The sequence below is a fragment of the Pogoniulus pusillus genome, chromosome Z (assembly GCF_015220805.1).
Source record: "Pogoniulus pusillus isolate bPogPus1 chromosome Z, bPogPus1.pri, whole genome shotgun sequence".
Classification (NCBI taxonomy): Eukaryota; Metazoa; Chordata; class Aves; order Piciformes; family Lybiidae; genus Pogoniulus; species Pogoniulus pusillus.
Genome location: NC_087309.1, coordinates 8,106,050 through 8,394,407, shown reverse-complemented (window position 1 = coordinate 8,394,407; position 288,358 = coordinate 8,106,050). Strand labels below are relative to the sequence as shown.

General features: G+C 45.8%; 2 protein-coding genes across 2 annotated transcripts; one reads left to right on the top strand and one right to left on the bottom strand.

The window, feature by feature from the left end:
- Positions 1 to 64,282: 64,282 nt before the first annotated feature.
- On the top strand, positions 64,283 to 193,047 carry EGFLAM (EGF like, fibronectin type III and laminin G domains). Its single transcript, XM_064176431.1, has 23 exons — positions 64,283 to 64,438; positions 96,898 to 97,010; positions 99,653 to 99,736; positions 101,360 to 101,386; positions 108,231 to 108,348; positions 108,610 to 108,745; positions 118,897 to 119,063; positions 133,901 to 134,016; positions 134,245 to 134,581; positions 138,592 to 138,692; positions 141,112 to 141,212; positions 147,066 to 147,210; positions 151,042 to 151,231; positions 154,593 to 154,718; positions 156,482 to 156,725; positions 164,461 to 164,572; positions 168,384 to 168,500; positions 174,509 to 174,689; positions 179,650 to 179,728; positions 180,551 to 180,694; positions 188,370 to 188,453; positions 191,256 to 191,359; positions 191,896 to 193,047. Exons 1-23 carry the CDS (start codon positions 64,342 to 64,344, stop codon positions 192,048 to 192,050), a joined length of 3,078 nt encoding a protein of 1,025 aa, XP_064032501.1. The 5' UTR covers positions 64,283 to 64,341; the 3' UTR covers positions 192,051 to 193,047.
- A 16,839-nt stretch (positions 193,048 to 209,886) lies between these two features.
- On the bottom strand, positions 209,887 to 277,404 carry LIFR (LIF receptor subunit alpha). Its single transcript, XM_064176625.1, has 21 exons — positions 277,113 to 277,404; positions 266,212 to 266,304; positions 247,681 to 247,832; positions 246,839 to 246,968; positions 243,467 to 243,618; positions 241,624 to 241,787; positions 238,995 to 239,169; positions 238,440 to 238,709; positions 233,502 to 233,631; positions 230,957 to 231,120; positions 229,410 to 229,555; positions 224,648 to 224,813; positions 224,367 to 224,437; positions 222,992 to 223,205; positions 219,923 to 220,102; positions 217,967 to 218,068; positions 215,861 to 216,028; positions 214,487 to 214,648; positions 213,348 to 213,441; positions 212,723 to 212,801; positions 209,887 to 212,062 (listed from the first exon to the last, which is right to left on the bottom strand). Exons 3-21 carry the CDS (start codon positions 247,760 to 247,762, stop codon positions 211,424 to 211,426), a joined length of 3,288 nt encoding a protein of 1,095 aa, XP_064032695.1. The 5' UTR covers positions 247,763 to 247,832; positions 266,212 to 266,304; positions 277,113 to 277,404; the 3' UTR covers positions 209,887 to 211,423.
- Between the last annotated feature and the right edge of the window lie 10,954 nt (positions 277,405 to 288,358).

Sequence of the window (288,358 nt, the reverse complement as noted above, 5' to 3'; positions counted from 1 at the left end):
GATATGATTCACACTTCAGACTCTGTCTCACCTGCTGCATGTGGGAATTGGAGAGTCTACTGTATAAAACAAAGGGCAATAGGAAAAGAAGTTACGATCGATGGCGTAAGAAAGATGAGATTTTTATGGCATGAATACCTCAGAGTAAAAAGGAGAAGAGTTTGTTTCTAGGGAGAGAGAGGTAAAACAAAGAAACAAAGAACAATAATATAAATGATCTGATAAAATACAGAAATAATTTTACTAGGCTCACTCTTCTGATTAATTCCTACAGTGCACAAGTTTTTCTACTGATTAATATCCAGCAACATAATTTGCTGTTTACTGATGAATTCACACCTTGATGCCCTGAATTTCAGTGAATGGTGGAATCATATAATCAACTAGATTGGAAAAAACCTCCAAGGTGATCTAGTCCAACCTATCACCCAGCCCTACCAAATCAACCAGACCATAGCACTAAGTGCCTCTGTTGGTTTGGGTGTTACCCTCACCCCATCCACCCCCACACTTAAAATCCCCCAGATTAGACTCAGTGGCTGGAAATTAAAGAATGAAGCTTTATATTTATAGCCTAGCACAATATACAAGCAGGTATTTACAGTAAATACAGCTATAGACAGAAATATACAAGTTAAAGGTAATACAGAAACACAACAGCCCTCCCAGAAACCTGAGTCCCCAGGAGGGGCTCCCAACCACCCTTCCACCCCCTTTCCACCCCTCTACCTTATCCCAGACTTTGCCTTACCTTCAAGGTGAGTCTGGAGAATCAGACAGGGAGGTTAGGAAACAGATGGATTAGTTACACAGATAGCAGGTTAGAGGCAGGCAAAGCCAAAGAGTAACTGTTATCTATATTTATGTTCTTGTTAGTATACATCTCAGCAAGCCTATGAGTGCAGCAGACATCACCACTGTTTCCTTTTCACAGCCTATAATCTAATTCCTCTCACTAAAATATCTCAGCTAGGCTCAAACTAGCACAGTGCCTCATCCAGGCTTCTCTTGAACACCTCCAATGGACAGTGACTCCACCACCTCCCTGGGCAGCCCATTCCAATGCCAATTTCTTTCTCTGCCAATGACTTCCTCCTAACATCCAGCCTAGACTTTCCCTGGCACAACTTGAGACTGTGTCCCCTTGTTCTGTTGCTGGTTGTCTGGCAGAAGAGACCAACACCACCTGGCTACAACCTCCCTTCAGGTAGTTGTAGACAGCAATGAGGATTGCCCTGAGCCTCCTCTTCTCCAGGCTAAACAACCCCAGCTCCCTCAGCCTCTCCTCACAGGGCTGTGCTCCAGGCCCCTCATCAGCTTCATTGCCCTTCTCTGGACATGTTCCAGTATCTCAGTATCTCTCTTGAATTGAGAAGCTCAGACCTGTACATCATCAGCTTGTGAAACACTCAGCTAAGACACATGGATAACATAAAATTATAAAGGCAATGAACCTTGTCCTTATATCAATGCCAATAGCAAACTTCCCACTGGCTTTAATCTAAGTCTGTATTTGTCTGTTAGGTTGGAGAAATTACTATTGACTTAATATTGTGTAATATAAGTCTTAGAAGGGGAAAAAAAAGAAAGAGCAAGGACATAAGTGTTGTTGTGAAATCCAATCACATATTGCAGATGTCCTGGAGTCCTGTACCCCTAAATTCCTCTCCTGCCCAGACTTCGGGGGGAAAGGGGAAAAGCTGCCTGGTTTTCCCCCCCTCTCGCCTGCCCTGCAGCTGTGAAGGAGGGAGCGACTGCCCCGTGAGTTCCCGCGCTGGAGCCAGGCTGGGATTGGCCGTGCGCTGTCGCGCCTAAGGTGTGGTAACTCTGCCCTTTGTCTAGCGAAGGTTACAAATATTGGGGGTCTTCCTGCCTTTGGGGTTCCCGCTTTGGAGTTTGCCTGTGCCTGGACGTATGTGTCTGCCTGAGCTCACACACTCCCCTGTGCCTGGACTGCAGAGAGACCTTCAGGAATTTGCTTTCCTATTGACACCTTTGTGTGCCTAACGACCCTTAACGACCCTTAACGACTCCTGTAGCCGCTGAAAGGAAGAGGAACACAGACCGCACGAGCCAGCCTGAGTGAGTTATTTGGCTTAGCTTAATTTAGTAAGAAACTGCTATTAATTAATAGCTGAGGCCTTTTCCAACTTCTGATTTATAATATAGTCAGATTATTGATGGTATCCTTGTAGATTAAATTCTCATGTAACTGAACCTGTTTATTAAACTAAATTAATCTTTGTATATATAGTTGTGGGGGTGGGTTTTTGGAAAAATAAAAAAATATCTATTTTTGATAAATTCCGACTCGGCCACGTATCAATTCTGCCCTCCGCAACAGCAGAACAATGATTAAGAATTCTGTAATGGTAAGATATCCTTACAGTTCACACTTCAGCAGATTTCCATATAGATAAAGAAGATAAAGGTTTACGTTTTTTTTCTGGCAATTTCCTCATTGCATTATCTAAAACAAAGACAAATGAGTAACATTATTTTTGGGTCTGTTGAGCAGGGGAAATTAATTGATGGGAGATGATGCTTTTCAAAATCAATATTGTTCATTGATTTTGCTATTCATAGCTCTCTGCCACCCTCAAACACTGATTTTAATAATATTTTGGTTCTTACACGGTCATGGAAACATTCTATGGATAATATCTACATTTAGTAATAACCAGCAAAATATAGATAAACATCAGTTGAACTGGAAGAGAATATTCCTGCGGTCAATGCCACTTGTGGTCAATATGCTGTTTGCCCAGTAGCTGGGCTCAAGCTCTTTCTGCTCTATGGTAGAAGGCAGTACAGAATTACACAGAGGCATTAAAGCATGTACTCACAGATTATTATTATTATTATTATTATTATTATTATTATTATTATTACCCTCACAGGGGCTAGCCACAGTCCAGACAATGCCCAAATGCTTTCAGGGGACTCTGTCTTGTTGGATGTTGAGGCCTGAATCTTCCTGGCTTCTGGGGACAGGATGCAGACAATATCTGACCTTGTCTCCTGGCGTCTTCTGGACCATCTGTGTATATGTCCAGGAATTCTAGGCAGGACCTTCAGGTGCAGAGGCAGATGTGGTACAGTCTCAGCACGATGTCATGCTGGCCACACAGGCTGATCGCGTGCAGACATCCAGGGTCTGCTCCTGGTAACTCACAGCAGTGGAGTTCAGCAGGCAGCAATAAGGCAGTGTGCAAGAGCAGCAGGGCTGGGCACAGCAGAGAGAGGAGGCACAGAGCAGGGAAGCAAAGCAGGGAAGCTAAAGCAGGTTGTTCACTTGAGTATCTCCTTTTATCAGTGTGGGCTGAGATTAATTACCCTTTGGACACAGAACAGCCACTCAGGATGGCAGTTAGCCAAACCTTACCGTATTAGGCAAAGCCATAGGCTCACTTTTCCATAATTTGGGAAAAGCACAGGCCTTGCACTAGGCAGGTACAAGCTAAGTGTGTATCTTATGCCAGAGGACCCTGGGCAGGCCAGACTCAGCAGCTCCAGGCACTTTGTGTCTGTTTCCTGCGCTTGCCTCTCTGGTGGAGCAGAAAAACATGCTTAGGCAAGGCAGGACATGTGTAAACCTATTTTGGGCTTATGAGGCTTGCCACAACAGGGTCTTGAAGTTTTTCCAAGGTTTTCAACAATGCAATCAAACTTTAGACTGTTGCTGATCAACCTGTCATTTGACAAAGTGTGTGTTTCCCTCTAGTTGATATTAACCTTCCTCCAGAACTGCTGCTTTGGATCGATACATTTTACCTCAAGCTGGTATTTCCTTGCATGGTGATATTTAAATGACGGTCCAAATTTAAGCAGCAACTTGGAGCTGACATTTTGAAATGAAGCACATTGGCTGGCTTCAAAATGTTGCTTTGGTGTTGCGGAGAGCAGGAATTAATATGTGGCCGAGTCGGGAATTTATCAAAAATAGTTATTTTTTATTTTCCCAAAAACCTGCCCCCACATCTATATATACAAAGATTAATTTAGTTTAATAAGCAGATTCAGTTGCATGAGAATTAACCTACAAGGATACCATCAATAATCTGACTATATTATAAATCAGAAGTTGGAAAAGGCTTTAGCTATTAATTAATAGCGGTTTCTTACTAAATTAAGCTAAGCCAAATAACTCACTCAGGCTGACTCATGCGGTCTGTCTTCCTCTTCTTTTCCAGCGGCTGCAGGGGAATCGTTAAGAGGTCGTTAAGGGTTGTTAAGGGTCGTTAGGCACACAAAGGTGTCAATAGGAAAGCGAATTCCTGAAGGTCTCTCTGCAGTCCAGGCACAGGGGAGTGTGTGAGCTCAGGCAGACACATACGTCCAGGCACAGGCAAACTCCAAAGCGGGAACCCCAAAGGCAGGAAGACCCCCAATAGTTATAACCTTCGCTAGACAAAGGGCAGAGTTACCACACCTTAGGCGCGAAAGCGCACGGCCAATCCCAGCCTGGCTCCAGCGCGGGAACTCACGGGGCAGTCCTCCCCCCCTTCACGGCTGCAGGGCAGGTGAGGGGGGAGGGAAACCAGGCAGCTTTTCCCCTTTCCCCCTGAAGTCCGGGCAGGAGAGGAATTTAGGGGTACAGGAATCCAGGACATTTGGAAAATGAAAAAACCCAAAAACTTCTAAAAAAAATCCATATTTTTCCAGCGGTGGACTGGAAATTGCAGGAAACTTTCATCCTATGCTAATTCATCTATTAGACTTTGGAATTTGAGAGTGAAGCTGAGCCAGATCTTTCAGAGAAAACCAAGTAGGTAGAATGAAGAATAAATTTTTTTTTCTTCTCCTGTTTCTGCCCGTCAGTATCTCTGTGCACTATGCCTGTCACTCGTGCTACAAAGGGCAGGAGAAGCGTGTGCACACAGACTGACGTGACCTGGGAGAGCACAGGAGTCCAGGCTACTGGATGCAGGGAGTGCTACAGCCTCTCACTTGCTGCAGAACGGGAAGGGGAGAACAATTGCACCAGGTGTGAGCAAGTGAACTTCCTTCTCACCTTGGTGGCAGAATTGAAAGATGAAGTAGCCGAGCTGAAGGACGAAGTGTCCAGGCTCAGGTCAACAAGGAAGAATGAAAGGGAGCTGGATCTGTGGGTGCAGGCTCTGCAGATCCCCCCTGCTAAGGAATCTGCCCCTGGAAACAGTGAGGGATGGGTACAGATCCCTGTCAGGGGTAGTAAGGGAAATCCACCCCGACCCTCTCCTCCTCTTCCTCTGCCCTTGCACAACAAGTATGAGGCCCTGCATGCAGAGGGTACAGAGGGTGAGAGCAATGAGGAGCATCCAACTGTGACATTGCCTAGGGTGGAGCAGTCGCCACCAACTGTGGTAATTAGCTCCACAAAAAACAAGAAAAAGAGAAGGGTTGTAGTTGTCGGGGACTCCATCTTGAGGGAGACAGAGGGACCCATCTGTCGTCCCGACCCATCTCACAGGGAGGTCTGCTCCCTTTCTGGTGCCCGGGTTAGGGACATCACCAGGAGAATCCCTAACCTAATCCAGTCCTCTGATTATTACCCCTTGCTGGTAATACAGGCTGGCAGGGATGAAATTGAAAAGAGGGGGACCAGGGCAATTAAAAAGGAATTTAAGGCCCTGGGGAAATTGATAGATGGGGCAGGAGCACAGGTGGTGTTCTGCTCAGTTCCCTCTGTGCAAGGGAGTTCACAGAGAGGAATAGCAGAACCTACGATATCAATAAATAGCTCAAGGGATGGTGCCAGCAGCGGCGTTTTGGGTTCTTTGACTACAGGGGAATTTTTACTGCGCTGGACCTACTTGATTGTGATGGGGTGCAGTTGTCTGGGAGGGGCAGGAGAGTCCTGGCACTGGAGTTGGCAGGGCTCATTAGGTGGGCTTTAAACTAGGTCTGAAGGGGTGGATGAGGCAATTACTCTCTCTGAGAAGGAGAGAGTGGGAAGGAAACCAGGGACAATTGGGGAATCGAGAGCCCAGCTGAAGTGTATCTACACCAATGCACGCAGCTTGGGTAACAAGCAGGAGGAACTGCAAGTCCTGGTCCACCAGGGTGACTATGATATAGTTGCCATTTCAGAAACTTGGTGGGATGACAGGCATGACTGGGCTGCTATACTGGGGGGATACAGCCTCTTCAGGAGAGATAGGCAAGGGAGAAGAGGAGGAGGAGTGGCTCTGTATATTAGGGAGTCACTCCATGCTACTGAGCTTGAGGTGAGGGACGAAGGGGTTGAGAGCTTGTGGGTTAAAATCAGAGGGAGGACTAATAAATCTGACATCCTGGTTGGAGTCTGTTATAGACCACCCAACCAGGATAAAGAAACAGATATTTTACAAACAGCTGGAGGCTGTCTCAAGATCATCAGATCTTGTCCTTGTGGGTGACTTTAACCTGCCAGATATCTGCTGGGAACTTAATTCAGCAGAGAGGAGGCAGTCCAGGAGATTTCTCGAGTGCATGGAGGACAGCTTCATGACCCAGCTGTTAAGTGAGCCTACTAGGGGTCAAGCTCTGCAACAGAGAAGGGCTGGTAGGAGATGTGGCAGTGGGAGGCTGCCTGGGGTGTAGTGATCATGAGTTAGTGGAGTTTTCAATATGCAGGGAGGTAGGGAGGCACTACAACAAAACCTACACCTTGGACTTTAGGAGGGCAAACTTCAATTTGCTTAAGAAACTTATTTGCAAAGTCCCCTGGGCAGCAGTCCTTGAGAACAAAGGGGTCCAGGATGGTTGGACCTACTTTAAACAGGAGCTCTTGAAGGCACAGGAGCTGGCAGTTCCCATGTGCCGAAAGATGAGCCGGCGGGGAAGGCGACCAGCCTGGATGAGCAAAGAGCTCCTGAAGGAATTGGGGGAAAAAAAGAGGGTGTATCACCTCTGGAAGGAGGGGAAGGCTTCTCCTGACGTGTTTAAGGAGGTAGCCAGATTATGTAGGAGAAAAATTAGAGAGACTAAGGCCCAGCTAGAACTTAGGCTGCCACTTCCGTGAAAGATAATAAAAAGCACTTTTATAAATTTATCAATGCTAAAAGGAATGGCAAGAAGACCCTCCACTGCTTACTGTGCCAGCAGGGGAACACTATAACTGATGATGTAGAAAAGGCTGAGGTCCTGAATGCCTTCTTCGCCTCAGTTTTCAACAGTAAGGAGGGAGGAGTTCAGGGCAAGTGGCCTCTTAAACTGGGGGATGGGGTCGGGGAGCAGTGTGTTCCCCTGGAAATTCATGAGGAATTAGTTCAGGACCTGCTGAGCCACCTGGACACCCACAAGTCCATGGGACCAGATGGGATCCATCCCAGGGTGCTGAGAGAGCTGGCAGCTGAGCTGGCCAAGCCACTCTCCATCATTTTCCAGCAGTCCTGGCTCACCGGAGAGGTCCCAGGAGACTGGAAAATGGCCAACGTGGTCCCCATCCACAAGAAGGGTCGAATGGAGGAACCTGGGAACTACAGACCTGTCAGCCTGACCTCAGTGCCAGGGAAACTGATGGAGCAGGTTATCTTGGGGGTGATAAGAGCGCACCTGAGGGATGGCAAAGAGCTCAGGTCCAGCCAGCATGGGTTTAGGAAGAGCAGATCCTGCCTTTCTAACCTGATCTCCTTCTATGATCAGGTGACCCGCTTGGTGGATGTGGGGAGGCCTGTGGATGTAGTCTATCTGGACTTCAGCAAGGCCTTTGACACTGTCCCCCACAGCAAACTGCTGGCTAAGCTGTCAGCCCATGGCTTGGATGGCAACATTCTGTGCTGTGTTAGGAACTGGCTGGAGGGCTGGACCCAGAGAGTGGTGGTGAATGGTGCCACATCCAGCTGGCAGCTGGCACTAGTGGTGTGCCTCAGGGATCAGTGCTGGGCCCCATCCTCTTTAACATCTTCATAGATGATCTGGATGAGGGCATGGAGTCAGTCATCAGTAAGTTTGCAGATGACACCAAGCTGGGGGCAGATGTGACTGAGTTGGAAGGCAGAAGGGCTCTGCAGCGGGACCTTGACCACCTGGACAGATGGGCAGAGTCCAATGGGATGGGGTTCAATAGCTCCAAGTGCGGGGTGCTGCACTTTGGCCACAACAACCCCATGCAGAGATACAGGCTGGGGTGGGAGTGGCTGGAGAGCAGCCAGACAGAGAGGGATCTGGGGGTACTAATTGATACCCACCTGGACATGAGCCAGCAGTGTGCCCATGTGGCCAAGAGAGCCAGTGGCATCCTGGCCTGCATCAGGAATGGTGTGGCCAGCAGGAGCAGGGAGGTCATTCTGCCCCTGTACTCTGCACTGGTTAGACCACACCTTGAGTCCTGTGTTCAGTTCTGGGCCCCCCAGTTTAGAAGGGACATTGAGATGCTCCACACTGGACTGCCCAAGGGCAGACTTCAGCCTATTTAAGGAACTAATTCAGAAAGTTCCTTGGGAAATAGCCCTTAGAAACAAAGGGGTCCAGGAAGTTTGGACCTGCTTCAAGAAAGAACTCCTGCAGGCACAGGAGCAGGCAGTGCCACTGAGCCGGAAGATGAGCCGACGAGGGAGGCAGCCAGGCTGGATGGGCAGGGAGCTGCTGAAGGAATTAAAGATTAAAAAGAGAGTGTATCACCTTTGGAAAAGAGGGGAGGTGTCCCAGGAGAAGTTCAAGGAAGTTGCTAGGTCTTGTAGAGGAAAAATTAGAGAGGCAAAAGCCCACTTGGAGCTCAGGCTGGCCACGGCTGCCAAGGAAAATAAAAAATGTTTCTTTAAATATATGAATGGCAAGAGAAGGGCCAAGGACAACCTCCAGTCCTTGTTAGATAGAGAGGGGAACATAGTGACAAAGGATGAGGAAAAGGCAGAGGTGCTTAACACCTTCTTTGCCTCAATCTTCACTAGTGGGACAGGTTGTCTCCAGGACAGCTGGACTCCTGAAGTGACAGATGGAGTTAGGGACCAGTACAGTCCCCCTCTAATCCATGAGGAAGCAGTAAGGGATCTGCTGCGACATTTGGATCCTCACAAGTCCATGGGACCGGATGGGATCCACCCTAGGGTGCTGAGAGAGCTGGCAGCTGAGCTGGCTAAGCCACTCTCCATCATTTATCAGCAGTCCTGGCTCACTGGAGAGGTCCCTGAAGACTGGAAGCTGCCAATGTGATTCCCATACACAAGAAGGGTCGTAAGGAGGAGCCAGAAAAGTACAGAGCTGTGAGCCTGACCTCAGTGCCAGGCAAGGTCATGGAACAGGTCATCTTGGGTGCCATCACAAAGCACCTACAGGATAGCCAAGGGATCAGGCCCAGCCAGCATGGGTTTAGGAAGGGCAGGTCCTGCCTCACCAACCTGATCTCCTTTTATGATCAGGTTCCCTCCCTGGTGAATGTGGGGCAGGCTGTGGATGTAGTCTACTTGGACTTCAGCAAAGCCTTTGACACTGTCTGCCACAAGAAGCTCCTAGCCAAGCTGGCAGCTCATGGTTTGGACAGATTCACTCTGTGCTGGATCAGGAACTGGCTGGATGGCAGAGCTCAGAGAGTGGTGGTGAATGGTGCCACATCCAGTTGGCAGCCAGTCACAAGTGGTGTTCCCCAAGGATCAGTGCTGGGCCCAGTCCTGTTCAATATCTTTATTGATGATCTGGACGAGGGCATTGAGTCCAGCATCAGTAAGTTTGCAGATGACACCAAGCTAGGAGCAGGTGTTGATCTGTTGGAAGGTAGGAGAGCCCTGCAGAGGGACCTGGCCAGGCTGGATGGGTGGGCAGAGGCCAATGGGATGAGATTTAACAAGGCCAAGTGCAGGGTTCTGCACTTCGGCCACAATAACCCCAAGCAGCACTATAGGCTGGGGACTGAGTGGCTGGAGAGCAGCCAGGAGGAAAGGGACCTGGGGGTACTGATAGATAGTAAGCTGAAGATGAGGCAGCAGTGTGCCCAGGTGGCCAAGAGAGCCAATGGTATCCTGGTCTGGATCAGGAACAGTGTGGCCAGTAGGACAAGGGAGGTTATTCTTCCCCTGTACTCAGCACTGGTCAGGCCACACCTTGAGTACTGTGTCCAGTTCTGGGCCCCTCAATTCAAGAAAGATGTTGAGGTGCTGGAACATGTCCAGAGAAGGGCAACAAAGCTGGTGAGGGGCCTAGGTCACAAATCGTATGAGGAGAGGTTGAGGGAGCTGGGCCTGTTTAGCCTGGAGAAGAGGAGGCTCAGGGGTGATCTTATTACTGTCTACAACTACCTGAAGGGGCATTGTAGCCAGGTGGGGGTTGGCCTCTTCTCCCAGGTAACCAGCAATAGAACAAGGGGACACAGTCTCAAGTTGTGCCAGGGTAGGTATAGGCTGGATGTTAGGAAGAAGTTCTTCCCAGAGAGAGTGATTGGCATTGGAATGGGCTGCCCAGGGAGGTGGTGGAGGCACCGTCCCTGGGGGTCTTCAGGAAAAGCCTGGATGAGGCACTCAGTGCCATGGTCTAGTTGTCTGGCTAGGGCTGGGTGATAGGTTGGACTCGATGATCTTGGAGGTCTCTTCCAACCTGGTTGATTCTATGATTCTATGATTCTATGCTTGAGCGTGTCCAGAGAAGGGCGACGAGGGTGGAGAGAGGCCTTGAGCACAGCCCTATGAGGCGAGGCTGAGGGAGCTGGGATTGTTTAGCCTGGAGAAGAGGAGGCTCAGGGGTGACCTTATTGCTGTCTACAACTACCTGAGGGGTGGTTGTGTCCAGGAGGAGGTTGCTCTCTTCTCTCAGGTGGCCTGAGAGGATAGATAATGGACACCTCATTAATGAGAAAAACAAGGCGTGGTTTATGCTGATAGAGTGGGTTGTCCTTGACTAATTATGCTAATGTGTAGGCATGTGTCTTGTGCCCCTGAATGATATATTGAGAGCCAAAATGATCAATAAAAGGTCTCTGGCATAATTCACATTGAGTCTACAACTACTTGAGGGGTGGTTGTGGCCAGGGGGAGGTTGCTCTCTTCTCTCAGGTGGCCAGCACCAGAACGAGAGGACACAGCCTCAGGCTGTGCCAGGCGAGATTTAGGCTGGAGGTGAGGAGAAAGTTCTTCACTGAGAGAGTCATTGGACACTGGAATGGGCTGCCTGGGGAGGTGGTGGAGTCGCCGTCCCTGGAGCTGTTCAAGGCAGGATTGGACGTGGCACTTGGTGCCATGGTCTAGCCTTGAGCTCTGTGGTAAAGGGTTGGACTTGATGATCTGTGAGGTCTTTTCCAACCTTGTTGATACTGTGATACTGAATCGTCTGGAATCTGTGTGGCCTTGCTTTTGATTGGTCTGTGGGGCCTTTACCACATTTCCTGTGGCAAGCTAATCAGGGTTCTGCAACACCTGAGCTAAAACAAGTGTTTTGCAACAGAATATGCATCTATGTGGAATTAAGTATACAGATATCCACAGTGCAAACAAAAATCAAACTGGTTTTGTCCAGTTCACTGTAACATTTAACACTCATGTCCAGGGTGAGTTGTATAAAGCAGTCACTCTGCCCTGTAATTTTTCCTAAATACTAGGAACTTCTGCTGATCTACAGCATGTTCCAGGCTGCTGTGGTTGTAGCTACATCACTCATTTGTTTTGTGGTGGATGAGGCACTTAGTGCCGTGGTCTAGTTGATTGGGCAGGGCTGCGTGATAGGTTGGACTGGATGATCTTGGAGGTCTCTTCCAACTTGGTTGATTCTATTCTATTCTATTCTATTCTATTCTAATCTATTCTATTCACCTTCCCTCCCTACTATTTGAAAATTCCCAGATTATCTCAGACAGCTTGTAAGTAAGCTGAAGTATATTTACAGCATGGCAAAATTTACAAGCACATATTTGCCATTGGAATGGGCTGCCCAGGGAGGTGGTGGAGTCACCATCCCTGGAGGTGTTCAAGAACAGACTGGATGAGGCACTTAGTGCCATGGTCTAGTTGACTGGCTAGGGCTGAGTGCTAGGTTGGACTGGATGATCTTGGAGGTCTCTTCCAACCTGGTTGACTCTAAGATTCTGTGATTCTATGATTCTATGATATATACAATATATACAAATATTTACAATCATATACAAGTTAGAGATAATATAGAAATCCAAACTCCCTCCCAGGTAGAGAACACTGCCCAGAAGGGCTCAAAGTTACCCCCCTCTCTGTTTCCCCCTCTATCTCAAACACAAACAAAGCAGAAGCCAAGAGCAGTCAGCAATACCTTACCTGTTATCTGCCAAGATTATAGGTGAGATATCAAAGCAGATCAGGGCTAAATAGAAAGCAGTTAGGTCTAATGACACAGACCAGACAGAGGAATGAACAGGGCAATGTCCCAGGACAAAATGAGAGGCCATTGTTTATCTTTTGACTTTTTACCTCTCTCAGCAAACCAGTGAACGATACTATGTCCTAGATACCCTAAATTCCTCTTACTCCGTGGTTTGAATGGGAAAGGAAAGTGTCAAGGAGGGGTTTGAATCTAGGTTAGGAATGAACTGTAATGAGGCTGATATAAAAACATTAAATAGTTTATTTATTATACAAAGAAAACTTCCCCAAACTTATTTACAATTAACACAGACAGATTCTGTGATGAGGTTGGTAAAACTGTTCTGCAGCATGTGTATCTATACAGTCAAATCCAACGATTTAGGAAAAGTCTTTAGGAACGTTTGTAACTGGAGAGCCTTGCAGCACAGCCTGCCTCTGAAAGGTTAGGCACAAACCTTTACAAAGTTGAGTAAAGAGAGCTCGGGTACTCACCGGTCAGAAGTCTCGGTATTTGGGCTGCAAAAGCATAAAGATGGGTGCGATGGGGTGTGGTGGAGGGTTGCACAGGCCTCAAATGTATATGTTTATGAACCTATTCATGCCCAGACATGTTGTACCCCTGAAGGGTGTTGCCCTGACTATACTTGGGATAAACAAGTTAAGGGGGACAATGGGACACAATGGCCTTGGTGCCTTCCAGTCTGGGTTGCCTCCTCGAAGGTCGAAGTAAACACGTTACATAAGCTCACACATCTAGGGTGGAGAACCCACCTGAGGCCTCTCCATATTTGGGGGTCCCTGACCCTCAGACTTCACCTTTTTTGGTATGTTTTGGCCTGTTGCCAAGCCCTCATTGGACAGAAGAGTGGCCTAAGGACCACCAATCATGGGGTCAAAACTCATAAAAGGGGCCAATACAGCGCCCCTACCTACCTACCTACCTGCCTACCTCGCATCTTGCCTCTCGCTCCTTGCCACTCACTCATCTGCCGCTTCTAGCTGCTTTTGGGGACCACTGCCGCTGCATGACTACAGCCCATGGCACCAGCCCAGGGAACTGACTAAGGTGCTCCCGGCCAGCTGCCGTTCCCAGCCACTCTTCCCAGCGTGACCGTACCCGTGGAAGCTTGTTGCGGAGAGCAGGATTTGATACGTGGCTGAGTCGAGAATTTATCAAAAATAGTTATTTTTTATTTTTCCAAAAACCTGCCCCCACAACTATATATACAAAGATTAATTTAGTTTAATAAACAGGTTCAGTTACATGAGAATTAATCTACAAGGATACCATCAATAATCTGACTATATTAGAATAAAGTCAGAAGTTGGAAAAGGACTCAGCTATTAATTAATAGTGGTTTCTTACTAAATTAAGCTAAGCCAAATAACTCGCTCAGGCTGACTCGTGCGGTCTATGTTCCTCTTCCTTTCCAGCGGCTGCAGGAGTCGTTAAGGGTCGTTAAGGGTCGTTAGGCACACAAAGGTGTCGGCAGGAAAGTGAATTCCTGAAGGTCTCTGCAGTCCAGCCGAGGGGAGTGTGTGAGCTCAGGCAGACACATACGTCCAGGCACAGGCAAACTCCAAAGCAGGAACCCCAAAGACGGGAGGACCCCCAATATTTATAACCTTTGCTAGACAAAGGGCAGAGTTACCACACCTTAGGCGCGAAAGCGCACAGCCAATCCCAGCCTGGCTCCAGCGTGGGAACTCACAGGGCAGTCCCCCCTTCACGGGGCAGTCCTCCCCCCCTTCACGGCTGCAGGGCAGGCGGAGGGGGGGGGGGGGAACCAGGCGGCTTTTCCCCTTTCCCCCCGAAGTCTGGGCAGGAGAGGAATTTAGGGGTACAGGACTCCAGGACAAAGCTCCCCAATAACCCCTGAATTGTCCAAACCCACGACATTTGGGACCATCAAAACTGACTCTGGCCAGTGAGTAACTGAGCAAACTCGATCTGAGCCAGAATAACTCTCAATAGCTTACCAGTGGCACTTTCACGCCACAGACTCTCTTCCTAAATCCTTTCAAAACTTTGCTAAATTTCCAATTTGTTGTACATAGACATTCTGTAATATAATCTCAGAACCGCATACAAAGAACTTTGTGGGGTAGCTGTAAATAAGTTTGGGGAGGGGGATTCCTTGTGTGTATATTATTAAATTATTTAAACCCTTTTAAAATTCGGCCTCATATTTCATTCCCCCAAAACCCAAACGAACCCCCCACGACATAGGGCTGTGCTGCGCGTTCAGTGCAAATCGAGCACGTCATCTGAGAAGGCCCACGGACACGAGAGAGGTCTTCCATGGCTCTCAGGAAGTCATCAGGTGGTCAGCAGCCATGTGGGCAAAGCAGGGTCCAGGTTTGCAGGCTGGAGCAGTCCAACTGAGTGCTGTGTATAGCAAGGAGGTGGCCCTCGGGCTGGTGCAGAGGCTGGAGGTTGAAATTCGTTGCTAGGTCATTGCTAGGTCATTACCTATACTTGGGCTTCATCAAGCAGGGTCAGGCTACCAGTCATAGGCCAAGTCCCCACTTATGCTCGATGCAAAGTGTGGTGGCACACAGTGGCAATTAAGACAAATGGGTGATGAACAAAACAAAAGCAGCAGCAGCAAACCAGCAGTTTGCAGGGTTTGAAGCATTTTGGCGAGCTTCTTTGATGAATAGCAATAGGTAAAACCACCCCTAGAACTAGTCCTGAATTACCTCTCCAAAAAAGGCAGACTCACAGGCCTAGGATTGTGTTTTTCACAAACAAAGCAAGCTGAAAACGAGGCCAAATATGAAGTCTGTGATAGACTGAGAGACGCCAAAGCTTTTGTCTGCTTTCCTGCTTCTTCCACATGGGAAGAAGAAGCAGGAAGGGGGAAGGGGGGGCAAGGTGGGTATTTGGGCAGGTGTTTAGGACATGTGATGGGTATGTGTTCTAGGCATAATTTGGACTTTCCACCACAGAAAGGCATGAAAACCTGTTTCCCCCCACACCTTGCAGGCTTGAAGCGGGGAGAAAAGAGTCCTTCTGGCACGTGGGGTGACCCATGCAGATGCCTGTGCTGAAATTTGTCTGGTGATTGGCTGTGTTTTCACACCTAGTAATGGTAAATGGACACTTTGTATAAAGAAAGGGATAAATAGGGGGTTCTTCCTGCCTTGGGGTGCTTACCACGTTGATAGTTCCTGTCTGGAGAGTCCCCTGCCACTGCAAGGGATAGGCTTCTGCTGTGACTGGACTGTCCTCACTTTGGATGGCTCCTACTTCCCCAACTCTTTTGCACCCTTTGTGCAAACTGGCAGACTTTGCCAGCCTTGGGTCCTTTTGAAAGGGAGAGTTGGCAGCACCTGGACCTCCCTCTCTCAGACCCTATCAAGTAGCTAATTCCTGTCTGTCTCCCAGACAGGGAGGATCCTAGCTATTTTGTCTCTCCCCTGCCGCTGTAAGGGCAGCATCGTTCCTCAGGAAGGAGTGCTTGAGACATTTCTGAGTTTGGCGGCTCTGTGACTCATCTTGGACTTCTGTGGCCCAGATCTCTATTATTGGACATCACTGGTAACATCACAGGCTGCTCTCGAAGAAAGAATCCAGCAGAGATCTTTGCCAAGTGCTCAGCTCACATCTGTGAGCAAGCTTTTCCCTTGATCATCTGCTCAGCCTGATTGATAGTGGGGTACAGCTGTGTTCATAGCTTAGCCTTTTCCATTTCCTGACTTCCTAAATATCCTCTGTAAGATATTCTCTATCAAACTGAGTCTGCTAAAAACTGAACTAATTTTTGAATATAGTTTTGGGGGTGGGGTTACAAGAAAACAAAATTATTCTGTTTTTATATATCTCCTGACTCAGCCACGATAATTCCCTACCGCCACAACATACTGACATCACCATTATTTTCACAACCAATGATCTAATTTCTCTCATTAAAATATTCACAGGATCACAGGCTCACAGCATGTTAGGAGTTGGAAGGGACCCAAGGAGATCATCGAGTTCACCTCTCTCTGCCAGAGCAGGACAATACTATAACACAGATCACAGAGGAACACATCCAGACAGGCCTTGAAAATCTCCATAGACGGAGACCCCACAACTACTCAGGGGAGCCTATTCCTGTGCTCTGTGACCCTTACAGTAAAGAAGTTCCCCCTTGTGTTGAGGTGGAACCTCTTTTGCTGCAATTTACACCCATTGCACCTTGTTCTACCACAGGGAGCAAGTGAAAAAAGACAATGCCCTACTCCTGGCCAGCCTGCAGATACTTTTAAACATTTACTAAATCTCCTCTCAGTCTTCTCTTCTCCAGACTAAAAAGCGCCAAGTCCCTCAGCCTCTCCTCATAAGCTATGCCCTCCAGCCCCCTAATCATCCTTGTAGAGCTCTGCTGGACCCTCTCCAGCAGGCCCCTGTTCCTCTTAAACCAGGGAGCCCAAAAACTGAATGCAGCATTCAAGATCGAGGTCTCACCAGGACAGAGTAGAGGAGGAGTAGAACCTCCCTTGATCTGCTGGACACACTCTTCCTAATACACCCCAGGATACCTTTGGCCTCCTTGTTATCCACCAGGACCCCCAGGTCCCTCTCCATAGGGCTGCTTTCCAGCAGATCACCTCCCAGCCTGTACTGGTGGAGTTTACTATTCCAATTAGCCTCAAACCAGCACAAGTCTCAGTGCAGTGATGTCCAATGAATTTCAGACCTTTCTTTGAGGTCATAACTTCCCTGCACTGACTCTGATTTTCTGCAGGGTTTTTTGAGATTAAAACAAACTCGTTCTCCACACAAGCTCAGCCCTCTTTATTCAGGATCCTAATCTTGATAAACTTAGAAGCTCAGTTCTAGTATCTCATATGTTAAGTGAATCTCATTCTACTCCAGATTCATAGATAAAGATTTGGAATTCAACTCTCTGCAGAGAAGAACCTGGCGGGCCTGGTGGACAGTGACTTAACAAATGAACAACCTTCTTTTGTGACCAAGAAGAACAATGGTATTCTGGGATGCATTCAAAAGAAGAACATTGGTATTCTGGGATGCATTCAGAAGAGTGTGGCCAGCAGGTTGAGAGAGGTTTTCATCCTCCTCTGGAGAGGCCAAGATCTGTAGTACTTTGTCAAGTTCTGAGCTCCCCAGTTCAAGAGAGGAACTACTGAAGAGAGTCCTACAGAGAACAACAAAGATGACAAGGGGACTGGAGAAGACTGAGAGCACGTCTCATCAGTGCTTATAATTATCTAAAAGGTAGTTGTCAAGAGGATAGGACCAGAGTCTTTTCTGTGGTGTATAGCAATAGGAGAAGAGGCAACTGACACAAAGTAGAACACAGGAGAGTTTCATGGAAGCAAAAGAAAAAACTTTTTTTTTTTTTTTTTTTTTTTTTTTTTTTTTTTTTGAGGGTGCTGGAGAACTTAAATAGGCTCCCCAGAGAGTCTTCAGTAGTGGAGTTTCCTTCTCTGGAGACTTTCAGAACCTGTCTGGATGCTTTCCCGTGCAACTTGATCTAGATGAACCTGTGTCAGCAGGGCAGTTGAACTAGATGACCTGTAGGTTCCTTCCATTCTGTGATGCTGTGATTTGATTTTTGGGGCTTTCCTGTAGTGAACTGAAAAGATCAATTTGTATCTTCCTTCTAAGTGGACTGCTTGACATGCAAACTGTGGTGTGTGTGTACAATACAGGCAGGGAATTTGAATGCTTATAATATGGCGAAGTGCTTAAACAGAAGTAGAGTCCCTGAGCTGAATCTCCTAGTATATGGTTGCATTTCTGAGTCTTATTTTTGGTTTGAAATGCTTGTTGTTAGTCAGAAGACAACCAGACAGCTATTTCACTCCCTAAAATTCTTTTGTTTCTGCTTTTTCTGAAGTTTGTGAGCAATGGGTTTGTAAACAGCAGGAGAAGTGGTTACAGCATGTGGTTATAACCAGCAGCTGAGCACTTCTGGAAGAATTGTTATAGGCATAAATGACATGAGACTTCTTCATCTGAAGGTGACAGATCTACCAGTGGGGCTCAGTTGTCCATGCTGTCAGAATTGCTTCAAGATGAGAGGCTTGATTGTAGTATGATTTGCTCTTGAGTGGATGCATTTGTGTTCTTCACAGAGAGAGTGATTTGCCATAGGAATGAGCTGCCCAGGGAGGTAGTGAAGTTGCTGTCCCTGGAGATGTCCAAGAAAAGCCTGGATGAGGCACTTAGTGACATAGTCCAGTTGATTGGCTAGGGCTGGTGGATAGGTTGGACTGGATGATCTTGGAGGACTCTTTCAACCTGGTTGGTTGAAGGGTGACAAAGCTGGTGAAAGGCCTGGAACACAAACCCTATGAGGAGAGGCTGAGGGAGCTGGGGGCATGCAGCCTGGAGAAGAGGAGGCTCAGGGTTGACCTCATTGCTGTCTACAACTACCTGAAGGGAGGCTGTAGCCAGGTGGGGGTTGGTCTCTTCTGCAAGGCAACCAGCAAGAGAACAAGGGGACACAGTCTCAAGTTGTGCCAGGGGAGGTCTAGGCTGGATGTTAGAAGGAAGTTCTTCCCAGAGAGAGTGATTGGCATTGGAATGGGCTTCCTAGAGAGGTGGTGGAATCGCTGTCCCTGGAGGTGCTGAAGCAAAGCCTGGATGAGACATTTAGTGCCATGGTCTATGTGACTGGATAGGGCTGGGTGCTAGGTTGGACTGGATGATCTTGGATGTCTCTTCCAGCCTGGTTGATTCTATGATTCTGTAATATTTCCTAGAGTTTTCAGGTGTGGGTTGTGGGCTCTGGCAGTGAGTGGTGCTCCAGTGCTGCTGTGAGTCACAGCCTGAAAATCAGAGCTTCCTGTGATCAGAAGAGCCAGGGCACTGCATACACCCTTTTCCTGCTGTGGCTCTTCGACTGTGCTGGACAGAGACAGTAATAGTCAATTTAAAACTTTAAGGCTGCATCAAGTCATGGACAATTTAATAGTGGAAGGAGAGTTTACAGTATTTGTTTTAGCAGTAAATATCAATGTGATACCTCTGAAGAGAAGAATGAAAACATTTTAGGCTCTTAATTATATGCCACATGGTCATCATGTAATAGGTTTGGTTAATCAAGTTCTTGATGAAAGCTATCAAAGAGGTAAACAAACAGGTTATTAGGCAGGGAAGTTAAAAGGCTGAGCCTGGAATAAGCCAAATTTTGTTCCATGTAGAGCAGACAGCACTAGACAGATCCAAATAGCTCTTATCAGAAAGTAGCATGGCTTACTGTTGACATTGGTACCAGAATAGAAATAAATCAAAGAAAAATTATCCCCAGAAAGCTTTCTTGAGGAAAGACATGGGCAAACCAGAGTTCAATACATTTTAAATTGCCTTAATCCAAGGAGCAGCATGATGTCTCACAGATATGATACAATCGGTGCAAGCTTCTGTGATTTCTCTTAACAAAGTGTATCTGAAAGCCTCTAAAGATCTGACAAGTTTCTGTGAGCTTAAGTTTGTTCTGTACTTCTTTCTTTTAGAAATAGTTGGGGATTTTCTTTTATTATTTTTTTCCCTGAAGATAGCCAAAGGGCATATTCTCTGTCTAAAATAAAAACTCAAAATAATCTTAAGTACCATGCTTAGAATGGTTTTAATTCTGTACTTAACACTGGTCAGGCCACACCTTGAGTCCTGTGTCCAGTTCTGGGCTCCTTAATTCAAGAGAGATGTTGAGGTGCTGGAATGTGTCCAGAGAAGGGTGACAAAGCTGGTGAGGGGCCTGGAGCACAGGCCTGTGAGGAGAGGCTGAGGGAGCTGGGGGTGTGCAGCCTGCAGAAGAGGAGGCTCAGAGCAGACCTCATTGCTGTCTACAACTACTTGAAGGGAGGCTGTAGCCAGGTGGGGGTTGGTCTCTTCTCCCAGGCAATGAGGGACAGAACAAGGGGACACAGTCTCAAGTTGTGCCATGGAAGGTCTAGGCTGGATGTTTGGGGGAAGTTGTTGGCAGAGAGAGTGATTGGCATTGGAATGGGCTGCCCAGGGAGGTGGTGGAGTCACCGTCCATTGGAGGTCTTCAAGAACAGACTGGATGAGGCACTTAGTGCCATGGTCTGGTTGACTGGCTAGGGCTGGGTGATAGGTTGGATTGGATGATCTTGGAGGTCTCTTCCAACCTGGTTGATTCTAGGATTCTATGATTCTAATGAATAGGAAGAGTCAGTCATGGTTGTCTTTCACCTGGATGAGGTAAGAAAAGCACCTTGAAGATTATGAGAAAGGATTTGAAAAACAGATGCAGCATTAATACTGGAGTCTCACCTCCTGAGTAGGTTGTTTGTGTCTACTTCCCATGCTGCTCTGGGTAATCTGCTGGGAATAGACTCTTCTGCTTGATCACTGCAGAAGACTGTGTTTTCTTGAAGTTCATGCAGTCTCCAGGGAGCTGTCCTGAGTTAAATCTACAGAGGATATGACCAAATATAATACAACAGATAATATGGTTGATGCAAAGGGGTCATACATTTATATCCTTATTAACCATCTGTTCAGCAGCAGGGCTGGCTGTGGCTGCAGAACAAAGACATGGGTGGCATTTATTGCTGTGGTGGGTGGGTCCAGATGAAGCCACAAATTTAAGAGTTACATACAAAAAAACCTGACTCAGACTCTCCCCTTAATAATATCCTTGAACTTCCTGCAACCAGTGGCTATGAGATTTAACTCTTTTATGTGGAGGGCCCTTTTGTGATAAAATAATACTTTAAAAAATAGATATGTTTTTTTTATTTGTTTATATATATATATATATATATATATATATATGTATATTTAATTATATATATGTATGTATCAGAAATGCTGTCACTTAGTAACTAGAACACTGAAAAATAGCTCACTTCATACCAATTAATCTATAGGCATTTATTTGCCCTCCATCACTGTCATAAGCCTGATTCTGAACTGAAACAATGGTAGTATAAATCCAGAACAGCTCCACTGCTACGGGTAGAGAAGGATAGATTACTCTGAGTGTAAGCTATTGTAGCTCCATTTTTCAGGCTGTATAAAAGTTGGTATTTACTTCCTTCCCCAAGGAGGTAATTTGTCTAATTTTTAATAGAACTCATCACTTACTAGAACATAAACGTGAAGTAGGCTGCTATTTGATATAGTTAAGGCAACTATTTGTCTGGGCTTTCTTGTTTTGTCTGCAAATTTTGTCTGGGCAGAGTTTAGCACATTTTGAAGGGTTTCTGGGTATATCAGCCCTAATGCAGCAGCAGATCTGATGATGATTAACTTTCCACATCCTGTCTAGTACACACACTTGTTATGCAGGCAGAGCAGGCACTGCACAATGTGCACACAAATATGTTTCTGACATAAAAACGTAGATAAAACCTCAGCAGTACCAACGAAACAATAATACTGCAGACTATTGTAATCCAGAACAATTTTTAAAAGAGGGGACATATTGGTAAGGAAATCCTTCAAAAAATGTGAAGTTCTCAATTATGAAAAGAATCATAGAATCATAGAATCAGTCAGGATTGGAAGGGACCACAAGGATCATCCAGTTCCAATCCCCCTGCTGTGGGCAAGGACACCCTACCCTAGATCAGGCTGGACAGAGCTTCATCTAGCCTGGCCTTAAACACCTCCAGGCATGGGGCCTCAACCACCTCCCTGGGCAACCCATTTCAGCCTCTCACCACTCTCATGCTGAACAACTTCTTCCTCACATCCAGCCTGAACCTACCCATCTCCAGCTTTGCTCCATTCCCCCTAGTCCTGTCACTACCTGATAGCCTAAAAAGTCTCTCCCCAGCTTTTTTGTAGGCTCCCATATATATATATATAGTATCTTTATTATTTTCTCTTTATTGTTTTGTATTACAGTTGATATAATTTAGCCTTAAATTTACTATGCTTGTTGCATCCTATCTGATGCAGATATTAAGACTATGTAAGAAATCCTAATACTTTCAGAATGTGCACTTAAAGAACTGAAAGGAGCTCTCTCCAAGGGGCTTGGTCAATAGCTTCCGCTTTCTTGTCTTAATAAACCAAAGCATACTTTATTGCTTGGGTTTTTATTAGAAAGTACACTTGATAAGTACTTCCAGTGTCCACATGAGATTTTTGACTCATGGAGTTTTCCTAGTTGCTGTGTTGACCAGCATGGATTTAGGAGGGGCAGGTCCTTCTTGACCAGCCTGATGTCTTTTTATGACCGAGGGGCCTGCCTGGTGTACGTGATGCAGCCTATGGATGTAGGTGGATGTAGTCTACCTGGACTTCAGCAGAGCCTTTGACACCACCTGCTACAACATGCTCCTGGCCAAGCTGGCAGCCCTTGGCTGGGACAGGGGCACTCTGCGCTGGGTTAAGATCTGGCTGGAGGACCAGGCCCAGAGAGTGGTGGTGAAGGGAGCCACATCCAGTTGGCAGCTGGCACGAGTGGTGTCCCCCAGGGATTCATGATGGGCACAGTCTTGTTTAATATCTTCATTGATGATCTTGATGAAGGGATTGAGTCCTCCATCAGTAACTCTGCAGATGACACCGAGTTGGGAGCAAATGTGGATCTGTTAGAGGGCAGGAGGGCTCTGCAGAGGGACCTGGACAGGTTGGACAGATGGGCACAGTCCAATGCCATGAGTTTTAACAAAGCCAAGTGCAGGGTTCTGCACTTTGGCCACAGCAACCCCATGCAACACTACAGGCTGGGGTCGGAGTGGCTGGAGAGCAGCCAGGAAGAAAGGGACCTGGGGGTATTGTTTGGCAGCTGAACATGAGCCAGCAGAGTCAGTGGCATCCCGGTCTGGATCAGGAACAGTGTGGCCAGCAGGACCAGGGAAGTCCTTCTGCCCCTGTACTCAGCACTGGTTAGGCCATACCTTAAATATTGCATCCAGTTCTGGGCCCCTCCGTTTCAGAAAGGTGTTGAGGTGCTTGAAGTTGTCCAGAGAAGGACACCAAGGCTGGTGAGGGGTTTGGAACACAGCCCTGTGAGGAGAGGCTGAGGGAGCTGGGGTGTTCAGCCTGGAGAAGAGAAGGCTCAGGGCAGAACTTATTGCTGTCTACGACTACCTGAAGGGAGGCTGAAGCCAGGTGAGGTTGATCTTTTCTCCCAGGTAGAACAAGATGACACAGCCTCAAGCTGCACCAGGGCAGGTTTAGGCTAGATGTTAGGAAGAAGTTATTCACAGAAAGAGTGATTTGCATTGGAATGGACTGCCCAGGGAGGTGGTGGAGTCACTGTGGTGTTTAAAAGGAGACTGGATGAGGCACTTAGTGTCATGGTTTAGTTAATTAGAAGGGTTAGGTGATAGGTTGGACTCAATGATCCTAGAGGTCTTTTCCAACCTGGTTGATTCTGTGATTCTGTGATAGCTCAGAGTCCTTCATGCTACTGTTCAACAACTGAACCCAAACCCAAATCATCTGAATACAACTTGAACCTTAATCATAGAATGTTTTGGGTTTCAGGACACCTCTTACAGTTCAGCTAATTCCAACCCCATTATCACATTGTTCAGATCTCCATCCAATCTGGCCCTGAAAACTTTCAAGGAGAGGGTACCCATGACTTCTCTTGGCAAATTGTTCCAGTGTGTCACAGCTCTCACAGGAAATAATCTCTTCCTAGTATCTGATCTAATTCTACCTACTTTCAGACTAAAACATTTGCCCCTCATCCTATCACTGTGCTCTTTGATAAACTGTCACAGACTCAAAGAACATTAGGGGTTGGAATGGACCTGGAAAGATTATCCGATCCAACTCCCCTGCCAGGTCAGGATTACCTAGAGCAGGTCACACAGGAATCCATCCCAGTGAGTTTTGAATGTCTCCAGAGAAGGCAACCCCACAACCTTTCTGGGTAGCCAATTCCAGTGTTTTGTCACCCTCACAGTGAAAGAATTTTTCCTTATGTTCACATGGAACTTTCTGTGCTCCACCTTGCACCCACTGTCCCTTGTTCTACCATTGGCTATCTCTGAGAAGAGCCTGGCTCTGTGTCACGGATGGGGTATTCTGCGACCTACGCTGATTAGGCGAAGGGGAGAAATTAATTAATGTGAGAGGATATTTATAAAAATAGATATATTTATTAACTTCCAATATTTCAACGCTCACCACCCCCAACCACTGAACTTTAATATTAAATTGTTTTTTTACACGATTATGAAGACACTATGGGAATATATATCTACAGAAACTTATTAATAACTAGCGAACATTCAAACTATTAACACAGAGAGAGTTTTCCCCATGGCTTAATGCCGCTTAGGGTCTTATACTGTAATCTGCTTTCTGCTTTCTGGCAGAGGTAATAGAAATTACAGAGGCATTTCAAGTATTTACTCACAATTTGGATTAATAAGAAATCACCCTCCAAGCTACGTCACAGCCTATTGCAAGTGTCCAATTCTTCAGGGTCTCTGCCTGTGGACTTTGAGGCTGAAATCGTTCAGTTTCTCTGACCTTGCTGCTGGCTCCTGCTGGCTGCTCTCTCCAGGGGTATGCAGGCAGGATCTCCAGGTGCAGAGGCGGGATTCCATGCAGTCTGAGCACGGGTCTAATGCTGGCTAAAGGCAGGCATAAAGCTGCAAGGAAGTATGCAGACAGGCATGTGATGGAGCTGCAAGTAATGTGGGGAAGGGCTGCACCCCTATTTATTAAATGTGGGCCGAGAGTTAATGGTCTCATTGGCCACTTGAATGACCAATCAGGTTGGCAGTCAGCCAAACCTTACCTTACTAGGTAAAACCCACAGGCCTGGACTCCAAATATGGGGATCATGTGGGCCCAGCACCAGGCAGGCACGAGCTGGGCATGTGCGGACTTACACAATCAGGTGTCCTGGGCAACTGACTTTATGGCCCTGGTCTGTTGTGCTCCTTTGTGCTTGTTTAACCCTGATGTAGGCAGAGAGACATGTCCAGGCAGAGCAGGCATAAATAAGGCCCTCCACAACAGTCTGTCCTCCTGACACTCGCCCTTTGCATTATTTATAAACATGGATGAGGTCACCCCTCAGTCTCCTCCAAGCTAAAGTGACCTAGCTGCGTCAGCCTTTCCTCCTAAGGCAGATATTCCACTCCCTTGATCATCTTTGTGGCTCGGTGCTGGACTCTTTCAAGCAGTTCTCTGCACTTTGTGAACCAAAGGGCCTGGAATTGGACACAATATTCCAGACGTGGCCTCACCAGGGCAGAGTAGAGGGGGAGGAGAACCTCTCTTGACCTACTAACCAGTCCCTTTCTAATATGCTCCAGGATACCACTGGTCTTGTTGGCCATTAGGGCACATTGATGGCACACGGTCAGACTTCTATTCACCAGCACTCCCAGGTCCCTCTGTGCTGCTCTCTGACAGCAACCAATATACGGTTGTCCTCCTTCTTTCCTATAGGCCCTCTTTAGTACTGAAGGCCACTTTCTGGAGCCTTTCTTCTCCAGACTGAAGTTCTCCAACTCTCTCAGTCTGCCCTCATAGTAGAGATGCTTCAGCCTCCGGTCATCTTCACAGCCCTCTTCTGGACCCACTCATGACAGGTCCAAGTGTTTGTTATAGTGGAGGCCCTAAAGCTGGACTCAGTACTCAATACTCCAGATGGAGTCTCACATGAGGAGAGCAGAGGAGAAGAATCACTTCCCTCCACATGCTGGCCATGCTTCTTTTGATGCAGCCTGAGATACAGTTGTTTCCCTGGTCATAAGTGCACACTTTTGGCTCATGGCAAGCTTTTCATCCCTCAGTATTGCCAAGCCCTCCTTTGCAGGGCTTCTCTCAGTCCACTCATTGTCCAGCCTGCATTTGTGCTTCAGATTGCCTGGGTCTTGCACTTGGCTTTGCTCTTCATGAGGTTCACAAAGGTTCACTTCTTGAGCCTGTTAAGGTCCTTATGGGTGGTATCCTTTTCTTTCAGCACTCCTTCCTGCACCACTCAGCTTGGTGGTGTCAGAAGTCTTCCTTAGGGTGCACTCAATTCCACTGTTCTATTCATGTTGCTGACAAAAATATTAAACAGCACCAATACCAGGATCAGTCCCTTAGGAGTACCTCTTGTCATTGGTCTCCACTTGGACAGCAAGTCATTGAATGCAGCCCTTCAAGTGTGACTGTGCTAGTTTGAAGCTAGCTAGAATGTTTTGGTGAGAAGAACTAGATCACAGGCTGTGAAAAGAAACAATGGTGATGTCTTCTTCACTCATAGGCTTGCTGAGATGTAAAAGAACAAGAACACAAACATAGATAACAGAATTACTGTCCCTCTGGGCCTTGGGTTGAACTTCTCTAACCTAACCTGACATCTGTGTGACTAATCCACCTGCTTCCTAACCTCCAAACTACCTTTTGCCATTAATTTTTAAACAAAAAAGGGGAACTGTGGGAATGCAATGTGAAAAGAATAATAACAAGAGAATGCTGACCTTGGTTCTCACAGCTGGCTACCTTATCTGAGGAGAAGGATAGATAAGTGGACATCTCATTAATGAGAAAAACAAGGTGTGGTGTCTGTAAAAAACTGGGTTGTTCTTGCCTGATTATGCTAATGTGTAGGTGTGTGCTCTAGGCTCAAACCTATACAGTGAGAGCCAGAACAATTAATAAAGGTCTCTGATATAATTCACATTGAATTGTCTGGAGCCCATGTGGCATCGGGCATCACTCTGATCACATTGATAGGGAGGCTGTAGACAGGTGGGGGGTGGCCTCTTCTCCCAGGCAACCAGCAATAGAACAAGGGGGGACAGTCTCAAGTTGTGCTGGGGAAAGTATAGGCTGGATGTTAGGAGGAAGTTCTTCACAGAGAGTGTGATTGGCATTGGAATGGGCTGCCCAGGGAAGTGGTGGAGGCACCGTCCCTGGAGGTGTTCAAGAAAAGACTGGATGAGGCACTTAGTGTCATGGTCTAGTTGACTGGCTAGGGCTAGGGGATAGGTTGGACTGGATGATTTTGGAGGTCTCTTCCAACCTGGTTGATTCTATGATTCTTTGATTCTATGATCGTGTTCTCCTGCAGCAGCAAACAGGTAGCTGCTACAGTGAGTGATGGTCAAAGTACAAGTATGGTGAAGCCTGGCAGATTGACTACATCACTTTACCTCAATCTCATTCTGGCAAGCAGTATGTGCTAACAATGGTAGAGGCCAGCACCGGATGGCTGGAAACCTATCCAGTTCCACATGCTACTGCACGCAACACCATTCTTGTCTTGGAGAGACAGATCATGTGGAGACATGGAACTCCAGAGAGAATCGAGTCAGACAATGGCACTCATTTCAAGAAGAGTTGTGTGAAAGACTGGGCCAAAGAGCACGGTATTGAGTGGATCTATCACATACCCTACTATGCACCAGCTTCAGGGAAGATTGAGCGCTACAACAGTTTGCTGAAAACCACCCTAAAAGCCATGGGGGGGTGGAACCCTCTAAAACTGGGACAAGCATTTAGCACAAGCAACCTGGTTGGTAAATAGTAGAGTTTCAGTAAACAGAGCAGGAGCTGCACAATCAGACTTGGTCCAAACAGTAGACAGTGATAAAGTTCCTGTTGTACGTGAAAAGAATCTGTTAGGGAAAACTGTTTGGGTATTTTCTCCTTCAGGTGAAGGGAAACCCATCTGAGGGGTGGTGTCTGCTGAAGGTCCTGGTCACACCTATTGGGTAATGCAGGAGAATGGTGAAATCCAGTGTATTCCTGTCATGGAGGGTAGCAAAGCCCCTTCTAGCAGGCCTTTGCTGTGCATATTGCAGTGTCTCACATTGCAAGGCCAAAGCATCGCAAACCCCCAAACAGCCTTCAGTACCCATGAGAAATTTTCTCCCTAGTGAAGATAAAAGGTAAACATTGGCCAATGTTTTCCTTTTACCAGCCTTGGTTCTCATGTACACTGACCACCTGTCGGTGGGCCGAACTCGGGGTGGTCTTATAGGTTGTTTTTGGTAAGAATTGTCCAATTGTGCAGGTTGATGATAACTTTGTACCAATCTGTAAAAGTAACGTAAAAATCACCTGAACTGGTGAGCACACCTCTTGAGAACATTATAAAATGGTGTGTCTGCCTTGATCGGGAACTCCACTCGCTAGCCTGTTCTGCTCCAGCTTGCTCCAGCCTCCCTGCCAGCTCCTGCTCCAGCTCTAGCTCTTTCATTCCTCGACATGAAATCAGCAACGCCTGAGCCTCAAAGGCCAGAGGCCCACTTGGGCCCGATCCTGACAAAAGACGGGACAATGCCCAAGCTTCAAACCCTGCTGAACCGAACTGCTCAACAGTGAGTAAACCAAAGGACTCTTTTACCTAAAGACTGGATAGCTTCTGAAGACTCAAAGAACTCTTAAAACCACAGACTCTCTTTATTTGCCATTTTCTGAAATGTTACTCTGCAACCTCATAAAGAATCTACGTGGGTAATCTAGTTTTGGGAGGGGGATCTCCGTATTGGAGCAATAAATCACTTGATTTTTACAAGTCAGCCTCGCGTGTTTTCTCCACAATTCTCCCGCAAACTACCTTCCACGACAATTCCACAGAGAAATCGAACCTTAGCTGAGAGAGTTTAAATTCAGAGTGTGTAATACAAGCTGTTAGGAGTTTTTCTGTTCTAGTACTATTGGCATCCAATAAGACACAGTCTACGAGACAATCTACAGTACATGAGCACGAACCCAATGTCATCTGGGAGTCCCTGTTCTCATCTCATCTGTTAGGAGACAAACTGCTTGCTGTTTTCTGAGCTTTTGAATCACCTACATCCCAGGTAGCTGGAATGAAGTGTGAACTGAACTTGTAATATTCATTAGTGTAAATATTTTTTTAGGTTAGACAGATAGTTCTCAGCAATACTCTGAGTGAAACCTGGTTGACTCTATGATTCTATGGATTTTACTGAATACATGCACACACAGAGAAGAACACCCCAAAACCAATCAGCATGAATCATAGATCATAGAATCAACCAGGTTGGAAGAGACCTCCAAGATCAGCCAGTCCAACCTAGCACCAAGCCCTGGCCAATCAACTAGACCATGGCACTAAGTGCCTCATCCAGCCTTTTCTGGAACACCTCCAGGGACGGTGCCTCCACCACCTCCCTGGACAGCCCATTCCAATCCAAATCACTCTCTCTGGCAACAACTTCTTCCTAACATCCAGCCTAGACCTTCCCTGCCACAACTTGAGACTGTGTCCCCTTGTTCTGTTGCTGATTGCCTGGGAGAACAGATCAACCTCCACCTAGTTACAGCCTCCCTTCAGGTAGTTGTAGACAGCAATGTGGTCCTCCCTGAGCCTCCTCTTCTCCAGATTGCTATTGTGGAGGGCCTGTAGGCCCGAAAAGAGACTTGTTTATGCTTTGCTCTGCCTGGACATGTTTTTCTGCCAGGACCCCTGGTTGTAAACAGGTTGTGTAAGCCCCACACACACACAGTTCATATCTCCCTGGTGTAAGCCCATGTGATCCCCGTATTTGGGTAAGTCCAGGCACTGTAGCATTTGCCTATTATAGTATCTCGGCCCATATTCAATAAATAGGGGTGCACAGGTAAACAAAGTGCTCAGACCCCTGCATGGCTCAGACCCCCAGGCTCAGATGCCATTGCTCACACTTGGAGCCTCACTCGTAGCTCAGATGCTCAGGCCCCCACGCTCAGACTCCATTGCATAGCTCTGATGTTCAGAGGCTCAGACCCTCGTGCTCTGACCCACTTGCAGCTTCCTGCCTGCGTACCTTAGTTGCAGAGCTCATTTAAGCCTGCCTATATATATATGTATGTGCAGCCCATAGTCTTCAGCCAGCTGTGCACACTTGCATGCCACTGTGTTATCAGGACCAGATCCTGCATTGCCTGCCTTTACCTACGGAGCGCAGACTCCCAGCAGCCACGCACATCCTGCATGCCTGCTGCCTATCATCGCCTGGTAAGTGCCACTGGTCACTGAGTTACCAGTAAGCAGATTCTGGATTGTCTGCATGCTATTGGCCTGTCTGGCCAGCGTGAGAATCATGCTGAGACTGCATGATATCCAACTCCTGCACCTGAGATCCTGCCTACGTATCCCTGGACAAAGCATCCAGAAGAAGCCAGCAGCACAATGGCAGAGAATGCAACTGTCACCAGGAGAACCACCATGATTTCCCCAGAAGCTGGAAAGATTCATCCTTTCCCCTCAAGCCAGGAGGATTCCAGCCTCAAAGTCCACGGGCAGAGATCCCCTGAAGTTTGGACACTAGGCAGAGGCTGTGACATAGCCCCAGAGGGTGATTATTGATTAATAAGAATTGTGAGTAATTGTTTTGATGCCTCTGTAAATATCTGTTGCCTCTGTCATAGAGCAGAATCAGTTTCCAGCCCTCTCTGCTGGATGAATAGCATATAGACCCCAAATGGTATTTGCTGGGGGGAAAACTCCTCTCTCTGTTTATAGTTTGAATGTTTGCTGGTTAATTAATAAGTCACTGTACATATTTTATCCTACAATGTCTTCATAACCGTGTAAGAATCCTTTTAATATTAATATACAGTGGTTGGGGGTGGTGAGAGTTCAGAATATCGAGTTTAATAAATATACATATTTTATATAACATTATCTCACCCCAACTAATTTCTCCCCTCTGCCAAAATTGGCATAGGCAGCAGATACCCCTCCACGACAGCTTGTCCTGGAGTCCTGTATACCCCTAAATTCCTCTCTCTCAGTGGCTCGAATGGGAGGGGGAAAGCCACCCGGTTCCCCCCCCGCCCCCCAAGCCTGCCCTGCAGGTGTGAACGGGGGTGAGCAAAGGGGTCCTGCCGCACGAAGAGTGCCCTGTGCAGTGCCTGCGCTGGAATCGGGCTGGGATTGGCTGTGCCTTTCGTGCCTAAGGAAGTGGTAACTCTGCCCTTTGTCTAGAGAGGGTATAAATATTGGGGGCTTCCTGCCTTTGGGGGTTCCCACCTTGGAGTTTGTCCCCACTTGGAGTTCCTTACTGCCTGAACCTTGTGCTTGCCTGAGAGTTCCCCCACCACTCTCGCCTGGCCTGGATGCAGAGAGATCTTCAAAGACTACTTCACCTATTGACACCCTTTGTAAGCCTTACGACCCTTAATGGTCCACCTGCAGCTGCTGAAAGGGAACGAGAGAGAGAGAGAGAGAGAGAGAGAGAGAGACAGACCACACGAGGAAGTCAGCCTGGTCGTGAGTTATTTTGGCTCAACTTTATTAGTAAGAAAAATGCTATTAATTAATAGCTAAAGCCTTTTCCAACTTCTGACTTCCAAAATAGTTTATCAATGGCATTCCTGTAGATATTCTCAAGCAACTGAATCTGCTAATTAAACTAAATCAATCTTTGTATATATAGTTTTGGGGGCGGGTTTGGGGAAAATAAAATAACTCTATTTTTGTATAAAGTTCCCGACTCGGCCACACATTAATTCCTTCCTCCACAACACAGCTGCACACCCCCAGCTCCCTCAGCCTCTCCTCATAGGGTTTGTGTTCCAGGCCTCTCACCAGAGATGCACTGAGAGATGCGCCTTTTTGTTTATATTTCTTGGTTTTATGTCCCTCAGCAGAGGCAATGGGTAATACAGTCATCACTATTATTTTCTTTTCACAGCCAATGATCTAATTTCTCACATTAAAATATTGCAATCAGCCACAAACTGACACATACCCTATGCAAGTGAAGCAAAAGGAAATTGCTAAATTGTGTAGACCATCTTTCCACCCAAATAAAAAGAATCATGGGTTTATGATAAAATGAGTACCACCATAACCCACTGGTTTCATAGAATCATAGAAGGTCAGGGGCTGGAAAGGATCTTGAAGGATCATCTGTTCTAGCTTCCCTGCCAGAGCAGGATCACCTAGAGCAGATCACACTGAACACTTCCAGATAGCTCTTGAATATTTCCAGAGGAGGGAGACTCCACTATCTCCCTGGGCAGCCTGTTCCAGTGCTCTGTCACCCTCACAGGGAAAAAAATTCCTCCTCAGGTTCACCTGGAACTTCCGATGCCTTCCACCCATTGCCCCTTTACTGTCACTGGGCATCACTGAGAAGAGGCTGGCTGCATCCTCCTGGCACTTACCCCTTACATATTTATAAACATGAATCAGATCACCCCTTAGTCATCTCCCCTCCGAGCTAAAATGCCCCAACTCTCTCAGCTCACCTCAAAAGGAAGATGTTCAGCTTCCTTAATCATTTTGTATATGTGCAAGCAGCAGACTTTGCCTATGGCAATAAAAAGGTAAGATTATTTCAGGGTAGGCTTATGAAATAAATACCACAACTCTCTTGATTTGCTTTTTTGGGGAAGATTTGGCTGGGTTTTGGGTTTTTTTGGGTTTGGTATTTTTTGTTTTTTTGGGGTCCAAAAATGAAAAAGGTTTCACAGATCCTTTTCTGTTTAAACTTATCTTGATGCTGTCAGTATCTTAATGGTCTATTGATTGGATCTTGCTAGGTGTGATTTTTAAAGAATTATTATTACTTGGTTAGGGCAAACATGAAAAACTGCCTCTAAAGATCTTCAACAAGTTTTATGATTTCCCAAAAGCTTCCTAGCCATGTATCAAGCATACAAGGTAGCTGGGATTAACTCTGTAGCATTCTGTCTTTTTTTTTTTTTTGAGAGTGAGCTAATCATTGTTAAGTGGAAATTCCCAGTGATTCTTCAGAAAGAGGCCACATAGAATCATAGAATCCACCAGGTTGGAAGAGACCTCTGACAACATCCAGTCCAACCTAGCACCCAGCCCTAGCCAGTCAACTAGACCATGGCACTAAATGCCTCAGCCAGGCTTTTTTTGAACACCTCCAGGGACAGCAACTCCACCACCTCCCTGGGCAGCCCATTCCAATGCCAATCACTCTCTCTGGCAACAACTTCCTCCTAACATCCAGCCTAGACCTCCCACGGCACAACTTGAGACTGTGTCCCCTTGTTCTATTGCTGGTTGCATGGCAGAAGAGAGCAACCCCCACCTGGCTACAGCCTCCCTTCAGGTAGTCGTAGACAGCAATAAGGTCACCTCTGAGCCTCCTCTTCTCCTGGCTGCACACCCCCAGCTCCCTCAGCCTCCCTTCACAGGGTTTGTGTTCCAGACCCTTCACCAGCTTTGTCGCCCTTCTCTGGACACATTCCAGCACCTCAACATCTCTCTTGAATTAAGGAGCCCAGAACTGGACACAGTACACAAGATGTGGCCTGAGCAGTGCTGAGTACAGGATCCTCTTGAGTACAGCAGGAGCATCTTAAATCACTGCACAAAATTTGTGGGAGACCTCTTATCTTCTATTTTCATACAAACTAGGAGACCATACTGTGACGGTTTGGGTGTTCCCTGCCCTCCCCCCCTGCTTTAGAAATCCCCCAGACTAGACTCAGTCAGCTCTGGGAATATGAATGAGGCTTATATTTACAGCTAGCACAATTGTGCTAGTTTAAAGTAAGCTGGAATGTTTTGGTAACAGAACTAGATAACAGGCAGTGAAATGAAAAACAATTGTGTCTACTTCTCTCACAGTCACGCTGAGAACTCTGGGAAGAAGAAAGACTTTTTCTCCATTTTGTTTCTCACTCTTGCTTTTGCCTTAGACCTGGTCACATCTCATTAACCCTGCTCCTACTAACCTTGCTCCCTAACCTCTTGGCTGCACCTCTTTTCTTCCTGAGAACTGGGGTAAGGTTGAGAGGGCCGGGGGGAGGTGTTGGGGTGGTTTGAGAGCCCCTCCTGGGGACTCAGGTTTCTGGGAGGGGAGTTGTGCTTTTGTATTGTTTACCCTTTGTATATTTCTGTATATAATTGTATATAACTGTATATATTGTAAATAGCTGCTTGTAAATTCTGCTAGCTGTAAATAAATTGCTTCATCTATATTCCCAGAGGCCGTCTGAGTTAGCTGGGGCAAATTCAAAAGTGTGGGAGGGGCGGGGTAACCCCCAAACCATCACATTTTTTTAATTGGCTTTCCCAACGTGGGGCTAGATATTTTTGAGTGTCGGAAATTAGCTCTGGGAATTAAGATGAAGCTAATCAAGCAGCTATTGTATTTGGTTGGTGCATTGCTCTGGTCTGGTTTTGTTTTCTTGACATTTAATTGGATAAAAGGTCAAATTGTTGCTTATTTCATTGATCTGGCTTATAATAAGGCTAAAGCTAAGGTTTCAGATATGTTCTGGAGCTGGGGTGATTTTATTCTTGGTTATGCTGGTTTTAATATCTCTGAGAATATTACCAAGGACATTACAGGAGCTCTGGTCAATAATGTGACAATCAATGGAAATTCTGCTTTAAATATGGCTCTAATGAGAGTTATTCAGCCTAAGACAGGAATTCCAACTGTTTGCATAGGTACATGCTCGTGTAAAACTGTTTTTCTTCTCACAATTTTTAATATTTGCCTCATGATTTTAATATTCATATTAATTTTGGCATTATTGGTGAAAAATTCAAAACCAGCTTCTGTAAAAGCTAGGAAAAATTCTGTGTCTCAGAAGCAGTCTCTTTCACAGCAAAACAAGGGAACACAGTTATTGGCTTCCCCCTTGCCAGCCTCTCCACCCTCCTCTGTAGGTTCTGGGAACACAGCCAGCGTTCCCGCCACTAACGTAAACAATGATAAGGATAACCAAAACAAGGCACAGAGTTTAGCAGGAGCCTCAGGAGCACAGGCAGGTACCCAAAATCAGAATGTTCCCAGCAAAAATGATAACACCTCAGGGTTGGCAGGCATCCCAGGAGGAGAGGCAAATAATCCCACTAATGTTAATAATACTGCTAGTGCTAGTAACGCTAGCCCAGTCAGTCCAAATCCTAATGACACCAGCTCAGCCAATCCGAACCCCCAGCCAGCAGACCAGAACCAAAATCCTCCTGTTAAAAGCAAGGCAGATCTGAACTCACAACCTCCAAGTCAGACCCCTAAGGATACAAATGCTCCAAGTCAGACCTCCAATAATTCAAATGCTCCAGGTCAGACCCCTAAGGATTCAAATCCTCCAGCAGACACATCCAAGTCTGTTGCTGCTCAGGCCCTTCTGGCACCTGCTAAGGCAAAAGCTAAGACAAAGAGTGGTTCGCAGGAGGATGTAAGAGATGGAACCTCTGGTGATCAGCAGCAAGAAGAGGAGGAGGATGAGATAGTTAGTCTGCGAGACCTTGTAGATGTGCTGAGACAACAATACTCAAGTGAGAGGAGTGCTGTGAGGTTAGCTGCCAGGAGAGAGGATGGTTCCCATGAGTTTAGGAATGCTATGAGGAAGGTTCTGTTAGGCCCAGTACCACCAGATCAACAACAGGAGGAAGAGGAGGAAGATGACATCCAAGGCTCCAAGGATCCACTCAGAGAGGTCAGGGAAGTTAGGAAGGAATACACAAGGGAATCAGGTGAGCCAATCCTAAGCTGGCTAGTGAGATGCCGTGGCATTGGTGCTAATGCCCTGCAGGCAGGAGACAAGTCTGCCAAGCAGCTGGGACCACTCACTAAGGAGAGTGGAGTAGACAAACACCTAGCAAGTCCTCTTGGTAGGGTTAGCTTGTGGACACGCCTCCTGTTGGCTGTGGCTATGAGATATCCTTCCCGAGATGATTTGCCATGGGCTGCCAAGAAGTGGAACACCGTTGAGCAAGGAATTAAGCTTCTGAAGGAGTTTGCTGTGAAGGAAGTGCTTTATGGAGATCATGGCACTCATGAGCCTGACGATATTCCTTTGGGAACAGGTCTCATGAAGAAGCTGATTAAGCTTGCTCCTTCATCCTATGCTAACATCTTGGCCAGTAAATTTCTGTCAAGGAGTGATAATGGAAGATCTTTCACTGTTGGTGAATTCACTGACCAGCTCAGGCAGATAGAGGACAGCTTGTCACATTCTGGTATAATCTCTGCCATACAAACTATGACCACAGAGATGAAAAATACTATGAAAGAACTGAAGGAGGACCTTACAACCTCAATTTCCAATCTGGTAAAGGATACCATTCCTGCATCATCTGAATGGGTGCATGTTTCTGCAGTCAGGAACAGACGCCCACCTCCTGCAAGGCAATTCCAGCCCAGGAGGAGACAAATTCCACCCAGACAGCAGCAATCACGTGCGTCACTGTGGATACTTCTGCGTGACACATACGGTGAGAACATGAACAAATGGGATGGTAAACCTACTTCAGCTCTTTCAAAGAGGGTCAGGGATCTGCAGAGTGGCAGAAACAGAGGCAATAATGCCAGGAAAGTAGCTGTCACTTCTTCAGCTCCTGAGGGCAACTGCAATTGTTCCAACAGTTGCAGTTCCTCTCACAACAACACCAATCATTGTGTACACCCTACATGCCATGTTCAGCATTAGGGGTGCCCTGCCTCCAGCCAGGAGGAGGAAAGGGATAGTGGAGAGAACCGAATCTATTGGAATGTATTCATTAGGTGGCCTGGCAGTTCAAGAGTTCGGAAATACAGGGCTTTAGTTGACACAGGTGCTCAGTGTACTTTATTGCCATCAAATTGCAAAGGGACAGAGTCCATTTCTATCTTTGGAATCACTGGTGGATCTCAAGAGTTAACTAAGATACAGGCTGAGATCAGTTTAACTGGTAAAGAGTGGAAGACACATACTATTGTAACTGGTCCTGATGCGCCTTGCATTCTGGGAATTGACTTTTTGAGACAAGGTTGTTTCAAAGATCCTAAGGGTCATAAATGGGCTTTTGGAATAGCATCTGTAGAGATTGAGGATGATAAATTGAAATTGTCCATTAGACCTGAACTTTCTGATGAATCTGCAGTTGTGGGACATCATGACATAGAGGACCTGGAAGTGCCAATTGCAACTCAAACTGTTCATCATAGGCAGTACAGAACTAACCGTGACTCTTTGTTGCCCATTCATCAGCTGATTCGTCAACTGGAGAGTCAGGCTGTCATCGAGAAAGCTCATTCACCTTTCAACAGTCCCATCTGGCCTGTGCGTAAACCTACGGGCGACTGGAGACTGACAGTTGACTTTCGTGCCCTCAACGAGGTGACGCCACCCATGAGTGCAGCTGTGCCGGACATGCTGGAACTCCAGTACGAGCTGGAATCAAAGGAGGCTAAGTGGTATGCAACCATAGACATTGCTAATGCTTTCTTCTCTATTCCCATAGCAAAGGAGTGCAGGCCTCAGTTTGCATTCACCTGGAGAGGAATCCAGTACCAGTTCAATCGTTTGCCTCAGGGGTGGAAACACAGCTCAACCATCTGTCACTCAGTCATCCACAATGCACTGGAGAAAGGTAAAGCTCCAGAGCACATCCAGTACATCGACGACATCATTGTGTGGGGCCAAACTGCTGAGGAAGTCTTCGAGAAAGGTAACAAAATCATTGACATTCTGTTGCAAGCAGGTTTTGCCATTAAGAGAGACAAGGTCAAAGGACCTGCCAAAGAAATTCAGTTTCTGGGAGTGCGGTGGCAGGATGGTCGCCGTTACATTCCTCAGGATGTGATCAACAAAGTCTCTACCATGGCAGTTCCCACCAGTAAGAAGGACACACTTTCTTTTCTTGGTGTGGTGGGATTTTGGAGACTACACATTCCTGGTTTCAGTCAGATTGTCAAACCTCTGCATGATGTGACTCGTAAGAGAAACAATTTCGAGTGGGGACCTGAACAACAAGCAGCCTTTGATCAGATCAAACGAGAAGTAGTCCATGCAGTGGGCTTAGGACCTGTGAGATCTGGTCCAGACATTAAGAACATTCTGTACACGGCTGCCAGTGACAATGGTCCAACTTGGAGTCTTTGGCAGAGAGCTCCAAATGAGACACGTGGTCGTCCACTTGGTTTCTGGGGACGTTGTTACAGAGGTTCAGAAACAAATTACACTGCAACTGAGAAAGAGATTCTAGCAGCCTATGAGGGAGTGAAAGCAGCTTCTGAAGTGATTGGAACTGAGTCACAATTGCTTTTAGCTCCTAGACTGCCAGTTCTTAACTGGATGTTCAAAGGCAAAGGTTCATCACCACATCATGCCACAGATGCAACCTGGTCTAAATGGATGGCTTTGATAACCCAACGAGCACGAATGGGTAATCTTGACCGACCTGGTCTGGTGGAGGTGATCACCAACTGGCCGGAAGGCACAGACTGTTCCAAACCACCAGAGGAGAAAATAACTCGTGCTGAGGAAGCTCCTCCCTATGGTGATCTCTCTGATCAGGAAAAGAACTATGCTTTGTTCACAGACGGTTCCTGTCGTCTTGTTGGGAACAAGCGAAGATGGAAGTCAGCAGTTTGGAGTCCAACCAGGAGAGTTACCGAAACGAAAGATGGAGAAGGAGAATCCAGTCAGTTTGCTGAGGTCAAAGCTGTTCAACTTGCTCTTGATGTGGCTGAACGTGAGAATTGGCCTATCCTTTACCTCTACACCGACTCGTGGATGGTAGCCAATGCTCTATGGGGTTGGCTGAAGGACTGGAAGAAGAATGGTTGGCAGAGGAAAGGAAAGCCTATTTGGTGTGCTGATCTATGGCAGGACATTGATGCACGGCTGGAGAAAACTCCAGTGAAGGTGCGGCACGTAGATGCACACATGCCTAAGAGCAGAGCCACTGAGGAACATCAACATAACCAGAAGGCAGACCAAGCTGCTAAGATTGCTCAAGTTGATACCAACTCTGCACTTGACATTGACCTTGATTGGAAACACCGAGGTGAACTGTTCTTAGCTCGGTGGGCCCATGATTCATCTGGACATCAAGGCAGAGATGGAACATACCGATGGGCTCGTGATAGGTCAATTGACTTGTCCATGGACGCTATCACCCAAGTCATCTATGACTGTGACATTTGTGCTGCTATTAAGCAGGCTAAGCGAATTAAGCCCTTATGGTATGGTGAGAGATGGTCAAAGTACAAGTATGGAGAAGCCTGGCAGATTGACTACATCACTTTACCTCGATCTCGTTCTGGTAAGCAGTATGTGTTGACGATGGTAGAAGCCAGCACTGGATGGCTGGAAACCTATCCAGTTCCACATGCTACTGCACGTAACACCATTGTTGGTTTGGAGAGACAGATCTTGTGGAGACATGGAACTCCAGAGAGAATCGAGTCAGACAATGGTACTCATTTCAAGAACAATCTAGTAAAAAACTGGGCCAAAGAGCATGGTATTGAATGGATTTATCACATACCCTACTATGCACCAGCTTCAGGGAAGATTGAACGCTACAATGGTTTGCTGAAAACCACCCTAAAAGCCATGGGGGGTGGAACTCTAAAAAACTGGGACAAGCATTTAGCAGAAGCTACCTGGTTGGTAAATAGTAGAGGTTCAGTAAACAGAGCAGGACCTGCACAATCAGATTTGGTCCAAACAGTAGACGGTGATAAAGTTCCTGTTGTACGTGAGAAGAATCTGTTAGGGAAAACTGTTTGGGTATTTTCTCCTTCGGGTGAAGGGAAACCTGTCCGAGGGATGGTTTCTGCTGAAGGTCCTGGTCATACATACTGGGTAATGCAGGAGAATGGTGAAATCCAGTGTATTCCACAGAGAAATTTAACCTTAGCTGAGAGAGTTTAAATTCAAGCTGTTAGGAGTTTTTTCTGTTCTAGGTAACATCGGCGCCCAATACTGAGAGAATCTACGATAGAATCTACAGTACGTGAGCACGAACCCAACATCACCTGGGAGTCCCTGTTCTGAGCTTTTGAATCACCTACATCTGATTGAAGTGTGAACTGAACTTGTATATATTGTCTTAGTGTAAATATTGGTTTAGATTAGATTGGATAATTCTCAGCGATACTCTGAGCGAAGTAGACAAGGGGTGGATTGTGCTAGTTTAAAGTAAGCTGGAATGTTTTGGTAACAGAACTAGATAACAGGCAGTGAAATGAAAAACAATTGTGTCTACTTCTCTCACAGTCACGCTGAGAACTCTGGGAAGAAGAAAGACTTTTTCTCCATTTTGTTTCTCACTCTTGCTTTTGCCTTAGACCTGGTCACATCTCATTAACCCTGCTCCTACTAACCTTGCTCCCTAACCTCTTGGCTGCACCTCTTTTCTTCCTGAGAACTGGGGTAAGGTTGAGAGGGCCGGGGGGAGGTGTTGGGGTGGTTTGAGAGCCCCTCCTGGGGACTCAGGTTTCTGGGAGGGGAGTTGTGCTTTTGTATTGTTTACCCTTTGTATATTTCTGTATATAATTGTATATATTGTAAATAGCTGCTTGTAAATTCTGCTAGCTGTAAATAAATTGCTTCATCTATATTCCCAGAGGCCGTCTGAGTTAGCTGGGGCAAATTCAAAAGTGTGGGAGGGGCGGGGTAACCCCCAAACCATCACAACAATATACAAGCAGATATTTACAGTAGATACAGTTATAGACAGAAATAGACAAGGTAAAAGGTAATATAGAAACACAACTCCCCTCCCAGAAACCTGAGTCCCCAGGAGGGGTTCCCAACCACCCCTGCACCTTCCCCCTGCCCCTCTCTACCTTACCCCAGTCCCAAGGAAGAATAGAGGTTCATCCATAAGTTAAGAAGCAAAGGTGGGTTAGGCCAAATGGAAGGTGAGGTTAGAGAGTGGATTTTTTTTACAGTGTTAAAAGTCTCAGATGTGCACTGGTATCTGATCGAGTGTGTGGCATCCAGTTAGAGTTGTTCAAACACTCAGATTTAAAGAACACATCTGGGCTTCTACAAGGTAGATTGTGCTTTTCTGCAGTTTTCTCCCTGACTCGGAATGAAAAATTAAGCTTCTTAAAACTTTTGCTATTTCCCTTAGTGTTTACATTTTCCTATGAAAGGAGCAGAAGAGTCTGAGTGAGTGAAGTAGCAGATCTTGTGCTCTTCCCTTCTCAAGTGGCTTTTCCAGAGATGTCAAACCTTCTGGAAATCCATCCTTTACCTCTCTTTCCTGCTAGTAAGGCAGGATTCCTGGAGAATCAAGTAATTCACCGAGGCATAATGAGCAGGTATTTGTAAGTAAAGGAAATGAAGCTGCCTATGCTTCTCCTTCCTGTCACTTGCTTTACAGGAACGTCATCAACATAAGTGGGAAGTGATAACATCTGAGCAGCATTCTCCCCTTCAGACATCACTTTTCCCTAGCAAAAAAATAATGTGAATCATATTCCTTCCAAAGGACAGAATCACAGAAGCATTCCAGTTGGAAAAGACCCCCAGGATCATCAAGTCCAAATGTTATCCCTACTCTGCAAAGTTCACCCTTAAACCATGTCCTCCAGCACCACATCCAAACGACTTCTAAACACATCCAGGGTTGGTGACTCAACCACCTCCCTGAGCAGCCCATTCCAGTGCCTGACCACCTCTTGCTGGGGAAAAATATTTCATAACGTCCAATCTCAGTCTACCCAGTGGCAGCATGAGGCCATTCCCTCTTGTTCTATCCCTATTTACGTGTGAGAAGAGACCAGCAGCAGCCTCTCCACAATGTCCCTTCAGGAAGTTGTAGGCAGCAATAAGATCCCCCCCTCAGCCTCCTCTTTTTCAAACTAATCACCCCTATCTCCCTCAGTCACTCCTCATAAGATTTATTCCCCAGGCCCTTCCCCAGCTTTGTTGGCTGCCTCTGGACCCACTCCAGCACCTCTACATCCTTCTTATATTGCAGTGCCCAAAACTGAACACAATACTCAAGGTATGGCCTCATCAGAGGACTCTGTACAAGGGGACAGTCACTTCCCTGCTCCTGCTGGGCACAGCACTTCTAATCCAAGCCAGGATGCCATTGGCTTTCTTTGCACACAGAGTAGAAGCAGATGATAGTGCACTTGCCTCTAGTGTATGAGTGCTTCTTCCAACAGAATGGGAGTTCATAGCAAATACCACCACACTTCTCGTGTTATTTCTGCAGAATTCAGCCCCTCTCCCCTTTATTAAATAGGAAACAAACTTTGTGAGTCCAAACATGCATGGAGTTCGCTGTAAAACCAGGATGATTCTTTGTGATCCGTCTCTTTCCTCGTTCTGAAATCTCAATCAGGAAAGTGGAAGAAATTCCTCAGGAGATTGTACTAGGCAGGAGCTATGAGCCAGTCAATGAGCGTAGGAGGATGGAAAGGACATATCATAGAGTGATAGAATCATAGAATCAAGCAGGTGTGGTGGAGGGCCACATAGGCCCAAACTGCCTTGTTTACAAGCCTATACTTGCCTGGACATGTTTTCCCTTCGAAAGGTGTTTTTCTGTCTAAACCAGGGGAAAACAAATCAAGTGGACAAAGGGGCACAACAAGCCTGGCACCTTAGTGTCTGGCCTGCCCTGCTTGTAACGTTGATGTAAACAGGTTGCATTAGCTCATGCGCTTAGTGTGTGGGCCCACCTGAGCCCCCTCCATATTTGAGGGTACCAGACCTGTGGACTCTACCTTATTTGGCATGTTTTGGCCTGCTGCCAGATGCTTATTGGACAGTACCGTGGCCAAAGGACCATCAATCTCAGCCCACATCTCATAAATAGGGCAATTCAGTGCTCCTGACACCCTCCTCCACCCACCGCTCCTAGCCGCTTTGTCGCCTGGGGCCACTACCGCTGTATGGTTTCCAGCCCACAGTACTTCTCACCGGCCCAGGGGAACGATCGACCAAGGCGCTCCCGGCCAGCCGCTGCTCCCAGCCAGCCGCCACTCCAGCTCACCATTCCCAGCCTGATCATGCCCATGGAGCCTTCTCAGACAGCGCACCCCAATATCCGAACTGAACTTTCTAGATCCATGAGGATCAACAACGTGGCTTTCGCTACACATATTTGGGACAACAGAGCTGTGACTCCAACTAGTGAGTAACTGAACAATCTCAATTTGAGCAGCTAAGAATTTCAGTGACTTTACCAGTGGCACTTTATGCCACAAGACTCTATCCGAACCTTTCCAAACCTCTGACAAGTTCCTTGATCCTACTATAAATAGGCATTCTGTAAAATAATTTCACCAACCGCCTACAAAGAACTTGTGTGGGTTAATTGTATATAAGTTCGGGGCAGGGTGTGTGTGTGTGGAAATTCTCTTTGTATATATCATTAAATTATTTTAAAACCTTTCAAAATTCGGCCTCTTATCTTACCCCGAACACAGAAAAAACCCCTTCACAACATCAGGTTGGAAGAAACCTCCATGATCATCCAGTCCAACTTACCACCAAGCCCTATCCAAACAACTAAACCATGGCACTAATTAAATAAAAAAAAAACAATGAAAGTTAATCTTGAAGTTTTTTTTTTTTTTTTGAGAGCAGCAGAAAGACTGAAATGGGAAGACAATTCTGAAAGTGGTGTCCTGAACTCCTCAAAATCCTATGGATCATTAGTTTTTCTGAAAATTAAAAAGCAAAATAAGCCTACATTGGGCAGTACATAATTTCCTCAACCCCTCCCACACATGCAAATACTGACTGTAATATTTAGTGCAAGAAAGTTTTATGAGTGTCTAAAGCAACCCTTAAGTTTTCAAAAGAGCTCAGTTCTTCCTTCTGCTGCTCTTTATTACACTTGCCATAGGTCTGAAGCCTGTTGAGAATTGACTGGCTAACAAGAAGAGATGTGCTCCATTAATTCTCCAGGAATAAACTGGAAAATATTGACTTAATTCGAGGTGAAATGGTGACAGGTGAGAGAAATGCATTAACAATATACTCAGATTCTTAGATAAGAAGGGTGACGAGGCTGGTGAGAGACCTCGAGCACAAGCCCTACGAGGAGAGGCTGAGGGAGCTGGGATTGTTTAGCCTGGAGAAGAGGAGGCTCAGGGGTGACCTTATTGCTGTCTACAACTACCTGAAGGGTGGCTGTGGCCAGGAGGAGGTTGTTCTCTTCTCTCAGGTGGCCAGCACCAGAACGAGAGGGGACAGCCTCAGGCTGTGCCAGGGGAAATTTAGGCTCAAGGTGAGGAGAAAGTTCTTCACTGAGAGAGTCATTGGACACTGGAATGGGCTGCCCGGGGAGGTGGTGGAGTCGCCATCCCTGGAGCTGTTCAAGGCAGGATTGGACGTGGCACTTGGTGCCATGGTCTAGCCTTGAGCTCTGTGGTAAAGGGTTGGACTTGATGATCTATGAGGTCTCTTCCAACCTTGGTGATACTGTGATACTGTGATACTGTGAAGATCTCCCTCTTTTTTTTTTAATTAATTTTTTGTGCTTCTGTTATTTTTTTGAAAGCTGAATAAAGGACAACATGAAGAAATTTCATAGGATGTTAGGGGTTGGAAGGCACCCAAAGAGATCATTGCATCCAATCCCCCTGCAGGAGCAGGACCTTACAATCTATCACAGATCACAGAGGAACACATCCAGACAGGCCTTGAAAGTCTCCAGGGAAGGAGACCCCACAACCTCTCTGGACAGCCTGTTGCAGTGCTCTGTGACCCTTAAAAAAGTTCCCCCTTGTGTTGAGGTGGAACATCCTGTGCTGCAGCTCACATCCATTGCTTCTTGTCCTATCACAAGGAGCAAGTGGGCAGAGCCTGTCTGTCTCGCCCCTCAGATATTTATAAGCATTTATTAATTCCCTCTCAGTCTTCTCTTCTCCACACTAAAAAGCCCCAGGTCCTTCAGCCCCTCCTCATCAGGCAGTGCTCCAGTCTCCTAATGACTCTTGTAGCACTTGCTTGTACTTTTGCCCTTGGAATGGGCTGACCGGGGAGGTGGTGGAGGCACCGTCCCTTGAGGTCTTCAAGAAAAGCCTGGATGAGGCACTTAGTGCCATGGTCTGGTTGACTGGCTGGGGCTGGGTGCTAGGTTGGACTGGATGATCTTGGAGGTCTCTTCCAACCTGGTTGATTCTATGATTCTATGATTCTAAGCACTGGAGAGCCCAAAACTGAACACAGCGTTCAAGATGGGGTCTCACCAGGCCAGAGTAGACCTCAGAAGAAAACTTTCTGTGCCTTACCAAAACCTAAACAAAGAAAGTGAAAATGAAACTTGACAGAAGGAATAACTCATCAACTGTCTTGTAAACCATGAGTATAAGTTCTGACTTTACAAGCTACCTTGTGCTTATGAATCTGCTCATCATAAAAGTTAATTTTACTCCAATTTAGTGATTTTTGGAGCTTACCTTGGGCATTTGTAGCTTACTTGCATGTTAATCCATGACCAAAGTGCTGCAAAATTCCTATGCAAGTAAGAAAGAGTAATGTTAAAACAGAATCTTGCAACATGAAGCTTTAGGATATGAACAGAAATCAAAGATGATCAAGTTGAGTCATTATGGGTGAGACTTAAGGCGAAGGCCAACAAGGCTGATATCCTGATTGGAGTCTGTTACAGACCACCCAACCAGGAAGAAGAGGTTGATTTATTACTCTTTAAGCAACTGGAGGCTGCCTCAAGATCACCTGCCCTTGTTCTGGTGGGCGACTTTAACCTACCAGACATCTGCTGGGACTTAAACACTGCAGAGAAGAAGCAGTCTAGAAGGTTTCTGCAATGTGTGGAAGACAACTTCCTATCCCAGCTGTTACGTGAGCCTACCAGGGGGGCAGCCCTGCTTGACCTGCTGCTCACAAATAGAGAGGGGCTGGTAGGGGATGTGGTGGTTGGAGGCTGCCTGGGGTCCAGTGACCATGAAATTATAGAGTTTTCAATACATGGAGAAACCAGGAGGGGCATCAACAGAACCTCCACACTGGACTGCCCAAGGGCAGACTTCAGCCTATTTAAGGACCTAATTCAGAAAGTTCCTTGGGAAATAGCCCTTAGAAACAAAGGGGTCCAGGAAGGTTGGACCTACTTCAAGAAAGAACTCCTGAAGGCACAGAAGCAGCAGTGCCATTGAGCTGGAAGATGAGCCAATGAGGGAAGCAGCCAGGCTGGATGGGCAGGGAGCTGCTGAAGGAATTAAAGATTAAAAAGAGAGTGTATCACCTTTGGAAAAGAGGGGAGGTGTCCCAGGAGAAGTTCAAGGAAGTTGCTAGGTCTTGTAGAGGAAAAATTAGAGAGGCAAAAGCCCACTTGGAGCTCAGGCTGGCCACGGCTGCCAAGGAAAATAAAAAGTGTTTCTTTAAATATATGAATGGCAAGAGAAGGGCCAAGGACAACCTCCAGTCCTTACTAGATAGAGAGGGGAACATAGTGACAAAGGATGAGGAAAAGGCAGAGGTGCTTAACACCTTCTTTGCCTCAATCTTCGCTAGTGGGACAGGTTGTCTCCAGCACAGCTGGACTCCTGAAGTGACAGATGGAGTCAGGGACCAGTACAGTCCCCCTCTAATCCATGAGAAAGCACTAAGGGACTTGCTGCGTCATTTGGATCCTCACAAGTCCATGGGACCGGATGGGATCCACCCTAGGGTGCTGAGAGAGCTGGCAGCTGAGCTGGCCAAGCCACTCTCCATCATTTATCAGCAGTCCTGGCTCACTGGAGAGGTCCCTGAAGACTGGAAGCTGCCAATGTGATTCCCATACACAAGAAGGGTCGTAAGGAGGAGCCAGAAAACTACAGACCTGTGAGCCTGACCTCAGTGCCAGGCAAGGTCATGGAACAAGTCATCTTGGGTGCCATCACAAAGCACCTACAGGATAGCCAAGGGATCAGGCCCAGCCAGCATGGGTTTAGGAAGGGCAGGTCCTGCCTCACCAACCTGATCTCCTTTTATGATCAGGTTCCCTGCCTGGTGAATGTGGGGCAGGCTGTGGATGTAGTCTACTTGGACTTCAGCAAAGCCTTTGACACTATCTGCCACAAGAAGCTCCTGGCCAAGCTGGCAGCTCATGGTTTGGACAGATTCACTCTGTGCTGGATCAAGAACTGGCTGGATGGCAGAGCCCAGAGAGTGGTGGTGAATGGTGCCACATCCAGTTGGCAGCTGTCACTAGTGGTGTTCCCCAAGGATCAGTGCTGGGCCCAGTCCTGTTCAATATCTTTATTGATGATCTGGACGAGGGCTTTGAGTCCAGCATCAGTAAGTTTGCAGATGACACCAAGCTAGGAGCAGGTGTTGATCTGTTGGAAGGTAGGAGAGCCCTGCAGAGGGACCTGGACAGGCTGGATGGGTGGGCAGAGGCCAATGGGATGAGATTGAACAAGGCCAAGTGCAGGGTTCTGCACTTTGGCCACAGCAACCCCAAGCAGCACTATAGGCTGGGGACTGAGTGGCTGGAGAGCAGTCAGGAAGAAAGTGACCTGGGGGTACAGATAGATAGTAAGCTGAAGATGAGCCAGCAGTGTGCCCAGGTGGCCAAGAGAGCCAATGGCATCCTGGCCTGCATCAGGAACAGTGTGGCCAGTAGGACAAGGGAGGTTATTCTTCCCCTGTACTCAGCACTGGTCAGGCCACACCTCGATTATTGTGTCCAGTTCTGGGCCCCTCAATTCAAGAAAGATGTTGAGGTGCTGGAACATGTCCAGAGAAGGGCAACAAAGCTGGTGAGGGGCCTGGAGCACAAATCTTATGAGGAGAGGTTGAGGGAGCTGGGCCTGTTTAGCCTGGAGAAGAGGAGGCTCAGGGGTGATCTTATTACTGTCTACAACTACTTGAAGGGACATTGTAGCCAGGTGGGGGTTGGTCTCTTCTGCCAGGCAACCAGCAATAGAACAAGGGGACACAGTCTCAAGTTGTGCCAGGGTAGGTATAGGCTGGATGTTAGGAAGAAGTTCTTCACAGAGAGAGTGATTTCCCATTGGAATGGGCTGCCCAGGGAGGTGGTGGAGGCACCGTCCCTGGGGGTCTTCAAGAAAAGCCTGGATGAGGCACTTAGTGCCATGGTCTAGTTGATTGGTTAGGGCTGGGTGATAGGTTAGACTGGATGATCTTGGAGGTCTCTTCCAACCTGGTTGATTCTATGATTCTATGAACACACAGACTACAACACATGTGTTGGAGTTCTAGCATGAATGAATGACTGTGCTCACTGATTATCACATTTATTTTACATTTTAAACAACGTATTAAGGTTGGTCCACTACCAGAAAAAAAAAAACCAAGGAACATTAAATGTTGATTCATGATAATCCTACGGTTTCACCAGTGTAATGCACATTAAGTCTTAATTATACTGCTGATGCTTGGTGAAGTATTTTCCTGTGAGTGAATTAGTTGGGGCAATTAATGAGGCAGGAATAATAAAATATGCAGTTATTTTTATTTCTGAAAAGCCCCACCCACAAAATATATACAAACCAGTTAAATCATAGAATCATAGAATCAACCAGGTTGGAAGCAACCTCCAACCTAGCACCCAGCCCTATCCAGTCAACTAGACCATGGCACTAAGTGCCTCATCCAGGCTTTGCTTAAACACCTCCAGGGACAGTGACTCCACCACCTCCCTGGGCAGCCCATTCCAATGCCAATCACTCTCTCTGCCAACAACTTCCTCCTAACATCCAGCCTACACCTCCCCCAGCACAATGTGTGACTGTGTTCCCTTGTTCTGTTGGTGGTTTCAAGGGAGAAGAGACCAACCCCCACCTGGCTACAACCTCCTTTCAGGGAGTTGTAGACAGCAATGAGATCAGGCCTGAGCCTCCTCTTCTCCAGGCTAAATTACCTCAGCTCCCTCAGCCTCTCCTCATAGGCTTTATGTTCCAGGCCCCTCACCAGCTTCATCACCCTTCTCTGGACATGTTTCAGCACCTCAACATCTCTCGTGAATTGTGTGGCCCAGAACTGGACACAGCACTCAAGGTGTGACCTGACCAGTGCTGAGTACAGGGGCAGAGTAACCTCCCTTGTCCTACTGGCCACACTGTTCCTGATACAGGCCAGGATGGCATTGGCTCTCCTGCCCACCTGGGCACACTGCTGGCTCATCTTCAGCCTACTATCCACCAGTACCCCTGTGAGAGTCTAAATCCCCTCTCTCATTCATCAACAAAGATAAAGATTGCATCGTCTCTCCTTAATCAACAAAGATAAAGAAGATTGCATCATCTCTCCTTAATCTTGTTACTTCTGGGACTCAGACTCGGTGCTTGGCCCAAAGCTCAGGGATGCAAATCAACAGACAACACCTTTGAAACTCCTGGACCTCACCCTAGCTGGAATGTCCAGGAGGCCTACATCTTATCTCAGCTGCCCCCAAGGGGAAAGGTTTATGTGCATTCAGGGTGTGGACAGGTGCAGCCCGGGAGGGGGTGGAGGCCCTCTCCTCGTTGGCGCCAGACCCCTGTGAATGCATGAGAATGCCCTGGGCAGCTGCAGCTGGACACTGAGCAGAAAACTGTATAAAAAGGCAGGAGAAATGCCTGCCAAAGAGTGGCATTCCCAGCGGACCACCAGTGCACTTCCACCGGACCACCAGTGGCACCTCTCACCGGACCACCGAGGGCGGACCACCACCAGACCACCAGAGCTGCACACCACCCAAAGAACCTCTGACAAACTCCACAGAAGATCATCCCTGGGCCGCGCACCCGTCTCTCTCTCTCCCCTCCATCTGCGACTGAGGGTAATATGATCACAGCTTTTTCCCTTCCCTGCTCCTTCTTCTCTTCTCCATGGATCTCTTTATCTTTCTCTCTCCCCCTTCTCCCCTCTCTCCCTCTGTTCCGATCTCTCTCTCTCTCTCACCCCATTCTCCCCTCTCTCCCTCTGTTTTGCCCAACCTTATCCTTTAATAAATACTTTCATGGTGATATATGGTCTTGTTTGCACCTTAATTTCACAACACGGAATCCATAAGAACTGGTCTTGCTCCTCTGGACCGTGACATCCCCCAGGTCCCTTTCCTCCTGGCTGCTCTCCAGACACTCTGGCCCCAGCCTGTAGCGCTGCTTGGGGTTGTTGTGGCCAAAGCACAGAACCCCACACTTGGCCTTGTTAAATCTCATCCCATTGGCCTCTGCCCACCCATCCAGCCTGGCCAGGTCCCTCCGCAGGGCTCTCCTACCTTCCAACAGATCAACACCTGCTCCTAGCTTGGTGTCATCTGCAAACTTACTGCTGCTGGACTCAATCCCCTCGTCCAGATCATCAATAAAGATATTGAACAGAACTGGGCCCAGCACTGACCCTTGGGGAACACCACTAGTGACAGCTGCCAACTGGATGTGGCACCACCATTCACCACCACTCTCTGGGCCCAGCCTTCCAGCCAGTTCTTGACCCTGATCAGAGTGGATCTGTCCAAGCCATGAGCTGCCAGATTGGCACTAAATGCCTCATCCAGGCTTTTTTTGAACACTTCCAGGGATGGCAACTCCACCAACTGCCTGGGCAGCCCATTCCAATGGCAGGTCACTCTCTTTGTGAAGAACTTCCTCCTAACATCCAGCCTAGACCTCCCCAATGAGGAATGTAATGATTTATACTACTCAGGACAGCAGGGCTATGACTATTGTTCATCTGAATCATAGAGTCATAGAACTGTCGAGATTGGAAGAGATCTTTGAGATCATAAAGTCCAAATGCTCACCTAGAGCTCACAGTCCCACAACTACTGCTAAACCACTACCACTAAACCATATCTGTAGATACCACACATCTGTTAAACATCTTCAGGAATGGTGACTCTACCACCACTCTGGGCAGCCTGTTCCAATGCCTGATAACCCTTTTGAGGAAGTAATATCTCCTAATATCCAACCTGAACCTCCTCTGGCACAAATTGAGGCCATTTCCTCTCACCCTGCAACTTGCAGTACACAAGAAGAGACTGATTCCCACTTCTCTCCAACCTCCTTTGAGGTAGTTGTAGGAAGTGACAACATCTCCCCTCAGCCTCCTGTTCTGAAGACTAAATAACCCCAGCTGCCTCATAAGACTTGCATTCATAGACCTTCACCAGCTTAGCTGCTCTTCTCTGGACATGCTCCAGCACCTCAATGTCCCTGTAGTGAGTGGTCTAAAACTGAACAGAGTAGTTGACCTGCCTCACCAGTGCCAAGCAAAGGGGAACAATTACATAGAATTATAGAATAGTTTAGGTTTGAAGTGACCTCAAAGATCATCTAATTCCAATCCCTAGACCTGCTGACCAAACAATTCCTGATTCCAGCTAGTATGCCATTGGCCTTCTTGGCCACCTAGGCACACATCTGGCTCATACTCAGTGATCAATCAACACTCCCAAGTCCTTCTCCACTGAGCAGCTTTTCAACCACTCTTCCCCAAGCTTGTAACATTGCATGGGGTTGTTGTCTACAAACTGAGGATGCACTTTATCTCCTCACCCAGATAGCTGATGAAGGTGTTAAACAGAAGTGGCCACAGTACTGCACCCTGGGAACACCACTTGTGACTGGCCCTTAATGGGATTTAACTCCATCCAATTGCTCATCATCCTTCCATTCCTCCCTTTTGCTCTTAGCATTTACTTGTTGAATGATTAGAAGTTTTGGGCATAGCAAGGATTTTAATATGTGTTTGTCCCTGTATGTGAAGCTACCACTCATGACTGGGGTTTTTAAGCCTTGATACAGTAAAATAATCAATAAATTGTAATAAATACAAATAGCCTGAAATGCAGTAGGAAGCTGAAAAATCAAGGGACAGGTCTGACAGCAGAAAGGAAGAACCTCTGATACTGCATTCAGTTCTGGGATCCCCATCATAAAAAGTAACCAGAGCTGTTGAAGTGAGTCCAGAGGAGGGCTGCAAAGATGATCCAAGGGCCAGAACACCTCTGATGCGTTGAAAGGGTGAGGGAGCTGGGGTCATTCAGCCTAAAGAAGAGAAGACTCAGGAGAGACCTTATAGCTGCCTTCCAATACCTAAAGAGATTCTACTGGAAGTCTGGAGTGGAACTTTTCATAAGGGTGTCTAGTGATAGGACAAGAGTGAATGGTTTTAAGCTGAGTTATAGTAGGTTTAGATTGGATCTTACAAGGAAGTTCTTCAGTAGGGGTTTGGTGCAGCTCTGGAATTGTCTGCTCAGGGAAGCTGTGGGTGCCTTTCTCCTGGGGATGTTCAAGGCTAGGCTGGATGAGACCTGGAGCAAACAAGTCTAGTCGACAGGTTGGCACTGATCTCTGAGGTCCCTTCCAACCTAAGTCATTCTATGACTCTATGATCTGATGCAGATGTGGCCAGTATAAGTCTTTCTTTGTAGCACAGTTATCATTTACAGGTGTATGAGCTGATCATCTGTATTGACTTTATGGCTAGGCCACAGCCAATCCATGTGAGAGACAATGGAGGTGAAAAAGATTGAGTTCTTGGAAATGTAATGGGCTTAAACTGTCAGTTTGATGAATAAATGTATGCTGAATGTTTATTGATGGGACAAGACTGAACACCAATGCTGCTCTGGTTTTACAGTATCACACAGTATGACCAAGGTTGGAAGAGACCTCACAGATCATCAAGTCCAACCCTTTACCACAGTGCCCAAGGCTAGACCATGGCACCAAGTGCCACATCCAACCTTGCCTTGAACTGCCCCAGGGACGACGACTCCACCACCTCCCCAGGCAGCCCATTCCAGTGCCCAATGACTCTCTCAGTGAAGAACTTTCTCCTCACCTCGAGCCGAAATTTCCCCTGGTGCAGCCTGAGGCTGTGTCCTCTCGTTCTGGAGCTGGCCACCTGAGAGAAGAGAGCAACCTCCTCCTGGCCACAACCACCCTTCAGGTAGTTGTAGACAGCAATAAGGTCACCCCTGAGCCTCCTCTTCTCCAGGCTAAACAACCCCAGCTCCCTCAGCCTCTCCTCGTAGGGCTTGTGCTCGAGGCCTCTCCCCAGCCTCGTCGCCCTTCTCTGGACACGCTCAAGCATCTCAGTGTCCTTCCTAAACTGGGGGGCCCAGAACTGAACGCAGTACTCGAGGTGTGGTCTGACCAGTGCAGAGTACAGGGGCAGAAAGACCTCCCTGCTCCTGCTGACCACACCAGTCCTGATGCAGGCCAGGATGCCACTGGCTCTCTTGGCCACCTGGGCACACTGCTGGCTCATGTTCAGGCGGGTATCAATCAGCACCCCCAGATCCCTCTCTGTCTGGCTGCTCTCCAGCCACTCCGACCCCAGCCTGTATCTCTGCATGGGGTTGTTGTGGCCAAAGTGCAGCACCCTGCACTTGGAGCTATTGAACCCCATCCCATTGGCCTCTGCCCATCTGTCCAGGCGGTCAAGGTCCCGCTGCAGAGCCCTTCTGCCTTCCAACTCAGTCACATCTGCCCCCAGCTTAGTGTCATCTGCAAACTTGCTGATGACTGACTCGATGCCCTCATCCAGATCATCTATGAAGATGTTAAAGAGGATGGGGCCCAGCACTGATCCCTGAGGCACACCACTAGTGACTGGCCGCCAGCTGGATGTGGCACCATTCACCACCACTCTCTGGGTCCGGCCCTCCAGCCAGTTCCTAACCCAGCACAGAGTGTTACCATCCAAGCCGCGGGCTGACAGCTTAGCCAGCAGTTTGCTGTGGGGGACAGTGTCAAAGGCCTTGCTGAAGTCCAGATAGAGCACATCCACAGGCCTCCCCACATCCACCAAGCGGCTCACCTGATCATAGAAGGAGATCAGGTTGGAAAGGCAGGATCTGCCCTTCCTAAATCCATGCTGGCTGGACCTGAGATCTTTGCCATCCCTCAGGTGCGCAGTTATTGGCCCCAAGATAACCTGCTCCATCAGTTTCCCTGGCACTGAGGTCAGGCTGACAGGTCTGTAGTTCCCAGGTTCCTCCATCCGACCCTTCTTGTGGATGGGGACCACGTTGGCCATTTTCCAGTCTCCTGGGACCTCTCCGGTGAGCCAGGACTGCTGGAAAATGATGGAGAGTGGCTTGGCCAGCTCAGCTGCCAGCTCTCTCAGCACCCTGGGATGGATCCCATCTGGTCCCATGGACTTGTGGGTGTCCAGATGGCTCAGCAGGTCCTGAACTAATTCCTCATGAATTTCCAGGGGAACACACTGCTCCCCGACCCCATCCCCCAGTTTAAGAGGCCATTTGCCTCCTCCTCCTCTCTCCTTACTGTTGAAAACTGAGGCGAAGAAGGCATTCAGGACCTCAGCCTTTTCTTCATCATCAGTTATAGTGTTCCCCTCCTGGTCCAGTAAGGAGTGGAGGGTCTTCTTGCCCTTCCTTTTAGCATTGATAAATTTATAAAAGTGTTTTTTGTTAACTTTCACGGAAGTGGCAGCCTAAGTTCTAGCTGAGCCTTAGCCTCTCTAATTTTTCTCCTACATAGTCTGGCTACCTCCTTAAACACATCAGGAGAAGCCTTCCCCTCCTTCCAGAGGCGATACACCCTCTTTTTCTCCCCCACTTCCTTCAGGAGCTCTTTGCTCATCCAGGCTGGTCGCCTCCCCCTGCGGCTCATCTTTCGGCACATGGGAACTGCCAGCTCCTGTGCCTTCAAGAGCTCCTGTTTAAAGTAAGTCCAACCATCCTGGACCCCTTTGTTCTCAAGAACTGCTGCCCAGGGGACATTGGAAATAAGTTCCTTGAGCAAATTGAAGTTTGCCCTCCTAAAGTCCAAGGTGCAGGTTTTGTTGAAGTGCCTCCCTACCTCCCTGTATATTGAAAACTCCACTAACTCGTGATCGCTGCACCCCAGGCAGCCTCACACTATCACATGTTTTGTATTTCCAGCATTTAATGTGTGTAAATGTAGTATGTCTCTGAGGCACGATTGTTTCTATGCTAAAATATGAATAAATGGCAGTGTTGTGGAGGCAGGGAATTAATGTGGCCGAGTCAGGTATTTTTATACAAAAATAGAGTTATTTTATTTTCCCAAAATCCACCCCCAAAACTATATATACAAAGATTGATTTAGTTTAATTAACAGATTCAGTTGCTTGAGAATATCTACAGGATGCCATCGATAATCTGACTATTTTGGAAGTCAGAAGTTGGAAAAGGCTTTAGCTATTAAATGAATAGTGTTTCCCACTTAATAATAAAGTTGAGCCAAAATAACTCACGATCAGGCTGACTTCGTCATGTGGTCTGTCCCTCTCGTTCCCTTTCAGCAGCTGCAGGTGGGTTGTTAAGGTTCATTAGGCTTTACAAAGGGTGTCAATGGGTGAAACAGTTCTTTAAAGCTCTTTCTGTATACAGGCCAGGTGAGGGGGGGGGGGGGGGAAGTCTCAGGCAAGCACGAACGTCCAGGCAGGAACGAACTCCAAGGCAGGAACCCCAAAGGCGGGAAGCCCCAATATTTATACTCTCTCTAGACAAAGAGCAAAGTTACCACTTCCTTAGGTGCGAAGGGGCACAGCCAATCCCAGCCTGATTCCAGCGCAGGCACTGCACAGGGCACTCCTCATGCAGGAAGGAAAAGCCTTTGCTTACCCCCTTCATGCCTGCAGGGCAAGCGGGGGCGGGGGGGGGGGGAGCTTGGGGAGGGTGAACTGGGCGGCTTTTTCCTCTCCCATTCAAGCCACAGAGGGAGCGGAATTTAGGGGTACACAGGACTCCAGGACAGGCAGTCAGAGTTTGTTTGGAGTTTTTGCCCCAAATGATTTAAACCAGACTCCACAGACTGGTTTGATGGAAAAGAGGGAGAGGACAAGACCCTTGCAGGCTCGTTTCAAGCCCAGATCTAAAATTAGTATCACAGTATCACAGTATTACCAAGGTTGGAAGAGACCTCGTAGATGGGATCTGAAGTTAAGACCTAATAGAATAATGTCATTACAGCATAATTTCAAGGGATTTTAAATTTACATTAACCTTTGTATGCTTACTAATAATATCCTACAGAAGAAACCTTACCAGCTCTGCAGAGAAGCTACTTTCCGTGACCCTTGCTTTGTGTTTGTTGGGTGGCCTGAACATCCTTCCTAACCTATTCAGATGTATGCTGGCTGTAGGGCCAAATTTTGGTGTGGATAAAGCTGCTCTAAGTATATCTTGTAGACTTCTCTGGTGCTTCTCTAGGTGCTAAAATGCTCTTAAGTACTCTCGACTAATGTTGAGGAAGGCCAAAAATAAGTCTAAAATGTGTCCTTTTGCTGGAGTGGAGAGCAAAGTGGGACAGAAGTCAAAAGACCTGGAGACATTGAGTCTGCTGCTGTTTGCATCTCATGGTAAACAAGGTACATACACTTGACTGATGCATAGGCTCACGTTTTCCCAAATGTGGTTAAAGCAAGCACCTGGCTGCACATAATATGGTTAGTTTGGCAAAGTGCCATTCTCATTGGTGAATCTCTGTGGACAAGTGGACCCATCAGACTCAGGCAACTGATAAATGAGCAAAGTTGTAAACGACTTTGCCATACCTTCTTTTGCCTTGCTTTTGCCATGCTTTGCCTTGCTTTGCTAAGGGGACCAGTAAGCCTTGTTGCTTCAAATCAGCTTTGCTGTGTAACAAGCTTTGATGCTTCAAGCTTGTCTACCTAGAAAGTTTGCCATGCCTCAGTTTACCAGGGAGAGGCACTAAATGACTTCACACTGTAGCCTACAGTCATTGATGAAAGCTGCCCAAAACCTGTGGCCAGCCTCAGTGTGAATTGAAAGCATAAGCTGCTCCTAACTGGAAAATTCACTTAGAGAGAAATCTCACCACCACAGTTTGCATGGTGAAAGAGAGCGGGTTACTGCCACCAGCAAGACACTGTGCTTGCCAGCACACCTGAGAACCTCCGTGCAAAGTCCAGAGCCCTGGAAAGGACATCATCCACCCGAGAGGGGATCGAGATCAGGTCAGAGACCATACAAGCCCCAGCACCCTGCCAGAGTCCTGGGGAAGCTCTAAAAGCCTCCAATGGTTACCATACCACCACAGCAACCCTCCCAAGTATTTTAGGTACTGGCTGGAACTATAATGCAGCCCCGGGCATCTGGAGATGTTATTTTGTGAATAAATAGTCTAGAGAAGCCTCTTTGTAATTAAAACTCTTTGCTTTGGTTCTGTTTGCTCTGTTACTGCTTTAGCAGAAAGGAGCCTCTCGAGTCCTCCTAGAGGGCAGGTGGCACACTGCATGGAAAGATTCTCTCCAAAAGCTTGGTTTCTATTTGTTGGTTTTGCTAAATTGTTTAAAGTAGTTTGATACTGCCTTACACACTGTAGGTATTCTGTAATCTATTCACAAAACCGAGCATAAAGACTCTGTAAATAAGAAAATTTTTTTATTAATTAAAAAAAAAAGTAGCATTATTAATATTTCATAATGAGTAACATGTTCATGACACAGGTCTGTCTAAGACATTCTGCCTAGTGGAGCTTGAGATATTGGAATGTGTCCAGAGAAGGGGAACAAAGCTGGTGAAAGGCCTGGAACACAGCCCTGCGAGGAGAGGCTGAGAGAGCTGGGGGTGTGCAGCCTGGAGAAGAGGAGGCTCAGGGCTGACCTCACTGCTGTCTACAATTACCTGAAGGGAGGCTGAAGCCAGGTGGGGGTTGGTCTCTTCTGCCATGCAACCAGCAACAGAACAAGGGGACACAGTCTCAAGTTGTGCTGGGGAAGGTCTAGGCTGGATGTTAGGAGGAAATTGTTGGCAGAGAGAGTGATTGGCATTGGAATGGGCTGCCCAGGGAGGCGGTGGAGTCACTGTCCCTGGAGGTGCTTAAGCAAAGCCTGGATGAGGCACTCAGTGCCATGGTGTAGTTGACTGGATAGGGCTGGGTGCTAGGTTGGACTGAATCATTTTGGGAGTCTCTTCCAACCTGGTTGATTCTATGATGCTAAGCCAGAGAGAAGAAGCATATGCAGAAAAGTTAACTTTAGATGGCATATTGTAATATGCACCCCACGCACATCTGTGACAATCTGTAAATGATAAATGAAATTATAAATGTAAACAGCCACTATATTGCAAGGTAATTAATTATTTGGTTTGCAACCTGTTAGACAATTATTTATTGTAATGATTAATAGAAGCAACAAACATGTACATTCATTAAACATTACTGAGTTTTAATTAAATTATAATAAGATACAAATTGTTGTCATTTGTTTGCTATTGCAATAAAACTAAATGTGATATGCCAAAATAAAGCTTGCTAGTTGTAAGTGGCATTTAGATTTATGGGGTTTGAAAACTGGTAAGTAATGATTCTTGTATTTTTCATAGATTTATGAATGTTACCAAAACAGAGAACAGCAACATTTTTGAGGCTTCAGTTAAAGCAAATCTATTCTTTGTAATGTTGTGGAGGCAGGAATTAATCTGTGGCCGAGTCAGGAAATTTTATACAAAAATAGAGTTGTTTTATTTTCCCAAAACCCGCCCCCAAAACTATATATATAAAGATTAATTTAGTTTAATTAACAGATTCAGTTGCTTGAGAATTATCTATAGGGATGCCATCGATAATCTGACTATTTGGAAGTTAGAAGTTGGAAAAGGCTTTAGCTATTAATTAATAGCGTTTTCTTACTAATAAAGTTGAGCCAAAATAACTCAGAATTGGGCTGACTTCCTCGTACGGTCTGCCTCTCCCTAGTTCCCTTTCAGCAGCTGCAGGTGGACCATTAAGAGTTGTTAGGCTTACAAACGGTGTCAATGGCTATAGCAGTTCTTTGAAGCTTTCTGTATGCAGCTTAGGCGAGCGAGGCGGGGAGAACTCTCAGGTAAGCACGGAGGTTCAGGCAGTAACAAACTCCAAGAAGGGAGGAACTCCAAGGCAGGAACCCCGAAAGGTGGGAAGGCCCCAATATTTATACCCTTGCTAGACAAAGGGCAGAGTTACCACTTCCTTAGGCGGGAAAGGCACAGCCAATCCCAGCCCGATTCCAGCACGGGCATTCCTCGTGTGGGCAGGACCCCTTTGCTCACCCCCTTCACGCCCGCAGGGCAGGCGAGGCAGGGGGGAACCAGGTGGCTTTCCTCTTCCCATTCGAGCCACTGAGAGAGAGGAATTTAGGGGTATACAGGACTCCAGGACATGTAACTATGAAATTGGACAAATTCCTGATTTCCTAAACTGAGCCCTAGACTGTCATCTAAAATGTCCTAGTTTGAGCGTAGCTGGTATATTTTAGTGAGAGGAACGAGATTATAGGCTGTGAAAAGGAAACAATGGTGATGTCTAGTGCACTCATAGGCTTGCTGAGATGTGTAAGAACAAGAACACAAACACAGATAAGGGAATTGCTCTCTGGCCTTTGGGCTGCATGCGCTTCTCTAACCTGCCTGACTAATCCTTCTGCTTTCTAACCCCCCTGGCGGACTCTCCAAACTCACCTTGAATGTAAGGCAAAGTCTGGGGTAAGGTAGAGGGGTGGGAAGAAGATGGAAGGGTGGCTGAGAGCCACTCCTAGGGGCTCTGTTTGCTGGGAGGGCTGTTGTGTTTCTGTATTACTTTTTAACTTGTATATTTCTGTCTATAACTTTATATACTATAAATATCTGCTTGTATATTGTGCTAAGCTGTAAATATAAAGCTTCATTCTTCAATTTCCAGCAGCTGAGACTAGTCTGGGTGATTTTCTTAAGTGTATAGGGGGAGGGGGGTGGGTAACAACCAAATCATCACATATATATATATATATATATATATATATATATATATATATAGTGTGTGTGTGTATAAAGGTGAAAAATATCCTGTTCCATCATAGATGCCTCCATTTTTATAGTTCTACCTCAAAGGACTTCTTCACTGTTTGGTGGTTTTTTTTTAATCTTATTCTGAAATAAATGTGTCCACATATGGAGGTACTCTGGAAAATGCTATCAATTTACACTCTTCTTTTATCTCAAGTATCTTTCAAGTGAATACAAGCCCCAAGGCAAAGATGTAGCTTTCTCCCCAATGAATCACAATAGAAAAGCCTGTTAACCCCACTGTCCAAACTACTAGGCTCTCCATCCTGTCTGTTCACTGAACTGCCCATAGAGAAAAGCTTCTTCTCTTTTGCCAAGCCATTTCAGGCTAAAAATCCTGCTTTAGCTCCTTCAACAGCAAACTGCTTCCTGATTGTCAAATCAGGTATTGAAACTAATTGTAGGAATCTCAATACATTTTTTTTTGCTATGAGTGAATAATGGTATCTAGATAGCTGCTAAAAACTCTTTATTTCATCATGAAAGCTGAAATTTTCCAAAACACACTGGACCTCAGAAGCCTGAAAGGGAGGCTATAGCCATGCTTGAGCATTTGGTGCCTCTGTTTATGTATTTTTTTCTATTAAAACAAAAGAGCACATACGATACAGCAGTGTAATGCATTTGCAAGCTGATCAAGTCAGTTGTTCTGGATGCAGGGCTTTTAGAGTGGTCTGGGTATACAGAAGTATGACAGAGTGTTTCTTTTGCCTGTCTGAGAGTGGCTGACATGCTGGAGGGAGGGGATGCCATCCAGAGGGACCTGGACAGGCTGGAGAGGTGGGCCCATGTCAACCTCATGAGGTTCAACAAGACTAAGTGGAGGGTCCTGCATCTGGGTTGGGCCAATCCCAGGCACTGATATACGCTAGGCAGTGACTGGCTTGAGAGCAGCCCTGAAGAAAAGGATTTGGGGGTGCTGCTGGATGAGAAGCTCAGCATGAGCCAGCAGTGTGCACTTGCAGTCCAGAGAGCAAACGAGACCCTAGGCTGTGTCAAAAGAAGTGTGGTCAGCAGGTAGAGGCAGATGATTCTCTCCCTCTATACTGCTCTTGTGAGACCCCATGTGCGGTCCAGTTCTGGAGCCCCCATTATAGGAAAGACATGGACATGGTGGAATGTGTACAGAGAAGGCACATGAGGATGACCAGAGGGCTGGAGCAGCTCTCCTGTAAGGACAGGCTTAAAGAGTTGGGGCTGTTCAGTCTGGAGAAGAAGAGGCTCAGAGCAGACATTGTTGGGGCCTCCCAGTATCTGAAAGGTCCTACAAAAAAGCTGGGGAGGGAATTTTTGGGATGCCAGATAGTGACAGGACTAAAGGGAATGGATCCAAACCAGAGGAGGATAGATTTAGATGAAATATTATGAAGAAGTTCTTCACCATGAGGGTGGTGAGACACTGGAACAAAATGAGCAGGGGGGTGGTGGAAGCCCCATTCCTTGACATTTTAAAGGCCAGGCTGGATGGGGCTCTGAGTAACCTGATCTAGTGGAAGGTGACCCTGCCCATGGCATGGGGGTTGAAGCTAGATGATCGTTGAGGTCCCTTCCAGCCCTGACAATTCTGTAATTCCTGCTCGTGTGCACATGTGTTGCTGCTTAGAGAAGAGACACAAGGGGAAAACTCTGTGCTCCGTGTTGTGTCCCTTTGCTTTCCAGAGAAAGAAACTGTGTACAGCATGGGAGAAAGGATGACCCAAAGGAACTGAGTATGCTAGTATACCTAAAGTCATATGCTGTCTTAGTTATCACCTTCCCTGGCAGAGTATATTCAGCAAATGATGCTGGAAAACTGCCTCCACTCCCTTCTAGGTGGTGCCTCCGCCACCTAGACTTCTAGGCTTACAGACTTCTGAGAGGTTTTGTCTCAGTCCTTATCAACGACTTTATGCAAACACTGGTGAAACAGGCACATCATAGAGAGTTTACAGATCTGTGTACTCTCAAAGGCAAAAATGCTATCACTGGCATAGCAATTGTTCTGAGGCTGGACCCAGTCACAGACCACTGATTAAAGCTGAACTCGTGCAGAACAGGTTTCAGGTGAGAACAAGGGAAATTGAATATGCAGCCACGGCATGTCATTAGTAACAGCTGTGCTCCTCTGGAGTAACTGAGTCCTCCACAATGAATGTAATTTATTTGTAAGAGGACAGCATATCTCAGAAGCTGGTCTGAGACTGGCAAATCACAGAATTAAAATCACAGAACGCTAAGGGCTAGAAGGGATCTTGAAAGATCATCCAATCCAACCCCCCTGCCAGAGCAGGATCACCAGATCACACAGGAATGTGTCCAGGTGAGTTTTGAATATCTCCAGAGAGGGAGACTCCACAACCTCCCAGGGCAGCCTGTTCCAGTGTTCTGGCACCCTCACAGGGAAAAAAAAAATTCCTCATGTTTGCATGAAACTTCCTATGCCTCAACTTCCACCCATTGCCCTGTGTCAGGGCACCACCAAGCTGAGCCTGGCTCCATCCTTCTGGCACTCACCTTTCACATAAACATTCATGGGGTCACCTCTCAGTTTCCTCCAAGCTAAAAGGCCCCAGCTCCCACAGGCTCTCCTAAGAGAGATGTTCCACTCCCTTAATCAATTTTGTGGCTCTGCGCTGGACTCTCTCAAGCAGTTCTATGTCCTTTTTGAACTGGGTGCCCCTAAACTGGACACAGCACTCCAGATATGGCCTCACCAGTGCAGAGTAGGAGGGAGGAGAACCTCTCTTGACCTAAATGAATCCCTCCCAAAACACGAGACTATTGGAAATATGTGGTACACATCACTTGTCTTGCCATCAGTTAACAACAAGGAGTATACTGCAGTGTCCAGTACAAATGGTGCCAGAAAATAAAGTCAGAGGAAAGAAGATGTAGAGATAAGGGAGTGAAAGAAGGAAAATGCTTGGTAACAATTGGCTGGACCATAAATAAATGCCAGACTTAGTTTTTCTCCACCCACGGCTGTGATCTTTTACCCGAGAGTGAGCAGCCCCCTGTGACTCGTGGGCAAATATGGAGCCCAGGGTTTATTCTCTGCCTTGTGAACTGTTGTTTCATAATGTACTGCAGTTGCTGACACCACTGGGAACTCCTGCCATGGGCCCTGCATTTCTCCCACGGACACTGCAATTCCTCTGGCTCGGCAAAGGCAGCCTGATGAAGGTGTAAGAGGGACACCACTGACCTCTCAAATGCACTAAGTGAACTCCTCTCCAATTGCTGCATCCTCAAGCATGCTCCCACAGCAGCGTTCGCTCTGAAACTCACATGCTGCCCTTTGTAAGGGGACCAGGTTTCTGCCTCCTTGCTCAGGAACACAAGGACTGTCCTCTCCCTTGTGTCCTATGAGGACGTTAATCTCTTGCTTGCAGTGCTTTTACAGCATATGGACTCCAACTCCCTTCCTCTGATCTTCTGTCCAAACCGACTTCATCACCATTTCCTCGACCCCTCTTGTACCCCAAAACTGTTTAGCATTACTCATTTTTCTCTCTCAGCATTGTTTCTGCAGCCAGATACCTTTTCTTCTGATCTCCTGGCTTCTTGCTCATGTGCCATAAAATCACAGACTGGAATTTATCGAACAAAGTATCAGTGTTACAAATTTAAAGGGAGCAGCAAAACAAACATATTAAGCTAACTTCCAAAACAAAACCCACAAAAGAAGCCCTCTAGACATAGCAATTCTTCCCCTTCCCCCCCCCCCCCCCCCCAGCCCCCCTCTCCCCCCCCCCGCCCTCGGATTTAAACTGATCTCTAACTAACCGAGATTAGGATGAAATTTAAAGCAGAGGGCAGATAATCTTGTGTCTGCCCAGTACGAAGTTTCTTGCACCTTTCTCTGTCTGCTAAACGTCAAAGCTGGGATGCTAGCTGAAATGGATTTGGACTTTCGTCCTGCCAATGCTATATTACTCTGAAAAAAAAAAAAAAAAATTAACTCCTTCTTGCTCGCTCTCTCTCTCTCTCTCTCTCTTTTTTTTTTTTTTTTCTTTTAAATTGGTGTGTGGTATCTTCAAGATGGGATGCTTCCCCTCGATTTCCTCCCCCAGCCCTCCTCATCCTTCCTATAATCTCCACAGGGTTTTCTATATTAGTCTGAGTGGCTGGATAGGACTCAGCCTCCATCTGGAGGGATTAAACTTAATTTATCCTCTTAAATCAGCAACAACTTCCTCACCGAATCCTCTCCCTAGCTTCACCTTCGTCCCAGCACTTGGCTGCCACTTGAGCCCAGTCCCTGCCAGGGAATCCAGGGTAAAAATACAAGAACCAGTGAACATGAAGTGCCAATGCCGATGACCCCTGGGGACAGGAAGAGCCTTGCTTAGAGAAGGGTAGGGTGTCCCCACTGAGGAAGGGGTGACACAGCTCCCCGCGGCACCAGAGCCGCTCCTCAGCGCCCACACTGCGGGCAGGTCTGCCCTGCCGAGGGAGCACCCTTGGCTCCGAGGGTCACCGGCAGGGTACGTCACGACCCCTCCGACAAGGCCGGGAGCAGCGGCGCCCCACAGGGGAGGTGCTGAGCCGTGCCCAGCTCCGCCGCGGCCGCCCCACGGGCGGCGGTAATCCCATCAAAGGGCCGGACCCAGCCTCCTCCGCTTCTCTTCCTTCCCTCCTCGTCGCTGCTCGACGCGGGTACAAGCTTCATCGCTCTGCTCTGCGCCTACTCCAGCCCCTCTCCCCGCCCGGCTGCTGCCCAGAGGGGACGCGCGGCGGCGGCGCCTCTCGCCCGCGGCCACTGGCCTCCACCGGCCCATCCTGGGCGGCGGCGGGGGAACGCAGCGCACATGGAGGTGCCGGGCCGCTGCATCGCCTTGCTGCTGCTCCTGGCTTCGTGCACTGGGTGCACGGCCGCCCCGCGGAGGAGCATCCCTCGCCGTCAAGGTAGGGCAGGCAGCTGTGCCGGGATGGGGAGACGCCGTTTCAGCGCCGCGCTTGCACCCTGAAAAGTTTCGTGTCTCTTTAAAACTGGCTTTTGCCGCAGGGAATGGGGAGACCGGCGGGCCCGGGCTGGAGCTCCGCCGACCGGGCGGCTGTGCCGGGGCATTGCTAGCCGCCGACCACTCCCAGGCGGGTGCTGGCGCTCGGGGCCAGGTCGCGGCGGTGCCAGGTCGCGGCGGTGCCGTGCGGAGGGAACTCGCCCAGCAGCTTCGGGCAGACTGAGCCCGCCGCGGGGTGGCTCGGGCGCCGGCGGCGCGGGCCCTGCTCCCCGCCCGTCCCTGTCATAGAATCAGTCAGGTTGGAAGGGACCACAAGGGTCATCTAGTTCCAAACCCCCTGCCATGGGCAGGGACACCCTACTCTAGATCAGGATCTAGGATCCCTGCTACCCAGGATCCCTACTAGCCTCTGCTTTGTCCTCCTACCCGTGAGGATGCCCAGGCAATGGGCAGCGAAGTTGGAAACCGGTGTGTGATCCATTTTCTGGCGTTTTATGCCGCACGCCGGGACTCAACTGCTGCTACTCCAAAGGGAACTGGCGAACGTTTTGTTCGTCTTCCACTGGAGCTCGTAACCTGTGGTGCTGCATGAGCAGAGTGAAGAGCTGCGTGAACATCTGTGTCAGTCACAAGTTCCCTGTCAGCAAGGCTGTGACATTTATGTGTGTGGTAGTGAGTAACTTAAGACATATGGTAGTAACTGTGGAAGAGAAATGTCCAGGGAAGAAACAATTTTGCAAAACTCCATAATTACTCTGTGCCAAGCATGATCCGTGGGATGTTTCAAGGTCCTGTTTCTGTCTCAATGTTAACTGCGACCTGCAAGAGAGTTCCCATGATTGTTGCAGGCTTTTGCACATCGATCAGGGTGGTGATACGTAGTCCTCAGTGGCTGACAGTTAAAAACCTGAACTCTGAGCAGCTTTTATAGCCCCTGCGGTCTGCGGTGTGTGAAACAGTAATATGTTGAAGTAAAAATGTTAAATGTTAAAGACATACAGTAAAATGTTAAAGCTTTACCACAGCGTATGGTAACGTTTGACATTTTGTGTACTTAAAACGTTTTGGTGCTAAAAGGAGGCTAAAATGCTCTCAAGTGCTTGGACTTTCCTGGAGTCGTTAAGGTTCAACACTGATTTTTATCACCAAATTCACCGGGATTGCATCAATGGAAAATAGAACAAGTTCAGTAAATTCTGCCTCATCTCACAAAGTGTGTTCAGCTTTGGATCCTTTTTGTGCATGCTTCATAGACAAGATTTTTGCTGCTGTTTCTTAGAATTGCCATTTTGCTTTTGTGACATATAGCCAAATACCTGTGCAGTTGGAAACTTAATACTTAAATACAGCCTGAGCTTAAAGCCTTTACTGGACAGATGGCTAGTTTTACTGGTTTGACCTTGTCTCTTAGGGTTCTAGTCCCATGATCCTTGGTTATCATAATAGCTTCCATTAAGTACTTGAGGAAATTAGGTAGACGCTAGTTGTGAACAAGATTATTGGTGGTTTGCATTAAAATAGTAGGCATGTGTAGCTGGGCATGGAAATGTGCAAATGTTTGTGAAGATTTCTCTGGCATACTTGTTTTCCTTCAGTCACAGCAGCGTGACAGGCCTAGTGGAAGTCTATTCCAATGCAGTGATTTAAAACAGTTTTAAAACTTGGATACAAATTATTTATAGTACCGTGGAGGAGATGAATTAATTTCATAGCATTGCATGTATGTTACTTTTGTTAGCTAGGTGATTTTTTTTTTTTTTTAATATAACTTAATATTATTTCAGGTAGACTGATTGAGTCATTCTTTCCACCCCCCCACCCCCCCACCCCCGTTTTCTGCCATAAGAGTAGCCAGTTTTATATGGGGACAAGAACATTTGAAAATCCACTTGTAGCAAGATTTGAAGAGGGAATTCTCTCAGATGGTTTGTGTGCAGTGGCATATACAATTTTAATCCCACCTGTGTTCTGCCAAGAAGTGTTGGAATTGTGGGCCTCTGAGAATCAAGTGGCTGGGTCCCTACTGTGAAATGTTGCTGTTAAAACACTGAGGTATAGTTCCAAGCAGATCACTTGCTGTGTAGTTAAGAGTGAGAAGGAACTGTCATTTACTTGCACACCCCAAAAGTAGTGGGTGAAGAAGAGATAAGATAGTACAAAGTGCTTTTAAGATTTATTTTTTTCCCTCCCTTTCATTTTGTCCTTTTAATAGCAATAGAAGTGAGACTTGTACAGGAATTGTGACTGAAGTGAAAGCAAGAGGTTTTATTGAGAGAGAAGTGGCAAAGCCATCTCATCTTTGGTAATGGAAGCTGGCTGGGAAGTCCTGTAGCTCAAAAGGAAAAAAAAGAGTAAAATGCATGTCTATTTTTCCAAGTGTTTTGTTCAGGGCTCACTTTACAAAGATCAATTTTGTAATCCCAGGAAAGCAGAAGAGTGAGAAATCTGTCTGTGAAGTTAAAAAAAAAAAAAGAAGTTTATATAAAAAAAAGGCAACTTCTTAAAATCAAACTTCCAACTTCTTAAACTTCAGGGGGAAAAAAGCTGTTGCACTCAAATTCCAAGCATCCTGATGACTGCTAAACTCATTTGAGTATTTATTTACAGTTACATGATATATTTGCTGGACACAAGGAAACAGGATGACAGACACTTTGGGAAAGGCTTAAAACAAATCCTTAGACACCATGTGGTGAACAGTGTGGTTGGGAACAGATTAGGCTAGGATTCTCTAAATCATGTCCTTCCAGAAGTTGGCACCCATGCTGCTGCTTTCACATTGTTTCCTTGCTTTTGCCTGCTACAAAGATGAAGATTTTTACTACCTCTGTTTCAAGTTTCAGTCAACTGTCTGAAAGCTGGAAAGCCTAGATGTGGCCCCTGATGTATAAGACTGCTAAAGTAAATGTAGCCCCCAATGTGTGAGACTGCTCATGTAAATGCAATAATATTGGGTTTTAGTGGTTCTATAATTTAGGGGGTTATAGGAGAAGGAGCTGACTGCTTATCTGATTTACCATGGATGTTCATAGCACAAATTTGTTGCACTATATTGCATTGTCACTTTTTTAGCATCAGAATGTAAAGTTCCTATGCCCTGCAAAATGATGAGGCTGTGGCCAGCCTGATCTAGGGTAGGGTGTCCCTGCCCATGGCAGCAGGGCTGGAAGTAGATGATCCTTGTGGTCCCTTCCAACCCTGACTGATTCTGTGATTCTAAAATATTAAAACTGTTGAGTTGATCTGCACAGAGAAAAATAAAATATTAATATCTGATACATAGAATGTTTTTATTTTAAGTTATTTTATTTGTGTTTATTTAATATGCTTGCCAACTAATAAAAAAAAAGAGAGATGTTGAGGTGCTGGAAGGTGTCCAGAGAAGGGCAACGAAGCTGGTGAAAGGGCTGGAACACAAACCCTATGAGGAGAGGCTGAGGGAGCTGGGAGTGTTTAGCCTGGAGAAGAGGAGGCTCAGGGGTGACCTCATTGCTGTCTACAGCTACCTAAAGGAAGGTTATAGCCAGGTGGGGGTTGGTCTCTTCTGCCAGGCAAGCAGCAACAGAAGAAGGGGACACAGTGTGAAGTTGTGGCAGGGGAGGTCTAGGCTGGATGTTAGGAGGAAGTTGTTGCTAGAGAGTGATTGTCATTGGAATGGGCTGCCCAGGGAGGTGGTGGAGTCACAGTGCCTGGAGGTGTTCAAGCAAAGCCTGGATGAGGCACTTAGTGCCATGGTCTGGTTGACTGGCTAGGGCTGGGTGCTAGGTTGGCCTGGATGATCTTGGAGGTCTCTTCCAACCTGGTTGATTCTATGATTCAAAAATAAAATAATTGGGCTTTTGTTTAGTCTTATTTCCCAGATATCTGTAACAATAGACATTACTGGCCTTGTGTGTAATTGCTGGAGGCATCAGAGTTTAGCACTCAGTATCAGGGCCAGATTTTCAAAAGCACCCAGCTCCCTGATCAGCAGCACAGTCAATGGCTTTTTCCCCTCCCCCCTCACGCAAATAATTTGGCACTGTGATAGTTGAATTCTTTAGAAAATCTGGCCATAATAAGAGCTACTAGATACGGAATACTTTTGAAAGTCTAGTCCTGCTTAGATGTCAAAATAGGGCACACTGCCTTGAATATCAGGTCTAGAGATAGGGAAACTGTAGCACTCTTACGGAGGAAGGTGTGTGTTTGAGTTTTTAAAATATGGCAGGTTTTTTTTGAACAACAGTAGACCAAGCTGTACTTCATTGACATAATTTATGTACAGAGTGCGCAAGGGTGAGGTTGATCTGCTGCTGAATGTGAAGTGTCTGAGGAAGGGAATGAGACTGAAGCTAAACGATTCCTAACATGAGGACTGCAGAGATAGCATATACAGTATGTATCTGTGAGCTAAAACTAATAAAGAATAGCATGAATAATTTATACTGGGGAAGATTTAATATCACTCTTTTTTTGTTTCAGACATAGGCCAAAGATGGACTGCGAGACTGCACTGTTCAGTGTTTTGAATGCCGGTAGAAACAACCAGGCGCCAAATATCTATGCGCTTGTAGTTTATCACATTTGGCTGTAAGTTGTGTCACAATGTTGTTGAGACTTTTTCATTTTGATTGGATTTGCTCAACACATCTCTTGGGCTCACACTCTGGCAAATCCTGCCAGCAGTGTTCAGTCTCATCACTACCTCACCCAGATGCAAGCATTCTCCTAATGCTCTCTAGAGAAGCAATGGGAATACACTGATTTATTTCACTCGAGCATTTTACTTAGTATGTCATTGTTAATCACTCATTTTGAAGTTTTTTTTTTTTTTCTGATTTTAGTTCATCTTAGTCATAGCAAAATGTGGTTTTGTCCTTTCTGTACAGAGGTTGACATCTTACTCTATAAAAGGAAACCTTTGGTGTTTTTCTTGGAGCGAGATTTTGCCAATGACGCCTCTAAAACTAATGTATGAACTTCCACCAATGTTTAAAAAGGTCAAAATAGTGAAGGAAATTTTTTTAAATTGGTGGAATTATACTGGGTATTGAGATTCTCATTGATGCTTTGGAGAAGAGGTCTTGTTTTGGAGTTGAGGTGCTAGAGTAGGTGTTGGAAAACCCTTCTGTGCTGAGGCTGTTGCAAGTTTCCTTCAAGGGCACACCAATCCTTTTCAGACCAGATTTTCAGGTTTAAAAATGGGGTTAGATTGTTTTTTTGTCTTTTTCACTTTTCCGATCATGCCTCATTGGAGAAAGTCACAACAACCCCAATCAATGCTACAGGCTTGGTGTGGTTTGGCTGGCGAGCTGCCTGGCAGAAAGAGATGTGGAGTTTGTAATAGACAGGAGCTGAGTATGCGCCAGCAGTGTGCCCAGGTGGCCAAGAAAGCCAAGGGCATCCTGGCTTGGATTAAAAGTGCTGTGGCCAGCAGGAGCAGGGAGGTGATTGTCCTCTTGGACTCAGCTTTGGTGAGGCCAGACTTTGAGTATTATGTTCATTTTTGGGCACTGAAATACAAGAGAGATGTGGAGATGCTGGAGTGGGTCCAAAGGAGTGCACTGAAGCTGGGGAAGGGCCTAGATAATAACTCCTGTGAGGAGTGACTGAGGGAGCTGGGATGGTTAGTTTGGAGAAGAGCAGGCTGAGGGGAGAGCTCATTGCTGTCTACAGCTATCTGAAGGGACATTGTGGAGAGGCTGCTGCTGGTCTCTTCTCACAGGTGATTTGAGACAGAACAAGGGGGAATGGCCTCAAGTTGAGACTGGGTAGGTTTAGATTGGACATTAGGATAAAAGGTTTTCACAGAGAGAGTGATCAGGGACTGGAATGAGCTGCCCAGGGAGGTGGTGGAGTCACCCACCCTGGATGGGTTTAAAGGTCATTTGGATGTGCTGTTTAAGGATATGGTTTAAGGTGAATCTTGCAGAGTAGGGTTGTAGGTTGGACTTGGTGATCATGATGGGCTTTTCCAACCTGGATGTTTCTGTGATTCTGAGAGAGTGAAAGGAGTTCTGTAGGGTGCACAGAACAGCTGTACCTCAGTTTAGTTAAGGCTGCTAGGCATTACCTTAGTAATAATACACAGGTGAATGCCTCTGGATTTTCCAGTGTGCCTTGAAGGGAAAAAAAACCACTTTTTTCTCTGACAGATGTGCAATGATGATGGACACAGAGTGTAGCAATGTGTTCTGCCTGACAAACTTGGTGGCCTTCTATGAACAGGTCACAATATTAATAGATGAGCGACGAGCAACTGATCTCATTTATCTGGACCTGAGCAAGGCTTTGACACTGTCCTGCACCACATCCTGGTCTCCAAGCTGGTGACACATGGGGTTGATGGGTGGACCACGAGGTAGATAAAGAACTGGTTTGATGGCCACACCTAAAGAGTGGCTGTCAATGGGTACATGTCCAAGTGGAGACCAGTGACAAGTGGAGGTCCTCAGGGATCAATCCTGGAACCAGTCTTGTTCAACATCTTTGTCAGTGATATGGACAGTGGCATTGAGTGCAGCCTTAGCAAGTTTGCTGATGACACAAAGCTGTGTGGTGTGGCAGACACACTGGAGGGCAGGGATGCCATCCAGAGGGAGCTGGACACGCTGGAGAGGTGGGCACAAGCCAATCCCATCAGGTTCAACAAGACCAAATGCAGTGCCCTGCATCTGGGTTGGGGCAATCCCAAGCACAAATCCGGGCTAGGCAGTGAGTGGCTGGAGAGCAGCCCTGAGGAGAGGGACTTGGAGGTGCTAGTGGACAAGAAGATCAACATGAGCCAGCAGTGTGCACTTGCATCCCAGAGGGTCAACCAGATCTTGGGCTGCATCAGAAGTGTGGCCAGCAGGTCGAGATTCTCCCCCTCTACTCTGCTCTGGTTAGACTCCACCTGGAGTACTGCATCCAAGAAGGATGCGGGCGTGCTGGAGTGTGTCCAGAGAAGGGCCACTGGGATGCTCAGAGGTCTGGAGCAGCTCTGCTGTGAGGACAGACTGAAAGAGTTGGGGCTGTTCAGTCTGGAGAAGAGCAGGTTCTCAGGTGACCTTCTTGTGGCCTTTCAGTATCTGAAGGGAGCCTACAAAAAAGTTGGGGAGGGACTTTTTAGGCTATCAGGGAGTGAGAGGACTAAGGGGAATGGAGCAAAGCTGGAGGTGGGTAGGTTCAGGCTGGATGTGAGGAGGAAGTTGTTCAGCATGAGAGTGGTGATAGCATGGAATGGGTTGCCCAGGGAGGCTGTTCTGACCCCGTCCCTGGAGGTGTTTAAGGCCAGGCTGGATGGGGCTCTGTCCAGCCTGATCTAGGATAGGGTGTCCCTGCCCATGGCAGGGGGGTTGGAACTGGATGATCCTTGTGATCCCTTCTGATCCCTTCCCTAACTGATTCTATGATTCTACTTGTATACAGCTCACTTGCAGTGAGCATAACTGATGATCAGATTCACCTTTTTAAACTTAATGTCAAGGATTCTGGGTGTCAGTTACCCAAAAGACATCCTGTGGTGCAGGAGAAGACCTTGTTGTCTTTAAACAGACAATTTCAGTAAATGATTTCTCTCAGGTGCCCCACAAACTTGTCAATTAGCTGAGAGTGTACTTGGCAGTGTCCTGTTCCTTGGACCATGCTTGTGCTGGCACTCAGCCTCATGCCTGATTCTGCTTATGTCCCTTTGATGTGGTCTTACTGAAAATAATAGAATAGAATCATAGAATCAGCCAAGTTGGAAGAGAGCTCCAAGAGCATCCAGTCCAACCTAGCACCCAGCCCTAGCCAGTCAACTAGACCACGGCACTAAGTGCCTCATCCAGGCTTTTCTTAAGCACCTCTAGTGATGGCAACTCCACCACCTCCCTGGGCAGCCCATTCCAATGCCAATCACTCTCTCTAGCAACAACTTCCTCCTAACATCCAGCCTAGACCTCCCCCAGCACAACTTGAGACTGTGTCCCCTTCTTCTGTTGCTGGTTGCCTGGCAGAAGAGACCAACCCCATCTCACTAAACAGGACAGACACTGATTAGTTCTAGTCCAATGAAATGAAAATTAAAATAAAAAATAGGTGACTAACTTTTTTTTTTTGCTTCATGATGGCGACTTAGGACAGGAGTAATAGGATCTTTTCATGGGTTTTCTGCCACAATGAAGTGAAACACTAAAATAAATGGCTATAGGAAGTTTTTCTCATATCAAAAAGGTACTAGACTATATCAATGACAAGCAAGTAAATTGCAAAGAAGAGGTCTATGCAAAATTTATTACTTCCTATATTAAGGAGTGTACAATTTGGTGCTTATTTATTAGTGAAGATGCAACAGTGGTCTGTGATCATGTCATAGATGACATTCCAAACCACAGGCACAAAGGGCACTGTGCCAGCTATGTGTCCTTGAATAAAATTTCCTAATTGCTTTCTGTGCAAAAAAATAATATATGTAAAAAAAAAAAAACAAAATTCGAAACCAAAAAACCCACTAGCCAAACAAGACTCAAAATCTGTTCTTCATAATTAATTCCAACTGAAAGGAAATAGTTTTGGGTAAGCGTGGACAAAATTTGATTTAGAATCATAGAATCAGTCAGGGTTGGAAGGGATCACAAGGATCATCCAGTTCCAACCCCCCTGCCATAGGCAGGGACACCCTTCCCTAGATCAGGCTGGCCAGAGCCCCATCCAGCCTGGCCTTAAACACCTCCAGGGATGGGGCCTCAACCACCTCCCTGGGCAACCCATTCCACGCTCTCAGCACTCTCATGCTGAACAACTTCCTCCTTGCATCCAGTCTGAATCTCCCTACCTCCAGCTTTGCTCCATTCCCCCCAGTCCTGTCACTCCCTGATAATCCTGAAAAGTCCCTGCCCAGCTTTTTTGTAGGCCCCCTTCAGATACTGAAAGGCCACCAGAAGGTCACCTGAGAGCCTCCTCTTCCTCAGATTGAAAAGCCCTAACTTTCAGTGTCTCCTTATAGCAGAGATGCATTCTTGTGGCCCTTCTCTGGACTGTGTCCAGAGATGACAGCGACATCATCATCATCATCATCATCATCATCATCATCATCATCATCATCATCATCATTATTCATTGTTTTATATATTACATATTATATTTATCATATATAACAATACCTTTTATAATATATAATAGTGATACCTTATCATATATACCTAAGATAAATACCCATCCCTTGAGTCCTGTGTCCAGTTCTGGGCTCCTCAGTTCAAGAGAGATGTTGAGATGCTAGGACCTGTCCAGAGAAAGGTGACAGAGCTGGTGAGGGGCCTGGAACACAAATCCTATGAGGAGAGGCTGAGGGAGCTGGGGGTGTTTAGCCTGGAGAGGAAGAGGCTTAGGCGTGGCCTCATTGCTGTCTACAACTACCTGAAGGGACATTGTAGCCAGGAAACCAGCAACAAAACAAGGGGATACAGTCTCAAGTGGTGTTGGGGGAGGTCTAGGCTGGATGTTAGGAGGAAGTTGTTGGCAGAGAGAGTGATTGGCATTGGAATGGGCTGCCCAGGGAGGTGGTGGAGTCCCCATCTCTGGACATGCTTTAGAAAAGCCTGGATGAGGCACTTAGTGCCATGGTCTAGTTGACTGGCTGGGCCTGGGTGCTAAGTTGGCCTAGATGATCTTGGAGGTCTCTTCCAACCTGATTGATTCTATGATTCTATGATATTTTATTATTGTTAGTATTATTAAAACATTTATTTATATTTATCTTATTTTTTAATTTATTTTATTATTATTACTATAGTTTGCTTATTACTATTATTTATTATTCCAATTATTTTTTAGTAAAGATGCCTACATGTTGGTTATTTCATACAACATGAGCATCAAAAGCCTCAGCAAAAGCAGAGCATTATTTTTTCAGACCTCTCAGAGTCACTGAGCTGAGAGCAAGCACAGCCAAACTCATCTTCGAAAATAACTGCTTCTGGAGGGCACAAGCCACTGAAAATTGGAGGCTTAGGGGAAAGCTTCATCACAATGAAGTAACTAACTCAAACTTAGATAATGATATGGTGTGTGATGATCCATAAAACTCTCCAGGTGAGCGCTGTGCAGTGTGAAATACACCAAATACACACCAGTGTGACTAGAGAAGTTTCTCTACGTCCTCATAAAATAAGCAGATTGATGTAACTCATGTGGAAAGACCTTTGAGACTGGAAGAATCCCAAGCCAGATTATTCCTTACACCTTTTTTGATTTTTTCAATAACTGAAAGTTGCTGGAACCTGCCAAAATGGTGGTGCAGTCAAATATGTGTAAATTTGGAAGTTGCAGTTTTGAATTGTCCTTCTAAAATGAGGAGGATGGAGCACTGTGAATATGGGGGAGGCTGTGGACGTAGTCTACCTGGACCTCAGCAAGGCCTTTGAGGAGACGCTGAGGGAGCTGGGGGTGTGCAGCCTGCAGAAGAGGAGGCTTAGGGGTGACCTCATTGCTGTCTACAACTACCTGAAGGGAGGCTGCAGCCATGTGGGGGTTGGTCTCTTCTCCCAGGCAAGCAGCAACAGAAGAAGGGGACACAGTGTGAAGTTGTGGCAGGGGAGATCTAGGCTGGATGTTAGGAGGAAGTTGTTGGCAGAGAGAGTGATTGTCATTGGAATGGGCTGCCCAGGGAGGTGGTGGAGGCACCATCCCTGGAGGTGTTCAAGCAAAGCCTGGATGAGGCACTTAGTGCCATGGTCTAGTTGACTGGCTAGGGCTGGGTGCTAGGTTGGACTGGATACTCTTGGAGGTCTCTTCCAACCCGATTGATTCTATGATTCTGTGGTTCTGTGATTCTATGATTGTCAAGAAGGATGCTTTAAAATACAAAAATAATTCTGTTTCTCCTGATGTGTCAAAGGCATTATTGTGCATACAAAGTTTTAAACCACGGCTGGATTTGTGTTGCTGAGCTCAAACATCTTCTAAAAAATATAATCCTAAGAGCAAAAATTATGGAGAATTTCACTGAAGTTAAATTTGTTCATGTGTGAGAATTTTCAGCTGGAAGATCATTTTAATTAAAAATGATGAACAAAACCCGTGAATCTGCAAAAGGTGGAAAATAACTGTCCAGGACCGAAACTTCTGCTGTTTAATTTGAGATAGGAGAAGCCAGAAGTTGCTAATTGGAACAGAAATGCGAGCTCTGAGTCATATTTACCTTTCTAGACAATCACAGGAGAAGACAAAAAATGTTTCTAAAAATAAGCAACCTTTTTATGAAGATGACTTTTTGCAGAGGTGGTGGCATTGCAGCTGATACTCCATCCATGTACAGAAACCAACATCCTCATGGCATTTTTAGTTCCAGTTCCCATTTCATGGTGTTCCTGTTGCTACATGAATCTATTGCATGCAGATTGCTTCTCTTCTGGTCTTTATTGAACAGCTGTAATGTGTAGTCTAGATAAGAGAAGGCTGAGAGGAGATCTGATCAATGTGTACAAATATCTGAGTGATGGGTGTCAAGTGGCTGGGGCCAATCTCTTTTCAGTGGTCAGCAGCAATAAGCCAAGGAGCAACAGCTACAAACTGGAAGAGAGAGAAGATTTCAGCTCAATATGAAGAGAAACTTCTTTGCAGTGAGGGTGGCAGAGCCCTGGAACAGGCTGCCCAGAGAGGTTGTGTAGTCTCCTTCTCTGGAGACTTCAAAACTCACCTGGATGTGTTGCTGTGGGAACTGCCCCAGGGGATTGGGGATCCTGCCTTAGCAGGGAGGTTGGCCTCAATGATCTCTGGAGATCACAGTATCACAGTATCACCCTCTAAGTTTCTGTGATTCTGTGAGTGGCAGTGCTATGGTCTGGTGAGCAATGTAGTCAAAGGCTGCAACTGCTAGAGGATTTAGTGAGATGAGTTGAGAGTGTTCAAGCTGTTTACCTTTGTGGAGTTGTAAAACAAAGCAGTTCTTGAGAGGATGGAACAAAAAACTTCAGAAAGTAAGGGGTTCTTCCAGTCTCTTCTGGACAAAGGACTAGACAGCACTTAGTAGGGGCAGAAAGGGGAAAAGAATAAGCCATTTAATCCAGATGATGCCAAGAAAAGGGCATGACTTGCATGTTGAGGTAGCCCTGGTAATGGTTGGGGCCAAGGAGTTGGACTGTAGGATGCAGAAGCCAGCATGCTGATCGATCAGGGAACACTTTCAGAGGATTAGGGAGTGTTAGATACTAGCTTTGTGGATATCATAAATATGCTGTTTGTTCTCTGATATACTTGGTCTTTACACTGAGACACGTTTCCATGCCTCACTGTCTCTTGTATCAAAGAAGGTTTCATCTCTCCCAGACATTTTCCCAGCTTTCACATCCCCCTGCTTGTTAATGGCTTGTTGGATACACAGCTAATTCAGTATCCCACATTAAATTAGAGCAGAGATGCAGGTTTGGAAAACCATCTGTTTCAGTCACTTAGTGGAGACAAAGGATTTCCTCTGTGTTTTTGCTGGTACTGCTGGTGACTAGCTGTCTTGCTGACTTGCTGACTACAGAAGTTAGTGGATTTACCCTATTTCTTATCAAAGAGAAGAACTTCCTGCCCTTGAGAAGATGCCAGATTTCCTTCCTGGCCTATCCTTCAGTAGGTTTTAATAAAGTAACAGTTGCAACTGAGCTGGTTTCTTCAGTCCTGTTAGGACCACTGTGCAGTGGCAGCCCTTGTGGATGTGCTCTTGGCTGCAAAAAGGCAAGGGAAGTCCTGGGCTGCATCAAGAGTGTTACCAGCAGGTTTAGGGAGGTGTTCTTTCCTCTCCAATGAGCACTGGTAAGACATGTCTGCAGTTCTAATCTGCCCAGTACAGGAGGAGATGTGGACATACTGGACTCACCAGCAAAGTGCCATAAAGATGATTAAAGGACTGGAACATATCTGGTATGGAAAAATGCTGAGAGGAACAGTTTGGCCTGTAGAGTTCAAGGCTGAATGGGATCATATCAATATATATAAATATCTGATGAAGGTGTATTGAAAACGGAACCAGGCTCTTCCCAGTGGTGTCAGAACTGGAGGCAATGGGCACAAACACATGTCACTTAAATGTAAGGAAAACCTTATTTTGTTTTGAGGTTGACTAAGCACTTGCCCAGAGAGGTGGTGAAGTTTCCATCCTTGGGGATGTTGAAAACACATTTGGCAAAGTCTTGAGCAGCCTGCTGCAGTTGAGCCTGCTCTGAGCAGGGGTTTGCACTAGGTGGTCCCCAGAGATGCCTTCCAACATCACCATCAGAAGTTCACAAGTGTCTCTTGAAAATGTCTATTTCAGTTGTTGTGTTTAGCTGCCTTTGAACAGTTCTCCATCCTATCTCCACTGATTCTCACCTCGACTGAAAACACCAACTGGACCAACTGCTCTGCTTTCTACAGAGAAGTGAGTGCTTGCTTTGGTTATGATCAATACCTTTGTACAGATCCCACCTTTGCCTGGTGGGAGGTCACTACCGTTTGAGGTGGTGTAGCTATAGGAGACCTGTGCCAAAACCTCAGAGATACCCAACCCACGTGTCTGTTTTTGTGGTGCTCTCTGGTGCATGACCAGATTTTGTATGTCCACAAATAATGAGCTTCAAAACAATTACCTGGGACTTGTGGGGACTGTGGGAATCTCAGATTCTCTGTCCTGTCCTCACCTTGTGCATTCGTTGCTAGCCACATGGTCATCCTTGTCCTCTTTATGCTTAGATCTTCCTGTGTGTATCCAGAAAACATTGTCAAGTTTTTCCATCTGACCACTTTCCCAGAAGCTCCCCTTGAATTTTGTTCTTCATACCAAGTAAAGTGCTTCTTCAAGAGCTCAGTTTCTTACTGTGCATCAATGAGAGAGAAATTTGTAGTAGATAAAGCAAAGAGATTAAGAGACATCAAGGACATCACTTTTCCAAGAGCATGACAATTTTTTGGTTCCTATTGAAGATAATAAGCTTTGGTTAGCAAATACCTGAAAAATATACCCTAAAGTAATATTGCTTGATGGAAAAAGATGTTTACAAGTTACTTATCTGATGTTTTTACAGTTTAACTTATGTATTTATATTTACATTTATATCTATATTTCTGTTTACATTTATATATCTACATTTCTGGTTATATATTTACATATTTGTTAATGTCTATATTTAAGCAAGCTTTTAATAATTTAATCTATTTATATGTGTATTTAATGAAGCTGATAAATACAAGCTCTTTTATGAAGTGTGATTTTTCTTATGTACTTTACACACATTATAAATGTCCAGAAAATGTATTAGATTGGCCTTTGTCCTTATCATAGGATAACAGGATATTAGGGGTTGGAAGGGACCCAAGGAGATCATTGGGTCTAACCCCTCTGCCAGAGCAGGACCACACAATCTATCTCAGGTCACAGAGGAACGCATCCAGATAAGCCTTCAAAGTCTCCACAGAAGGAGACTTCTCAACCTCTCTGGGCATCCTGTTCCAGGGTTCTGTGACCCTTACAGTAAAGAAGTTCTCTCTTGTGTTGAGGTGAAACCTCTTCTGCTGCAATTGTTATTTTTATTGCTATCATTTTCATTTCAGAAGAGTAATAGCCTGCTTAATTGAGTTTATTTTCACCAGCAGTGGCTAGGACTTAATTATGAGATTGGCTGTTTGTTAATAATGTTTTCATGTTTCTGCTTCCCATATTGTTTGGGATGACAGTGTTCTCTGGAGCTTCTCCAGTGTTCACTTCCTAGTACTCAAGGAGAAAAAAACCCTTTTATTTTTCTGGTGGAAATGGGTTGAATTCTCTTAGATGACACTCAAAACAGGGCAGAAGGGGAGGGAGAAGCCTTAGAGTGGGAAGATGAAGAGAAATGCCTGGAGGTAGAGGGATGGATCAGTGCAGAGGTGGCAGGTGGACAAAGGTGTGAAGTGCCCTTGCCACTGTCAGTGAGCTGCAGCTTTTGCTCAGTGGTAGGATAAAACTGCACTTCTGGGTGACACAGTTTTCCTTGGATACAGAACTTCTCTTGTGAGCCACTAAGTTGGTCTCATCTGAGCAGCATGTGCAGATCTTCTGAGGACCATGGCTGGAAAGCCACTGGAGTTTGCTGTTACTGCCCTTCAGCTGAGTGACTTTTTATTTGATTGCTATTCCCAGTGTAATCTAGGTATGGGAAACCAGGGAGATGTGTTTGGAGTGGATGCTAGGAAATGCTATTGGCATGCTGGTTCTTATTCAGCCCAACCTATTAAAGTCTGTCATGTAGATGTGCTATCATGTTGCTTACTGAGTTCAACTATCTAACTCTTCAGTTAAACCTTTGGGAAATTGTTGTAAAAAGTCAGTTGACAATTGGTGAAGCAACTGATGAGAAAGCAGGAAGTGGCAGGACCAGCAGGGCTCCAGCAGCAGGCAGGGCCAGCTGCACACCAGCTCCTGCTGCCCCCTGGGCATATCCACAGGGACAAAGCAGGGCTAAGCCCAGCCAGGAAATGCCAAGGAAAAAAAAACCGCTGTGCACTGCATTCAAGCGGTCTGTAAACTGGAGCAGAAAGAGGTTATCATAGAACATAGAATCACAGAATGGTTTAGGTTGGAAGGGACCTGCAACCTCCTACCATAGGCAGGGACACCTCCCACTAGAACAGGTCACTCAAGGCTTCATCCATCCTGGCCTTGAACACCTCCAGGGAGGGGGCTTCCACAGCCTTCATGTGCAACCTGTGCCAGTGTCTCACCACCCTCACTGCAAAGAACCTTTTCCTAACGTCTAGTTTGAATCTCCCCTCTGCCAGTTTAAACCCATTTCCCCTTGTCCTGTCATTGCAAGACCTTGTCAATAGTCCCTCCCATGCCTTCCTGTAGCCCCCTTCAGATACTGGAAGGTCACTCCAAGCCCTCCTCAAAGTCTTCTCTTCAGGCTGAAGAGCCCCAACTCTTGTAGCGCATCCTCATAGCAGAGCTGCTGCAGTCCTCTGATCATCCTTGTGACCCTCCTCTGGACTTGCTCCAACAGTTCCATGCCTCTCTTGTGTTGGGGGCTCCAGAACTGCACACAGTACTCCAGGTGGGGTCTGACAAGAGCAGAGTAAAGGGTCAGAATCCCCTCCCTTGCCCTGCTGGCCACACTTCTCTTGCTGCAGCCCAGCACACAGTTGCTGTCTGGGCTGCATGTACACACTGTTGGCTTATGTTGAGCTTTTCATCACCCCAGACCCCCAGGCCCTTTTCCTCATGGCTACTCTCAGCCATTCCCCACCCAGCCTGTATATATACTTTTGTTGTGGAATGTGGACCTGGCTGCCATTTTCCTTTGCCAGGCCAAGGTGCTGTGGAGACATCAGGAACTAGTTCGGCCATGCCCCAGCACTGGGTCTTCAACAGCTGAAGTGCAAGTCTGGTTTTAGAGACATGAGCACCAGATCTTGACTCAGGCTTCCAGGAATGTGCCAGTGGTTATGCAACTGGAATGTCTTGCTGGAGCTTTGTACAAGCATCTATACTGCAGTTGTACTGGAAGTGGTAAGTGCTTCCATTAGGAAAAAATAGTTCACCAAGTTTTCTCAGATGCAAGTACAATGCATGCAAATATGCATTTGTGTTAGGCTGGCTTCTGATCAGTAATTATTATAACTACCAAACCTTTAGGAGTTGTCCAGATTGTTCCTCTTGACATCAGCAGCACAAGTGCAAGCTAGAACTTTGCTCAGAGATAATGGTCTCCCTTGCATTTAATAACCTTCAGCACCAGAAGTTCACTGGAAGCAGTTCCATTATGTAGTCATCCACAGCTAGAAGATTCTTCTGTTTCTATCTCCTTTTAAAAAAAAAAAGTTTTAAAAAATCAGCTTCTGTTTTTTTCTTTCTCATTGCACACTGTGCAGTGTTCCACTCCTCTCACTTTCCCTTCTCTGCAGAGTTGGAGCCTATCCACCAGTAGAGCCTTGAAACAAGAAGGTGTGCAGGGAGGCAAATGAGGCTTCCCAGCTCTGTCCTTCTCATCTGTGAGCTGCAGGGCAGAGGCAGAGCAGGAAAAGCTGTGACAAAGTCTCCACTGGCTCTGTGCCTGTTTGTTTTTAATGAGATTCACTGTGTTGTATGTAGCTTAAGTTCTGATCTTTGCCTCCTTCCTTGGTCTATAAATACCCCAATGGCTGTGACCTCAGATGTACGTGGGGCAAATAACAGATGCTGCAGCAGAAAAACATCACGTGGTCCAAGCCTGCTGGTATTGTAATGTTGAGGGTATTTTGTTTGTTTGTTTGTTTGGGGTTTTTTTTGCTTCATTTTGTTTTGTCTCTGTGTCAATGTTCACAGTGGCAGCATGCAGGTGATCAAGTGGATTTCCTCTTGTTAGGATCTGGTCCACAAGCAGTGGTAGGTAACTGATTATCAAGATTTTCCATTTTCTGTCTCAAGTTGTGCTGGGGTAGGTCTAGGCTGGATGTTAGGAGGAAGTTGTTGCCAGAGAAAGTGATTGGCATTGGAATGGGCTGCCCAGGGAGGTGGTGGAGGCACCGTCCCTTGAGGTCGTCAAGAAAAGACTGGATGAGGCAATTGGTGCCATGGTCTAGTTGACTGGCTAGGGCTGGGTGATAGGTTGGACTGGATGATCTTGGAGGTCTCTTCCAACCTGGTTGATTCTATGATTCTATGATTCTGATGTTTTCCATGTTGGTGCTGCTACTCAGGCTGCAGGACCAGGACAGACCATGTGAGATTTTCCAGTTTCAAGAATCAGAGCATCATGGAATTAGTCATGGTTGGAAGGGACCACAAGATTCATCTAGTTCCAACCCCCCTGCCATGGGCAGGGACACCCTATCCTAGATGAGCCTGGACAAAGCCCCATCCAGCCTGGCCTTAAACACCTCCAGGAACAGGGCCTCAAGCACCTCCCTGGGCAACCCATTCCATGCTATCACCACTCTCAAGCTCAACAACTTCTTCCTCATGTCCAGCGTGAACCTACCCACCTCCAGCTTTGCTCCATTCCCCCTAGTTCTGTCACTCCCTGATATCCTGAAAAGTCTTTCCCCAGCTTTTTTGTAGGCCCCCTTCAGATTCTGGAAGGCCACAAGAAGGTCACCTGGGAGCCTCCTCTTCTCCACACCGAACAGCCTCAGTCTGTCCGCATAGGAGAGCTGCTCCAGCTCTCTGATCATCCCAGTGGCCCTTCTCTGGACACGCTCCAGCATCTCCTCATCCTTCTTGTAATGGGGGCTCCAGAGCTGCATGCACTATTCCAGATGAGGTCTCAGCAGAGTGTAGAGGGGGAGAATCACCTCCCTCCACCTGCTGGCCACACTTCTGCTGATGCAGGATCAAACCATCATCATCTGTAGTTGTTACAGCTCTGAGATTCCTCCTCTCTTACATACCACTGCTGGGCAATAGGAGCTGGAAAATGCTTCAAGGAGCTGAAAACTTGACACATTTTTTTAATTTTGTCTTTCCTGACCTTTTTTTCCAATTTTTTTTTTTTCTGTATCCTGCTGCCTTTGTTCCTCTGTGATGTTTGCATAACCTTGTTCAGTCTGTAAAAAGAAACAAGGAAAACAAAACAAAACAAAACCCTGGTGCTGTTTATTGTTTTACAAATGAGAGTCTCACCAATATTTTGGAGACTAAATGAGCTGCAATAAAGTTTGTGTCACTTCTAGAAGTGGACAGACTGTTTTCTTAAAAACAGATGTTTTAATGATAAAATGCTATTTCAATAGAACTCTTTTTTTTTTTTTCCTGATGAATTACTCAACTGGATTAAGTAATGATTGAAACAAAAGAAATCTGAAGGATTTTCTCTTTCTGGAAAGTGCTTTGTTCTGAAAACTTAAGCTTGAATTGTCTTTGATGAGGTTTTTCAAATTCCTTTTATTTTTTTTCTTCTATTTTGACATGTCAGTAGTGATGGCTGACATTCCATCTGCAAGTTTCTCTTCTTTCTCTAGACATAAATAGGAGACACAATAACTACTGTCCTACTGTCACAGGATCAACAGAATGCAAGGGATTAAAAGAGACCTCCATAGGTCATCAGGTTCAACCCCTCAGCCAGAGCAGGACCGTAGTATTTAGCTCAAGTTGCACAAGAATTCATCCAGACAGCTCTTGAGACTCTCCAGAGAAGGAGAGACACAACCTCTCTGAGCAGCCTGTTTCAGTGCTCTGTGACTCTTACAGGAAAGAAGTTCTTCCTCATGTTGAGGTGGAACCTCCTGTGGTATTTTTTATAGCCATTACACCTTGCTCTATCACAGGGCACAACTCAGAAGAGTTTGTCCCCTCCCTCTTGACCCCCAGCCTTCAGATACTTCACAGAATCATAGAATCTATAGGTTGGAAGAGAATCATAGGTTGGAGGAGAAGAAGAGAATCATAGGTCAGAAGAGACTTCCAAGATCATCCAGTCCAACCTAGCACCCAGCCCTATCCAGTCAACCAGACCATGGCACTAAGTGCCTCATCCAGGCTTTGCTTGAACACCTCCAGGGACGGTGCCTCCACCACCTCCCTGGGCAGCCCATTTCAATGCCAATCACTCTCTCTGTGAAGAACTTCCTCCTAACATCCAGCCTATACCTCCCCCAGCACAACTTGAGACTGTGCCCCCTTGTTCTATTGCTGCTTGCCTTGGGAGAAGAGACTAATCCCACCTGGCTACAACCTTCTTTCAGGTAGTTGTAGACAGCAATGAGGTCACCCCTGAGCCTCCTCTTCTCCAGGCTAAACACCTCCAGCTCCCTCAGCTTCTTATTACAGGGTTTGTGTTCCAGGCCTCTCACCAGCTTTGTAATTTATAAACATTGATTAGATCCCCTCTCAGTCTTGTCTTCAACAGACCAAAAAACCCCAGGTCCCTCAGCCTCTCCTCCCAGGGCAGTGCTTCAGGTCCTTCACTATCTTTGTAGCCCTCCATTGGCCTCTTTTAAGTAGATTCCCATCCCTCCTGAACTGGGGAGCCCAAAACTGAACACAGTATTCCAAGTGAGGTCTCACCAGGGCAGAGTAGAAGGGGAGGAGAACCTCCCTCCATCTCCTGGCACCCCAGGATGCCATTTGCCACAAGGGCACACTGCTGCCCCAGTGTGCTGGCACGTTGCTGTCAGTACCTTTTAGCTGTTACCCAGAATGGCTTAAAGGTAAAACAATGAAACGGTCATCTCATTTCACTGGCCTGTTCCTCTAACTCTGTATCCCCAATTGCAGTACAGAATATATAGTCTGGAGATTTTAATTTACCAGACCACAAACTAGTAGAGAGGAAATAAGCCATTTATTTTCCCTTAAATGGATTGCCATATTATTGCATATGGATTATATCAGTGACTTGTTTGCATATTATTTTCTAATACTTTTATTGCACGCCTTGAAACAGTGTAAAGAGAGGATTGAGTGCAAAATGTAATTGAAGTGGTAGAGGAAAATTTTCCATCTTCATCTTTGCAGATATTCCATTCACAAACATATGAAAAAAATACTGGTTTGGTTAGTATTATTTAACTCTAATTTAGAATTTAAATCAGTTTTGAAATTTCCCTGAGCTAAGTCTTCTTAAAGTCACAAATAGAATCAACAGAAGCAGGGCTGACCCAGGTTTTTGTTTTCCTCTTTGCTCTCAGTTTAACCAGGAGGCAGCATGGTCCAGGGCAGGGTGAGCACCATGTGCCTACAGCGGTTTTGTTACAGGGAGAGTAGGATGCAGTGGTGTGGTGAGTGGATCTTGCACACTACCCAAAGCATTGTTTGATGGCTCAGCATCACCTAATGCTGCTTGCAAAGACAATGCTAGGTGCCACTGCTGCTTACACTGGTTCCCAAGAACACCTTCTGCCATAGAATCATAGAATCCTAGAATCAACCAGGTTGGAAGAGACCTCCAAGATCATCCAGTCCAACCTAGCACCCAGCCCTAGCCAGTCAACTAGACCATGGCACTAAGTGCCTCATCCAGTCTTTTCTTGAAGACCCCCAGGGACGGTGCCTCCACCACCTCCCTGGGCAGCCCATTCCAATGCCAATCACTCTCTCTGTGAAGAACTTCCTCCTAACATCCAGCCTATACCTCCCCCAGCACAACTTGAGACTGTGTCCCCTTGTTCTATTGCTGGTTGCCTGGGAGAAGAGGCCACCCCCACCTGGCTACAATGCCCCTTCAGGTAGTTGTAGACAGTAATAAGATCACCCCTGAGCCTCCTCTTCTCCAGGCTAAACAACCCCAGCTCCCTCAGCCTCTCCTCATAGGATTTGTGCTCCAGTCCCCTCACCAGCTTTGTTGCCCTTCTCTGGACACGTTCCAGCACCTCAACATCTCTCTTGAATTGAGGGGCCCAGAACTGGACACAGCACTCAAGGAGTGGCCTGACCAGTGCTGAGTACAGAGGAAGAATAACCTCCCTTGTCCTGCTGGCTACACTGTTCCTGATGCAGGCCAGGATGCTATTGGCTCTCTTGGCCACCTGGGCCATCATCTTTGTTGTCTTAGAGGAATTCATAGAATCATAGGAACCACAAGGATCATCTGATTCCAACCCCCCTGCCATGGGCAGGGACACCTCACACTAGATCAGGCTGTCCAGAGCCTCATCCAGCCTGGCCTTAAACACCTCCAGGGACAGGGCTTCCACCATCTCACTTGGCAACCCATTCCCGGCTCTCAGCACCCTCATGGTGAAGATCTTCTTCTAACATACAGTCTGAATGTACCCATTTCTAGCTTCTACAAAAGTAGACAGACATGGAAGTGACACCTCTGCTGGTGGATTCAGTGATTTCAGTGACGGCAGAGAGCGTCTCAGTGCTCTGATACATCACTGACTGGCCCAGGCTAGGGACTGCTCCCAGGAGGCACTTTGCCTCTGACTGGTCTGATGGTAGACTGTGGCTGTTTTATTTATGGGCAGAGGTTATTGTCTGTGGCAATGGGAGCTGCAATGGAAGTGACAATTGTTATTCGTGAAATAAACATTTTTTTCCACTTTTAATCTGAGTTGCTTTCATGAAACAAACATTAAATAATGGTAAAGTTAATTCCATCTTAGGGAGAGGGCTTATGTGTTCATCTGCTTACTGGGACATCTTTTTCGGGGTTGAATTCACAGGATCACAGAATTAACCAGGTTGGAAAAGACCCTTGAGATCATCAAGTCCAACCTAACACCCTCTAATTAATGAAACCATGGCACTAAGTGCCACATCCAGCCTCTTCTTGAACACCTCCAGAGATGGTGACTCCACCACCTCCCTGCACAACCCATTCCAATGCCAATCACTCTTTTTGTGAAGAACTTCCTCCTAGCATCCAGCTTAAACCTTCCCTGCTACAGCTTGAGACTCTGTCCTCATGTCCTGTCCATGGGTGCCTGGGTGAAGAGGCCAAACTACCTGGCTACAACCTCCCTTCAGGTAGTTTTAGACAGCAGTAAGGTCTGTCCTGAGCCTCCTTCACTGTACTAGAAATTCTGGCATATTTTAAGAAAGAGATGTATAAACAAAGAACAGAATAACTGTGATCAGAAAAGTAAGTACAAGCCTGACATTGTGTATCTGCAGTCAAATCCTTATTAGCTTCATGTGTTTGATGTAATTGTATAATGTACAGCCACATGTGTAAGAGTGGGCTCCCTTCACTAATGGCTTCTTTGTGTGGGATCAGTCAGTGCTTCCATTACCAGTTTCATAGAATCATAAAGTCATAGAATCAACCAAGTTGGAAGAGACCTCCAAGATCATCCAGTCCAACCTAGCACCCAGCCCTAGCCAGTCAACTAGACCATGGCACTAAGTGCCTCATCCAGGCTTTTCTTGAACACCTCCAAGGATGGCGACTCCACCACCTCCCTGGGCAGCCCATTCCAATGCCAATCACTCTCTCTGCCAACAACTTCCTCCTAACATCCAGCCTAGACCACCCCCAGCACAACTTGAGACTGTGTCCCCTTGTTCTATTGCTGGTTGCCTGGGAGAAGAGGCCAACCCCCACCTAGTTACAGCCTCCCTTCAGGTAGTTGTAGACAGCAATGAGGTCACCTCTGAGCCTCCTCCAGGCTAAACACCCCCAGCTCCCTCAGTCTCTCCTCATAGGGTTTGTGTTCCAGGCCCCTCACCAGCTTCGTTGCCCTTCTCTGGACACCTTCTAACACCTCAACATCTCTCTTGAATTGAGGGGCCCAGAACTGGACACAGCACTCAAGGTGTGGCCTGACCAGTGTTGAGTACAGGGTAAGAATAACCTCCCTTGTCCTACTGGCCTCCAGGCCAGGATGCCATTGGCTCTCTTGGCCACCTGGGCACACTGCTGGCTCATCTTCAGCTACTGTCTACCAGTACCCCCAGGTCCTTTTCTTCCTGGCTGCTCTCCAGCCACTCAGTCCCCAGCCTGTAGTGCTGCTTGGGGTTGTTGTGGCCAAAGTGCAGAACCCTGCACTTGGCCTTGTTCAGTCTCATCCCATTGGCCTCTGCCCACACATCCTGTCAGGTTCCGTCTGCAGGGCTCTTCTACCCTCCAAGAGATCCACACCTGCTCCTAGCTTGGTGTCATCTGCAAACTTACTGATGCTGGACTCAATCTCCTCATCCAGATCATCAGTAAAGATATTGAACAAGACTGGGCCCAGCACTAGTGACTGGCTGCCAACTGGATGTGGCACCACCATTCACCACCACTCTCTGGGCCCAGCCTTCCAGCCAGTTCTTGACCCATATCAGAGTGAATCTGTCCAAGTCACGAGCTGCCATCTTGGCCAGGAGCTTCTTGTGGCAGATAGTGTCAAAGGCTTTGCTGCAGTCCAGGTAGACTACATCCACAGCCTTCCCCACATTCACCAGGTGGGTAACCTGATCATAAAAGGAGATCAGGTTGGTGAGGCAGGACCTGCCCTTCCTAAACCCATGCTATCTGGGCCTGATGCCTTGGCCATCCTGTAGGTGCTTTGCAGTGGCACTCAAGATGACCTGTTCCATGACCTTGCCTGACACTGAGGTCAGGCTCACAGCTCTGTAGTTTTCTGGCTCCTCCTTACGACCCTTCTTGTGAATGGGTATCACATTGGCAACTTCCAGTCTTTGGGAACCTCTCCAATGAGCCAGGACTGTTCATAAATGATGGAGAGTGGCTTGGCCAGCTCAGCTGCCAGCTCTCTCAGCACCCTATTGTTGACAAAGATAATAAACAAAACTGGGCCCAGTCCTAATTGCTGGCGAACACCACTGAAAACAGACCTTTAACCTGACTCTGTGCCACTGATGGTACATAGATATGATATGCCGGTATGTAGATATATAGCGCCTCCCCCAACTGCAAGCTTCTATCCAGCAGGCTGCAGAGGGGAGTAGTCTGTGTTGTGGTTTTGCACTGTGCATGATTCTACCATGATTAACAAACAAAAACATGCTGAATTTTGACAGAAGAGGTATTTCTCACCTGAATTGTAGGTAGAACAAACACACAGAGTTTTACTCTTGAAAACTATGTGTTAACAGTCAAAAACATGACCTTTGGTGTAAAGACATAAATGTTTAGACCAGCTTAAATTCTCATTTTTGGGGTGCCTAATAAATGATGTTCTGTAAGGTGTTGGAAAATACCTCAAACACACATTTACCTGGAAGTAACCTGCTAGTAAACCAGAGATAGGTATTGCAGTGGTTCTGATCAGCTGGCAGACTGCTTTGTGACTGTTTCAAAACCATGACGTCTCCTGCATCTCAGTGGCACAGATATAGCTTCTATCGGGTCACCCAGCCACTTTGTCATGCTTGTGAAGGGGAAATTCAGTTCAAAAAATGGGCATTTTTCACTTTCTGCAGTGTTGTATAGAACTCAGACTCTGATAACCAGAAGTGACTGTGAGTCCTCTGATACGTGTCAGTAAGCTACAGGGTCAGGAGTAATCACAGCCGAGCACTGTGAGGATTCCCACCCTGCAACAGATGCTCACAGAATCACAGAATTAAATGGGTTGGAAAAGACCTTTGAGATCATTGAGTCCAACCCATCACCTAACACCTTCTAATTAACTAAGCCATGGCACAAAGTGCCTCGTGAAGTCTCCTTTTAAACACCTTCAGTAATGAGGATTCCACCACCTCCCTGGGCAGCCCATTCCAATGCCAATCACTCTTTCTGTGAAGAACTTCCTCCTAATATCCAGCCTAAACCTGACCTGGTGCAGTGTGAGTCTGTGTCCCCTTGTTCATAGAATCATAGAATCAACCAGGTTGGAAGAGACTTCCAAGATCATGCAGTCCAACCTAGCACCCAGCCCTAGCCAGTCAACTAGACCATGGCAATAGGTGCCTCATCCAGCCTTTTCTTGAACACCTCCAGGGATGGTGACTCCACCACCTCCCTGGGCAGCCCATTCCAATGGCAGTTATTCTAGCAATGTTCTGTCAGTAGCTCCTCTTTGCCTTGCCTACTTTGCTGATCAAGAATAATTCTGTGGGTGGAAGAAGCCTGCTTCTTTGTTTTTGTTTTCCACTTTGCTCTCAGTTTAACCAGAAGGCAGCATGGTTCAGGGCAGGGTGTAGAGGAAAAATTAGAGAGGCAAAAGCCCACTTGGAGCTCAGGCTGGCCACGGCTGCCAAGGAAAATAAAAAGGGTTTCTTTAAATATATGAATGGCAAGAGAAGGGCCAAGGACAACCTCCAGTCCTTGTTAGATAGAGAGGGGAATAGAGTGACAAAGGATGAGGAAAAGGCAGAGGTGCTTAACACCTTCTTTGCCTCAATCTTCACTAGTGGGACAGGTTGTCTCCAGGACAGCTGGACTCCTGAAGTGGTGGATGGAGTCAGGGACCGGTACAGTCCCCCTCTAATCCATGAGGAAGCAGTAAGGGATCTGCTAAGTCACTTGGATCCTCACAAGTCCATGGGACCGGATGGGATCCACCCTAGGGTGCTGAGAGAGCTGGCAGCTGAGCTGGCCAAGCCACTCTCCATTATTTATCAGCAGTCCTGGCTCACTGGAGAGGTCCCTGAAGACTGGAAGCTGGCCAATGTGATTCCCATACACAAGAAGGGTCGTAAGGAGGAGCCAGAAAACTACAGACCTGTGAGCCTGACCTCAGTGCCAGGCAAGGTCATGGAACAGGTCATCTTGGGTGCCATCACAAAGCACCTACAGGATAGCCAAGGGATCAGGCCCAGCCAGCATGAGTTTAGGAAGGGCAGGTCCTGCCTCACCAACCTGATCTCCTTTTATGATCAGGTTACCTGCCTGGTGAATGTGGGGAAGGCTGTGGATGTAGTCTACTTGGACTTCAGCAAAGCCTTTGACACTGTCTGCCGCAAGAAGCTCCTAGCCAAGCTGGCAGCTCATGGTTTGGACAGATTCACTCTGTGCTGGATCAAGAACTGGCTGGATGGCAGAGCTCAGAGAGTGGTGGTGAATGGTGCCACGTCCAGTTGGCAGCCAGTCACAAGTGGTGTTCCCCAAGGATCAGTGCTGGGCCCAGTCCTGTTCAATATCTTTATTGATGATCTGGACGAGGGCATTGAGTCCAGCATCAGTAAGTTTGCAGATGACACTAAGCTAGGAGCAGGTGTTGATGTGTTGGAAGGTAGGAGAGCCCTGCAGAGGGACCTGGACAGGCTGGATGGGTGGGCAGAGGCCAATGGGATGAGATTTAACAAGGCCAAGTGCAGGGTGCTGCACTTCGGCCACAATAACCCCAAGCAGCGCTATAGGCTGGGGACTGAGTGGCTGGAGAGCAGCCAGGAGGAAAGGGACCTGGGGGTACTGATAGACAGTAAGCTGAAGATGAGCCAGCAGTGTGCCCAGGTGGCCAAGAGAGCCAATGGCATCCTGGCCTGCGTCAGGAACAGTGTGGCCAGTAGGACAAGGGAGGTTATTCTTGCCCTGTACTTAGCACTGGTCAGGCCACACCTTGAGTGCTGTGTCCAGTTCTGGGCCCCTCAATTCAAGAAAGATGTTGAGGTACTGGAACATGTCCAGAGAAGGGCAACGAAGCTGGTGAGGGGCCTGGAACACAAATCCTATGAGGAGAGGTTGAGGGAACTGGGCCTGTTTAGCCTGGAGAAGAGGAGGCTCAGGGGTGATCTTATTACTGTCTACAACTACCTGAAGGGACATTGTAGCCAGGTGGAGGTTGGTCTCTTCTGCCAGGCAACCAGCAATAGAACAAGGGGACACAGTCTCAAGTTGTGCCAGGGTAGGTATAGGCTGGATGTTAGGAAGAAGTTTTTCACAGAGAGAGTGATTTCCCATTGGAATGGGCTGCCCAGGGAGGTGGTGGAGGCACCGTCCCTGGGGGTCTTCAAGAAAAGACTGGATGAGGCACTCGGTGACATGGTCTAGTTGACTGGCTAGGGCTGGGTGGTGGGTTGGACTGGCTGATCTTGGAGGTCTCTTCCAACCTGGTTGATTCTATGATTCTATGATTCTAGGGTGAGCACCATGTGCCTACTCTGTAGCAGTTTTGTTACAGGGAGAGTAGGATGCAGTGGTGTGGTGAGTGGATCTTGCACGCTACCCAAAGCATTGTTTGATGGCTGAGCATCACCTAATGCTGCTTGCAAAGGCAATGCTAGGTGCCACTATGCTGTTCCCAAGAGCACCTTCTGCCACAATCTTTGTTTTAGGGGAAATCATAGAATCATAGAATCAGTCGGGGTTGGAGGGGACCACAAGGATCATCTGGTTCCAACCCCCAGTATCATGGGCAGGGACACCTCACACTAGATCAGGCTGTCCAGAGCATCATCCAGCCTGGCCTTAAACACCTCCAAGGACAGGGCTTCCACCATCTCCCTTGGCAACCCATTCCAGGCTCTCACCACCCTCGTGCTGAAGAACTTCTTTCTAACATCCAGTCTGAATTTCCCCACCTCCAGCTTTGCTCCACTCCCCCTACTCCTATCACTACCTGACATCCTTAAAAGTCCCTCCCCAGCTTTCTTGTAGGCCCCCTTAAGATACTGAAAGGCCACAATAAGATCACTTTGCAGCCGTCACCTCTCCATCCTGAAGAGACCAAATTCCCTCGATCTCTCCTCATCAGATAGGTACTCCAGCCATCTGAGCATCCTCATGACCCTTCTCTGTACACCTTCCAGCATGTTCATATCCCACTTGTAAAAGGGGCTCCAGAACTGGATGGAATACTCCAGATGGGGTCTCACCAGTGCAGAGTAGAGAGGGAGGATCACTTCCTTCAACCTGCTTGCCGCACTCCTCTTGATGCAGCCTAGGATCTGATTTGCTTTCTGGGCTCAATTCTCCTTAACTTCTAAGGAGAGCTTAACAAGGAGTATGGAAATGTAGACCTCCTGGATCCTTACTCTCATTTTCTCTAGCTTTAGTTTGTGTTTATTCCTCTAGTGACAATTTATAGGCTAGTGTAACTGAAGTGATTATTTGGCTGTCTATGTCCTTTGATCATCTGCAGACTGGAGATATCAATGTTTAGTGGGGCTGTGGCTCCTAATTTAGTAGATACTGCCTCTCTGTTTGCAGATAGTCTGGAAATAGATTGCATTTGTTTTTTTTTTTTTTTTTTTTTTCAGATTTATTTGTTCTTCCAAATTATTCACCAAATGCTTCCTGTAAATAATTTTATTATCCTGTGGTGCATTCAGAATATGAATTTGAGGCCTGCCTTAGATGATTTTGTCATTGCTGGTTAAAATTTGTTACAGCAACTGTCTTCTAAATGAATCCTCCCCACAAAATAATAGAAAGCTGTCATAAATATGTTAAGGATGAGTGTTTTGGGAGTATTCTTTTTCCTGTATGCCTGATGCAATTCTAATATAAAGGGTGTTGGAAATATGTTTTCTGAAAGTGAAATGCTGCTGAAGTAGACAGCAGTATCCCAGCCCTGGCTGCTCCTCCGCACCTCTCCTTTCAGTAGGAGTTGGTATGTGGTGGTGTATGGTCCAGGTACTGCCTAGTGCAGGGCAGAAGGTCAGCACAGGTGGTGGAACTCTTCTGTGTTCAGAGCCCCTGAGCCAAGCAGAGATCATAGAATCATAGAATCATAGAATCATAGAATGGTCTGGGTTGGAAGGAACCTCCAAAGGTCATCTAATCCCACCCCCTCTGCAGTCAGTAGCAGCATCCTTAGCTAGTTCAGGTTGCCCAGAGCTCTGTCAAACCACATTTTGAATATCTCCAGGGCTAGGACTCCAACCATCTCCCTGGTCAACACGTTTCAGTGTTCCACTACACTCATGGCGAAGAACCAGTTCCTAACATCCAATCTAAATCTATTCCGCAGTCGGGAATCTTGATGGTGGCTTGTGTTTGTGGAGTAGGACCATGTTAGGGCAGATTGTAATTGTTGTCCATGCTTCCATTAATTAAGGTTAGATCACTGCAAGCAGTCAGGACGATTGATGGAGGTAGAACCCAAAGCCCAAAGTCTGTTTTCTCTGCTTGCCATGGAAGTACAGCCATGTCCTCTTATATCTACATGAACTTCTTGGGGATGTTGCAATAGTGCAGGAGTGTTCAGAATTTCTTTCGACTTCAACTGGTAGGAAAGGTCCTTGAGAGGTATAGAAAATGCAAAATTAGTTTGTTTTTTTTTTAATGAAAATATATTGAACTTTTTATACTCTGCTGTGTTGTTTTAACAATAAAAGGAAACAAGAAGTTCTTGACAGAGAAAGTGATTCCCCATTGGAAAGGGCTGCCCAGGGAGGTGGTGGAGGCACCATCCTTGGAGGTGTTCAAGAAAAGCCTGGATGAGGCACTTGGTGCCATGGTCTAGTTGACTGTCTAGGGCTGTGTGCCAGGTTGGACTGGATGATCTTGGAGGTCTCTTCCAACCTGGTTGATTCTATGATTCTGTGACAGAAAAAAAAAAAAAAAAAAGTTGTTGAAAGGGGAAGAAAAGGTAAAAGTTGTTGTTGAGAAGCCCAGTGCATAGAGTTCTTGTGCAGCCTTGCCCAGGAAACAGTCTGCTGGGAATGTTTTCAAGTGCCTGCTTCATGATATGGACTAAAATTAGGGTCTTTAAAACCTCATTTATGTCTTTATCCTTTCATGATTGCACCCAGCACTGTCTAGGATTTCTTTTAGTATTGAAGAGAACTAGATAGATAAAAGAGCCAGGAAAACAATCAGTCATTGCTGTTAACCAGGAGCTGTGGACCCCGACTGGATACACTTTTGTGCTCCAATTAAACATAAAGCAAAATGTTTTCCTGGGAATCATACAGTCAGTCAGGGTTGGAAGGGACCACAAGAATCATCTAGTTCCAACCCCCCTGCCATGCCCAGGGACACCCTACCCTGGATCAGGCTGCCCACAGCCTCATCCAGCCAACCCATTCCAGGCTCTCACCACTCTCATGGTGAAGAACTTCCTCCTCACATCCAGCCTGAACCTACCCATCTCCAGCTTTGCTCCATTCCCCCTAGTCCTGTCACTCCCTGACAGCCTAAAAAGTCCCTCTCCAGCCTTTTTTTGTAGGCCTCCTTCAGATACTGAAAGGCCACAATAAGATCATAGAATCATATGATCACCTTGGAGCCTCCTCTTCTCCAGACTGAGCAGCCCCAACCTCCTCAGTCTCTCCTCACAGCAGAGGTGCTCCAGCCCTCTGATTGTCCTCGTGGCCCTTTCCTGGACACACTCCAGCATGTCCACATCCTTCTTATAATGGGGGTCTCCAGAACTGGATGTAGTTCTGGAAAATGACCCTGGGAAATACAATGTCAGACTGAAAAGGACCACAATATCAGTTCTGTCCATGTTTTAGTGCCTTGAGTTCTGATGCTGATGGATACTGTGCATTTTGTTAGCTGTTTTATATTTAGCTTCAAATGAAAACATGCTGGTGGAAAAGACAGGTGTAAATCTGAATTAGGCTTGCCTCACATCTGAAAATGACTCTTAGAGTGGTTGATATTTACTTAGTATTTTGTTAGAGCTAGTGAAAAAATGAATGGGAAAAAAAAGCATTTCTTTGTCCTTTAGTTACAACTTTCTTAGGTAAGAGCATGCAAAAAAATATAGTAAAGCTGTCACCTTGGAAAAAAACAAAGTTGTGATTAAAACATCTGAAACAGTTTTCTATTACAGTTTTTTGTTAGGAAGGTTTGGTTTCAAGAGCACAGATGATGAGAAGCTGTGTGAAAAATCTTGCTTGGGTTCTGTAGCAGACAGACACCTCCACCAGTCCTTTCTTAGGCAGCATATAGAGTTGCTAACCTGTTACTAGACATGAAGCTCAGAGTTTTCCTCCAGCCTTATTTTTTTTTTGCAGTAGTTGAATTTGGCTTTGTAGTGACAAACCAAATTGTACAATGGGAAGAGGAGATGGAGAGGTACTGTATATAAAAATGCCTTTCTCCCACTACAGCTGCTGAGAGACAAGGCTGATTGTGGCAGCAGTGGAACCGGGATGGCAAGAGGTCCCATTGCTGTAACCTACTTCTGGAGAGGGGCAGGCAGGAACTGATACTCTGCTCATCAGTTTAGAATTCCTTCTCACTTCAGTCACTGACCTCCCCATCCATAGTTGTGAAGGAATTCGCCAATCAGGATCAGGAGACCTGTTGATGGTCCTTGAAGGGGAGGCATATTTTGACTTTGGTTTGATTTTACTCACACTATGGTGTTGCTGTTGGATGGGAAGCCTGGGATGGGGGGCGTGACGGGGGGCAGGATAGCATTCTGGCCTGGATCAGGAACAGTGTGGCCAGTAGGACAAAGAAGGTTACTCTGCCCCTGTACTAAGCACTGGTCAGGCCACACCTTGAGTCCTGTGTCCAGTTCTGGGCTCCTTAATTCTAGAGAGATGTTGAGGTGCTGGAAGGTGTCCAGAGAAGAGCGACAAAGCTGATGAGAGGCCTGGACCACAGCCCTGTGAGGAGAGGCTGGGGGAGCTGGGGTTATTTAGCCTGGAGAAGAGGAGGCTCAGGGGTGACCTCTGTGCTGTCTACAACTACCTGAAGGGAGGCTGTAGCCAGGTGGGGGTGGCCTCTTCTGCCATGCAACAGCAACAGAAGAAGGGGACACAGTGTGAAGTTGTAGCCGGGGAGGTCTAGGCTTGATGTTAGGAGGAAGTTGTTGTCAGAGAGAGTGATTGGCATTGGAATGGGCTGCCCAGGGAGATGGTGGAGTCGTTATCCCTGGAGGTGTTGAAGCCAAGCCTGGATGAAGCACTTAGTGCCATGGTCTGGTTGATTGGCCAAGGCTGGGTGTCAGGTTGACTGGCTGATCTTGGAGGTCTCTTCCAACCTGATTGATTCCGTGATTCTATGATTCTATGATCAGCTTGCCACTGAGAAAGGGATGATGACTTCTCTTTCTTTTCTCCACCACGGCCTTGGAAGGCAGAGGTAGAGAGGAAAAAAGTGCACCTAAGTAAAATCTGAGTAGGCAGCTATGTTTGACAATTTGGAACAGGGACAGTACAGGTCTGTTCTTCAAAACCATACCTACCAGGTGGCTAAAGGAGAAGGTTTACGTCTTGTGGCTTCTTACATGTCACTTTGTTTTTAGCAGATAGGCTGGGGCCTCCTCTTGACATTCTGCTGGACTCAGTGAACTGCACAGCGTTCAGTGTGCAATGGAGGATGCCGAAGCAGCACGCCAGCACCATCACAGGATACACGGTGAGTGATCCTCTGTGCTGATAGAGTGGCCTCACTCTGCTTGTGCAGCACAGTGCAGCCTGCAGGAGGGATCTCTCTCCTAACAAGTAGTACTATTGGACCTAGAGGGGTCTGAACAGATTGAGCTCTAAGCAACAAGCAAGTCATGTTCTGGGAGCAAGCCATGTGGGATGGATGCAAAGGGCATATGGTGGATGTTGATAGCTTTTGTAGTGGTTTTCATGCAAGCGTCTTGGTGACTCGGTACTGGATAGCAAAGCAGAGCAAAGCACTTCAACATTGTACTGTAGAAGTGAAAGAAGATGCCTGGGGAGTTCAGGGCCATTCTGATCCTTTGAACTGTACTTCCAGCCTGGGTGTCCAGCCATGGTCTTAAATATCAAAAGGAACTTTGTTTTACTCCCCACTACCTCGGTGGTGAATTCCCGTTAAAGAAGATGAGTGACTTTCCTGTTGTACCCAGCAATATTACAGAACAGGCTCTGATGCACTACAAGCCTCCACCATATTTCTGCCTATTGGACAGAACAGGATGACTGTGCTTCCCTGCAGTAGGTTGTCTTTGAAATGGCACTAATGCAGCCCAGCTGCAGAGTTAGTTTTTTGTTGTTAGGAAAGTGCCTGTAGCCTGTAACGCTCTGGCCAAAATCTGCCTCAGACAGGCTCTGTGTGTAGCTCTGTCCATTCTTCCATATTAAAAAAGAGCCACACTGAGTAAGTGGCTTTTCTGCAAGCCATGCTATTTTTCAAATAGATGGGACACCTTCTAGTAAAAATTCATAAATAATTTTCACTCTCTATACAGTAGAGCATGTATCTAAGCCTCAGTTTGTTTTTGAACCTTGAGCTCATGTGTGGCATGATAATAGAAACAATGACAAACAGTGTGATGGTTTGGGTGTTACCCACCCCCCACACTTAAGAAAATCACCCAGACTAGACTCAGCTGCTGCAAATTGAAGAATGAAGCTTACATTTACAGCTTAGCACAATAAACAAGCAGATATTTACAGTATATACAGTTACATACAGAAATATACAAGTTAAAGAGTAATACAGAAACACAACAGCCCTCCCAGAAACCGGAGTCCCCAGGAGGGGTTCCCATGCACCCTTCCACCTTCTTCCCACACCTCTACCTTACTCCAGACTTTGCTTTACATTCAAGGTGAGTTTGGAGTATCGGCCAGGAGGGTTAGGAAGGAGATGGATTAGCTAGGCAGCAAGTTAGGGAGAGAAATGCGTGCAGCCCAAAGGCCAGAGAGCAACCTCTGTTATCTATGTTTGTGTTCTTGTTTCAGCAAGCCTATGAGTGAAGCAGACATCACCACCATTTCCTTTTCACAGCCTATAGTCTAATTCTTCTCACCAAAAGATCCCAGCTAGGCTCAAACTAGCACAAACAGCATTGATGTTACTGTAAGCAAACCACCTTATTTTCTTGTGAAGTTTTCCACCCGTGTGTGTCTCAGGGGTTATGTCTTAGGAAAGTAAATTCACCCTGACTCATTAGTCTCTTGTACACAGCAACAGACAGGGAGACACATCTATGGTACAGCAATCTTTATTATAACATCATAATTTAATGCCACTATCTTTTCTTACAGGAACTGAAGCTGGGGATAGAGTGGCTGCAGAGCAGCCAGGAAGAAAGGGAGTTGGGGGTACTGGTAGATAGTAGCTGAAGATGAGGCAGCAGTGTGCCCAGGTGGCCAAGAGAGCCAATGGCATCCTGGCCTGCATCAGGAACAGTGTGGCCAGTAGGACAAGGGAGGTTATTCTTCCCCTGTATTGGTCAGGCCACATCTTGATTACTGTGTCCAGTTCTGGGCCCCTCAATTCAAAAGAGGTGTTGAGATTTTTGAACATGTCCAGAGAATGTCAATGAAGCTGGTGAGGGGCCTGGAGCACAGCCCTGTGAGGAGAGGCTGAGGGAGCTGGGGTTGTTTAGCCTGGAGAAGAGGAGGCTCAGGGGTGACCTCATTGCTGTCTACAACTACCTGAAGGGAGGCTGCAGCCATGTGGAGGTTGGTCTCTTCTCCCAGGCAAGCAGCAACAGAAGAAGGGGACACAGTGTGAAGTTGTGGCAGGGGAGGTCTAGGCTGGATGTTAGGAGGAAGTTGTTGCCAGAGAGAGTGATTGACATTGGAATGGGCTGCCCAGGGAGGTGGTGGAGTCATTATCCCTGGAGTTGTTGAAGCCAAGCCTGTATGAGGCACTTAGTGCCATGGTCTAGTTGACTAGACCATACACAGGGCTGGGTGCTAGGTTGGAGTGGATGATTCTATGATTCCATGAAACGTCTGACTTGTGCAGAGCAGGCCTGCAAATCTTTAGCTATCCAGGCTGACTGTGGCCAAATGATACACAATTAAATTTGTCATTTTAAGTCTGCTCTAAAAGCTAGGCTGTGTTTCATGTCAGTTCAGCATATACAATGTAAAATGGTGCTCTCTGGTCATACTGACAACTTCTACTGAGTAGGAAAGGAATATTAAAAGGTATTGGCTCCTCATGCATTTGAAACACTGTCATCATTGGCTCAAATGCTGCCCACAGTTTGATAGCAATGCACTTTTAAAAAGACATTCTGTAGCATTAAGTTATTGCTTTAACTGACTTGGCTCTATCTTCTTCCTAAGGTATTTTACTCAGAAGTTGAAGATGATAAGGCAGTTAAACAACTCTCACATGATGTTCCCTTGAGTTTGGATATGCTTAGCATGGTGAGTGTTTCTTCTGCCAGCAGTCAGAGCACTGGAATGGAGTTTTCAAGTGGAAAACTGAAGGTGTCTACTTGTTTCTGGTTTGTGAATTATGCTGAGGATTCAAGGTCCAGATGTATCAGGCAAAAAGAAATCATGCTGATTTCTGTAATCCAGACAGTGTAAGACGCTTTTGCTCCTCATTCTCTGCCTAATTTATCACACTACTGGGACATGCCTGTGTCCTATTGTTGATGACTTTTACTGAAGTAGAATTTTGAATTTTGAATATGCATTTTTTCTATGCCCTTCCACACATAGAAGGGGAAATGCATGACACACTGTTAGAGCTGCGATATCAGTAAGTACTACAGTGTCTAAACCAGGTGAGTGTGTGAGTTAAAGGAGATGGACTTCTCAGTGTATTTTTGTTTCTGTGTTAGAATTTATCCTCCTGAAACACGGAATTTAAACTTGAATCGTGCTGCGTTAGTTGCAGCTGTGTGTGTCCATCTCCTGGAAGATACCCTTAGTTTCTTTTTTTTCCTGTGCTGTTCTTGAAAGCACTACTTTTCTCCTTGCCTTTCAGTTCTGTTTTTTCAGTTTACTTCTCTTATTTCACTCTTTACTTTTTCCTTCTCCCCCTTTTCAGTCCAATTTCTCCTTCCTTTTTCATTTGTGAATGAATGTTGCCCTTCCTCTGTGGCTGTGGAGCTGAGCAATTAGTGCAAAGGTGAAAGCACCTCCTATGTACTTCAGGATGGTTTTAATACTATCTGTTTAAAGGGTATTCTCAAAACCTGCCAGTGCTTCCTCAGTGCAGAGAAGCCGCTGTTTTGAGTTCATCAAGGCAGGAGCCTTGGGCAGAGAATGAAGGAGTGTTGCAGGTTGGGTGCTGCGAGGGAGCATTTCAATAGCGCACTCTGCAAAGGGCAGTCTCTTCATGAGATAGCAACACTGCCAGCACAGAAATCAAAGGCATACCTGTGCACACAGAGCTGCACTGCAGGCTTTCCAATATTTATTTGGTGTTCCTTCTTCCCACTGAATTTACCCTCTTTACACTTCTGCACATCTACATTCTCCTTTACTCCCTCACCCCTCTTGCTTCATCCAACTCACCTAATGTTCAGTGAGATGTATTCACTGATGTTTCTTGATCCCTGCTGAGCACTGCTCAGAAGCCTTCCTTGTGAGAAGCGTGAGTGAGGGTGATCCTCAGATTTCCTGCCGTTTTCCCTCACTCTGGTTGTCAGTTCTGTCTCCTGGGATCACAGCAAATGAAAGAATAACGTTGCCATGATATGTTGTTTCTTTATTTATGCATTGTTTTCTCCCCTCTGATCTTTATCCCTGTATTCCTCACTTGCTTGTTTTTCCCTCAGAATGCATTCTTGCTAGGAGTGCCAGCAAAGATCAAACAGCAGATTGTTTTTTATCTTAATCCTGACAGCAGTAATTCTTACTCAGCTGGAGAATGGAGTCTGTATCCCATGCAGATAAATAACAGCCACATAGACTGCTACACGCTGCAGCATTGTCCTTGTTGTTTCCCTGACCCATTATTTATGTGGTTTTGACATAAAATTTCAGTATGTTACTTCATTAAGAGGGTCTATCTTTTTTTTCTTTCTTTTGCCCCAGGGTCAACTTGAAGGACAAGCAATTTTTGTAAGTATTATAACACATGAAAGTTGGTCACAGCTGTGATGTAAGATGAAAAGGAACGCTCTGGTCTCTCCGCAAATTCACACAAGAAAGTTGATCTCAGATGTTGATTCTATGCAGCACTTTTACAGGATGTTTTGTAGTTGAAATGTGACAAGTAGTAGCTAAAGCTGGAGAAAGTGGACACCTGTAGGTACAGCAGCTGTCTTTTTAGCAGTAACTAAATTTTTCCCTCAGTCATCAAAAGTATTGATGGAGGTTCTTGTTTTGCTGGAGTAAATTCGTGTAAGAAATGGGCTATATTTAGGTAGTGAAGACTAACAGGGGGCGTGGGCAGTCAGCTAGTCAGACACACAGTGACAGGGAAAAACACAGTCTGGCAGTGGAAGAGGAGACAGAGAGGGAAAAACTCATTGAGAGTCCAGCGAGAGTTGAGGAGGAGGAGTACGGAAAGCAGCCAGCCATGCAGTGCCTAGAAGGAAGGAGTGGGAGAAGAACAACTAGTATAAAACAAGTTTGAAAGAAATGCCAGCACTCTTAGTGGCTTTGCAGCTGCTGAGTTATTCAGATTAATTATTTCCAGTCCTGCACTTAGTCCAGTCTGCTTCCTATGAGCAGCGAATGGATTTGGTTTGTTGTGAGTGGGGAAGGAAGCATGAGGTGCTCGTGTTTAGGAAGTATAGAGGCTGTTATTTCAGTGTTTAAATGAAATCCCTAACATCAGCCACACTGTTTGTTTGGCTTTTCTCACCTCTGAGAAATATAGATTATTTTTTTTTTTCTAAGGATGGAGAAACCCCACAAAATTGGTGGATCTTACACAATTGTCATGGTCTGGATTAAGAGAAGTTTGACTCTGTAGGAGGCTGATGTCCAGATGAGACCTCAGGATGTGCTTGAACCAGGACTGACTGGTTCAGTCCCAGCTGAGCTGAGTCTGGATTTCAGAGATGAAGATTTCACAGTTGAGGTTCCATACTGGGACTTTTTTTTTCCCCCTGCTTGATAAAAATAAAACTTCTGAGAGGTGCTTGGAGAGAAATATGGCTGACTGGGATTAATCAGCTCTCAGTTGCCATTAATCCCCAGGAAGTGGTGTTCTCACTGAGATGCTTTCTGTTATATTCATACCAAACTGAACAAAAATCTGCAACAGTTTTGTGGTTAAGTCTGCATAGTTTGTGTTTCTGTCACTGAGTTTCCTCTCTTAATGCCTGTCTATGACACTGTGGCTTTCTAGAGACTTCTCTGCACCATGCAGCATTGTCATAGCACAACTTGAGCTGTGCGCAACGTGCATCTGTGCCTTAGCAAAGTGGATAACGTGTTATAGCTGTGTTAGGTCATCTTATGATAGAGCACACATAAGTGAGAGCATCCAGGAGAACTGAAGATGCAGCACTACTTAAGACTGTTGTTCTACTGCTGAATTGAAGTACTAAAAAAAGAAAGAAAAAATTTAAAAGCCAGAAAAATCAGAAGGCTTTAAAGATGGAGGGTTTAGGTCAGTCACAGAGCCATGGAGAGCTGTAAGTGGTCTCTATCAAATCACCAAACACACCACTGCAAAATGTGGAGAGACCAGCTGAGACCAGTAATGCAAGGAAGGAGTTGTCAGGGGATTATAGAATCAACTAGGTTGGAAGACACAGTATCACAGTATCACAGTATCACAGAATCATAGAATCAACCAGGTTGGAAGAGACCTCCAAGATCATCCAGGCCAACCTAGGACCCAGCCCTATCCAATCAACTAGACCATGGCACTAAGTGCCTCATCCAGGCTTTGCTTGAACACCTCCAAAGACAGTGCCTCCACCACCTCCCTGGGCAGCCCATTCCAATGCCAATCACTCTCTCTGTCAACAACTTTCTCCTAACATCCAGCCTAGACCTCCCCCTGGCATCACTTGAGACTGTGTCCCCTTGTTCTGTTGCTCAGATGTTGTTAATCCCAGTTAAATTTCTGCAGATGGGCTGTAATCCAGGTCTGATTATTTTGGGGGTGATCAAAACAAAACAGGAAACAAGTTTTCTTTGGAAAATAATGTGCAATCCTGGTTTCTGTGGGGTACCTTACTGTGCAGACTCAGAGTTTTCAATACATGTGGAGGGAAGGTAAGCTGCATAGCTAGGCAGGGAAAAATCCATGGTTCAGCCCATTCAAGAATGTGAGATTGCAATGAATGTAACAATTGTTATTTCACAGAGTTGTAGTAAGAGCTTTGAAGTGTGGCCAGCAGGTCAAGGAAGGTGATTCTCCCCCTCTAATCTGCTCTGCTGAGGGCCCACCTGGAGTACTGCATCCAGTCTGGAGCCCCTATTACAAGAATGATGTGGAGATGCTGGAGCCTGTCCAGAAAAGGGCCACGAGGATGATCAGAGGACTGGAGCAGCTCTGCTATGAGGACAGACTGAAAGAGTTGGGGCTGTTCAGTGTGGAGAAGAGAAGGCTCCCAGGTGACCTTCTTGTGGCCTTCCAGTATCATAGAATCACAGAATCAACCAGGTTGGAAGAGACCTCCAAGATCATCCAGTCCAACCTAGCACCCAGCCCTATCCAGTCAACTAGACCATGGCACTAAGTGCCTCATCCAGGCTTTTCTTGAACACCTCCAGGGATGGTGCCTCCACCACCTCCCTGGGCAGCCCATTCCAGTGGTGGGGAAGTGATGGAGTCTCTGTCCCTAGAGGTGTTCAAGAAGAGACTGAGTCACTTAGTGCCATGGTCTAGTATCTGAAAGGGGCCTACAAAAAAGCTGGGGAGGGACGTTTTAGGCTATCAGGGAGTGACAGGACTAGGGGGAGTGGAGCAAAGCTAGAGATGGGGAGATTCAGACTGGGTGTGAGGAGGAAGTTGTTCAGCATGGGAGTAGTGAGAGCCTGGAATGGGTTGCCCAGGGAGGTGGTTGAGGCCCCATCCCTGGAGGTGTTTAAGGCCAGGCTGGATGAGGCTGTGGGCAGCCTGATCTAAGGTAGGGTGTCCGTGGGCATGTCAAGGGGCTTGGAACTAGTTCATCCTTGTAGTCCCTTTCAACCCTGACTGATTCTGTGATTCGGTAAGACAAGAAAGTCAGATCGATGCCTAGTAAAGCTTCGTTGGCAATGGAATGTCCAGTTTAATGTATCATGCATCAAAATATACAGGCACTTTTAAATGGAAAGGAAATGGGATACCCAACCTGAAAGATTCCCACCTGGAGAGGACATTCTCTAGCAAGCCTGGGTTTATCCTCTTCCCCCTGCGAGCCTAGTTTGAAACCCATTCAGTGAGCCCTGCTAGCCCCTGTGCAATATTCCCTGCCCTGGCAAGGCTGCATCAGGAGTACTATGTCCAGTTCTGTGTTCCCCAGTTCAAGAGGGACATAGAACTGCTTTAGAGTCCAGCACAGAGCCACAAAGATGATTAAAGGAATGGAACATCTCTCTTAGGAGAGCCTGAGGGTGCTGTGGCTGTGCTGCTTGGAGAAGAGGAGACTGAGAGGTGACGTCCTTTTGTGTTTAGAAATATGTGAAGGGTGAGAGCCAGGACGATGGATCCAGGCTCAGCTGGTTGATGCCCATGAGAGGGCAAGGGGCAGTGGGTGGAAGCTGAGGCATAGGAAGTTTCATGTAAACACTAGGAGGAATTTTTTTCAGTCTGAGGGTGACAGAACACTGGAACAGGCTGTCCAGGGGGATTGTGAAGTCTCCTCTGGAGACATTCAATACCTGCTTGGATGCAGTGTTGTGTGATCTGATACAGGTGATCCTGCTCTGACAGGGAGGTTGGACTGGATCAGCTTTCAAGGTCCCTTCCAGCCCCTGACATTCTGTGGTTCTGTGGTTCTTTTCCCCCATTGAGAAAGGTGTACTCTACATCCCACTCTCTAGAGGCCAAGTTCATGAACAGCACGAAAACAGTAAGGCTTTTTTCCCTCGTAAGAATGAATGTAATAAAGAGTAATACTGGCAGAAACAAATACATGCATTTAAATACAGACGGATAGTATGTATGGCTTGAAGGATGGAGCAGCAGGAGGAAGGCCATTAGTGTTGAGGTTGGGAGGAGGTACTGGGTTTTCAGTGTCTCACTTTTCACAGAATTGCAGAATTAACCAAGTTGGAAAAGACCTTTGAGACCATCGAGTCCAACCTGTCACCAAACCCTTCCATTAACTAAACCATGGCACTGAGTGCCTCATCCACTCTCCTTTTTAACATTTCCAAGGACAGTGACTCCACCAGCTCCCCAGGCAGCCCATTCCAATGCAAATCACTCTTTCTGTGAAGAACTTCTTCCTAACATCCAGCCTAAACCTGCCCTGGTGCAGCTTGAGGCTGTGTCCCCTTGTTCTGTTGCTGGTTGTATGGCAGAAGAGACCAACCCCACCTGGCTACAGCCTCCCTTCAGGTAGTTGTAGAGAGCAATGAGCTCTGCCCTGAGCCTCCTCTGCTGCAGGCTGCACACCCCCAGCTCCCTCAGCCTCTCCTCATAGAGCTGTACTCCAGTCCCCTCACCAGTCTTGGTGCCCTTCTCTGGACACATTCAAATAACTTAACATCTTTCTTAAACTGAGAGACCCAGAACTGGACATAGCACTCAAGGTGTACTCAGTTCACATTTTGAAGGATCTCAAGTCAGTTTGGCTACAAGACTGAAAGTGTGAGCATTCCTGCTGCCTCATTCTGGTGGTTATTTTTCCAGCACTGTTACCATCTCTTTTAGACAAATCCAAATCACACAAGCAAATCAGGAGTGAATGATGGAAAAACAGGATAATGTTCAGGTGGCCATGTTATAGGAAATCAGTGATGGAGCTCCAAAACCACAGCTAGAGAAATGACAGATGGCAGGGTGTTGTTGAACAGTGTTGTAGTAATAACATAAATTCCCCAAAGAATAGAGAGGGAATCTTTGCCCAAAAGACTGTCATAACAAAATTTGGCAGTTAATAAAATCTTGGGATTGTTTCCTACTTGCAACTGGAAATGTAGATTTAAGGTCTATTTCAGCTTGAAGAGAAAGGATATCTCTACATTTTCTCATGCACTGTGAATGATATTTTTGATATCAGAGAATGAAAAACAGAAGATAAATCACTGCAAATCATTTTTTCATGAGTACTCTTTTTTTTTCCCACACCAAAACAATCTGTGGTGTAAAACCTGCTTACTTATAACTGCAGTCACAATTCTTAAATCTAGGATTTACATCTCTCTACACAGAGACTCCAGATAAAGAATGCTGAATTTTTATACAGATGTACACATAGAATCATAATATTATTAAGGTTGGAAAAGACTTTTAAGATCATTGAGTCCTACTGTAACCCAGCGACCACAGCCATTAAACTATATCTTGAAGTGCCACATCTACACATACAGGCTGGGGACAGAGTGGCTGGAGAGCAGCCAGGAAGAAAGGGACCTGGGGGTATTGGTAGATAGTAGGTGAAGATGAGCCAGCAGTGTGCCCAGGTGGCCAAGAGAGCCAATGGCATCCTAGTCTGTATCAGGAACATTGTGGCCAGTAGGATAAGGGAGGTTATTCTTCCCCTGTACTCAACACTGGTCAGGCCACACCTTGAGTCTCGTGTCCAGTTCTGGGCTCCTCAATTCAAGAGAGATGTTGAGGTGCTGGAAGGTGTCCAGAGAAGGGCAACAAAGCTGATGAGAGGCCTGGAACACAAACCCTATGAGGAGAGGCTGAAGGAGCTGGAGTTCTTTAGCCTGGAGAAGAAGAGGCTCAGGGATGAACTCATTCCCTGTCTGTAGCCAGGTGGGGTTGATCTCTTCTACCAAACACGCAGCAACAGAAGAAGGGGACACAGTCTCAAGTTGTGCCAGGGGAGGTCTAGGCTGGATGTTAGGAGGAAGTTGTTGCCAGAGAGAGTGATTGGCATTGAAATGGGCTGCCCAGGGAGGTGGTGAAGTCACCATCCCTGTAGGTGTTCAGGCAAAGCCTGGATGAGGCACTTAGTGCTGTGGTCTAGATGACTGGATAGGGCTGGGTGATAGGCTGAAGTGGATGATCTTGGAGGTCTCTTCCAACCTGGTTGATTCTATGATTTCTTGAACACCTCCACTCCAGGGTGTTCCACTGAAGAACAGATCTAAGTATCTGAAGCTGGTCCATGCTATATGCACTAAAAAGTGGGGAAAAAAAATGGTGACACTTTCTAGATTATGGGAGATTCGTGCAGGCTTCTCTGAACAGTATTCAGCAGTGCAAGCCCTTCATGTAGATGTCAGCAGGGTCTCCTTTACGGTAGTTGTCTGTTTCTGGACAAATAAGGGAAATGCTTGCAAGTAAGGTCAAGGCTGATAGCTGGGCTCCAAAAATTGCAAGATTTGGTAGAACTAGCCTCTGCTTCATGAGAAATTAAAGATCATAAGTTCACATTGCAGCAACTTGCTTTGTTCTCAGGGACTTCTGTGATCTCTGGGTTGAAAAGAAGAACAAAACGAAAGCAAATAAAATAAAACGATAAAAAAGAAAACAAAAGAAAGTACCACCTTGATCCTTAATGTCAGCAACTGGTTCAAGGGAGGGAATAATGTGTGTCTTTGACTTCACCAGCAAAAGAGCCAGGCAGAGAATGAAAACAATCTGCAGCCTTGTGAGTTATGCTGAGAAATGGGTCCAGGTCATCCCTGCGAATTCCCCTGGGGTGAAGCTGCAGCTTGAGAGGAAACACGTGGTGCTATTTGTGTTTGTTGTTCTGAGCTGGACTGGCAAGAATCCTCCTAGGAGGCTGCATAGAAAATGCCATGTAAGATCCCAGGATCAGCTCACAGCACTGTTCCCAGTTACAAGGAAAAGCTCTCACGATATTCTCATCTTGTCTTCTCCCAACTCTGGTAGGAAGTTGTTATCAGTGACCTAAAGCCAGGCACTCCGCATCGCGTTAGCGTTGGAGCATATGGCTGGGCAGGGAAAGGACGACCCAGCATGCCCAGAGATGTGACAACTTTGTCCCAAGGTAACACTGCATACCTGTCTTTCTGTTGCAAAATTGACAGGGCATGTGTCAGTTTGTATACACAGCAGCTCACTGACACCCAAGTCTCTCTCATGTGCAGTATCACGATACTGTGCTGTAATTTTTGCACAAGGGTGGGGTTTTAGAGGGGCAGCAGTGAGGCGAGAAGCCTATGAACTTTATTACGAAGTCTGTGGGTGTTGCTGTTTATTAGCCTGTCCACCTCTCTAATGCCACTCCTTTGCATTTCTTCTGGCTTAGATAAGTGCATGCCCCCTGCACCACCGTATCAGCCACAGATCATGGTAGTTTCTGATTCAGAGGTTGCGTTATCCTGGAAGCCTGGAGAGAGTGAAGGAAGTTCTCCCATCCAATACTACATGGTGGAGTTTATCAGGCAAGTTTGGAGTCTGAATTTCAGTGTTTGTGCTCCACAGGGTTACTTTATCTAAACTACACTATTAAACTGCGTAGAGGTTCTTCTCATGATTTATTTTCTAGTACACTTACTATTCTTCTTGATGTGTGTCGAATCACCACGAGAATTTAAAGACTAAGCCAGAAATAGCTGTATTAGTTCCAAAATCACCAAAAATAGCTGTATTAGTTCTAAAATCACCAATGAGTTGATTAAATTTGGTATCCTTTTGATTAAAGAACATAAGATCTAAGCTGATCTGCTCTCTTCTCTAATAAAAGGCCTGGGTAAATGAAGTCTAAAGTTATCTCCTGTCATCAAATGCTGCTGGACCACACTGAGAAAAGAGCATGTGGCAAAGTAGCTCCCCTGAGCAGGAATACCCTGGGCTGCCATAGGAAATAATCCAAGGAGTGTGATCTCTGTGTGTTGAGTATTTTTGCCTCCTGAAATTCTTCTGGGTCTTGAGCTTGCAAGGCTCAGACTGGTTTTATTATCCCATTGCTATTCAAGTTTATGTGAAATGTTGGGCACTTTTCAGGGTGGGGAGGAGGTAGGGCTTTTTTTTTTTTAATTTAAATTTTTTCTTTGGTCTTCTTTTATGTTGAACTCTGTAGTATTTGCACTGGTAGAACTGAACTGTGAAAAGCTGCCAGACAGGTTGCTTTTGTAAGATGCATATGAAGAGTCAAGAGGAGGTGGCTGTATCTGCACACACACACAGTTATTCATACCTGACTGTTCATATGTTTGTGTAAGCTTATACCTGTGCACAAAACTATCCATTTTCATTTGCTGGCCTCTGTGTTTACCCTTACAGTGAAAGCAAAATTCAGCCTTTGGAAGTTTAATCTTTCAGGTGAACCATTTTTGTTGAGGTTCATAGATATGAGGGAATTTCTTCTTTAACTCCTCTGAAGTGCAAAGGTCAAAAAAATCAGGAAAAAGTACAACACATTCACTTTTTGGAAAAGAATTGTTGTTGTTAGACATAAAGGACTGTTGGTTTTCAGTGCTCAAAGGATGGTTACAATCTCAAAGTTACAAGTAGAAAGGCTGGATGCGTTCCTGAGCAAACTACCCAAAGTGATCCTACCTTGGCAGGGAGGTTGTACTCGATGATCTGTGGAGGTCCCTTCCGACCTCTGAAGTTCAGTGATTCTGTGAAAAGAATTCTCAGAGCAAAGCCTATTTTTGAGCTTACATTGCACTTTGTGTTTGAAACAAAATTCTCCATAGTTTTAGTGGGAAGCCATCCAACACATTCACTGCACTGCACTGGGAGGCAGGACATGAGAAGTTAAAATACATTATGACCATCATGTAATCTCTGTTGTAGCATAATGTGGGTTAGGAATTTCACACACACAGAGCCTATTTGAAATCTACCAGACTAGCTCAGATGGCTTGGAAGTAGTATGAAACTATATTTACAGCACAGCAAAATTTACAAGCATATATACACAATATATTTACAGGTATTTACAGTTAAATACAATTGAGAAATAATACATAATTCCAAATTCCCTCATGGACAAAGAAACTGCCCAGAAGGGCTTTAAACTATCTGCTCTTTTTCCCTCTCTGTTTCAGACAGGCAGACAAAATCAAAAGCCAGCAAATCTTACATGTTAGTTGGTAGCTGAGATTGGAGGTGAGATATTAGAGCAGATCAAAGGAGAAACAAATAGGGCAACAGCCCAGGACAAATGAAGGAGAAATGGTTTATATTTTGGCTTTTTGTTCCCTCTCAGCAAACCAATGAATGATATAGATCTCATAGAATCAGCCAGGTTGGAAGAGGCCTCCAAGATCATCCAGTCCAACAATTGTTTTCATCAAAGCTTTCTTTTCATTGCTATTTTCTTTTCACAACCAGTTCACCAAAACCAATTTAATTTCTCTCATTAAAATGTTCCAATTAGCCTCATGGAATCACAGAAACATCCAGATTGGAAAAGCCTCTCAGGATCACCAAGTCCAACCTATAACCCTACTCTACAAGGTTCACCTTAAACCATATCCTTAAGCACCACATGCAAATGAGCCTTCAACACGTCCAGGGTGCACAAACCATCAGATAGCATTACAGTGAAATTTCTTCAATATCTGTTTTTGAAAACAATTATTCTTTGAACTTTCCTCTCTTTTCTCCATCTTCCACCTCATTTGCTTGGTGAAAGGGGAAGGAATTTTGTTGGGTTCTGATTGACTGCACTTCTATTGCCTCTGTGTTTTCACGAGAAAGCGAAGCCTGTGTATTTATGTACACCTCTTTGGAGCACCAGTGGCCTGCTAATGGGAGCAGTGGGCACCATTATATCCTTCTGATGCACTAAAAGTGCATGTCTTAATGTTTGTGTTCAGCCAGGAAGTGGAAAGTTGCTGTCACTGCTTAAGTCAAAAGATGCAAGTAACTGAAATGTCAGTGTTTGGTTGGGAAAGGCTTTGGGAAAGAATTTGTTAACAGCATAGTGTTTTGATTAGACTGTTTAGTTTGGGGCTTAAAGCTAAGCTGAAAGTGTATTTGATAATTTAGGGATTATGTTTTCTTAGACATGGAAGTCTGATAACATGTTTGGAGGAAGTTTAATGAGCCATAAGCAATAGTGACTGTTGGAGGTGAAGGTTTTGCTTTAAGCTTCATAGTCTCTTACTGCATATAATTTTAATTACTGTAAAATATATTTTGGGATGAGATTTAACAAGGCCAAGTGCAGGCTTCTGCACTTTGGCCACAACAACTCTTAGCAGCACTACAGGCTGGGGACTGAGTGGCTGGAGAGCAGCCAGGAAGAAAGGGACCTAGGGGTACTGATAGATAGTAGCTGAAGATGAGGCAGCAGTGTGCCCAGGTGGGCAGGAGAGCCAATGGCATCCTGGCCTGGATCAGGAGCAATGTGGCCAGTAGGACAAGGGAGGTTATTCTTCCCCTGTACTCAGCACTGGTCAGGCCACGCCTTGAGTGCTGTGTCCAGTTCTGGGCTCCTCAATTCAAGAGAGATGTTGAAGTGCTGGAAGGTGTCCAGAGAAGGGCAACAAAGCTGGTGAGAGGCCTGGAACACAAACCCTATGAGGAGAGACTGAGGAAGCTGGGGTTGTTTAGCCTAGAGAAGAAGAGGCTCAGGAGTGACCTCGTTGGCGTCTACAACTACCTGAAGGGAGGTTGTAACCAGGTGGGGATTGGTCTCTTCTCCCAGGCAACCATCAACAGAAGACAGGGACACAGTCTCAAGCTGTGGCAGAGGAGGTCTAGGCTGGATGTTAGGAGGAAGTTGTTGCCAGAGAGAGTGATTGGCATTGAATGGGCTGCCCAGGGAGTTGATGGAGTTGCTCTCCCTGGAGGTGTTGAAGCAAAGCCTGGATGAGGCACTTAGTGCCATGGTCTGGTTGATTGGCTAGGGCTGTGTGCTAGGTTGGACTGGATGATCTTGGAGATCTCTTCCAACCTGGTTCATTCTATGATTCTAATGTGAGTTACATCTGTTAAATGAAACCTTCATGAAGTCAAATCACAGCACTGCACCTAAATTTATACATAAGTCCTCTTATTTCAGTGAGATACAATATTAACCCATACTTTTGGGAAATTAATTACTTTGCTGTGCAAATATGTGATTCTGCTTGGATGCAGCACCCACATCTAAAAACGATGACATTGTTTATTTCCACTCCCTTGGAACTAATTTCAGGACTTTAACCCTGGAAGAAACATCCTATGAGATGGAGAGGAGGTAAAAACAGTCTTTTAGACTGTTAACTATGATAATTGGGATTGAAACCTCATGGAAATTCAGCATGTTAATTGTTCAGATTAGATTCTGCTGTGTGGAAACTGGATCTAACCTCCAGACTGTTCCCACTGCAGGTCTAAATTTGGGGCTTCAATTAGGCATATGCATGGATTTCCCTTGGGAACTTCAGGCTCACTGTAGGCTGTGGAAGGTTGCAGTCAGTTTCAGCTGTTGAATGAACTGGGCTAACTCTGTCTCTGCTCTGTTGTTGACTATAAGAGTGTGCTAAAGAGACTATAAATCCAGTTTGCCTGAATGCTAAAGATGAGGAGGATAAATGTGGGCGTCACTGCACAGTTCATAAGGAATGTGTAAATCACAGAATCACAGACTGAACCAGGTTGGAAACGGCCTTTGAAATCATCAAGTCAAATCAATCACCTAACACCTTCTAATTAACTAAACCATGGCACTGAGTGCCTCATCCAGCCAGCCTTTAAACTCCTCCAAGCATGGTGACTCCACCACCTCCCTGGGCAGCCCATTCCAATGCTAATCACTCTCTCTGGCAAGAACTTCTTCCTAACATCCAGCTTATATCTCCCCTGGCACAACTTGAGGCTGTGTCCTCTCTTTGTCCCTGGTTGTCTGGGAGAAGAGACCAACCCCACCTGGCTACAGCCTCCCTTCAAGTAATTGTAGAGATCAATGAGGTCCCCCATAAGCCTTCTATTTTCCAGGCTGAACACTCCCAGCTCCCTCAGCCTCTCCTCGCAGGGCTGTGTTCCAGCCCCCTTACCAGCCTTGGTGCCCTTCTCTGGATACTTTCAAGCACCTCAGCATTTTTGAAAGGAATGGCTAATAGTGTCTGTGGAAGACTGCAGACTCATGATAAATAGTCTGTTGATTTATGCCATTTATTACAAATGGCATTCTTGTGAAAGTGTCTAAAGTGAAACCTTGGACTTAAACATATTAGTTTGGATGGGTTTTTTCCTAAAGATACTATTAAAAAAGATAATCCTCAAAAATCACTTTTGAAGGCCAATGGGATTCTGGGGTGTATTAGGAAGAGTGTGTCCAGCAGGTCAAGGGGGGTTCTCCTCCCCCTCCACTCTGCCTTGGTGAGACCTCATCTTGAATACTGTGTTCAGTTGTGGGCTCCCCAGTTTAAGAGGAACAGGGATCTGCTGGAGAGGGCCCAGCGGAGGGCTACAAGGATGATGAGGGGACTGGAGGGCACTGTTGGATGAGGAGAGGCTGAGGGACCTGAGGCTGCTTAGTCTGGAGAAAAGAAGACTTAGAGGGGATTTGATAAATGTTTATAAGTATGTAAAGGCTGGCCAGGAGGGAGGGGACAGGCTCTGCTCACTGCTCCCCGTGATAGGACAAAGAGCAATGGGTGTAAGTTGCAGCAAAAGAGGTTCTACCTCAACATAGGGGGGAACTACTTTACTGTAAGGGTCACAGCACTGGAATAGGCTTCCCAGGGAGGTCGTGGAGTCTCCTTCTCTGGAGCCTTTCAAGGCCTGTCTGGATGTGTTCCTCTGTGATCTGTGTTATAGTATTGTCCTGCTCTGGCAGAGGGGTTGGACTTGATGATCTCTTTGGGTCTCTTCTAACCCCTAACATCTTATTCTCAGCCCAACCCTTCAGATACTTAAAATAGTCTATGGAATGCTTACCTAATCCTCTAAACTTGGATACTAATGTCCCAGACTTTTATAGTCAGTAAGCACCTGCAGAGACATAAGAGTTTCAGCAGTGTATCCACAAGAAGGATCAGGTCACTTTTTGTCATCTTGGTACACAGATGGAGTCAACAGCTTTTGGTATTACCCTTAACACACAAGAGAAATGTTTCATTATCTCAGTAGTGACATGAAACTTCTACTTCAATGAACTAGACAGGTTCTGATAATAAAACTCAAGAGATTTATCATTATGCACGTTAGGGCTTCATATTCTGCGTAGAGTTGTATGCGTATTTCTTGATTACTTTGAAGCCTTCTACAAAACAACAACAAAAAATATGTATGCAGGAATCTATTCCACATTGAACTCTCTGTCCCAGGCACTGCAATGATATGGGCAGTTACATTTGCTTTTGTTTGCAAAGAACTCAAAAACATGTGTCTGACAAGGGAGATGCCTCCTAGTGCCTAGAAAAAATACCTTTAGTACTGTTTACCTAATTGATTAATCATAGAATCATAGAATCAACCAGGTTGGAAGAGACCTTCAAGATCATCCAGGCCAATCTATCACCCAGTCCTGTCCAATCAACTAGACCATGGCACTAAGTGCCTCATCCAGGCTTTTCTTCAACACCTCCAGGGTCAGCAACTCCACCACCTCCCTGGACAGTGTTCAGTACAGGGGCAGAATAACCTCCCATGTCCTACTGGCCACACTGTTCCTGATACAGGCCAAGATGCCATTGGCTCTCCTGGCCACCTGGGCACACTGCTGGCGCATCTTCAGCTACTATCTACCAGTACCTCCAGGTCCCTGGCTGCTCTCCAGCCGCTCTGTCCCCAGCCTGTAGTGCTGCTAAGGGTTGTGACCCAAGTGCAGATTCCTGCACTTGGCCTTGTTAAATCTCATCCCATTGGCCTCTATCTACCCATCCAGCCTGTCAAGATCCCTCTCAGGGCTCTCCTACCCTCCAACAGATCAACACCTGCTTCTAGCTTGGTGTCATCTGCAAACTTACTGATGATGGACTCAATCTCCTCATCCAGATCATCAATAAAAATATGAAGTGGATACATCTACCTCAACATTTACTTCACTGTTAGAGGGTTAAATTCTTGAAAAAGTAATGAAATAAAAAGGAATGGGAGATATAGGAATTAGGTAGGAAGTGCTTAAAACTGTTAGACATCAGAGGAATATTTAACAAAAGAATGAGGTTAGAAAATTTTTCACATCTCCCTCCCTCAAAGCTGACCTGGCATATTGGCCAGTAGGTTGAGGAAAGTGATTCTCTCCCTCTGCTCTGCACTGGTGAGACCCCACCTGGAGTACTGTGTCCAGTTCTGGAACCCCTATTACAAGAGGCATATGGATGTACTGGAAGCTGTCCAAAGAAGGGCCACGAGGATGATCAGAGGGCTGTACAACCTCTCCTGTGAGGAGAGATTGAGGGAGTTGGCTCTTTTCAATATGGAGAGGAGAAGACTCCAAGCAGACTGTATTGTGGCCTTTCGGTATCTTAAGGGTTCCCACAGGAAAGCTAAGGAGGGATTGTTTAGGACGTCAGGTAGTGATAGGACTAGGGGGAATGGAACAAAGCTAGAAATGGGTAGATTCAGACTGGATGCTAGGAAGAAGTTCTTCCGCATGAGGGTGGTGAGAGCCTGGAATGTATTGTGTAGGAAGATGGTGGAAGCCTCATCCCCGGAGGTGTTTAAAGCCAGGCTGGATGAGGCGCTAGACAGCCTGATCTAGTGTGAGGTGTCTATGCCCATAGTAGGGGGTTTGGAACTCGATGATCCTTGTGGTCCTTTCCAACCCTGACTATGATTCTGTGCTTCTATGATTCTATATTGATTGATACATTTTGTAGAAGGTGCCACAAAATGGGTAGTGACTGGATGAGGCACTTAGTGTCATGGTCTAGTTGAGTGGACAGGACTGGGTGATAGGTTGGACTGGATGATCTTGCAGGTCTTTTCCAACCTGATTGATTCTTTGATTCTGTGATTTTCCACAATTAGTATTTTCCATAACAAGATAGTGCTAGACTTGTTACCATGAATATGTATATATAGATATATGTATATAAAATCTATAAAGACTAATTTGCAACTTGAGTACACACAGGGCACAAAAGAACAATCAAAAATGTTATAAAAGTCAGATAGCTGTCAGAAGCTTCTCTCAGTAAAATCACTTCCAGGAAATTGTCAGAGGAGCTTCAAATAAGTGTAAATTACTGCTGTCTGCATCAGTAAGACTTGCTTTCTTAAGACAAATCAGTCCCATTATTATAATGCAATGTAATAATCCAAATGTTTTGGGTATGTTTGGGACAGAATCCTGGTCTTGGCTTATATCCATGTAGTCCCATTGGGTTTAACCCATGTGTTTGTTATCTTAAAAATGCTGACTTTGTCACTGCCCAGATTCTTTCTTCATGGCATTTCTGGGTTGAAGATGCACAGCTGTAGCTTCAAGAGCAGAAAATACCCAGGGAAGTTGCCCAGTTTCCCTATGCACAGGATCTGCATCTGAAGCAGCCCTGTTAGGTCTCATCTGGAGAGAACTATGCTGGTCTGTGAAATATAATGCTGCAGAAAGGTGGGAAAAGTGACATCAAAACAAGCCTTTCCTCTGTAAAAGTTGATGCAAAATGAAGTTTGATGGAAAAAAAAAAAAAAGGATTATGGAAATGGTTACAGAATATTTCCAGCTTAGAAAGCATAGGAGCTGGCTGGCCCTGGGTGCAGTCACCAGATGAGTTTGCTGTGATCCTCCCACCATCTGTTTGCCATTTTTTCATCCTGTGCTGAATTGTTCATACAGGGAATGTCTGGGAGAAGTAGCAAAGATCAAGTGATAAATCTCTCTTGTTCAGCTTCAGATGCTTATACTTTTGCAGGCATTTGCTTTATTATTCACTTCTGTAGAAGGAAGTCTTGCTGGAGACAGCCAGCAAAGTTGAAGGCTACACTGCATTTTGTGTTCTCTCCTATACTTTCATAGGGTGGAATACCCCACTGAGTCCCTTCATCAGAGGCATGTTTCCATTTGGCCATAGAGACTGGCAGGGTCTGTTGCAAAGAGACAGCCCTCAAGCTCACAGGAATTCCTTGGACTGGAATTGGAGCCAAAAAAAGTTGTGTACAGGAAAACTGAAAACACTACTAAGGGAGCATGTGGAAGGAAGCGCTGTCAACAGCTTTCATTTGGAAAACACTATACATTTTCATTTTGGCCCAGGCATCAAAAGCTCACAGAAGTGAAACAATGAAAGAGTAGCCAAAATAAATGCCCTTCTGTCTATCAGGAAATAGTGGTGGAGGGTGACTTAAGAGGTTCTGTTTAGCTGTCATTACCTCTTGTGCATTTGTCTGACTTTATTTTTAGCGAGACAGTGAAGCATTTGCATCCTGTGTGCCATTGTGCACGGGGCTAAGCAGCTGGGATCTGCTGCTGTGTCCCTGCGTTTGCCCTGCTGGCACAAAGCGTTCGAACCTCAATGATCGATAAATCTCGTGTTGACTGGTGAAAGGAAACATACATTAGCTATGGTATTTCCTTCTAGCTGCAAATAAACAAATGCAAAATGCCTGCCTTGTGGTATAATTTTCACTGAAATACCACTGGAGATATTTGCAGCCAGTCCTGTCTAAACATTGGTAGATTCAGGGAGCAGTTGAAAGTTATTGGCTGTAATAAATATCTCAAGGACATCTTAGAAAAGGGCATTAGAATAATTTTTTGTGAAAGTGATTTCTGTGCCTATTTTGCTTTCATAAGCTCCAGTCTGAATATTTTGGGTAGCCTAGACTAAATGTTTACATTTTTATTTTGTTTGTGTATTTTCTCATTCCATTCTCTGCTTGATAAGAGACTACTTTTAGAGAGAAAGCATAAGAACACCCTTTCATAGTCTCTAAAGTAGCCCCGTCTTTTCTGATCTCCCTCTGCATATGAATTTCAACATTTGAGAGCAAACTGACATGTGAATAGTTGTACTGATTTCAGATGGATTATGGTGGCACTAAGAGCAAGCATTTATTGACAACTGGCATTCCACTATGAATCAGGAGTTCACCAGGTGCTACCCAAACGCAGACATAGGAATTTCATTGCAAAATCCGTGTACATAGGCCAGGTTCTCTGCATTCGTGTTTGGTTTCTTCTGAAGAGAAGACTGTGGGTCCAGATTTTCCATTGTGAATGGATTAACCTGACTGCCTGCAACATCAAATGTTAGATTCTCGTCCTGCTAGCATATATTTGAAAGTGCACACATTTGTAAATAGAGCTGGATCTTACCCTCTGTTGTGAGGTATTGCTTTACACAGGTAAAGAGAGGTTGGGAAAATGCAGATAATGTACTTCCACTTGAAAACTGTGAACCCAAAATCCATGAAAACAGATCAGCAGCTCTCAATTTCTCAAACTGTCTTCTGAGCAACCTCCTCAGTTTGATCAGCAAAATGTGAATACTGGTGTTGTGTCACTGCATAGGTTTGATATCACAGATTTCTCAACTTTGTAGTGGTTGCAGAGTCTGGCATCTTGAAAGTGAAGAGTTTCAGTGATGATTTAACAGGCTTGTATTTCATTTTATTTTGTGTATATCCCAGGGAAGTTTAAAGGCATTTAGTTTATGCAGCCAGCTTTAATGATTTATGATCTTGGCTTTGTGTGATCCTGAAGGCCAGACCTTGACAGCAATTGGACAGTAATAAGAGAGCAGATCCAGATGGAGTCCATGGTTCTGAAAGGACTTCTCCCCAACACCAAGTATCAGTTTGCCGTCCGAGCAGCCAACTCCTACGGATTCAGCCCTGCCAGTGCACTGAGTGACATCATCCGAACATTCAGTGAGTACCATTACCTTTTTATAATTGAAGCCATAGAAAAATAAGGTATATCTGTAAATGAGGTCACCCCTGAGCCTCCTCTTCTCCAGGCTAAACAACCCCAGCTCCCTCAGCCTCTCGTCATGGGGTTTGTGTTCCAGGCCCCTCACCAGCTTCGTTGCCCTTCTCTGGACACATTCCAGCACCTCAACATCTCTCCTGAATTGAGGAGCCCAGAACTGGACACAGTACTCAAGGTGTGGCCTGACCAGAAGCACTCATTTCTGGAGAGCTCCATAGAGGGGATAAACTTGATTATCTGTGCCCAGATGAAATTGGAAAAGTTACTGTGTTAGGCACGTTTCACTGCTCCCCAGAAAAGACTCAGTCGTCTCTGCCCATCCATGGGCATTGCTGCGATTAAGAGCTGCGTCCCCCTGCATCCAGGGGCTGGAAGCTGCCCTCATGAGCAGAGCTCCACACAGCCTGAGGCCACATCCTCTCTGTGGAGTGCCCCAGCCCTGCACCAGTTCATTTGTATTTAGGGTTACTTTGTGTGATTCTTGGCCCTTTGGCAAATATGAATGTGGTTCATGTACCAGTCTGCTCTTAGCGTCCAGGGTGACTTCTGCAAATAGGCTTAAAAGCTGCACACAGCCACTATGCATGAAAGCCTGTGTTATCCTGTGGATACCTGTCTTCTAAACAACCAGGGTTTTGCAGAGCAAAGGTTGCTGTTCAAAGGCAGTGGAGAAAAGCATGCTTTTAGAAATGAGTTCTGAGCTTTCTGGAAACAGAAGTCTAACACTTCTATTAGCTCTCACTTGGATTTAGTTGTGATGTCTGTGTAAGAAACTGGTTTGAGGTTAACCAGATGCACAAGCACATGGTGCATTAGTAGAAAAACTAAACTTCTGCTGTGAAAGAAAAAAAAAGTTCTTGATTAAAGCAGTGCATAGCCCCTGGACATTTATTTTCCTCAAAACACTTAAAAAAATCTGAAGTGTTCTTTAAAGCACTGTCAAGTTTCATGTAACAAAAAAAAATGCACACCAAGGTTGAGGGCAATACTAGTTCATGATGTGTATTTGCATACATAGTTCCTTCTAGTAGCTAGAAAGCCAATGGTTACCTACTTTAGTCACTTCAGTTGCTCAAGTAGAGATATTCAGTACACTTTAGGTCCTTTAGGTCCTGTGGTTTTCAGCTGTCACTGCAGCAGGACTTGTATCTCTCAGGCAGCTCTCACACAGTCGTATGTGGATGTCTTAGGTACTGTAACACATCTCAGAATCATAGAAATCAGCCAGGTTGGAAGAGACCTCCAAGATCATCCAGCCCAACCTAGCACCCAGCCCTATCCAGTCAACTAGACCATGGCACTAAGTGCCTCATCCAGGCTTTTCTTGAACACCTTCAGGGACAGCGACTCCACCACCTCCCTGGGCAGCCCATTCCAATGCCAGTCACTCTCTCTGTGAAGAACTTCCTCCTAGCATCCAGCCTAGACCTCCCCCCGGCACAACTTGAGACTGTGTCCCCTTGTTCTATTGGTGGTTGTCTGGGAGAAGAGACCAACCCCCACCTGGCTGCAGCCTCCCTTGAGGTAGTTGTAGAGAGCAATGAGGTCACCCTTGAGCCTCCTCTTCTCCAGGCTAAACACTTAAACACCCCCAGCTCCCTCAGCCTCTCCTCATAGGATTTGTGTTCCAGGCCTCTCACCAGCTTTGTGGCCCTTCTCTGGACACATTCCAGCACCTCAACATCTCTCTTGAATTGAGGAGTCCAGAACAGATGCCCAACTGTCCTAAAGTGCCAACATATACCGTGGTCACGTGTTGTTGATGGAAGGATGTCAGAGGTTTGGAAGGATGTCAGACAGTTGGCATATCTGAAACTGAAGCATCTTTGTTATTCAAGGTGCACATCCCAGGAATTACTGTTACATTTTTTTGCCATGGATCCTTGCCTTATGCAAACACTGAAACTTGCCACAGATTTTCTGACTGCCTGTGTATTCCTCAGAAGTACCTGAAGTATCTGGCAGAAATTCATACAGTATCTGGCTGGCTGGTGTGTGTGACTCTTAGTCCACATAATGCTGACACTAAGGTGCTATGAATTTAAAAATTGGTAGCTTTGTGCTTGTGTGTCCTGAATTTTTATGCCTGTTTTGTAATAATCAGAGCTTTTCTGATGCTTGCATTAACTGAAGAACAAGTTTCCAGCATCACCTCAAACACAGGGGACCTTCAGTGTCTGCATTGCATTGAGGACAAGGGATAATGGGTTTAAACTGGAAGAGGGGAGATTTCACAGAGAGAGTGATTGGCATTGGAATGGGCTGCCCAGGGAGGTGGTAGAGTCACTGTCCCTGGAGGTGTTCAAGAAAAGCCTGACTGAGGCACTTAGTGCCATGGTCTAGATGACTGGATAGAGCTGGATGATAGGTTGGACTGGATGATCTTGGAGGTCTCTTCCAACCTGGTTGATTCTATGATTCTAAAGTAGATCTTAGGAAGAAATTCTTTACAGTGAACATGGTGAAACACTGGGACAGGTTGCCCAGGGAGGTTGTGGAGCTGTTTAAGGCTATGATAAATGAGACTACAAGAGTTGGGGCTCTTCAGCCTGGAGAAGAGAAGGTTTTGAGGAGACCTTGTAGTAGCCTTCCAATATCTGAAGGGGGCCTACAGGAGGGCTGGGGAGGGACTACTGGCAAGGTCTTGTAATGACAGGATGAGGAGTAATGGGCTTACAATGGCAGACGAAGATTCAAACTAGATGTTAGGAAAGGGTTCTTTGCAGTGAGGGTTCTTTGCCACACAGGTTGCCCAGAGAAGTAGTGTCTGCTCTCTCCCTGGAGGTGTTCAAAGCCAGGTTGGATGAGGCCCTGAGTGATCTGTTCTAGTGGGAGGTATCCCTGCCTATGACAGGGGGTTGGAACTGGGTGATCTTTGAGGTCTCCTCCAACCTAAACCATTCTATGATTCTATTCTACGATTCTATGAGTAGTCTCCTACAAGTCTTCTAGGCAGGCTAAGATGGAGATGAGTCCTGCAGACAACTACTCCGTACTACCTGAAGGATCAGTGCTGGGCCCAGTCCTGTTCAACATCTTTATTGATGATCTGGATGAGGGGACTGAGTCCAGCATCAGTAAGTTTGCAGATAACACTAAGCTAGGAGCAGGTGTTGATCTGTTGGAAGGTAGGAGAGCCCTGCAGAGGGACCTGGACAGGCTGGATGGGTGGGCAGAGGCCAATGGGATGAGATTTAACAAGGCCAAGTGCAGGGTTCTGCACTTTGGCCACAACAACCCCAAGCAGAGCTACAGGCTGGGGACTGAGTGGCTGGAAAGCAGCCAAGAGGAAAGGGACCTGGGGGTACTGGTAGATAGTAAGCTGAAGATGAGGCAGCAATGTGCCCAGGTGGCCAAGAGAGCTAATGGCATCCTGGCCTGCATCAGGAAGAGTGTGGCCAGTAGGACAAGGGAGGTTATTCTTGCCCTGTACTTAGCACTGGTCAGGCCACACCTTGAGTACTGTGTCCAGTTCTGGGCCCCTCAATTCAAGAGAGATGTTGAGGTGCTGGAAGGTGTCCAGAGAAGGCGACAAAGCTGGTGAGGGGCCTGGAACACAAACCCTATGAGGACAGGCTGAGGGAGATGGGATTGTTTATCCTGGAGAAGAGGAGGCTCAGGGGTGACCTCATTGCTGTCTACAACTACCTGAAGGGAGGTTGTAGTGAGGTAGGGGTTGGTCTCTTCTCCCAGGCAACGAGGGACAGAACAAGGGGACACAGTCTCAAGTTGTGCCAGGGAAAGTGTAGGATGGATGTTAGGAGGAAGTTCTTGCCAGAGAGAGTGATTGGCATTGGAATGGGCTGCCCAGGGAGGTGGTGGAGACACCATCCCTGGAGGTGTTCAAGCAAAGCCTGGCTGAGGCACTTAGTGCCATGGTCTGGTTGATTGGCTAGGGCTGGGGGATAGGTTGGACTGGATGATTTTGGAGATCTTTTCCAACCTGCTTGATTCTATGATTCTATGAAGATGTTTTCTGTTGGGGTTTTATCTCATTCTCATGTGTAATTCTCTCATTTTAGTTTAAAGAGATGGCTGGCTTTGCAGTACCCTCAGCTGCATTGTTTCAGGTCAGCACAGGAGATTATTGTCTTTTCTAAGACATTCCTTTGAAGGGATGCTGATGGTTATCACCTAATGTGACAGACCTCCCAAGGCCATTGCAAGTAGATCATGCAAAAAAAAAAAAAAACCCAAAACAAAAAAGCATGTTTGGTTTATGTTATATTGCTTTATTTTCAGGGGGAAAGAGAGGGCAAGTTTCCTCGAGGGCTCTCATTTAATTGTGATTTGAATCCATTTCCTTTTCTAGAGGGAAACAATGTAGTAAATCCATTTCCGTTGCCTTTCTTAATTGCAGATGTAGGTTGTGGATATTTCACCTACTTAGTTATTGCAGTTTTGCCACATCAACTCTTTGAATGTGTCACAGGCTGTTTAGTTGAAAGCAAAAGTTTGCACGTATCCAGCTTAGTAACAACAAAGTAAAATGTCCCAAAGAATTAAACAAACAAAGTATGATTACCTGCTTCACTTAACTACCCTTCATCTCCTAGGGAAGCAGATGGGATTTGCACTATGCCTAGAAGGTCAGCAGTCTTGACTTTGCCAGACCAACAAAGGAAGCATCTTTTGTTAAAATACACCCCTCCTGCTTGTCTCCACAGCAAACATGATAAAAGTGGTTGCTTAATCAGGATGCATCCCTTCCTCTGGTCCTGGCTGTCACCACCTGGCTTGTCATAAATGGGATTATCTGTACGCTCTGGCTCATACTGAACAAGACATTGGCACAGGTGCTTAAATATTCTGCATGGTTCTTAAATGTGCCAGCTAAGGGTTAGGCACAGGAGAACTGCACTCCCTCAGGCCCAAACCTCGATGCAAATAATGATGATGTGTTCTGGAGATAGCAAATGGAGAAGCTTTCCCACAGAACTGTTTCCTTCTGATCTCAAAAAGCTTCACAAAGCCAGTAGTTGTATTTATAGTGACAAGGACAAAAAGCAAGAGACAGGGAAAGCAATATGCAATGCCTCACTATGAGTCACTTACAAGAATAAAGGTCAGATTAAACCGATACATATGTTTTAGACTTAGACCTGTGAAGAGTTCTACAGGAAGGCAATCAGACTATAAAGACTCACATTTAATCTTCCTGTACTGTTGTGCCCAGTGGTCTGCCTCTTCTGTGTCTCCTCATGGACACCTAATCAGGAAGACTAAAGCTTGTGGCTTTCTGTTTGTTTTGAGAAAGATTTCTTTGGTATAACTTAATCCCTGATTATGTGGAAAGAAACTGCCTAAAGATCATGGCCTGCCCTCCTCCCCCCAGCCCCAGGTTTTCCAATTAATTATAAACCAGGATTGTAGGATCTGGTAGGGAGTCTTAAACAGGGCTCATCTTCTTGTACACTGAAACATTGATGTAATGGAATGTAGCACACTGAAATCTCTGCAGTCATTATTTTGGTATTTGCAAAATACTAGTTTGCTTAATTGTCCCTAATTTGCCACCCATTATGAGAGAAACACACCACCAAAGCAACACAGTGCTTGTAAGAGGTGGGGTTGTTTAGGGGTTTCTCTCCAAAAAGCTATTTTAGGCTTTCTACTTTTAGTGTGGTTTGTAGTTTTATTTCATTGTGTCTTATCAGAGAACGATGTCACATCCATTGACTGAACACCAAGTGTAGGGAAGAGCAAGACAGCTGAGAGGCCAGTGAGCTTCTCATCATCATGGTCTCATCATAAAGGGTGCTCAGGTGAACCCCATGAGTCTCAACAAGGCCAAGTGTAAGGTCTTGGCTGTGCGTCGAGACAATTCTCATTATCAATACAGTTTCATAGAATCACAGAATCAACCAGGTTGGAAGAGACCTCCAAGATCATCCAGTCCAACCTATCACCCAGCCCTAGCCAATCAACTAGACCATGGCACTCAGTGCCTCATCCAGGCTTTTCTTGAAGACTCCCAGGGATGGTGCCTCCACCACCTCCCTGGGCAGCCCATTCCAATGGGAAATCACTCTCTCTGGGAACAACTTCTTCCTAATATCCAGCCTATACCTACCCTGGCACAACTTGAGACTGTGTCCCCGTGTTCTATTGCTGGTTACCTGGGAGAAGAGGCCACCCCCCACCTGGCTACAATGCCCCTTCAGGGGTTTGTGAGAGAATGTGATGCAGAGCAGCCTTGCAGAGAAGGACTTGGAGGTACTGGTGGATGAAAAGCTGAACATGAGCCAGCAATATGCACTTGCAGCCCAGAAGGCAAATTTCATCCTGGGCTGCATCAAAAGAAGCATTGCCTGCAGATCAAGAGAAGTGATTCTGCTGCCTTACTTTGCTTTGGTGAGCCTCCACCTAGAGCATCATGCTCAGCTCTTCAGCTTTCAACATGGGCATGAAGGAGAGGGTGCAGAGGAGGGACACAAAAATGATCAGTGGCTGGAACACCTCTCCTATGAAGACAGGCTGAGAGAGTTGGGGTTGTTCAGCCTGGAGAAGAGGCAGCTCTGGGGAGACCTTGTAGTGGCCTTCCAGTACCTGAAGGGAACCTACAAGAAAGCTGGTGAGGGACTGCTTAGAAAGTACCTTTAGCACTAGGACAAGGGACAGTGGTTTTAAAATAGAAAAGGGTAGGTTTAGGTTGGATATTAGGAAGATATTCTTTACAATAAGGATCATAAAATACTGAAGCATGTTGCCCAAGAGGTGGTGGAGGCCCCAGCACTGGAGACGTTCACAATAAGACTTGATGGTGCTCTTGAGCAATCTGATCTAGTTGTGGATGTCCGTCTGCATACTGCAGGAGCTTTGGACCAACCCATCCAACCCATCATTTCTGTGTGTATTCACACCTGTGTAAATTGAGGTATAAATTCAGGAAGAGACTTATTTCACAGTATCACAGTATCACCAAGGTTGGAAGAGACCTCATAGATCATCAAGTCCAACCCTTTACCACAGAGCTCAAGGCTAGACCATGGCACCAAGTGCCACGTCCAATCTTGCCTTGAACAGTCCCAGGGACGGCGACTCCACCACCTCCCCGGGCAGCCCATTCCAGTAGCCAATGACTCTCTCAGTGAAGAACTTTCTCCTCACCTCGAGCCTAAATTTCCTCCTAGAATCATAAAATCAACCAGGTTGGAAGAGACATCAAAGATCATCCAGTCCAACCTAGCACCCAGCCCTATCCAGTCAACTAGATCATGGCACTAAGTGCCTCATCGAGGCTTTGCTTGAACACCTCCAGGATGGTGCCTCCACCACCTCCCTGGGCAGCCCATTCCAATGGGAAATCACTCTCTCTGTGAAGAACTTCCTCCTAACATCCAGCCTAGACCTCCCCCAGCACAATTTGAGACTGTGTCCTCTTGTTGACTGCATTGCATTCTGCCAGAACTGTTCACAGATCAGCAGGTAGAATCGTTGAATTGTCAGGGCTGGAAGGGACCTCAAGGATCATCTGATTCCAACCCCTGCTCTGTGTGGGCAAGGACACCTCATGTTAGATCAGATTGCTTGGAGCCATATCCAGCCTGGCCTTAAAGACCTCCAGGGATGAGGCTTGCACCACCTCCCTAGGCAACCTATTGCAGCGTTGTCGTGGAGCGCAGTTTCATGGGAAATTCATGGGGAAAACACGCGAGGCTGACTTGTAAAGATCAAGTGATTTATCGCTCAAATACGGAGATCCCCTTCCCAAAACTAAACTACCCATGTGAATTCTTTGATGAGGTTGCAGGATAACATTGCAGAAAATGGCAAATAAGAGAGAATCTGTGATTTAAGAGTTCTTTAAGTCTTCAAAGGTTTGCTCAGTCTTTAGATAAGAGTTCGTTGGTTACTCACTGTTAAGCAGTTCAACAGGGTTGAAATATTATTGAGTTCGGGCGTGGTCCCTTCTCCTGGTCAGGATCGGGCCTAAGCAGGCCCTCGACCTCTGAGGATCAGGCGTTGCCAGTCTGGTGCCGAGCAGGCTGACCAGGAGCAGGAACGAGTGCGAGCTGGAGCTGAGGCTGGAGCAGGCTAAAGCAGGCAGGCAGGCAGGCTGGAGCAAGCGAGCAAGCGGGCTCAAGCATCCCGATCCAGGCAGGCACACCATTTTATAATGTTCACAAGAGGTGTGCTCACCAGTTCAGGCTATTTTTTACGTTATTCTCACAGATTGGTACAAAGTTATAATCAACCTGCACAATTGGACAGTTCTTACCAAAACAACCTGTAAGACTACCCAAAGTTCGGCCCATCAGCAGGTGGTCAGTGTGCATGAGAACCAAGGCCGAGAGCTGGAAAACAGTGGCTGATGTTTACCTTTTATCTTCACTAGGGAGGAAACTTCTCATGGGTTCTGAAGATTGTTTTGGGTTTTTTTTTGATGGCTTTTGGCTTACAATGTGAGACACTGTAGCATGCACAGCAAAGGCCCTACAAAAGAGCTTTGCAGCTTTGCTACCCTCCATGACAAGTGTCTCACCACTCTCATGGTGAAGAGCTTCTTTCTAACATCCGATCTGAAGCTACTCACGTTTAGTTTTGCTCCATTCCCCCTAGTCCTACCGCTACCTGACATCCTAAAAAGTCCCTCACCAGCTTTTCTGTGGTCCCCTTCAGATACTGGAAGGCCACAGTAAGGTCTGCATGGAGCCTTCTCTTCTCTGGACTGAACAGCCCCAACTCCCTCAGCCTGCCTCCGTAGCAGAGCGGCTCCAGCTCTCTGGTCATCCTCATGGCCATTCTCTGGATATGTTGCAGCACATCTGTATCCTCCTTTTAATAGGGGCTCCAGAACTGGACACAGTACTCCAGGTGGAGTCTGACCAGAGCCGAGTAGAGGAGGAGAATCACCTGCCTCCATCTGCTGGCCACACTTCCGATGCAGCCCAGAATCTGGTTGGCTCTCTGGGCTGCAGGAGCACACTACTGGCTCACATTGAGCTCATCCAGCAGCACCCCCAAGTGCTTTCCTTCAGGGCTGCTCTCAAGCCAGTACCAGTGCTTGGGAACGATGTAGTATAGTGGCTGAAATTCAGGTGGATCCAAGAAGAAGCAAAAACAGCAATGTGGGGCTGTACTAGAGGCCTGCTCATATTACAACACTTTCTGGAATTACATTCCTTGTAATACCAAACTTACATCCTGATGGGCTATGAGGAGAGACCCCAGATCAGTCTTCTCTACCAGCCACAGTAAGATCTGCTTCCTTTGTTTTCTCCAGGCTGTGAGGTGTGGGAGCTTCAATAAAGTGAAAGGAATCATTGCCTGGTTTAAAATAGTGGGTGTATTTCATTCCCCAGTGTCTGCCAGATGAAAGAGGCGCATCTTCTGCTTGGAGAGACTCCCTCTCTCTCCTGAGTTAACAGGTCTTGTTGGTAACTGGTGGTTATTGATGCAGTTTAGTGACAGTGCCACTCAGATCAGAAGAGTTACACTGGCATGCAAACATCAGGCTGGCATACAAAAGAGTCAGATTGGCATGGCATTAAAATCATGTAGGCAAGTATGCATATCTGAATGTGAATTTGAGACCTGGCATTTTCCAACATTCCAACACATGAATATATGTTTGAATATATATTTGAGGCACTGGCCAGCCTGATCTTGGGTAGGGTGTCCCAGCCCATGTCAGGAGGGTTGGAATTAGATGATCCTTATAGTCCTTTCCAACCCTGACTGATTCTATGATTCTATAAAGATATTTCAGTCTTTGCATTGTTTTATTCCTACAATCCTTATTGAACTTAAATCCCATTAAACCACTAGAAGGTTTGCTTGGAAAGAGAAGAAAAACCATGAGAGAATTTTGACTACAAGAGATACTTGTTTTGCACCCTGAGACTTCTTAATTATAGTTTATGTGTCACAGTTTCTTTGGATATAGATTAGGTTGTTTTTCCTGACACGTGGTTGTCTCCAGGACAACTGGACTCCTGAAGTGGCAGAGTGAGTCAGGGTCCAGTATAGTCGCCCTGTAATCCATGAGGAAGAAGTAAGTGCAACAGTATTCCGATCAGCTGAAAACTGATGAGTCTGCTGGGAGCTGACGGTGTTGGGCTCTGCTTTGCTCATAAAGTTCCACTTCCATCATTATGTTTGAGGGTTTGCATACTGAAATTCCTTGTTAGAAATGTATATCTTAAAAAAGCCAGCTGCCAAAGAAGAGATTCTGATGCAGTGAAAGATAGAAGATGTCAGCCTTGAGTTTGGAGGTCCCTTACAACTGAACTATTCTAGTTGGTTTGCGTCTGCTCTGTTCTGCTCTACTCTGCTGTTGTCTTCCTGCCTTCCTACCTGGAGTAGAGTACCCTGTGGTGGTGATTAACTTGAGTCACTGTACAAGTTAATGGTAGGAATAAGAGATTTTGCCTGTATTTTGACAACACTTACTGTTTTCATAATGAATGCAGCACTGGGACCAGCTCATAAATAAGCAGTCCATTTTTCTAGTCACCACCAGAAGTAATCTGAATGTAGTTTGTCTGCTTGCCCTGACCTTGTTACCAGTCATAAAACTATGAGTTCTCTACTTGTCTCAGTTGGTAGAACTCGGTGGTGGATGATTCAATTTAATACAAGTTAAATTGTATTATTGACAGATGATTAGATATACAGGTTGGAGTGGAAAGGCTTGTGCACATTCTCTCCTGGTCTAGCACACTGTTGCAAGTGTGTATGCCTCATTACCTCCACTCATTTGCTTCTGATTTTTCTGTGTACTGATGTAACATCTGAAGCCCCATTGTTAGGAAACTCTCAAAGAGTATATCACTGGTGGCCAATTAAGCAGCAAGGGCAAATGCTTTTGTCTAGGGTGCATGTCCTTGATCTCATAACGGTCTACTAGGATCTCTGGTTTTCAGACACAGCAAAGGAGAAAAGAGTACAAAAAGATCATAGAATCATAGAGTCAACCAGGGTGGAAGGGACCTCCAAGATCATCCAGTCCAACCTAGCACCCAGCCCTAGCCAGTCAACTAGACCATGGCACTAAGTGCCTCATGCAGGCTTTTCTTGAGCACCTCCAAGGACGATGCCTCCACCACCTCCCTGGGCAGCCCATTCCAATGCCAATCACTCTCTCTAGCAACAACTTCCTCCTAACATCCAGCCTAGACCTTCCCCAGCACAACTTGAGACTGTGTCCCCTTCTTCTGTTGCTGGTTGCATGGCAGAAGAGACCAACCCCACCTGGCTACAGCCTCCCTTCAGGTAGTTGTAGACAGCAATGAGGTCACCCCTGAGCCTCCTTTGCTCGAGCATAAACACCCCCAGCTCCCTCAGCCTTTCCTCACAGGGTTTGTGTTCCACGCCCCTCACCAGCTTTGTGGCCATTCTCTGGACACGTTCCAGCACCTCAACATCTCTCTTGAACTGAGGAGCCCAGAATTGGACACAGTACTCAAGGTGTTGAGCACAGGGGCAGAATAACCTCCCTTGTCTTACTGGCCACACTGTTCCTGATCCAGACCAGGATGCCATTGGCTCTCTTGGCCACCTGGGCACACTGCTGGCTCATCTTCAGCTGCTATCAACCAGCACTGCCAGGTCCCTTTCTTCCTGGCTGCTCTCCAGCCACTCAGTCCCCAGCCTGTAAAGCTGCTTGGGGTTGTTGTGGCCAAAGTGCGGAACCCTGCACTTGGCCTTGTTCAATGTCATCCCGTTGGCCTCTGCCCACCCATCCAGCCTGTCCAGGTCCCTCTGCAGGGCTCTCCTGTGCTCCAACAAATCAATACCTGCTCCTAGCTTGGAGTCATTTGCAAACTTACTGATGCTGGACTCAACCCCGTCATCCAGATTATCAATAATATTTAGACAACTGCTCCCCACATCTGAGTCGGGTCAGTGAGATATTTTTCATTCCTTTTTCCATCTAGGTGGGAGATGACCCCAGTTACCTTGGCTCAAACAATGTGACAGCATTGTGCTCAATTCTTGCTCTGAAGGGATGCTGGAGCTTGATAGCTTTTTCTGGCTCCATTGAGTTGTTCACTGGTTGTAACAAAGCTCTCAATACCATGAAGTGCTGTTTTATGCCTTGTCAGATCCTGTTTCCACAGCCAGCTACTGCCCGGTATGCATGTTGCAATGTGAAGGACCTGCTACATTAGGAGAGTACAGGGCAGGTGTTTACTGCTATAATAAACAAGCACACATCACTGGCTTGTACAGAGGCTTTGTACCTATACCTGCTTTTAAGTGGCTGCAAAATATTTTATGCAATAGGCAAGTGTGTGAAGTCAGTTGCTGTAATGGTTAGCAAATGTCTGTCTGTTCTTAGCTTGGCTGAAGAGACAAGCAACAGCAGTGATGCAGTTATGTGTATTTGCTTTCTTTATGACATGTGGTAAATTTGAATAGCTAAGATGCATAAACCATTGTTTAAGCAGCTTATGTCATGTAAAGTGTGGAGAAGCACCATTAGTGCTGGGCCCAGTCCTGTGCGATATCTTTATTGATGATCTGGATGAGGGGATTGAGTCCAGCATCAGTAAGTTTGCAGGTGACACCAAGCTAGGAGCAGGTGTGGATCTGTTGGAGCACAGGAAAGCCCTGAAGAGGGACCTTGCCAGGCTGGATGTGTGGGCAGAGGCCAATGGGATGAGATTGAACAAGGCCAAGTGCAGGGTTCTGCACTTTGGCCACAACAACCCCAAGCAGCACTACAGGCTGTGGACAGAGTAGCTGGAGAGCAGCCAGGAAGAAAGGGACCTGGCAGTACTGGTTGATAGTAGCTGAAGATGAGGCAGCAGTGTGCCCAGGTGGCCAGGAGAGCCAATGACATCCTGGCCTGCATCAGGAACAGTGTGGCCAACGGGACCAAGGAAGTTTTTCTTCCCCTGTACTCAGCACTGATCAGGCCACACCTTGAGTGTTGTGTCCAGTTCTGGGCTCCTCAACTCAAGATAAATGTTGAGATACTGGAACATGTCCAGAGAATGGCCACAAAGCTGGTGAGGGGCGTGGAACACAAACCCTGTGAGGAAAAGCTGAGGGAGTTGGGGTTGTTTATGCTCGAGCAGAGGAGGCTCAGGGGTGACCTCATTGCTGTCTACAACTACCTGAAGGGAGGCTGTAGCCAGGTGGGGTTGGTCTCTTCTGCCATGCAACCAGCAACAGAAGAAGGGGACACAGTCTCAAGTTGTGCTGGGGAAGGTCTAGGCTGGATGTTAGGAGGAAGTTGTTGCTAGAGAGAGTGATTGGCATTGGAATGGGCTGCCCAGGGAGGTGGTGGAGGCACCGTCCCTGGAGGTGTTCAAGCAAAGCCTGGATGAGGCACTTAGTGCCATGGTCTAGTTGACTGGACAGGACTGGGTGCTAGGCTGGCCTGGATGATCTAGAAGGTCTCTTCCACCCTGGTTGATTCTATGATTTTACGATTTGGTTGCCAGTAAGGCAGATATGGGACTTGTAGTTGTAAAACGGGAAAAGTTTGGTCTGAAACCAAAGGAGTTGTTACAATGTTTACCACTCCGAAAGTGTTCAGAGCTGCTCTCCTGTAGGATCACAGGTCGTTAATGAAGAACAATGGTCCATGGTGGACCAGCCTTGGGTGCAAACTGTCTGAGTCAGCACTATCCTGAACATTATGCAAGAGAAAAGAATGAGAACCTGCCGATTAGGAGAAGGAAGGAAACAGGACCTTGTTATCTGATGAATATGCTAAGACTGTTGCTCCACGGGAACCAGATGTGGCAGACAGAATTTAGATTAGAAGAAGAGATGATTTTTCATGTGATAAAATGACCAATCAGTAGGTAAAAGCTTTAAGCCTAGATAGTAACTCCACCTGCTGGGTGCTACACTTTGGCCACAACAACCCCATGCAGAGATACAGGCTGGGGCTGGAGTGGCTGGAGAGCAGCCAAACAGAAAGGGATCTGGGGGTGCTGATTGATACCCGCCTGAACATGAGCCAGCAGTGTGCCCAGGTGGCCAAGAGAGCCAGTGGCAACCTGTGTCCAGAGAAGGGCAATGAGGCTGGTGAGAGGCCTTGAGCACAGCCCTACGAGGAGAGGCTGAGGGAGCTGGGATTGTTTAGCCTGGAGAAGAGGAGGCTCAGGGGTGACCTTACTGTTGTCTACAACTACCTGAGGGGTGGTTGTGGCCAGGAGGAGGTTGCTCTCTTCTCTCAGGTGGCCAGCACCACAACAAGAGGACACAGCCTCAAGCTGTGCCAGGGGAAATTTAGGCTGGAGGTGAGGATAAAGTTCTTCACTGAGAGAGTCATTGGACACTGGAATGGGCTGCCCGGGGAGGTGGTGGAGTCGCCGTCCCTGGAGCTGTTCAAGGCAGGACTGGACGTGGCACTTGGTGCCATGGTCTGGCCTTGAGCTCTGTGGTAAAGGGTTGGACTTGATGATCTGTGAGGTCTCTTCCAACCTTGTTGATACTGTGATACTGTGATACTGTGATATATATATCCCTGTATGTTGCCTAATAAAATCAGAACTTAGCTTGCATCAAGCTGTCTCCCAGTCCCTTCATTCCAGCATTCTCCTGGAAAACTGACTGATAGAAGTCGTTTGCAGTGCAAGAACTGAGCTTTGCCTGCTTTGATTAACAAGTGACTGAATTAAGGTTTTCACTTCTCAGTTGCATGGACAGTGCCTCCCACCTTCAGGCTGACAGTTACATTGTCTGTACAGGATGAGTCCTAACAGCACTTCAAATTTCAGTGTGGAGGGTTAGGGGGGTGCTAAGGTCTGAGTTGCTGTGTCTAAACAGGAAAAAAATGTATGAACTGAGTGTGCCAGTTGTGTCTTTTTAGGCTCAGAGGAGTTAGGAAGTGGAAGTCATGGGCATCGGTATATCACAGACACAGTGACTGGTGATGATGATGGATTTGATATCGATGACTCAGACTACGACATCTACATAGAAGAGGTAAATTTCAGCATTTCTGTTTTCTTTATAGTCTTGGTATTTTCAAGGGTCCAGTCTGGTCAGGAAGTTTAATGTTCGGTATTATGTGCTCAGATGCAATAATATGGTTCTCCCTTCTCCTTCAGCCAGGGCAAGTTTGTTGCCTAAGTTTTGTCTCTTTGAAGATGCTCCTTTCATTTCCTTTCATTTTAGATTTCACTAAATTTGTCTTTCTTTGTTTCCTTTCAGCTGAGGCCTCTTCCTGCTATCAAAGGAGGGAACAGAAAATTTCTAGTCAAAACTAAGGTCACACCAGGGTCTAGTTCCAGGCTTCTGTCACGAGTCCTTACAACCACTTCTGAGCTTACTACATCCACACCCACCACCACAAGGCCACCAGCCACAGCGAGAGTGACTACCACTCAGGCAGTGGGCAGGGGTGCCATGCCTTCTGCCACACGGCTGCTTGACCTCTCCTGCGATGAGGCTGTCTGTTCTGCAGACAGCTTTTGTATCAATGACTACGATCGAGGTGGCTCACGCTGTCATTGCAATTTGGGAAAAGGAGGAGAAACCTGTGAGGAAGGTAGGTTTCTGCATGCCTCCTGCTGCTGGCCTGTCTTTGTCTGGGACAGGGAGCAGCTTTGCAATAAATAAATAAAGCTTTGTTCAATATCTTTATCAAGAATTTGGATGAGGGCACTGAGTGTACCCTCAGCAAGTTTGTTGATGATACAAACTGGGTGGGGAGTGGCCAACACCCCTCAGGCTGTGATGCCGTCCAGTGAGATCTGGACAGGCTGAGTGCTGGATGAAGGCAAACTACATGAAGGGTCCTGCATCTGAGATGCAGGCCCCATGACAGATTAGGGTTGTCCTGCTGGAAAGCAGGTCCATGGAGAAAGACCTTGGAGTGCTGATGGGCAGCGGGTTCTGCATGGGCCAGCAATGTGCCCTTGTGGCCAAGACAGCCAATGGCATCCTGGGTGTGGGAAAGTGTGTCCAGCAGGTCTGTGGAGGTTCTTCTCTCCCTCTGCTCTGCACTAGTGAGAGCACACCTGGAATACAGTTTTGGGCTCCCCAGTTTAGGAGAGACAAGGACCTGCTGGAAAGAGTCCATCAGAGAGCCATGAGGATGACTGGGGAACTTGAGCATCTCCCCTGTGAAGAGAGACTGAGAGTCCTGGGGCTGTTTAGTCCAGAGAAGAGAAGACTGAGAGGAGATCTGATCAATATATACAAACATCTGAGGGATGGGTGTCAAGTGACTGGGGCCAATCTCTTTTTGGTAGTTAGCAGCAATAAGACAAGGAGCAAGAGCTACAAACTGGTTTCAGCTCAACATGAGGAGAAGCTTCTTTGCAGTGAGGGTGACAGAGCCCTGGAACAGGCTGCCCAGAGAGGCTGTGGAGTCTTCTTCTCTGGAGACTTTCCAAACCCAACTGGATGCATTCCTGTGTGAACTACTCTAGGGAATCCTGCCTTGGCAGGGGGGCTGAACTCTATGATCTGTGGAGGTCCCTTCCAATCTCTAAGGTTCTGTGGTTCTGTGAAACCAACTAAAGTACACTTTGGGACTATCTGGTTAGGCTTAATGGATCCCTGAGGACAGCTGCATCTTCCAAACCCCAGTTCAGACATTTACCCCTTTGCTTCTCTTTCCTCAGCCAGGTGTGAAGAAGTTACTCTTTAATAAAGCTGCATGCAGACCCCATGTGAGCACTCAGTGCACGGGGAGGTTGATCCCCCTTTGCTGACCTAAGAGTGGCAAGATTATGGAGCCAAGTGTGTTGATAGTTTATCCAGCCTGGACAGGGCCTAGCCATATCATCCACAGCCTCCAGCAAGGACATTCAGTCCCGCTTTGACCTTGCTTGTCTTTTGCAGCTGTAGCCCTGAACCATCTGCATTTCCGCTGTGGTCTGTAAAATGATGCTAGTCCTGCAGTAGGGATGTGAGACAAAGCCCCCATTGTAAAACCATCCCCAGAGGATGCTTTCCCCATGGTCTACAGGGCAAACGTGCTGGAGTTGTAGCCCCAGCACTCCTGTTGGGCAGCCTGGGGCAAGGCAGGAACAAAGCACCATCCTCAGTACAGAATGCATTTCCTGAGGCCTGGGTCAATGTGAGGAAGTGCAGCTGTCCCAGTTAGGTCTTGACATGCACCCTATCAACTCTCTGCAGGGTGGCTGAGCTGGGGAAGGATCCTACTGAGCTGAAGGAGGCTGTCCTGTTTCTCCTGCCCTTACTGCCCTTACCACTTTCCTGTCCCCTCTCTCTGCAGACCTAACCTTGCCTTTTCTCTGGGTCTGGTGTTGGGCTGATCACCTAGTAAGCCAGCACAACTCTCACACCAGACTACAAGCAGGTCACTTGTTTTTGGCCCTGGAGTTACTTTTCTTCTGGTTTGGTGATCAAGGTATCACAGTATCACAGTATCATCAAGGTTGGAAGACACCTCATAGATCATCAAGTCCAACCCTTTACCACAGAGCTCAAGGTGTCAGGTAAATGCCAGATTCATGCAAAGAAGCTGTCCTGTTGCTTGTGGTGACGCTGTCCTACCACCTATCAAGAGGTGATCCATGTCTTTGCATGAGGATATGGTCTGCCAAGGCCCTGCCACATAGCAGAGCGTCAGTGATCAACATTTCTTCTGCATATTCATGATGTGTAGTGTCATACATCAGACACTGAGGGTGTTTGGTCTTTGCCTCCCAGTGCTGGAGTAAAGAGACCTCATTCTGAAAACAATCTGTTGTGACTCAGCCACATGGAACTGCTGCAGATGTGATTTTTGGCTGTGATCAAGTCGAGGATTTGCTTGTACTGATGTAATCATACAAAACTCGTGGAGTGAGTTTGTTGATGTCAGTCCAAACCCACCATTTCTCACAAGAGAGTATTACTCCTTGATAAGCAGTAGCCTCATGTACCAGTGTTCTCTTGCACTGAATTTCTCCACAGCAGCTATTACTGCACAGTAATCTGAAAGAAACTGAACTCTTCTTTATACAATGAACAGCTTCATGGCTCTCTGTTGCAGTCAGTTCTGCTTGTGATCAGGGCATGAGTTAATTGCTCTGTACTGCAGCAGCATTGAGCTTTATGCTGCTGGTTCTTTTTACCTCAGCCTTGTAAACAAAAACAGCTGAGAGAGCTATGTCCAGATCCAAAGAAAAGTTGAAAAGCCTACTACTCAGTGTTTGAACAGTCAGGAAGAGAAAGTCTGCCGATTGTCCTCCCTCAATATAATTATATCCATTACAAAAATAAGAATTCAGGTCTGAAACTCTCTGTCCTCTCTGTTTTAGGAGAATGAGCTGCAAAGGTAGTGGTAGTAGGATGTCTTCCTGATTTTCTTTTTGTGTGCTGAAGACAGGATGGGCTTCTAACACAGAATTATAGAGTGATTTATGTTGGAAGGGACCTCAGAGATCTAGTTCCAACCTCCTGCCATAGGCAGAGACACCTCCCACTAGAACAGGTCCCTCAGGGCCTCATCCAACCTAGCCTTGAACACCTCCAGGGAGAGAGCATCCATAACCTCCATGGGCAACCTGTGCCAGTGTCTCATCACTCTCACTGTGAAGAACCCATTCCTAACATCCAGTTTAATTCTCCCCTCTGACAGTTGAAACCCATCACTCCTTGTCCTGTCATTGCAAGATCTTGTCAGTAGTCCCTCCCAGCCCTTCTGTAGGCTCCCTTCTGGAAGGCTACTATAAGGTGTACTCAAAGCCTTTTCTTCTCCAGGCTGCAGAGCCCCAACTCTCTCAGCCTGTCTTCATAGCTGAGATGCTGCAGCCCTCTGAGCATCTTTGTGGCTTCCTCTGCACTCTCGCCAACAGTTCCATGTCCTTCTTGTGCTGTTGGCTCCACAGCTGTACACAGTACTCCAGGTGGGGTCTGATGAGAGCATAAGATAACAAAGCATGGGAATTGCAGGTGACAGCTAGCAAAAGCCATTTGAAGGGCCAATGTTGCAGCTAAGGATGGAGAGATGCTTGCAGAGACTCTCTTCTACCCATTACTCCCTTTAACCTCTTCCCTGACATGACTTGGGGGAAGTGCTGAAAGCTGCTGAGCTCTTGTGAGACATCCAAGGATTCTGCAGATGCTAGACACAGCAGCTATGGAGCAGCACTTACTAATGTGGCATAGAGTCTGACCACATTTCCTGCATGTGTTTTTATAGTCTTGCAAGACAGAAAATTTCTTTGTTGTCTCTGAGTTAAATGAATTCTTTAAAGTAGTTAAATATAAATTTGCTGGGTTCTGTCCTGTGCAACAAGGATGAAAATCTGGAGAAATTTGCACTGAAGCCAGTGACTAAACTGTTGAGCAGTATTTGGCCCTCAGTATCTTGTTTCTTTCCGAGTTCACCAGGTCCTTGGGAATAAAAGAATTAGTTCTGGAGGGTGGTGAGAGGACAAGGCAGTAGGTTAACTGATTGTTGACTGCTACTGACTAATGGTTGCCTCTGGAAGAACTCCACCTTTTGTTTTTGCCTGATGTTATCTAGTGCTAATATGTGTATTGATTTTTATATGGGAGAAAACTGCTAAACAACATGCTTCTGTCTTTGCTTCTCAGATATTACTATCCAGTATCCTCAGTTCTTTGGCTACTCATACATCACCTTTGAACCACTGAAAAACTCCTATCAGACATTTCAAATTACCCTTGAATTCAAGGTAAGTTTCAGCAATTCCAAGATCAGACACAGGAGTTTTAAATTTCCCTTGCTTATTCGGTTAACATAGGCAATGGAACAGTAACTTAGCTTCAGTATGAGTTGTACTGTACTTGTGGTGAACCTGTACATGATCTTAATGTCTAAGGGTCTAACTTCACCTTAAGTGAATGCACATGAGGTTGGTAAACTGACCTGAAATACTTGTGTGCATTATTGACAGGCAGTGCATGAGAGACCCCCTGGGACTAGTAATACAGGTAATACAAACTAGTGGTGATGTCCTTTGACAAGGTTAAAGTTGTGTGGAAGAGCTACAGGCTGAGGTACACTTGGACCTTTTGGTGAACTGCAGTTTGGAAACGGCAGGCAATACCTTTGCATATAGGAAAGTCTGGTCTTGTACTGAGAAAAATACTGCCTTACCCTGCAGAATTTAAGTAGGACTTGTTTTCCAACTCTGAAGTTTGGAACACCAGCTACTACACCAGGTCAACAGATACAGGGAATGCTGGAAGCATTCCAGTGGAGAGCAACGAGGATGACTGGGAGACTTGAGCATCTTCCCTACAAAGAGAGACTGAGGGACCTGGGGCTGTTTAGTCTGGACAAGAGAAGACTGAGAGGAGATCTGATCAATGAACAACCCCAAGCAGCGCTACAGACTGGGGAAAGAGTGTCTGGAGGGCAGCCAAGCAGAAAGAGACCTGGGGGTACTGGTAAATAGTAGCTGAAGATGAGCCAGCAGTGTGCCCAGGTGGCCAAGAGAGCCAATGGCATCCTGGCCTGTGTCAGGAACAGTGTGGCCAGTAGGACAAGGGAGGTTATTCTTGCCCTGTACTCAGCACTGGTCAGGCCACACCTTGAGTCCTGTGTCCAGTTCTGGGCTCCTCAATTGCAGAGAAGGGCAACAAAGCTGGTGAGGGGCTCGAAACACAAACCCTATGGGAAGAGGCTGAGGGAGCTGGGGTGGTTTAGCCTTCAGAGGAGGAGGCTCAGGGGTGACCTCATTGCTGTCTACAACTACCTGAAGGGAGGTTGTAGCCAGGTGGGGTTGGTCTCTTCTGCCATGCAACCAGCAACAGAAGAAGGGGACACAGCCTCAAGCTGTGTGGGGGAAGGTCTAGGCTGGATGTTAGGAGGAATTTGTTGGCAGAGAGAGTGATTGGCATTGGAATGGGCTGCCCAGGGAGGTGGTGGAGGCACCATCCCTTGAGATGTTCAAGCAAAGCCTGGCTGAGGCACTTAGTGCCATGGTGTAGTTGACTGGCTAGGCCTGGGTGCTAGGTCTCTTCCAACCTGGTTGAGTCTGTGATTCTATGATTCTGATGTATACAAATATCTGAGGGGTGGGTGTCAAGTGGCTGGGGCCAAGCTCTTTTTGCTGGTCAGCAGCAATAGTACAAACAGCAACAGCTACAAACTGGCACAGAGGAGGTTTCAGCTCAACATGAGGAGAAACTTCTTTGTAGTGAAGGTGACAGAGCCCTGGAACAGGCTGCCCAGAGAGACTGTGGAGTCTCCTTCTCTGGAGACTTTCCAAACCCACCTGGATGCATTCCTGTGTGAACTACCCTAGGGGATCCTGCCTTGCCTGGGACTTGGACTCAATGATCTCTGGAGGTACCTTGTAACCTCTAAGGTTCTGTGATTCTGTGATACTAACACAGACAAGATACTGCACTACTTAAACTACTGGTTTGAAGTGGTGGTGTACATCCCACAGTGACTTGTATTAGTGCTGTCTGTGTATTACAGGCAGAACTGGTAGAACTGCTCTAAAAAGGGTGGCTGAGCTCTTGAGTGCACCCCTGCTCACATGTAAGGCAGACTTGCCAACCTCACAGCCTAGGTACAAGACTGTCAGTAGAGAAGCAATAATCTGTTGCCTCACATGGTGATCTCATGATTTCCTGGCAATTTGTCAGCTTAAAATGCAGGATGGCTGTGAAAAGACACCATGTCAACTCCTGTCCATATATGTAGAAATCCTGCCTGAACAGACTGTTTGCCTTGAAAACTGTCAGGCTCACTGAATATGTCAAGCATGGTGTGTATTTATGTACAGTATTAATGTACAGTAAGTCTGATGTGTCTACACTTAACAGGCTTGCTAGGACATCTTTGCTAGACTTGGTTCTCAGAGGTCTCATGTGGGATGTCTGATAGCCTTTTGTGCTTACAAGCTTGTCTTTAAATCTGATAGCATCGTGCTGTACATAGAGGAGATTTTCTTAGATCATTTAAGCATTAAGGCAATGTTTTTCTCTAGGTTCTTTAAGTGCAAGATTTAAAATTTATCAACTCCTTTCTGATTCTGCAAGTTAAAAGCTCCATCTGAAAGATGCTGCCTCTTTTCTGGGGAGAAGTGCTGCTGTGAGGCTTAGACTTTGATTTTCATGTTGATGCAATGTTTGCAGGCTGAATCAGAAGATGGTTTGCTGCTATACTGTGGGGAAAACGAACACGGTCGCGGTGATTTCGTGTCGCTGGCAATCATCCGACGTAGCATCCAGTTCAGGTAAATCCTCCACCCTAAGTCTGGTGTAAAGAGAAGGAGTCACTGCTGCCTCATGAGACTTCTGACAAGCAAGGTGCTTGAGGACTGGAGGAAGCAGACTCTGGTCTTCCAAAATGGAAAGAAAGGCCCAGGAAGCTACTGATCAGTCAGCCTCACCTCCACCCCTGGAAGGATGATGGAACAGCTTGTTTTGGGCATCACCTCCAAACATGTGGAGGAAACAGAACTGCTGTGGTTTGTGAGTTCCGCCTGCCCACCACCACCACTAGATTAACCAGACTAACTCAGCCAGCTGGAAGTTAAGGACTGAAGCTGTATTTACAACATGCACAAATACACAAACATATATACACAACATATATACAGATGTTTACAATTATATACAAGTCAAAAGTAATACAGAGATCCAAACTCCCTCCTGAACAGCAGAACTGCCCACAAGGGCTTTCAAACCAACTCCACTCCTTCTTTCCAACCCCACTCTTATCTCAGAAATAACCAAAGATCTCTCTGTATAGCTCGCATGATAAATCTGCAGAGATCTGAGGTGAGATGTCTAAAGAGAACAGGGAATTAGAAGTAAACCATTAGATTGGGTTACATAGGTTTCATGCAAAGGAGTTAAGGCAAAATGCCACCAGACACACAGACTGAAAGAGAAGTGAGCATTTTATCCTGTATTTTTACTATTTTGTCCATCAGCAGAGCCAATGGGCAATATAGATATCACTATTGTTTTCTTTTCACAGCCAGTGATCTAGTTTCTCTCGTTAAAATATTCCAGTTAGCCTCAAGCCAGCACAAGAGTTCATCAGAAGTAGTCAAAATGGATTCATTGAGGGCAAGTCATGTCTCATAATCTGATAGGCATCTACAGGCTGTTACTAGGTGGATAGATGAAGAAAAGGCAGTAGACATCGTCTACCTTGACTTCAGCAAGTCTTTTGACACTATCCCCTAAAGCATCCTCATAGGCAAGATTAGGAAGCATGGGCTAGATTAATGGACAGTGAGGTGAGTTGAAAACCGTCTTGAGACAGAGGTTAGAGTGTCATGGTCACTGGCAGAGTCTTGTGGGAGGTCCTTAACAAGTGGTGCTCCCCAGGGGTCTAGTCCTGTTCAATGTATTCATCAATAACCTGACAGAGAGTACACTCAGCAGGTTTGCTGGTGACACAAAACTGGATGGGGTGGCTGACACACCAGAAGGCTGTACTTCTATCCAGTGTGACATGGATGTGTTGTAAAGCTGAGCAGAGAGTAACCTGATAAAATTCAACAAGGGCAAGTGTAGAGTGCTCCACCTGGGGAGGAGTAACTCCATGCACCAGTAGAGATTAGGGGCTGACCTGCTGAAAAGCATCTGTGTAGTCGAAGGGTGGGAGTCTTGGTGGACAGCAGGATCACCATGAGCCAGCAATGTGCCCTTGTGTCCAAGATGGCCAATAGCATCTGGAGTGCATCAAGAAGACTGCGGCAAGCAGGTTCAGGGAGATTATCCCCCCTTCTGCTCTGCCCTGGTGAGGCTTCCTCTGGAATGATGTGTCCATTTCTGGGCTCCCAAGTTCAAGAAGGACTGGAAATTGTCTTAAGTGGGTACAGCAAAGGGCTGGAAATATGATCAGGGGACTAGAACGTTTCTATTAGGAAGAAAAGCTGAGGGAGTTGGGGCTTTTTAGTCTGGAAGAGAGAAGAGTGAGGGGGGAGCTTACCAATGCTTATAAGTACTTCAAGAGGAGATGTAATGCGGCTGGGTCCAGTCTCACAGTCTCACAGTATCACAGTATCATCAGGGTTGGAAGAGACCTCACAGATCATCAAGTCCAACCCTTTACCACAGAGCTCAAGGCTAGACCATGGCACCAAGTGCCACGTCCAATTCTGCCTTGAACAGCTCCAGGGACGGCGACTCCACCACTCCCCCGGGCAGCCCATTCCAGTGTCCAATGACTCTCTCAGGGAAGAACTTTCTCCTCACCTCCAGCCTAAATTTCCCCTGGTGCAGCCTGAGGCTGTGTCCTCTTGTTCTGGCGCTGGCCACCTGAGAGAAGAGAGCAACCTCCTCCTGGCCACAACCACCCCTCAGGTAGTTGTAGACAACAGTAAGGTCACCCCTGAGCCTCCTCTTCTCCAGGCTAACCAATCCCAGCTCCCTCAGCCTCTCCTCGTAGGGCTGTGCTTAAGGCCCCTCCCCAGCCTCGTCGCCCTTCTCTGGACACGCTCAAGCATTTCGATGTCCCTCCTAAACTGGGGGGCCCAGAACTGAACACAGTACTCAAGGTGTGGTCTAACCAGTGCAGAGAACAGGGGCAGAATGACCTCCCTGCTCCTACTGACCACACCATTCCTGATGCAGGCTCTCTTGGCCACCTGGGCACACTGCTGGCTCATGTTCAGGTGGGTATCAATCAGTACCCCCAGGTCCCTCTCTGTCTGGCTGCTCTCCAGCCACTCCGACCCCAGCCTGTGTCTCTGCATGGGGTTGTTGTGGCCAAAGTGCAGCACCCTGCACTTTGAGCTATTGAACCCCATCCCATTGGACTCTGCCCATCTGTGCAGGCGGTCAAGGTCCTGCTGCAGAGCCCTTCTGCCCTCCATCCCAGTTACATCTGCCCCCAGCTTAGTGTCATCTGCAAACTTGCTGATGACTGACTCCATGCCCTCATCCAGGTCATCTATGAAGATGTTAAAGGGGATGGGGCCCAGCACTGATCCCTGAGGGACACCACTAGTGACAGCTGCCAGCTGGATGTGGCACCATTCACCACCACTCTCTGGGTCCAGCCCTCCAGACAGTTCCTAACCCAGCACAGAGTGTTGCCATCCAAGCCGTGGGCTGACAGCTTAGCCAGCAGTTTGCTGTGGGGGACAGTGTCAAAGGCCTTGCTGAAGTCCAGACAGAGCACATCCACAGGCCTCCCCACATCCAGCAAGCGGCTCACCTGATCATAGAAGGAGGTCAGGTTGGAGAGGCAGGATCTGCCCTTCCTAAACCCATGCTGGCTGGACCTGAGCCCTTTGCCATCCCTCAGGTGCGCTCTTATCACCCCCAAGCTAACCTGCTCCATCAGTTTCCCTGGCACTGAGGTCAGGCTGACAGGTCTGTAGTTCCCAGGTTCCTCCATCCGACCCTTCTTGTGGATGGGGACCACGTTGGCCATTTTGCAGTCTCCTGGGACCTCTCCAGTGAGCCAGGACTGCTGGAAAATGATGGAGAGTGGCTTGGCCAGCTCAGCTGCCAGCTCTCTCAGCACCCTGGGATGGATCCCATCTGGCCCCATGGACTTGTGGGTGTCCAGGTGGCTCAGCAGGTCCTGAACTAATTCTTCATGAATTTCCAGGGGAACACACCGCTCCCTGACCCCATCCCCCAGTTCAAGAGGCCACTGGCCTCCTCCTCCCTCCTTGCTCTTTTCAGTAGTGCCCAAGGACAGGATGAGAACTAACAGGCACAAATTTGAACATAGGAAGTTCCATTTAAACATGATGAGGAACTCTTCTGTGTTGAGTGTGGAAGAGCACTCCATCAGACTGCCCATAGAGGCGATGGAGTCTTCATTTCTGGAGTCGTTCAGAGTTGTCCTGTGCAACCTGCTCCAGGTGAACCTGCTCTGGCAGTGGGGTTGGACTAGATGATCTCTGGAGGTCTCTTCCAGGCTCTCTTTTGGTTCTGTTAACATATGATGTGCTAGTTTGAAGCTAGCTAGAATGTTTTGATGAGAAGGATTAGGTCACAGGGTGTGAAAGAGAAACAATGGTGATGTCTACTTCACACATAGGCTTGCTGAGATGTGTAAGAACAAGAGTATAAACATAGATAAGGCAGTTCAGGCACAGCCTGGGTTGTGAGCTGTATTTCTCTCTAACCTCACCCTCTGTCTCTCTGATTAATTAATTTGCTTTCTAACCCCCCTGGCCGACCCTCCATTCTTCCTTTGAGGCACAAGGCAACGTCTAGGGTAAGGCTGAGGGGTGGGAGAACGTGGAAGGGCAGTTGAGAGCCCCTCCTGGGGACTCAGGTTTCTGGGAGGGCTGTTGTGTTTCTGTATTACCTTTTACCTTGTCTATTTCTGTCTATAAGTGTATATAATGTAAATATCTGCTTGTATATTGTGCTAGCTGTAAATATAAGCTTCATTCATATTTCCAGAGCCAGCTGAATCTAGTCTGGGTGATTTCCAAAGTGTGTGTGTGGGTGGAGGGTAACACCCAAACCACCACATATGCTGTGTCTTTGCCTTCTGCCCCATTAAGTGCATAAAGTTGACTTCATTACTTCATTTTTTGTGGTGGTTTGGGTGTTACCTGCCCCCCCACTCTTATGAAATCACCCAGACTAGACTCAGCTGAGCTTGAAATTAAGAAAGGAAGCTTTATATTTACAGCCTAGCACAATATACAAGCAGGTATTTACAAACTATACAGCCATCGACAGAAATGTACAAGTTAAAGGTAATACAGAAACACAACAGCCCTCCCAGAAACCTGAGTCCCCAGGAGGGGTTCCCAGCCACCCTTCCACCTCCTTCCCACCCCTCTACCTTATCCCAGACTTTGCCTTATATGCAAGGTGAGTTTGGAGGATCAGCCATGGGGGTTAGAAAACAGAAGGATTAGTTACAGAGAAAGGTGGTTAGGAAGGAAAGTATAGGGACAAGATGCAACAGAGAGTCACTGCAGCTCTGTAATCTATGTTTTGTGTTCTTGTTTTCATGCATCTCAGCAAGCCTATGAGTGAAGTAGACATCACCATTGTTTCCTTTTCACAGCCTGTAATTTAATTTCTCTCATTAGAATATTTCAGATAGCCCCAAACTATCACAATTCAACAGATCTTCAGTGTTCCTCAGTGTTCCTTGGATAGGGCAGGGTGCTAGGTTGGACTGGATGATCTTGGAGCTCTCTTCCAACCTGGTTGATTCTATGATTTTATGATTCTATGTTTTTTCCCTCTCATCTTCAACGTGCAGACATGTGCCCTCTTGAACTTTTTGTACTCAGACCTCAATATAAAGGCAAAGCAATCAGCTTTCTTCAAGGCATTGCAGGGATCATTACTCTTTTGCCTGAAATGATAGTAAGCCACTGCATATTTCTAAGCTATGCTTATCATAGTATGCTCTATGCTCTGATATGCTGTATTGAGCTGTGCATAGTCAGTTTCACAGCACCTGAAGGATTCACTGTCAGTAAGGGATCTGAAACTACATCTTACATTCCTTGTTTAGATGAGAGTTGCAGATTTCTTAGATGAAGATGGAGAAGATTTCTTTCAGTCCCGTGAAAGGGAAGCATTTTAAAGACTATCTCAGGGATTTCCTTACTTGGGAGTGTGAGTCCTCTCAAAGTGGGGAATAACAAAATGGGTGATGTAATTTAGCTGTGTTTCTCTTCAGCTGCACTGAGCTGCAGTCAGAGAAAATGACATGTTTTGTGCACAGACACTCTCCTGGAGCTCTTCTTGTCCGTCAGTACTGAGTTTCACATGGAATTCACAGAGTTACTAATGTAGCACTGCCTTTCACCAGGGAGCTAGAAATACTCCCAGGAGAAATTACTGTTGTAGTAGGAACTCAGATTGCAATACCCTTCATCTTGAAACAATTCCAGCTGTTGGCAAGCTTTGCAATTCACTTGGCTATGGCTGGAGAATTCCCAGTCTTCTCCCTTGAAGAGAGAGAGATAATGAACTTTGACGTTCAGACCAGAGCATATGTAGACATGCTGTTTGATATACAGTGAGAAACAGAGAGGTTCCCAGGAGCAAAAAGGGTATTTTGAGTCTAAAAGCATCTTGCAGGTATTTGGTTAGTTTAAGATTGTCCTCTTGCCCTCTCTGTCTTGTACTCCTAGATTTAACTGTGGCACTGGAGTTGCAGTCATAACAAGTGAAAACAAAATCAAACTTGGAAACTGGCACAGCGTTACCTTGTTCAGAGATGGGACGAATGGCTGGCTCAGGATGGACAATGATGCTCCAGTGGCAGGGAAATCTCAGGTAGGTAGTCCTGTGACTGCAGCTTGACCTTGGGCACTCTTGGGTTTCTGATGACATTTTTTCTTGCCAGCAGAATTCTAGTTGAGTTTAAAAGATGCTATGCATCCAAGTCCACCCCCTGCAAAAGTCCTTCCTTTGTACCAACCCAGACACTTGGTAGTTCCAGCAATCTACCAATTTTGTCTAACAGGCCTCTACCCAGAGATACTGTTCACTGAGGAAGGCATCCACAGCAGTTGCCTGCATTACTCAGAGCACCAAAAGCTTACATTAGATATGTGGAAGATGTTCTTCACTGTGAGAGTGGTACACAGGCACAGGTAGTCCAGAGAGGCTGTGGATGCCACATCTCTGTAAGTGTTCAAGATCTGGCTGGCTGGAGCTTTAAGCAACTTGATCAGTGCCCCTGCCCATGGCAGGGGCTTTGGACCTTAGAGATGGTAACACAGTATCACAGTGTCACAGTATCATCAGGGTTGGAAGAGACCTCACAGATCATCAAGTCCAACCCTTTACCACAGAGATCAAGGCTAGACCATGGCACCAAGTGCCACGTCCAATCCTGCCTTGAACAGCTCCAGGGACGGCGACTCCACCACCTCCCCGGGCAGCCCATTCCAGTGTCCAATGACTCTCTCAGTGAAGAACTTTCTCCTCACCTCAAGCCTAAATCTCCCCTGGCGCAGCCTGAGGCTGTCCCCTCTCGTTCTGGTGCTGGCCACCTGAGAGAAGAGAGCAACCTCCTCCTGGCCACAACCACCCCCCAGGTAGTTGTAGACAGCAATAAGGTCACCCCTGAGCCTCCTCTTCTCCAGGCTAACCAATCCCAGCTCCCTCAGCCTCTCCTCGTAGGGCTGTGCTCGAGGCCTCTCCCCAGCCTCGTCGCTCTTCTCTGGACATGCTCAAGCATCTCAATGTCCCTTCCGAAATAAACAAGTCTATGGTTCTGTGATTCTCTTATTGCTCCAGTGAGTCCTTCTCAATCCTTCTTACTTAGAATGACCTGGATTAGTGTCAGCAGAATGCTAGAGATTTCTGACCTGGTTCATTTTGACTTAAATAGTGTAAGAGTACCTACAAGAAAAGTGAAACTTGACAAACCACCAGGGGCAGGAGCACCAAATGCAGTAAGAGGTGGCTAGTGGTTGGAGGCAGGCTGCAGAGCTGTATGACCTGACATATATCTACCATAAAACACTGTGGGCATCTCTTCGGCCACACACTCTGTCTGAATTACTTTTCCCTCCTGAAGCAGAGATCCACTTGGAGTGTTTCTGTGCTGCAGTGTGCAGTGGACACCTGTAGACTTGACAACCTTGAGTTATTCAGCCTGTCAAAATATATGCCACAGGGGATATAATTTATTGTTATGAACATTATGAAGGCATTGCAGGGGTAAAAAAGGCAGAAATATTTTAGGCTCGGGGTCACTGCTGTCAGGAAATATTGGAAAAAAACTATCCATTAATAAACATGATAATTGAGTGTTTCTTCTACATGCCAGTGGGGTTTGAAACAACCCTTAAGTAGAATCATAGAATGATAGAATAAACCAGGTTGGAAGAGAAGATCATCCAGTCCAACCTAGCACCCAGCCCTGTCCAGTCAACTACACCATGGCACTAAGTGCCTCATCCAGTTTTTTTTTGAACACCCCCAGGGACGGTGACTCCACTACCTCCCTGGGCAGCCCATTCCAATGCCAATCACTCTCTCTGGCAACAACTTCCTCCTAACATCCAGCCTAGACCTACCCTGGTACAGCTTGAGACTGTCCCCCCTTGTTCTGTTGCTGGTTGCCTGGCAGAAGAGACCAAGCCCATCTGGCTATAGCCTCCCTTCAGATAGTTGTAGACAGCAATGAGGTCACCCCTGACCCTCCTCTTCTCCAGGCTAAAAATCCCCAGCTCCCTCAGCCTCTCTAAATAGGGCTGTGCTCCAGGCCGCTCACCAGCTCCATCGCCCTTAAAATCTCCACTTAAGAAGTGACTCTCTGAGGTATGACATTAGACCAAACATTGCCAAGATATAATCAGGCTGAAAATAAGATCTCTTTACTACAAAGTCTTCCTAAGTTTTGTTTTCACACTTAAGCTTCCTCATGAAATACTGATGTTCACATTTATTAATCATCCACTGACGTTTGATGGCAAAAGTCACATATGCGTAATCCTTCCAAATTATAATGCTCATGCACTGCACCTGGCAGTTCGATTCTGTGTACTTGCATTTCCCTATCATCAATTTACTTGATTTTCCAAGAATAAGTAGTAATAAATAAGTAATAACAAAGTAGGAAGTAAAAGACATATATTCTCATCAATTAATGGGGTGGAGCTTGATACAATGATACTCAGCACTGCTCAGACCACACCTTGAGTACTGTGTCCAGTTCTGGGCCCCTCAATTCAAGAGAGATGTTGAGATGCTGGAACATGTCCAGAGAAGGGCAACAAAGCTGGTGAGGGGCCTGGAACACAAACCCTATGAGGAGGGGTTGAGGGAGCTGGGCCTGTTTAGCCTGGAGAAGAGGAGGCTCAGGGGTGACCTCATTGCTGTTTACAACTACCTGAAGGGAGGTTGTAGCCAGGTTGGGGGTGGCCTCTTCTCCCAGGCAACCAGCAATAGAACAAGGGGACACAGTCTCAAGTTGTGCCAGGGTAGGTCTAGGCTGGATGTTAGGAAGAAGTTCTTCCCAGAGAGAGTGATTGGCATTGGAATGGGCTGCCCAGGGAGGTAGTGGAGTCACCGTCCCTGGGGGTCTTCAAGAAAAGCCTGGATGAGACACTTAGTGCCATGGTGTAGTTGATTGGTTAGGGCTGGGTGATAGGTTGGACTGGATGATCTTGGAGGTCTCTTCCAACCTGGTTGATTCTATGATTCTATGATCAAAAAGTTCTGGTGTTTTTGTTTTGTTTTGTTTTGTGGTTTTTTTTTTTGTGTGTGTGTGGTTTTTTTGTTGTTTTGGGGGGATTTTTGATTAGGGGTTTTTTTTGTTTGCTTTATTTGGTTTTACTGTTGTTGTTTCCTGTGTACTATAGCAGCGTTGCTTAACTTTTATGTTTATGTGTCTGTACACAGGTTAATGCAAAGGAAAAACAATGAAAAGGGGAATAAGCTTAGCAATAGGAAAGTGACTGAGACATTACTGAAGTTGTCATTTTATTGGTCTTTGCCTTGTCCTTTTTTACTGTTTGTTTGTTTGTTTGTGTTGTTGTTGTGTTGTGTTTTTTTATTTTATTGTTGTTTGTTTTTAATTTTATTATTGGTCATCACTAAGCACTTGCTAGGTTCTGCCCTAAATACAATATCACATTGGTCTGTGTCCCCCAGCACTTAAGAGTGCCAAAAGACAACGTATTTTGGCAAAAGTAAATGAAAGAAATTACAGCAAAACACAAATCACACTACTCCACCACAGAATATAGTGACTTTTAATCATAGAATCACAGAATCAACCAGATTGGAAGAAACCTCCAAGATCATCCCGTCCAACCTAGCACCCAGCCTTATCATTTAGACCATGGCACTAAATGCCTCATCCAGTCTTTTCTTGAACACCTCCAGGGATGGTGACTCCACCACTGTTTATATGGTGCTTTTAATAATCCATGTTAGCACGATGGATATGGGTACAAAATGTAATTTAAAATGGTAGACTGATTGGAATAATGACTAATGGCAAGGAATTACCAATGAGCTACCTACATATTCTGTGACACAGTTCCTTGTGAAGACAAAAAAACCCAATTGATTAAAACCAGTGTGGTTTAATGAGTTTGCCTGTGTTATGTCTGTTCTATATCATGTCACACTTTGTTTTCCCTGCAGGGCCAGTACAGCAAAATTACATTCCGAACTCCCTTCTACGTTGGTGGTGCCCCCAGTGTGTACTGGCTGGTCAGAGCCACAGGCACTAACCGTGGGTTTCAGGGCTGTGTTCAGTCACTCAGCGTCAACGGAAAGATAATTGATATGAGAGCCTGGCCATTAGGGAAAGCCCTCAGTGGTGCTGATGTCGGTAAGTGTAATGGCATGAGGTCTTTAATCAGTGAAAAACCAGGGCTTGCTGTTTTGCCTATTTGGGCAGTGGTCCAGATTTGAGAGGTGGAGGGTCCGGCATGGGATTTCTCTGTGTCTTTGCATATCATTTCTGCTGGGCCTGTGGTGGGAGAATCTATCACCCTGTGCAACTAAATGTCACCGTTTACTATACCTTGTGAACAGAGTTAACCTGCACAATAAATGGGAAAAACAATTCTCATGGGAAAACAGGAAACTCAGTACTGCAGCTATAATGACATAGGCACCAGTATCTCTCCAGATGCCTCTCTCTGCTCTTGACACAGTCATACCATCTGAAATCAATGGTATGTACGTTGTGTTTGTATTTAAAATGCCATGAACCCGACAAAATGTGCCTTGCCTAAAGGCATCATTGCACTTGTGCAAAGCAACAACAGGGGTATTTCAGATCCATAGCAATGCTGTGGCTATTACAGAAGGCTTTTCCCCATTAAACTCCACTACTGCTGAGGCAAATATTCTTTCCTGTCAATCATCTCTTGTTTTCATTTCAAGAGTGACAGTATGCTTGAAAAGCATCATGTAAAAAATTCTTCCAACAGCTTTATGAAGTAGTATTATAATATTATCACTCTTATACAGAATGAAAGAAGGGGACAATAGGGAATTTAATTAGCTAGTTAGTTATTCATCTCTGTTTCTCTGGGCACTTTAAGTCAAGGCAGCAAAATCCTTGGTTTAATGACCTCCCCATCTAAACCATTAAAACAACACTAAACCAGTTTCAGAAACAAGTGGTAAAAGCAGGAAATAGATCCCATGTCACTGAACTCTTCATGCCATGCTTCAGCCACAAAGTCATCTTTCTTCTCTCTGTAGCTGTGCATTTGACATCCCAAGATGGGAGTGATTAATGGGAAACTTTCAAACAGTTGCTCTGTATTCTCTAGATACCATGACCCAACTTCTATGCAACGTAGGAGGATAACAGAGTGGCCCAAGAAACAGATGCTGAAAAGAACAGAACTTTGGAAGCAGAGACTGATTTCACAATAGAGTGAGAATCCATGAAATTTAGCTAGAGAGGTGAAAGCCCTGCTGAAGTTCTCAGAGCCCTGATCTCTATTGCCTTTTAGGTTGCAGCTAGCTTCATTCTCTTCCATGAATGCTCCACATACTACTGTATTAACAATCAACATCAATGAAAATCAATGCTGGGTTCTGTCATGTGTGACTTGAAACTGAATTACTAGAGCCTTACTGTCTTTATGTGACTGTGCACAGTTAGGTGAAACTGTAGCAGGAGAGACTTGCAAACAATATGCCCATGTAAGTTAAGTTTAAAATAAATGCCATATTAACTCCACTGAAGTTTAAGGATGATTTCTGATATCCAGTCACTTGTTTCTTTCCTCTTGGCACAGTGTGTAAATCAGAGGTGCTGTGGTAAGTGGACAGCAGATTGAGGGTGGGAAGGAGGGGCTTCCATGCTGCTCCTGCCCCATCTCTGCTGGCTTCATTGAAAGTCTCACCAGACTATGAGCTAAGGGGCTGATCACAGTGATCATTGTTCAGAGCAGGTGCAGCAAGGTCCTGTATTCCCACTGTAGCTTGCTGCCTTCCACTGCAGCTAAAAGATGCAACTATCGTACTTGTGGGTTTCCTTTCTGGCGTAGTCACCTGTGCTGACCCAAGCTGCAATAGGTCACTGAGACTGTGTGAGAGCAGCCTGTCATTAAGTACCAATACTGTTCCAGTTCAATCTGTTGCTTAAACCAGTGAGCCTGCCACTTGTCTCATTATTGTTATCTTGCTTGTCCTTTTCTGTTTCTCAAAGACTTTGTAAAACTTTTGTCAGTTTGGGCATGCTGCCAGCACTGGCTAAGTGCAGCAGATGCAGAAAAGATGAGCACTGTGTTAGTTTTCCTGTCTGTGTCTCAGACTTTATACATCTACATCCTTATTTACCTAGATGTCTTGGCTGTTTCCTCATCTATAAAATAGAGCTAGTGCCACTCATTTCTGCCACTATTGTAATAATAGATGAGTATGTGAGGGATCTCAGAGACTAGCTGCCTGTCCTGCTCTGGTTCATCCCAACCATTGCAGTGTAGTCCAGGAGAGGAGCACTGTGAATGTCATTGCTCCCATGGCTGAGCATGATGTGGCCATCTAAAGGGGGTAATTGTCCCCTTCCATGAAGAAGTAAAATTTGTTTCTTTCTAAGAGCCTTGTATATTTTCCTTGTTCTCCTTGGGTTAGCCCTGGAGCCCTGACCTGTGGCAGCTGTACTCAGATCTTATCTCTCTATAATGAAAAAATAGGCTTTACGGGAGGTCTGTAAATGTGCAATAGGAGATAATCTGGTTTGACAAGTAGTTGCACCAGATGACCTGAGAGTTTTTTGCTGTTTCTGTTCTGAGATGTAAAGAAAAGGCTATTTTCCACCATGGACAGCAGTGTGATTGGGAAGAACCAGCAGCTGGTTGTTAGAGCAGCTCTAACCTGTGTCATCTCAAAGGTGACATTTCAATGTGCCTGAAAATAAATGTGCAGTTCTCAGTTATCAGAAACACTTTGTCCCTCTAAGTGCTGTACTTATACTTGTGTACTGCAAGTGTCTTACTTGGCCTTTCTTACTGTGTAAAATCAGTTACTATCACTTTAATCAGAAATTAATATAAAGAAGAAAGCGAACAAAATAAACAATTCTGCCACATTTGAATGCTTCATGATCTAATTTTGTTGATATTAGTCTCATGAAGTAAATGACTAAATTATATTTAACCTGCAACAACTTCATCTTAATGCTAGCAAGGAGAAATAACCTCCTTGTCATTTTAGTTGATGCTTCTTAAAAAGCCCATTTGCTGATGGTAAGGATCTCTTCTATTGCTGAAAAGAGGGTTGACAACATCCTTCTAATAATAAGATTAGCTGCTGGTGATTAATACCTTCCATGCTTACCATGTCATGAGTTTAGAGTGAACAAAGAACCACTTAAAGTAATTGAAATTAAGTAAGTTGCAGTGCTTGTAAACAGTCTAGAGAGATTTCTGTGTTGTGAGGAAATAAAGATAAGGACAAGAGGCAAAGAAAAGGAATCCAGGGAATGACTGAAAGCTATAAATGTCCTGTTTTGTTACTAAGTACAAATTATTGTTGCTGTTTTTAAGATCTCTTGCTGGTCTGGTGCTAACAATAGTGTTACCTTGTCTGAAATGCACACCATTTGACAAATTGGGAAAGAACTTAGAAGAGAAAACTTTACAGAGAAAATCTGATAGATTAATAGCAATGATAAACCTTCTTTAACAGTCTGCTCTGATCAGTCTGTGTTCTGCCTCTGTGTTTAGGTGAGTGTAGCAGTGGCATCTGTGATGAGGCATCCTGCATCAACAGTGGTACCTGTGCTGCGAGCAAAGCAGATTCATACATTTGCCTTTGCCCTCTTGGCTTTAAAGGTCATCATTGTGAAGAAGGTGAGAAGAAGCTGGGCTGCTTGTATTTCTTTGTGTGTGTTATATATTTGCATGTGTTGCCCAAGGAGGCAGTGGAGTCACCATCCTGGAGATATTTAAAAGATGCATAGATGTGTTGAGGGACGCGGGTTAGTGGAGAGATGGCAACACAAACCCTATGAGGAGAGGCTGGAGGGAGCTGGGGTTGTTTAGCCTGGAGAAGAAGAGGCTCAGGGCTGACCTAATTGCTGTCTATAACTACCTGAAGCGAGGCTGAAGCCAGGTGGGGGTTGGTCTCTTCTCCCAGACAACCACCAATAGAACAAGGGAACACAATCTCAAGTTGTGCCGGGGGAAGTATAGGCTGGATGTTAGGAGGAAGTTGTTGGCAGAGAGAGTGATTGGCATTGGAATGGGCTGCCCAGGGAGGTGGTAGAGGCACCATCCCTGGAGGTGTTCAAGAGTAGACTGGATGAGGCACTTAGTGCCATAGTCTAGTTGATTGGTTAGGGCTGGGTGCTAGGTTGGACTGGATGATCTTGGAGGTCTCTTCCACCCTGGTTGATTCTATGATTCTATGATGAGGTTAACAGTTGGGAGTGATGATCTTAAAGTTCTCTTCCAACCCAAACAATTCTATGACCTAGCGCTCAAGGTATTTTCCACAAAGTGATGTCCAAGGAGGTCTTATGCTGTTACAGTTATAGGAATGAGTACGTGTTTCTTATCTTTTTGAAATGAATAATGAGATCCTCTCTCATCATTTGTTTTGGGGCTGCATCCATCTCAGAATCACAGAATGGTTTAGGTAGGAAGGCACCTCAAAGATCATCCAGTTCCAGCACCCTGCCATAGGCAGGGACACCTCTCACTAGAACAGGTCATCAAGGTCTCTTTCAGCCTGGCCTTGAACACCTCCAGGGAGCATCCACAACCTCCATGGGCAACCTGTGCCAGTGTTTCACCACCCTCACTGGAAAGAATCCTTTCCTAACATCTACTTTGAATCTACCCTTTGCCATTTTAAACCCATTACTCCTCATCCTGTCATTACAAAACCTTGTAAATAGTTCCTCCCTGGCCCTCCTGTAGCCCACTTCAGATACTGGAAAGCTACTACAAGGTCTCCTCAAAGCCTTCTCTTTCTAGGCTGAGGAGCCCCAACTCTCACAGCCTGTGTTCAGGGATTCTATAACCTTTTCCCTCATTTAAACGAATTACAGTTAAGCATCTCACACATATGTTTCAAAAGATGAAATAATTACCACTCCACAGATGCACAAGAGCATCCCCCCCCCAAAAAAAAAAAAAATTCCCCATCATTCTCCTAACATCAGTGTCCATTGTATGTTCTGAAATGTAAAAACTCAGTGTCAATTTCCTGCCGAAATCACAGAGGTACAAACAAATAGCTATATAGAACGATTTTCTGAGCTGCAGAACTTTTTATACCACCACCTATTGTGTGTGCAAGGTTGCTGCTTTGAAAACCTTTGTAGTGAGTCATTAAAGAAAAGAGGCACGAAGCTTGATAATACAAATATCTCCCTGGAAAAGGAAGGGATTAGGGAAGGATGCAATGCTAGGATGATAATAATAATAATAATAATAATAATAATAATAATAATAATAATAATAATAATAATAATAATAATAATTTAATTTGGCAATTGAAGTGTTTAGACCCATTTTCTAATTGTGAGCTCTAAGTACCTGACAAAGGAAACTGATATTGGTTGGTAAGAGTCAGTCAAGTTACATTCTTGTGTGTTCTGCATTTCCAGCACTCACGTTGGCCATACCTCAGTTCAACGAGTCCTTAAGATCATTTGCCAGCACAGCCTGGCCCTTGGAACCGCAGAACTACCTTTCCTTCATGGAGTTTGAGATGATATTTCGTCCAGATTTAGAGACTGGTGTGCTTCTGTACAGCTACGACACCGACAGCAAGGACTTCCTCTCCATTAACATGGTGGCTGGTTATGTGGAGTTCAGGTTCGACTGTGGCTCAGGAACAGCTGTTATCAGGTAAAGGGTGCCCCTCATGTTTCTTTTCCAGAAGTGCCTTCCAGGAGAAGGAGGACTGGGAGAAAGTATGGGAATCCATCAGTTTCTAGCACCTGCTTCTTCAAAAGAAGAATGGAATGCCATTGGAATGGGCTGCCCAGGGAGGTGGTGGAGTCACCGTCCCTGGAGGTGTTCAAGAAAAGCCTGGATGAGGCACTTAGTGCCATGGTCTAGTTGACTGGATAGGTCTGGGTGAAAGGTTGGACTGGATGATCTCGGAGGTCTCTTCCAACCTGGTTGATTCTATGATTCTAAGATCAAAGCACAGAAACACTAAAACTCTATTCAAAGGGACAAGGTTTTCTTCCTACAGAAGTTTGTGCTTCACTGTTACCGCGTCACACCACCATCTAATTGCAGATGATTGTGCTGGGTTAGGAACTTCTCCCTCACCAGCTACTGAAATTTAACAGACCAGCTCAGATGGCTTGGAAGTAAGATAAAGTTTCATTTACAGCAAAGCTAAATTTACAAGTGTATATACACTTGTATATACAAGGTCCTGCATCTGGGTCAAGGCAATCCAAATCACCAGTTTAGGCTGGGCAGCGAGTGGCTGGAGAGCAGCCTTGAGGAGAGTGACCTGGGGGTGCTGGTGGATGAGAAGCAAAACATGAGCCAGCAGTGTTCTCTTCAAGCCTAGAAAGCCAACCAGATCCTGGGCTGCATCAAGAGAAGTGTGGCCAGCAGTTTGAGGGAGAAGTCATTCTCCCCCTCTACTCCACACTATTGAGACCTCACCTGGAATACTGCATCCAGTTCTGGAGCCACTATTACAAGAAGGATGCGGAGATACTGGAGTGTGTCCAGAGAATGGCCACGAGGGTGCTCAGAGGGCTGGAGCAGCTCTGCTATGAGGACAGACTGAAAGAGCTGGGGCTGTTCAGTCTGGAGAGCAGAAGGCTCTAAGATGACCTTCTAGTGGCCTTCCAATATCTGAAAGGGGCCTTCAAAAACGCTGGGGAGCGACTTTTTAGACTCTCAGGGAGTGACAGGACTAGGGGGAATGGAGCAAAGCTGGAGGTGGTGAGATTCAGCCTGGATATGAGCAGGAAGTTGTTCAGCATGAGGGTGATGAGAGCCTGGAAGAGGTTGCCCAGGGAGGTGATGGAAGCCTCATCTCTGAAGGTGTTTAAGTCAAGAGTTGGAAGAGACCACAAGGATCCAACCCCCCTGCCATGGGCAGGGACACCCTACTCTAGATCAGGCTGCCCACAGCCCCATCCAGCCTGGTCTTAAACACTTCCAGGGGTGGGGCCTCAGCCACCTCCCTGGGCAACCCATTCCAGGCTCTCACCACTCTCATGCTCAACAACTTCGTCCTCGTGTTCAGTCTGAATCTCCCCATCTCCAGCTTTGCTCCATTCCCCCTAGTCCTGTCACTCTCTGATATCCTGAAAAGTCCCTCCTGAGCCTTTTTGTAGGCCCCCTTCAGATCCTTGAAGGCCACAATGAGGTCACCTGGGAGCCTCCTCTTCTCCAGACTGAACAGCCCCAACTCTTTCAGTCTGTCCTCATAGCAGAGCAGCTCCAGTCCTCTGAGCATCCTCTTGGCCCTTCTCTGGACACGCTCCAGCACGTCCACATCCTTCTTGTAATGGGGGCTCCAGAACTGGATTTTTAAATTGTCAATGACATGAGGATAAGTAAGGAGTGATAATTCTATATTTTCTTTTTCAAGATGGAAAAATGAGAAGGATCCCAGTGAAACTGCAAACCAAAAAGCAGCAAACAAAGAAAATAAGACTTTTTCTTTTGTTTTTTTTTTCCTTTTTTTAGATGACACATAAGTAAGCTATGGAAACTGATTGTCACTGCATGTTACAGATGCCAGAACTATAAATAGATTTTTAAAAATTAGATACATTTGAATAAAGCTCCATTGAGAGACATGAAACACAATTGTACGGATGCAGCCTTTGACTCAGGAAATGGCTAAGGAACAAGTTGCCAGAAGCTGAAAGGATATATCAAGGGAAGAATCACTCCATACTTGCCCTGTTTTTCCTGTGGCAGAAATAGCTGATGTCAGAGACCTTTGCTCCAACCCAAAGTGGCCCTTCTTTCTATAGCCCTCAATCTTCTGCTGATTACAGTCATCGCATTCCTATGACTGCCAAACATAAGACACTGAAATACACATCGTTTTCCCCCACCAAAATACACTGTAGTGTCTCAAAACACCTTGTGCTGAAGTTTAACTGAGATAGGGGCTTGTAAAATGTGGCTGAATTGGCAACTGCTCTTTTCTATAAGAAAGTTATGGTGGGTTAGGAACTTCGCCCCCACCCTCACTATTGAAATTTACTAGGCTAGCTCAGACAGCTTGGAACTAAGATGAAGCCATATTTACAGCAAAGCTAACTTTACAAGCATATATACACAATCTATTTACAGTGTAAACAGGTGTTTACAGTTATATACAAATTAGAAATAATACAGAAGTCCAAACTCCTTCCTGGACAAATAAACTGCCCAGAAGGGGCTCAAAGCTACCCTCTCTTTCTCTCTCTGCTTTCCCAGACAGACAAACAAAACAACCCAGCAAAGCTTATGTTGTTATATGCTAGTCAAGATCAGTGGAGACATATTAGGGCAGAGCGAAGGAGAAGCAAAGGGGAGCAGCATCCCAGACCAGAATGGGACACATTGTTTGCTTTTTGGCTTTTTATACCTCTCAGCAAACCAATGGATGATTCAAAATGATTTGCCATTGGAATGGGCTGCCCAGGGAGGTGGTGGAGTTACCGTCCCTGGAGGTGTTCAGGAAGAGACTGGATGAGGCACTTAGTGCCATGGTCTAGTTGACTGGCTAGGGCTGGGTGCTAGGTTGGACTGGATGATCTTGGAGGTCTCTTCCAAACTCGTTGATTCTATGATTCTATGATTATTTTTCTTTCACAACCAATGATCTAATTTCTCTTATTATAATATTCCAGTGAGCCTCACACCAGCACAAAAGTGTAAGAAGACAGCTGACTCACATCTAATGGGGGGAAAGGGTATGGTGAGATACCTAGGTAATGACAGAGACTCAAGAGAACACCAAGCTTTGTAGAAAGCTGTCAGGATGACCCATTCAGCTCCTTTGTCTAGATACCATGTGCAACTCACATCCTATCAGTAGCTCTGACAGTGATTAATTAAGATAAGTAGATTCTCTGCTTAACTAATATCCTCTTAAAAGTTATTCTTGATCCTCATTATACCACTTCATACCTACTCTTTGTCTGAAACAGGCATACAGCTCTGCTCATCCTACCTATCTCTTCCATAGGATAGCGTGAGCCAAGCTCATTTATTTATGTCAGGAGAGAAGTTGGAAAGCTTATGCTGGTGAGGCTTGAGATTTGTCTGTGATGTCCTGGGATGGAAGCAGCACCAGGTACACAGGAGGCTCAGGAGTGAGCAGGGATGGCAAACGGACAGGTGGATGCAGAAGTGGAGCTATTTATCAGAATATCTCAGATGACAATTTATTATCCCCTGAGACTGCCCTTGGCCAGGCATTTGCAGGACCAAAATCTTCATCATTTGGTTTATTTTTTTAAAGGTTTGTTTTATATGAGGGAAAGTAGTCATTAACCCCACAGCACAGGAAGAGCCAGAAGTGTTCAAGTGTGTGCAGAAAACATTGGCAAACACATGCTGCTTTCTAAAGCCTGTGGATCCAAGAAATGTGCAGCAGCTCTAAAGGGATGACTCTGCAAGGCCTAATCACCCCTAATTGTACTGTGTCCAGTTCTGGGCTCCTCAGTTCAAGAGAGATGTTGAGATATTGGAGCGTGTCCAGAGAAGGGCAATAAAGCTGGTGAGAGGCCTGGAGCAGAGCCCTGTGAGGAGAGGCTGAGGGAGCTGGGGGTGTGCAGCCTGGAGAAGAGGAGGCTCAGGGGTGACCTCATTGCTGTCTACAACTACCTGAAGGGAGGCTGTAGCCAGGTGAGGGTTGATTTCTGCTCCCAGGCAACAGCAATAAAACAAGAGGACACAGCCTCAAGTTGTGCTAGAGGAGGTCTAGGCTGGATGTTAGGAGGAAGTTGTTGCCAGAGAGAGTGATTGGCATTGGAATGGGCTGCCCAGGGAGGTGGTGGAGGCACCGACCTTGGAGGTGCTCAAGAAAAGCTGGATGAGGCACTTGGTGCCATGGTCTGGTTGACTGGATAGGGCTGGGTGCTAGGTTGGAGTGGATGATCTTGGAGGTCTCTTCCAACCTGGTTTATTCTATGATTAATTGTAGTTAAAGCTAGCAGAGCAGGAAGGTTATCATGATGATAACCTTCACCAGAAGGATAATCAGAAGAGGAGATAAAATGTATATATTGCCACTTATTAATTACCCAAGCCTGTTTGGTTTCTATATATTTCTTCTATGGTGACTTGTTCAAGGTGATCACATTTTGTTACTTATTAATTAACCAGAAGTAGTTAAACCCTAAATGCTAATCTATAAGAAAAAAATACCTAGTTTTAATGGATATTTATTGAATCACATCAAAGTAATGTCACCAGTGTTGTGCAAATACATGAAAATAGTCTTTGAGAAAAAAAAAGAAAGGGAAAAAAAGGGCATATTTCATAGCTTGTGTTGAATGTTGAGGAAAAGAAGTAAATTGATGGTTTAATTTTATTTTAACTGCATACCGTTTTTAATCAGCATTGAATCACTGTGGATCACTACCTCAAATTATATTTTTTCTTTAATTTTCAAATGTAACCTCCTTTCATTTTTATGTGTAAGTGGCATAGAATCATAAAATTATAGAATCAAGCAGGTTGGAAGATACCTCCAAGATCATCCAGTCCAACCTAGTACCCAGCCCTATCCAGTCAACTAGACCATGGCACTAAGTGCCTCATCCAGGCTTTGCTTGAACATCTCCAGGGACGGTGACTCCACCACCTCCCTGGGCAGCCCATTCCAATGCCAATCACTCTCTCTGGCAACAACTTCCTCCTAACATCCAGCCTAGACCTGCCCTGGCACAACTTGAGACTGTGTCCCCTTGTTCTGTTGCTGGTTGCCTGGCAGAAGAGACCAACCCCCACCTGGCTACAACCTCCCTTCAGGTAGTTGTAAACAGCAATGAGGTCACCCCTGAGCCTCCTCTTCTCCAGGCTAAACAGGCCCAGCTCCCTCAGCCTCTCCTCACAGGGTTTGTGCTCCAGGCCCTTTACCATCTTTCTTGCCCTTCTCTGGACATGCTCCAGCACCTCAACATCTCTCTTGAATTGAGGAAGCCAGAACTGGACACAGTACTCAAGATGTGGCCTGACCAGTGTTGAGTACAGGGCAAGAATAACCTCCCTTGTCTACTGGCCACACTGTTCCTGATGCAGGCCACGATGCCATTGGCTCTCTTGCCCACCTGGGCACACTGCTGCCTCATCTTCAGCCTACTATCTACCAGTACCCCCAGGTCCCTTTCCTCCTGGCTGCTTTCCAGCCACTCAGTCCCCAGCCTGTAGCTCTGCTTGGGGTTGTTGTGGCCAAAGTGCAGAACCCTGCACTTGGCCTTGTTCAGTCTCATCCCATTGGCCTCTGCCCACCCATCCAGCCTGGCCAGGTCCCTCTGCAGGGCTCTCCTACCTTCCAACAGATCCACACCTGCTCCTAGCTTGATGTCATCTGCAAACATACTGATGCTGGTCTCAGTGCCCTCGTCCAGATCATCAATTAAGATATTGAACAGGGCTGGGCCCAGCACTGATCCCTGGGGAACACCACTAGTGACTGGCTGCCAACTGGATGTGGCACCATTCACCACCACTCTCTGGGCTCTGCCATCCAGCCAGTTCTTGATCCAGCACAGAGTGAATCTGTCCAAACCATGAGCTGCCAGCTTGGCCAGGAGCTTGTTGCGGCAGACAGTGTCAAAGGCTTTGCTACAGTCCAGGTAGACTACATCCACAGCCTTCCCCATATTCACCAGGCGGGTAACCTGATCATAAAAGGAGATCAGGTTGGTGAGACAGGACCTCCCTTCCTAAACTCATGTTGGCTGGGCCTGATCCCATGAGAATGCAAAACAGTATTTCACCCCACTTGGTATTTTTTCACTGAAGACTAGGAGGCACTCAGGTTATCCCAGGTAATCACAATTTCTGACTGACTGTTGACTCAAACACAAGTTTTCATTGCTCCTAGAGGAGAAGCCGCAAGATAATATAGAGATATAAAATACTTTTATTAATGTGAAATGGCATTTGAAAGAAATCACAGAATTAACCAGGTTGGAAAAGCCTTCTAAGGTCATCCAGTCCAACTTATCATCTAGCCCTTCTAATTAACTAAACCACGGCACTAAGTGCCTCATCTAGCCTCCTCTTAAACACCTCCAGGGAAGGTGACTCCACCACCTCCCTGGGCAGCCCATTCCAATGCCAATCACTCTTTCTGTGAACAAGTTCTTCCTAACATCCAGCCTAAACCTGCCCTGGTGCAGCTTGAGGCTGTGTCCTCTCGTTCTGTTACTGAGTGCTTGGGAGAAGAGCCCAATCCCACCTGGCTACAACCTCCCTTCAGGTAGTTGTAGAGAGCAATAAAGTCTGCCCCAAGCTTCCTGCAGGCTGCACACCCCCAGCTCCCTCAGCCTCTCCTCACAGGCCTGTGCTCCAGCTCCCTCACCAGTCTTGGTGCCCTTCTCTGGACACATTCAAGCACCTCAACATTTTTCTGAAGTGGGATGGCCCAGAACTGGACACAGAACTCAAGATGTGCTGAGTACAGGGACAGAAGGACTGCCCTAGTCCTGCTGGCCACACTGTTTCTGATACATGCCAGGATGCCATTGGCTCTCTTGGCCTCCCCCATACATTGCTGCTTCATGTTCAGTTGGCAATCAGTACCCCCAGTTCCCTTTCTTCCTGGCTGCTGTCCAGCCACTCTGTCCCCAACCTGTAGCACTGCATGGGGTTGTTGTGGCCAAAGAGCATAACTCGGCACTTGGCCTTGTTTAAACTCATGGTGCTGGACTGTGCCCATTTGTCCTGCCTGTTCAGGTCCTTCTGCAGAGCCCTCCTACCTTAATAGAGCAACACTTGCTCCCAACTTGGTGTTGTCTGTGGAACTTCTAAAGGAAGTTGTGGTCTTGCCCTTTGCGTAGGCTGCTGTTTGTATTAGTGCTCAACTGATTAAGATTGCATGAGTAGTTTTAAAATGCTCCCTTTGAGACTGGTGAATTCTTTGCACAACTGGGGATTATTGTTCCTAGGCAGGATCTCATCACATCATTAAGATCATATTTTAGTTACTTCCCCTTAATGTATAGCAGACAGGCTGAGTATGTGTGTGTGTGTAGCTCTCCCTGTAACAAGCTGCATAAATAGACCTGACAAGCCAACACAAAGCACTTCTGTTTTAAAAGAGGAGAAAGAATGTGGAACTAGATCGAGCATTATGTGGGAAGCTTTATCTCAAGGCTTATGTCATTATGAAATGGGGATGTACAGCTGAAACAAAACTTTGTCTTTGTGTGTTATAAATGGCTGAGCATAAAAGTTGTCTTGGAGGCAGATGAAATGCACGCCAATCACAGAAAGATTTAGTTCATAAGTAAAAGTAGAGTGCTTATAAGGAAGGAACAGTGAAAATCATCCCAGAGGATATGGGGGCTTTTTTAAACATCACAACATTACTTTAAAATATCAGAAAGACAGAAGCATAAAATAATTGCAGGTTTTGTTCCTCTTGAAACAGGAGCGAAGAACCTGTCATTCTGGGTCAGTGGCATGAGCTGCGAGTGTCTCGCACAGCCAAGAATGGTATCTTGCAAGTGGACAAGCAAAAGCCAGTGGAGGGGATGGCAGAGGTAAGCACATGACACAGCCTGTCATGAATAGAGCTGTCAGACTGTGAGATGTTTGTGTGGTGAACTACATAGGCTGCTCTCAAAACTCTTGTAAGCTTAAAGTGGTGCATGCTTTAGAGACCTGTTTTTGCCAAGTCTGGAACTGGAAATTTGCACATGAATTTATCCCTCTGAAGTCCATTGTAAAGGCAGCTGAAATACTGTTGTGGAGAGGTATTCTGCTGCCTACGCCAAATGTGGTGGAGGGGAGAAATCAATTGGTGCGAGATAATATTCTATATATTTATTAACTTCAATATTCTGAACTCTTGCCACCACCAACCACTGAATTTTAATATTAAAAGGATCTACACGGTTATGAAAGATGTTCTAGGATTAATATCAGACCATAACTTATTAATAACTAGCAAACAATTCAAAGTATAAACAGAGAGAGGAGTTTCCCCGCAGGTTAATGCTGCTTGGGGTCAATACGTGTTGTGGAGGCAGGGAATTAATGTGGCCGAGTCAGGGATTTACACAAAAATAGAGTTATTTTGTTTTCCCAAAAGCCCACCCCCAAACTATGTACAGAAATTAATTTAGTTTTAGTTACCAGATTCAGTTCGTTTAAGAAGGTCTACACAGCTGCCATAGGTAATCTGACTATTTTGGAAGTCAGAAGTTGGAAAAGGCTTTTTAGCTATTAAATGAGTAGCGTTTCCCACTTAATAATAAAGCTGAGCCAAAATAACTCACAGTCAGGCTGACGTGGTCCAGTGACCTGTGCTCTCCCTCTCTCTTCTGATGCCCTTGTTAAGAGGGTCGTTAAGAGGTATTCAGGTGCGCAAAGGACACTAATGGGTGGAAGCCAGAACGCTGGGCTCTTTCTGTAGAATCTATCCAGGCCAGGCGAAGTGGGGGGAGAAGTCTCAGGCAGGCACAAACGCTCAAGCAGGCATGATCTCTAAGGCCGGAACCCCAAAGGCAGGAAGTCCCCCAATATTTATACCCTTCCTAGACAAAGAGCAGAGTTACCACTTCCTAGGCGTGAAGACCACAGCCCGATTCCAGCGCGGGCACTGCACGGGCACCCCTCATGCCAGAAGGGCCCCTTGCTCTCCCCCTTCACGCCTGCAGGGCGAGGGGGAAACAGCCCCTTTCATGCCTTTCCTCTCCCATTCGAACCGCAGAGGGAGAGGAATTTAGGGGTATACAGGATTCCAGGACAATATGCTGCTTGCCCAGCCTGTGGGCTGAAAGCTCTTTCTGCTCTATGGCAGGAGGCAATAGAAATCACAGAGGCATTAAAGCATGTACTTACAAATTCTTACAAATTATCCATCACCCTCTGGGGCTATGTCACAGCCTATACCAGTGTCCAAACTTCAGGGGAGTCTTTGCCCATGGACTTCGAAGCTGGAATCCTCCCAGCTGAGGGGAAAGGAGAATCTTCCCATCTTCAGGGGAAAGAACAGTCTCTGACCTTGTTCTCCTGGGGAAGGATGCAATCTCTGCCCTTGTCTCCTGGCTTCTCCTGGACGCTCTGTCCAGGGATTCTTAGGCAGGACCTTTGGGTGCAGAAGGAGTACGATGCTGTGCAGTGTCAGCACGGTCTCACGCTGGCTACAGAGGCTGATTGCATGCAGACAAGTGGGGTCTGCTTCCTGATAACTTGGCAGCAGTGGTGCTTACCAGGCAACAATAAGGCAGCAGGTGTGCAATAGGATACGTGGCTGCACAGGAGACTGAGCTCTGTAGGTAATGGCAGGCTTAAGCTTAATAATGAGAGCAAGTGCGTGAGCAAGCGATGCGGGGGAGCCTGAGCACTTTGTTTACCTGTGTACCCCCATTTATTAAATGTGGGCTGGTATTAATGGCCCTTTTGGGCACTAGAATGACCAATTAGGTTGGCAGTCAGCCAAACCTTACCATAATAGGGAGAAGCCACAAGCCTGGACCTTCCAAATATGGGGATCACACGAGCCTTACACTAGGCAGTCACAGGCTGGGCGTGTGGGGGCTCACACAACCACCTTACACAATCAGGGGTCCTGGGCAGGCCAGACTTTATGGCATCAGGCCTGCTGTGCCCCTTTGTGCTCATTTTATGTGTTTACTTCTGGTTATGGCAGAAAAACATGTCCAGGCAGGGCAAGGCATGAAATCATAGAATCATAGAATCAACCAGATTGGAAGAGACCTCCAGGATCATCCAGTCCAACCTAGCACCCAGCCTTATCCAGTCAACTAGTCAATAAGCCTATTTTTCGGGCCTATGGGCCCTCCACAACAAATACAACCTTATCTGCTTTTGCCTTTTAACTGGAATCAGTTTTGTGCTTGCTTAACTCATGCTCTTGAGGTTCTGTGCTTGATACTTAGAGGCTGTGGCCAACTCAGATGAGCGTGTGCACTATGGACGCATCATGATGATACTGGATATTATGTGCACCAAGTCTCCTGTTTACCACCCTCTGAATATTGTGCTGGAGAAGTAGACCAAAAGAGAATTGTTTATTTTTCTTCTCCATGCAAAAGTAATTTTCAGGTCATAGCAAGGGCAGGAATTTGATGACATTTGATGACTTGCTTTTTTATCCTTCAGTCACCAAGAGGTCATGGTGAGTCAATTGTAATAAGGTGAAATTTTGCTTGTACTGGACTGAGTATTCACTCTAGATACTCAAATGCATGCACTGAGGTACTTTTTTATCCCAAGGGCCCAAGGCAAGAGCTGCTTAGATAATGTCTTCTGTTCCTTCCTAAAGTGTGGCCAGAAAGCCAGACTCCAAATTCTGTCAACAGTAGTATGCACAGATTTTTCTGCAAACTGGGAAAATATATTTAAAGCTTAGACCTTTATTGGAAAATGTAGATAAATTGAAAATCCAAATGTGTGTCAAGAATCAGATTGAATGGGAAACATTCAAACAGAGCAGTCTTAAACATATGGGTCAAGATGAAGACTTATTTTTTTATCTGCAAGTGCTGCAGTGCAGCTGCAGAAGGAACTTGGCTGTGAAATTCCATAAAAAAGAGAAATTACAGGAGCTTCTGCTGAACTGGAGTTACAGAGTTATCCTATCCTTAGCTGTTAAGCATCCTTCAGGTCACTCCAGGACCCAAGATCCCATTGGCCAATGGGATCTTAGGATGTATTAAGAAGAGTGTGTGCAGCCGATCAAGGGAGGTTCTCCTTTCCCTCTGCTCTGCCCTGGTGAGACTTCTTAGTGCCAGGGTCTAGTGGATTGGACAGGGCTGGGTGATTGTTTTGACTGGATGATCTTGGAGGTCTCTTCCAACCTGGTTGATTCTATGATTCTGTGATTCTAATTAGTCCCATCAGATACCCTGAGCAACTGCTTCTGGTAATTAATACTAACTCAACATTTCTTTCATTCAGCCCCTTAGCTTGCAATGTGTTATTATTTTAGATATTGGAAATGCTAAATGAGTCTCTGTTATGTGGTTTGCTCTGATGTTAACTTTATGAACCTTGTTCTGGTGCTAGATCTACATCAGTGTTCCTCAAGCCTTTGCGAGTGTAGCTAGAGTGCAGTTAGAAATCAGAAGTCAGTCTCCTTTCCCTCTTCCTCTAGAATTCCTCTTTCAAAATAATTGAAGATTTGGAGCTAATTCTCATTAAGATAAAGTCCAGTCAGGAGAAAGTGTCTTACAGTGGCATCCTTTAAAGAATTTTGCAAAGAAATACAATTAACAGAAGTAAAAAGGCATTAAAGTAAGATGTAACATTTTGTATCAGCTAATGAGAAGACATAAGCATGGTTCCAGCTGCTCTAATAAAATGCTATTCTTATGATCTTTTCAGGGGGCTTTCACACAAATTAAGTGCAGCTCTGAAATATTTATTGGTGGAGTACCTAGTTATGATGCTGTAAAGAAGAACTCTGGGATCCTCAGACCCTTCAGCGGGAGCATCCAAAAGGTATATTGAGTCCATCATCAGTAAGTTTGCAGGTGACACCAAGCTAGAGGCAGGTGTTGAACTGTTGGAGGATATGAGAGCCCTGCAGAGGGATGTCGACAAACTGGATGGGTGGGCAGAGGCCAATGGGATGAGATTTAACAAGGCCAAGTGCAGGGTTCTGCGCTTTGGCCACAACAACCCCAAGCAGTGCTATAGGCTGGGGACAGAGTGGCTGGAGAGCAGCCAGGAAGAAAGGGACCTGGGGGTACTGATAGATAGTAGGCTGAAGATGAGGCAGCAGTGTGCCCAGGTGGCCAGGAGAGCCAATGGCATCCTGGCCTGGATCAGGAACAGTGTGGCCAGTAGACAAGGGAGGTTATTCTGCCCCTGTACTCAACACTGGTCAGGTCACACCTTGAGTGCTGTGTCCAGTTCTGAGCTCCTCAATTCAAGAGAGATGTTGAGGTGCTGGAACATGTCCAGAGAAGAGTGACAAAGCTGGTGAGAGGCCTGGGACACAGCCCTGTGAGGAGAGACTGAGGGAGCTGGGCCTATTTATCCTGGAGAAGAGGAGGCTCAGGGCTGACCTCATTGCTCTCTACAACTCCCTGAAGGGAGGTTGTAGCCAGGTGGAGGTTGGTCTCTTCTCCCATGCAATCAGCAATAGAACAAGGGGACACAGTGTGAAGTTGTGGCAGGGGAGGTCTAGGCTGGATGTTAGGAGGAAGTTGTTGCCAGAGAGAGTGATTGGCATTGGAATGGGCTGCCCAGGGAGGTGGTGGAGTCACTGTGCCTGGAGGTGTTGAAGCAAAGCCTGGCTGAGGCACTTAGTGCCATGGTCTAGTTGACTGGATAGGACTGGGTGCTAGGTTGGAGTGGATGATCTTGGAGGTCTTTTCCAACATGGTTGGTTCTATGATACTATGCCCAGAGGAACACCAGAGGCAGATGTTTCCATCTCATCCCGTGCACAGTGTAGGTGCAGTCCTGCCACTACAGCACTAGCAGTATTCAAAAGAATCCAAGAACTCATGACAAATCTCTTAAACGCATATTTCACAGTGAAAAGCCATTCTGACTTTGATGTCATTATGGATTACCACTACCAGTCTCCCTGTTGTATTCCATACCATACCATACCTTATATGAGCAGAAGTCTTACTGGATCATCTGTCAACAGTCCTGGCTGACTGGGGAGGTTCCAGTTGGTCAGAGTTTGATAAATGTGATGTCCATCTACAAAAACAACCAGAAGGAGGATCAGTGGAACTGCAGATCTGTCAGTCTGACCTCAGTGTCAGGGAAGGTCATGGAGCAGATCATATTGAGTGCCACTGTGCAGCATGTGCAGGGCAACCTGGTGATCAAGCCCAGTCAGCATGGGTTCACGAAGGGCAGGTTCTTTTTGTTGAACATGATCTTCTTCTGTGACAATGTGACACACTTAGTGCGTGAGAGAAAGGCTGTGGGTGTTAACCTGAGCTTTATTGAAGTATCTGACATAGCATCCTCCTGGAGAAGATGCCTGTCCATGGCTTAGGTGGGACTGGGTCTGGGCAAGCTGGATCAATGGACCAAGGCCAATTGTATGATGTTCAGCAAGGCCAAATTCTGGATCCTATGCTTGAGAGACAACTCCATGCAATGGTGCAGAATTGTGGAAGCCTTACTTGAAAACTGCTCACTAGAAATGTACTGCTGGTAGTGGCTGACAACCAGGTGAACATAAGCCAGCAATGTGCTCGGAGGCCAAGAAGGCCAACAGCAGCCTGTCCTCTGTCAGAAATAATGTGAACAGCAGGACCAGGAAAGTGATCATACCCTTGTATTCAGCACAGGTGAGGCCACATCTTGAGTACTGTGTTGAGTTTTGAGCCCCATACTAAAAGAAGGACACCAAAGTGCTGGAGCAGGTCCAGAGAAGGGCAACAAAGCTGGTGAGGGGTCTGGAGAACGGATCTTTTGAGGAGCAGCTGAGAGAGCTGGGGTTGTTTAGTTTGGAGGAGAGGAGGGTAAGGGGAGACATTATTGCTCTTGAAAACTACCCAAAAGCAAATTGTAGCGAGATAGTTTGGTTTCTTCTCCCAATTAACTAACATTAGGACAAGATGAAATGGCCTGCACCATAGGGGGTTTAGATTGGATATTGGAAGAAATTTCTTCACTGAAAGTGTTATCAAGCACTGGAATAGGCATCCCAGGGAGGTGGTTATGTCCAAATGCCTGGAGGTGTTTAAAAGACACATAAATGTGGTGCTAAAGGAAATGGTTTTAAACCACTCTTGGTATAGTTAGATAATGGTTGGACTTCATGATCTGACAGGTCATTTCCAACTGAAATGATTCTGTGTTTCTAAGTTCAGAATGATGCACAAAGCTATGTCAAGAGTAGAGTCCTGCTAGCACCCTGTAGCAACTACCTGAAGGGAGGCTGTAGTCAGGTGGGGTTGGTCTTTCCGCCAGGCAATCAGAAACAGAAGGGGACACAGCCTCAAGCTGTGCCAGGGCAAGTCTAGGCTGGATGTTAGGAGGAAGTTCTTCCCAGAGAGAGTGATTGGCATTGGAATGGGCTGCCCAGGGAGGTGGTGGAGTCGCTGTCCCTGGAGATGTTCAAGAGAAGACTGGATGAGGCACTTAGTGCCATGGTCTAGTTGATTGGATAGGACTGGGTGCTAGGTTGGAGTGGATGATCTTGGAGGTATCTTCCAACCTGCTTGATTCTATGATTCTACATACAAATAAATGAACAGAAGAAATGCTCAGTGTTTGCTCAACAAGGCAGCTAAATATCTTACATAGCCAGTACCATGAGTGAAAAAGGAGGTGCAAATTAAAGTGGGTAGAATCACAGAATGGTTGGGGTTAGAAGAGACCTCCAAAGGTCATTTAGACCAACCCCCTCTTCAGTAAGCAGGGACATCCTCAACTAGATCAGGCTGCCCAGAGCAACCTGAATCCAGTGAGTCCAGCCAGTATATTCTTACACCACACAGCAGTTACATACCTCAATGCCTTCCTCTCTTAACAGTTTTATATGGGGCGTATGAACAGAGGAGGTCTTTTTCATTGTTGGCAGATATCAGGGATGGTGTTTCACTGAGGTCAGCTGTGCATGGGTGTACTTCACTTCTGGAGAATGGATCTGTAAATTCTTAATGAATGTTAATAGGCAGTCCAAAGAAAGTTCAAATAGAAATAGCCTTTTTTTGCGACCTGAATATTGGAATATTGCCAATATTAGAAAGATTGACATTTTTTTTGTCACTGTGGTGGTGTTGACTACTGTGCTTAGACACAGAATTGTGAAGAACTAAGGCTAAAAACATCACCAAGTCCTAGAAAACATGCAGTGTATAAAGAGCACCTATGATCTCAGTCTGTTTAATTTACTCAGATAACATTAAATGACTTGATTGTGGTCTACTAGTTCCTACATAAGGGTGAGATTTCTTTGAATACCCAGCTCTGAAGTGATGCAGAAAAAGATGCAAATGAGAAACAATGGCTAAAAGATTAAGATCAGTTTAAGCACAAAAATAAGAGACATATTTTTTAAGAGTGGGGACTTGCTCTGGAAAAGCACAGCCAGAAGTTTGAAAGAAACTGAAAAGGTTCCTTGAAAGGTCCAAGAAACCTCTCTTGAACACCTCCAGGGATAGCAATTGGATGTTTTGGAGTGGTGGTTTTCAAACAGGATGCTTGATGCAGCCTCATCTCCTCCTAGGACCCTCTAACGTCCATCATCTGAGTTCAGCAGAAGCCAGAGTAACTATTAGCATTAACACATCTGATCTTCAAATCCATTTGAGTATATGAACTTATATTGACATAGCTGAGGTTAGAAGCTGTGCCCATCATGCAATCTCTCAGGCTAGATATCAGCTAAGATGATACAAATGTCAGTTTAGATTGGAGAACACATGTTGCTGACACACTGGAAAACTCCCAACAGTTTATATCAATGCAGTTTTGTGAAGCTGTTAATTATGCTTTTTACCTATCTTTACTTCAGCATCTTTCAGGTAAGAGGAGATACTAGAAAGCCAAAGTAAATGTGAAAAATCGAAGTGTTCTGCTTACAGAAACACAGAACCTTAGAGATTGGAAGGGACCTCCAGACATCCTCTTGTCCAACACCCTGTCAAGGCAGGATCCCCTAAGATAGTTCACACAGAAATGCATCCAGGTGGGCTTGGAAAGTCTCCAGAGAAGGAGATTCCACAACCTCTCCGGGCAGCCTGTGCCAGGGCTCTGTCACCCTCACTGAAAAGAAGTTTCTCCTCATGTTGAGCTGAAACCTTCTCTCTTCCAGTTTGTAGCTGTTGCTCCTTCTCTTATTGCTGCTGACCACTGAAAAGAGCTTGGCCCCAGCCACTTGACACCCACCCCTCAGATATTTGTACACATTGATCAGATCTCCTCTCAGCCTTATCTTTTCCAGACTAAACAGCCCCAGGGCTCTCAGTCTCTCTTCCTAGGAGAGATGCTCAAAGTCCCACAGTCAGCCTCATGGCTCTCCGCTGAACTCTTTCCATCAGGTCCCTGTCTCCTGAATTGGGGAGCCTGAAACTGGACACAGTTGTGGCCTCACCAGGGCAGAGCAGAGTGGGAGAAGAACTTCCCTAGACCTTCTGGCCACACTTTTCTTGATGCACCCCAGGATGTCATTGCTTAGCATATCTGTTGTCAGTGCTCATCTCCTGGGAGGCTTCCTCAGAAGGACTTCTCCTCAGCAGTGTAGGTCTAATTCTACTGTCCTAGCTCACAACTCAGCTACAAAGCATTGCAGCAGTGTTCAAGCACACGATCAGGGTTACCTAGGGCTGTGTCACAAAGCACAAAATAAATCCTTGGCCAGTGGGTCAGAGTGTGCAGCTGAGTAAGTTGTTCTGCTGTGTCTGGAAAACACAGGTTAGAGGAAATAAGTTTTTGACCAAGTTTTGAAGGTTACTTTTTTCTAAAGTCTCTTTGGGAAGTCTTCTGACTAGCAGTACAATACTAGGAGAGTGGAAGTGTTGTGGAGGAGTTTGTCTGGGTTTTGGGGGAATGAAATATGAGGCCGAATTTTAAAAAGTTTAAAAGATTTAATATTTTATACACTAGGAATCCCCCTCCCCAAACGTATTTGCAACTACCCCACACAGGTTCTTTGTATGCGGTTGCGAGATTATATTACAGAATGTCTATGCACGACAAATTGGGAATTTAGCAAAGGTTTGAAAGGATTTAGGAAGAGAGTCTGTGGCATGAAAGTGCCACTGGTAGGTTATTAGGCTATTGAGAGATTATTCTGGCTTAGATCGTGTTTCACAGTTACTCACTGGCCGGAGTCAGTTTGAAAGGTCTCAAATATCGTGGATCAGGGGTTATTGGGGTGCGCTGTCTGAGCTTCCGTGAGCACGAGCCAAGCTGGGTGCTGAGGTCTGGAGGCTCACAGATCGGGGCACTGACGAGTACGAGCCAAGCTGGGTGCTGAGGTCTGGAGGCTCACAGATCGGGGCACTGACGAGTTGACTCTGTAGCTTCTGTGCGTCGGTGCGATCAGTGCGATCAGCGCAGTGCGATTTTATTAGGGTAGTGCAGTGTCTTACATAGTTCTTAGAGAAGGTGTACCCAGCCAGACTGAGGCTGGCACAAATAGACAGTACAGATTGGCTCAAAGTTATGTGTAAGGCACAGATGGGTTATTCTTTATCAAAACAACCTGTGGTTCCACCCCAGGGGCTGGCAGGGTCAGCCCTCAGCAGATGTGCCTAGGTTGCTCACAGTGCCTTCCAGCTCAAGGACCTTTTCCCATAACAAGGTCTCATGTTTACAGCTCATGCCCCGCTGCAGGAGAAATTCTCCCACAGCTGTGAACGGTGTCTGGGACGGTGACTGGCACCATGGGCTTCTGACCCCACGATTGATGGTCCTTGGGCCACAGTTCTGTCTAATGAGGGCTTGGCAACCCTCCACCACAGAAAGTTTTTTAGCAGGTCTCTGTCTCTCTCTTCCACTCTTTCTCTCTCTCTTTTAATACACAGATTATCTTGAATGATCGAGCAATTGATGTGAAACGGGATTTCACTTTTGGAATCAACCTAGTGAATGCTGCCCACCCCTGCGTGAGCTCACCATGTGCAAATGGAGGCACCTGTGTTCCCAAGAAGGACAGCTATGAATGTGACTGTCCCCTGGGCTTTGATGGGCAGCATTGCCAAAAAGGTAACAATGGCTGCATTTCAATCCAGAGATTTGAAGTCAAACACAAAAACTAAGAGAGATTTAGCCCCTACAACTGCTGTTGTACCCATCCCTTGAAATAGAAAGCCCTGGATGCCAGAACTTCTTCTGCATCTGAGCACATTTCACATACCCAGGGATGGATTTGTTTTGTTGTTTAGGAACATGGTAACTGTTATGCTGGCAGAGAGCTATGATCCTTAGATAGAAGCCTGGTATCTGATTGCCTGTGGTGGCCAATGCCAAACACTTTGTACACCTCCCTAGTTATACAGTGCTATATAAAGGAGGAATTTCTGATAACGTGCTCCATGTTGCATCCTGAAGCACGAACACTGAAATCCTTTGTCGTTTTATCCTCCCTGGGGCTCACAGTAAGCACAGTTCTCAGGTACATAAGAGTCTAGCCCTTTTATAGACAATGACAACTCTGATAAGATAGCTTCACCATCTGCACAAGTTCTGCCTTGTCATGGCAACGAAGACCACCACAGAGGAAGATCTTCCCAGGTGCACATTTTTCTTCCTTCCTCTGAGCCACTGTAATAGTTCAAACTGTAGATTCAGCAAAGTGTTCCAATTCCATGAAAGTGACAATGTGCACTGGGTTATTCCACTAGATGGAGATGTTTCCCTTCTGTCATGCCTGATCCTGAAAAATTCCTAGGGTTTTAAAATGTAACATCACATTCAGTCCAAAAGAGCTGACTGATGTTGTTGTCTTCACCCACTCTGTCATTTCTCACAAGCACAGACTTCAAAGCCACTGGTTTTGTTTAAACTGTGATTAATGGATTGGCCTTTTCTTCCGAAAAAGGCAATGTCTCAGAACAGCAGCAAAATTAAAATACAATGCAGGAAACCCCTTCTCTTACATTGTTGTGGTCTAACTAATAACTGAAGCAGTGTCATTCTCTGAGACGAGGAGAGAGAACTCTGGTTTTGGTTTTCTAGGCATGTGCAAGGTATTAAACTCCAGACTTCAAGATAGCATCTCCAGCAGTACCTAGGTTTCCTCAGAGATCCAAAGCAAGTGAATACTGTGCAGCTTGAGTGCATGACTGCTCAGCCAGTGAGGTTCTGGGCATTGCCTGGGCCACAGCTCCTCACCAGTCATCTGTATCTGACCTGTGCTAGACCATGAAAGCAGTGTGCCTGGCTGCCTGCTGGTACACCTGCCCAGTGGCATGGGCAGTGCAACTGCTTGGCTGGCATACCGCTATTTTCCTCCCTTTTGTAATCTGAATGCATGTCCAGCCTTCCAGGGTCACTTTGAAGTGACTTGTGCCTTTGATTTAGGCTGGATTCTGGGTGTAGTTTCCTACATGTATCCAGCCTCAATTCATTTTTAAGGATGTCCAAAACCGCAAGTTGCTTGTCTTCCATTCCTGCTTCCTGTGGCTGCAATTCAGGTGCCTCTCAAACCTTCTGCGCTTGTGCAGACTCAAGTTTTTTCCTGATGGATGTGCAGGGAGAATGGAGATAACTCCTGAACCTCAGTCCACAGCATCCTTGATGAACCTGGAGTAGATTTCTCAAAATAATCCTTACTTGTGCCTGTTCAGTAGGGCGTAGGCACAACTACAACTAATATAGGATGCACCTGTGTGTCCTTGTGATGGTTTGGGTGTTCCCTGCCCCCACACACTTTAGAAATCACTCAGACTAGTCTCAGTCGGCTCTGGGAATATAAATGAAGCTATTTATTTACAGCTAGCACAATATACAAGCAGATATTTACAATATATACAGTTATAGACAGAAATATACAAGATAAAAAAGTAATACAGAAACACAACTCCCCTCCCAGAAACCTGGGTCCCCAGGAAGGGCTCTCAACCTCCCCTGCACCTTCCCCCTGCCCCTCTCAGCCTTACCCCAGTCCTAAAGAAGAATAGCGGTTCAGGGAAGAGGTTATGAAGCAAAAGTGGGTTAGGCCAAATGGAAAGTGAGGTTAGGGAGTAAGATGTTGCTCAGCCAGCAGCCAGAGGCAGAGTGTGTGACAAAATGGCGAGAGTGTTATCCAATGTTTTCATTTCTTCTTCAGCAAGACTCTGAGGGAAGTAGACATCACCATTGTTTTCCTTTCACAGCCTATGATCTCGTTCTTCTCACCAAAACATTGTAACTTGCTTCAAACTGGCACAGTCCTGTTCCAAAAGGGTGGTTTTGTTAGTACACTCAGCTGGTATGTGAGAGACTGAAGGTGCCATCTCCATGCTGCTGGTGGACAGCTGTGACTCCATACTCTGAAAAAAAACAAAGCTCTTGTAAAGGACTGCATCTAATTTCCCAGAACTGTACATGACACAAAACTCAAATAATGGTGTTATGAGGTATATGAGATATTGATTTATACTGCAGTGGGTCACTGACCGAGGACTCAGTGAAATTTCTGATGGCATTGCTGGGTTTTATATCTTCTGTCCAAGCTATGGGCAGTGTGAAAGATATTTTTATACTTAATTGTAAGATGGTTTAGAGCAGCAAACTGTTGCTTTGCCTCAGAGCTGATCTTTGGGTAAACCACAGTGAGTCATTGGGATTTGAAAACTGAATCTAGCAGGGGGGTTTGGTGCTGGTCCTGCCTGTCTGCACCTTTGTGTGTTTCAAGCAGGCAAATATAAATACTTTGGACAAAGCAAGTTTGCTACCTTCACAGGTCATTGTAGTTGCTTATGCAAATGGGAAGCAGAGATCATGCATTTGCAGAAAGGTGGGTTTGTAACTGGATGAAGGAGATTTTTTTATGTTATAGTGAAATAAAACTAGAATGTTCTTCTTTTGTTTTGTGCTGACTCACTGCAGAGTGTGGAAGCTACTGCCTAAACAGTAAGTACTGCAAGTGATGTGAAAACTGCTCTGTCATTGTGCATCTTTATTTGCTCTGGAGAGCTGAATGCTGGATTTTCATTAAGCCTAGCAAGCTTCTGTCAATAAGCCAAGATATTTTCTGAGGTTATATTGCACTTCCTTAAACCTCATCCTGTTGATACTTTGCAATGCATCCATAGCACCTCTCAAATGTGAAGCAGTGGCTGTACACTGTTTCTGTATCCACAGAGCATCAGGGCCAGGAACCCAACTAAGCATTTTGGAGGCAGATGCTATTTTAGACTGCCCTGCAGGTCAGAGCTCCCTCCTACTTGTCATGAGAGCTTTGGTCCATGTCTGTGAGCTTGTGAGGAGCAGAGATTGAAGGTATATTTAGTTCTAGGTCACCTTACTGGCCCTGTTCTGGTTGCAAAGATCTTATATGCATCCAAGGATACTGATAGCATTCCTTTGGTTTTCTTTGATCAGATTCAGTGCAGCAGGTGAAAAGCAGTCAGAAGATCAAGAGCTTATCAAACTCTGTAGAGGAAACCAGAGCACTAGAGCAAGGACAAGGAGTCCTGCATGGCATGGGCACATTCCCCTGTTAAAGGCAAGAACAGCAGGGTTCTATTGCCAGCATGGGTTGTGATGGGGAAATAAGGGCTCCTTTCATGCTCTACTGCCATCCAGTGTGGTAGAAACAGCCTAGTGCAGAAAGCCTCGGACCTGGCGACGAATCTTTCGCAATCTTCCAACAGTGCTGGCAGGCTGCAGGCTGTGGCTGCCTGTGATGGTTTCTTTAGACACATTAGGCAACTTTCCTGATTTCACTAGAGAAGAATATAGGTGTTTGTGGCTACCTAAATTTCTCAGTCTTGGCACTTAAAGCTAAATTTCACATTGCTGTTGTTAACTGCCAGTTGTTGTACGTAGACATTACAGTGTGCTCTTAAAGTGAAGCCAGCTTCTGCATTGCGTAAAGAAACCAAGTATGCCTGCTCTGAAAAGACTGAAATTTAGATAGGGTTAGCTGTGGATTGAAGGCATTAATTCTCAGGAAGAAAATAGGATGAAGGCAGTTATGTTAAGGAATTTATGAAACTGGCTTGTATTAATACAGCAGTCAGTTACGGGAGATCAGCAGCACCCTGTAAGACACTCAACTTGGAAGAATATCTGCTAAGGCCAGAGCTCATTACCACCCAAAGGCTCTGTATGTGAAGTGATTTATATCACACATCAGAGCTATTTTGCCAAAATGTCCATGGGCAGTGGTACAGCAGCTCCAGGCCTTGTTGCAATGTGTGCTGCTGCCCCAGCCCCAGGGCTTTCCCTAGAGAAGTAGGAGATGCTGTGCAGGGAACACTGATGAGCTCTGAGCAAAGCACCTTCCAACACAGCACTGCAGCATATTGAATGCACACACCACCATATTGTACAGCCTCTCTCACACAGTCTTTAGTGTAGTCTCAGTTGCCTTCAATAGTCTATAGGGACTATTAGGTGAACACTTGTATGTCCTCTCTGGAGATAGCCTCTACTGGCGCTGCACCACAGAACTGAGCCCAGAGTGAGCAGTAGGCTCTCTGTGCAAAGTCACATATACATAAAGGAGAAGGTGGGGAGGCCACAAGTGCTTCCCCCCAGCTTTGCTTTGCAGGAGTCAGAGATCCTAGCACATGCTCTCCCCTTGAGATCCAGGGAGGAGTTTCTTAAATGCAGAGCAAAAGGTAGTTAATGCATAAACCTTGGCAGGAGTTGCCTTGAGCCACATGAGAGAAACAGAGAATGTGGAAACAGAGATTAAAATAAAATTTGTAATGTTTTGCCAGTACTTCTTGATTTCCAGCACTAACATTTATGTAGAGAAGTACATTAGGCCTGTGACATGAAGGCTGGAAGTAGAGCAACTGTCCAGAGCTTAAACTATCTCAGCTACTGCCCCTGCATTTAAGTAGCTACTGGTGGTGCCTTTCTGTACACCAATGTGAGTTCAGCTCAGACCTGTGCCATTGACAGGTACCTGTCAATGGAGGAAATAAACCAAGAGAACAGCTTTGTCTCCTTTTACTTTTGCATCTGTCTCTGTGTCAGCTAACTGACCCCATCTTTATTTACTTTTCAGCCATTACAGAAGCCATTGAAATCCCACAATTTATTGGTCGCAGTTACCTCACATATGATAATCCAGACATACTAAAAAGGTGATGTATCTCCTGTGAACATAAATACTCTGTCAGCCATTATAGTGCTAGGAGCTTTATTTGGGAGGCTGTTGCCAATTTAAGTGTTTTAAGCTGTACTTGCCTTATTTCTAAAATGCAGGGGGAAAAAAAACATACTCCACTGGCTCAGTTTGTTACAGCATCTGAGCACCTTGCAGCTTGCAGACCAGTGGAGTGTACAGTATATGTCTGGTGTGGAGAAGAACAGGTATGCAATCTCAGAGAGCAAAGAACAGTCATACAGGACCTGCATTTGTAAAGGCACTAAGGATTCTAGGCCTTGCTTTAGCCTGAAATTTTTGCCCTCACCTTCTTTTCGATTGCTTTTTATCCCTAGAAGATGCCCAAATTCCAGCAAATTGTGTGTTGTTTCAATGAATTCTTACACCTGCCTATATTTCAGCTACAGGCTTAGAGGAGGATTCACAAATATCCACACATAGAGAACTTCCTGATTTGCCCTTCCACTGGCTTGTGAGGGCATCAGAGGTACTGGATGTTCTCAAAATTCCCTTGGTAGCCTGTGCTTTTTCTTATTTGTGTGGACTGACTGAGTAGCTGTGGTATTTGGGATTCTGGAGGAACAAGTTCAATTCCCCCCACTCCAAAATGCTGGAAATGGGAATGTTAACCAGAGCTCCTCACGCTATTAAGCATGCAAGCAAGTTGCAAGACAATAGTCCAGAAGACCAGTGGAGAAGAAATACTGCATCACCTTTTATGGTCTGTTTTTGGAAGAAGACTGTCCTAGCTCAAAAATTTGCTTTTGTTTCTCTTTTTTTCTTTTGTACCTTTCAACAGAGTATCAGGATCAAGAACCAACGTGTTCATGAGGTTTAAAACCACAATGAAGGAAGGACTTTTGATGTGGAGAGGAGACAGTCCCATGCGACGGAACAGTGATTTCATTTCTTTGGGCCTTCAAGAAGGAGCATTAATATTCAGGTAAACATTTCATAGAATCATAGAATCAACCAGGTTGGAAGAGACCTCCAAGATCATCCAGTCCAACCTAGCACCCAGCCCTGGCCAGTCAACCAGACCATGGCACTAAGTGCCTCATCTAGTCTCCTCTTGAACTCCTCCAGGGACGATGACTCCACCACCTCCCTGGGCAGCCCATTCCAATGGCAAATTACTCTCTCTGTGAAGAACTTCCTCCTGTCATCCAGCCTAGACCTGCCCTGGCACATCTTGAGACTGTGTCCGCTTGTTCTATTGCTGGTTACCTGGGAGAAGAGAGCAACCCCCACCTGGCTACAACCTCCCTTTGGTAGTTGTAGACAGCAATGAAGTCACCCCTGAGCCTCCTCTTTTCCAGGCTAAACAACCCCAACTCCCTCAGCCCAGTTTATCTCCATTATTTCTCTTGCAGGCAGTTGACAGGGTGTTATGAAGGGGAAATTAATTAATGAGAGATGGTATTTTTTTCCAAAAATAATATTGTTTATTAATTTTGATATTCAGAACTCTCAGCACCCCTGACCACTGATTTTACTAACAATAATTGGTGCTTTGCACTGCCATGGAAACATTTTACAGATAATAACCTGCAAAATATATAAACATTGAACTGGAAGAGAATGTTCTTGTGGCCAAATGCTGCTTGCTTGCCCACTAGATGGACTCAAGGAGCTCTTTCTGCTTATGGCAGAAGGCAATGGAGAATTACAAAAAGGCTTTTAAGTATTTACTCACTACATTATTATTACCCAACTAGTCACAGTCCCAGACTGTGCCCAAAACGCTTTCAGGGAACTCCATCTTGTCGGCTGCTGAGACTTGATTCTTCCCAGGCTTCTGGGGAAAGGAGGCAGACAATCTCTGACCTTGTGTCCTGGATCCTCTGGATAATCTGTGTATCTCCAGGACTTCTAGTGTTAACAGGAGACTTTCAGGTGCAGTCAGGATGTCTTGCAATGTGCAGCCCCAGCACAATGTCACGCTGGCTATGCAGGCCAATTGCCTGGAGGCACTCGGAGTCTGTTCCTGGTAAACTCGTGACAGTGGAGTTTCCAGGCAAACAATAAAGCAGTGAACAACAGCAGCAAGCAAGAAAAGCATGGCAGAGCACACTGCGTTTACCTGAATATCTCCTTTTATCAATGTGGACTGAGAGCAATGGGCCTTTGGATACAGAATAGCCAATCAGAATGGCAGTTAGCCAAGCATGACCATATTAGGTAAAGTCATAAGCTTGTTTTACCCAAATTTGGGAAAAGCACAGGCCTTGCACAAGGCAGGCACAAGCTAAGTGTGTGTACCTTGTTTACCACAGGACCAAGACAAGTCTGGGCAGGCCAGAGTCCTTAGACTTAGTGGCTCCCAGTTCTTTTGTCTTATTTACCGTGGTTGGTTCTCCCCTTAACAGGATGGAGAGCAGAAAAATATGCCTGGTCAAGCCAGGACGTGTATAAGCCTATCTTGGGCCTATCTGGCCCACCATGACACAGGGCTCGAAGAAATTGTCATAACACTTGCAGTGTGCTTACGCTTTGGCGTAGTGTGAGACAATTATATCCTCAAGATTTTGTGCAGTGGTGGTCCAGGAAAGAGGGAAACATGCAGCGAGGTTTGCATTGCTCTCACTCCCTCTCTCTCTCCCTCCATCTCCTTGCCATTTTTAAGACACCTGGTTGTTACTCTGATTTGCTTGAAGTCATCGTATGAGGGTACAAGTAGCATCAGTAACTCTTCTCTGTGGCTTCCGAAATGCTCGTGGTCTCAGTTAAGCAGAGCAGCTGAAGGGTTTGCAGAGAGAGCAAAGGTCAAGGAAAAGTTCTGCTGACTGCTGTGCTCACTGCAGGCTCATTCTGCAAAGGAGACTGCATGTGGGAGCAGAGCTTCTGCTTTCTCAGCCCTCTAAATGTTCAACCCTGTTAGACAAACATAGCTGTTTCCATGCTTTGTAATTGCCACCACCCACAGAACCACTTAATTAAGAAACAAATGGTACTACTGTCAGAGAGCTGGAATTGGGAAGTGTTCGAAAACACTAAGCTGAACTTGTGTTCTCTCTCCTAAATCCCTCCCTTGGCAGATACTTAGGGACGCTCCATGCAACTTTTTGCTTTTGAAACCCCTACCTTTCCTCATGATCCTTTTTTAGGCTGTGTTAGGCAAATACTGCAACAACTAACTAGAAATACTGTCATTGTTATGGACTGTTGTGAGGCACAACATCATATCAACTGAAGCATAACATCATATTGATTAAATAACACAGAATCACAGAACCTGAGAAGTTGGAAGGGATCTGCAGAGATCATTGAGTCTAGCACCCCTGCCAAGGCAGGATCCCCTAGGGTAGTTCACACAGGAATGCATCCAGGTGGGCTTGGAAAGTCTCCAGAGAAGGAGACTCCACAGCCTCTCTGGGCAGCCTGTTCCAGGGCTCTGTCACCCTCACTGAAAAGAAGTTTCTCCTCATGTTGAGCTGAAACATTCTCTGTGCCAGTTTGTAGCTGTTGCTCCTTCTCCTATTGCTGCTGACCACTGAAAAGAGCTTGGCCCCAGCCACTTGACACCTACCCCTCAGATATTTGTACACATTGATCAGATCTCCTCTCAGCCTTCTCTTTTCCAGACTAAACAGCCCCAGGGCTCTCAGTCTCTCTTCCTAGGGGAGATGCTCAAGTCCCTCAGTTGTCCTTGTGGCTCTCTTCTGGTGTCTCTCCAGCAGGTCCCCATGTCTCCTGAACTGAGGAGCCCAAAACTGGACACATAATTCCAGATGTGGCCTCACCATAGTAGAGCAGAGAGGGAGAAGAACCTCCCTAGCCCTGCTGGCCACACTTTTCCTGATGCAGCCCAGGGGATGCCATTGGCTCTCTTGGCTGTCAAGGGCACATTGCTGGCCCATGCAGAACTTGCTACCCACCAGCACTCCAAGGCTTTTATCCACAGAGCTCCTTTTCAACAGGGCAGCCCCAACTTGTACTGCTGCCTATTGTTATCCCTCTCCATAACAATGATTTTTAAATCATTTCAGGTAATTCAAACTACCTTTTACTTGATGCACCTGGTTGTTGTTTGCTACTAGACACATAGTCAGGTTGCACATTTCTATTTCAGTTATAGTCTTTTTTTTTTTCCCCTTTCATGTGATATTCTGTGATCAACTTTGCAAAAAAACTTTGTTTCCTCATTGCTTTATAAATAAGGAACTGACTCTGCAGAAATGGTGCATTTTGAAAATGTCTTTGGGAGAGCCTGGTAGAAAGTGGCCACTGTTCTATTCCCTCCATTTTCTAGGCTCACTGCATTTTTAATAGGGTTGTTACTTTTCCCAGAAATGAAGATACACAGAGGTTTTAGTCTGAAAGACCTGAATTTGAGTTAAATATCTGCACCTTCCTCATGCTTTTAGTAAAAGTAGGATCCCAAGTTAAAAATGTCATTGATTGCTCTGTACTGACAGAAGACAATGAAAAGGGCAAAAGATGAAAAGAGAAATAATAGATCTTCTTTCAGAAAGACTAATCCTCGTGCCACTTTGGGACTACTGGTAGATAGTAGCTGAAGATGAGCCAGCAGTGTGCCCAGATGGCCAAGAGAGTCAGTGGCATCCAGGCCTGTGTCAGGAAGAGTGTGGCCAGTAAGACAAGGGAGGTTATTCTTCCCCTGTACTCAGCACTGGTCAGGCCACACCTTGAGTGCTGTGTCCAGTTCTGGGCTCCTCAATTCAAGAGAGATGTTGAGGTGCTGGAACATGTCCAGAGAAGGGCAGCAAGGCTGGTGAGGGGCCTGGAACACAAACCCTATGAGGAGAGGTTGAGGGAGCTGGGGACTCAAGGGTGACCTCATTGCTGTCTACAACTCCCTGAAGGGAGGTTGTAGCCAGGTGGGGTTGGTCTCTTCTCCCAGGCAGCCAGCAACAGAACAAGGGGACACAGCCTCAAGTTGTACCAGGGGAGGTCTAGGCTGGATATTAGGAGGAAGTTGTTGCCAGAGAGAGTGATTGGCATTGGAATGGGCTGCTCAGGGAGGTAGTGGAGTTACTGTCCCTGGAGGTGTTCAAGAAAAACCTGGATAAGGCACTTAGTGCCATGGTCTAGTTGACTGGCTAGGGTTGGGTACTAGGTTGGAGTGGATGATCTTGGAGGTCTCTTCGAACCTGATTGATTCTTTGATTCTATGGTTCTACTTTTCCACCTTTTGAGAAGTGAGTTCAGGATTGTGTTAAGGCTGTGAAATGGCCAGCCCAAAATTAGATATTGTTGCTGTGGTCCAGTTTGAAATTCAAACATACTTTTTCTTTTCTATTTTCTGTGACCTAGCAGAGTAGGTTCTGTGGACCTCTAACTGCTGCTATAAGCAGTGTCTGTTGTACTCTGCTTCTGTAGGAGGTAGGAGATTCTCTTTCATTAGGGATATAGATCTAATTATTATAATCAAAGATCTAACACTTAGATACAATCCAGAACACCCAAATCTCTCTGTAACTCTCAACCTGCATCCTGAGTATAAAATGATGTTTCTTTGAGACTCACTTGAAGCTCTGAGGAGGAATCAGATTTAGGACAACCATATTGCTCTGGCCAGTTCCTGACTTAGCAAGCTGGCCATTAACTGAATTCCAGGTTCAACTTTGTTTGGAAAGGTAATCACAGAATCATAGAATGGTTTAGGTTGGGAGAGACCTCAAAGCTCATTCAGTTCCAACCCTCCTGCCATAGGCAGGGACACCTCCCACTAGAACAGATTGCTGAAGGCCTCATTGAACTTGGCCTTGAACACCTCTATGGAGGGAGCATCTTAGTACCTCCCTGGGCAACTGGGTAATAGTGTTGATAATAGAATCATAGGATCAACCAAGTTGGAAGAGACCTTGTCGTGGAGGGGTTTCTCTTAATCCTTCTTTATTAGGGGAAGGTGAGAAATTAATCTGAGGCGGTATTTATTTTTTATAAAATTATTTATTAAAATTAATATTTACAAATTTGTACCACCCCCAACCACTATGTAATTAAGTTCGTTGTGCAAGATTATGAAAACAGTAGGTATATATTTACAGGGATTTGATTATTAAATGGAAATATCAAATTATCATCAACTATAGACAGAGAGAAAGATTCCCTTAGGCTTAATGCCTCTTAACAACTATACTGTCTGCCCAGGAAGGGCTGAAACTGTCTCTGCTCTTCAGACAGAGGTAACTTATTTTACAAAGGAATTAAAGCTTGCTTAGATGTGTTGCTCTTAAGTATTAATCATTAATCACCCTCCCGGGATTGTGTCACAGCGTGTGCCCAGTATTCAGGTCTGGGTGAGGCTGGAATCTCTCTGGGCTTGGAGGTGAATGATAAGTGTTCCCAGTCACAGTATCACAGTACCACAGTATCACCAAGGTTTGAAGAGGCCTCACAAGTCCAACCCTTTACCACAGAGCTCAAGGCTAGACCATGGCACCAAGTGCCACGTCCAACCTTGCCTTGAACTGCCCCAGGGACGGCGACTCCACCACCTCCCCGGGCAGCCCATTCCAGTGTCCAATGACTCTCTCAGTGAAGAACTTTCTCCTCACCTCCAGCCTAAATTTCCCCTGGCGCAGCCTGAGGCTGTGTCCTCTTTTTCTGGTGCTGGCCACCTGAGAGAAGAGAGCAACCTCCTCCTGGCCACAGCCACCCTTCAGGTAGTTGTAGACAGCAATAAGGTCACCCCTGAGCCTCCTCTTCTCCAGGCTAACCAATCCCAGCTCCCTCAGCCTTTCCTCGTAGGGCTTGTGCTCGTGGCCTCTCACCAGCCTCGTAGCCCTTCTCTGGACACGACAGTCTCCGGGGTAAACAGGATTTCTCTGACCTTCTCTCCTGGTGTAAAGTGGTCTCTGCCTCGGTGCTGCTGCTTCTGGATGCCGGTGTCCAGGGATGATCAGCTGGCAGGATTTCCAGGTGCAGGAGGAGGACTTGTCCGTGTGACTTCTGACACGGTTGCCTGTACGGCTAGCAGGCTGTGTTTGTAGGTTAGCAGACAGTCTGGAAGGTCTGCTGAGCCTAGATCTTTCCAGGCTTACAGGCCAGCTGGCAAGCAGGGTCTATGCCAGGCTGCAGGGAGACTTGAGCTCCATAGGCAAATGCAAGGATAGCAGCCAGTGTGTATGGCTGCTCTAGGCTTAGGCAGGGGCTCTCAGCTCCCCATATATGTATGAAGTGCAGGCGTGCAGGCGCTCTGCTTCTCAAAGGGCTCACAGACAGCTTCACTGCACCTTGAGTTCAGTGCAAGAGGGCTGAGCCTCATAAGTAATGTTTGCAAGTGAGTTAGGCCTGATCCTATGTCTAGGCCATGCAAGCAGGTCTGTGCTGCTATGTGGATCAGAGCTGAGTTTGAACAGTTAAGTCTGAACTCTCTGAATGCTCTGAATGCTCTGAACACGTGGTGCACCTTTGCACCCCTCTTTATAGACTCTGAGCCGAGATTCATGGCTCATTTGGCCGTCTTAAGTGACCAATCAGGTTGGCAGTAAGCCAAACCTTACCTTAATAGGCAGTAGATGTTTGCCTGGACCCTCTCAATAGGGGATTACCTGGGCAGACCCCAGGGGTACATGGACTGGGTGTGTGTGTGTTACACAACCTGTTTACTGCCATGGGTCCCTGGCAGAAAAACGTGTCAAGGCATGTAGAGGCATAGAGAAGCCTCAGTTTTGGGGCTGCTGTCCCTCCACCACATACCTCCAAGATCATCCAGTCCAACCTAGCACCCAGTCCTATTCAGTCAACTAGACCATGGCACTAGGTGCCTCATCCAGGCTTTTCTGGAACACCTCCAGGGACAGTGACTCCACCACCTCCCTGGGCTGCCTATTCCAATGGCAAATCACTCTCTCTGGCAACAACTTCCTTCTAACATCCAGCCTAAAGTGTTGGTCTACCTTGGTAAAGGCTGCAGGCCTGGAAGAGCTAGCTCGTATTAATTCATTATGCTTGCTTAGGCAGCTGAGTACCCAGCATCTCACTGTGCTGGTGCTGCAGCAGCTACTTCACCTTCATGAAGGTCAGCCCAAATTTCTGGGACCCAGATACTAAGGTGCATAAAGTGTAAAGATGATGGTGCTGTGTCTTCTGAGTAGTATTTGTAGCATTGAGCACAAAGAAATAAAGAGAGCTGCAACAGAAGCAGGGAATTCATGCTTACTTCTGCATTTATTTATTTGGCTTTGCCCTTTCTAACATCACAGGTCTCAAGCTTCCCTATAACTCAGATGATTTGTAGATCTGTGCTTGTAGTCATTTATTAACTGCATTTGTGTCCTCCTATATCTTTCAAGGCAAAGGTTTGTTGGTCAGTGACCTTCATCACTTCCTGTTCTGGGAAGGAACTGTTGTGCAGAAGTCTTTTTCTTGCTCCTGTGGGGTGGTGGTGATGGTTCTCACTCTGATCTGGGAAGGAGGGAATTTTGCCTGTAGCTCCACGAGTGTGACTTTGCCAAATAAGTACACTGCTGTTGGGGTTCCAAAGGATGCCACAAGTCACCTTAGGATTTGAGCCATAAGGGGAGCTGTAGGGGCTGAGCGAGTGAGGCATAGAGAACACCTGAGCAGTTTGGCATGCATCTGGTCTTTCCAAGCCAGCCAGATACAGTGTAATTAATTGTTTGGGTTTTTTTCCCCCCCAATTATAGCTACAATTTGGGCAGTGGCATTGCTTCCATCACGGTGAATGGCTCTTTCAGTGACGGCCGGTGGCACAGGGTCAAGGCTGTTCGGTAAGTGGCCATGCTTCATCTGGGAGGTGTTGTGGAGCTGCCCCTGCTGTTAAAAAGTGCCTACTATCATGTCTTGGTGCTGGTCAGATGTGACTCACTGTGGCTCCATGCTCTGACATAGTTTAGGAGTTGCACGCCTAAAGTTAGCAGCCTGACTGTTTGAGGACACAAAGATTTCTGTTTTAGAGGTGACAGTGCCAACTCTGAACAGCTCAAGGCAGGCTGCCAAAGTCACACAGGGCTATTCTGGGTCTGTGACAGGCATTCTACTAAACCCATACTGTTTGGGTTAAAAGTATTTTTTTCTTTAGTGTCTGCATTTTGAAATTCCCTAGCGAGCATTTTGTGGGCTGGCACAAGCACTGCAGCACCAACAGGGTATGTCTACTTCTTTCTGTTTGGAGGAGGTGTAGACGTGTTGCAGCGAATATATAACTCTTATTTATAACTCATTACCTCATGGGAGGCAAGTGTGCCCAGAAGAGAAAGTAAATGTTCTCTCTCTTGATGAGATGTTGGTTCCCTGGAAATCACAGGCTGATATTAGCACAACTTGTTACCAAATTTCAGTGAAAACAGATGACTGTCAAAGAGCTCTTCTCTCAGTGCAGTTATTGACCATATATGAAACAACAGTGTTTCCAAAAGCTCTACTAAGAAACAAAACTGCTTGTGGTTATGTTTTACCTTAGCTCACCTACTTCTTCCCTTCCACTGTTGTCTTTGCTGTTTACTTTTTATATTTGGGAGTTTGGAAGTTACCTCCTGTGCTAGTTTGAGGCTAGCTGGAATATTTTGGTGAAAGATATTAGATTATAGGCTGTGAAAAGGAAACAGTGGTGGTGCCTACTTCACTCATAGGCTTTCTGAGATGTATCAAACCAAGAACATAAATATAGATAACACAGTTGCTGTGTGTCTCTAAGTGCCTGTACTTTTCTCTCTGGCTTGCTTTCTGTGTAGTTAATCCTTCTGCTTCCTAACGCCCCTCGGCGATTGTCCAAACTCACCTTGCACATAAGACAAAGTCTAGGGTAAGGTAGAGGGGGGGACAGAAGGTGGAAGGGTGGTTGGGAGCACCTCCTAGGGACTCAGGATTCTGGGAGGACTGTTGTGTTTCTGTATCACTTTTTAGCTTGTGTATTGCTGTCTGTAGCTGTAATATATCTGCTTATATATTGTGCTAAGCTGCAAATGTAAAGCTTCATTCCTTAATTTCCAACCAGCTGAGTCTAGTCTGGGTGATTTCATAAGAGTGGGAGGGGCAGGTAACACCCAAACCATCACAGCCCCTACCACACCCAATGAATTCAACCAGACTAGATTCAGATGGCTGGAAGTTAAGGAATGAAGCTATATTTACAGCTTAACACAGTTTACAAGCAGATATATACACAATGTACACAAATATTTACAGTTAAATACAAGTTAAAGGTAGTACAGAAACACAAGAGCCCTCCCAGCAATCAGAGTCCTCAGGAGACTCCCAACCACCCTTCCACCTTCTTTCCACCCCTCTACCTTATCCTCTTACGTGCAAGGTGAGGTGCAAGTATCAACAAGGCTGGTTAGAAGCAGAATGATTAGTTGGGTTACACAGATCCAGGCAGAGCAGCAGAAGCCCAGGAAGAAAACACAGACACTGAACTCTGACAGATAGAGCTTTTGTCTTATCTGTGTTTGTGTCCTTGTTTTTATACGTCTCAGTGAACCTAAGAATGGAGCAGACATCAACATTGTTTCCTTTTCAAAGTGTATAATGTAGTTTTTCTCATTAAAATATTCAAATTTGCCTCACAGGATCACAAGATCACAGGATATGAGGGGTTGGAAGGGACCCAACGAGATCATCGAGTCCAACCCCCCCTATCAGAGCAGGACAATCCTATCTAACACAGATCACAGAGGAACACATCCAGACAGGCCTGGAAAGTCTCCATAGAAGGAGACTCCATGACCTCCCTGGGAAGCCTATTCCAGTGCTCTGTGACCCTTACAGTAAAGAAATTCCCCCTTGTGTTGAGGTGGAACTTCTTTTGCTGCAACTTACACCCATTGCTCCTTGTCCTATCCCAGGGAGCAATGAGCAGAGCCTGTCCCCTCCCTCCTGGCATCTTTCAGATACTTATAAACATTTATCAAATCCACTTTCAGTCGTCTTTTCTCCAGACTAAGCAGCCCCAGGTCCCTCAGCCTCTCCTCATCAGCCATGCCCTCCAGTCCCCTCATCATCCTCGTAGCCCTCCGCTGGACTCTCTCCAGCAGATCCCTGTGCCTCTTAAACTGGTGAACTCAAAAGTTAACACAGTATTCAAGATGAGGTCTCACCAGGGCAGAATAGAGGGGGAGGAGAACCTCCCTTCATCTGCTGGACACACTCCTCCTAATACACTCCAGGATCCCATTAGCCTTCTTGGCCACAAGGGCACATTGCTGTGCCATGGTTAACTTGTTAAACCAGTGCAGTTTGATATTCAGCAGCTCATCATAAATGTCCAGCTTTGCCTCTGTCCTTGCTCTACAATTTACTTTTTCCCTTGTTTTCTCTCTTCCACAAATGTGTTCCATGACCTTCACAGGTCTCTGATGTCTTAGCCCCTGCAATCTCCCGCCTTGAAGGGTCTGGATTGGTGTAGTGCTGTGGTGTTTGTGAGGCTACTCAATTCAGACCGAAACCTTTGCTGTGGACCTGCAGAGCACTGGGTTGCCCTGGTGCTCTAGTGAGAGGGAGTTGCTGCTGCTACCCTTCCTCCAGCCTAACTGCAGCCTGGCTGCATTAGAGTGGCTTGTGTTTTGTTTCAGGGATGGACAGTCTGGCAAAGTAACTGTGGACGATTATGGTGCTAGGACTGGTAAATCCCCAGGGAAGATGAGGCAGCTGAACATCAATGGAGATCTCTATGTAGGTGAGTGCTGACTGTTAGTGGTCAGGACCCAGACATGTTTTTGTGTTTGTGATGTTGGCTGCAAGGCAGGACATCCCAGCTCTTATCCATCTCAAAGTATAGGCTTCATAGGGCAGCCTCTGGCCCCTCACAGCTTGATTTTTGTGGGGAGGCTTCTGTGTGTGAAACTGGGCTGAGCTGGTATGAGAAAGGACCAGCACCCTGGGGTGCACTGTGGTACATCCAGTAGATACTTAAAGTGAGTGGCAGCTGCAAACCCAGCTCCTTTTTGGGACTCTGGGAACAAGCTTTATCAGCTCTTACTGGTGCTACTATTTCTGCAATAAATTTTTAGTACCTTGTTTTATATCTCCTTTTTGCCTCTACACTTTTGAGTCCATAAAAGATAAAGTAAAAACAAATGGAGCAACCTGTAAATTAAAATTCACTTCTGAGGTGTGCTGGGGGTGTTAAGAGTTTTGCTGACTGTGCAGTCTGCCAAGCAGGAGCAGACACCTATGCTGGTGAAGAGTTTCTCATCACTGCCTTTCTCTCAGGTGGGATGAAGGAGATAGCCCTGCACACGAACCGGCAGTACATGAGAGGCCTGGTGGGCTGCATCTCCCACCTCACACTTTCAACTGATTACCACATCTCACTCGTGGAGGATGCCACTGATGGGAAGAACATCAACACATGTGGGACCAAGTGACAAGAGAGGAATCCCAGTGCTGAGGACCCATCTTGTGCTTGTGTGTGTGGCTGAGCACAAGCTGGCTGCCACAGTCCTCTGTGACCAGCCCGTGTTTGCCATCTGGAAGGTGACAAAGCCAAAGGGAAACACCAAAAAAAACCCCAAAAATCCAACACCAAAAATCACCCAAACCATCTCCTTTCCTCTCCTTACCTGAACAAACTAAACTGAGTATTTTGTGTAGGAAGTGTCCCCTCTGCTCTTTAATGTTTAGGAAACATTAGGTTGTGCATTGATGCAAATGGCAAAAAAAAAAAAGTGTCATGTTATGGGTAGCTCAATGACTGTGTTGTGGTCCTTAGGCTGTCTGTTGTAATACCAGAGAAAGCAGTCTTAGCACCTGTGTTCACCCCAGCCTGCACTAGTACTGTGACTGTACTGAAACACTATCATCAGGCAGTGCATCTATGCATTCAGATTTATGTGCTGGGGTGTGCAGCTCTCTATGCCACTCCCTGGTTTAGCTAAATCATGTTTCGTCCTGTGTAAATAACAGCTACAGTGACTGGTTTCAAAATATTGCTGTTTGTTGAGGAGAAAAAAAAATTCTTCAAGTCTACTTTTTTTTTTTTTTAATTGTTATTATTATTACAAGCAACACAATCAGTGAACCAATTTTGTAGAAGCGATTTTATACTTGTTATATTTTTTATAGCAGAAGCAGACCTGCTTTACATGGTTATCACTTTTAACATTTAGACCTACTATACAATTTAGCCCTTTGCACAGTTTCCTAACAAATAGCAGTGACCTGTGGTTTAAATTTGTTACATGAGAAGCTCAATGTCTGTATTTTACAGTCTCGATGGGGATATTTGTGAGTTATGACCAGCTTTAAATCTTAATCTTTCTGTTTTGTAAATTTTGACGGTTCAAAATTGTACATTATTATGTTTTCTTGTCTTAAACTGATTAAAATATTAGGGAAAGATTAAAAACAAACAAACAAAGCGTTCTACTGTGGTATTGCAAATAATTTTTTTTCCTCCTTGTCTGGAAAGTGAGAAAGTGGATGTGCAGGAGACCTCGTTGGGCCACAGTCCTCTTAAAATAAAGTCTTTTCTAGGCAGTGAACCAACATTTATGCAACCTTGGTTGCCAAACTGTAATTTAAGCAGGCAGAGTGCTGTCGAGACACTGAAGAAATGGTCCAGAATTTCATAATTTATAGATTTTATTTTTTTTCTTCTTAACTCTTTGTTCAAAGCAGACTGATGAGCCATCAGGGAAGAAGAGAGACCCACCATGCAGCACGGCGCCCCACAAGTGCATGCCGACAGCAGGAGAGGCACAAACCTCAGCAGTGCAGGCTCCTGCAGGACCTGGGCGTCTGGGTTGGTGGAAAGCTCAACATGAGCTGGCAGTGTGCACATGCAGCTCAGACACCAACTGTGTGCTGGGCTGCAGCAAGAGCAGCGCAGGCGGTAGGGCAAAGGAGGGGATTCTCCTCCTCTACTCTGCTCTCATGAGACCCCACCTGGAGTACTGTGTGCAGTTCTGGAGCCCCCAGCACAAGAGGGACATGGAACTGTTGGAGTGAGTCCAGAGGAGGGGCATGAACATGACCAGAGGGCTGCAGCAGCTCTGCTATGAGGACAGGCTGAGAGAGTTGGGGCTCTTGAGTCTGGAGAAGAGGATTTGAGGAGACCTTATAGTGGCCTTCCAGTATCTGAAGGGGGTCTACTGGAAGGACGGGGAGGCACTATTGACAGGAGGAGGGGTAATAGGTTTAATCTGGAAGAGGGGAGATTTAGACTGGATGTGTGATGGTTTGGGTGTTCCCTGCCCCCCCCCCCCCCCCCCACTTTAGAGATCACCCAGACTAGACTCAACTGGCTCTGGAAATATGAATGAAGCTTATTATTTACATCTGGCACAATGCACAAGCAGGTATCTACAGCATATACAGTTATAGACAGAAATATACAAGGTAAAGGTAATGCAGAAACAAAACTCCCCTCCCAGAAACCTGAGTCCCCAGGAGGGGCTCCCAACTGCCCTTTCACCTTCCCCCTGCCCCTCTCAACCTTACCCCAGTCCCAAGGAAGAATGGAGGTTCGGCCAGAGGTTAGGAAGCAAAGTGGGTTAGCCCAAATGGAAGGTGAGGTTAGAGATGCAGCTCATCCAGCAGCCCCAGCGAGAGTGTGAGAGAAATGGTGAGAGTGTTATCTGGGGTTTTCATTTCCTCTTCCCATACTTCTCAGCGAGACTGTGAGCAAAGTAGACATCACCACTGTATTCATTTCACAGCCTATGATCTACTTCTTCTCACCAAAACATTCTACCTGGCTTCAAACTAGCACAGGATGTTAGGAGAAAGTTCTTTGCAGTGAGGGTGGTGAGACACTGGCACAGGTTGCACAGGGAGGTTGTGGCTGCTTCCTCCCTGGAGGTGCTCAAGGCCAGGTTGGATGAGGCCTTGAGCAACCTGCCCTAGTGGGAGGTGTCCCTGCGTATGGCAGGGGGTCGGAGCTGGATGGTCCTTGAGGTCCCTTCCAACCTAGACCATTCTGTGATTCTGTGATTCCTCTGAATGCATTATAAGTACTTGATATGGCAAAAGAAATGACGTTTAAGAGGTTTCTGCTGCACTTTCATTGTGCCCAGGGTGCTCCTGGCTCTCTAGGAGCTAGAACAGGTTCCCAAGACTTGGCCCAGCTGTAGTAGATTGTGAGCAGCTGCAGGCTCAAGTGGAAAAAAGAATAGCTAGTATTAGATGAGAGCACATACAAATTACTGCCAAGGAGACCTCAGCTCCTCTCATGCACTCTAGAGGGCACACCTTGATCGTTTAGGTGAAAGATCTTCTCTTCCTTCTAGATCTTGCAGCCCTGGTCAAAAACAAATACAGGAACTTGTTACAAATAAAAGGGGACAGAAAAAAAAACATGGTGTTGCTACCATGAGTTACACAGCTGCACTCTGCCCACTGTTCACAAAAATCACAGAATGTCAGGGGCTGGAAGGGACCTCCAAAGCTCATCCAGTCCAAGCCCCCTGCCAGAGCAGGGTCACCTATTGCAGATCACACAGGAATGCATCCAGGTGGGTTTTGAGTATGTCCAGAGAGGGACACTCCACAACCCCCCTGGGCAGCCTGTGCCACTGTTCTGTCAACCTCAGTGAAACTTTTCTTTGTGTTTCCATGGAACTTTCTATGCCTCAGCTTCCACTCATTGCCCCTCATCCTGTCATCAGTTGAGCAGAGCACGGCTCTGTCCTGCTGGCACTCACCCTTCATATATTTATCAACATTCACAAGATCACCCCTCAGTCTCCTCTCCAAGCTAAAGAGCCCCAGCTCCCTCAGGCTCTCCTCGTAAGAGAGACTCAAGTCAGACTTCAGCAGAACTGTCTGTAAGAGATGTGGTCAGGTTGTGGAGGAGGTGGAGGTACTCACGGCTCTCCTTCCAGGTGGAGCTGGGCTTGGGGAACTCCACGGTGCAAGAGAAACCCACACGTGGTTGTGACAAAGCAGGGTATGCCATCGGGATGCAGCTTTAGTTCATTGAAATGGATGGAAATTAATGCCTTGGGATGTAAGAGAAATGTGCTGAGTGCTAAAAGGGGTAAAAAATGAAGTCTTTGGAGGCTGAGGGTCTCGCAGACTGCTTACTGCAGCAGCCTGGCAGTGGTGATTGGGCTGTGTCTCAGCTGCTGGCTGCTGGTGAGGCTAGGTTCATGTTTTATGAGCTTGAGGAGTTTCCCAGATGTGACTTGTCCTGCCCTGATGCCCGGTAGGGCAGCCTGTCTGACTGTACCCCTAACCATGGGGATCTGCCATTCTGCCAGTGACCAGGGCACAACACTGGTCCAGAAATGGCAGTCTCCACTCTGTCACTTATGCCTGGCCTGGGAACATCTTTTGATTTCCGTCGCAGGGTTTGGAGAGTGGCTCCAAGACAAACATCTGGCAGGAGAGGTCTCTATTTTAAGATAATTTACTGCATCATAGCAGGTGTTTTGGTACCAGGCAGTGTTTCTTAAGAACAAAAGCTGCTCTTTGAACTGCAGGGCAAGTCTGGGGGGAGGGGGAGGCTGGGGGAGGCTGGGGGAGGCTGGGGGGGGGGGGCGGGGAGTAGGGGGTGGAGGAGGGAGGAGTGGGTAGGAAATACCTCCGTTGTTGATGTGGAAAAAGAAGAGCAACAAACAGCAGCTCCCCAAATGCCTCTTTCCAACTGTGTGTATCACCACGCAGGAATTCAGCGCTGGCGGCGTCACCCTGCTGCGGCGCAGACGGAACACGAGCAGCGCAGCTGCGTGGTGCCGTCCGGGCCGGGGGGGGGGGGGGGGGGGGGGGGGAAGTAGCAAAGATGCTGCGGGGTTCGAACCCTTAAGAATTAAAAAAAAAAAAAAAAAAAAAAAAAGAGGAAAAAAAACCTCAAAACAACAAACCAACAACCCCCTTCTGCATCTTTTTAAAGGTAGTCCGAGAAACTTCCAAAGAGGGAAGCATCCTGCATCCTCATCGCCACTCTACCTGATGAAGTTTTGGGGCTGGGTGAGAGGCAGGGCTTTCTACTCAAGTGCCTGATCAGAAAGTGGGTGCCAGAAAGTCAGGCACATCTGACCAGATGTGAGGGCAAGGCCACCTCCCACACCCCCACACCCTACCCCACCCCCCCTGCTGGGCCAGGAAAGGAGAAGGGGAAGGCGGATAGTGCATGGCAGAGTGCTTAGTCATTTTCCCAGGAACTAGCCTGGATGTGCTGCTCGCAGTCTTCAAGGCTGTTTATTAATCATGTTATTTATTGCTAAGGCTCTATCGGATGCTCGCCATGACCCTGCTGGCACTACAGGATGAGGTCTTTCCTATTGGCATAGCCGTGGGTACTTTTTTTTGCCGTGGGTACCTCTGCAAGTCACCAGCAGTCCTATGTACCGGTGCCTCTCTTTGCTATTAAACCCTCTTCCTAGAATTGCAGTGCTTAGCTTTCTTCCTGGGTTTCCACACTAATCCTGAAAGATACCTCCTTCCACTTTCTAGGGCTGCACATTCTCTTCACTGCCAGCCTTGGATGGGCTGAGTCAGTCTTTTTGCTAAGCACTGGCTCTTGGGCAGAGTAGCTCTATGCCTGCCTCTTGCCCTGCCTAGGTCATAGCTTATCTTACTGCTCTCCACTATTCCTTCATCTTCCTGGGAACTAGGAATAGTTGGGTTTAATTAAGTCATCCTAAAGCAGGAACATTAAAAAAAAACAAGAGAGAGAGAGAGAAGAAAAATAAAAGAAAAAGAAGAGAAAAAAAAGAGAGCAGAGAAGGGAAGGGAAGGGAAGAGAAAGGAAGGGAAGGGAAATGAAGGGAAGGGAAATGAAGGGAAGGGAAGGGAAGGGAAGGGAAGGGAAGGGAAGGGAAGGGAAGGGAAGGGAAGGGAAGGGAAGGGAAGGGAAGGGGGAAGGAGAAGAGGAAGGGGAAGGGGAGGGAAGGGGAGGGGGAAGGGGAAGGGAGGGAAAGGGAAAGGGAAAGGGAAAGGGAAAGGGAAAGGGAAAGGGAAAGGGAAAGGGAAAGGGAAAGGGAGGAGGAGAAAAAAGAGGGGAGGAGCAGGGAGGGAAGCAAAAGACAGGCAAGACTTAGCATTGGCCCTTATCATAGGCAAATTCTTGCCACACTGGTGTGTCCTGAGTGGTCAAAAGTTGGGGCCTGGAAGCTCTCTTCCATTGCAGCATGGCTCCAAAGAGCAAAGCAGCAAAGAGGAGGAGGCATTAATAGGGTTGGGAAGCGGCCAAATCCCACCTAGCACATTATCCTGTCACAAGTGCCAGTCCAAAGTTACTCTTTCGACAGCCAGGCTTTGCTTTTGCAAAAAAAACATTTTCATTAGGTTGCTAAAGCAAAATAAGCCAACAAGGAAATGCATCATTACAGCTCTGCACATGCATCTCCCTGCATGGCAGCATCATAGGGGAACACTATAACTGATGATGAAGAAAAGGCTGAGGTCCTGAATGCCTTCTTCACTTCAGTAATCAACAGCAAGGAGGGAGGAGTTCAGGGCAAGTGGCCTCTTGAACTGGGGGATGGGGTCAGGGAGCAGTGTGTTCCTCTGGAAATTCATGAAGCATTAGTTCAGGACCTGCTGAGCCACCTGGACACCCACAAGTCCATGGGACCAGATGGGATCCATCCCAGGGTGCTGAGAGAGCTGGCAGCTGAGCTGGCCAAGACACTCTCCATCATTTTCCAGCAGTCCTGGCTCACCGGAGAGGTCCCAGGAGACTGGAAAATGGCCAACATGGTCCCCATCCACAAGAAGGGTCAGATGGAGGAACCTGGGAACTACAGACCTGTCAGCCTGACCTCAGTGCCAGGGAAACTGATGGAGCAGGTTAGCTTGGGGGTGATAAGAGCGCACCTGACGGATGGCAAAGGGCTCAGGTTTAGGAAGGGCAGATCCTGCCTCTCCAACCTGATCTCCTTCTATGATCAGGTGAGCCGCTTGGTGGATGTGGGGAGGCCTGTGGATGTGCTCAGTCTGGACTTCAGCAAGGCCTTTGACACTGTCCCCCACAGCCAACTGCTGGCTAAGCTGTCAGCCCATGGCTTGGATGGCAACACTCTGTGCTGGGTTAGGAACTGGCTGGAGGACTGGACCCAGAGAGTGGTGGTGAATGGTGCCACATCCAGCTGGCGGCTGTCACTAGTGGTGTCCCTCAGGGATCTGTGCTGGGCCCCATCCTCTTTAACATCTTCATAGATGATCTGGATGAGGGCATGGAGTCAGTCATCAGCAAGTTTGCAGATGACACCAAGCTGGGGGCAGATGTGGCTGGGTTGGAGGGCAGAAGGGCTCTGCAGCGGGACCTTGACCACCTGCACAGATGGGCAGAGTCCAATGGGATGGCATTCAATAGCTCCAAGTGCAGGGTGCTGCACTTTGGCCACAACAGCCCCATGCAGAGATACAGACTGGGGTCAGAGTGGCTGGAGAGCAGCCAGACAGAGAGGGATCTGGGGGTGCTGATTGATACCCATCTGAACATGAGCCAGCAGTGTGCCCAGGTGGCCAAGAGAGCCAGTGGCATCCTGGCCTGCATCAGGAATGGTGTGGCCAGCAGGAGCAGGGAGGTCATTCTGCCCCTGTACTCTGCACTGGTTAGACCACACCTTGAGTCCTGTGTTCAGTTCTGGGCCCCCCAGTTTAGGAGGGACATTGAGATGCTTGAGCGTGTCCAGAGAAGGGCAACAAGGCTGGGGAGAGGCCCTGAGCACAGCCCTACGAGGAGAGGCTGAGGGAGCTGGGGTTGTTTAGCCTGGAGAAGAGGAGGCTCAGGGGTGACCTTATTGCTGTCTACAACTACCTGAGGGGTGGTTGTGGCCAGGAGGAGGTTGCTCTCTTCTCTCAGGTGGCCAGCACCAGAACAAGAGGACACAGCCTCAGGCTGTGCCAGGGGAGATTTAGGCTGGAGGTGAGGAGAAAGTTCTTCACTGAGAGAGTCATTGGACACTGGAATGGGCTGCCCGGGGAGGTGGTGGAGTCGCCGTCCCTGGGGCTGTTCAAGGCAGGTTTGGACATGGCACTTGGTACCATGGTCTAGCCTTGAGCTGTGTGGTAAAGGGTTGGACTTGATGATCTGTGAGGTCTCTTCCAACCTTGGTGATACTGTGAGACTGTGATCATCCCTCAGCCGGCAAACCTCACTTTAAAGGACTAGATAAACTGCAGACGTGGCTTACTGGCGGAGAACTGCAGGCACACCTCATCAGCCAGGTGTGTCCTTCTATCAGCGTTTTACTTGGTGTGCAGGCAGTGGGGATTTCTCTTCTCCGAGGCAGCACCTGCTCCAGCAAGCACATCCCTGCCTCCCGCTCCGTTGTGCCGTTGGTCCGAGTCACCGTGGGCACGACCTGTCCCCTGCTCCGCACGCCGCGTCCCCGCCGCTGCGCTCGGGCATTTCACACTCGAGTAAGAGGCTGGTGCTAAGCACTTGGCAGCTGCTGCCGCTCCGTGAGGTCCTCCTTTTGCATCCCCATGGACAGGACTCGGCTCGGCTGTGCCTTCTCAGCCCCGCCCTGCGATGGGGGCTGCCTGGCAGTGCTGCCATCACAGTGCTGCCATTTCACCCCCACTGTCCGCTCGCTGTCAGAGCATTTTCCTTTGCTTATTGTGCAGAGGACAAAGACACCTCTGTTCCTCTTCCCCCAGCTATTTCTTTTTAAAGCTTCCCTCAGTCTTTTCTTTCCAGGGAAAAACTCAGTAGTGCCAGCTCTTTCGATGCCCACCCCCACAGGTTGTGTGACCTAGGGGGACATCATAGAAGAAACGGGGCTGCCAGCACCGGCACTCCGCACTCAAGCACACAAACCAGCAGCTTTGCAGCCTGTTCTTTTGTTTTGTAGATGCTTAAACAGTTCCTTTCTTCCTCCATAGAGATTTTGGGCCGGTTTAGTTTGAACTGATTACTGTCACCAGAAGACAGGTTTAGATGCTGTTTTTGTTGTTGTGTTTGCTGGTTTTAAGAACTAACAAATGCCTCATACAAAAGGGCTCTGTAAACCTTTGTTATGTGTTGACTGTAACTTCATGTGGTTGACAGGTGCTAATGCTGCAGCCTGTGACATGTTAGGAGCAGCACAAGGAGAGTAAAGCAGAAGGGTGTGTGCTAGAACAGGAGTGGGTTACATAGGTGCTGTGACTCCCTCTCCCCTCTCTCATCCCTGAGGTGATAAAAGAAGCAGTCCATCAGCTTCACCTTTACTCAAGCTTTAAACTCATCTGCTGTGATTTTCACAGACTCACAGAATGGTTTAGGTTGGAAGGGACCTCAAAGATCATCCAGTTCCAAAAACCTGCCACAGGCAGGGACACCTCCCACTAGGAAAGGCCATTCAAGCCCTCATCCAACCTGGCCTTGAACATCTCCAAGAAGGGAGCAGCCACAACATCTCTGGGCAACCCATTCCAGTGTCTCACCACCCTCACTGGAAAGAATCCTTTCCTAACATCTGGTTTAAATCTCTCCTCTGCCAGTTTAAACCCATTACCCCTCATCCTATCACTGCAAGACCTTATAAATTGTCCCTCCTCAGCCCTTCTGTAGCCACCTTCAGATACTGGAAGGCCACTAGGAGGTCCTCAAAGCCTTTTCTCCAGGCTGAAGAGCCTCAACTCGTAGCCTGTCCTCATAGCAGAGTTGCTCCAGCCCTCTGAGCATCTTCATGGCCTCCTCTGGACTGTCTCCAACACTTCCATGTTGTCCTTGCCTCCAAGGAGACAGAAAGAGCAAAACATCCATCTTTGTTCAACATCTTTGCATCTTTGTCAGTGCCATGGACAGTGGCACTGAAGGCAGCCTCAGCAAGTTTGCTGACCACACCAAGCTGTGTGGTGCAGCAGACAGGCTGGAGGGAAGGGATGCCAGCCAGAGGGACCTGGACAGGCTGGAGAGATGGGCACAAGCCAACCTCAGGAGGTTCAACAAGACAACTGCAAGGTCCTGCATCTGGGGTGAGGCAATCCCAAGCACAAATACAGACTGGGAGTGATTGGCTGGTGAGCAGCCCTGCAGAGAGGGACCTGGGGGTGCTGGTGGACAAGAAGCTCAGCATGAACCAGCAGTGTCCACTTGCAGCCTGGAGGGCCAACCAGATCCTGGGCTGCATCAAGAGAATTGTGGCCAGCAGGTCAAGGTAGGTGATTCTCTCTGGTGAGACCCCATCTGAAGTACTGCATCCAGTTCTGGAGCCTCTATGACAGGAGGGATGTGGAGATGCTGAAGCATGTCCAGAGAACGGCCACGAGGATGCTCAGAGGGCTGCAGCACCTCTCTTGTGAGGACAGGTTGAAAGAGTTGGGGCTGTTCAGTCTGGAGAGGAGGAGGCTGCAAGGTGACCTTCTTGTGGCCTTTCAGTATCTGAAGGGGTCCTGTGAAAAAGGGGACTTTTTAGGCTCTCAGGGAATGATGGGTAGGTTCAGATTGGATGTGAGGAGGAAGTTGCTCAGCATGAGAGTGGTGAGAGCCTGGAATGGGTTGCCCAGGGAGGTGGTTGAGGCCCCATCCCTGAAGATGTTTAAGGCCAGGCTGGATGAGGCTGTGGGCAGCCTGCTCTAGGGTAGGGTGTCCCTGTCCATGGCAGGGGGGTTGGAACTGGATGATCCTTGTGGTCCCTTCCCACCCTGACTGATTCTATGACTCTATGGTCCAGTGCCACCACGCTTCCTGTGTTGGCTGTGATATGGCACCTGTCCAACCACACGCTATTAAGCCTGTGTGTTGCTTCTTAATTCAGATGCCAGGTAACTCTAGACTGGTCAGCCTCACTTTCATCCCTGGAAATATAATGGAGCAGCTTATCCTCAGCTCTGTGCTTAGCCATATCAAACACAGGAAGGTCACTGGGAGCAGCCAGCATGGTTTTACAAAGGGGCAGTCATGTTTGACCAACCTTATAACCTTCTGTGAGGACATAACCAGGTGGATAGATGATGGCAGAGCAGTGGATGTGCTTTATCTTGATTTCAGTAAAGCATCTGACACTGTCTCCCACAGCATCCTCATAGGCACACTGAGGAGGTGTGGTTGGGTGATGGAGTAGTGAGGTGGTTTGGGAACTGATTAAAGGAAGGAAGTCAGAGAGTTGTGGTCAGTGGGCAGAGTCTATCTGGAGGGCTGTAACCAGTGGAGTTCCTCAGGGGTTAGTAGTGGGACCAGTTTTGTTCAATGTATCCATTAGTGACCTGGATGATGAGGGCACAGAGTGCACTGTCAGCACGTTTGTTGATGACACCAAGCTGGGTGGAGTGGCAGATACTCCAGAGTTGTGCTGCCATCCAGAAAGGTTTAGGCTGATAGCTGGACAGGGAGAAATTGAATGAAGTTCAACAAGGGGCAAGAGTAGAGTCCTGCACCTGGGAAAGAACAATCCCAGGGATCAGTATAGGATGGGGAGTGACCTGCTGGAGAGCAGTGAAGGGGAGAGGGATTGGGAGTCCTGGTGGATGGAAGGATGGCCATGAGGCAGCAGTGTGCTCCTGTGGCAAGGAAGGCCAATGCCATTCTGGGGTGCATTAGAAAGGGAGTGCTTAGTAGGTGGAGGAAGGTTCTCCTTCCCCTCTATTCTGCCCTGGTGAGGCCTCATCTGGACTTGTGTGTCCAGTTCTGGGGCCCCCAGCTCAAGAAGGACAGGGAGCTGCTTGAGAGAGTCCAGCGCAGAGCCACAAAAGATTAAGGAAACTGAACATCTCCCTTAAGAGGAGAGCCTGAGGGAGCTGGGGCTCTTTAGCTTGGAGTAGAGGAGGCTAAGGGGTGACCTGATTCATGTTTATAAATATGTAAGGGGTGAGTCCCAGGAGGATGGAGCCAGGATATGGTGGGTGGTGCCCAGTAACAGGACAAGGGGCAGTGGGTGGAAATTGAGGCATAAGAAGTTCCATGTGAACCTGAGGAGGAATTTTTTTCCCTGTGAGGGTGACAGAGCACTGGAACAGGCTGCCCAGGGAGGTTGTGGAGACTTCCTTTCTGGAGATATTCAAGAACCATGTGGATGAGTTCCAGTGTGATCTGCTCTAGGTGATCCTGCTCTGGCAGAAGGGTTGGATGAGCTGATCTTTCGAAGTCCCTTCCAGCCCCTGACATTCTATGATTCTATGATCACATGTTCCAGAAAATTCCTGGGCTGGCACTAGGATAGCAGCAATGCACAATCTCAAACGTAAGGAAGCAGATCAACTCCATTCCCCCAACACACACTGAGGAATTGCCCTTTGTCACTCAAAATAACCCCCACAGTCCCTTCCTCCTGCAATACAGATGTCCACCACACAGACCTGCCCACCGTGGACAGCCCCCAGCTGCTCATCTCTTCAAGCCCTCAGCCCAAGTTGTCAGAGAAGTAACAACTCCCCAGCTGTGTTAGAGCTGTAAGTCGAGGAGGTAAGTCAAGTGGCCTTCTTCCTATCATCACAGTGCAGGCACAGGAAGGCTTCAGTGAGCTGTAATAGGTATGCACTACAGCAAGCTGTGGTTAGAAACTGCTCAGACAGTATCTGTGTCACCAAGCATCTGAGCTGCTACCCACTCTGCCCAACAAGCAGCCAAGGCTGTGCTTGCCAGATCCTGTGGTTATTTACACTGGCACACAACAGTATCTCTGTACTGTAGCATGAGCAGAATTTAACTCTTACTTGAAAAACAAACATGCAGGCAAGGACTATGAAAACATGTAAGAGTGTAAGAAAATATATTTATTAAACTCCATGGCAATATTATGGTAAAATTGTTAAACACATGCTTATTTTCAGACACCCAAGCAATACAACAGGGGTTACAACAGCCAAGCAAACTAGGTTTAAAACTTATGCAAAACTGGTATCTTAGTGTTAGGTTAGTCCTAAATGACATCTGCCACCCTGGAGTATTATTTTCCCAGCATGATCCTAGGCTTCCTCTTTCAAGCATGCATTTATTTAACTGCTTAGCTAATGAACTATCACATCGACACACATAACTGAATCAGTGTTTCACGTGGAATGCTACAACCTCACTAAAGTGCCTTGTGGTGATTTTGCTTAAGCTGTGAAACTTAATACTGGATTTGGAACCGGAAAACTTCAGTATCATCCAGCAACAGAAACGTGTTAAATGACTGATTAGATTTAGCGTGTTAGGAAGACCGTTTCGTCAGCTTCATTTATTGATTTATTCACCAGATGGGATTTCTGTGGAGGGCTATTTCACACAGCCAAAGAGGGGTTTTTCTCTAGTACAAAAACAAAGAGTCCAATACAACAGTTTGTAAGAACAGAACATGGACAACAATCTCTAGACAAATTATTTACGCTGTAAAAAACATGGTATAAAAAGAGCTAAAAAAATAACCAAACCCAAACAACCCAACACATTGAACCTGTTCACAGTATATACTTTAGAAGTTACAGCATTATAGTACATGTTCTTTTTTTTTTTTCTTTTCCAGGTGATCCATAGGACTCCACCAGCTCCCACTGTTTTGTGTGCCACAGCAGGACCAAAGCCCAAATTCCTGTTAGCTCCAAGTAGGATTCCAAAGACAAGCCAATTCAGTTCTCTTCTTTATTCTTTTTGGGTTTTGCTATCCCCTATTTTACAAACTTTCCTGATATGCTGTGAAGCATAAAATGTCATTCACCCTAAGCCCCTCTTGAATGACATTAAGGAAATGTTGACCAAGTGATGCTCAAGAATGTTTTTTCAATGGTGTCCCTGCTGAAAACTTGAGACCTTGTAATTTTCTGTTTCACATTGCCCTGATTAAGCTACTTCTCTTTTGTTCTTTAATATTATTTTTCTCAGCCCAAACAAGGAATATGAGAACATTTCTTTTTTGTTTTGTTTTGTCCCTGGCTAAGTTTTGCTCACTACATGTAGCACAACATGAGACCAAGTGTGTTGCATAGACATTGGAACCTTCTCATGGAAGCCATGCACGTACTTCCACTGGAGCTTGTTTTCATGTAACAGGTCAAAGATTTAGGACTGCCCAAAAACTCAATCTAGAGATTGTGTTTGGCATCACATTAATAGTGTCATTTGCTCTGCTGCACCATAGTCACCTGGGCAGCTCTAGTGCAAAGCAAGGGTGAGGACTAGGAAGGGAATAACCCCATCCTCTCATGAAACTCCCTGACATCAGACCAGCTCACCTGCACAGAGATGCTAAGCCCTTTGCCCACTGAAACATACAAGTTCTCTGGAGACTCTTGTTGTAAAAGCAGAAGGAATTAATAAATGGTTTTTTGTGGGAAAAAAAAAAGTATTGTCAGGCACCCTGGGACAACTTGTGAAGTAACAGAAACCTCTGCCAATATCATCTGAGGTTTGTTTGCATAACATGCAAAAAGGAAAGAACCACTGTCTATCTTAGAAACACAGGGGAAAATCCAGAGTTATATAAGTGGGGGAGGAGAGGAAGAGCAATTGTTATGGAAGAAACTGTTTTACAGCTTCTAAAGAGAGATTTAACCATTTGAGACAGGCCTAAGCATGAGGAAAATCAATTTTCCCAACTTTTCTGAATCTGTGTCTGGTATATGGGGATTTGGACTCTGTTTCCAGGCTTGCTAAGGAAAACGCAGAGAGAAAAAAGCTAACATGAATCTTGTGAACTACCTACAGGGCACACAGCTTAACGCACTGCAGCACAAACTCCACGTAGTGTGCTGGGAGAAGTGCAGATGGCAGCTGTTTCAAAAGTCATCTATTCAAGTACAGGGCTCTGAGAAAAAAAATCACACTGGGAACTGCAAGCAAGTTTTCCTCTGCAATGTGCACCTAGGTACATCATGATGTGAGCACATATGTGCTTGCCTTAGTGCTAAAACTATGTCATTTGGATTGAAGGCTTTGTCAAAGTCTGTGGCAGAGCAGAGGATGCTACTTACATGGGAAGCTCTTGATAGGTTTGTGGTGCCTAGTTAGCATTCTTTAGAAGTTGCATTTCTCTTATGCATTTCAAATTCCTTTACTATGTTTCTACCTACTTTCAGGTACGCAAATATTCTGTTTACAAAGCAGTATTTGTCTAAAGAGCACACAATTTCTCATTGCCTTGTCAGAGCAACTTCTAAACACCTTCTCCCACCAGTGTATCTAATTGCCTTCATTTTGCTACTATTCATCTTCATCTGAGCATCCCAGAGGACGTGATCACAGGAAACACTGCCCTACTCAGATGAACATGTAAAAACCAATCAAACAAAACCCCAAAAACCCAAACCCAAAGCAAAAAACTATAACCAAAACCCAAAAGGTAGCTTGGCCCTGTCTATTAGAACAGCCTAAAACTCAGGGGCAGCATCAGGTTGCTGCTGTGAGTTCTCAGCAGAGGAAATTCAGTGTCCTCCACTTAAACCAAAGACTAAGAAACAGCACAGTTGCCAGCTGTGTTGTAACAGACAACATGACTACTGGCTCCCTTTGGAAATGGTTTACTCATGAAAGCAGCAACTACAGAGAACAAAGCTAGCTACCACAGCAAACATCAGTCACAAGGGTCCAAGTCTGCCCATGCAACCACTGCACAGGAGAGGAGGTAATTCACTGCTTGCCTGTAATACTAGCTTACTATTTTGTTGATATATTAACTAGTAGCTCTGTGAGGTATGTCACATGCAGCTTTACCACCCCAAAACTTAACACTCAAACCCAAGATCCCAGATCCTTCCACCTGTCACAACAAAGAAGATAATGAATGTGTCAAATAGTGAACGTGCACAATGTTACAGGAAATGTGACTGATGTTCCATGCATACAGTGAACTGCACAAAGCCCCACACTGCCACACATCACAGGCATGGCTCAAAAGTCAAAAGCAGCATTACCAGTTATTTGCTTTAGAAAGAAACTGCTTGGCATTAACACCCTACATCTCTGAACACTGATCCAACTGGGGGGATTGAAGCACTGAGGAGTAAGAGTGCTTTGGACACAATCTCTTCTGGTCATAGCCCTTATGGAAGCTGTTGGTTGTTTTTTGTTTTTTTTTTTTCCTTGAAAAAGCTGAACCTTCTAGAGAAGACAAAAATAAGAACTAAAACCAGATAATCAATAAAGGACTAAAGACTTTCAGCAAATGATGCTTAGAAAATGTGATAGGTAAGGTTTCCCACAATGTTTTTCACAATTTTACTAAGGAGGCTCACCAGGAAGCCCAAAGGCACTAGTTCAAGGAGTCTGATTTCCTCTGAAGCCCAAAGTTTTAGTATTACAACTGTTATGAAAGCATTTAGAGGCTAAACAGCACCATGCTTTGACAGTTTGATATGAAGGCATTGCTAAGGATGTGTTGCTTGTTTAACACAGCACTTGGGCTCAGAAAGCAAGTTCATTCCCTGGATGGTCCTTGTCACCCTTTCTTGCTGCTCCATGCACCTAGGGGCGTCTTCCATCTAGTCACTAAATCTGCACACCACCTCTCACTATCCATGCTGTGTTTGGATTCACTGCTGAAGGCTTCAGATAAGCATCAGTAAAGAGTCCTCACTGGCAGCACTGAATAGCTCAAGGTAAACCACACAGGTGAGGCAGCTGAGCTTTTAAGTGCTGGCACAAAAACTGCTTACTGCATCATAACCAGTGAGCAACAGTAAACGATGCTACATATACTGCATGAGCCTCTGCCACTCCCATCTGTCCCATTCTTCTGCTACTGATACAGGATGATGTGTACAGCAAGCCACTGCTATTAGTATGGCTCTTTTGCCCTGTATCCTGAAAGTCAGAACACCAGAAAAATAAAGTATATGGTTAAAGTAGTTGGCAGGGGTTTTTTGTTTGTTTGTTTTTCTCTCTTTTAAAAAAGGGATGGATAATTAGATGAGAGTGCTTTAATAACATCAAGGCAGATCCTGTATTTCTGGACCTTTTCCCTACTTAAGGAGTTCTTTACAGTGAAGGTGGTGAAGCACTGGAATGGGTTGCCCAGGGATGTGGATAGTCTTTCCCTGAAGGTGTTCAAGGCCAGGTTGGATGAGACCTTGAGTGACCTGTTCTAGTGGGAGGTGTCCCTGTCTATGGCAGGGGGTTGGAGCTGGATGATCCTTGAGGTCCCTTCCAACCTAAACCATTCTATGATTCTGTGAAATGAAGCAATTCAAAACGCTGTTGCCTTTACTGAATAGGAAAAGCAGCATAAAGGAAAACCTGAGTATGTCATGCTTGTGTTTAAACAATTCACAAAGCACTCTGATGGATTTTAGCCTGCTCACTGTGACTTCTGTGTGTTCTCTGTAGCTGCCCTAGCTTCCAGTCTGACAAAGTAAAAATCACTAGTACTCTCAAACCTCAGTTCAGTTTTGATTCTTGCAACACACAGACATATGAAAGTATGCTTGCCCTTCATGAGCAGCTGTTCCATTACAGAGGCTTTTTTTTTTTGTTTGGATAACCACACAATACTGATGGCTCCTCTGCATTGAGAAACTGCTCCACAAAAACCCCCCAAACCACTACCCAGAAACTCTAGTCATGACATCTTCTGCTTTTAGTTAAAAAAAAAAAAAGAAGAATGGCAGCACAATCTAAAATTCATTTTAGGCAATAAACACATTAAGCCAAATCTGCAGTAGTGAAAAGAAATCTGCTCTAGAGGAGATATTGTGAGAAAGGGTTTTACCATTAGGAGTTAGCCAGTTCACAGCTGCTGAGCACAAAGGGCATAACTGCTTCCTTTTCTGTATTGTTTTAGTGTTCTGAATAAAAGGCAGTGATAAATCAGCCATGAAACTTGCAGTGATGTCTGGTGACAGACACCAGCTCTTTGCACTGCCTTTCTGTCTCCTCACTTGCAGCTCTGACAGTTCCAAGACTCAACCTCAGAAACAGAATCCTGTCTTCATCTTCTGTTCTTTCAGACACACCTTGTACTCTGCCCTGTCTGCGGACAGATCCATTACACTCTCCTCACAATTGCTCCTCCAGGAGGCACACACTGGCAGTTACTGAAAATTATTTGGATACTGGTTAGTGTTTTGTCTTTTTTGTCAGTTTTGAAGCCCCTCTGCTTTTTCATTATACAGAGATAGCAGTGGCATAACAACATCTGAAATGGCATCACTGGTGGCTGCAATTAACCTAATGCTTGGATGATGGCCAGATCATACGGTTAGAAGACCAAACGTCTGCCAAACGAGCCATGCTCCTGGTCTGCTCTCACACCTCTACACTTAGCAGCTCAGCCAACTCAGGCTATGTATCTATTTTTGGGTCTTTTTAAGAAAACCTCTCCCCCATCCTAGTTATTAAAAAAAACCCAGGAAGTAGCTGAGCAATTTGGAAAAAAAAAACAACAACAACAAAACAAACCAACAACCAAAACCAGAGTCAGTTAGGACTTTACAGACACACTTTTTGATCAAGCTCTTTCACATCTGACTTCTCACCAATGTGTTGTATGTTACAGAACAGGTAAATTAAAAAGAAAAAAAAATCAAACAAAACAACACTTTTTTTTTTTTCCTGTAAGCTAGAGAAATTAATGTGTTCCACAGTCTGAAGTTGACACAGTGAAATGTTACAATTACAGCTGCCTAAAGATGCATATGTGAGCACAAGGCTTTCCAAAGATGATTGTTCTAAATACTCCTTGAAGCACATTTAAGCTTTCTTTCCATCACATGTCTGATAAAAGGAGAGGTAGAACTAGTGGCACTAAAACCTCCTGGGGTTTCTCCCTGCCACCAAAGAAACCCCACCTTGTACTCCCAGGTGGGATTTGTAGAGAAGGTTCTGTTGGGTGGATACTGAAGGACTGACAGGCAGCAGGTGGCAAAGCTAATACAATAAAGAGCACTGAAAGAGTAATTTGTTCTCAAGGAGTTAGTACTACTACCTCTAATTTCACATGCCAAACTGTTTGGACAGTTAGTATTTAGTAGAAAGATATCCCCATGGTATACATTACTGTATAGTGCAAAGACTGCTGAAGACTGGGGGGAAGAAGGGAGTGTTGTACCACTTTGAAGCAGGAGATCTGGAGCTGAAGCTATGATATGGAGAATGCATTAGTGCAATACAGCATTCTAAAATAAAAGGAAAAAAAAGGAGGAAAAAAAAAGAGGAGGAAAAAAAAAAGAAACAGTTCTAAACTTTATGCAGTTCTTGTTGAGGTTTAAATCAGTGTTACAGGTTTTTTTTCTTTTTTCCCCAAGTTTGTACACCCCTGAGTCAAACATTGAATGAACATTGTACAGTAAGTACAGAAACTAGTGTCTAGTTAAAAAAGCAACAGATTTGAATGGCCATTGCTTCAAAGGTGTTAAACAGTGACAATGCCCTTCCATATGGGAGAAGGGTTAAAATGAAAAAAATAAACAAACAAAACAAAACAAAACAAAAAAATAACTACTGTCATTTTATACCTAGTCTGTAGCTAGGTAAAAGATCTCAACAGTTTCCAACCACATTGTTTCCATGTGTTAGGCTGAGGCTTGTGATAAATGAAACCTTCAGAAGGGAAACTTGCTGGGTTTGCATCATTTGAGTATGCACAGTTGAGGACAACTACAATGGAGCAAAGCAATCTTTCTGAGCTATAGGTTGGATGAGGCTATATTAATCTCTGAGCACTATGTGAAGGTAGGCAGAGTTCATTGGGATTATCAAGAGGTCTAAACTCAATACCCCCTCACATCCAATGTAGTTTACTAGAGCAATAAACTAAATTGCTATAACTTTGCCCCCTCAGCCTCTGTTAAAATGGTAACTTTTGCTAACTCAAACATGGTAACACTCAGCTCACTAGAACCTCTGCTGACTGTTTGCAACAATAATTCATGCCTTTCACACTTCTTCCTTTTTTTACAACATCAGCAGTAAGCTTATTTAGAAGGCAAGTTCAGGTACAACAAGGACTGACTGTTAATCATTTGCTTTGTTCTGAAAAAAGTGTGTGAAGGACCACCCTGTGTTACTGGGTTTGGGAGAGTCTTCATCATCTTTTGAGGGAAGCAGAAACTGTCGGGAATTAATGGAACATGGACTCCCAAAAGATGCATTTTCATTGTTGCTTTCAACTGATCCAGGAGAGTCCGGAGTGTCCACGGTCCAGGCATTTGTGTTTCCTTGGGGTCTGTAACCTGCAGTTTTGTTCAATTCTTCCTCTGTAGGTAAACGACTCTCTACTTTCAGAGCACTGATAGGCAGCTGCATTTGTGGCTTATAGCCTGCTGTCGTCACTATGTCTATGTCTGGCTCCTCTTCTGCTTTAATCTGAGGCTGATACATTGACTGGATGTCAATGTAGACCACCTGAGATGACCCCACAGGTTCATCCATAGGGGCATTTGAGATCTCCTCTTCAATGATAGGGGGGCAGTAGGACACAACCACGTGGTTTTCTGTTTCCGAGTCAGAGCCATCTTCAGGCACAGTGGTGTCTGCTGCTGGGGATATCATCTCTGTGTCTTCAATCTTGGGAGCTGCAGATTGTGTTTCCACCACTTCAACACTATTGGGAGTGCATGGGTTCATTTCCAGTGTTTTAAGTGTCTTACTGCCCTGAAGTGTGAAAAAGGAGAAAGAGGAGAGGCTAAACCAAAAGACCTGGAAATCCTGAAAGCAGCAACTCGCCCAGTTTAAACCAGCACGTTGGCTTGTGCCTTGCACTCATCCCATTCCCATTAGTAAAATGGAAAAATACCCTGTTTTCATTCTCATTTTCTGGCTCATCACATACCCCTGATTATCTTAAATGTATTTTGGCCAACTCAGAGAGGCTCCAGATCTTGCAGTGCTTCAGTCTTTTTCCTCCATATCTTGACTTTGTATAACCCATTCCAAAAGGCCGTCTAAATCTTACATCCAGTTCAGTATTCTAAGCTTTACCAGGAGGCTGGGGACATAATATGCTCACTTTTTCACACCTTCTGCTTCTCCTGACACTATGGCAAAGATGAGTACGTTGCTCCTACACTGCTGTCATGTAGTGACCGCTCATTAGTGTGAGAGGAGAGAAATGCAGCAGTCTTTTCTTCGTTGAAACACTGAAAACAACTACATTAACAACAAAAAAGTTCTAGATAGCCTCTGACAAAAGCTCTCCTCTGCCAACAGATTTTTTTATGTATGTGGAGCAGAAGATTCAAAGTTTTCCAAATAATTTTTTACTCCCAGTACCTTTCAGAAGTTTAAAATGCTGGATTTAAAAGTAAGGGTTACCTCACAGATGTTCTTCTGAAACTGCAGTGCCTTACTGTTCTCAGGATTTGGGATCTCTGGGTAAAATGTTTCCTTAATCCTTTAAAGAAAGAACAAACATTTAGAAGTTACCAAGCCCTGAAATATTGTGAATCCACAGAATGAGTCAGGACATTTCCCTTAAATCCAGAGCACCAAAGACATATGGCACGAAGATTTAGTGTGTTACACTTTCACTAAGCAGTTAATGGAAAAAACAGCAAATGTTTCTGAGGCTTCTTGCTTGGTTGCTTGCTTTGTTTTGTTTAGTTGTTCACCAAAAAAAGTTGAAGATGGGATGTCCATGTGAGTGTTTGTGGAGGGCTCACAAATTACAGCATGTGGCCAGCTAATTTGTATTTGGGAACTATTTATAAGTAGTGATCACTGACAGACAGGCTTCTGCAAACCCTTTTTTCATTCCTCACTCTGACCTTTCTCCTCCAGCTCAATTTCTCCCTCATTTCCTAACAATGTGTTTTTGCCACTCACCTTTATTTAAAGCCTGTTGACATATTTTTGTACTAGGAGAAAACAAAGAACAACTGAAATAATGGAAAACTTTAGCACTTGAAGGAGGAGATCAGAATGGAATGCAGGCACTTACCATTCCCTCTTTCGGTAGCAGAAGATGCTGGCCACCACTCCAAGCAGCACAACCACTGCCACGGGGATGAGAACTGCAATGATTAACCCAATAGCTGGGAGAATCAAAAAGAAAGAAAACATAGTAAACATACATCCAAAGTTACCAGCAAGTTTTATGCTTTTTGTAACATTCACACATATCAGAGACTCATTAAAGTCGTTCTAACAGTGGTCTGCAAACAGTGACCTATACCATCTATGTACATATTTGCTGGAAGGGCAAAGGTCCATCCATAAACAGGGCTGATTCAGTGATAACTACCCGAATCAGCAGATACTTCTGATTGTTTAATTGTGAAAGGCTTCCCTTGCAACACAAGCCTGATTGCTACTGCAATTCTGTTCTCAGGAAGGACTGGAATTGCACTTTCAGGTCACTTGAGTTGGCCCAGTCTCTGGTAACGGCTCCTCATATTGGCCAACAACTCATCACAGGAACTGCACTGCATATTATACGGTTTACAACCCTTCTAATCCCCAAAGTGTAGCTCAGGTACCTTCCTACTGCCTTCCTTCACTGATGTTAAGTGCCTCAAGTTAGATTTTTCTTGTATTTTAGTTTTCCGCCAGGATTAAGTCTTTTGTATTAAATACTTCATTGTTGTTGTTTTTCAATCTGCAAAGTAAATCTTTTTCCTCTAACTGTCCTTCTGGATTTGCTTTCTGTCAGAGGATCAATAAAACTAAATTCAAAGCAGAAAGGCATCTGTTTATAATTCTGAAACTGGTAAGTACTTCCACAACGTCTTCCTTCCCACTATGTATTAGCAGATGCTCATCATGGGAAACCTGATGAAAAACACCTAGTTTCTTGGCAAGATGAACTTCAGATTCCACCATATTCAGCTGTAGTTTAGAAGTCGTTTTTCTTGCAGACATCACCATGAGCTACAAGGTGACTGTACTAAGGTAGGTTTTTTTCCTGCCTTGAATTGTACCACTTTTTATATTTTGAAATAACTAAATACATTAAAAGCTATAGTGCAAGCTCAAACTAGTTAAATAGACTAGAAAAACAAAACAAAGTAAGCTCAGCTTTGTATACATTGTACACTCTCTGTGCTGAAGACTGTTAATGGGCGAGGATATTCAACTTACAATCTTCCTTTGTCACCACATAGAGGCTGTTTGGAGGGCTCAACCCACCAGCAGTGTAGGCTTGTAGGTCCAGTTGGTAACTTGTTTTGCCTTGAAGATCAAGTATTTTCAAAGACTTCTTTGTTAAGTCAGTGATATTCTTAACTTTAAGTTCTGGATTCCCTGTTTGTTTGGAAACAGGGAGAGAAACAACTTTGTAAGAAAGGATTCATGGATAGCCTCAGCTTTAGCAAGACTTTTTTGAAGCCAGGAATTAAAACACAGTCTGTGTAAAAGAAAACTCAAATGAAGAATCTTAGCAATGCTGCATGCTTATGCAGCACGAAAACGGCACATGAATGAGTTGTGCTGCAGATTGGCTCCTGCTTTTCCTCTTAGAATCATAGAATCAACCAGGTTGGAAGAGACCTCCGAGATCATCCAGTCCAACCTAGCACCAAGCCCTAGCCAGTCAACTAGACCATGGCACTAAGTGCCTCAGCAAGGCTTTTCCTGAACACCTCCAGGGACAGTGACTCCACCATCTCCCTGGGCAGCCCAATCCAATGCCAATCACTCTCTCTGTGAAGATCTTCCTCCTAACATCCAGCCTAGACTTCCCCCAGCACAACTTGAGACTGTGTCCCCTTGTTCTGTTGCTGGTTGTCTGGCAGAAGTGACCAAACCCACCTGGCTACAACCTCACTTTGGGTAGTTGTAGACAGCAATGAGATCACCCCTGAGCCTCCTCTTCTCCAGGCTAAACAACCCCAGCTCCTAAAGCCTCTCCTCATAGGATTTGTGTTTCAGGCCCCTCACCAGCTTTGTTGCCCTTCTCTGGACACCTTCCAGCACTTCAACATCTCTTTTGAATTGAGGGGCCCAGAACTGGACACAGCACTCAAGGTGTGGCCTGACCAGTACTGAGTACAGGGGCAGAATAACCTCCCTTGTCCTACTGGCCACACTGTTTCTGATACATAAATATGTGTCAGGTTTCAGTTCTGCACAGTGATGTCCTTGTAAGATGGGCACTGAAAGGCTATATCCTATTAAATATATCCATGTAACCTCTCCTCGTGTCTCATCTACAAGGGCCATGTGTACACAGAGCAGTGTGTCACATTGCCACTTAGTCACTGCATAGCTTTATGGCCTCAGTGAGCCAGAGCTTTCTCCAGATTTTGCCCTACATGAAAAAAAAACAACTCTGCTAACCACACGAGGAGCTGATTATTTCAAATGCCTTTGTCATGTATCAGGGGCCAGTTATGTCGGTGAGTAATGCAAACGAATTATGCTTAAAGCATCTTTAAAAAGTGAAATTAAGTTATTAAAAAACAAAAGTGTGTGTGTGGGGAAAGCTTGATCAAGGAACCCATAGATTTCATTTACCTGATTCTGAAAGCCTAGGCTTTAAAGCATCTTTTTCACCTTTTGCAAAGGAAAGCCGGTATCCCTCTAAAAAGCCCTGGCAATCTTCAATAGGAATGTCTTCCCATTTTACCAATATAGAATCTGAAGAGGTTTCCTCCACAGTAAAATTTGGTGCACGTTTTGGAGCTGTAAGGACAAGCACAAAGGGAACAGCTAGTAAGAAACCACATTGTCATTAAATGCTTAATCCATTTAAGTGTTTGGTCAGTTGCATTTCAGGGCTGGCATTCTCAGATTCTTCCTCAACACTTTTCCCTTGCTGCTAATAACAGTATGAAAAGACTCAGCAAGTGATAATGCAAAAATAAAGGTCTGTGAGTCTTAGTGTTATTAATAACAGCAGTACTAACTTAAGCTGAGGGAAAAATCTCTCCTTGGGCTGCCCTTTCAAAGACCTATATACATAAATACCCTTCTTCCTGCAACAAATCCCCAATGGTTGAAACAAACATTCTGAATATACAAACTACTTAGCTTTTAAAGGCTTTCATTCTGTGACTTCATAGCTTATCTTAGAATTAAACAAACTCTACATTCCTACTACAGAAATCTATCTCAGCTTAAAAGAAATACCCTTATCAGGCATCACAAGTCCTTATTCCAATATCTGTACCCCTCTGAATGTTAGAGCAGACACTGTGTAAGCTCACATGCATCAGGACTCAGGCTGACACTGGGCATTGCTCTACCTGTGTTGAATTCATGTTTTGAGAATGCATCTACTTTTGTCACGATGCTTATCTGTTCAAAGGCAAGCCTGCAGTTTTAGAATGAGTCTATGCTCTTGTGCAAAGTGATACATTCCTCAGTTCCCAATAAGTTTCTGCTGCTTTTTCAGCCCTCTAAAGTCTTTATCCTTTTACCATGAAAGCTTTCAATCTGTTGAGAATATTATATGGAAAAACCTTCTGGGAAACTGTTAAGGGTTTTTACAGAGATACAAAGGGCTGCAAGCTCAGTTTCTGGTTGTCTTAACCTCACCTTCAACCTTAGCAATGAAACAAACAACAGCATTTCCAAAGGCTCAGATTATGTTGCCACCTTAGTTTTCCAAACAAACTATTTTAGCAGAAAAGAAACTGAGCTTCAAAACTAAATGGGTGCTGTAATCACAATACAGCACAATAGATTTGTGATGCTCTAGGATAAAGCTGTGTTCAGATACCCGGGAAATCACAGAATAGCAGAATGTCAGGGGCTGGAAAGGACCTCCAAAGCTCATCCAGTCCAACCCTCCTGCCAGAGCAGGATCACCTAGACCATATCACACCTGGAATGTGTCCAGGTGGGTGTTGAATATCTTCAGAGAGGGAGTCTCCACAATCCTCCTGGGCAGCTGTTCCAGTGTTTTGTTACCCTCACAGTGAAAAAATTCCTACTCATGCTTAAATGAAACTTCTTATGTCTCATCTTCCATTCATTGCCCCTTGTGCTGTCATTAGGCATCACTGAGCAGAGCCTGGCACCATCCTCCTGGCACTCACCCTTTACACATTTATAAATGAAAGCAACCAGACACTAGCACATTTTGAGGAAGGCAAGACTGAGCCCTGAATCAAATGGCAGTTACCCAGGCAGGAGGGAACACAGGTGTGGTTCTCAGAGTGGCTTGTCTAGGACCTAGTTCTGATCTTAGAAGTGCTTTTAAACAGAAATGTGGGCACTTTTTATACATATACACATTTGCTGAGCTGCACCAAATGTGCTCAGAAGTTTACTTTGACTTAATAAATGGAAGAATGTTGCCTCCTCTCCTGCAGAAGTGACCCCATCCACATGGTTCAGTTTATGCCTATGATTTCAACTCTGAATACCACTGTCTTAAGAGGAAACTTCTGTGATATCCTATGCCACCACACAAGATGGAGAGCACAGGGTTATTATTGTATGCTAGGAACTGGAAGTGGCTAGAGGAATGTATTACAACTATATACAGAGAACAAACAGAAGCCAGTAATACGGTATGGAGATTCTGGTCTCAACCTTCCTCTGTCAACACTGAGCTAAAAATAGACACAGGTTAAATTTACTTTGTAAAGATCCTGAGCAACAAAACGCACTTACGCAGCTCCTTCATGTACCCGGTTATGTTTTTCAGTAACTGATATCCACTGGATTGGCAGCCATATAGTGAAAAGTTGTATCTTATGCCAGGTCTAAACAGAGCTGCAAGAGAAAACCACTGTAAGAATATTTTACCTGCGAGGAGTGATGCTTTTCAACTTTGACATCATGCAGACTTACATAAATACACATCCAAAAAATGACAAAGTCTTAGACTGCAGTGTTAGCTACAAAAATTATCCCTACCTGTAATCCCAATAAAATCTAAGCCATCAGACCACAGGATAGCAGTATTTCAGGGGTTGGAAGGGACCCAAAGAGATCATTGAGTCCAACCCCCCTGTCAGAGCAGGACAATACATCAACCTCAGGTCACAGAGGAAGGCATCCAGACAGGCCTTGAAAGTCTCCAGTGAAGGAGACTCCACAACCTCTCTGGGCAGCCTGTTTCAGTGCTCTGTGACCCTTACAATAAAGAAGTTCCCCCTTGTGTTGAGGTGGAATCTCCTGCGCTGCAGGAGATGCAGTTTAGAAGCAGTAAGCTTCTAGCTCATGTAGAAATTCTGGTTCTAAACAAATCCGGTTCAAAACAAGCTACTCAAATTGCATAAACTGCTCTTTCCATGGGGAAACACAAACCTAAGTTACCAGAAACTATCCCCTTCCTTTCCTCCCACAACAACCATGTAGATCCTGCCTCCTCCTCGGAAATACAAATACATTTTGAAATACTCAGGCTTATTGCAGCAACTGTACAGAAGAAATTCAGAGAACTCTCCAAAGTCACAATGAAGCACTTCGGCAATGAACTCCAGGCCTGAGTTGACTCTACAAAACACACATTGTCATAAAGTTTCTGCTTCACTTATCTTTGGTGGGGGCATGGGCATTTGATACTACAATGTATAAATGATTTACCACTTCCTGGGATTTTTTTTTCAAGTCAGGAGTGTACAGTTCTTTCAAGACCTTTTCTAAAGAAGATGCTACTGTGAAACTCTGCAGAAGTCAGGCGGCTTTTGTTAGCTTTCAGGTACAGTCCAAGAGACTCTCCTGGCAGCACTAAGCACAAAAGTGCATCTGGCAGCTTGTGCCCAGCTCTAGCAGCCTGGAAACTCCCACAACATGTGGCAAGAACCATCCCAAAGAAGTGCTCAGGATCAGAGCAGTGCATCACTAGACAGATGTGGTATTGCCTGCTAAGGAAAACCAAGCTCTAGCCAGCACAAATGAAAACATCATGGACACAGCGTTATAATTACAAGCAGGAAAACACATTGCTCTCCTCCCAGGTCCCACTCTCCCCTTTATCATTCCTATGTACACAGCTCCAAGCTGTTTTCTACAATGGAGACTTCACTCCTCTAAGAAAAAAAAAAATAGGCAAATATATATGCTCTTAAACAGCGGAGAAAAATCCTACATCTTTCTTGAGTCTTCTCTTCTGCTCCTACTAGTCCCTCCACAGCTGAGTTTCATTTCCCTGATCTACCCACCAGCATCTAGAGACCTGGAATGTGCCCTGTTCCAGGAAATTTCAATTGCTGATAGCAAGCCAAAACACGGAGGTCACCCTTACAAAAAATCTGCCTCATGTGAAAACAACGGATTAGTCTGTGCCCATCCCAGGCAGTGCTGTATATGTTTGGAATCCCAAACCCTAGATTAAATGGTTTGCATTAGGCTGAGTTGGTAAACTGCTGACTGTAGCTAGAAAAGGTAGTTTCGAAGCAGTTCATAAACAGAAGACGGTAACAGCTAACTCAAGACCGATAATCTGGATTTGGCAAGGCTGATATGGAAGATATTGAAATAAATACAGTGCCAAGGAGGTGCTAATTTATATACACAAGCACACAGCAATGCAACCATCTCCAGCACTGGTGCTGCTCGCATTCCACTCACTGCTCAGGCTTCTCAACCAGAACGACTCACACCAAATAATTTCTGACTTACCAGACTTTATCACTGCATTTGTTTTATTTGAAGGAAACTTCTGCCAGTCCACACTACAGGGTTCAGAGCCAGACGAATGACACCATTTTACTATGTAGCCACAGGTCATGTTGGGGTAAGAATTCCAAGAAATATAAATTCCATTCCCCATTGCCACGGCCCGATCTGTTTTGACATTGCCTGCAGGAAAGAGGACACTTAAAATCCATCAGAAAGCAGACACTTATCTGTAGTCCAAGATGGAAGAAAGCCTTGTAGCCACAGCACACAGGTTTTATAAACTGCAGTCATCTCTAAGGATGGAGAAGAAGTGCACTCCTGGTACTGTGAAATTCGAAGCGGTGCACTCAACTGTGCTTTCCCAAGTGCCGGAAATCAGACGTAGCCTGCAGCAAATCCCTCAGCCAGCCTTAAGTGCAATGACAGCAGTGCTACAGCTCAGGACTGGTTTAAAAGGCACTTTGGCAAGGTAAGGATTTACAACACATGTCAGGTTGAAATCTGAATTGACACCAATTTGGCAGGAGCCTCCAGCCATAAATTTCTGCTGTCATTTCACCAAACAGTTTGGATTGTGTTTCATACAAAGTGTCTTGCTGTCACTTGCCTAACCATAGACAACCATATTTCACTGAGAATCAAGAGCAAAAGTCAAGATCATGGTGAACTTCACTGAGGCTCCAGGCCACCAAGGGTAAATTAATAAAAAAACCATCACTAATAAAACACACACACACAAAAAGGAAAACAAAACAGAAAAGGTTTGCTTTTTCTCTATTTTTGTTGTTTCTGAATATCAAAGGTTTAGCTGCCCTTGAAGTGATCAGATCTGGGAATGACTTCTGATTCCTGAAGCTTCCCACCATGGCTGTCCATCAGATGGGACCCCATTGAGCTAAGGGATGTTTTCCAAAGGCCACCACAACAGCTGTGGCCCCATGACAGATCTGCAAAAATAATCCCAGGGTTTCAGTTTTTCCTTTTTCAGTGTTCTCATTTATGCTCCCTACTGAGTCTATTGTTTTATGTTATTAAAGCCATAAACTATGGAAGGCTGAAGGGCAAGGGCAGACTTTAAGAGCCAATGCTGTGAAAACTTTGCTCTCACAGATGTGCTGTGAATGTTGAAGGACTGCCTATTTCTACATAATCTTTACATACAGATAAGGATCCAATCTGTATCCTTCTCTAGGTTGCTCCTGGCAAGAAAGACATAAGAGCCATAAACCAAGTTGACTCCACAATTCTTCCAATACTTTTCTGTAAAAGATATGATGCATCCACAGTGAAACTACACTTCCATGATGCTCGAAGAGAGGGTATTTCTAATTACTCTGTTTTAATTTTCCTATTTACAGGAAAAACTTTTTATATAGAAGTGAGCATGCACTCTCTAAATAATGCTTAAATACACTACAGTAAAATTTTATTTCCTGAGCCACATGACTAGAAATTCTCTTAGGGGAGTACTGCTAATAACTGCAACCTAGACTGGTAGGAGTTACTACTACTACTACTACTAGTACTGTGACAGTGGATCCTGTAACAGCCAGGTTATGCGCTCTAACTTTCTATAGAACACTCTTCAGAGACAGAGATAAATTAATTGAGGCAGAATACCCTTTGCAGTTTTGGTTTTCACAAGTCCTCAGGCAGATCACAAGCTTCAGAGCCACTGCTTTTTCTTATGGACACTAAAAGCACTTAAAGACTGTACACAGGAAGCAGGCAGAAAAGATGTTTGAGCAGAAGTGTCAGCCAGTTCAGTGAATGAGTCACCTTTCAAGACTCCAGTAAGTGACTCAGACAATTCCTATACCAACCTGGGAGCAAATCTTCCAACAAGTGTGTTGAGTAATACCACAGGGAACCTCTGGCAGCTGAGAGAAGGCTATAAATGAATGCAAAGCTCCAGCTGCCATCAGCTGTCCCATACCACAAAACTATCAGAGACCTCCTCAACTCCCAGAGTCTTATTCTTCCACTGCTGAAGGAGAGCTATGAAAGCACTTTTATTTATTCAACTGTCCTGTACAACTAATTTTTGCTCCAAAGCGCAGACTAAGAATACACATTTAGGTACTGGTGTTTTGGAGAAGCACAAGAACCACTGTCTTCCTTTGCACAGAAATAAACTCCTTTCTTCTGTCTTATCTCAGTCAAAGCACTTTTCTTCCTACAAGAGATGGCCCTGTCTTAACAGAACCTAAGTTACACGACAGGCAACTCTGATACCTGTTCTCTGGGTGGGTAAGGAGATGCAGCACTCTTGGCAAACAAGTAGTGGGGGAGCTTTGTGTAAATCTGTCCTCCTTGCAGAATATCAGACAGATCTGGAGCTAAAGGTTTGGGCTTTGGGAAATTACATTCTTCATGGCGAGCAGTGAAGCATGGACTCTCACTAGCCACATGCAATGTTATCTTCTCCCCGAGCTCTGTATTGGGAGCAGAAAATCGTTATCTGGCTCAGCTATTTTCTTTTACAAAAGCCCGCAGCAAGAGTGGTAGTGCTTTAATTGGGAAGTTAAAATCCTACCTCCTGCCCAAACACAGGCTTCTAGTCCAAGAGTGCCAATACTTTACCAACCAGTCCAATTAGTATTCTCCTGCAGAGCTCACAGGCATTGAACTGACAATTCTTCCCTTAAAAAGCCACACAAAACCCCCAAAACTTTATTCTGAATCTCGTTAGCATGTAACACTTTGCAGTGTCTCAACAAGAACACACAGAAATAAGCTGAGCTCCTAAACATCAGAGACAGACACTAAAGCTTTGAAGCTTCATCCTTGTTGTTCCTGGGAGGCCTCCAGAAAAGTACAAATAACTGCAGAGTCTGCACACCATCAGGCTCCTTTTACGCAGAGAGTACAATTAGTTGGTGAGACATTACCCTAAGAGTAAACCAGCCATTCTTTAATTCCCCTGACCAGCAGATTTAGGTTGGGAAATACACACAAAAACATCTGCAAACAAACAAAGTATGTATCCATTTTATTTTTCAACAAACAGGCTTGCCCAAGTATTCCCCAAGCTTTGAAGGCATTTAGCTGTTTGCTGGGAGCACTCACCACTTGGAAGTTCCACACTTGTTATCCTCGAAGGAGGAGATGACCCTGCATGGTTTTTGGCTACAACACTAATGACACAGTCATTTTTTCCAAGTCTTATCTCAGTACTGTTTGAAGGCTCAATGACTTCTTTATACTCCAGTGGTGTGTTCAGCAGGTAGCAGGACACTTCATGAGACACTATCTTCCCATTGGCTTCAGAACGGGATAAAGGCTACAAACAGACAAAGAGCACATTAAACCCAAACCAAAATAAATAAAAGTAAGACACACAATAATAAGAAACAAATGTCCTAATCTAGTCTGATGACTGCATAGATCTATGAGAACTGTACAGGTCCATGAGAACACATATGAGAATACAGAAAAGACAGCTACTACTCAAGTGTAACTCCAAGAATCAAGACAAGTTTCTGGGTTTTAAAAATTCAGCTGAGATCTTATTAAAAATATAATTCTTCATGTGAAATGTTTCTCAGTGCGTTGCCTTCTCCCAGGCAACCAGCAACAGAACAAGGGGACACAGTCTCAAGTTGTGCCAGGGGAAGTACAGGCTGGATGTTAGGAGGAAGTTGTTGGCAAAGAGAGTGATTGGCATTGGAATGGGCTGCCGAGGGAGGTGGTGGAGGCACCGTCCCTGGAGGTGTTCAAGAAAAGCCTGGATGAGGCACTTAGTGCCATGGTCTAGTTGATTGGCTAGGGCTGGGGGACAGGTTGGAGTGGATGATCTTGGAGGTCTCTTCCAATCTGGTTGACTCTATGATTCCAGTGCAACATTTAAAGTGTGGAACAATAGTCTCATTTTGGGGAAAAGTACTAATCTCAGTATATGGTTCTATAAAAAACAGTCAAGTTGTTGAATATAAATTCCATTCACTTATAAACGTGTATGGAAATTGTTTCTCACAGAGTTAAACTGAATGGTTTAGGTTGGAAGGAACCCCAAGGATCATCCAGTTCCAATCGCCCACCATAGGCAGAGGTCATCTCCCACTAGAGCAGGTTGCTGAAGGCCTCATTCAGCCTGGCCCTGAACACCTCTAGGGAGGGAGCAGCCACAACCTCCCTGAGCAACCTGTGCCAGTGTCTCACCACCCTCACTGCAAAGAACCCTTTCCTAATCTCTAGTCTAATTCTTCCCTCTTCCAGTTTAAACCCATTGTCCCTCATCCTGTCATTGCAACATCTTGTCAATAGTCCCTCCCCAGCCCTTTTGTAGGCCCCCTTCAGATACTGGAAGCCTACTCCAAGGTCTCCTGGAAGCCTTCTCTTCTCCAGGCTGCAGAGCCCCAACTCTTGTAGCCTGTCCTCACAGCAGAGCTGCTCCAGGCCCCCTGATCATTGCATGGTATTTTAAAACTTGTATTCTATCTACCTTCCAGTAGATTTTCAGACTTTTTCCAGAAGGACTTCTCTCTCTCCAGATATCTGGTCCTCTTGCAGGAGCTAAATTAAAAAAAAAAAAAAAAAAAAAAAAAAGCAGTTTGTGTTTGGTTTTTTTCCCCCTAAGCTGCAAGGGAGACAATTTACCACCTGTTAAAAAGTTTGATTTTCAGATGGCTGGTTTGAAGGAAAAAAAAAGCAAACAAGCAAAAACCCACAAACATATTTTCACAAACTCAAAACTTTATCCCAAAAAAAATGAAACAAACTTACGGGCTTCCAGTGTCATGTACTCCTCTATCCTGCTCCAGTCACTCCACCTCCAGAAGTGGTCAGCAGCTGAGCAGCGCACCCTGAACCGGTATTTTGTGTATGGGTGCAATGTGTTCACCAGGGCTGTGTAAGTTGAGAATTTTCCACCAGGCCTGGACACATTCTGCTGTTAAAAGTTTAGAGACACTGACATGATACATACACTTTTTTATAGAATCATAGAATCAGCCAGGTTGGAAGAGACCTCCAAGATCATCCAGTCCAACCTATCACCCAGCCCTAACCAATCAACCAGACCATGGCACTGAGTGCCTCAGCCAGGCTTTTCTTGAAGACCCCCAGGGACGGTGCCTCCACCACCTCTCTGGGCAGCCCATTCCAATGGGAAATCACTCTCTCTGTGAAGAACTTCTTCCTAATATCCAGCCTATACCTACCCTGGCACAACTTGAGACTGTGTCCCCTTGTTCTCTTGCTGGTTGCCTGGGAGAAGAGGCCACCCCTCACCTGGCTACAATGTCCCTTCAGGTAGTTGTAGACAGTAATAAGATCACCCCTGAGCCTCCTCTTCTCCAGGCTAACCAATCCCAGCTCCCTCAGCCTCTCCTCGTAGGGCTGTGCTCAAGGCCTCTCCCCAGCCTCGTCGCCCTTCTCTGGACACGCTCAAGCATCTCAACGTCCCTTTTAAACTGGGGAGCCCAGAACTGAACACAATACTCAAGGTGTGGTCTAACCAGTGCAGAGTACAGAGGCAGAATGACCTCCCTGCTCCTGCTGACCACACCATTGCTGATGCAGGCCAGGATGCCACTGGCTCTCTTGGCCACCTGGGCACACTGCTGGCTCAGAAGGCTGGAGCAGCTCTGCTGTGAGGAGAGACTGAAAGAGTTGGGGCTGTTCAGTTTGGAGGAGGCTGCAAGGTGACCTTCTTGTGGCCTTCCAGTATAGGAGGCTGGATGAGACACTTAATGCCATGGTTTAGTTATTTAGATGTTAATTGAAAGGTCGGACTCGATGATCTCAAACGACTTCTCCAACCTCTGTGATTCTGTGATCCTTCAGTGAGCTCTGCATACAGCCATGGCATGTCAATTCCCATCTGTCCCTTACAGTTCCCTTCTGTCTCATGTGCAGCAAAGCTGCTTATACAAGCCAGGCCAAGATTTCACTCCTGGTATGCACATGAAACTGGGTGGGACAAAGGCTATGTTCCTAACACACATGCACAGAAGCACGCTAAAGACAGTTGTCTGAGCAGGTGTTTATCACTTGGTCTTCTTTCTAGGCAGTCATTTTTACTTCAAAAGACAGCAGCTAGGTGTTACCCAGGTGACCTCTGCTCTCAACTCTTATCACAGGATTAGCCTCTTCTACTATTCTTTGAAATGGTGCAAGTCTTGGGAGCATTTCAGTTTCTTGATTACTCAGAGAAACTCCAAGCTTGGGAATATTTTTATGCTGCATCTAATTATAACGCATGTGCATCACAGCTGCCAAGAACTGGGCTCCAAGTGACTTGAAAAGGCAACTAATTGTGCATTTCTAAAACCAAATGACAACTTGGAAAAAATATTTTTAAAGCCAACAATCTCTCATACTGGTGGAAAAGCTTCTGACAACATCCTTAAAATGCCATGTAAAACCCAGCAGCAATTTCACAGCTACTTTTGTTTATTGCAGAGAGCTCTTGGAGGGCTTTTACTAAGTAACAAGGCTGTAAAAAGCTTGTTGCCAAGTTCACTGCCTTTCAAAACAGCTCTAGCTGCGGGCTGTGATACAGGTGCAGCAAATCAAACTGCTGGGGCAGTTCAAGGCATCCCCTGCTGCCCCAAGTGATTGACCTGGTAGGAGAGCTGGTGAGCAGGTGTGTGCCTGAGGATTCAAGAAGCATTAACTCTGGCTAGACAGATCTGTGTAACTCTGCTTTTTAAGCACTTTAAGCTAACTGTGCTGGGGATAGGCAACACCTGAGTACTTGTTTTCTCTGCTGACTGCTCCAGAAGCAAGAGCAGTTAGGAGCAGAGAAATGAAGATGAGTGTGAGTGATATCACCTCAAACTCTACAGCAAAATGCAACACAGTTCATCTGTCAGAGGAGTTATGCTTATCTAAAACCTAGTCCCTTCTCCTGATAATTCTACAGATATCTATGATTTCTTTTTAAGATTTATTTTCTGTATTATTAATTTATTTTCAGTACCAAATTATCCTGCTATTAAGCACTGCTTAAGGCATATCATTACAAGAGAAAATAAAAAAGCTTAAGGCTTCCACACTCAGTGCTTTGAAAGTTCAAAAAAGAAGTACTCGTACAGCACATGAATTAACTACTACACTGTTATTTTAGGGACAATGTATATAATGATTATCTTGAGCTCCAGCTGGTAAGACAGGGCACTAAATCTGGGCAGCAGCTGCAAAATCTGGAGAATCTGAATCACAGAATCACAGAATCAGTCAGGGTGGGAAGGGACCACAGGGATCATTTAGTTCCAGCGCCCCTTCCATGAGCAGGGACACCTCACACTAGATCAGGCTGAACAGAGCCTCATTCAGCCTGGCCTTAGACATCTCCAGGGATGAGGCTTGCACCACCTCCGTAGGTAACCCATTTCAGGGTCTCACCACCCTCATGATGAAGAGCTTCTTCCTAACATCCAGACTGAATCTACCCATTTCTAGTTTAGTTCCATTCCCCCCAGTCCTATCACATCCTGACATCCTAAAGAGTCACAGTATCACAGTATCAACTAGGTTGGAAGAGACCTCACAGATCACCAAGTCCAACCCCTTACCACAATTCTCAAGGCTAGACCATGGCACCAAGTGCCACGTCCAATCTTGCCTTGAACAGCCCCAGGGACGGCGACTCCACCACCTCCCCAGGCAGCCCATTCCAGTGTCCAATGACTCTCTCAGTGAAGAACTTTCTCCTCACCTCCAGCCTAAATCTCCCCTGGCGCAGCCTGAGGCTGTGTCCTCTTGTTCTGGTGCTGGCCACCTGAGAGAAGAGAGCAACCTCCTCCTGGCCACAACCTCCCCTCAGGTAGTTGTAGACAGCAATAAGGTCACCCCTGAGCCTCCTCTTCTCCAGGCTAACCAATCCCAGCTCCCTCAGCCTCTCCTCGTAGGGCTGTGCTCAAGGCCTCTCCCCAGCCTCGTCGCCCTTCTCTGGACACGCTCAAGCATCTCAATGTCCCTCCTGAACTGGGGGGCCCAGAAGTGAACACAGGACTCAAGGTGTGGTCTAACCAGTGCAGAGTACAGGGGCAGAATGACCTCCCTGCTCCTGCTGGCCACACCATTCCTGATGCAGGCCAGGATGCCACTGGCTCTCTTGGCCACCTGGGCACACTGCTGCCTCATGTTCAGGCAGGTATCAATCAGCACCCCCAGATCCCTCTCTGTCTGGCTGCTCTCCAGCCACTCCGACCTCAGCCTGTATCTCTGTATGGGGTTGTTGTGGCCAAAGTGCAGCACCCTGCACTTGGAGCTATTGAACCCCATCCCATTGGACTCTGCCCATCTGTGCAGGTGGTCAAGGTCCCGCTGCAGAGCCCTTCTGCCTTCCAACTCAGTCACATCTGCCCCCAGCTTGGTGTCATCTGCAAACTTGCTGATGACTGACTCCATGCCCTCATCCAGATCATCTATGAAGATGTTAAAGAGGATGGGGCCCAGCACTGATCCCTGAGAGACACCACTAGTGACAGCTGCCAGCTGGATATGGCACCATTCACCACCACTCTCTGGGTCCGGCCCTCCAGCCAGTTCCTAACCCAGCACAGAGTGTTGCCATCCAAGCCATGGGCTGACAGTTTAGCCAGCAGTTTGCTGTGGGGGACAGTGTCAAAGGCCTTGCTGAAGTCCACATAGACCACATCCACAGGCCTCCCCACATCCACCAAGCAGGCACCTGATCATAGAAGGAGATCAGGTTGGAGAGGCAGGATCTGCCCTTCCTAAACCCATGCTGGCTGGACCTGAGATCTTTGCCATCCCTCAGGTGCGCTGTTATCGCCCCCAAAATAACCTACTCCATCAGTTTCCCTGGCACTGAGGTCAGGCTGACAGGTCTGTAGTTCCCTTCCCAGCTTTGTTGTAGGCCCCCTTAAGATACTGAAAGGCCACAATAAGGTCACCTCGCAGCCTTCTCCTCTCCAGACTGAACAGCCCCAACTCCCTCAGTCTCTCCTCATAGTAGAGTAGCTCCAGCCCTCTGCTCATACTCATGGACCTTCTCTGGACACCTTCCAGGACACCCATAGTCCCCTTGCAATAGGATCACACCCCAAATGTCACATTCTTTCCAGTTGCATAGGTCTCCACTGGGGCTTATGTACTGATAAATTCAGTGGGGCAATTCTTCCCTATCCTGTCTCTATATCACTGGCATACAAGCAGGTTTAGCTGCTCCCTATTACAACCACATGCATGTAAACTGATGACAGCAAGCAATCCAGCTGTTCTCTGAAACAGCCCCTGTGGAAGTCAGTGAGAATAAGCATGTGTTAGTACAGATTTTAGCAAGACAGACAAAGCACAAGGATTCCAGTGACTAAAGGGTCAACATAAACCACTATTAGCAGGCAACAATGGAGATAACCAGAACTTTTTTCTATTTTTTGAAGTTGAACTTCTAGTCATTACTACATTAATCATTTAACAGGATGATCAGAATGAAACTCTTAGAGAGAAAACAATTTGAAATGTGACCAACACTTGAGCCCTCCCCAAAATTGTAATTTGAAACAGCACTTACCACTTTTTGCCCAGAGTGACCACTGCTAATTTCAATTTGACACAGAAGCCTAATCTCAGCAAAGCTGCCGTTTATAAACCAATGCAGATGGACACTGGTAGAGCTGTTGGCAGAAACAGTCAACTTTTCTGGAGCTTTTGGATGAACTTAAAAAGTAAAGACAAAAAACAAGACAAAACAAACAAGAACTCAGCTTTAAGAAAGCAACATTCATGTTAGTTCAGGAAAAAGACCCAAACCAAACAATAAAAAACCCAAGATTTTAAAATACAAAAACAAATCAGAAAGATAAATTATCAAACCAGCAAGTAGGACAGCTGGTGACAGGAAGGCACTCACAAACAGCCTCATTCCTGATGCTCTTCTCAGCTATTAAACATGGAAACAAACTTAGTTAAGGCTGGTATGTGTGATAAGGAGTTGGAAACACAGAAAAACATTTCCTCTCCTCTACCAAAAAAGCAAACCAGGTGCTATTTCAGAGGACCACAGTGACAGATGAAATTGATTCAACTTTGCTAACCTTCTAGGAACTTTTAAAGTTAGAACTGAACAATCTCTCCCCTTCCCAGACTCTGTTCATGGGATTTTTCAGTAATATCCAGTACTACTATTCACAGATGTCAGAGAAGAAAATCTTTACCATTGGAATCAGTCCAGTTACCCCTAAGGAAATATGTACTTTATTTTGGGAATTAAGTAGACACTGAGGGGGAGAAAGGAAAAGAAACACTTAGGAAGCAGCAGTCATATGTCCTCAGTGCAAACCAGCTCAGTTTACGATTAGCATAACAAATTATACTTTCCTAAGACCTGAAATTCACTTTGATAATTCTAATCCCAGGCTAGCTAAACTGGGACATAAAAAACCTGCACCATGTACGTGTTTAAACTCAGTCTTTCAGAGAGAACAGCAGATGCTGTTACCACCAGAACTCCTGAATCCTCAGCTGTGGTTGTGCAGGCAAATGGACAAAGATGGGGAGGACAGCCTAGAAATGTGGCAGTCTCCTCCCTTTCCTTGTTCAAGATGAAGGTCTAAGGAAAGAAGTTATTTTGCCCTACAAACAACAGCAGCAGATAGTTTTGGCTATCACCATTTGGCTCCTTTTAGTGCTACTATTTTTATGCTCCAAATTCTGCTGTTGTAAAACTGCACTTTTTTATCCATAACCAGATACTGAAGTACAGGGTCACTTACAGCTCACAAAGTTACACCTAAATTTCATTTACTGATGTGTGAAGTGGTACACAGACAGCAACTGGCTAATCATTAGACTGCAAGTAGTGTTTATTCACAAGAGCAGGGTATCCAATTTGGTAGAAGTGCTGTTGAGAACTGGCATCAACCTGTGCACCTAACTGTTGCCTCGGGACTTATCCTAAGTTATTTCCTCTTCAATTTTGCATTATCAGACATGGCAAAATAGACCAAAACATCAATAAGAATACAGTGTCAGAATTCTACAAATTCAGAACAAAGAGATGGGCAGCAAGTAGAAAAGCTTTTAATGTTTTGGGTTGCTTTTTACCTTTGTAGTTCTTACCTCTTTGAGTTAAATTAACCAGAAGTGATGACTGTGTTTGCCCAATAGGATTGGAGACACCCAGGATGAAACTGTAGACTTTCTGATCAGGCAGTACTTGAAAGCCACAGACACGGTCTTTGTTAATTTCATTGACTTCACATGAAACATTTTTACCAGATATTCTAAAATGTAAAAAGGGAGGGGAAAAACAACTTATTTTTTTTCTTTAGTAAGATCATTTCTAGCAACAGTCAGAAGTCTAGACTGAAAAACACAGTAAAGAACAACGGGTTCACTGACGTATGGCTTACAGAATTATTTGGCTGCAGAAGTGTATCTAACACCATAATGTAGGTTAAAGTGGCATCAGTCATGACTTGCCCTGTTCTCAGACGAAACTCTCTTCTTCCACTAGCACATTTCCATCCTCTGACTTCTCACAGCTTGGAAAACAGGTAGGTCCTGTAAAACCACTTCACAAGTCACAACTAAGATTCTGATTTAAAGTATCTTTGCTCAGATCAGCATACATTTGCATTTAAAGAATGTTCTTAATTGCTTTCTGAAGTAGGGATATGCATTCTTCAATCAGCCCTGCCAAATCTACATTATGGTTGGTTGCCTGGGATACATCCACTAGTCCCAGTTCTAATTAAATCAAAAGCTGGAGAGGCAGAATGGTATCAGCCAAGTGCAGAGTTAGATCTTCAGGATAAAATCTAAAGTGTGTATGTATGCATGTTTATAGAAGTTGGTGTAATTACAATCTGCAGAGTAAGTTTAATTTCTTCTTTTGGGTGTTTTCAATGCACTTTAGCTGAGCTCTGAGAATGCCTCACACCATACTGTCTATTTAAGTAGCACAGTATGGGCCAAGAACAAGGATGAGAATATTTACCTTGAAATACATCACATTAATCTCCTCACAGCTTTGGGCTGAGAGAAGCAAGCCTGAACAACATCCTCATTTTATGAACTCAGCATGGGCAGCCAACAACTAGAGCTCCTTTCCTTTGAAAACCTTGCCTACTCCTTTGCAACCTAACCAATGACTTTTTCAGCAGAAGTGTCCTGGACAACAGCTGTGATTGTTACTCCATCCTTATTGCCTCTGCCTTGCTCCAAAGCCACCACCAAAGTCCATTTGCCATTAGTTTTTGTGACAAAAGACTCTCCTGACTCCTTTTGCTGACTGTTCTTTTTGGCATTATGTTGGAGTCTCCCTGCCAAGGGAATTTTGTTAACTCTTCACTAACTCCTAGTCACAACCACCAAGGAATCCTATTTGCAAGTGCGGTTCCAAAGCAACTATTCACTGTCAAGGCTTTATGTGGCCTATGACATAAGACAGTGCAGTTCTCACTTCTTTCTGTGGATGATGACAGACACTTGTGTCCTGGGCTGCATTTGAGAGAAGCATGACCAGCAGGGCAAGGGAGGGGACTCTCCCCTTTAACTCTGCTCTCAACAGACCACAACTGGAGTACTATGTGCAGTTCTGGAGCCCCCAGCACAAGAAGGACATGGAACTACTAGAGCGAGTCCAAAGGAGTGCCACAAAGATGCTCAGAGGGCTGCAGCAGCTCTGCTATGAGGACAGGCTAGAAGAGTTGGGACTCTGCAGCCTCAAGAAGGGAAGGCTTCCAAAAGACCTTGGAGTAGCCTTCCAGTATCTGAGGGGGGCCTACAGGAGGGCTTGGGAGGGACTACTGACAAGATCTTGCAATGACAGGATGAGGAGTAACGCGTTTAAACTGGAAGAGGGGGATGTTAGACTAGATGTTAGGAAAGGGTTCTTTGCAGTGAGGGTGGTGAGACACTGGCACAGGTTGCCCAGGGAGGTTGTGGCTGCTCCCTCCCTGGAGGTGTTCAAAGCCAGGTTGGATGAGGCCTTGAGCGACCTGCTCTAGTGGGAGTTGACCCTGCCTATGGTGGGGGGTTGGAACTGTATGATCTTTGAGGTCACTTCCAACCTAGACCATTCTATGATTCTATTTGCCCCTTTCAATGTTCTGCAGGTAGCCACTTTGCTCGCCCTGCACTGCCTAATTCTTAATGCCAGGAGGCAAAGAGATACAGGCTTCTTACTATTTGCCCTAGTAGCACTTGGGAAATGTTTCATGGCCTGACTTATAATGTTCCTCCATGAGTTTCTGTCATCCTGCACACCAGAAGCTAACTAAATGTCTGACACAGGTTGCATATTAAAAAACCATTAAAAAAATCAGTGAATTTCTCATAATATGTCCCTGTATTCTCACACTGATCTTCTCTACATGTTGGCAGTAGCCTGACACACTAAGCTCTTAATTTCCTCATGGGTTCATAAGAGCCAAAATCTTTGCAAGAAGTCATCCTTAATTCCCACTGGAATTTTGCAAAGCTAGACCAAGGTTCTCCAAGCATAGTTCACTTTCAACTTCTACGAACTCTTGAAAAGTATTTTAGGCTCTAAACCATGTAGATTTTCTCATTTAAATAGGGACGGTGCAGTAAGCCACAGGCAGCAACAGATAAATTGCACTTCTGCCCTTCCACTTCTTTTAGCACTGAATTACTTTACCTTTCAAATAAACTGTACTTTGTTCCTCGTTTTCCATAAAGTCCACTGGGTCTGCCTGGTTTCCAGGTGCATTTTATTATCAAAAAGTTGGATGTTTCACAGCTGAGGTTCTGGGGAACATCAGGGGCATCTGTAGTACAAAATGGAAACCAAAATGGTTAGCTAGCCTTATGACATCCTAGAGTGACAGTCATAGCTGGATAGTGCTGCATGCAGTTGCTGGGTTGTTTTTTGTTTTGTTTTTGATTTTTTTTCAGGTTGGAAGAGACCTCCAAGATCATCCACTCCAACCTACCACTCAGCCCTATCCAGTCAACTAGACCACGGCACTAAGTGCCTCACCCAGGCTTTGCTTGAATGCCTCAAGGGACAGCAAATCCACCACCTCCCTGGGCAGCCCATTCCAATGCCAATCACTCTCTGTGGCAACAACTTCCTTCTAACATGCAGCCTAGATCTCCCTCACCACAACTTGAGACTGTGTCCCCTTCTTCTGTTGCTGCTTGCGTGAGAGAAGAGACCAACCCCCACCTGGCTACAATGTCCCTTCAGGGAGTTGTATACAGCAATGAGGTCACCCCTGAGCCTCCTCTTCTCCATGCTAAACACCCTCAGCTCCCTCAGCCTCTCCTCATAGGGATGTATTCCAGGGCCCTCACCAGCTTTGTTGCCCTTCTCTGGACACATTCCAGCAACTCAACAGCTCTCTTGAATTGAGGAGCTCAGAACTGGACACAGCACTCAAGGTGTGGCCTGACCAGTGCTGAGTACAGGGCAAGAATAACCTCCCTTGTCCTACTGGCCACACTGTTCCTGATGCAGGCCAGGATGCCATTGGCTCTCTTGGCCACCTGGGCACACTGCTGGCTCATCTTCAGCTTACTATCTATCAGTACCCCCAGGTCCCTTTCCTCCTGGCTGCTCTCCAGCCACTCAGTCCCCAGCCTGTAGCGCTGCTTGGGGTTGTTGTGGCCAAAGTGCAGAACCCTGCACTTGGCCTTGTTAAATTTCATCCCATTGGCCTCTGCCCACCCATCCAGCCTGGCCAGGTCCCTCTGCAGGGCTCTCCTACCTTCCAACAGATCAATACCTGCTCCTAGCTTGGTGTCATCTGCAAACTTACTGATGCTGGACTCAATCCCCTCATCCAGATCATCAATAAAGACATTGAACAGGACTGGGCCCAGCACTGATCCTTGGGGAACACCAAGTTGTATAGTGCTGCATGCAGTTGTCCTGCCTGAACGCATCACCTGAAAGCATTTATATTTACTGGGTCCAGACTGTGCACCTCATAAATATGTGGTATAAGTTATGCTCCAATCACATAAGTAATAAGCTGTTTAAATAATTCCAATAAAGCAGATGGATAATTATTAACAGCCCCATCTGACTAACGCTTGACTCCAGGCTTCTAAGTGGGTGAGTAATCTGGTAAATCACATGCAAGTATGTTCACAAGCTTCAGGCTCTGACCTGGAATCATTTTACTGAAACTCTGCCAAGACTTTTTCCAAAATTCTGAGGATCAGTTTAGCTGCTGAACAATGTAGGAATGCTGCCTGTGTGTCATATTCCCTTATATGCCAGCCCCACCATTGTTTTGCATTCTCTGAGCAAGTCATGTCAAGACATTCCCTTTTGCATGAATTCCACACTGAATTTAAATGTTAAAGCAAGACTTGAATAGGTCATCCTCTTCACTACTGCTTTGGATGTGCCCATTTTTAAAGGCTGTCCCTTAGAATCATAGAATCAACCAGGTTGGAAGAGACCTCCAACATCATCCAGTCCAACCTAGCACCCAGCCCTAGCCAGTCAACTACACCATGGCACTAAGTGCCTCAGCCAGGCTTTGCTTGAACACCCCCAGGGACGGTGACTCCACCACCTCCCTGGGCAGCCCATTCCAATGCCAATCACTCTCTCTGCCAACAACTTCCTCATAACATCCAGCCTATACTTCCCCCAGAACAACCTGAGACTGTGTCCCCTTGTTCTATTGCTGGTTGAGTGGCAGAAGAGCCAACCCCCACCTGGCTACAGCCTCCCTTCAGGGAGTTGTAGACAGCAATGAGGTCACCCCTGAGCCTCCTCTTCTCCAGGCTAAACAACTTTAGCTCTCTCAGCCTCTCCTCATAGGGTTTGTGCTCCAGGCCCCTTACCAGCTTTGTTGCCCTTTTCTGGACACCTTCCAGCACTTCAACATCTCTCTTGAATTGAGTGGCCCAGAACTGGACACAGTACTCAAGGTGTGGCCTGACCAGTGCTGAGTACAGAGGAAGAATAACCTCCATTGTTTCTACACCAGAGTGGTATCCCTGCTCTTCTGGAGAACATGGGCAGTCTCCCAGAGAAGATATCCATGCTACTGTGGAACTAAGAAGAGCACTTATATCAAGTCTCATAAGCTTTTTTACCACGAAAAAAGTAGTAGAATAACATCCATGTAGCTGCACTAGAAAAAGGGTCCTAACACAAGAGGCAATAGTGGCAGGCTTAGCACAGATTATCAACAATAGGTCAAAAAGAACTTATTTTGCCAGACCTAGGCTTCACCAAGGTGTTGTGTATCCACATCAACTTCCTCTACATATTCTCCCCATAAGAGCATCCCGATAAAGTGCTCTCCCTTTTGATTAAGTAGGTACCAAGTTGCAGCACAAGAGATCCTGGGGTGTTCAAGGCAAGGTTGGATGTGGAACTTGGTGCCATGGTCTAGCCTTGGGCACTGTGGTAAAGGGTTGGACTTGATGATCTGTGAGGTCTCTTCCAACCTTGGTGATACTGTGATACTGTGATACTGTGATACTGTATTAAGAAGAGTGTGTCTAGCAGATCAAGTCGGGTTGTCCTTCCCTCCACTCTGCCCTAGTAAGACCTCATCTTGAATACTGCATTCAGTTTTGGGCTCCCCATTTTAAGAGGCACAGGGATCTGCTGGAGAGGGTCCAGTGGAGGGCTACAGGGGACTGGAGGGCATGGCTAATGAGGAGCAGCTGGGGAACCTGGGGCTTTTTAAGTCTGGAAAAGAGAAGACTGAGAGGGGATTTAATAAACGTTTATAAAGATCTTAGGGCTGGTCAAGAGGCAGGAGACAGGCTCTGCTCACTTGCTCACTGTGATAGGACAAGGAGTAGTGGGTTTAAGTTGCAGCACAGGAGGTTCCACCCTCAACACAAAGGGGAACTTCTTTACTGTAAGAGTCACAGAGCACTGGAACAGGCTGCCCGGAGAGGTTTGTGGGGTCTCCTTCTTTGGAGACTTTCAATCATAGAATCAATCAAAGAATCAATCAGGTTGGAAGAGACCTCCAAGATCATCCAGTCTAACCTATTACCCAGCCCTAGCTTATCAAGTAGACCATGGCACTAAGTGCCACATCCAGTCTTCAAAGCCTGTCTGGATGCATTTCTCTGTGATACGTGCTAGATTGTATGGTCCTGCTCTGGCAGGGAGGTTGGACTGGATAATCTCCTTGGGTTCCTTCCAACCTCTAATATCCTGTGATACCACAAAGGTATCAGAAGAAACACTGGCAGGAAACAGGCTTTGTCACAGCCCAGATCTTCAAAACACACCACATGGGAAAAACCTATGATATGATCAGTGCCTTTGTTCATGATACACTCAGTCATTTACCTGGGACACTCTCTCACAAAAGCAAATACTGAACAAATAATGTAAAAATAGCACCTCAGTGAGAAATCATGGAAGATTGGACTCCGGTTTAGCATTTGTTATCACACATCTAATACATAAAGTCAGTGGCAGGAAGGCACATTGGTACTGAGGAATAGGATCCTAATGGGCAGCTATTGGAAGGCAGCAACTCTAAAAAAGCCCTGTGGGAAAAACACACAAAGCTCTGAAATAAGCAATTATGGGAAAGAAGAACCAGGGACTTTCAGCAGTTTGTTTTCATAGGTATTGGCATCTATGAAAGATTTCTGAGACTGGCAAAATTACACAGACAAGACACACAAGGATTCAGTACCTTTAAGGAAAACATTAGATGAACATTTAGAGGATTTTCCAGAAAAGAGGAGCTGTCAGCTGGGTTTCTTGGCTGTAACTAGCTGTCAGAACTACTGCCCCAGATTGGCACCTATTATTGTTGCAAGTCTAACTGGTTTATTGTCTTTATGTGATTGGTTGTTAAGTGAGTATTTTTATGTGTAATTCTTGCTCTTACTCTTGCCTTGTCATGAACAAAACTAGAACAAATGTAAACCCAAGATGACAGATAGGGGATAAATCTTCATATGGAAATAAGCTACTAAGAAATGCCTTCAAAAAAGACACCAAGGAGAGAAACACTGGGATGGATTCTAAGAGAAGACCTCACTTATGTTCTCATCCTCCCAGCCATGGTGTCTGCTCCATGAACTGGAGTTTTCACAGAATCAACTAGGTTGGGAGAGACTTCCAAGATCATCCAGTCCAACCTATCACCCAGCCCTATCCAATCAACTAGACTATGGCACAAAGTGCCCCTTTCAGGCTTTTCCTGAACCACCTCCAGAGATGGTGACTCCACCACCATCCTGGGCAGCCCATTCCAATGCCAATCACTCTCTCTGTGAAGAACTCCCTCCTAACATCCAGCCTAGACCTCCCCTGGCATAACTTGAGACTGTGTCCCCTTCTTCTGTGGCTGGTTGCCTGGCAGAAGAGACCAACCCCCACCTGGTATAGGGAAAGAAACAAACACAACCCCAGTTCATCCTCAGAGACCAATGGCCAGGATAAAAAAAAAACAAACCAACCAACCAAACAAAACAAACAAACAAACAAACAAAACCCCAACCAACAGAAAAACTACCAACAGAAGAAAACTCAACATCAACACATGACAGTATTCGCCTCCTATCAAAACCTCAAGAGTCTCAAAATTACTTTAGTTTTCCTGGGGTTAGCAGAGATGATGATACATACATCCAACAAACAAGACAGTTCCTTCCATCTCATCTTCAGACATCATGCATACTACATTTGTTCCACTGGTATCTGAAGCACTGGCATTGAGCACTCTGATTGCACTGCTCCGACTGCTCAGACGTATCATTGGGTATGTTTCTCGACCGTAAGTCATCTGTAGTATCTGCTGTCCTTCTTCATGGACACAACAAATTGTCACATCTGAACCTACTGCCACCACAGTGTCTTGAGGAAACACTCCACTCCCACTGGGCTCAGTATCTTTTCCTGACAGAGAAAGAAGAGGAGGAAACAAAAATAAGCAAATCAAACCCCTACATGAATAATTTGCTACAAACACAGTGCTGACTAACAAAAATGTGTCTGAGGAGCATCACAGTGCACACAAATCAAGGTTTACTTTACTAGGTTTTATTAACTAATGAATGCATTATTTCTATGATAAAAAAACCCTGAAGAGCTGAGGCTAATCACTGCCTAATGCTTTTCCTCTGATTTCAGCTTGCTTCTCATAAAGCAACTGATCTGATGGTCACATGGGAGTAAACATACCAGGGATCTCTTCCATGGGGCTCCAGTCACTCCAATCCTTGGGGCCAGGAAACTGTGTTACGTTAATGTAACAGCGAATCTTCACATAGTGTGATGTGCACTCCAAGGGCATGTCTGATGTCCAGTTCCAAGAAAGAATGGCATCTTCATGAATCAGTTTTGAATAGTAGGTTGCCTACAATGTTTAAAACAAAAAAATAACAAAACAACAGCAAACTGCCCCCTACCTCGCCCCTGCAAACACAGAATGCCAAACCAAACCCAGAAAGAGTTTATGAACATCTCTTCACAGAACTACAGAACCTTAGAGGTTGGAAGGGACCTCCAGAGATCAACAAGTGCACTTGTTCATCAAGGATCCCCTAGGCTAGTTTGCATCCAGGTGGGATTTGAAAGTCTCCAGAGAAGGAGACTCCACAACCTCTCTAGGCAGCCTGTTCCAGAGCTCTGTCACCCTCACACCAAAGAAGTTTCTCCTCACGTTGAGCTGAAACCTTCCCTGTTCCAGTTGATCCATCACAGAATATCAGGGGCTGGAAGGGACCTTGAAAGATCATCAAGTCAAATCCACCTGCTAGAGCAGGATCACCAATACCAGATCACACAGACTCTTGTCTTATTGCTGCTGAGCAGTGAAAAGAGATTGGCCCCAGTCACTTGACACCCACTCCTCAGATATTTGTACACATTGATCAGATCTCCTCTCAGCCTTTTCTTCAGAATGAACAGCCCCAGGGCTCTCAGTCTCTCTTCACAGGGGAGATGCTCGAGTCCCCAGTCACCCTTATAGCTCTCCGATGGACTCTTTCCAGCAGGTCATGGTATCCCCTCTCTGTTAGTAATGACATCTCCCAGGTATCAACAGAATAGCAAACAAAGTGAAGTAAATCACAAAATCCTGAGAGATGGTTAGAGTGTCCTATTTTCAGTTCTGCTGTGAATTTACTTGGACAAAAGCCTAAGATGCTAAACAGCCCACCAGCCAAGTAGACTGCCAGCCAGAAATACCAGAGGGCAGACATTTGAGGGAGAGCAGGAAGCCTGCCAAGCATTTCAAAAGGCATATATACTGCATCCCAGTATCTTGGGCCTCTCCCAGGCAGGGAAAAGTTTGAACTTTTCCAAAAAGAAACACTTCTAATATTAGTCCTAGGCTTCACATTTTATCTTTTCTCCACTCCCAAACCTTAGAGGACAGAGTTACAAATTGGCCTGCAGTAAGTGTGGTTTGCAAACAAACAAACAACCAGAAAAAAGCCAAACCCCAAACTGAATATTTAAAGACCACAAAGACTTGAAACACTCTTGGAGAGCTGAAGCAGAAAATACATGATGTAGCAGGTAAATAATGGTGCAAAGTATCTGCCAAATGCATAGGCAAGTTCTAATAAAAAGAAGTTGTACTAGATTAAACAAATAAATAAATGATGTCACTGTGAATAAACATTGACATTCTCGTAGCCAGGGTTCTCATAACTTTGAAGCTTAACTAGAAGTTACCAGTCAGAAGCATAACTACACTCAGTTCTGCAAAGCTCTACCATCTGCATTACTCTTAGGTTTCTTCAAATGGGTCCATGTCCAAGTGGAGGTCAGTGACAAGTGGAGTCCCTCAGGGATCAGTCCTCGGACCAGACTTGTTCACCATCTTTGTGGGTGAAATGGACAGGGGCACTGAGTGCAGCCTCAGCAAGTTTGCTGATGAAACCACACTGTGTGCAGCAGCAAACATAATGAAGGGCAGAAATGTCATCCAGAGGCACTTGGACAGGCTGCAGAAGTGGGCACAAGCCAACCTTATCAGGTTCAACAAGACCAAGTGCAAGGTCCTGCATCTGGGTGGAGGCAATCCCTAGCACAAACACAGGCTGGGCAGTGACTGGCTGGAAAACAGCCCTGAGGAGAAGGACTTAGGGGTGCTGGTGGATGAGAAGCTCATCATGAGCCAGCAGTGTGCACTTGCAGCCTGAAGGGCCAACCATATCCTGGGCTGCATCAGGAGAAGCGTGCCAGCAAGTGGAGGGAAGTGATTCTCTCTGGTCAGACCCCACCTGGAGTACTGCATCTAGTTCTGGAGCCACTATTACAAGAGGGATGTGGAGATGCTCGAGTGTGTCCAGAGAAGGGCCACAAGGACAATCAGAGGGCTGGAGCAGCTCTGCTATGAGGATAGACTAAAGGAGTTGGGATTGTTCAGTCTGGAGAAGAGGAGGCTATCAAGTGACCTTCTTGTGGCCTTTCAATATTTGAAGGGGGCCTACAAAAAAGCTGGGGAGGGACTTTTTAGTTTTTTTTCAGCTGGAGGTGGGGAGATTGAGAGTGGACGTGAGCAAGAAGGTGTTCACCATGAGAGCAGTGAGAGCCTGGAATGGGTTGCCCAGGGAGGTGGTTGAGGACCTATCCCTGGAACAGGTTTAAGGCCAGGCTGGATGGGGGTCTGGCCAGCCTGATGTAGGGTAGGGTGACCCTGCCCATGGCAAGGGGGTTGGATCTAGATGATCCTTGTGGTCCCTCTTCCAACCCTGACTGATTCTATGATTCTGATTCCACGATTCTAAATGACCTCCCAGAATTTTAACAAGGGCATACAGTATATAATTTTTTTCCATAATGGAAGAACAAGACTTACTTGTGTGACCTTTTCTGTTCCTTTTTTACGGAGTATCTGAATCTGCCAAACAGCATCCAGTCCATATGAGAAGTTTGATCCATTATCACTCCACTTCAGATTTAATGTGGCAGTTGAAAAGTCAGGTGTTAGACTAAGAATGCGTGGAGTGAGAGGAACAAGTGCTGGAAAAAGAAAGAGGGGAAAAAAATCCATACTCAAGTCATTAGTCAGCAGCACCAACCCTACAGGTGTTAAACAGCCACATCTCTCTGCTCTGGATTGGCTAATAGCCATACAAATGTGTTGCTCAGCCTCTGTACTTAGAGCAAGATGGGCTCTGTCATTACTTGAGAATGAAAGTTCCCAGGAAAACATAGGTGCTGATGAGTCAGCAGGTGGCATTTTCTGTTAGTATCTGAGCATGCAGATGTGTAAATCTTCATGAATATGACTCCTCCTTATGCATAGTAAGGAAGACACCCTATCTTTCACAACCTTCGCTCAGTGCCACAGAGGCAAAGGAAACACAGCAACATTCTTTGAAATGTACATGGCAACACATCTAGAGAAGATGATGGAAGATGCCTCAGAGGAGAAATGGGGTCTGGAGACGAGCAGGGAAGAGAGGACTTGAAACAAACACAACACTGGGAAGAAAGGAGAGCAAAAGCACAAGATGGAAGAGGAGGATTATGAGGAATGTGATTTTAAACTAGCAGAAACATTAAAATCATGACACGGTGATAGGGATAGAACAGTGAGATTAAATAGAAGCATCTCTTCTATGCATAGGTGCCAGGTGAAGAAGAGGTTGAGAGGCAGGCAAGTACAAGGATTATGGCAGTTTCTTTGATCTCATGCAGGATAAATTCTGTTTTTAAAACCTGTAACTTATCCAACTTTGGTCCTGACAGTCTATAAAGTGTTCAGCACAGTCACCACACTGCCTGGGGTTACCTGTGATGAACCTAAGAGACTCATTCTGCCTGGAGCCAGCAAGATGACAGAAAATCCAGTGTGTTGCCCACATAGTTTCAACTTGAATTCTGCTAAAGTTCTTGAGCTACTTTCAGCTGAAGAGAAAACTGAGCCATGAGTAAGAACTGACAATGACTTTAGAATCTGCCTGCACTAAAGGAATAGGCAGGCAAACAAAAAACAAAGACTGAATTGCAAGCAAGCACAGCAGATGGTGCCAATAACATCGTTGGTTTACAACCTCCTCTTTTGGGAGGAAGGAATTAGGAAGAAGTTTAATTTATCTATGACTCAAGTATGATACAGCCTACCTCCTAAGTGTAAATGTATCTGCTGAGTTTCACACACATTTGAACAAAATGGGTAAGTTTGGTACACACTAAGAAAAGAAGAACTTTCCTTAACATGTTGTGAAGTTGCAGGTATAAGCTATTTAATTCTGCAGCTATTCAGCATTTAGCATGGGAGAACAGGCACTAGGGAAGTTTATTCTGCCTTTCCCAAGCCAAGACTGACCAAGTACCTTTTGTGCCCTATAAAGGTACCTCAGTATGTAGATTAGAAACTTGTTGACAAAGCCTTCCCAATTTACAACTAAGGGGAGGAAAAAAGGTGAAGAGTGAGGTGACTAGACAGATATAATAGTTTGTTTTCCTCCTCACATTCCACCCTTGATTTCTCTGCTAGTAAAGGGGCTTTTCTTTCCTCTGAAGGGGCATGGAAAACAATCTATTACACATAGTAGAGTCATATGAACTCAGAATAGCAACATTCTACATATGGGAACACTGCCAAAGAAAACTTCAAGGATATACAGTTCTGGAGCATTTGTTAACCATAGTATAAAGACTTAACACACACACACACACAAACTGATACTTACAGATGTCTTTCTTATGAATTTCAAACTTTTTGGTAGCAAAGGCAGTGCCAGAAATGCTGTTTGTGGTTATTGTCACCATGCTGGAGCTCTCTGGAACTGGAATCTCAACTCTTTTCTCCTTAGTTTTAAAACACACTGGAGAGAGAAGGTCACTGAAAAGAGAGAGGATTAAGCAGGTATTTCAGTTGATAGGAAGCTAAGGCAAGTTAAGTCCTATTCCTTGGACACTAATAAAACACAAATTCTCTGTAATAACAAAGAGCTCATACGGAGTTTGTGAAGGAGGAAGGCTTGTGTGGGCTGTGGTTAGTACCACATTAATAGCATTCCCTTGTCTTTCAAGTCACTTCTATCGCAGTAACAAATTGTGCACTGATGGTTCAATGCAGCTACCTAGCTCTTAAGAGGAGACTTCAAAGTGAAAAACTGACTTCTTAACCAAAAGATTAATTTCTGAAACCCACAGTTACCGTGAATCAATACCTCAAAATAATCAAACTTAAAGAAAAACCCCAACCCAAACTCAATAGTACCTCCACCTTCCTGGACTTTTGTGATTCACTCTATCTTCATTTCTTCTCACAGTGATGGCATATGGGTTCAAAGAGCAGGCTTACCCAACAGTGTTTCCATCTTAGAACAAGTGTTTTAACTCGCTCCTGCAGCCCAGCTCAGAGGGAAAGAGAGCAGGGAAAAGTGTCCAAATGACAGATGGAAATACAGTCTGTGCACCATGTTTGTACAGTGCTCAGCACACTGCAACCTAGTCTTTGTCTGGAAGTTGTGGATGGGTCAAGTTCCTGGGCTCACTATCATTAATAATTAGCTAGAAAGGCAAAAAGGGAGAAAACCCCCAGACTTTTGTAGGGGAAAGATGGAAGAAAGGAAAGCAAAGAGAGCAATGCCAGACTTCCTACAGAGGGACTGTTACTTAAGAACTGGAATGGGACTCTAGAGCTCCATGGCGCTTGGATTGGATTTTTAAGATTCATGCAAAACTGTGTGCTAGCAAAGGCCAGATGAGACTTCAGTGCTCAGAAAGGCAATTCCTCTTCTGCACCGAGGATGTTTGGGCAAAATCTGAGAAACAAGATCTGTTTCACTCAGGGAAGTCATCACTAAGCTCAGCTCTCTTTGCTTTGAGGACCCAGGCCTCTTCTGCTTTGCTAAGGTGAAACAGCAGCAGCTACACAACTGCTCTTGTTTAGAAGACAGTACCTCATGAACTCTATACTCCTGAACTCTGGCTGCAATTTCACACATATGCAATGATAGCTAGCAATGCAGGCAGAATAACTACACACAGAAAATCAAACATGTAGGTGGAAGAAGTGCAGCCAAACTCTGGGACCCCAAGGACAAGTCTGGGCTGCCTGCAGAATTTACAGGAAAAAGACAGTACAAATATCTGGACTGAGGGTAGGATCAAGATGCAAAAAGGATTTGAACTCATCCCCAGCACATGATAAGTATTTGGCAGACCCACAGCATGGGGAATTGCACATGTAGTTCTCATTAAGTGGAAAACACACTGAAGATTTTTTTTTTTCAATGTTTCTCGAAATTTTCAACTCTCACTAGCTTCAGAAAAGGTACTGTAATTGTGGAATCACTTCTATGTTTCCCTAACACAATGCTCTCCAGACAGTTTACATTTATGAAGGTTATAGGACAGCCATCAAGAGATTTTTCATGTTTTTTCCACATGTGAATCTCAACACTTCCATCATATAATCTACCACTTTGGCCTATAATATCATAATTTGCTTCTTCCAACTATCATTTCCTTTTGGATTGAACCTGGAATGAAAATGTCCCTCATGAAAACTCTGAGCAACAGCTAGGCAGACACATAGAGAAGTCTGAGTAAATGAGAGCATCTTCCGGTCCTTTGAAGAGAGCAAGCAGGACACTTTGGCAACATAATTGTTATCATGAAACAAGACATTGCCAGAAACCCTGCCATTGACTGAGTTAACAGCGCCTTGAGGGAGCACCACCCAAGAAAAGCTGATGGGGAGATGCTGGGAAACAACAGTATCACAAATTCCATGATTGAGTTATTCCTCACAAATATGTTCATGACAATTTGATGGTTTTCTGAGGTGATCTACTAGAAAGCAGCCCTGTGGAGAAGGACCTGGCAGTGCTGGTGGACAAGAAACTTATCCGTGGGAAAGCAATGTGCCCAATGTGGTCAAGAAGGCCAGTGGGATCCTGGGGTGCATTAAGAAGAGTGTGGCCAGCAGACTGAGGGAGGTTCTCCTCCCTCTCTACTCTGCCTTGCTGAGACCTCACCTGGAATATTGTGTTCAGCTTTGGGCTCCCCAGTTCAGGAGAGACAGGGATCTACTCAATAGAGTCCAAGGGAGGGCTACAAAGATGATGAAGGGGCTGGAGTACTACTCTGTGAGGAAAGGCTGAAGAATTTGAGGCCTTTTGGTCTGGTCAATGTTTATAAATATCTGAGGGCTGGGAGTCAAGAGGGAGTGGACAAATTCTTCTCAGTTGTGCCCTAGGATAGGACAGGGGGTAATGGATATAAACTACAGCACAGGAAGTTCCACATCAACATGAAGAACTTCTTTACTGTAAGGGTGATGGAGCACTAGAACAGCCTGCCCAGAGAGGTTGTGGAATCTCTCTAGAGACTTTCAAGCCCTGTCTGTGAGTGTTCCTGTGTGACCTGAGCTAGATCCTATGGTCCTGCTCTGGCAGTGGGACTGGACTGGATGACCTGTGGAGGTCTCTTCCAACCCCTAACATCCTCTCACAGTATCACCAAGGTTGGAAGGGACCTCACAGATCATCAAGTCCAACCCTTTACCACAGAGATCAAGGCTAGACCATGGCACCAAGTGCCATGTCCAATCTTGCCTTGAACAGCTCCAGGGACGGCGACTCCACCACCTCCCCAGGCAGCCCATTCCAGTGTCCAATGACTCTCTCAGTGAAGAACTTTCTCCTCACCTCCAGCCTAAATCTCCCCTGGCACAGCCTGAGGCTGTGTCCTCTCGTTCTGGTGCTGGCCACCTGAGAGAAGACAGCAACCTCCTCCTGGCCACAACCACCCTTCAGGTAGTGGTAGACAGCAATAAGGTCACCCCTGAGCCTCCTCTTCTCCAGGCTAACCAATCCCAGCTCCCTCAGCCTCTCCTCATAGGGCTGTGCTCAAGGCCTCTCACCAGCCTCGTCGCCCTTCTCTGGACACGCTCAAGCATCTCAATGTCCTTCCTAAACTGGGGGGCCCAGAACTGAATACAGGACTCAAGGTGTGGTCTAACCAGTGCAGAGTACAGGGGCAGAATGACCTCCCTGCTCCTGCTGACCACACCATGATCTTGTTTTCAATCAGGTAAACAGGGGACTTACTTGTTAGTGTAGCAAAAGTCAGTCTGTCCATTATCTGTTTGTCTTCCTTCAGAAGAGACATCCCAAGCGCAGATCATTTTACGTAAGTTGTGCGTTACACATTTCAGGTTCTGAGGCCGCCCCAGAGACCCTGAAATCATACAGCAAACATGGGCACACATTGCAGGCCAGAAGGCACCCACTGTAAAACAGCTGCTATGGTTCACCTCTACAGCCATTCTCTTTGTATTTTATTGAACGCAGGTCTGGCCAGTACTTTAAAAGTGCTGAGTGATTTGTGTGCCTGGTTACAGACAGCTTCAGCCTGCCAGTTTTCCAGGAGCACCCAAAATCTAGGTTTGTACTTGTGTGAAATGACAGAGGCAGCTGTTTCTTCCCATAATACCCATTCCTAGTCTAGCCTAACAAGCAGGCTTTGGGCCAATGGCAAAACCACAAGCTTTGATGATAACCTTAATGAGTTTTTTGCTCTCCTCCATTGTCCCTACATAGAGGGCAATTAATGCCAGAAGGGCAATTAATGATAACATGTGAAGCTGCTGCAGGCAGCCAACATATACAACAAGAAGTTCTCAATGCAGACATTTACACCCACTGCATATGCAGGCTATCACAGTTGCATTATGGGGAATTGAACACCCAACTTTGCACTGGTTTACAAGATGCCACTGCTTGCTGGAAAGCAGAGGCCATGCCTGGTCATACTTCCAACCTTAGGTATGGTGTAGGCTTGTGGAAGTGATGGTTTTTGCACACAGAAATAGTATGAAGGCAACATAATTACCAAGAGTACAGGGGCCAAAAGAAAAACCAATTAGTGAATTTCATTTCAGTACACTCACCTATCTCTTGGCTATATATTAAGCTTCTTAAACATAAAAAAGCTAGTGCTATAAGGCAGGAAAGGCTTGAGTTCTTCCTCATTCTTCTAATGTTTGTTTTCAGAAGACAAGGTTCAAGCAAGAATAAACATCTTCCAACAAACTGGTCAGTTCTAAAATTAAAAACAAAACAACAACAACAAAAAAAAAAAAACAAACAATGAAATTCCAGAGCTGATACTTCACAGATGACGCTTTCTGTTCCACCTACTTTTCTTCTTCCATGCTGCTCCCAGGTGTAGCAAAGTCTTTTTATTCTGTTGTCAGGTCAGGAGACATTTTTACTGTCCCAGCCACACCTGGATGCACAAGTTTTCAGCAAGGCATTTCAAATATAACATCACAAACCACAGACATGTGAAAATCAACTGTCCACAGACCTCCTCCAGGACTAGCTGAGGCCAGAAAATAGCAGGGCATTCCCCTAGAACAAGTCTCTTCAACATAGATGAAATGGCACATTTATAAAGGGTCTTGCAAGGGTTTAGATACAGGCTTGAGGAGAGAGGAAAGCCTATCTGTTTTCTTTTCCCCTCTGCTCACTTTTTATGTTGCTGATACTCAAAGCCATGCGATCCAATGCCAATAATTCATAGAGGAGCAAACAGGGAAAATGAAAGTCATTTATCCATGAACAAAATGCCTGTTGACTGACCTTAGTGTACAAATTATGTAGACTATTATGTTTAATGTGCTCATTGAAGATTAACGAGTTGCATGCTTTCCAAAGAGAAGTTCAACTGCTCAGCAGGATCTGGGGATGCATTGACCGCCACGAGTTTTGTTCTCAAAACCAGAACTACAGGAAAGCCTACACTAGAGACCAGCCAGTCTTTGGTACATTCTCCCCTGCCACCTGAAAGCTTCGGAGATATGAACACCCTTCCAGAAACTCTAAGTCCTGCATAGCAAAGGGGCCTTCATCCAGTGATCAGCAGCAGCAGCTGGGCCATTTTCACACCAGAACACAGCTAAGCTAGACTCTCATCTGGAGGGCTGGGCAGAGGCCAGTGGGATGAGATTTAACAAGGCCAAGTGCAGGGTTCTGCACTTTGGCCACAACAACTCCAAACAGCACTACAGGCTGGGCACTGAGTGGCTGGAGAGCAGCCAGGAAGAAAGGGACCTGGGGATACTGATAGATAGTAAGCTGAAGATAAGCCAGCAGTGTGCCCAGGCGGCCAAGAGAGCCAATGGCATCCTGGCCTGCATCAGGAACAGTGTGGCCAGGAGGACAAGGGAGGATATTCCTGCCCTGTTCTCAGCACTGGTCAGGCCACACCTTGAGTCCTGTGTCCAGTCCTGGACTCCTCAATTCAAGAGAGCTGTTGAGGTGCTGGAAGGTGTCCAGAGAAGGGCAACAAAGTTTGTGAGCTGGAGGTGTGCAGCCTGGAGAAGAGGAGGCTCAGGGCAGACCTCATTGCTGTCTACAAGTACCTGAAGGGAGGCTGTAGCCAGGTGGGGGATGGTCTCTTCTCCCGGGCAGCCACCAATAGAAGAAGGGGACACAGTCTCAAGTTGTGCCAGGAGAGGTCTAGGCTTGATGTTAGGAGGAAGTTGTTGGCAGAGAGAGAGATTGATTTGCATTGGAATGGGCTGCCCAGAGAGGTGGTGGAGTCACCATCCCTGGAGATGTTCAAGAAAAGACTTGATGATACACTTGGTGCCATGGTCTAGTTGACTGGATAGAACTGGGTGCTAGGTTGGCCTGGATGATCTTGGAGGTCTTTTCCAACCTGGTTGATTCCTGGGAGTCAGATGAATGAAACGACTGATTTCTGTTTGTGATGCATGTGTAAATTACACCTGTCTGTGAGTACCTCCTCAAAGGCCAGTTCTGGTTTGCAGAAAAGGATAAAAAAGCCAATTTTTATATCAAAAATCACTTGACAGTCCTGTGTCAGGTAGCAGAAGCCAAGGGGAAAAGAAAACTTGAAAAGGGAAAACACTGATGCCACTTTCAGAGGCAAAATCACATCATTAAGCTGATTAAATCCCAACCTCTCGCTTTCTAAACACTTTATCTTTTTCACAGTGTCACAGTATTATCAGGGTTGGAAGAGACCTCATAGATCATCAAGTCCAACCCTTTACCACAGAGCTCAAGGCTAGACCATGGCACCAAGTGCCACGTCCAACCTTGCCTTGAACAGCTCCAGGGACAGCGACTCCACCACCTCCCCGGGCAGCCCATTCCAGTGTCCAATGACTCTCTCAGTGAAGAACTTTCTCCTCACCTCCAGCTTAAATCTCCCCTGGTGCAGCCTGAGGCTGTGTCCTCTCATTCTGGTGCTGGCCACCTGAGAGAAGAGAGCAACCTCCTCCTGGCCACAACCACCCCTCAGGTAGTTGTAGACAGCAATAAGGTCACCCCTGAGCAGCTCCCTCAGCCTCTCCTCGTAGGGCTGTGCTCAAGGCCTCTCACCAGCCTCATCACCCTTCTCTGGACACGCTCAAGCATTTTGATGTCCCTCCTAAACTGGGGGGTCCAGAACTGAATAAGACTGTGCAAAATCTGTTGGGTTATGCTATGTTGACAAGGCAAACTCAGCAACTACATGTGTGTGTGGTTTAAGAAAATCTGGTTTTCTGAACACTCAGTACATAGCTTACTGAGTTGTCCTTCTACTGCAGAAGTTTTAAGGGTAACATCACTGCAATGATTTACAAGAAATTTGAGTCATACCAAATTCTTCTAACACAGAGAGATATAATTTCAGTTTCAGAGTCAGGCACTGAAGAAAACCTATGTACTTTCATGAAGAGCATGATGAGTGTCTTGCAAACCACAATCTTAGGCAATAAATGTAGACTCACTGGTTCTTCTCATGCACATTTTATAGTTTGGTGAAAAGTTTGAAGTTTAAAGCTTCATGCCATGTACTTAAACACAATTAGTCTTGAGAACAGATCCCCATTTATAGGATCATTTTAATTATGAAGCTACAAAATAATTGAAGCCATTTAAAAATAGGAGGTTAACTTTCTTTGGACGAATGATGCCTTCAGTTGGTTCAAGACTAATTCAAACAAGGCACAGAGGTATTTCTTTACCCTGGAGGGCTAGCAGAAGCATGCTGAACTCTAGACAGATGTGCTCTTAATATGAATAGGATGATATAATAGTCAAAGATGTTTCTTTAAGACAAGAGAGATCAACATCATAGAATAAACCGGGCTAGAAGTGATCTTGGAGGTCACTTCCAACCTGGTTGATTCTATGATTCTAACATCCTTAGAAGAAGGCAAAACATTGATTGCAGCTCTCTGGAGTGTGACAGGAGCAGGAATACAGCAACAAGTAGAGTAAATCAGTAAGAATTTTTGAGAAGTGATAAAGAAAGCATGGGACTACTCTCCTCACCAGAAAGAACACCTGTAATTAAACCATTTAACAGCTACCCATCTTTAAAGACATCAGCAATAGCACATCCCTTAACAATCTCATTTCCTTGTGCAACCTATTCCTGTCACTTCACTGGCTTTATCATTCGTGTTACACAACTACCTCTCCCTCCATTCTTAGCACATTACTTTGTCCTATCTCCAGCACACAAAGAACAGTTTATCCTCTGCCTTGCAGCAGCCTCCTACATAAAAGACTGATAGCAGGCCTCTCCTAGCTTCTCCCTTAAAAACACCATTTTTCCTTTTTCATCACTTCCCAGTCTCAGCTTCTAGATTTCTGACCATTCCTACAACTTACCTGTGGATCAAATCTGCTGGATCCTTCTCTTAAAAATATTTCTGCTTCCTGAGGCCTGAGCATCACCACGCAAAATGAAGGAACTTTACTGAAGCAAACCTGTGTTTACACAGCCCATGCTGTATTTGCTTTCTCCCAACATTCAGACCTTGTTGACTCAGTTCCCTCTTGTAATCCAGCCCTGGATACTACTGTATAAAGCTGCTGTGTAACTGTTTGTCTAGCACTTCAGAATTCAATCTCATCTTCAAATGCACTACAGACCTCCTAACTTAACAGTGAGTCTATTGGCACAGCAAATTAATCTTAAAATCCTTGCCTGAAACTGTCTTTCATGTTTGAAAATTCAAAGCAAGGAAAAAGCTTCCTATAAATCTATGCTGAGGAGCAACACTGTATGGTTTGCCATACCAACACAAAAGGCAAGGCATACCAGTCTTCAGTTAAACAACTGCCCATTTTGAAGAGCAGCTACTAAAACTTCCACAGTAACTAAAGCTCTGGTACATGGAGATGTCCCGATTCCTGCTTAGGGTTTCATGCTGTGCAGAGAAAGTACCCTTGCACCTGTAATCAGAAATAACTTTAAATCACTTTTAATGCATATAGGCACCATTAAAATTTTCAGTCACTGAAGCCCTTATTTAAAATAGCTCAATGCCAAGTGTGGACTTTTAGATGACTTTAAAAGGTGCTTTGATGAATACAGTGCATCTACAGATAGGAGAGGGGAAGTATTGCAAGTCAGTAACACGCACCTGGGGAAATAACTGCAGACAGCTTTGCCTCAAACTTTGCCACCTCTAAGGGAGGTTAAAAGTTCCAAGCTGGCAAACAAGGGCAGCATCAGCAACATGCTAAAAGATTATGGTCTAATTGATTGGATAGGGCTGGGTGCTAGGTTGGACTGGAAGATCTTGGAGGTCTCTTCCAACTAGGTTGATGTTAATCACAGTATCACAGTATCATCAGGGTTGGAAGAGACCTCCAAGATCATCAAGTCCAACCCTTTACCACAGAGATCAAGGTTAGACCATGGCACCAAGTGCCACGTCCAATCTTGCCTTGAACAGCTCCAGGGACGGCGACTCCACCACCTCCCCGGGCAGCCCATTCCAGTGTCCAATGACTCTCTCAGTGAAGAACTTTCTCCTCACCTCCAGCCTAAATCTCCCCTGGCGCAGCCTGAGGCTGTGTCCTATCGTTCTGGCGCTGGCCACCTGAGAGAAGAGAGCAACCTCCTCCTGACCACAACCACCCCTCAGGTAGTTGTAGACAGCAATAAGGTCACTCCTGAGCCTCCTCTTCTCCAGGCTAAACAACCCCAGCTCCCTCAGCCTCTCCTTGTAGGGCTGTGCTCAAGGCCTCTCCCCAGCCTCGTTGCCCTTCTCTGGACACACTCAAGCATCTCAATGTCCCTCCTAAACTGGGGGGCCCAGAACTGAACACAGTACTCAAGGTGTGGTCTAACCAGTGCAGAGTACAGGGGCAGAATGACCTCCCTGCTCCTGCTGACCACATGATTCTGTGATCACCAGCCTCTTCAGATTTAACCACTCAAAGAAAAAAAAGAGAGAATACCTGGTATCTGTCCTACTGACTCTTTCATATAATGTATTTCTTGGCTTAAGTGATTGGCTACGATGGCTACAATCAGTATGGCTTCACCAAGGGCTAATCCTGCCTAAACAAACCTGGTGGCCTTCTATGAACAGGTCACAACATTCACAGATGAGGGATGCGCAACTGATGTCATTTACCTGGACCTGAGCAAGGCCTTCAGCACTGTCATGCACCACATCCTGGTCTCCAAGCTGGCATCACATAGGTTTGATGGGTGGACCATCAGATGGAGAACCAACTGGTTTGATGGCTACACCCAAAGAGTGGCTGTCAATGGGTCCATGCCCAAGTGGAGACCAGTGACAAATGGAGTCCCCCAGGGATCAGTCCTGGGACCAGTCCTGTTCAACATCAGCAAGTTTGCAGATGACACTGAGCTGGGGGCAGATGTGACTGAGTTGGAAGGCAGAAGGGCTCTGCAGCGGGACCTTGACTGCCTGCACAGATGGGCAGAGGCCAATGGGATGGCATTCAATAGCTCCAAGTGCAGGGTGCTGCACTTTGGCCACAACAACCCCATGCAGAGATACAGGCTGGGGTCGGAGTGGCTGGAGAGCAGCCAGACAGAGAGGGATCTGGGGGTACTGATTGATACCCGCCTGAACATGAGCCAGCAGTGTGCCCAGGTGGCCAAGAGAGCCAGTGGCATCCTGGCCTGCATCAGGAATGGTGTGGTCAGCAGGAGCAGGGAGGTCATTCTGCCCCTGTACTCTGCACTGGTCAGACCACACCTTGAGTACTGCGTTCAGTTCTGGGCCCCCCAGTTTAGGAGGGACATTGAGATGCTTGAGCGTGTCCAGAGAAGGGCGACGAGGCTGGGGAGAGGCCTTGAGCACAGCCCTATGAGGAGAGGCTGAGGGAGCTGGGATTGGTTAGCCTGGAGAAGAGGAGGCTCAGGGGTGACCTTATTGCTGTCTACAACTACCTGAGGGGTGGTTGTGGCCAGGGGGAGGTTGCTCTCTTCTCTCAGGTGGCCAGCGCCAGAACAAGAGGACACAGCCTCAGGCTGCGCCAGGGGAAATTTAGGCTGGAGGTGAGGAGAAAGTTCTTCACTGAGAGAGTCATTGGGCACTGGAATGGGCTGCCCGGGGAGGTGGTGGAGTCGTCGTCCCTGGGGCAGTTCAAGGCAAGGTTGGATGTGGCACTTGGTGCCATGGTCTAGCCTTGGGCACTGTGGTAAAGGGTTGGACTTGATGATCTGTGAGGTCTCTTCCAACCTTGGTGATACTGTGATACTGTTGTTGGTGATATGGACAGTGCCATTGAGCGCAGCCTCAGCAAGTTTGCTGACGACACCACACTGTGTGGTGCAGCAGACAGCCTGGAGGGAAGGGATCCATCCAGAGGGACTTGGACAGGCTGGAGAGGACGGCACAAGCCAACCTCAGGAGGCTTAACAAGACCAAGTGCAAGGTCCTGCATCTGGGTCAGGGCAATTCCTAGCACAAATCCAGGCTGGGCAGTGAGTGGTTGGAAAGCAGCCCTGAGGAGAGGGACTTGGGGATGCTGCTGGATGAGAAGCTCAACAGGAGCCAGCAGTGTGCACTTGCAGCCCAGAAAGCCAACCAGAGCCTGGGCTGCATCAGGAGAAGTGTGGCCAGCAGGTCAAGGGAGGTGATTCTTCCCCTCTGCTCTGCTGAGACCCCACCTGGAGTACGGCATCCAGTTCTGGACCCCTTATTACAAGAGGGATGTGGACATGCAGGAGCATGTCCAGAGAAGGGCCACTGGGATGCTCAGAGGGCTGGAGCAGCTCTCTTGTGAGGACAGACTGAAAGAGTTGGGGCTGTTCAGTCTGAAGAAGAGGAAGCTTCCAGAAGGCTCACTGTGGCCTTCAAGGATCTGAAGGGGGCCTACAAAAAGCTGGAAAGGGACATTTTAGGCTCTCAGGGAGTGACAGGACTAGGGGGAATGGAGCAAAGCTGGAGGAAGTTGTTGAGCACGAGAGTGGTGAGAGCCTGGAATGGGTTGCCCAGGGAGGTGGTTGAGGTTCCATCCCTGGATGTGTTTAAGGCCAGGCTGGATGAGGCTGTGGCCAGCCTGATCTGGGGAAGGGTGTCCCTGCCCATGGCAGGGGGGTTGGAACTGGATGATCCTTGTGATCCCTTCCAACTCTGACTGATTCTATGAGTTTAAGTGGTTCTGTGTTTCTTTTATTTTAGAACATTGCTGACCAAATACTTGATTCTCTTCAGAGGTTTAAAAAAAAAAAAAGAACAAGCACTTCCTTGGTTAGTTGTAACAGATCAGGTCTCTAAGCATAGAAGTTCTCCAAAGCTCTTTTCTGCTTCTGAGTTTTCTAGTCTCCAAATGTATTTCATTGTCAAATGCTTAGAAACCACTCTGAAAACAAACAAAACAGATTAAAAAAAAAATAAAATTTAAATCCTTCTGGCCCATTTTCTATCTGCAGTTTGATCTGCCAGTTACAACCTTCCAGATTTGCTTTTATAAGAATTGTAACATTATTAAAGGCATTTTGTGTTCTATAAAACAGATACCTAAAAAGAAGCTGTTTAAAAGTCAGGATTTATTTATTTTCTTTAATACAAAAGGCTTAGGGAATCTCTTACTAGGTGAAACCATGAAACATGCAAAAATGTATGCAGAGAGCATAATTTAAGCAGCCTTTTTGCCCATAAAATTTTTCATTACAGTTTGGTGGTTTTTTTTTTTTTCCTCCTCATGCAGTAAAAGGTATCATCATAATAACTTATCAACAAATGGAATACTAAAAGCTCTTGAGAATTATTATGATACATCATACCACCACAAAATGCAGAGACTGATGTCAGACAGCATTTCTGGCAAAACCCAACAGCCATCATCCCAAATGCAGCCCAGCAGAAAGGCAGGTGCCAACTACGTGCCTAGAACAAATCATGACTGTTAGAAGAAAAATTGTTCTGCTTTGCAGGTGGAAAACTCTCGTTCTACTTGTCTCTGTCCAAAGACACTGATTTAACCTTCTAAGTCAGAGAAAAACACACCCATATCCAAATAAAAATGCATATATCAAATTACACATCCTGCAATTGCCAACAGAAAGCTTCCGAAAAAATTCCCCTATCTGTAAGGCTGTGACCAGAAGTACACATTTCTGGGAAACCAAGCAAATTGCCAATACAGCTGACAGTAAAGACAATGAGCACAGAAACAGAAGATGAACTGGCTTTCCTTAGAAAAGCTCTGCTGATCCCACAGCCTTCAGTCTTTGACTTTAAAGCTAAGTAACAAAAAAAAAAAAAAGAAAAAAAAAGAAAAAAAAAAAAGAAAAAAGAAAACAAAACTGGAAGTAGAATTAGTAAGATTTATTCAAGGGGGTTTGGCCAGTGTTCAATAGAGTACATTCTTCCACCTCCTTAAAAAAATTCCCAAACTTGAGACAATCTCTCATTAGTATCTAAATGCAGGCTTTCCCTCTCTGTTTTATAACATGGCACTAATCCACATTATAAAAGATTCTCAGGACATGAATCACTAAAACTCGTTTATAAATGAAGGCTGAATCCCATTTGGGAATCTGGCTTTCTCCAGTTCTGAAGAATTAATATAAGAATCTGCCATTTCTCTTGTTGAAAGCTGATAAAATAATTAAAGTTGCCTATCTGCACCACAGGCACTCTCCTAATCTGCAGCACAGGAAAAGGAAACAAAGGCAGAGTGTTAAGATAATATACAGTAAATGTGTACGAGTGCACGAGGCCAAATTTTCAGACCTTCAAGAAAAACTCTGATTTTGTTTTTCTTTTCTATCAAACACAAAGACTAAAACTTCTTCCTCTCTGCTTCCTCTAGATGACAAACAGATGCTGGAACACCACCACGGGTACCAACCTGCAGCCACCTCAGTCTGCTTCTGCTCAACAAGATGAAGTGAGATGACAGGACGAAACACATAAGCTCAACACAAGGATCAATATTTCCAACAATTTGTTTTCTCCTAGTCACAAGCACCAACCACAAAGGCAAGCATTTTGGCAAGAAATTTTACCAACAAGAGCAGAGGTGCACCTCGGTCGTGGTAAATATTTCACCTGGCTCAGTTTAAGCCGAGAAACCAGCTGCCTCCACTTTCCAATATTCCCAGATATTCCAGAAAAGCCTGGATGAGGCACTTAGTGCCATGGTCTAGTTGATTGGATAGGGCTGGGTGCTAGGTTGGACTGGATGATCTTGGGGGTCTCTTCCAACCTGGTTGATTCTGTGATTCTGATCCCAGTACTGTAGAACACTACAGAAATACCAATAATTAAGCTGCAGACCGAGAAAGCTGGTGGATACTTACAGGCAGAGGTTAGCATGAGAAGGACCTTCACTTAAGAAAAGGAGAGAAAACTCACTCTCTGCATGAGAGAAGAGAAAACTCACTCTCTGCATGAGAGAAGAGAAAACTCACTCTCTGCATGAGAGAAGAGAAAACTCACTCTCTGCATGAGAGAAGAGAAAACTCACTCTCTGCATGAGAGAAGAGAAAACTCACTCTCTGCATGAGAGAAGAGAAAACTCACTCTCTGCATGAGAGAAGAGAAAACTCACTCTCTGCATGAGAGAAGAGAAAACTCACTCTCTGCATGAGAGAAGAGAAAACTCACTCTCTGCATGAGAGAAGAGAAAACTCACTCTCTGCATGAGAGAAGAGAAAACTCACTCTCTGCATGAGAGAAGAGAAAACTCACTCTCTGCATGAGAGAAGAGAAAACTCACTCTCTGCATGAGAGAAGAGAAAACTCACTCTCTGCATGAGAGAAGAGAAAACTCACTCTCTGCATGAGAGAAGAGAAAACTCACTCTCTGCATGAGAGAAGAGAAAACTCACTCTCTGCATGAGAGAAGAGAAAACTCACTCTCTGCATGAGAGAAGAGAAAACTCACTCTCTGCATGAGAGAAGAGAAAACTCACTCTCTGCATGAGAGAAGAGAAAACTCACTCTCTGCATGAGAGAAGAGAAAACTCACTCTCTGCATGAGAGAAGAGAAAACTCACTCTCTGCATGAGAGAAGAGAAAACTCACTCTCTGCATGAGAGAAGAGAAAACTCACTCTCTGCATGAGAGAAGAGAAAACTCTCTGCATGAGTCTTCCTGACTTGGGAAGGGCGATGCATGAAGGCTACACACAGAGCAGGGATTAGAAAAGTTCGAACTAATTTGCTTAAGAGATCCATAACAGGCACCACAATTGAAGGGTGATTTTATGAAAGCATTTTGTACCCATTGGAAGCACAACATACAAACACAGAAAGAACCCAAGATCCTTAGGACTGGGCTTTAGAAAGAAAGGAAAGATTTCAGAAGAACCAGATGTCAAGCAGTTTACTCATAGCAATGTACACAGTTTCGAGGTGGTTTTGGAAAGTACAGTGGAAGACTCCTTCAGATTACTCATGTCAACCAGAAAAAAAAAAAAGGAAAAAAAAAATCCAACAGAACACCAAACAAGAAAAAGCCATGTGGCTTATAGAAACAATTGGAGAGAGTATCCCTCCTGGGACAGTCGGGCTGGAGAGAAAAAAGCAGGGCAATGATACTGAGGAGGCAGAGCATTGAGGCAGAGCAGTGAGCTGAAAGGACAGAACAAAGCAAAGAGAAACTCTAGGAAATTGACTGTTTGTTTTTATCACAATTAAAACTGAACTTATGACATTCTGGGAGTTTTTCAAGCTAAACATACATTTTGCACACTTTGCCTTTTGTTCTCACTTAATTATGCCTGTTTTCAATTAAACCTTATGCCTTTCTCTCTTTTTTTTTTTGACACTGTCCTGCTGGAGTCACTTGCACAGAATATACCATGCAAGAGTGGTCCCCAAGCCAGACGTTGCATTTGATGTTCCTGGCATAAGATTGCCAGAACAAAGACACTTTCAAAAGAAAATTGGGTGTCTGACTCCTGAGTTTGGAAGTCTTTGACCATATCAATTAGTCGCTAAGCACATGGTTAAGTGCAAGCGCATTCATTGCTACTAAGAACACAGCACTGCTCTCCAGATGGCAACAACAGAAAACAGAAAGTCTTCTGAGAAATATAGTGAATCTTAACACTACCAAAAATAGACTAATTATGTTTGGGGATATCTGCAAACCTTGATAATGATTTATTGCTATTAAAGATTACACCCTAAGCCTTATTAGACATCAGAAAAGGACATTAGAGAGGTCTGGATCGCAGTCTAGTGAAGATTGACTTCACTTTGCAGCTATTTCCTCAGGAGGGTCTCTCCATCCAGCTGCAGTTTCATGAGGCTTTTAAGAACATAGTATGCTGAGACCTCATCTCTTCAGAGTGAATAGAACCTGGGCAGCCTGTTCAAAGGTCCTTGCAGGGGTAAGAGGACGGACAAAGCATTATCAGATAAGCCTGACTTCCTTAGGAAGTCAGTTCAAATTAACAAGTACAGATTCTTCTCCCACAGAGGTGCAGATGGAAAACACCTAATCATCTGAACAAAGAACAAAGCAAAGGGGTGAAGGTTAAGGGACACTACTAGCCAAAAGAGAAATTTTGATCTTCTATGCTGCTGCTCTGTGCAAGAGAAGGAAATGGCTGAGTCATTTACACACTTGTACATTAACCCGTTCAAAAAAGTTCTTGATACTTGCTTCAACTAGCAAAATAATACTGCAGTAATGAGGAGTTGACTTAGGTATTTGCATAAATTTGACACAGTTACACACATTTCCTACTGTGTTTGAATTTGGTGACCTCACAGTTGACACACTTCCTTAAATTCTTGCTCTGCCAACACAGCCTGGAGCAAGTACACAGAGCAAAGATGCACAAAGCCCCATTGCTTCTCATATATGAAAAGCACCTCTTATCACAAATGCTATGGCTACGCACTGTGTATTTTCAATACTTAATGCAAGCATGGAGCATACAAACAAATGTACTCATTGAGTGTTTTTTTTCTGCAGTGCATTAATCTAGAGTCACAATAAAATATACACTGAATCATAGAAGCATAATCATAGCATGGTCTGGGTTGCAAGGGACCTCCAAAGGTCATCTAGTCCAATCCCCCCCTGCAGTTAGCAGGGGCATCCTCAACTAGACTGACTGATCTATGTATAGAATCATAGAATCAACCAGGTTGGAAGAGACTTCCAAGATCGTCCAGTCCAACCTAGCACCCAGCCCTAGCCAGTCAACCAGACCATGGCACTAAGGGCCTCATCCAGGCTTTTTTTAAACACCTCCAAGGACAGTGACTCCACCACCTCCCTGGGCAGTCCATTCCAATGCCAATCACTCTCTCTGCCAACAACTTCCTCCTAACATCCAGCCTAGACCTCCCCCGGCGCAACTTGAGACTGTGTCCCCTTGTTCTGTTGCTGGTTGTCTGGCAGAAGAGACCAACCCCACCTGGCTACAGTCTCCCTCCAAGTAGTTGTAGACAGCAGTGAGGTCCCCCCTGAGCCTCCTCTTCTCCAGGCTGCACACTCCCAGCTCCCTCAGCCTCTTCTCACGAGGCTGTGTTCCAGGCCCCTCACCAGCTTTGTTGCCCTTCTCTGGACACATTCCAGTATCTCAACATCTCTCTTGAATTGAGAAGCCCAGAACTGGACACAGTACTCAAGCTGTGGCCTGACCAGTGTTTCCCACTTCTTTACTGCTTGCTGTGTTTTATTGATACATAACTGAAAGAAGGCATTACCCAAATATTCCAAGCATATTTCATTTTCCAGGGTAATGTTCATTTCTGTGTAACACTCGACACAGCAGTCTTCAGGCAAAAAGTCACTGGCTCATATCAGCAATGGTGCTTTACTCAATTTGAAGTTCAAGGGCCAGACCATGTCACTCAGACATCACTAAGAGGGCTGCAGGAAAAAAAAATAATATACTGTTCCTCAGAAGGTTCATGGTATTTACATAATTCTGTCCCTGCTGGTTCCTTTCAGCTCAAATGTCCCTAAAGAAGCTGATCTTATTAATGAAAGAGTTTATTTTCCTTAATCTAGCAACGTCCAAAAAGATATTTTGAACTATATGACCTTTAATCTTCTTTCCATCACAGGAAAAGCCTATTTAGCTTTATAAGAGAACACTGATAATTACTGAAGCAATTCCAAGTGCGTTTTTTTTTTAAACATCTGGCAATGACTTGAAGGTTGGAATCCTTCATTGTTTACACTGAAACCTGTGATACTTGAATTATTTTTAAGGTACAATGAACTGAATCCAAAGAAAGTCTGTTTTGATGTGTACAGACAGCATATAAATAGATCAAATGATGAAATGTGGCTTTCACATTAAATATTATATTGAGAATAATGAGCAAGAGTTATGCAATACCCTTTTAGAGTGAATGCAAAGAATGAGAGCCATGAGATATAAATTGTTCTTTTTCAGTTGTTGTGGGAATGGGCAATTCCTGAAACTACAGATCTGTGTTTCCTGATAAATTCCTGTTGTATTAATCATAGTCATAGAATCAACCAGGTTGGAAGAGGCCTCCAAGATCATCCAGTCCAACCTATCATACTGCAGCATTTTATCATCTGCAAGCTATCCTCCTACCGAGGTGAGCAAATGCTTTCCTCTCTGCTTTGCTCCCAAGTGGGCACTTAACTGCTGCCATTGCCCCTTCAACCTCTCCAAAGAAGGAAGGTGTATAATAAAATATGACATTATCAGAACAAGTCTGTTCATGCATAATTAGATAGTAGATGGCATTTATTTCTTTCTATTCTGTTTTAGTTACACCTTCAGCATTGCTCCCCTCCAGGTTTTTATTTATGCATAACCTCCTTTTAAGGTGGCAAAAGCATAGGAATTAAATTTTCAGTACTGTGAAATACAAATACTAACTTACACAGTTGAGAGGAATCAAGACTGGTCTCTTTCCTAGTCAACTTTCACAAACCCAAGAGGGCCTATTGCCAGGCTAAAAAGAATAAATATTAGCTCTAGCACTTGTGTATTCATGTACACAGACACAGCTACTGGAAACAGATTCACTCTCTCTCACACACACACTCTGGTTCATGGTACTGGTACCTTCTCATACTCCTGCTGTTCCTAGCCTTTATTGGAGCCATGATCCCAAAAGTCATGCAGATACATCTCATCCAGCTGTCTCCTTGTCCATTCTGCTCCTCTCATAGAATCATAGTCATAAAAGGGTTCAGGTTGAAAGAGACCTTCATCTAGTTCCAAATCCCCTACCCTGGGCAGAGACACCTCCTACTAGACCACCTTGCTTAAGACTCCCATCTAACCTGGTCTTGAACACTCTCACATAGATGAAAGGTCTACAAGTCACTGCAAAGGGACTTGGGGCCCATTTGTGGATCAGTTCTCATAGTGGCACAGACAGCAACCCAGTGCCTCATTTCAAACTCATTCATTCATTCATGTCATCCTTTGTACCCTTCTAATAGACTTTGACACCTCCAAAACACAGGCAGCTCAGCTCAGTTTTGTGTACTCCCCCACATCATGCCCTACTCTACAAGCATGCGGCACTCCCCTAACTGTATCACACAACTGAAGTACATTACTGACTGCATTGCCAAAGGCATAAGATGTAATTGTTTTACAATTCAATTAACACCTGGTTTTCCATTTCAAATCATTTAGACTGAGTGTTGCACTTAGGCAGAACATTGTTTTGAAATGAAACATACTAAAACGTTCCAATTTTTTTTTGTTTCTGCTAAGTTGCTTCAAGTCCAATTCAAATGTAGAGAGACCTCTCAGTCCACAGCAGTGGGGAAAAAAAAAAGGCTAAAAAAAATCCAAACTCTTACTCAGCATGCTCCAAATGAGAAGTTTACATCTTGTATGTTGGTTGAATTTATTTGCCTCAGCAAGTTTCTCAGAATCCTAGAATCAACCAGGTTGGAAGAGACCTCCAAGATCATGCAGTCCAACCTATCCCCCAGCCCTAGCCAGTCAACCAGACCATGGCACTAAGTGCCTCATCCAGGCTTTGCTTCAACACCTCCAGGCACGGTGACTCCACCACCTCCCTGGGCAGCCCATTCCAATGCCAATCACTCTCTCTGGCAGGAACTTCCTCCTAACATCCAGCCTAGACCTACCCCAGAACAACTTCACACTGTGTTCCCTTGTTCTGTAGCTGGTTGCCTGGCAGAAGAGACCAACCTCCACCTGGCTACAGCCTCCCTTCAGGTAGCTGTATGCAGCAATAAGGTCTGCCCTGAGCCTCCTCTTCTCCAGGCTAAACACCTCCAGCTCCCTCAGCCTCTCCTCACAGGGCTGTGTTCCTTTCACCAGCTTTGTTGCCCTTCTCTGGACACTTTCCAGCACCTCAACATCTCTCTTGAATTGAGGGGCCCAGAACTGGACACAGCACTCAAGGTGTGGCCTGACCAGTGTTGAGTACAGGGGCAGAATAACCTCCCTTGTCCTGCTGGCCACACTGTTCCTGATGCAGGTCAGGATGCCATTGGCTCTCCTGGCCACCTGGGCACACTGCTGGCTCATCTTCAGCTACTATCTACCAGTACCCACAGTTCTTGATTTTGTTTGATGTAAATGAAGTAGCAGCTCTTCAGCTGTTTTGTGGAGGGTCTCGGAATGGAAAGCACTCTCAGGACATATTTTGCAGAGGACCAAAATACTTCAACAATCTCTGCACCATTAAAATAATGCTCAGTAAAAGGAACAAAGACAAGAAGAAATGAACATTTCAAAATAATACTTAAGATGGCTAGGATCCATATGTATTGTTTGCATGGCTGTAAAATACAATGATGATTTTCTGTCATTCTTTTCAGAACTTAGTAAAAGCAATAAATTGAATCCCTGCACACAACCAAACAGCAAATGCTGAAACAGCAATGTCTCGAAGGCTAAATTTAAAACTACCCATAGAAAATCAAGACTTCTACTAATAGCACACAGAGTGAGTCAATTCCACAAGCCTCTCCTGGCCTAGTTCACACTTAGAGTCAGAAAACAGAACAGAAAATTTTTTCAAAGCCACAACTGAACCTCATCTCACATCTTTGCATTATTTTCACATCTTTCACATGTACCATATATATCACTTTCACTGTACCAACTCTACCTTCCCTTGAAAGCAAGTTTCTCCTCCTGAGAAACTTTTTTCCCCCCTTTCTCTTCTCAAAGCTGACTATAAAAAAAAAGGGGGGAGTGGGGGCTCTGGAGAGGGAAAAACAACCTTGGGTTTTACACACACCAATTATTCCAGCTTTGCTATCTCTGTTTAACAGGGTTCTTCCTTCCTGCTATTATTAGTAAATCTCAAGGTTCTCTCGGCATTGAGCTGGCTGATGTTGCACAAAAGAAGCATTTCTTACTTATCAGCTCTGTCACTAATAAATCCTGTATACCTACACACTGTCGTGGAAAAAACCTCTTCCTGTGGAAGGCTGCTCATCGCATTTTTCATGCGTTGTTGCTGATACTCTTAACTTTTTTGTTTCACAACTCAGCAATGAAGCAGCTATTGTTCCCAAACTGCTGAGCAAGTCCAACTGTGGGAATGAGAGACGTGAAACAATTCTCAACGGTCTCTCTCGTGGCTGCAGATTGAGGTGCCCAGACAGGGCGGGAGAAGGCAGGAGTAGAAGGCAGAGAAGAGACAGATAACTGGACAACTAATATTATGCTGTAGTAATAGGTGACCTGCCTTAGTTTGGTTTTAGTTTCTATTCCAGTATTTCCTTCCTTACGAAAATTTGTGCTCTCCAGGCATTTAATCAGGTCCACCCAGACACACATGGTACATGTCTCACAAGGCCAGGCATTTTCTCACAGATGTACCTGCCTATGGCCAGAGACACCAGCCAAGCCAATGTACATTTCAGGGTTGAAACACCAATATCTCACTTTTTCTTCCTGTTGTGAAATCATAGAATAGAATCATAGAATCAAGCAGGTTGGAAGAGACCTCTGACAACATCCAGTCCAACCTAGCACCCAGCCCTAGCCAGTCAACTACACCATGGCACTAAGTGCCTCAGCAAGGCCTTTTTTAAACACCTCCAGGGATGGCGACTCCACCACCTCCCTGGGCAGCCCATTCCAATGCAAATCACTCTCTCTGGCAACAACTTCCTCCTAACATCCAGCTTAGACCTCCCCCAGCACAACTTGAGACTGTGTCCCCTTGTTCTGTTGCTGGTTGCCTGGCAGAAGAGTTCAACCTCCACCTGGCTACAACCTCCCTTCAGGCAGTTGTAGATAGCAATAAGGTCACGCCTGAGCCTCCTCTTCTACAGGCTAAACAACCTTGGAGAAGAGGAGGCTCAGGGGTGACCTGAGTTGTGACAAGACAGTGTCACTTCAGGAGAAAGGCACTGATAGCCCTCTTGAGGAATTGAGAATGGAGCACAAGTGACTCCCTAGCTGATTAAGGTTTGCTAGGACAGGATCCTGATCTAGCTGGAGATGCCCCTGCTCACTGCTGAGAAGGTGGACAAGAGGATCTTCGAGGGTGCCCTCCAAAATTATGCATTCTATGCATCCTCTTCTACAAAAGCTTGCCTCAACTTGAAGCAAGTCATTAGAACCCACACAGCATTTGAAATTAAGAGCACGTCAGATATCTTTGGAGAGTACTCTCCTTTTCCCAATTCTGCAATTTGTCATTTTGAGAAGCTATACACTGGGTGTGCCCAAGGGTATTTGCAAAAACAAACTTAAATGATAATGCATATGCCATAGAGGTATAGATACCTCATTTGAGAATATACAGAAAGTTGTTGAGTTATGGCAGAAGGAATTAAAACAATCAGAGTGGCATACATGCATTATTAATGCAAGAGAAAATTATCCCTGTTTTCCAAATAAGATTTTTAAAATATCAAAATCATCAGTAAAAAATGCTAGAAATAATTGCACATTATTTGAAAAGAAAAGATCAACTGGAGGCAATTATTACCAATAGTTGTTAAATTCATATTAAAGTTGCCAGTTAAATATCTGGGTTTAGATGGCAGCACTTATCTTCATTCTCAAGTCCCATGAAATGAGCAGCTCAATGCTGTCAGAGATCACCTGTGCTCTATGATAAGAAGCTATGGAGTGCTGCTCATGACTAAACGTTTATTTATGCAAGATAATAAGCCTCAGTAACCACAAACACACACACTGCTTCTGATTTGCAAACACCTAAGTATATGACTAATTCTACCTTCTTAAAAAAAGGTTAGGCATAAACTTACATTTGCAGTGTTGGCAGGAGCCTGTGGCAGGCTTGGTCCTCAGTCTTCAGTATGGGAAAGCTGAATGCTGAAGTGGGCAGTCACATTAAGTACCTGAAATTAAAAGATTCATACAGAATCTATTGAGAGGATTGCTACACTGTAAGATCATTCAGAAAATATGTGGAATTAAAAATATACATTCTGTGTCGAAGTGTGTAGAGAGGAAAATGAGCATTACTTTGCTGAAAGCCTGTTAGTGATCTAATTCTACCAGCAGCTATTTTAACTCTGAGTGCTTGCTCCTGGTTTCCATATGCAGTAATCACTGCCCTAACTTCAGCTCAGAGTTACCTTCCAATTAGCAAGCATGCATACAATAGGGCAAAAGATAACAGAGAAGAATGTAATGCTATCATGTACACATACTCTGTTATTAACACCAGCTATACCCACCATAGAATCAACTAGGTTGGAAGAGACCTCCAAGATCATCCACTCCAACCCATCACTCAGCCCTAGCCAGTCAACTACACCATGGCACTAAGTGCCTCATCCAGGCTTTGCTTCAACACCTCCAGGGACAGCGACTCCACCACCTCCCTGGGCAGCCCATTCCAATGCCAATCACTCTCTCTGGCAACAACTTCCTCCTAACATCCAGCCTAGACCTCTCCCAGCATCACTTGAAACTGTGTCCCCTTCTTCTGTAGCTGGTTGCCTGGCAGAAGAGACCAACCCCCACCTGGCTACAGCCTCCCTTCAGGTAGTTGTAGACAGCAATGAGGTCTGCCCTGAGCCTCCTCATCTCCAGGCTGCACACCCCCAGCTCCCTCAGCCTCTCCTCACAGGGCTGTGCTCCAGGCCCCTCACCAGCTTCATTGTCCTTCTCTGGACACATTCCAGCGCCTCAACATCTCTCTTGAATTGAGGAGCCCAGAACTGGACACAGTACTCAAGGTGTGGCCTGACCAGCGTTGAGTACAGGGCAAGAATAACCTCCCTTGTCCTACTGGCCACACTGTTCCTGATCCAGCCCAGGATGCCATTGGCTCCCACTCATTAGTGGAAATATGGGGAACCAAACAGAAAACATTCAAAGTATCAATTATCACATTTCTCAAGAAAACAAACACGCAGAAGTCACTGAAAATAAAGGAAGTACATGTGACTTCCGTATGGATGAGGCTACTTTACAAAAGCACTAGATCCAACAGCACAGGAGACAGAATTAGCCATTCATTAGTAATGGAAATGGTTTCATTCAGTACAAAGTCGATTTATACACAGGATCAAATGATTACCTACAACAGTTGGGGTCTGAGAGATCTTCTGTTGTTGCAAAGCCTGAAACAATGCAGCTATTTAGTTCAACAAGGCTACCTGATCAGTTTTCAACTACTTACACACATAAAGGATTTCACTATAAACCATGATATTTGAGATATGAGAGTCAATGCCACTGAAAAGTGGGCATTGTGAACTCTCAATCTAATTGAGTATTGGCAAAGCTCTTCAAGGATGGGGTGAACTGGCTGAAATAAAAAATTAGGTTGGATGCATCCCTAAAAAAATGCTAAAAATGGGCTCAGTAAACATCTTCCCAGATTAAAGTCTTCAGTTTACATTAGACCAACGTCACAGTAGATCTGCATAAACCTTGTGTAAACCTCACATTCAGCGGTGCTTTAAGGATGATGGAAGACAGTTCTGGGCTCCTCAGTTCAAGAGAGATGTTGAAATACTGGAACATGTCCAGAGAAGGGCGACAAGGCTGGTGAGGGGCCTGGAACACAAACCCTATGAGGAGAGGCTGAGGGAGCTGGGGGTGTGCAGAAGAGGAGGCTAAAGGCAGAGAAGAGGAGGCTCAGGGGTGACCTCATTGATGTCTACAATTACCTGAAGGGAGGCTGTAGCCAGGTGGGGGTTGATCTCTTCTCCCAGATAACCAGCAACAGAACAAGGGGACACAGTCTCAAGTTGTGCTGGGGGAAGTGTAGGCTGGATATTAGGAGGAGGTTCTTGGCAGAGAGAGTGATTGGCATTGGAATGGGCTGCCCAGGGAGGTGGTGGAGTAGCTATTCCTGGAGATGTTCAAGAAAAGCCTGGATTAGGCACTTAGTGCTATGGCCTACAGTGAATTGGACAGGGCTGGGTGCTAGGTTGGCCTGAATGATCTTGGAGGTCTCTTCCAACCTGGTTGATTCTATGATACAGGGCACAAATTACAGACCTTGAGGTAAGATTTAAAAGAGGGGGTCATAGGACACATCGCTGGATTTACAGCCAGAAGGATCCTGTCACCTGAAATGTGACACAGCATCTGTTTGAAAATATTTTCTTTTAAAAGTATTATAACATTTAGGGTAAAAACAACAACAACACACAAAACAGGCCAAGTGCACTTAATTTGGAGGGGAAGGCTGCTCTATATTGGGAATCCTGACAATACTGTTCTAACAGATGAATTATGAGTTACGTGCCTGGAGACCTGTATGCTTAAGACTTCTTCTAGCCATGAACTTTAGAAGAGTATGGAGCAGGAGGAAGGAGGGGAAAAGGAAAAGGAACAGGTGGGCTCTAGGGAACAGATATTATTATCCTCAGAACCAGCAGAAATACAGGAGAAGTAAACGCACTTGATGTTTACGGCCACCTCACACACAGAGTACATAAGAGCTTGCTGCACATAACTCAAGACAGCACTGAAGTCTCCAATATAAATAAATCACTATTTTTTTTCCTCCTCCTCTGTCTCTCTGCCTAGGATTAAACACTAAAAGCTTATCTCTGGTTTTAGTTCCAGAGCAGCTGTAAAACCTCAGAGGTCAAACAACAATTTTGTTGAGAGTGCTAAACTCAATTCAAAACACGAAATACTGTGAAAATCACTCATACTTGGAATAGTTATAACTTACAGCTACCTTTGGGCTTCACTGTCTGCAGAACCTCCCTCTGTAACACTGACCACTACAATTTTTTTCTGAAGTTCATTTTATTTAAGTAGCATTTTTGCCCTGCAGTAACATTAAGATCAGTGATTTCAGAAAGGCATTTTGAGGCTCTGTCCTCACTGATTTTATAGTTTTAAAAGGCCATTAGACTACCCATGATGAGCAACACAAACAGGGTTACATCACACGATGCGCAGCATTTCTGTCTTGGCACAAGAGCCTGAAGGTGACTACATTAAGTCCTGTTTGGAAGACAGAAGGGCTGCCAGGCTAAGGCAGATACTACCACACAGCCTCAAAAGGCTGCCTGCTCAGGCCAGCCCCATACTGAGCAGAACCATGCCTTGTCTTCCTCTTGCCCAAAACACCCTCTCCTTAAGGCTCTCATAGAGACATCAAATATGCTGAGCAAATCCCAAGCATGCAAGTGGTTAAAATGTAGTTTATGAAGCTACAGAAAGTATGAATATCAGAGATGCTCAAACCACTTTGGTGTGGAGGTTTACTCACTCTCAGCTTAAATGCTGCAGATAAGGTCCCCTGCTTTGGGACTAACACACTCAAGTTTGAATTGGACCATGTGGCCGTTTGAGCTGATCCTCTAGCTCAGACATAGGGGAGAGATGAACATTCCAGGGATAGGCCACATAAATGGCAACAATAGATAAATTAATATAATTTCATTGGAGCATCAAGAACTTAATGTCTAGAAAAAGGATGGGTTTTGTGTTGTGCTGAGTCGACTTCTCCCCGGGGGGCACCTCCCCCAAGCCGGGACATCAATTCTTGGCACTTTTTCCAAACGGAGACTTCTCTCCTTCTTAGGTGCATTGGCCAGCACTTGAACCTGGGCCACCAAACACATCCTCCCCTCTGGGGAATCGAACCGGGGTTTCCCACATGCCAGGCGAGAATTCTACCACTGCACCACAACACCCACCCCGCTCTTCTAGACTTAATGTCTGGAAGCACAGCTTGTTCTCCCCCTTCACCCGCTGGCTTCTAGACATTAAGTTCTTGATGCTCCAATGAAATTATATTAATTTATCTATTGTTGCCATTTATGTGGCCTATCCCTGGAATGTTCATCTCTCCCCTATGTCTGAGCTAGAGGATCAGCTCAAACGGCCACAGACCACTTTGTAGCAAGTGGCTCAGGTCACCACTTGGCTCCAAAGCAGCTTTCTCTGTACCTTTATGTTCAAAGTGCTTGAAATGAAGAGAAAGTAGCTTTATGTGTTTTAGGCTGAAACATGTGTCATGGCTAAATGCACAGTGTGGGGAGCATTCGAAGGCACAGGGCTAGCTGGGAGAGAGCTATTCTGCTCTGCTCACCAAGCTTACCATAGACCATAATTCCACATAACTCAGAACAAACATTTAGCCATGCTATCCATTCAGCTGAGTCTGCCTTTCTTCTTAGAGGGAAGTAACTAATTTATTCAGGTGCAAAACTACTTTAGATGGATGGCTGGGGCTCAGGCCTGGACCATTTCTGAGCCAGATTGACAAAGTAAACTACCTTCAACCACTCCTGTACTTTTACTTTTATTATACCTTTAAGCAACTTGCATACCAGTGACAGAATTATGCAAGCATAAGAAGCTTTCCAGCATAATTTTCAGGCATTGTTTATCACCTAAGGAAATCACAGAAATACACTGATATATTGAAGTTTCATTATTATGCACTACAAACTACCAAGCCACCTTGATACAAAGCTTTAATATTCAGTCAACACTACACAGCTATTACCAGTGCAATTATAGGTACACAGCAAGCACAGTTATATATGTCTATTTTAGGAATATACTGTGTTCCAATAGAAAGTGGTTCTGACTGAAGCAGTAATCCAGTAAGCCATATTGGCAGAGAACATTGGTATACTGTTGTTCATCAGCATAGAGGCATCCAAGGAAAAAACCTTCCAAAACCACAGTAATTATCTAACCAGCGCTACTATAACAGTGAAGTTTGAGGAAAAGGCTGCAGCATAAAAGCAACCCAAAGAAAGAGATATTTCAGGAAATTTCAGAAGGCCAAGGCTGGCTGAAAGGCTGTGGTTTTCAGTTCTGCAGGAAGCTGTCCTTATACTGCTGGGTTTACAGGTGAGAAAGGAGGGTCTGCTTCCTGAAAACACAGTACCCAAGAGAGGAGGAAGCCATTCTGCTCCCAAGCACTCCCCTAAGACCAAGCACAGGCAAGAGAAACTGCCCAGCCTCTACTGTGGGTCTAATTTTCGGTAGAGTAGGATGTGAGGGAGAGGAAGCAGGGAATTGCTACAGTGCTGCCCCTGTTTCCATGACATGGGCTTTTATAACTTGTGCTCCCTGAGGTAAAAGGCATAATTTGGACTCAAGAGCTGGCAACTCAGCAGTTCTCTGCCTGTGGGACAGGGGAAAGCTGCTTCTGTTGTAGCAACAGTCTTTGACCTCACTTCAATGCCAGCTCCTCTCCAGCACGGAATGGAGGGGAGACATGCCCTTCAAAACTTTACACCCTGACCAACATTCATACCAATGGGCTAAGGGCTATTTTTAGTTTAAGCATTTTCTGCTTGCAGTGAAACCTGCTACTAAGAGTGGCTCAAAGACACAGTAACAGGGAAAGGCAGTCAGTAGCAAAAGTGGGAAAAGCCCCTGCTAAATATCTGCTGCTTGCAGGAAGTGCAAGGACCTTACAGACACAGCAGAAGAGTTTCCACAGTCTGCAAGTTTAGGGAGTGCAAATTTGCCAAGGGAGAAAATACAGCAAAGATCAGCAAGAAATTGATAGTGTATGTGAAAAACAGTCCCTGGATATTCTTTTCAGTGTCAGATCAGAACCTCCAGATACCATCTGCTAGTTCTAATGTCAGCAAGAAGGCAAGCAACACCAGAACCCCTGCATTTGCTGGTGGTCAGTATCCTATTTGCCCCTCCACCTCTGAAAGGCAGGTTGGAAAACAGCTCTACCCATCTAGAAATATAGATGGCCCCCATTATTAGTGTGATAATGACTTTGAAAGAGTCCTTAAGATTTTGAAGGATGACTCCTGGAGACGTTGAAGCACTTATGAAAAGTGACCTTATGGTCACTTGAACGAAACATGTTCCAAAATCCCATTTAGCTGCAGATGTTTGATTGTTTTTGGTTGGTTGGTGGGAGTTTGTTTGTTTGCTTGGTTGTGTGGTTTTTTTTTGTTTGTTTGGGTTTTTTGTTTGTTTGGTTTGGTTTTTTTTTGGGGGGGAAAGATGGGGAGAAGCAGTGATAAATTTTGTAGGCATCAGTAGGCAGAGATGCAGTCTTTTCTTTAGCAGGAGTGTAACACTTGCCTGACGCTTGGATGCTCAGTATTTGCAATTAGCCTCTGTCTGCTGATAAACTGTGCACATAACCACAGAGCCAGGCTCCCTACAAAAAGCCAAACCTATCAATTTTGTTTAAAGACATAGTAAGACAAAGCAAGCAGCAGTGGTGCTCCCTTTTCTATACAACAGCCTAGTCACCGGCAAACATCTCCAAGCACCTCCAGAGACTACTTGAAGTAACTGTGAGGAGGGAGACTATTCCAGCCTGAGGACAGAGACTATTCCAGCCTGAGGACAGCACTTCTCTCCACAGCTTAAGTAACCACTGACTTAGAGCAGGACTTGATGTCCTTCTGAGAGGACACCCACTGGAAGCACAGGACCATGGGGTTCCAGGTCCTGATGTCAAGGATTATGTATACATTTTAAATTAAACTGTTTACTGAATGAAACCCATCAACCGGCTTTGAAGCATAGCAAACAATCTTCTCTGAACCCTTAAACAGAAGTAACTTTGTTTTAATCATAGAAACACAAAATGGGTTGGGTTGGAAGAAACAAAGCCCTTGCAACAGGCAGGAGCACCTACTAGACAGGTTGCTCTTACTGTTAGACAGAAATTTAACAGTCAAAAAGGAGTCATAACTAAATCTCAGCAGGAAATACACACCAAAAAATTTACTCATTTCAACTAACTCTAACAGGAGTAAAACTGACTTCCATACCTGGTTTCCATGTCTCCGTGCATGCCAACTAATGTGTAACACAGAACATTAGTGTCATAGAATCATAGAATCAACCAGGTTGGAAAAGACCTCCAAGATCATCCAGGCCAACCTAGCACCCAGCCCTGGCCAATCAACCAGACCATGGCACTAAGTGCCTCATCCAGGCTTTGCTTGAACACCTCCAGGGACAGTGACTCCACCACCTCCCTGGGCAGCCCACTCCAATGGCAAGTCCCCTTTCAAAGGGCCAACAGTACCTCCTTTGAGTTCTCAATCTTTCCATCTGTGTATCTTTAAGTATGGTCCATCAGAACATTTCTTCTACTGCTAACATTTCTTCACTTAATCTCTATATTTCAACATCAGCTTTAACCTGCAATCCCAGTGCTCCTATTGTAGCTCTATAACTCTTTTATTGTCTTAGATCAATATATACTACAGAAAACGAGTTTAAGAAGCTTCCTGATATATTCTGTTTTGTTCCTTCTATTATGCAAAGGTGCCTTTCAAGAGCTCAAATAAGCTCATTACAAGATATTAAAAACTGCTTTCATCCAGCAAGTATATCAACACATCAGAAACTGCTGGATTTAGCACTCTCTGCATCCCTTTGAGGTTTAGCACAGAGCACAAGAAGAAAATATAGAATCATAGAATCAGTGAGGTTGGAAGAGATCTCCAAGGCCATCCAGTCCAACCTATCACCCAGCCCTATCCAGTCAACTACACCATGGCATTAAGTGCCTCATCCAGGCTTTGCTTCAACACCTCCAAGGATGGTGACTCTACTGCTTCCCTGGGCAGCCCATTCCAATGCCAATCACTCTCTCTGCCAACAACTTCCTCCTAACATCCAGCCTAGACCTCCCCTGGCACAACTTGAGACTGTGTCCCCTTCTTCTGTTGCTGCTTGCCTGGAAGAAAAGACAGACTCCTACCTGGCTACAGCCTCCCTTCAGGGAGTTGTAGACAGCAATGAGGTCACCCCTGAGCCTCTAGGCTACGCAACCTCAGCTCCCTCAGCCTCACCTCATGGGGCTTGTGTTCCAGGGCCCTCACCAGCTTTGTCACCCTAAACATCATCTCACTTACCCAGTCACATCACCGATTGGGTCATCTGCAGAAAAACGTAATTCACCTGCACCAGCCTTGTGATACACTGCACTCTGCAGTACAGAGTCAGTATTTAGAAACATCAGAACTGTTTAAGACTGCCAGATATTTTCTTCTTGAAAATGAAATTTCATCATTCAGGTGGAATTCTTACTAATAAACCGAGTTTAAGTACAACTTCTCATAAGGCTCAGAACTTGCTGTTGGTCACCAATGGATCGAACAATCTAATATTCATGCTCTGAGACATCTGTTTCTAACACATTTACAGACTCTGTTCTATTGTGATCTATGAATATTAATAAACTCCTTTTTAACCATATATTAAAGTCCTGAGCTGTACTATATTGAAATGGGTGTGAACTTACAGCCATAGATCATGTCTCACCAAGCACTTCAATTTTCAAGTTTCATTAATTTCCTGCTAAAGTAGTAGCAGCAGCAGCCTTGTCACCTGTGAAAATAAGTTCTCCCTTTCTTGGAGAGCATCTCCACCCATATGGTTGTTCCCACGTATTCCTGACTTGCCTTTGGCAAGTCTGTGAGAATGTCCTCATCTAAAGGTTAAATCTCTCCCTTTCCTCAGCACACCTGTAAAAGGATTTTGCACAATCTGAGTCACAGATAGTGCTTGCCCCTGGATGCTGTAAGTGACTAAAGCTTTATGTTTGGAGAGTTCACAATGGGAACTGTTATCACTTAATAATGCTGATAAAAGTTTGAATAGGTGAAACAGTGATAAGATGAAAGGATGCCAGACTAAGTAAACAGAAAGGAAAATCAAACAAAATCAGGTGATCTAATGACTGCCTAAATGCTAAACTCCAAACTAGCTCCAAGTTAGTGATTTTTAAGCTGTGCATTTTGAGGACTTCCGAACCATTTTCCAGTTTAGACGCATAGCCCTGCAGCCTTCTTGTCAGTAAACTGCCAAGCAGACTGTCAAGATACTTGTCAGTAGACTATCAAGAAAAGACAAGACTGTCTTTTCTTGATAGCCTCAGCAGATCACTCAGAGGTAACCTGTAGACCTCCATCCAGCTAATGATAGGCAACTCCTGCTGTGTAGTATCAACCAGCTGCAGATACGGCACTACTTGTTCTGTGGATCCACTCCCTGCATTGGCTTCTGTCTCTTTCACATCTTAATAGTTCCCCATATTAAGTATAACTTTTGGGTTGACTTTGATCCGTATTTGGGGGCAAATCCAAGAGACTCCTATGCACATGAAGAAATCAAAGCTTATCTTTCTTACTAGAACTATATAGCATACAATGGATAAAAAACAACCACAGACTTTTTGCAGATGAAGGCAGTTGTGCATTCTCCTCCAGCAGAATGTGCAAAGCTTAATATTTAAAGCACATATGCACTGATGGATTTACCCCAAACAACATGCTGTCTAAACTGACATTGCCATGTGCTGATTTGAGAAGGAAAATGGAATGACATGGACTTCAATCCTTCCCACAGCTACCAAACCTGTGATGTGCGGTTAACACATCCATGTCTGGATTCATGTTGTGGAGCTGAACTAAGGGTTTGAGAAGAATTTAAAGAATTGTTTTTTACAGAATGGATTTTCAGGTGAGATACTGAAGGCAAATCATACTGTCTTACTTAGGTAACAACCTGAGTTTCAAATACATCAGAATGCTATGCAATGCTTTTGCTTCTCTGGAGAAAATCTGACAGGACATGACCAGTTTGAGCATAGAATGAGAATATTTGACTGGTTTTGCAGTGGAGAGTTTAAGTTTCAAAGTCTGCAGAAAAGCGTAAGAGTGACAATTCCTACACAACAGCTCACAGCCTATGTCTCACTGGCACTAATCATAATATACATCCAGAGATTTACTGCCACTTACGGCAACGTTCTCAGGCACCCACCACCCATTACAATCAAAACCAAAACCCAACGAACCACACAGATCACCAATTTCCACCAAAGCACCACACACCGAGCATGCCAACACGATATGCCCCGGTTCGAATTCACTTACACAAGTTGAATTTTAACAAGGGAATGACGTTATTTTCCAGAACTACCTCTGAGGCTTGCTTAGGGAGATTTTTAAAACACGAGCTCTAAACACATTAGAAATTCAATCACTCGCAGCAGACACCGAGCTGGTGCTCTCCTGCAGCCAGCGTGCGGCGAGGCGCGCCCCCATGTCTGGATGCTCCCTGAACAGTGGATTCACCTTTCCACACCACCACCCCCACCCACAACCCCACGCTCGTTTGTTTGTTTGTTTGTTTAAGGGTGCTACATTGTAAAATAAAATAAAATAACGCACAAAAATAGGTATAAATATTACCCGCTGCTCAGTCCTTGAACGCACTAACCTGCTGGCCAGCAGAATGAGCTGCTGACGAAACACAGCTTCTATTTAAGCCGCAGGCTCTCGGCAGCGGCAGAGAGGAGCCGCTGGTTTGCTCCCACCCCCCTACAGTAGTCCCCGAGGAGGCTGCCGCGGTCTGTTCTCGCAGCGGCTCCGACCCTGACCGCAGCGCGGCCCGCAGCCTCCGCCACCTGTCCCCCGCCCCCGGCCGAGCCTTGACCCGCAGCGCCCGCGCTAGTAGGAAAGCAGGGAGGCTGGCGTGGGGGCTTGGAAACTCCCCGCAGCCCCGCCGCGTCCTGACCGGACTGTCAACCCCTTTTCGTCTCTCCTAATCAGCACTTCCTCGGGCCGGGCAGTAGGAGGGATGGAAGGATGCAGAGGGGCATCTACCCTCTCCCACTTCGGGCCGCCCCCTTCCCAGGTGCCAGCGGAGACCCACCACGGGGCCGCTGCCGGGAGTAAGCTGCGCCGCCCCGGGCCCCGACACTCACCCGCCGCCGCCTCGCCGTGCCCTGCGGCAGCCTCATGCCGAGGAGAAGGGGGTGTGCGAGGGGGCTGCCCGCGGCGCGGTCCCAGGCGGCCCAGCTTCGGCGGGCAGCAGTGCGCAGCGCTGGCAGGAAGGAGGGATGAAGCCGGGGCGGGAGGCAGGGAAGGAGGGAGGGAGGGATAGAGGAGAGGGGCTGGCGGGCTGCCTGCGGGAGGAGCCTGCGCCGCGCACCGCCTGGCGCCGCCGCTAGCCCCAGCCGTAGCCCTGCCCCCGGGGCACCACCGCCTCCCGCCGCCCGGCACGGCCCAGCCCGGCCCCGCTGCTGCGGCAGCCTGTCGGTCAGAGATGCACCTGGTTATATCGGGCCGAAGCTATCGAGGACTTCACGCTGCGGGGCATCTTGCGCTGGTTTGCCGGGGCGCGGCCGGGACTAAGCTGTTATAGATAGTTGTGGCTGGTGGTTTTGCTGGGTCCCCACCGGGCTGCTAGTGTGTGCTGCGGGGCTGAGCGAAGTCACGGATCTGACCAGATGTGATCCGATCATTCCAGGTTCTCACTGGGAAACGGTGAAATGCCCTTCTTAGAAAAGTGAGCTGAATGCCACCGGCATTCCAGTGTTTGAAGTGGTGGGCCTGGCCCTCTGGCCCAAGACTCTTGATCGGTTTTATCTCTGTATTTGCCTCTAGTTCTTGAGGTCTGGGACTTGACCACCAACATTTTTTTGAAGCCACAACGGCTACATGCCAGCCTCTCTTTCAAATTAAACTTGAAATCCTCACAATCCCACAGCCTCAAGAGTCAGACAATTAAAGAAATACATACCATGAGACCCATAAAATCAGAAGAGCTGGCAAGCCTGTGGTTCCTCTTTTGTTCCCCAGTGAACCACAGCAGAAAGGGGAGAAAAAGTAACTGCTCCACTTTCCTTCTGGTTTTATGCCTACATTTTTCTACAGATTTTTTTTCCAAGTTACTGTCGATTGTTTTGCTCTGAACCTGGATGCTAAAATGCTGTAAATACTTTGTTGGAGTCCTTTGTCGGAGTCCTTTGTCGGAGTTCAGACTTGTGCCCTGTCTTGGCTAAGCAGATGATTTTGGGTCCCCAAAGCTGGAGTCTTCTGCCGTACTGCTCAGGTGAAGTCTCTTCCAACCTTGATGATACTGTGATACTGTGAATACAGGCTGTGTTGTAGGGAAGAAATCTTTAACCATTTCCTTCTCTTTTCAACTTTTAAACTTGTGCAAAAGGAATTGATTCTTCAGTAGGCCAGGAAGATTCATGAACCCTGACCATGTGGTTAGATCATGCATCTGAACATTATTTCAGATCTCTTCTGGCTCAACAGTGTGCTTGATTTCAGACCTTGCATCCTGAGACAGTTGTCTATTTGTTGACCTGTGTCATGTTTTGAAGAGGAAGGATTGAGTATCCTTGTTGTGACGGTAGTAGAGGTGAGATTTCTATTTAAAATTGAGTATAGTTTATCAATGTTGAGATTCAGGACTCTCACCGCAATTTTTACTACTAGATTCTTTGCACAGTCATGAAAAGCACAGGTGGAAAACAGAGGATCTAGAACACTCGAGAAATAACTAGCAATAATATAACAAACATTAAACTTAATTGAACAGGAGGAGGTTCTTGCAGTTGATTATACCACTTGCCCATTAAAGGGACTCGAGCTCCTTTCTGCTTGAGGCAGAAGGCAACTGGATTCAATTACAAGAGGCTTTAAGCATTTACTCACAAAATATTATCTCCGGACTCCCCACGCTAACTGCAGTTTCCAGACAGTACTCAAACACTTGCAGCAAGTTCTGTTGGTGTCTTTGAAAGCCTTCTAGACCTTCCCGGACTCTATCAGGATCCTGGGAGAGAGCTAGATGATCTCTGAGCTGATCCTGGTTCTTCTTGAACTCCAGACTTGGCACAGAGGCTTACAGAGGTGCAGGCAGGATGTCTGGCAGATGTGCAGACAGGCACAATGTGGGTGTCACTTCTCGCCACATTGTGAGGTGCTTAATGCCAATTGTCTGTTAAACTGAGACGAGGCAGTTTCCAGGCATACAAACCCAAAGTATCAGGGTTTGTTATTATGTAGCAGATAGAATGTTGCAGAACATGGCAGGATACCAAGGCAGAGAGCAATGAGTCAAAAGCAATGGCAGAAGCACAGAGAGTGAGCACAATAAGGCTGCGCACAGGCAGAATAACATTATGTTTACCTGCTCAACTCATTTTATCAATGCTGCCCAAGTCTAATGGGTCTTTAGCCACAGATTAGCCAATCAGAGTGGCAGTTTGCTAAACTTAATGATATTAGGTAAAGTCAGGGCTTGCTTTTACCTTTTTTAGGGCAGAACACAAACAAGTGTATAAACACGTGCGGGTACCCTGTTTACAAGAATAGAATAGAATAGAGTAGTATCATCCAGGTTGGAAGAGACCTCCAAGATCATCCAATCAACTAGACCATGGCACTATGTGCCTCATGCAGGCTTTTCTTGAACACCTCCAGGAACAGTGAGAGACATGGAGGCACAGGCCTTTGTCTTCCTTTCCCTGCCCTGCTTCCCCCTCAGCAGAAGTGAGGGAGAGCAGAACACACGTCTGGGCAAGCCATGGCCTTCCATGACACAGTACACATGCTGCTCTTGGGAAATAAGAGGGGTTTTTAAACAGCATTCGGAGAAAGCTCCTGTGCTCTACATCCAAAGCAGAAGAGTATGTCTTCTCCTGATGCTCATCAAAACATTCATAATTCCAAGGACAGACAGACTTTAAGAGAGTTCCATTAGGAGTCTTCTATCTAGTAGGTTAAGCAGTTACCTTTGCAGCATGTTAGTTAGTACTTTGTAGCCCCAAATGTCTCCCTTCTGGGGATGTCTGCTGGGTGCTTAATATTGTGGTCTGAAACAAAGGAGGCACCAAGGTATGTCAGCAGCTTAAGACCATTTCTGCTTTTAGTTCCCTGTGCTCATTTATCCAGGAGCTGTCTTACTCTCTTTTCACGCAACAGCAGCCAAATCACAAAGAAACTAGGAATATCCATAACACCAGAAGCACTGGGGAGAAAGTAGTTTCATTGTATGTGGTTCACCCACAGAATCAAAGAATTACCTAGACTGCAAAAGATCCTTGAGATCAAGTCCAACCTATCACGTAAAACCTAATTAACTGTGGCACTAAGTGCCTCATCCAGCCTCTTTTTAAACATGTACAGGGATGGTGACTCCACCACCTCCCCAGGCAGCCCATTCTGATGCCAAACACTCTTTTCATTAAGAACTTCTTCCTTGGGAGACCAATCCCACCTGGCTACAGCCTCCCTTCAGGTAGTTGTAGAGAGCAATGAGGTCTGCCCTGTACCTTCTCCAGTCTGAGCACCCCCAGCTCCCTCAGCTGCTTCTCGTAGGACTGTGCTCCAGGCCCCTCACCAGCCTTGGTGCCCTTCTCTGGGCACATTCAAGCATCTCAACATCTTTCTTAAATGGAAGGGCCCATAACTGAACACAGTGAACTGAACAGTCAAATTGTGGCCTAACCAGTGCTGAGTACAGGGAGGACTGGCCTTGTCTTTCTCTGTTTCTAAACTTCATTAATTGGCATCCAATGCTCTCTATAGACTCTGCATACAAGGCTCAGAAGGATGCATCTTGTGCCAGTGCTACGAAAGACAGGACCACAAATGCATGTTTTAATCCACAATAGAGACACTACAACTTTTCAAAGGCATGGAAAACATTAGATGAAATTATATCCCATTTCCTTTCTGCAGCTCATGTTATTTCTACCTTTAGTAAGGGCTCAGATGCATTTCACTTGTCAGGAAGCCCTGTACCATGCACAGCATAAGTAATTGCAGAAGATCTAGCTTGCTTCCTACATGGCTAAATCGAGTAATAATAATGTTCACTATTTTCTCTTTTTAGTTAGCAAGGCATATTCCTTGTAGTTCACAGACATTCTATTAAAAAAATAGAAGTCTGGAGAAAGAGATGTAGTTGGTTGTGGGGTTTTTTTTGTTTTTGTTTGATTGTTTGGAATTTTTTTTTTTGTGGTTTTTGTTTGGGTTTTTTTGTGGGTTTTGGGTTTGTGTGTGGGTTTGTTTTGGTTTTTTTTAAGTGGAAAATGCAATTGTGATATTAGAAGTTGCTGGGAGAAATCAGAGGTAGAGGCAGTTCTTGAAGTTATTTTAAGGTTTTGAAACAATATTAATTACTCAGCTTTTAATAATGCTTAACAAGGCCAAATGCAGAGTCCTACACTTTGGCCACAGCAACCCCAAGCTGCGCTATAGGCTGGGAAGAGAGTGACTGGAGAGCAGCCAGGAGGAAAGGGACCTGAGGGTACTGCTAGATAGTAGCTGAACATAAGCCAGCAGTGTGCCCAGGTGGCCAAGAGAGCCAATGGCCTGCATCAGGAACAGTGTGGCCAGCAGGACAAGGGAGGTTATTCTTCCCCTGTACTCAACACTGGTCAGGCCACACCTTGAGTGCTGTGTCCAGTTCTGGGCTCCTCAATTCAAGAGAGATGTTGAGGTGGTGGAAGGTGTCCAGAGAAGGGCGACGAAGCTGATGAGGGGCCTGGTGAAAGGAACACAGACCTGTGGAGAAGCTGAGGGAGCTGGGGGTGCTTATGCTTGAGAAATGGAGGCTCAGGGCTGATCTCAACATCTGGTCTACAACTACCTGAAAGGAGGTTGTAGCCAGGTGGGGGTTGGTCTCTTCTGCCAGGCAACCAGCAACAGAAGAAAGGGATACAGTTATGCCAGGGGAGGTCTAGGCTGGATGTTATGATGAAGTTGTTGTCAGAGAGAGTGATTGGCATTGGGATGGGCTGCCCAGGCAGGTGGTGGAGTCGCTGTTCCTGGAGGTGTTCAAACAAAGCCTGTCTTAGTGCCATGCACTTAGTGCCATGGTGTGGTTGACTGGATAGGACTGTGTGATAGGTTGGACTGAATGATCTTGCAAGTCTTTTTCAACCTGATTGATTCTATGATTCCATGTCTTAATTGGAAGTTAAGAAACTTTCTAGATCTGATGCTGTTTAAGACAAGTCAGTATGGTACAAGGTTCAAGGTGGTAAAGCTACAGATTCTTGGTAGAAGTTACCTTTTTTTTATAGTGCAGAGAAAAATGCTAATTTTAATGTAAATATCCCCTAGGCAAATGACTCTAAATACCCTGACACTTCTGATCTGCAAAAAATAAACTATCTATTTATCTTGTCCCATCATGAGACCTGCACTGTAAAATATCATAGCTGCTACACTTTCTAATGAAACTTATCTGCACGTTGTACATGTATGCATGCAATTTATGTTGTTTCCTGCCTTATCTCTGGTTTCCAGAAAACTGAAGGACAAATGTTGGAACACACGCCATGTCTTTATATAGTCAGTGAAGGGCTTCATAATTGATTTTAACAGCAACGAGGCTGTGCCTTCCAACATGAATGTTTCAGACAGTGACAGGAAGGTTTAAGTCTCCCCATATAGTAAGCTAGTTTTAGATCTATTTTAGTTTACCCCAGTGTGTAATATTACTTAGGGAACAATATATCTTCATTCTAGGTCAGAAGAAAACTTCTTGGAGCATGTAAATTCCAAATGAAAGTGAGAAGCCCAGCTAGGACGTTTTCATTAATGAGAGTTTCCTGGAGCCATTTAGTCTTGTATTTAAGGGTGTGTTGGTTATTTATGGCAGAGGAAAGGAACGGATGTGTTGATGTTCTGGAACTTTTCCGTTGTGCATTGTTTCCCATTTCACAGTTGTATTTGGCACTTGCTTTCCTCCAGCCAATAAAGAGTATTAAAGAACTTCCTTTGCTGAGAAGTTGTGAGCACATTTTACAAACCATACAGTTTAACCAGAAGCGTGAGAAGTAGTATTTCTACCAGAATTCACTAATATCCAGAGATTGTAAGTATACAATATTGCCAGCTAAGTTCTCCCCATGATTCTTTTTTATAGACTATCAATTCCTGTTTTCTTATTAAAAAAAATACTTTGCCATACAACCAACACAGCAACTTTGGGTTTAACTGAATGTATTCAGGAAAGCCAATAGCAAAATTCATGCTGGCTGTAATAAGAGCAGGAGTAGCCCCTGTGCAAGCCAAGAATAACCTTGAGTAGTGTGGATAGGGAATGTGTTTTGTTGCACTCACAAAACAACAGCTCTTTCCTATGAGGTCTCAGTGGAAGCATCCCTGTGTTCTCAAGCTGGCTTAAAGCTATTCTTGGAAATGAGTACACTGACCCCAGAGAAGTAAACTCTTTGTAATTAATACTTTTCAAATGCAGATAATTTTCTTCATCATCAGGGACCTATGCCTGTACACTCAGTAACGTGTTGGTGATATATTGCCTAAAAAACAATCTCCTTCTTCTCTGTCTTCAGGAAAACCATACAGTATAGAATAGAATCTTATAGAATCAACCAGGTTGGAAGAGACCTCCAGGATCATCCAGGCCAACCTATCCACCAGCCCTATCCAGTCAACTAGACCATGGCACTAAGTGCCTCATCCAGGCTTTTCCTGAACAGCTCCAGGGATGGTGAGTCCACCACCTCCCTGGGCAGCCCATTCCAATGCCAATCACTCTCTCTGGCAACAACTTCCTCCTAACATCCAGCCTGTACTTCCCCGGGCACAACTTGTGACTGTGTCCCCTTGTTCTGTTGCTGGTTGCCTGGGAGAGGAGGCCACCCCTCACCTCATTACAACCTCCCTTCAGGTAGTTGTAGACAGCAATGAGGTCTGCCCTGAGCCTCCTCTTCTCCAGGCTAAACACCCCCAGCTCCCTCAGCCTCTCCTCATAGGGTTTGTGTTTCAGGCCCCTCACCAGCTTTGTTGCCCTTCTCTGGACATGTTCCAGCACCTCAACATCTCTCTTGAATTGAGGAGCCCAGAACTGGACACAGTACTCAAGGTGTGGCCTGACCAGTGCTGAGTACAGGGGCAGAATAACCTCCCTTGTCCTCCTGGCCACACTGTTCCTGATGCAGGCCAGGATGCCATTGGCTCTCTTGGCCACCTGGGCACACTGCTGCCTCATCTTCAGCCTACTATCTATCAGTACCCTCAGGTCCCTCTCTGCCTGGCTGCTCTCCAGCCACTCTGTCCCCAGCCTGTAGCACTGCTTGGGGTTGTTGTGGCCAAAGTGCAGAACCCTGTACTTGGCCTTGTTCAATCTCATCCCATTGGCCTCTGCCCACCTATCCAGCCTGGCAAGGTCCTTCTGCAGGGCTCTCCTACCTTCCAACAGATCAACACCTGCTCCTAGTTTGGTGTCATATTGTGGGGTTTGTGTTTGTGAGGAGAAGCAATGAAGGACTTTGATCTACTGACTTCTCTAACTTAGATAGTGCCAAAACCGACTACAATGAAGGTGCTTTCATTCCTTTCCCTGGGAAAAAAAGTCTATCTCAGATGCCTTAAGAAGATGTGGTGTGGTGACACGGGTTAGGAGCTTCATCCCCCTCTCCCCTCTCCCAAATTTGAAATTCACCAGACTACTTCAGATGACTTGGAAGTAAGATGAAGCAATATTTACAGCATGGCAAAATCTACAAGCACATATATACACAATATTTACAACCATATACAAATTAGAAATAATCCAAACTCCCTCCCAGACGAAGGAAACTGCCCAGAAGGCCTCAAAACTACCCTCTCTTTCTCCCTCTCTGTCTTCCTTCCCAGCCAGGAACTAAAACATGCAAGTCAACAAAGCTTACGTTCTTATTTGTTAGCTGAGATTAGAGGAGAGATAGCAAAGCACATCAAAGAAGACATGAATAGGGCAATTTCCCAGGACATAGTGAGGGGAAATTTTTTATGTTTTGCTTTTTTATTCTTCTTACCAAACCAGTGAATGATGTGGTCCTCATCATTACTGCACAACCAATGATCTAATTTCTCTCATTACAGTGCTCCATTTAGCCTCAAACCAGCATGTGTGGAAATAACTGTATTTACTACTGGTAGTGAGGCCCTTGTGGTCAGCAGTGAAGGTACAGTTTCTGCCACACAGTGCAGAGGCACTATCATGTAGATCTCATTGCTACACACAGCCAGGTGTCAGGTACCATAGGCAGGAACAACTCCCACTAGAACGGGTCACTCAAGGTCTTGAACACCTCCAGGGAGGGAGCAGCCACAACCTCCATGGGCAATCTGTGCCAGTGTCTCATCACCCTCACTGGAAAGAACTTCTTCCTAACACCCAATCTCTCCTCTGCCAGTTTAAACCCATTACTCCTCATCCTGTCATTACAAGACCTTGTCAATACTCCCTGCCCAGCCCCCCTGTAGCCCACTTCAGATACTGGAAGGTCACTCCAAGGTCTCCTCAAAGCCTTCTCTTCTCCAAGCTGAAGAGCCCCAACTCTCATAGCCTGTCCTCATAGCAGAGCTGCTGCAGCCCTCTGAGCATCTTTGTGGCCCTCCTCTGGACTCACTCCAACAGTTCTATGTCCTGCTTGTGTTGGAGGCTCCAGAACGATACACAGTACTCCAGGTGGGGTCTGTTGAGAGCAGAGTAAAGGGTCAGAATCCCCTCCCTTGCCCTGCTGGCCACACTGCTCTTGCTGCAGCCCAGCACACAGTTGCTGTCTGGGCTGCACATGCGGATTACAGGTGTGTTCTCACTAGGGCAGAGCAGAGGGGGAGAGGAACCTCCCTAGCCCTGCTGGCCACACTTCTCCTGATGCACCCTATGATACTACTGGCTCTCTTGACCACAAGGGCACATTGCTGGCCCATGCAGAACTTGCTGTCCACGAGCATTCCAGGTCTTCCTCCACACAGCTGCTTTCCAGCAGGGAAGTCCCAAGCTGTTCTGGTGTCTGTTGTTATCCCTACCCAGATAGAGCACCTTGCACTTGTCCTTATTGAGCTTCCTAAGGTTTATCTTCACCCATCTCTCAACCTGTCCAGATCTTGTTGGGTGGCAGCAAAGCTGAGAGATGTCAGCCACACAGTTTGTATCCTCAGGAACTTGCTGAAGGTACACTCAGTGCCTTCATCCAGATTGTTGATAAAGATATGGAACAAAACTGGACCCAGTACTAATCCCTAGGGAACACCACTGGCTACAAGCCTCCACCTTGACTCTGTGACACTGATGATAACTCTCTGAACTCTGTTGTGAAGCAGTTTTCAATCCACCTTTTAGACCAGCCATCTCTGCCACATTTCCTGAGCTTATCTATGAGGATGTGATGAGAGGCAAAAGCCCAGTGAGAACTTAGACTTCTTTGAATGATAATAAAAAAATGTTCTTATAAATATATTAATGGCATAAAGAGGGGCAAGGATAACCTCCACTCTTTATTGGACTAGGAGGGGAATGTAGTAACTAGGAAGGAGGAAAAGGCAGAGATACTTGACACCCTCTTTGCTTCAGTTTTCAATGGTTAGACAGGTTGTCTTCAGGCCAGCTGCCTCCTGAGCTGGTAGGTGCTGCCTCCTGATAATCCAGGATGAAGCAGTTAGGGACCTGTTGAGACTATCGGACTCTTGCAAGTCTAGGGTACCAGATGGCATCCATCCTAGGGTGATGAGAGAGCTGGCAGATGAGCTCACCAAGTGTTTTCCATCCTTTAGCAGCAGTCCTGGCTCACTGGAGAGGTCCCAGATCACTGGAAGCTGGCCAGTGGGGTGCCCATCCACAAGATGGGTTGAAAGGAGGACCCAGGAAATAACAGACCTGTCAGCCTGACCTCAGTGCCAGGCAAGATAATGGAGCAGATCATCCTGAGTGCAATCACAGTGCCTACAGGATGGCCAAGGGATCAGACTCAGCCAGCATGGATTTAGGAGGGCAGGTCCTGCTTGGTCAGCTTGATCTTCTTTTATGACCAGGTGACCTGCCTGGTGAATGTGGGACAGGCTGTGGATGTAGTCTACCTGGACTTCGGCAAGGCCTTTGACACTGTCTGCCATAGCAAACTCCTGGCCAAGTTGGCAGTCCCTTGCTGGGACAGGGGCACTCTGTGCTGGGTTAGGAACTGGCTGTAGGGCCAGGCCCAGAGAATGGTGGTGAATGGTACCACATCAAGTTGGCAGCTGTCACTAGTGGTGTGCCCCAGGGAGCAGTGCTGGGCCCAGTCCTGTTTAGTATCTTCATTGGTGATCTGGATGAGGGGATTGAGTCCAGCATCAGTAAGTTTGCAGATGACACCAAGCTAGGAGCAGCTGTGGATCTGTTAGAGGGCAGGAGGGCTCTGCAGAGGGACCTGGACAGACTGGACAGATGGGCACAGTCCAGTGCCATGGGTTGTTTAACAAGTCCTGAAGGGAGGCTGTAGCTGAGTGGAGTCCGTCTCTTCTTCCAGGCACCAGGGGCAGAACAATAGTACACAGCCTCAAGCTGCGCTAGGGCAGGTTTAGGCTGGATGTTAGGAAGAAGTTCTTCACAACAAGAGTGATTTGCATTGGAATGGGGGAGGCGGTGGAGTCACCGCCCTTGGAGATGTTTAAAAAGAGGCTGGATGAGGCACTTAGTCCCATGGGCTAGTTAATTAGGAAGGTTAGGTGATAGGCTGGAGTCGATGATCTCATCTTTTTTTCCAACCTGGTTAATTCTGTGACTCTCTTAAAAGCCTTGCTGAACTCAAGGTAGGTGATATCCACAGCCCTTCCTTTGTCTGCCCATTTGGTCATGGTTTCATAGAAGGCTAGCAGGTAAGTCAAGCAAGATCTCCCCTTGGTAAATCCATGTTGGCTATTCCTGATAACACTTCTTTTTCCCATGTAGTTAGAGATGGCCTCCAGGATGAGCTGCTCCATCATCTTTCCAGGGATGGACATGAGGCTGACAGATCTGTAGTTGCCTGGGTCTTCCTTCTTGCCTTTTGAGTTTTCCTCTGCTTCAATCCATGGCCTGAACATGTCTGATGAATGCTGGATGCATCTGTAACATCATAAGTTGATGTGAACTTTACATGCACTCCAGTGCTCATCTCCACATCAATGGGACCTACTGAACCAGAATTCATGAAGCTTGGCTGAGCTGTCAGCTGCAGTCAATTCTGAATAAGTGGCCAGAATTTTCAAAATTGTCTCTGAGAAGCTTTCAGGCAGCAACATCCTCTCCCTCTGTCTGCAGGCTGGAGACAGAGTGGCTGGAGAGCAGCCAGGCAGAGAGGGACCTGAGGGTACTGCTAGATAGTAGCTGAAGACGAGGCAGCAGTGTGCCCAGGTGGCCAAGAGAGCCAATGGCATCCTGGCCTGCATC

Coding starts and splice junctions, on each gene's coding strand:
- EGFLAM (XM_064176431.1), top strand. CDS start 64,342: ATGGAGGTGCCGGGCCGCTGCATCGCCTTGCTGCTGCTCCTGGCTTCG. Junction 101,387..108,230: donor TTGAAGGACAAGCAATTTTT/GTAAGTATTATA, acceptor CAACTCTGGTAG/GAAGTTGTTATCAGTGACCT. Junction 179,729..180,550: donor AATCCAGACATACTAAAAAG/GTGATGTATCTC, acceptor ACCTTTCAACAG/AGTATCAGGATCAAGAACCA.
- LIFR (XM_064176625.1), bottom strand. CDS start 247,762: ATGAGGAAGAACTCAAGCCTTTCCTGCCTTATAGCACTAGCTTTTTTA. Junction 246,969..247,680: donor AATATATAGCCAAGAGATAG/GTGAGTGTACTG, acceptor GTATGATTTCAG/GGTCTCTGGGGCGGCCTCAG. Junction 212,063..212,722: donor TTCAGAAGAACATCTGTGAG/GTAACCCTTACT, acceptor TTCACACTTCAG/GGCAGTAAGACACTTAAAAC.